This window comes from Coenobita brevimanus, chromosome 84 (genome assembly GCF_032717465.1).
Source record: "Coenobita brevimanus isolate Jiangsu-jjx chromosome 84, ASM3271746v2, whole genome shotgun sequence".
In the NCBI taxonomy this organism is placed as follows: Eukaryota; Metazoa; Arthropoda; class Malacostraca; order Decapoda; family Coenobitidae; genus Coenobita; species Coenobita brevimanus.
The window spans coordinates 50,956,048-51,226,760 of record NC_137037.1 but is presented as its reverse complement, the minus strand read 5'-3'; the positions used below and the strand labels follow the sequence as shown (position 1 = coordinate 51,226,760).

General features: G+C 42.7%; 7 protein-coding genes across 7 annotated transcripts; 1 reads left to right on the top strand and 6 right to left on the bottom strand.

Annotated features, from left to right (window-relative positions):
• Window positions 1–98,296: 98,296 nt before the first annotated feature.
• On the bottom strand, window positions 98,297–110,796 carry LOC145410193 (putative oxidoreductase YrbE). Its single transcript, XM_080280392.1, has 9 exons — window positions 110,714–110,796; window positions 109,340–109,446; window positions 107,779–107,941; window positions 105,608–105,755; window positions 105,290–105,358; window positions 100,676–100,766; window positions 99,481–99,704; window positions 98,805–98,970; window positions 98,297–98,424 (listed from the first exon to the last, which is right to left on the bottom strand). Exons 1-9 carry the CDS (start codon window positions 110,794–110,796, stop codon window positions 98,297–98,299), a joined length of 1,179 nt encoding a protein of 392 aa, XP_080136518.1.
• Window positions 110,797–111,802: 1,006 nt separating this feature from the next.
• On the top strand, window positions 111,803–140,277 carry LOC145410192 (inositol oxygenase-like). The gene is made up of 8 exons (XM_080280391.1): window positions 111,803–111,820; window positions 112,843–113,019; window positions 130,718–130,945; window positions 131,435–131,638; window positions 132,345–132,481; window positions 132,894–133,028; window positions 135,176–135,271; window positions 140,169–140,277. The coding sequence occupies exons 1-8, from the start codon at window positions 111,803–111,805 to the stop codon at window positions 140,275–140,277; spliced, it is 1,104 nt and encodes a 367-aa protein (XP_080136517.1).
• Window positions 140,278–143,530: 3,253 nt separating this feature from the next.
• mute (gon-4 like protein muscle wasted) lies at window positions 143,531–183,249 on the bottom strand. The gene is made up of 28 exons (XM_080280390.1): window positions 183,216–183,249; window positions 181,824–182,022; window positions 181,392–181,515; window positions 181,028–181,146; window positions 177,865–178,036; window positions 177,158–177,309; window positions 176,201–176,285; window positions 174,792–174,809; window positions 173,963–174,128; window positions 172,453–172,620; window positions 171,781–171,887; window positions 170,830–171,015; window positions 170,054–170,190; window positions 169,454–169,615; window positions 166,988–167,189; window positions 166,273–166,446; window positions 165,581–165,827; window positions 163,779–165,436; window positions 160,979–161,115; window positions 158,723–158,921; window positions 157,838–158,027; window positions 157,530–157,675; window positions 154,814–154,945; window positions 154,145–154,323; window positions 150,925–151,114; window positions 148,089–150,162; window positions 146,048–146,178; window positions 143,531–143,626 (listed from the first exon to the last, which is right to left on the bottom strand). The coding sequence occupies exons 1-28, from the start codon at window positions 183,247–183,249 to the stop codon at window positions 143,531–143,533; spliced, it is 7,584 nt and encodes a 2,527-aa protein (XP_080136516.1).
• Window positions 183,250–184,271: 1,022 nt separating this feature from the next.
• LOC145410190 (uncharacterized) lies at window positions 184,272–186,111 on the bottom strand. Its single transcript, XM_080280388.1, has 2 exons — window positions 185,636–186,111; window positions 184,272–184,476 (listed from the first exon to the last, which is right to left on the bottom strand). The coding sequence occupies exons 1-2, from the start codon at window positions 186,109–186,111 to the stop codon at window positions 184,272–184,274; spliced, it is 681 nt and encodes a 226-aa protein (XP_080136514.1).
• Window positions 186,112–194,326: 8,215 nt separating this feature from the next.
• LOC145410012 (ribosomal RNA small subunit methyltransferase NEP1) lies at window positions 194,327–201,812 on the bottom strand. Its single transcript, XM_080280233.1, has 5 exons — window positions 201,536–201,812; window positions 200,272–200,424; window positions 199,232–199,322; window positions 197,424–197,632; window positions 194,327–194,741 (listed from the first exon to the last, which is right to left on the bottom strand). The coding sequence occupies exons 1-5, from the start codon at window positions 201,677–201,679 to the stop codon at window positions 194,628–194,630; spliced, it is 711 nt and encodes a 236-aa protein (XP_080136359.1). The 5' UTR covers window positions 201,680–201,812; the 3' UTR covers window positions 194,327–194,627.
• Window positions 201,813–213,357: 11,545 nt separating this feature from the next.
• On the bottom strand, window positions 213,358–221,208 carry LOC145410189 (uncharacterized). The gene is made up of 5 exons (XM_080280387.1): window positions 221,158–221,208; window positions 214,970–215,532; window positions 214,551–214,741; window positions 214,380–214,490; window positions 213,358–214,346 (listed from the first exon to the last, which is right to left on the bottom strand). Exons 1-5 carry the CDS (start codon window positions 221,206–221,208, stop codon window positions 213,358–213,360), a joined length of 1,905 nt encoding a protein of 634 aa, XP_080136513.1.
• Window positions 221,209–244,523: 23,315 nt separating this feature from the next.
• Window positions 244,524–266,254, bottom strand: Hsl (hormone-sensitive lipase). Its single transcript, XM_080280386.1, has 13 exons — window positions 265,872–266,254; window positions 263,677–263,866; window positions 262,009–262,132; window positions 260,496–260,603; window positions 259,383–259,588; window positions 255,925–256,032; window positions 255,082–255,256; window positions 254,469–254,657; window positions 253,110–253,615; window positions 251,489–251,736; window positions 248,604–248,769; window positions 247,957–248,200; window positions 244,524–244,622 (listed from the first exon to the last, which is right to left on the bottom strand). The coding sequence occupies exons 1-12, from the start codon at window positions 266,252–266,254 to the stop codon at window positions 247,958–247,960; spliced, it is 2,646 nt and encodes an 881-aa protein (XP_080136512.1). The 3' UTR covers window positions 244,524–244,622; window position 247,957.
• Window positions 266,255–270,713: the final 4,459 nt, after the last annotated feature.

Genomic DNA, 270,713 nt, shown 5'->3' with positions numbered 1-270,713 from the left:
TCCCGACGCAGTGCCAAGCGACACAGGTTTCATAGCACCCTTTTTTTTTTTTTAGGGAGTTTATGTGTATTAAACCTTAAGGATTCGTTAGTATGTTGCGTTTATTGTTTTGATATAGACAATTTCCATCAGTAACCTTCAGAATGACACCAAGGTGTAATGTACAAAATAATTCGCTATGGAAAACGTGTTAGCAAATCTCAAGAGTCACATATAATATGGGCCAAAACCTTATGACATCTAACCTTCAATCCGATGACCTAACAGTAATGAGGGGGATATGAAGACTAAAGCTCACCATTTCAAGTAAGAAAGTCTGCTTCCTAAATGAATAAAATTGCTTGTCCGTATCCACACTATAATGAACCCCTTCAATACAATGTCTACTAGATTTAATTATTGCAACTACCAGGAGATTTTATTCACCTTATGACATCTCAACTCTTCACCCTAAGTGGAACTGCCGAGACAGACAAAGAAAGAGACAGACGGAAGCAGAGACTAACAGAGAGACAGAGGCACAGGCAGAGGAAGATTTAGAGAGAGAGAGACTGGATCAGTTACAAGGACAGGGAAAACTGAGGAGAGGAAATCAGGTAAGGAGAAGGGTAGAAAGACCGAGAGAGAGACTGAGACAGAGAGAAGGAGGCAGAGACAGAGAACATGATGCAGAGGTGAGTGCATGCAACTGAATGACGTAAACGTGAGAGGATGCGGGGTTTGGAAGTGGAGGAAATGGAACGATTCTTTCAGTCCAAAATGGAAGAGGCTGAAAGAGTGCGCACATATTCATTCACGCAAACACTGATACAAGCACTGATCAGCGCATGCACGCACACTAATACACGCAGGCACTGATACACTATCTATCTATCCATCTATATACCTAGGCTGCTTCCCCCAAGGAAAGGGAGGTAGCCAAGACAGGACGACACACTCCCCATTTACTCATCCATTCAAAGACGTTCATTCGCATCTTAGCCCCAAAGGGGAGAACGGACAGATCCTCACCGCACCACACTGCACAAGGGTCAACTGCGCAATGCAATCAGTGACATCTGCAGCAGGGCCCGACAGCAGAGCTGCTTTACCCCTGCCACATCATAACAGACTCATCCCCTTACCCGCACCTGACCTAAAATAGCTGATCAGACCAAATGGGGGAGAATATTCCCTCAGGGCTGCATCATCACTTATTCATTCACAATTTCTCTCCACCCATTTCTGTCACGCACAGCCACTCTTCCTTGCTCAACAGACGTCCCTCTTGCATCTAGCGCTCTCTTCACACTGTCCATCCATCCTATTTGTGGTCTTCCTCTCAGCCTTACACCTCTCACATCAGATCTAGTTATCTTTTTCACCAATCGCTCATTATCCATTCTCTCCATATGCCCAAACCATCGCAACACCCTCTGCTCAACTCTACCAGCCATCTCCCGAACAACTCCAGTTCTCCTTCGCACTTCATCATTCCGCACTCGATCCATACGCGTCACTCCACACATACTCCTCAGACACCTCATCTCCATTACATTCAAACTTTTCCTCTCTGCTACACCCATATTCCATGTTTCAGCCCCATACAATGCAGTCGGTACCACAACACCCATATACAGCCTTCTCTTTACATCCATTCTAAGCAAACGACATCTAAACACTTTTTTCATTCCTCCCAGCACCTTTCCTACTTCATTTATTCTAAACTTCACTTCTGCATCTATTCTTCCATCCACAGAAACATGTGACCCTAGATATTTAAAACACTCTACCTCCTCAAGCAACTCGCCATTCAAAACTATATTCATCCCCCTACCATCTACCAACCTCGTACACTTCATCACTTTACTCTTATTCCCATTTACTTTCAATTTCCTCCTTTCACACACCCTTCCAAACTCCTCTACCAACTGTCTCAATCTCTCCTCTGAATCAGCCACCAGTGCAGTATCATCTGCAAACAGCAGCTGCTTCAGATTCCACTCTCCACCATCAACATTCACCAGATCCAGACCTCCACCTAAAACTCTTGCATTCACCTCCCTTACAACACCATCCATGTAAATATTAAACAACCAAGGCAACATCACACATCCCTGTCGCAGCCCCACTCTCACAGGAAACCAATCACTCACAGCATTTCCCACTCTTACACACGCTCTACTATTTACATAAAAACTTTTCACCCCTTTTAGTAACCTACCATCAAGTCCATACAATCTTAAAACAGTCCACAAAGCCTCCCTATCAATTCTATCATACGCTTTCTCTAAATCCATAAATGCCCAAAACACATCCTTACCTTTCGCTAAATACTTTTCACACACTTGTCTCACAGCAAACACCTCATCAACGCATCCCCTCCCTCTCCTAAAGCCACACTGCTCATCACCAATCACTCCCTCTGTACCCTCTCTAACTCTCATAATTAACACTATACCATACACCTTACCTACAACACTCAACAGACTTATACCCCTAAAGCTAGTACATTCATACTTATCACCCTTGCCTTTATACAACGGGACCACACAAGCACTTGCCCAGTCAATTGGCACCATACCTTTCTCAAAGCACACATTCCACCAATCTTACTAACCAGTCAACAATAGTCACTCCACCACCCTTCAGGCTTGAGATTTTATTAGGTCTTGTGGTATTATTCTTACAAAGCTCATGGCCTCATAGTGCCAGGGATTGATTCCTGGCACTGCAGCATCCTATCCTATCATCATCATCATCATCATCATTGTCGCTGTTGTCAATGAGCAAGTAATATGAGTACCTAGATTAAGTTAACTGGCACTGTATACTCTAGTGGTGGAAAGATCTACTTAGCCTACTGAGCCTGGCACTGCCACTAATCCTAATTATCATCATTAGGCATTATCATTAGCTCTCATCATTAGGCATTATCATTATCAACAGCTCTGCCTCCTTTTCCCACCCAAGGATGGGGTGAGGAATTCTCAATTAAAATTTCATAAGTAGGGGAGCAACTGTAATACTCTGTACATCTCAACTTGGCTAAGAGTGATTTAGAAAGGATGTCACAGTACTGCCATCCTTGTCTTACTCTGCTTCAGGGCTTTGGGGATTGGCCTGCAAATGACACAAATCTTTGCCAAGTCAAGGTGGACAAACCAAAAATTTTCTAACTCACTTTTCAGAAGGGCGGTAATAGCCGTAGTTGTAGTGGTAGGTGTAGTAGTAGCAGTAGATAAGATTTGAAGACAGATGGCCTAGGGTAACCTCTTCTGACCAGTTAATTTCCCCACAGGTTAAAGGCCACTGTGTTACAAGGAGCCTGCAGCACCAACCCCAATGTAGCATTGTCGCCCATCGCAGCATCGACATCGATTGCTGCATCGCCAACCCCATCACAGCAACGACATCGATTGCAGCATCACTAACCCCACTGCAGCATCGACATCAATCGCAGGATCACTAACCCCATCGCAGCATCGACATCAATCGCAGCATCACTAACCCCGTCGGCAGTGGTAACACCAACACAGCAACAACGGAAACATCAACACGAGTTTCACAGGCAGCCCCTGAAAATGTGGCAGGTTTTTAGGAGATAATCTCAGCTCTGTTGATAATTTAACTCTTTGTCTGTGGAGGTGTTCAATACAGATCTTAGTTAACTCTTAATGTATTGGTGCTGGAGTGGCACTACTAGGATGAAAGGGGGGAGATTGCCTTCCCTATCCCCCAACAGGAGAAAGGTGCACTACAGAAGGGTAACTCAGCCTGCCATCCACTGAATTCATATTCTGATGGGCCTGGGGTTGCAACTACTACAGCTACTAGTACACGAGAACAAATATGAACAAATCCATTTTACATCATTTGTCTGGCTCAATTCCCTGGTAATAGTCCCTCATGTACTTCCTTATTCCCAGAAAGGAAGATTGTGGACTGCAGCAGAACATGACAATCCTATGGTTCTGCATTATTTACATAATTCTTAATGACTAGTATTATTCTTGTGTTACTCTTTTGTTACTACTCAAGACTGAATATGAAAAGATAGCAGTTTAGATAAATAGGTAGTAGAAAACGGGGTTGTACATAGATTTAATTTCTTCACAGAGAGGGCTGTCTCCTAATATGAATAAAACAGTCTGGTGGTAGCAAGTATAAACTATATGACATCAGCAGAAGGCCCCATACTACAGGTCCCTTTGGCAAAATAAAAGATGTCACAGCCAAAAGAAAAAAAAAAATCCTGCACTTTTCCCCCCATGTAAGACGAGGTACTTTAATTGGTTATAATAATAATAATAATAATAATAATAATAATTATAATAATAATTTTCATTCATTCATTCAGTCCAAAAAAAAACGACAGTCCGAAAAAAATGATAGTCGGAAAAAAACAAGTCCGAAAAAACTAATAGCCCCCCCCAAAAAAAACAATTGTCCGAAAGAGCCTCGGTCCCCTGCCATTCAGATTACAGGACTTTTACTTGTATATGTGTTATCCTTAAGTGAGGTGGAAATTACATATAAAATTTTTATAAACTTGTCTCTATGGCATGAAGACTTGATTCTGGAGGGTGGCTACTAAAAGGCTTCCATGACACCCTCTAAATTCATCATGCTGCCCTTTCTGTAACTCAAACCGCCCTAATTCAAATAATTCAAATACCTCTCCAGAACCGATATGAAAACACTGGTATCTATCTACAGCTGGATGCCTTAATCCCATAAGGGCTGGCCACAAAACAAATCACCTCCATGTTGCCCTTCTGTCCCCTGCCATTTCGCTGCCCTCTCCCCTGTTACTCTGAAACCTAGGTACGCACCACATATAACCAAAGCCATATACCTGGAAATTAATAATGAAAGATGATGCAGTTTTTAAGGTGACTCCCTAACATCTCTCCCTTCTCTTAATGATTTATTTCTCAAACTACTCGATTATTATCCCCTTGTTTGTCTCCTTATGCCTTTTCAGTATCAACACAAACTGCATGAATAACACACAAGAATATAGTAAAAGGAGCAGAACTCAGAAATAAATCAGCAAGGAAGAGGTGTTCATCACGCTTCCTCTAACCACATATAAAAGAATATAGTGTAACCGGAGCAGAATCAGAAATAAATTGGTAAGGAAGATGTGTCAGCAAGAACAAAAGAATATAGTAACGAAGCAGAATCATTAACAAGGAAATAAATTGGTAAGGGGGAGGTGTTAGTAAGATTCCTACACATACTAGAATATCACCTAAGTAACCAAATAATTCCTTCCTGACCACCTAACTCCCCTGCTTTGAAGGCCTCAACACACACACGTTTGGTCAATGTGCGTCTACCATCGGTGCTCCAAATACAAAAATCATACACCCACGTCACCATTAAGCTTCTATCTAATAAGTAAAATCAATCTGAAACCAGTATACAAATCTGAAACTGGTATACACATCTGGAACCAGTATACAGCAAATCTGAAAACCCCGGTATACACATCTGAAACCAGTATTAAAAAACGTGTACATCTATCAATACGCGGTTTCATGGCGGTCTTCTTTCCGAGGCCTTGATGCAATTCCCAACTTTTTTCATATCAGTTGACCTGCTTGTTTAATGTTACACCTATGAACTGCATATTTTCATTACTAATTCCACTACTCATTTTTCTGCTACAATTCTCCTAAGACTAGTAATGTGCTAATTTTATAGCTTCCATTTCATTACAGATCAAATGGTCTTGGTAGCTGATGCAGAAGATAACTGTCACTGTTCATCATCACATCACCATCATTATCATCATCTTAAAAAATCATCACCATCGTCACCCACATCATAATCTTCCTCCTTATCATCATCATCATCACCATCATCTTCATAATCACTCACCATCCTTTTCCTCCTTCACCTCCTCATCATCATCATCACCACCACCTTCAAACTAGCAGTAGTGATGTACAGAAATTACATAAGACATCAATCATGGTCCATCACCAGTACTATCCTATCCTCCTCATGGACCCAAAATTTCATACATAATAAATCCACCCATCCATCATGTCATCCAGACCTCCTTTCCCACCTCTACGGCAGGAGTAAAAGAGTAGCAAGCATCCAGACAGCCTTAAGCTTCTGCCCAATTCAATAGGCCACACTTCCATTCACTCATCATTCAAGCCTACAGAATCCTTGGCCCCATCACACAGGCTAAGGCCAAAATTTCACCAAGTTCTGTAGCTTCACTCTATACCTATCTGATAGAGCCAATATGAACACTGTCACATTAAAAGGGGCACCAAATCCCTAGTTATGCACTTTCTCACAATATTCATCCCAGCCAGCTCGTTAGTCTCTTGTCAGTCCCCTTAGCCTCAGCGACTTCCATACCCTCTCTTTCCTCAAACACTCATCTACCATATCTCTCCACCTTCTCCTTGGCCTACCTCTGCCTCCTTCACTCCTTCAAATTCGCTCAGATATACCTTTGTCACCAATCTATTGTTATCCACATTCTCTTCCCTACATGACCATACTCACTCCTTCAGTGCAACTAAGTCTTTCCAAAATTTTCCAAAGCTACATGTAAAACCATCCAGCGCTAGAAATTGAGAAGCAGAAAGAGCCGCCATTAGGTGACCACAAGGCTGATGCAAGTTAGAGCCTTTACAAACAAAAACGATAGTACTAAGAATAAAGGCTTATATTAAAAATTAAATGATCGTACAAAGAATACAAGCTTGTATAAATGAAATGGATAGTACCAAGAATGTAAGGGCCGGTGCAGGTTTATATCCAAGGGATGGTTGGGGTTTATTGCTCATGTAATGCCACTCAGGGGATGGGTGAGGCCGGTCACTCAGCTTAAATGTCAGGACCAACTCTGCCGTAGTTCCCCAGTGCTCCTACACTCCTCATGGGGCAATATATGATTAGATGATGGTCATGATTATTATAAACTAAACGACAGTACCAAGAATAAGGGCTTGTATAAACGACACGATAGTCCTAAAAATAAGGGCCTATATAAATGACAACGACAGAACTGTACCAAGAATAAGAGGCTTGTATAAATGACACTGATAGTACCAAGAATAAGGGATCATAGTCTCTCGGAGGTTAAGGAAGCTCCCCTAACACCTATTCCTTTAGTGATTTAATTTAGGACATGGTTGGTTAATATCCTTTTTGTACATTATTTATAACAGTGTGTGTTGATTTTAAAAGGATTTATGTAGCATAAAAGAGGACTGTAAGGTGTAATAAAAATGTAATAAAATCACTTTAGAAGAGTGCACAGTGATGTTAGAAGGATTTATGCAACAGAAAAGGAGTGAGGTGTGGATAAAACAAAATAAATCACTTAGGAAATAATAATAATAATAATGATAATAATAAATCATCCATCATCCAATCCTACATCGGGCCAATGAGAGGCAAGTTGATCCTAACATTTAAGATGAGAGATGACTCCCAGCCTCACTCATCCCTGAATGGCATTACGTGAGCAATAAACTCCAAACACCCTTGCAACGGATATAAACCTTCACCAGCTCAATCCCAACTGGAACATCACAATTACCCACTAAGTCACCAGGGCACAAAAACTTGGTTATATGATTACATAGCATGTTCTGGTATCAACATCTTTCCCTATGAAGTTGTAGTATCACACATTGTACATAATAATTTCTTAAAGCTGTTTAGTCATAATTAACAAAGGTGTGTAATGAAGTGTGAATGATGAACAACCGTCAACATATCATTTCTGCTGTTAGCTGTGGAATAGAAAAGAAGGTGGATGGCAGACCATAAGGGCCACCCTGTTTCAATTACAAAATGAAGGTTAGGAGAAGTGAAAAGATATCTGGAATAGTGCGTAAGTGTAAAGTCCTGGGAACCATTTATTATGTTGGTATATGTAGAATGTACTTACTTACCATTTTATAGAGGTGTATAATGTGCTAGTAGAGTTGTCATTTATCTCTACTTTTTGCACTTCAAGCCCAGAGCAGTATATGTAAATGCTCGGCACCTTTCACTTTTTAGCTGAACCTCCAGCACCGCGCCCTCTAGTCAGCTCGGAAAGCGTACAGCGTCAGAAGCTGTTTCTCTTATAGTTATGTAAAGGGAGGTGGTATCGCTCTTACACTTAACTCTCGGGTCGCATGATTATATTATTCATGTACCCAATAAAGAGAGAGATTTAATCTGCTCATTTCTGTCACCTTACGCTACCACTTAATAACAGACCAGCTTCCACCTTCTAGTGGCAGGAGGACCTTTGGTGGGAAGTGTCGGGCAATGACTAATGGCGAGTAGCTGTGACGTGTACTACAGACAGTGTCATTAATGATCCAACACGGTGGTTCTAGTTATACTAAAAACAAGCAGAACACATATTATTTATTGGTGCTAGCAGGTGGCAACAGATGATTTAGTGCTAGCCGTGTACCGAAATAACAACCTGATCCAGAGCATAGCTGGTAAATGTTTCCCTGCTGTACAGGAAACCATTTGGCTTGTCCCTCAGTGTAGAGTCACCCACTGGCAGAAGGAAGGGGAATGAATGAAGGAAAGAAAGACAGAAGAGGGGGTGTAAAGTCACCTGTAAGCAGAAGGATGAGGAAAGAATTAAGGAAAGAAGGATGGAGGAGAGGAAAGGGCACACCACGGAGAGCAGCTCTTCATCGAGTGAGTGGATGGTGAGCGCTCCCACCTACCACAAATAATAATAATAGTAATAATAATAAGTACTCCCCCCTCTCATACACTTCTCCATTCCCACCTTATCCTCAGTCTCCCCTTCCTTCTCCCTCAACTCCCTATTCCAAATGAGGAGGATGGTGGACCGTAGGAGAAAGGGAACTTCTGGTTTCCTGTCCAGGCAGCTGGCTGGTATTTATGTGGCAGCTGGTTGGTATTAATTTGGCTTTCTTCTCCCCCCCCTGCTCCCTCTCTGTAGGCGGTTTCCATGGCTCAGTCAACTCACACACCTGAAAAAATACTACACATCAGTTCTTTCCTTTCAAACCTTGATCAACAAAAGTAGCTGGTTGGCAGGAAGAACATTATCATCTGGAGACAACATGAGTTAAATAACTTGTCAATACCAAATGCAAGATGTTTTCAATAATAATTCATCAATCCATCCATCATCCAATCCTACATTGCCCCATGTGGAGCATAGGAGCCCGGGGCTAGGTAACTGGTCCCGACAATTATGATGAGAGTGACCAGCCTCAATCATCCCTGAGTGGCATTACATAAGCAATCAACCCCAACCACCCCTTGGATATAAACCTTCACCGGCGCAATCCAATTGGAACATCACAATTACCCACTAAATCACCAGGTGCCAAAATTTGGTTACATGGTTCCAACCCAGCATAGTAAATGGTTTCCTGGTGCACAGGAAACCATTTGACTTGTCACTCAGTGTAGTCACCCACAGGCTGAAGGAAGGGGAAAGAATGAAGGAAAGAAAGACAGAAGAGGGAATGTAAAGTCACCCGCAGGCAGAAGGACAAGGAAAGAATGAAGGAAGGAAAGAAAGACAGAAGAGAATAGAAGGAAAGAAGGATGGAGGAGAGGAAAGGGCAGACACCCGAGAACATCGCTACATCGAGTGAGTGGATGGTGAGTGCCCCCACCTACCACAAATAATAATAATAGTAATAATAATAACTACTTTAAGAATAACGAGAACTACTCTAAGTCTCAATGGCATGCCTAATGGGCCACATCCCCACACATCATTCAAGCCCCTGAAATCCTGATACCACAACACAGGCATAACTATCCACACACATGCATTTCATAAAAACCATCCAATAATCCATCCAACTGTTCAAGTTAAATAAGTGCTGTCAACCCTCATCATGTACTCCCCCATACAAATGTCATCCAATCATCATCTATCTGCTCAGCAAAAAATCAAACACACACCAAAATGAGATACTGGTCTCTGGTTTGAATAAATCTACACTACCTGTCTACCTATACGGGACGCCTTAATTCTATAAGGGGTGGCCACAAACAAACTGCCTCCAAGTCACCCTGTCTCCTGCCATTTCACTACTCCCCCCCTCTCATATACTTCTCCATTCCTACCTTATCCTCAGTCTCCCCTTCCTTCTCCCTCAACTCCTATGCCAAATGAGGAGGATGGTGGACTGTAGGAGAAAGGGAACTTCTGGTTTCCTGTCCCGCAGCTGGCTGGTATTAACATGGCAGCTGGTTGGTATTAATTTGGCTTTCTTCTCCCCCCCTGCTCCCTCTCTGTAGGCAGTTTCCATGGCTCAGTCAACTCACACACCTGAAAATATACTATACATTAGTTCTTTCCTTTCAAACCTTGATTAACAAAAGTAGCTTGTTGGCAGCAAGAACATTATCATCTGGAGACAACATGAGTTAAATAACTTGGCAATACCAAATGCAAGATGTTTTTAATAATAATTCATCCATCCATCCATCATCCAATCCTACATTGCCCCATGTGGAGCATAGGAGCCCGGGGCTAGGCAACTGGTCCCGACAATTAAGATGAGAGTGACCAGCCTCACTCATCCCTGAGTGGCATTACATAAGCAATCAACCCCAACCACCCCTTCGATATAAACCTTCACCAGCTCAATCCAATTGGAACATCACAATTACCCACTAACCCACCAGGCGCCAAAATCTGGTTATATGGTTACAACCCAGCATAGTAAATGGTTTCCTGATATAGACATAATTTCCATCAGTAACCTTCAGAATGACACCAAGGTGTAATGTACAAAATAATTCGCTATGGAAAACGTGTTAGGAAATCTCAAGTCACATATAATATGGCCCAAAAGCTTATGACATCTAACCTTCAATCCGATGACCTAACAGTAATGAGGGGGATATGAAGACTAAAGCTCACCCTTTCAATTAGGAAAGGTTGCTTCCTAAATGAATAAAATTGCTTGTAGGTATCCACACTATAAAGCTCACTGTTTCAATTAGGAAAGGTTGCTTCCTCAATGAATAAAATTGCTTGTAGGTATCCACACTATAATGAACTCCTTCAATACTATGTCTACTAATTTAATTATTGCAACTACCAGGAGATTTTATTCAACTTATGAAATCTCAAAACTCTTCACCTTAAGTGGAACTGCCGAGACAGACAAAGAAAGAGACAGACGGAAGCAGAGACTAACAGAGAGACAGAGGCACAGGCACAGGAAGATTTAGAGAGAGAGAGATTGGATCAGTTACAAGGACAGGGAAAACTGAGGAGAGGAAATCAGGTAAGGAGAAGGGTAGAAAGACAGAAAGAGAGACTGAGACAGAGAGCAGGAGGCAGAGACAGAGAACATGATGCAGAGGTGAGTGCATGCAACTGAATGAGGTAAACGTGAGAGGATGCGGGGTTTGGAAGTGGACGAAATGGAACGATTCTTTCAGTTCAAAATGGAAGAGGCTGAAAGAGTGCGTAGGATGGGAGCAAGAAAGAGGAAGGAGAAAATATATAAGTTAATTAATGACCAAGTGTAAGATGGTGAATTGAAGTAGGAAATGCAAATGTGGAAGACAGGAAGACAAAAGATTATTAATGAGAAGCAGTGGAAAATAGTGATTTGAAAGCAGGAAATGCATACGTGGAAGGCAAGACAATGCTTGATAGTGTCCTGGTACCAACACAGACGTCAGGCAGTGAAATCTGAACAGTGATAGCGAGGTAAACAAAGAATATTTACACTCCCACTATATTTTGCATTCTGAAGTAAGGCGAAGAGCTGTGAAATACAACACTTTCTGTTTAAATTTTAACAATTGAACAGAAGACAGAGCTGTGAAATAACTATGCACCTCACATTTCAAGAAATATATTATATTTTTACTTTTTTTTTAGCATAAATATATATATTGGCTACTCAGAACTATCATACACGCTGAAATGTATGGGGAAATATTGTTTGGTTTCAGTTTCTTGGATGGGAGAGAGTTCGTTACCACTTTCTGTTTGATTTAGTTCAGGAAGACAGCTGTTCAGGAGAGGAGCGATAAACACCCCAAAGAGGAGAGAGAGAGAGAGAGAGAGAGAGAGTGAGAGAGAGAGAGAGAGAGAGTATAGGAGTTTTTATGTGGAAAATATCTCACACACCCGAAACACACGCACATACACACTCAAACAGACAGACACACACAAACTGTACTTGTATACCGAACTAAATTCTTGGACTGTTACACCTGTAGACTTTCAGACAGCAAAATTTCTTATATAGCGAAATTATGGGCGACCGAAAGTTAGGTTAGGTCACTTTGGGTAGGGTTTGGTCTGATTAGATACTTTTTGGTTGGGTTGGCTTCAGATCGACTAGTTATAGACGGATGAAATAGGATGTTTTAGAATAGCTCGGTTTTGATATATTTTGGATTGGGTTCTATTCGCTGGGTTAGGCTGGGTTAGGTTCGGTTGGATTAGGTTATTTGATGCTTGACTGGGTTTCGTTAGGTCTGTATGGTATGGTTAAGTGAGACTGGATAGGATTGATGAGGGTTAGATGCTGTTAGGCTGCTGTCGGAATTGGTTAGGTTAGGTAGTGGTGGGGTTACAAAGAGATAGAGAGGTTATAATACAATTAGACTGGGTTAGGTGAGGTTAAGTTAGATTAGTTTGGGTTATTTAAGGCTGAATTACGTCATTCGAGGTTAGGTGGTGTCTAGCCTGAGCAAATATCGATGTTAGGCAAGACTGGCTTAAAATAAGACTCAGAAATCGTTATAAACACAACCCCCTCCTCCCATCTGATTCTGTGACCTACGTTTTGGGTTCAGTCTTTCTCTCCTTATTTCACTCTGTCGTAAAAGTCTTGGTCCCTGTCGAAACGCCTAAATTTACTGCAATGTCAAAGTGGTTTATGCATTGCGGTCTTTTGTTGGTCGGTCCATCCAAAGTCAAGTATCGCGGAGGTGGACGTGGTTTTGTGTGTGTGTGTGTGTGTGTGTGTGTGTGTGTGTGTGTGTGTGTGTGTGTGTGTGTGTGTGTGTGTGTGTGTGTGTGTGCGCTTGAAGCTGTGTGTACTTGAGTAATGCCCACATGGACACAAATGCCTGGACAGTAGTGTGTGTGTGTATTAAAAAAAAAAAAAAATGGATAGACAGAGAGGGAGGCGGGGTGAGTCAATGATTCATGTTCTTGAGTATCCCAAGCGTTTTAAGCCAAATTACATGCGCTGGGGAGACAGTTGGACTTTTTGCACCTTACGTCAGGGATCCATAAGGCCTCATCCAGGTCGGCGTTGGTATAGGGAAAAATTACCCTTCAGTCACCGACCCTTAAGGATCGGGATGGGGCCACAGGGGGTAGTTCCACTCTATAAACTTTATCCAAAAACAAGCACCTTGTCCATGCTCTCTTTCTTCTTTCCTTATCCATCCGTTCCTTCCTTTTCCCCCTTCCTTTCCTAACCTCCTTTCCTCGCTACCTCCGCCCTTCCTCCCTTCTTTTCGTCTCCACCTTCCCTTTCCTTCCTTCCTACCTTCCTTCCTTCCTTCTCTACCATGTCCTTCCTTCCTTCATTCATTAACTCATTCATATCCTACTTACCCTCCCCCCCACCCTCCCTTTTTCCCTTCCTTCCTCGCCACCACGGCAGGATGCAAGAGGCAGCCACTTTTCCCTGCGTGTGGTTGTAAACATGGGCGATAATCTGTATTTATAAGGTAAGTCTTCCCCTGAGGCGGCTTACAGGGACTCACCGATATTGGAAGGAGAGGGACTGGAGGCAAAGTGATGGACGAGATGCGTGTGAAGGAAGAGGCGGAGAGAAAAAGTGACCAACAAGATGAGGGGAAGAAGAAAGGAGTGTTGGAGGAAAGAGGGAAGAAAGGACCGGGGGGGGAGGAAGTGGGGGGGGGAGATGAAATAAAGTGAGGAAGGATAAACGAAGTGAAGAGAAAAAGAGATGAAACTATAGCCTGCAAGACAAAGTGCTGGGAGGTGGGGTTGCCATGCCCGTACAAAAAAAAGTTTCATTTCCAGTCCTACACTCCTATCAGTTTCAGTTGCATTATCTGACAGGCGGGGAACTAGGGGTCAAAAACCAATCCTCCTCTTCCCCATGGATAGCATTATATTCCTACAGGTATATATCTTCATACTTAAGTCTTTCTATTAAATTAAGGTCTGGCCACAGTAAAAAGAAAGCAAAGTCTAACCAGATTGTAAATTTATATGACCAATCTCTCTCTCTCTCTCTCTCTCTCTCTCTCTCTCTCTCTCCTGTTTTGTAAGGCAACCATCAACTAATTTCCTCTCCTCCTCTTCCTCCTGCTTCTCTGCCGTCCATCATCGGCTTATCTCTCTCCCCTCTCTCTCTCCCTTTCTGTCACCCATTATTTTCTCCTTCATCCATTTGCATCCCTCGCATTATCCCCTCATTTGTTCCCCTAATCTCTCTCTTCTCTAATCTCTGTCTCTGTCTGTTTGCCCGTCTGTCTTTCTGTCTATTTATCTACATTGTTACTCTCCCCCACCTCCTATTCTCTCCCACCCGCCACCTCTCTCTCTCTCTCTCTCTCTCTTTCTCTCTCTTTAATACGTCTATATTTTGAAATAGGGAAGCAAATGGCTAAACTGAGGGTTGTACTTTGTAGGCAAACCTAATCCTCTTACATACACATCTCTCTCTCTCTCTCTCTCTCTCTCTCTCTTAACTGCCTTAACAGAAACGAACTGTAATATTCCTCATACTAATGACGGACTGATATAGACAGATAAATACTGAGAGAGAGAGAGAGAGAGAGAGAGAGAGAGAGAGGGGAACAGAAGCACAGCCCGCAAAAGAGCAAGAAGATGAAAGGCCTTGGAAAAGACTATGAATTATGGATACCTGGAATGAATACCGCGATGATGAATGAATGTGATATGAATGTTGTGGAAATTTATGACGTTGAAGGAATGTTAAGTCATGTGGAGGGAATGTTGTGATGTGGAGGGAATGTTGTGATGTGGAGGGAATGTTGTGATGCGGAGGGAATGTTGTGATGTGGAGGGAATGTTGTGATGTGGAGGCAATGTTGTGATGTGGAGGCAATGTTATGATGTGGAGGCAATGTTATGATGTGGAGGGAATGTTGTGATGTGCAGGGAATGTTGTGATGTGGAGGCAATGTGATGTGGAGGGAATGTTGTGATGTGGAGGGAATGTTGTGATGTGGAGGGATTGTTGTGAGGGAATGTTGTGATGTGGAGGGATTGTTGTGAGGGAATGTTGTGATGTGGAGGGAATGTTGTGATGTGGAGGGATTGTTGTGAGGGAATGTTGTGATGTGGAGGGAATGTTGTGAGGGAATGTTGTGAGGGAATGTTGTGATGTGGAGGTAATGTTGTGATGTGGAGAGATTTCAACTTAATGCCATTCCCTTATTCCCCTCTTTTTCACATGCTTGCCTTCTATACATATCCCCTCTCTCTCTCTCTCTCTCTCTCTCTTTAATCCCTCCACCCCCGTGTCTTTCCTCCACTCAGCACAAGTCCATTACGACATCTTTAACGGAGTAATTGTGATCCACTATGATTCTCTCTCTCAGACCACGGAGCTTAGCAGACGTGCTGACCTACCACTCTGTCTAGTACTCACACTCACGAGTTTGAGCAATGGATATTTATGTGCTTCAAAAACTGATATCTACTCAAGATAAGGCATATCAAGGCGCACTGGAAATTTTCATGAAGCAAGTAAATGAAAAAACTGCAAGCATTCCAAGTAGCGGTGAAAGAACTCACTAAAAGCTTGGAGTTCAAGCAAGGAGAAGTAGCGGACTTGCAACACCAAACAAAGCAGTTGGAAAATGATAAGAAAGGCAAAGACACCTTGATCAAGAAATTGACAGATGATCTAAATGCAAGTGAGAAAGTAATTCAAGAACTAGAAGAACGCTGCAATTACCAAGAGGATTATAGTCGCCGAAATAATATTAAAATAACTGGCCTAGAGGAAAGTCAAGAAGGTGAAACCTGGGAACAGTCCACCGTTCATGTCTGGAAGTTGTTGGAAGAAAGGCTTCAATTACCCAAGATCAACCTGGAGCGGGTTCACCGAGTTGGACGACGACATGACAACAAGCCTCGGCCAATTATAGCCCGCTTCCTAAGATTCAGTGATCGTGAGGCGGTGCTCCGGAAGGCAGCAAAACTACGAGGTACAGGAATTTACATAAATGAAGATCTATGTCCAGCCTCGCAAGAAATAAGAAGAACGAAGTTATCCTTACTCAAGCAGGCCAGGAGTGAAGGAAAAATAGCATATTTCAATCACACTAAACTAGTCATCAAGGAAAGACCGGTAACGAGCAGGAACGATGGTCCGAATGGTGGTGCTGTTGCTCGCCGTAGTCTTGGTGCTGGCGTTGGTGCAGAGGGAATCATCACTGGTGCCTCGCTTAGTGCAGGTGGCAGTAGAAGTGCGTTGCGGATCCTGGTGCTGGTGCAGGCTCCCTCATTGCTGCCGATGGAGCAGTCGCTGGTGGTAGCACTGGTAAGCAGGAACGGACTGGTGGTGTTGGTGAGGCAGTTGCCACTCGCACAACCAGTATGGAGGGAGCAAAAGGCGCCACCGGTACTGGTGATGCTACTGATATACCAGGTGCTGATGGACGTGCCACGGTTGGATTAAGCATGTGGGAGGTCAGCCAGCTTGGAAGGGAGGCCCCCTTTCCAACTCCCCCAATGGCATACACCACGGACTGGTAACCTAAATCCTAATATATAACAGGGACACTTTTACTTAGGAAATACTGAACGGGGACTATTCATCCAATGCTGTAATATGTAATGCATAAACACGAAATGCAATAAACACAAGTTGCTCTGGTGGGAGGCTCCTTCCTGGTGGGTGGCCCAGGTCTGCCCCTTGGCCCCCCCTTAATCCGGCGGTGGGACGTGCTCCTTCGGGCAAGGAGTATGCTACCAGAAAGAATACAAGAGTATCTAAGAAATAAGTAGCTAAGTAACAGCTACCTGGACATTTTTTTTTCTTTTAATTTTTTTTTTTTTTTTTGCATGTTAGAAAACAGTAATTTTTTTTTTAATTTTAAAGTATTAATTATGCAGAGCTTTTTAGGATGTCGACATAATTACCATAACTATCCTCTAACAGTCATCGATAAAAATGATGTTTAATCCATTTCAGTACAACGAAAGTGACAAAGTAGACAACAATTGGATTGGATTATGAATCAGATGAACTTACATGTAACTACTACTTTTCTGATTCGGTTTAAACTTACTGATACCAGCCTCAAGTTGCTGTCATAGAATATCAACAGTGTTCCACTACATTTGGAATCATTATTTGACCAATGCTTAGATTCTCTAGAGATTAAATTTGACATTATTGGATTATGTGAAACAAGATTAACTGGTGTTTTATATGTTATGTATTTGTGTGTGTGTGTGTGTGTGTGTGTGTGTGTGTGTGTGTGTGTGTGTATTATATATGTGTGTATGTATATGTATATTTATATATATACTGTATATGTATTTTTTTTTTTTAGCTCAGTCACGAATGCTCCTTACTTAACTATTGCATAAGGTCCGTAAGAGAGTCTCGACTCATCGGACCTATATAAAAGTATATGTAAAGTTTTCCAATATTGTACTATCTGTTGTGGACAACAAAAAAATATCAATAAAATCTCTCTCTCTCTCTCTCTCTCTCTCAATTCTTTCTTCATTTCTGGAATCCTTTCTCTCCCTCACTCCATCTAACTAATCCTTCCTCCCTCTCCTTCCCATCTCTTCAGATATCTTCCCTCCCTTCACTTCACTCTCCTTTCCTCCACTCTACTTCTCTACACTTCTTTTCCCTCTCTCACTTCTTCTTTCTTTCCTTCCTTCTTCTTCATTCTACTTATTCTTTCCAACTCTTCATCTTTCCCTCCCACACGTTCCTTCCCTCCATTCCTCTTTCTTTTCCCCCTTCTCCCTCCTTCTCTCCTTCCCAACCTTCTCCTTCCTTCCCTCCTCTTCAGCCTTCTCCATCCTTCCTTCCCTCCTCTTCAACCTTCTCCTCCTTCATTCCCTCCATCTTCCTCCAACCTCCCTCCACTTCCTTTCCCTCCTCCACCCCGCCTCGGTGAACCAGCTGGAGCAACAATACGTGAGGAATAAATTTCTGGCGCTGTCACCCCAACACTCCAGATTACAGTCCAGAGAGCCAACACCCCCGTTACACAGGCCAGGCGTCACCCAGGCTGGCAAGTATATAGGCCAGGAATCATATAAGGTGGCTGTTATATTGGGCAGCTGCTTAATGTGGTCAAGTTACGTTTAAGGATGGAGCTGAAGGGCTTGGTACTGCTGTTGTGTTTAGGGCAGAGTGTTGATGCTATATAGGGCAGGAGTATCACACGGTTGGGTTATGCAGGGTCAAGTTACGTCTAGTGCTGTTACGTATGGTCCAGTTACGCGGGTGTTGTTACAAAGGTCTGAATTACATAGGGTACGAGGTACAAAGGGTGTGAGGGATACCCTGTACAGGAGGCGTGACAGGATCTAACAATATGACACGTCACATAGGGTAGAATCATACAGGGTGTATTACATACATTAGAATCATATAGGACAAGGTTTCATATAGGTGGAATTATGCAGGACAGAGTTATATATGGCAAACGTAGGGCACGGTAATATAAACCCGTTACAAAGACGCATCGCGACAAACGGGCCTGTAAAATGTGAAACGTATATTTTAGAATACCAAGTGGCGGTCAGCCACACCAAGTCGTAAGTTTGCAAGGGAGAAAATAGTGATAAAGTGAAAAATATATACCAATGACGAAAAGGGGAATGAAATTAACACTAACTTAAAACCTACAAGAACAAAATCAAGCAAGTTCGAACAGGATTGTCAAACTTAGCTCTTGCAGAAGTTATCCTAAAGTTCCAAATGTTAATAATAAAGAAAAAGCCAGGCATAAACTAGTCTTTGGGTTGTAAAGCCTCTGGGGGCTTGCAGTAAAGACCTGGCATAAAAATAAAGACAGACTCTTGACACTAATATAACATGTGACATTAGCTAGGGCAACAACAGTGATCTCTAAATCAATAATTCTTACAAACAAAAGCAACCCCAAAATAATCTAATAAACCTATCATGTGCTGACAATAAACATTAACTCACGTGTGGCAGATAAACTACTACATTATACCAATATCCCCAGAACAGAGCAGTCCAACACACCGGTCTAGCTCAAGCGGTTAACTAACTCGAGGGTTGTTGGTTGGTTGGTTAGGGCTTTATGGCCATCACCCAAACCTTGGTCATTAGGCCAAACAATATACTATGTAGAAAGACAAAAACAAAACTAACAAAACTCGAGGGAGTCCCAGCCCACTTAAATAGACAAACTCAAAGAAGCGCAACTCAACGAAGCTAGAAGGGCAGAACAGAAACTCAGGGTCGAAACCGTCAGTCTCTCTCGCAGCTACCAACCACGTGGGTGTAGCCTACGATGAAGTTCTGAACTTGCCCGATATTTACCAGGATTATCTGATGTTACATTAAGTGAGAGTAACAGTGATAGAAACCAGAATTATACGGTGTTAAAGTGAGTAATAACAGCAGTGACTGTGAATAGGGTTTTGCAGTGTTACAATGAGTGGTGGTAACAGTAACCAGAAAATGCTTGGTTGCTCTTGCAATGGATATCTGACACATCTTTGTGACAGCGTATGATAGGCAGAAGACATAACGTCTGTTAAGAGTTGTTAACTGGACGATAAAAGATGCGTCTGAACGATATATGATTGACTCAGCATGCTGTTTCCTGCAGTCTCATATTTATAAACCTGATTCACAGAATGCCACGTATGCGCCTAATAAATGAATATTAAAGATTCTCAATATTACATATGAATATAAGCATTGTGTATCGGCCACACGTAACAAATCATTTTGAAGGGGTTCACCTGAAACAGTGGCGGCAACAACACAAACAAAATAAGCTGAACGTCATCGTACCGAAAGGATTTAATGTCAGGAAAATGTAATAATGCACTTAGAATATTAGGACTACGCGTCACAATATATCCTCAATCAAGTGGATTACACATGGAATACTAACACACAACACCGTGAAAGGCCTTAATCCCGTCACTACGATGATCTCTATTCATTTTATGCTGGCTAACTCCGGATAATTTTATTCAGAAGAGTTCTCATATTCAGGGTGTTCTATTCTACCTCAATTACCCCATTACCTACGATGGCAATATATACATCAGCCTCTAATGGAGGTGACGTCTCGTGTTTATCTTACCTACGCTACTGACTGATATTCTTCAAGCTTAGGGAGGCAATTTCCATAACCTCTTCCCAATGATGACGTCCCTTCATATTATACTTGTTATTCACACATGATTATACTCTTTAGGTTTGGGGAGCTCTCACTGCAGAAAAGCTGTTAAATTCGGTCTGGCTCTCTTCCTGTCGACTTTATTCGGCTTGCTAAGAACTAGTTGATTCCAAGAACTTAACTGCACTCCCTGCTCCTCGGCTCCTCCTTCCCCTCCTCAGCAAACTCCTTGGCATCACTTCTTCCTCTCCCTCAGTTCACCTCCCCCATTCCTCCTACCTCCCCTTTCCTCTCTCCACTAGCTCTTCTTTCCTCCTTCCACTCAAAACCATTTCCCTTCCTCCTCCTACCATCACCAAAGACGACTGTGAAGCCAACCAAAAGGGCCAAAGTAAGTTAATAAAGGGGAGTGAGTGTTAACTGACAGAATTACCATCATATTAGGCTAACTCTCTTGCACAAATACATGGGACGGGAGGGATCCAGAGACAGGAACAGGATAGTAAAAGTTAGGAAATCTATCAACAGAGTCCCTTCAAAATCTGCCTATTTTCAAGAAACATTTCGTTTTGTATTTTTCTTTCGATGAGGAGTGAAATGGATGATGATGATGATGATGATGATGACGAGGAGGAGGAGGAGGAGGAGAACAGAAACGAAAATAAAGAAGAAAGAAAGAGCAAAGGCGAAGAAAAAAAGGAAATGAGAAATAAGGAAAACAAAGGAAAAGGAAGAATGAAGAATATAGGAGAAAGATGAACGAAGAAATGAGAGGAGAAAGGAGAAAAGAATGAAGAATGGAGAGAAAAGAGAAGAAAAAGAAGGTAAGGAAGATGAATGAAGGAAAAGGAAGAAAGGACGACGAAAGGAGAGAAAAAAGAAGAAAGGAGGGAAGAAAGAAGAAAGGAGAGAAGGAAGACTGGAGGGAAAAAGAATGGAAAGAAGGAAAAGAAAGAAGTGAAGGAAGGGGAGGTAAGGAAGAAGAATGATGGAGCAGGGAAGAAAAAGAAAAAGAACATGAGAGAAGAAAGGAGAGAAAAAATAAATGAGAGAAGAAAGGAGACAACGGGAAGAAAGAGAAGACAAAAATGGAGAGAAGAGGGAACGAAAGGAGAAAGAATGGAGAAGAAAAAGGGAGCCAAAGAGAAAGAGGAAAGAAGAGGAGAAGAAAGTAGAGAGAAAATAAAAGGGAAAATGAGATGAATGAAAAAGAGAAAGGAAAAAAAAAAGAAATAAAAGACGGAAGGAGAAGGAAGGTCAGGAAGAGGAAGGAAGGAGAGGAAGAGGAGGAAGATTAGGAAGAGGATGAGGAAGAACAGGAGGAAGAAGAGGAGGAAGGAGAGGCAGAAGGAGGAAGAAAAGAAGGAAGAGGTGTAAGATGAGGAAGAATAGCAGGAAGACGTGGAGGAAGAGGAGGAAAAGGAACAGGATGAAGGAGAAGAAGAGGAAGAGGTAAAAGCAGAGGAGGAAGGAAAGGAAGAGGAGGAAGAGGATGACGAGAAACGAGAAGAGGAGGAGAAAAAAAAATGGAAGAGGAGGAAGAGAAAGAGGAGGAGGAAGGACGAAATGAAGGAAGAGAAAAGGGAGAGGAAAAGGAAGAGGAAGAACAAGAGGAAGAGGAACAGGAAGACGAACAAATGGAAAGGGAAGAGAAAGATGGGGTAGAGGAAATGAAAGAGGAAATGAAAGAGGAAGAGGAAGAAGAGGAAGGAGGAAGAAGAGGAACAGGAAGACCGAGGAAAAAATGGAAGCAGAAGAGGAAGAGACAGAGGGAGAAGGGGAAGAGGGAGAAGATGAAGAGGAGGAAGAACAGGTAGAGGAAGAGGAAGAGGAAAAGGATGAAGAGGAAGAAGAGGAAGAGGAAGAAGAGGAAGAGGAAGAAGAGGAGGAAGAGGGAGAAGAGGAGGAAGAGGGAGAAGAAGAGGAAGAGGGGGAAGAAAGAGGAGAAGAGGAACAGGAAAAGATGGAAGAGGAAGATGAGGAAGAGGAAGAAGACGAAGAAGAGGAAGAAAGTGAATATAAGGGAGGGGGAAGAAAATATATAAAATCCAGCTAATCATTTCTAAATTGTCATTATCACATTTAGAAAATAACACGACACAAGCCGGCAGGTAGGCTAGGTAAGCGTTTACTATCGTAAATGATTATTTGACTGTACAGCAATAATAATAATAACACCTCCCCTATTCCATAGAATATCCAGATAATAACGACATGATTAATGCAATCAGTTTAAACCGGTAAGGAAGTTACAGTAAGAGGTAATTATCAAGAAGCCTGCGCTTACAAAATGTAGGACGATCAAAATGGCTGACCTTGCCGGTGGTGTCGGGGTGGCGGCCAGGGTTGCCAGGTGAGCGCGTTTCGCGCCAGATTGGGCGACTTTGGAAGATGATTTGCGCTTAAATTTGAACGGCTGCGCGTTGCGCTTTTTTGGGCGCTTTTTGAAATGACTGAGAGAGTATTGGGCGATTTTGTGTTATGGATACGATGTTCATCAAAATAAGAAAAAAAGTAAGAAGACACAACGTATGCCTGATGTACTAATACTCGTATGACTCAGTACTCCTTGCCCTGCCTCTCCCCAAACGCACTGTGAAGTCCCAGCCAATTAGCATCTCTACCTGACCTACCTTTCCATGACCCCAAGTGTGTGTGTGTGTGCGTGTAATTCACTGGGTCGGTCAGAATCACTTTGATGGTCGTGATCGTCAGCTTTACCCCTCCCGGGAAGGGGAGCCGAGAGCTCATATAGTCCGATCTAAGGGCAAGGAAGTGATTTGCACACACACACACACCCGTCCCCTTGCTCCAGGGGGACAGTGCAACTGCCCACTTCGTCAGTGAAACTTTTCGCAGCCTGAGCGAGGCGCGAACTCCCGTCTGCCAGATGGCAAGCGAGAACGCTACCACTGAGCCAGCGAGCGGTGTGTGTGTGTGTGTGTGTGTGTGTGTGTGTGTGTGTGTGTGTGTGTGTGTGTGTGTTAGCCTTTTGTTTTAATCCTGAATCCTCAAGACTCAAGGCTACGCCTTTCTAGTGAGTGTAAATTTAGTCATCTTAGTCTCTCTTCATATGAAAAGTTCTGAATATCAATGTATAATTTTGGTCATTCTTCACTGTGTATTTTCGAACGAATATAAGTCCATCCCTATACGTTGCTACTACAGCGCTAATGTCCATCACTTATGTGTAGTACAATTAGCACCAGAGTCATAATAACCACCCTGTTCCTCCCCTACATCTACCTCTTTGTCTGAACGCCTCACACCCTTTACCAAGCCTGCCCATCCAACCCTGATCCCATAATTACTGACGACGCAAAGCTTTCCCTCTGCCCCATCTGCCACTCCATACCTTCTGTATTATCCTTCTCTCTCTCTCTCTCTCTCTCTCTCTCTCTCTCTCTCTCATCCAGATTAAAGTCCAGTGTCTCCACTCATCCTGTTATCCCCCTACCCCTCCCTGGAGAGCAATTACCACCTCCTTGTAAATGTTTCACAGGCGCAGCCATCTGACCCTCTCCCACCTGACCCCACTCCTCTGGTCTGACTTTTCGACTGCCACCTACTACAACTACTACTACACACACACACACACACACACACTACGGGTTAATAATAGAGAAGAATGACAATAACTGGCTCTCACCACTCCCAAGACTGATGGAGGAGAGGTGTGTGTGTGTGTGTGTGTGTGTGTGTGTGTGTCATTTGCTGTCTGCGCTTTTTGGGCGCGTTTTCGGGATGGATTGGGCGCCAACAGCACCCACCGACCTGGCAACACTGGTGGCGGCCGGGCAGTTCACCTTAGAGTCTTCAGGACCTCAGTCAGGCCCCGTCTCTTCACACCAGAGCGAGGCCATCAGGTCCACAGTCACTCTTGTTCTCGAAGTTCACGACAAGACGCATATCACACACAAATCAAAGAATACTTTCTTCTGCGACGCCACCTGCGGGAAGAGACGGGAACAAGTTTTTTTGGTTGGAGCAGGGTAGATGGCACGTGGTGGGCAACGCAGGTGTGCCAACCGTCTCGTGTCACAAGTCAGTAACCTCACCTGCCACAGTCCAACGTGCTACGTAATCCACAAGCATCAAACACAACCACACAGGCTACTGACTAATCTATCTGCATTTCGGGATTAATACAAAGTGGTTCTGAGAGTTTCACAAGCCTAGACAACTAATATTAGAAAATAAAATTAAATATCACCTCTCAATCACTGAGTGCATCTGAAGCATTGGTACACTTGATGCTACGGACATGCGCGATGCACAAGCTCAACTGAAGTTGCTACCGATCAGATTTACAGCACGACTAATAACAGTCAATAAGCCACTTTTTACGGCTCAGTTATGTGTAGTTTTTAGCTATATTTAATTATAACACGATGAGTTTGTTAAGAAAAGATGATAAGAATTACTGGAATACAATATTTAATCACACTAAGCAACAGCACTTGTTCATTCCGCCTTTGAAAGAATAGACAGGGGGAGGGGCAGGGGCTGGGGGGAGGTGGGGGCTGTTGCAGGGGAGAGAGGTTGGGGATGTCTTCGTCTTGTTTCACTATTCATAGTACAAAAGATACACCCTTAGTTATCGGGGATGTGAATGATAGAAACAGCCTCAGGACAATATGATGGAAATGAATGACAAAGAGGAAGGCGAGCTGCAGAGGTGAACGATCAGTGTGCAGATCCGAACACTGTTTAAGATAAAGAACGTCTAATTTCTATCCCGTGTGTTATTTTCCATTACGGTTCGCACTCGGCGGAACTAGGTTTGAAAATAATGTGGTTATGGTTTACACCAATTTAACAAGACATTAATGTGTTCAAGTGATACATCGATTAATGTGTGTGTGTGTGTGTGTGTGTGTGTGTGTGTGTGTGAGGAGATGGAGGGAATATGAAGGAAGGAGGGATGACGGAGAGAGGGAGAGATGCCACAGCCCCTGGCCCCATCCCCTCCCCCTCTCCTACCAGTCCCCCTCCCCCTCAATCGTGTGTTCCGGTAATGTACAGAACATACTGACCCTCCTCCTCCTTTCCTCCCCTTCCCCCTCCTTCCCTTCCCCACTTTTACTCCTCCATGTTCTACAAACTCTCCCCCCAAACCCCTTCGCCCCCTCTATGTTTCCTCTCTTTTTGCCCCCACTTTCCAGTCTACCCTTCTCCTTTCCTTCCTTCTTCTGTTCTCTTCTTCCTACCTTTCACCCCACCTTCCTTCCCCAACCCCACTCCACAAACCGTCTCCCCAACCCCAAACCTACCCCTCTCCCCCCGCCCCGCCAGGTTCGTCTACATGTACGCTCGATTGTCTCTGGCTGGGGTCGGGGTGGTCGTGAGTGAGTCGGGAGTTTTATGGAGAGAGAGAGAGAGAGAGAGAGAGAGAGAGAGGTACACACAAGTTATCGTACGTAGTTACACGGATACACCGAACACACAGACTTTACTACCCTTTTTTTTTTTTCACATAACTTGGCCTTAAACTAAAATAAACAACTTACTTTTCAATTTAAGCTTAAGAATGGGAGAGAAAAGCAGATGAAAGGAGGAAAATGGAGCAAGGAGACGAGAAGAGAGAAGGGAAGAAGACAGGACAAAACATGAAAAGAAGAGGGAAAGACATGAAGGAAAAGAAGAGGAAGAGGGAGACGGAGGACTAGAAGAGAGACATGAAGAAGAGAGGACAACAGAAGAAAGGAAGATGGAATGACAAAGAGGAAAAGGAGGGAAACAGAAGAGAAACAGAGAAATAGCAAGGAGATAGGACAAAGGAAGAAGGAGGAGGCAGTAGAAAGAAAGAGGAAGAAGAAGAGGGGACAAGGAGCAAGCAGAGGTGAGAGAGGACATGGCCAGTTCAAGTAGTTTAAGGCGCAGTGAGGAGAGAGGAAGGACGAGGAAGTGGCAAAGAAGTGGATAAAAGGTGAAGGAAGAGAGAAAGAAGGACAAGAATTATGAAAGACGAAATAAGAGAGACAGAGAGAGAGAAGAAGATGAAAGATGAAGGAAGGGATGAGGATAAGACAGAAGAAGAGGAGGGAAAGTGAAGGAAAAGAGACACAGGGAGTGAAATGAAGAGGATGAAAGGTGAGGGAAGGGTTGATGATAAAGGAGAGTAAGAGGACGGACGATGAAGGAAGATATGAGGATAAAGGAGAAGAGGGGAGGATAATGGGCGATACACTGGCTTGCATATCCAGCTCGAAATTACAAGAATCTCTCTCTCTCTCTCTCTCTCTCTCTCTCTCTCTCTCTCTCTCACACACACACACACACACACACACACATACAATTTATATACTATTCTCGGCATAAAAGTTGCATATATCCTTCGGTATTTAATCAGCATTTCACAACACACATAACTTGGTGAATCAGGTATATAAAGTCTGAGATGCACTTTTCCCAACCCTGTCCATTGCCAACACAATTAACATTATTAGGTGTCAGAGCTGCACATGTAATTGCACATTTTACACAGGTCGCATTACACCAACAACCATGCCCTTGAAAAACTTGTGATATTTGGGGGATCACACACACACACACACACACACACAGAATACCACTGCTTTTACGTACATCTTCAGTATTTCCTTTTCCCTCATCCTTCCACCCTTTATGCATTTTTTCCAGCTACTTTTATCACTATTTTCTCTTTCATTCTTGTTGCCTACGGACGATTTTATTTATCTTCCAAGACTCTTTTCTGTCTGGCTGGGTTTGATACAGCCTTCATTAACCCCTTCACTACCAAAGGCCTCTCATGTACTGAATGTAATCGTGTGAAGGCAGCGAGAATACACCCAAACAACACGGCATTGTAGTGAATGGGTTGGGTGTATTCATTATCTGTACTACTTTAACCTTTCATTCTTCCCTACACTTTGTCGTTCTTTTATTCTTCCCTGCATTTTGTCCTTCTTCCATTCTTCCCTTCACTTTGACGTTCTTTCATCCTTCCCTTCATTTTCTTTTTTTCATTCTTCCCTCCAGTGTCCTTTTATTTTTCCATTCATTTTGTCATTACATTCTCCCCTTCATTCATTTTCCCCTTTATTCTTTCACTCTTCCCTCAGTACATGTCAGCGTCTCTCCCAGTAACATTCTAAGGGTTCTAACACTCACTCTTACTGAATAAAGTCCCGTGAAGTCAGCTGGGGTGAAACACCGGAAATGCCCCACGTTGTTATGTTTACATCATCTCAATTCTTAACACATACTAAATTCCTTAAATTCTACCAGATTATATTCCACCATATAAGTTCAGCAGTAAAAATATTAATACATGTTGATCAAGGGTCCAGAGGGATAACAATGATTAGTATTCATTTTCTGCTAAAAAAATATGGTTAAGAAATTCTTTCGGCAGAGGTCGATTCCTTTACACCATAATACAAGCTTTGATAATCTGGTTCACTGGGAGGGAATATCTGATGTCGTTATTTATCACAACACTTTTAAAATTATCTTGAAACAGAAATGTGGTGTAATGTGTGAAAATTCACTTGATCTAATGGAAAAAATATATATAAACATCAACGCAAGGAGGCCATACGAAAACTGTCCATAAATCACAGAGTTGTTCGTCGGGAAGGATGTGTTTATGTGCCGTCTGAAAATTACCACAAAAACCTCTAGGAATAAGCTATTTTCACCAATAAAAGTGTACGCTATAACGAAACATTAGTATCTAGAGTACCCGAACGAAGACTGATAAGGAAATAAGTGTATAAACACTGATTTAGAAGTTTGTTTACGTTCTCATTCGTCAACCTTCTCCTTTAAATGCCTCATCATAACATGTGAGTAAAGGACTGCAGCTGCTAGTGACTTAACTCTGGCCGTGTCCACCTCTTCACCAAGTTATCTACCATCCATGACTGAACTGTTACACGTTCTTGTGGCTGGGACTCTCGGCAGTACACATTAACATGCCACAGTGGAATCAAGGTTGGTACTGCTGTTGTTTTTGTTTTTTTTAGTACACATTAAACTTAAGCCATAGTGGAATCAGGGTTGGTATTGCTGTGGTTTTTCATTAATTCATTACCAAACACGCGCGGCCTTTTCATATTTTCCTTCGAAATGAGTCTTTCACAGGTTATTTGTTATTTTTCCAGGAGTACCGTGCCATAGCTACTGGGCATTTTTATAAAGACAATGAATGCTGAGGATTTAGAATGAATAATTATTCCACTGACGTCTACCAGTAGCTGGCCATATCTTGCGTCCCCAACACTTGCTTTTAAAATTGAGAGATTGCTGTCATAGGTTGGATTAGGTTTGATGGTAGGTGGTGGCGACCGTCATCCGCTCACTTGATCATTCCTCTCACTTTTCATTACTCATTCCATTTTAGGCGACTTTACATTGTCAGCCTATTGGTTTCCTGGAAGCCAGGAAACAATTTACAGCGCTGGGTGGTAACCATATAACCAGCCTTTACGTGTTCCCTATGTGTTAACAGGTGGGTTGGCGTAGGATTAGTGTTCCTCCTCGTAAAACCACTAACTCAGAGACAAACGGCTACCCTTTACGGAATTATGGCGTCTGGCTATAGATAAACAGATTAACTCTGCTAATATCAATCAGTATTTAAATATGCACTAATACGTACTAATTCTGCCCATACTGTATCATGTCACGCCTTTATTTACCCAATTTAGTGCAATTATGTTGTATGTATATATAAAGCAGTGAATTAGTGACGATTACCGTAGATTTAAAATCTCTCTCTCTCTCTCTCTCTCTCTCTCTCTCTCTCTCTCTCTCTCTCTCTCTCTCTCTCTCTCTCTCTCTCTCTCTCTCTCTCTCTCTCATCAGTAATTCCTTGTAATCTTGTGAATCCATCTAAATTCTTTCTTCCCTCCTTCCTCCTCTGTTCCTCATCATCTTCCTCATTCCCTTGTCTGCAGTGTCCCTTCCCTTCCCTGTATCTTTCACTTTCGTCCTGATTTCATTCTCTCTCTCTCTCTCTCTCTCTCTCTCTCTCTCTCTCTCTCTCTCTCTCTCTCTCTCTCTCTCTCTCTTCCACTTAACTTGTCTTGATAGGGAAGATAGGCTTTGATCTCTTCTTCAGATGAGACCCAGAATATTGATAATGGAAGAGGATAAGGGTGAACTGTCCCCCCCATCTCTCTCTCTCTCTCTCTCTCTCTCTCTCTCTCTCTCTCTCTCTCTCTCTCTCTCTCTTATCCCAAGCTCATTAAAACGCCCAGAGAATTCATAAAGGCGTAAGAGTACAAGAGAATGAGAAGGTACTCGTGCGTAGGTGGGAGGCGTAGAAGGGTACCTGGCGTATGACACTGTAGAGGAGGAGGAGGAGGAGGAGGAAGAGAAGATGAAGGAGAAGGAGGAGGAGGGGATGAAGAAGGAGGAAGAGGAGGGAATTAGTTAGCTAATGATGAAAGGAAATGATGATAATGATGATAATTATGATGATGATGGGAGGGGGAGAAAATCCAAAAGAGGTTCAGGAAGAGGAGGTGGGAGGAAATACTGAAGAGTGGAAAGGTATGAGTCGGAGGAGGAGCGGGGGAAAATAAGTAAGAGCAGAGAAGGGTGGAATAAGTACGTACGAGGAGGAAAGGTATAAAAGTACTCATGATGTAGATCACCTGAGCGTAAATGAGAAGCGTAGGAGAAAGACGAAGAGGAGGATGCCTAAAGGGTGAAAATGAATGAGGCACTGCTTGAGATGAAGAGACGGCAACTTTACGCCTAGCTGAAGTGAACAGGGTGTTGTGTTGGTTAAGGGTAAAGACAGGGATGATATCAGGTAATCGGTATTGTGTAAAGTGTAGGGAAGTGTAGTGTGGTGTTGTGAGGCGGACAGGGAGACGCATACATCCACTTGAGGCTCCTATGACTCACTATCATCTCCATATAATCGTCTGACATTACACGTAGCTAGAATGTAATGCTAGAGGAGACGCGGCCATTGAGGGTCTGAGGTAGAATATCAGGCAACTGGTGTGGTGTAAAGTGTAGTGTGGTGTTGTGAGGCGGGCAGGGAGACGCATGGTGTGATGTAAAGTGTAGTGTGGTGGTGTGATGCGGGCAGGGAGACGCATGGTGTGGTGTAAAGTGTAGTGTGGTGGTGTGAGGCGGGCAGGGAGACGCGTGGTGTGGTGTAAAGTGTAGTGTGGTGGTGTGAGGTGGGCAGGGAGACGCATACGTCAACCTCAGGACGCACGCTAAAGCGGGTATCACACGGGGACCCGTGAACGTTTTGTGCAGCACAAAACGGACGTCCAAACTGAGCTTGGACGTCCATACCCTATCACACGGTGGACGTCGACGGCCACCTTCTTCTTTATCGAGTTCATCCCATGCGACTGGGAGGTCACTTCCAACCCCCTAGCAGATGACGTGTTTATTAACAACAGCAATGGACGTGAACCAAGATTGTGACTTCTGCAATGGGTGCTGCAGTCCTAACCCTGCAGGAAGAGGAAAAAGCCTCTGCAAGAAGACAAAGACACACACACACACACACACACACACACACAGAAAGCAGCCAGTATAGAAATCTGCACAGTGGTGATTTCTTCCCGAGTATGCCTTTCCAACGTGTGTGGGCCTCTCTTGTAAACAATCAATCCACATTCCATCATATTTACCACATTTTGGTATATATGAATAGTTTCTGTGACAAACAGAAATATTAAAAGTACAAGTACAAAGTTTACTGACGGTTTTGAATTAATCATAATATTATATACCACCTCAACTAACTACAGAGTTCAAGATAGCAGACGACACACGCTACATTTTGGATCTCCATCGAGAGAGAGAGAGAGAGAGAGAGTCGTGGACGTCCAGGGTGACCGTGGACGTCCGCGAATGGATCAGGCGGCCTTCCACCCGTGGACGTCCATGACCCTAGGACGGAGAGGTGAGGGAAGGAAGGGGATGGGGGACGTCCACGGACGAAGATTTAGTGGACGTCCACGAGCTCCCGTGTGAGTGTCCAGGTTTCCTTAAGACGCACACCATGAAATCCTCGTACCAGGTGAAGAGCAGGGAAGGAGGGTGGGGAAGGGAAGAGAGGAAGACAAAGGAGAGAGAGAGAGAGAGAGAGAGAGAGAGAGAGAGAGAGAGAAGGGGGAGTAGTGTTGGAGGGCGAAAAAGTGTGAAATTATACAGTACAAACAAGAAGAGAGATGAATCAGATCGCCTGGTGGTAGAAAGAATAAAAGAAGCAAGCCAACACTAACATGCCAACACCATCATGCTTAAGCGATTAATTCAGATGTGAGGGGCGAATCTTACACGTTATTCTTGGTATTTGCATACGAGTTTTACTCAGCCGTGGCAGGAAAGGAACGAGGTAAAGAATGACCCCTGAACGTGAGATAAATTAATTCAGATGTGAGGGACGAATCTTACACGTTATTCATGGTATTTGCAGACGATTTTTACTCAGCCGTGGCAGGAAAACGACAAAGTAAAAAATGACCCCTGAACGTGAGATAAATTAATTCGGGGACGGGAATGGATTTCTTCTTGACGTTATCCATGTTAACTACAAACGATTTTATTCGGCTTAGGAAGGACTGCTGGTACTGACAGGATCGAACACGTGAGATTTATTGCATGTACGGTAGTCTTACACGTTATTATATTTGCCTGTATATTATAGGATCGAACACTGTTTATCCCATTACTGTAGTCTCTTATTTTACCTGTATATTATAGGATCGAACACTGTTTATTGCATTACGGTAGTCTGTTATTTTACCTGTATATTATAGGATCGAACACTGTTTATCCCATTACTGTAGTCTCTTATTTTACCTGTATATTATAGGATCGAACACTGTTCATTGCATTACGGTAGTCTCTTATTTTACCTGTATATTATAGGATCGAACACTGTTTATCCCATTACTGTAGTCTCATGTTTTACCTGTTTATTGTTCTGGCTACCTGCAGACGGTTTTATTCTGCTATAGAAGGAGTTGACGTAAACGCCACAGCTTACTCCAGTACTCTTGCATGTACTTCGTATTATTCTTATTATCTACAGAAAGATTTACTCAACTCGCCAACAAAAGAACTGGGAGGGTAAAGAATGATCCCCGAACGTGAGATAAATTAATTCAGGTACGGGGCCGGGTATTTGTGGACGCAGCAGCAGCCGCCAAGAGAGGCCAAGACAGCCACACGGAAAAAGGCCCCTCGCCCTGCCCAGGAAATGTGCGGGTAAAGGACATCCTGAATTCTGGACGGGTGGCCGCGAATTTGGCGATAAGGAGTTTGCGAAAAGAAATCAAGGGGCTGAGATAGAGGTTAAGAGGTTGAGACAGGAGAGGTTAGGGGTTGAGAGAGGGGTTACTGGGAGTTGAAGGGTTGTGAGAGCGGGGTTGTTGGCGGAAAAGTAGGTGGAGCAACGGGCAGGGGATTTGTGTGTTAATGGTGAGAAAAATGTGTTGAGAGAGAAAACGAATGAGAAAAAGACTGGGGCCCGGATTCACAAACGGTCGCACGCTCTTGGCGCCTCCCTTACCGGTCGCGCCGCTCCCTTTCGGCGTTACACCGGCATGCACAAACCGTGTCGGCCGCCATTTTTTGTCGTAGCGTCTCCCTTTCGCTAAGGGTCCTCCAGACCACCCTTCCAGGATCGTGATTCGGAAATAGAGCACATTGTATCGATTACATGACCCCGACCAAAACAATTGTGAGATGTGCGACATGAAGGGAATGTACACGTACCTATGTACGTACCGCACTTACATACGCACCTGTGTACATACGTCTGGATCTACGTACGTACTTACGTACACATCCACGTACATAATTACGTACGCATGCATTTGTGTTTATGTACAGTATGTTCGTGCCTACCTATGCACCTGTATACGTACCTACGTACACGCCCATGCACGTATTAACATACGCACCTATGTATGTACTAACGCATTCATGTACTTACCTATGTACGTACTTACATACGCCCGTATGTACGTGCTTACGGAAGTGCATACATACGTACGTCCTTGCGTAAGTATTCACGTAAGTACGTACTCATGTACGTACGTAATTACGTACGCATGTGTTTATGTATGATCGTATGTACATGCCTACGAATGCACCCATGTACGTACGTACGTACGTACATGTATACGTACTTATGTACACCCCTATGCACGTATTTACTTACGCACCTATGTACGTACTAACACATTCATGTACGTACGCACGTATGTACGTGCTTACGGAAGTATGTACGTACTTGCGTAAGTATTCACGTACGTAAGTACGTACATACGTAAGTATTCACGTACGTACTTCCCTAAGTATTTACGTACGTACTTACGTTAGTATTCACGTACGTGCTTACATGAGTTGACGTACGTACATAAGTATGTACTTGTGTAAGTTTTCACGTACGGACGGACGGACGTGAATACTTATATTCATATGTACGTAAATACCTTAGTCCGCCTTGGAATACATTTGTCCTTAAGTGCGTATGTAATCACTTGCGTAAATGCATATGTACGTATTTGTGTACAGTATGTACTTGTTTTGTGGGAAGAAGGAGAGAGAGAAGGAGGTGGGAGGAGAAAGGAGGAGGGTGTGGTCTGTTTAAATTCAGTCACGTGATAGATCGGTGGCTGCTGATTGGTCGAGTAAATTTTCCCCAGAAAAATCTCTGCTCGCTACGGAAGACTTGGAAGGGAGCCAAATACAGCGTTTGTGAATCGCCCTTGAGGGGTGATCGTTGACTCTCGTACGACGTCGTGCGGCGCTGTCGCCCAGCAGCCGTTTGTGAATCCCGGGCTGGGACTGGGAGAGTAGTTATGGGGGTTAGAAAGCGTTATTAAGGGATGGAGTGAAGGGTTATTAAAAAAAAAAATGAAAAAGAGGTTAAAAGATTAAGGAGGTTGAAAGAGGGGCTGAGGAGGAGAGAAAGAGACTGAGAGATAAAGGAAGTGCTGAAATCTGGACGGGTGAGTTGAAATTTGGCCGAAAGGGGATTGAGAGACTGGTCATTAGGGGATTGAGAGAGGAGTTATTTTGGGGATTTTAGAGAGAGGGGGGGGGTATACGTCTTGATGGTGAGTGTGTATCAAGTAAGCAGATTGCATACCGTGGGAGTGGCATCCTTCCCTAAGTGTATGGCACCACCAACACAAAAATGCCGACCAGATTTCAATAACCTAAGTGCTCGGGCTGGGGGGAGAGGGGGGAGGACATAATAGGGAGAGGGAGAGAGAACGGAGTGTGGGGAGGGGAGATGGGTGTGGGAGGTTGTGATGGTGATGCGAGGGGGTGTAAGGGTAGGGGGAGGATATGGCAAGGAGACGAGGAAGACTGAGGGATTAAAAAGAATGTGAGGTGGGGGAATAACGAGGAAGGAAGGAGAAGCAGGATGAGGATGAGAGAGGAAAGAGAGAGGGGAGGCTGTGGGGGAGCAAAAAAGGGAAAGGGGTGTGGGGGAAGGGGTCGAGAAGGGAAAGGGAGGAGGAAGCTGAGGGAGCGATAGGAGGGAGAGAAGGAATAGGGAAGAGAGGGGAGTGGGGAAGTTAGAAAAGTTGAGAGAGGATGAAGAAGGAAGAGGGAAGAGAGGTGGAGAGAGGGAGATGAGTATAAGGGAAGGGAGAGGGGGAGAGGAGGGGGACAAAGACAGATGATACAGAGATAGAGGAAATTAGTTGACATGGCAAAATAAAAACAGGGGTGAGAAAATAAAAATATGCAGATGAGATGGATTGTCATTACGTGGAGTGACTACTGGTGGAGAGAGAGGCGGAGTACAAGAGGAGGGATGGAGGGCAGGAAGGAAAGGAGGAGAGGAAAAGTGCAGGAGGAAGAAAGAAGGGTGGGAGTCTTTATGTGGGAATTTTGTAAGAAGGTAGGCAGGGGAAAATACTGCTGGTTGATGGGCCTGTGAAAAGTAGGTAGTTAGGTTGGCCAGTAGGTAAGTAGGCTGGTAGGTAAAGAATCACTATGTATATGCATGAAGGAAGGTAGGTAAGTAGTAGACAGAAAGGCAAGTAATCTAGTAGACAGGTAGATGGTTAAATCGATATAAACAAAAGTGTGAGAGACAAAGGGAGACGTGGGAGGTCAAGGCCTTCTAAAATTAGAAGGCCTCTCCAATCCTCTTGTGACGTCAGCCGCGTAGGTCAGGGGCAAGGTGCGTGGTCAGGTAGCGGTCTCTTTGTTGTGTGTGTGTGTGTGTGTGTGTGTGTGTGTGTGTGTGTGTGTGTGTGTGTGTGTGTGTGTGTGTGTGTGTGTGTGTGTGTGTGTGTGTATGTGTGTTGTTTAAATGATACTATATATTAATAGACTTATTGGTACTCAATAATTTTATTCACGTGAAAAATTTACAATGGTAAAAGAAGAGTTACTACAAAAGAAACGTATGTAGTGACATGTGAAATCTGGCATAATTTATTATATATATATATATATATATATATATATATATATATATATATATAAAAATCATATACGTATTGGGGCTGTTATATTGGAGGTATATTGGGGTTGTTATATTGGGGCTGTTATATTGGTGGTATATTGGGGCTGTTATATTGGTGGTATATTGGGGCTGTTATATTGGAGGTATATTGGGGCTGTTATATTGGAGGTATATTGGGGCTGTTATATTGGTGGTATATTGGGGCTGTTATATTGGAGGTATATTGGGGTTGTTATATTGGGGCTGTTATATTGGGGCTGTTATATTGGTGGTATATTGCGATGTTATACTGGTGGTATATTGGGGCTGTTATATTGGTGGTATATTGCGATGTTATATTGGTGGTATATTGGGGTTGTTATATTGGTGGTATATTGGGGCTGTTATATTGGTGGTATATTGGGGCTGTTATATTGGTGGTATATTGCGATGTTATATTGGTGGTATATTGGGGTTGTTATATTGGGGCTGTTATATTGGTGGTATATTGGGGCTGTTATATTGGTGGTATATTGGGGCTGTTATATTGGTGGTATATTGGGGCTGTTATACTGGTGGTATATTGGGGCTGTTTTATTGGTGGTATATTGTAATGTTATATTGGTGGTATACTGCGATATTATATTGGTGGTATATTGGGGATGTTATATTGCTGGTATTACATTGGGGTGTTATATTGGTGGTATATTGGGGTGTTACATTGGTGGTATATTGGGGCTGTAATATTGGTAGTATATTGGGGTGTTATACTTAGAATCTTACTGTGTATTGGGGTGTTATATTGATGGTATACTGGAGGTATTATATTGGGCCTCTTATATACGGGGTGAACAAGGTAATGCAGATTTCGTTTGAATTCGATTCAGTTTCTTTATAGAGGAAAGCTGTGGAGATGTGTAGGAAAAATGAAGGGTTATATATTCCTCTCTTATCCAGCTCCAGCCACGTGTGTTTAATGGCTTTGGTCCTACACCCTAGCATGGCTAAGGCCTCATTTTTCTTATATTCAGTACAACTACGATGACTTAAAGCTTCTCACTGTACTCTCTACACTTTTCTGATAATAATGAACAGAAAATAATGGTGTACTTACCCTGCTGTTCCCATTTGGAGTGAACTGGTCGCGCTTAATGGCACGTAGCCACGTGGAGGCAAGTTCTTTATCTTGCGGGAAGGAAAATACTTACTTTTAGTCCATTTTTATAATTTCCCTTACATCTGGGAACACAACACATGTAAGGCATTATTACCTTAATAAAACATACAAATAATGTAAATATCAATATATAATACAATGTTTTTCCGTCCTTATTGTTATTGAACACACAGCGTGACCTCTCCCGACCATAGCTGACCCAACACTACCTGGACCTACCTACGGGCCACGGCTTACCGTCCCCCCCACCGACGAGGCCTTCTAATTTTAGAAGGCCTTGGTCCGACTCTCCTCTCCACACCGCGCTCTCAGCCCGCTGAACCTTTACTTGTATCGTCTATGTACTTCCTAAAAGTATTTGCTCGCCACATACAACTTGTGTAGACATTTGGCTATGAATTTAAACTAGACATACATCATTAAATAAAATCTCTTGCTTAAGTAGGAATATCATAATTCAGCAGTTAAATGAGTCCTTTATTTACACATATCATCACCATCAACAATTGGTTTACATGTATTATTAAACTGCCCACTTCACTTCTCACAGAAACAAAACCATTACATGTTACCATTCACATTACTATCAACCGCATCACTCCACCGACGTCCACTTTCTCATTATATTGCACTTAAAACAATACACTCACTCTCTTCCATCACCACACTACAGTGCTGTCCCAGGCGATAAAATGCAGTACATCAATGTTTATGAGCAATGATGAAATTCTGACTATAAGTTAACAGGAGTATGGTGATAATTGAACCACCTGGGATAATATTTACAGGCTGTCTGGTTTTTGTTACCTACCCTAACCTAACTTTACCTTAGGTCAGTGTCTGTAGCTTCCTTTTTCTCCCTGTCTTTTTATTTTGATTTATGAGATCATTTAATTTTGCACAGAAATTATTTAGCAACGCATTTGTGGAAGCCCACAGTAGCATTCTTTGAATTTTTTCTATGTTATGACCTTCATTACAGTTGTTCATAGGAAGGAAGGCATCTTCATCCATCAATACATTAAGTGTTATCTCTGTGCCTATATTTCTTTGATTTACGAATTTTGTGAACTCTGGATGTTGTGTAAGTTTGTTAATGATTATATAATTATACATGATAATATTTACAACAGCATCATCTGGATACAATAGAGCCCCTCTACTTATGCCCTGTATGAAATTATGGTTGTCTGGTAGGCATTCCATTTCGTCATCAGTGGTAAGTAAGTCTTTACACAATTCACATTTCACTTTTTTGTACACAGCAAAGCAACAGAATCTTGCAAGGTATGTTATTACTTGAAGGAGATCCATGGAGTTTTCTATATCCTCTGGAGTCACATCAACATCGAACCTATGCATGTTTACCATATCATTATTTTCCATTTTCTCCCAGTTTGCTTCTTCAAATACTTTAAAGTAAACACTTTGGTTATAAAGAGGTAACTTCAGTACAGATATCATCCTCATTTTTTTTTCACACTCAAACACTTGTCTAATGGATATGTTATAATTGCCTCCTGCAAGCTGCCGATATTTTCCAAATCTTGCCTCCAAATGATCAGTTTGAAATTTTCCTGGTAGTATATATTTCATATTTAGTTCACCTATGCAATAATCGGTTATTTGTAATATGGCTGTGGTCGTATGTCTCAGAGCAGGAAATGTTTCATTCGTCAGTTTTCCAGTCACTTCTGTCATGCCATCCCAAAGATTTAACCAGCTTAGGAAATTGTGCAGGAACAAATATCTTTCATCATTGTCATCACTTGTCATTGGAGCAGCATATTTGTTTTTAAGACGACAACCTTTATATGGAGATTTTACGTTCATTACTGTCCACCAAGTATAGATTATCTGTATGTAATTAGCAATATCTTCAAAGCATGGTAAATTATGTGTTTTCCCTAGAGTCATTAATGCTTGTACAATATATTCGTTGAAAATCTGCAACACTAAGTTGACATTTTGTTTTTCGAGATTTGAGGGTGATAAAGACTTTAGCGTAAGCTTATAGGCATGCTTGAGGAGGGAATCTACTTCTAGAGAATGAAGTTGTTTTAGAGTAGTAAAAGGAGCTTTACAAATTCTGGTTACTCTATCACATATCTCATCAATGGAAAAGTGTGGAAATTGCATGTACTTGTCATGATTTTTCTGATTGATCCAGTTATTTCTAATGCATTTGAATATATGTACTGAATCAAACATAAAAAACGATGCCCTGGAAGTCTGTGCTGGCTGGCGATAAACAGTGGAACATAGTGGTGGCGAGTGAAAATATGACATGGCCTTCCTATTGATGGAGCTGTTGTCTGTCACTGCACATATGACTCTGAAGCCTATCTCCTCTAAGCCAATGATGATCCGCTTTATGAAATTGAACAGGTCTTCTGCTTGCATAGTTTTAGCAGGCAATATGTGAACAACATCCTTAAATTTTGAGCACAAGCTACTTATCATAAACACAAATGCACTGTTAGCTGCCTCAGTACTGTTGAAAGCTGACCCAACAACATTGCCACCTTTGTAATCAAAATATTGCTTAATATGAATCTCATCAATCATTAGTGTTACAGTTACGTCACTTTGTGATAGAAATTTAAATTTATTCTTAATATACACCAAAAAGTCACTATTCTGCTGTTCAGCTGCCGGGCTCAAATGCTGTGATAGGGTGAGTTTCCTAGCAGTAGTGTAGCTTGGCAAGAGTAAGTAACCAGTGTTCCTCAACAATCTGTAACCTTGTGGGGAGCAGTTATATAGTAAGGATGAAAATACCATGAACTCTGGTGAATATTCCAGTTTTTTTAATGTCATTAAGTGTAGCTGTTCACATATTACTTTCACGGTATTTATGTGCTTAGATGTCTCATCTCGTAAAAGTGATAACATTGAAATGACCAGTTGCAATATAAAAATCATTCTTCCAGGACTAGAAGCAGGTTCCTCACTGTTACATTTTTTTAGGTTTGCCAACAGCTCTTCGAGAGAATTAGTGTCACTGATATGTGACGGAATACGATAGTCACCTAAATTCTGCATCTCAATTTCACCTACAAATACCCTCACTGCACAACGTTTATCAATTTCCAGAGACAATGTTATCTTATGATAAGGCATGCGTGCAATATGGCATATCAAGACTGATTCCCGATTACTGACTACACTCCAGAATGTATCCAGAAAATCGAGCTTCGCTAGCAGTTCATCCATCATTGCAAACTTTCTTTGTTGCTTATACAGCGAATCATCTGCAACACTTTCTGCAATTGCAGTCTGAATTGCACCTACTTCCTTTCTGCATCTCCTTGTATCTGGAGATTCTCTCAAGGAAGCAGTTGTTGAAAGATAGGAGGGACAGTTAGGCAACTTTGAAGGAACTGCCCCGTTCCTAAGTCTTGGCCTGCCTAATTTTGCTGTAAGTCTCCTCCCTGTTTTCTCATCAAAGTATGATGTTTCCCTCCCTATCTCCTCTGGCCGAAAGTGTAGTTCACACACCTGTACAAAGGTGGGTGCTGTAATTTATATATTTATTTTTTCATGCATGTATACGTTTGAGTAAAAAATAATAATGAGTGTAATTATATAACATCCCCAACATTAGGGAATATTGAACAATTTATAGTTCTAAAAAATTCTGTTGCTAACTTTAATACTACATCAGTCTGGTCATACGACTATTATAGGTATGCTATAACAAGAAACATCTGACACGTTCATCAAATAAAAAAATATATATATATCGTTTTTAGGAGAACGCACATTAGAGAAAATGGGAAATTAAAATGGGGGAACTATCGTTTTTTTTTAGTTCACATAATTACTGTCGCTAACGTTCGTTATAATGCATTATGCTGGTATTACAAATAGCAGAGGCAACATCCTGCATGCTGTAACAAATACTACATTACTCAAATAAATGAAAAATGAAGCTTTGTATCAAACGGAGAGTGCACTTTACAGAAAATGGAAAATTAGGCTATTTTAGTTCATTGTTTACTAATGCAGGAAACTGATAATAATACGATTGTGATATGTATCAATGTCCATGTTATAACAGAGAACACCTGGAACATTACTCAACTACTTGTATATCGGTGCATATATTATCTAATTTCTTTGAGTCGTCTAAAATGCTCTATAGGCTACTGTGACCCCGCGACCTCCGCCATTAAGGCTACCAAGGTCACCTCACTAACCCACCGCATGTTCATTTCGGGTCACCAAGTTTTTAACCCTTTCGTCAATATCTGGCAATCAACATATTATCTAAAGGTTAATAATCTTAGAATGTAATCATGGGACTATAAAAATAATACATTTACTTACCCTGCTGTACTGATTAGGTGACAAATTATCCCGTTTTATTGCCCTTGTCCACTCGTCCATAAGTTCCTTGTCTTTAGGAAACGAGAAAATACACACAGAGGGGCCATTTTCATAGTTTCCTTTGCAGAATGGCACACAACACTTGCTTGGCATTATTGCAGATAGCAGTTAACAAGCCTGGGAGTCAAAGAAACCATGAATAATTCTAATGAATAAAGATACACAGGTGTGGTGTGCTACTATCACGCTCCAATAAATCACACTGACAAGTTGCCAATTAGACTCGCGGTCGAGTTGCCAATACGGCATTGGAACTTGGAAGGACCTAAGGTCGTGACGTAGTGCTGACGTAGCAGAACATCTATCAGGCCTTCTCTCTCGGTGGCCTTGGATGGCCACGATAAATGCCAAATGCTGGAAGCGGCAGAGTGGATTAATTCCTCTCACTTCCTGCAGTTTATGACGCTGATATTAAGCCCGTGCCAGATCTATGAGAGAGAGAGAGAGGGGGGGGGGCATAGCTTCGTCTCTTCATACCTATATTTGCTATTAAAAAATTATCTTTAGGTTTGGAGGCCCATCTAGTAGTGAGGGAGGGGGGGTGGTAGTGGAGTACAATATATATAAACCCCCTCCAGTTAACTGTAAAAAATTGTCTCTTGGTAACACACATCACCGTAGTGAAGATCATCATCCCACTCGACTCACAGCTCTTAGTCACTGCACACTTCACCATTAAATTTAACTCTTGTCCTTCATCAATATCCTGTTTGTGTTCGAGTGGCAGCCTCCCTTGATCACCAATATTAAGGCCATATTATTTACTGACTGCCTCATTAAGTGGTGTAGTAATAAAGGAAATGATTAATGTAGGTTTGGTGGTGACATTTGTTGGTGGATTTGGAAATGAGGAAGTGATTTGGGAGTGACTTAATGTTGTGTCGTATTGGGTAATTGTATAATCTTGCTGTCTTCACTCGTTTTTATTCTGCTTTGGATTTTTTATGCCACCTAAGGGGCTGGGTATATTGTATCGGTCCATATGACGATCACTGCATCACCGGGCCCTCTACTCATAGGGAGAGTGATAACCAGAAATAATCCTCCACCATATTGGCGAAGTATTAATGTGGACGATGTGTGTGTGTGTGTGTGTGTGTGTGTGTGTGTGTGTGTGTGTGTGTGTGTGTGTGTGTGTGAGACATTCATTCCCTCTTCCTTCCACTCTCCTTTCCTCAAACTGTCACCCCTTCCCATCCCCTCTCCATTCTTTCGTCTTACTCCCTCACGGGATCCTCTCCTCCTACTCCCTTCCCCTTCTCTTCCCATCCCACTCGCTTCCCCTTCTCTGATTCTCCCAATCCCTTCCCCTTCTCTTCCCATCCCACTCTCTTCCCCTTCTCTGATTCTCCCAATCCCCTTCCACTGCCTTCCCCTTCTCTTCCCCTCCCACCCTTGAAAAATGTAAAGTACTTAACGTAGGCAAGACCATTGGAGATACTAAATACAGCTTAGATAACAAAGAAGTTAGCAAAGAAGTTAGTTAAGAGCTTATTTTCGAACGGTATTCCACAGGGAGATTAGCTATTGGAGGGAATGCCAGGCCAGTGTGGAATCCCAGGTCATAGGTCAGGCGCAGGAAACACCTGGAGATGTCCGTCAGGTGTCTGTGAGGGAGGAGGTGGTAGATAGGAATGTAGTCCAGGTGACGGAAATTAACTCAGCTACAGTACCAAGCAGACGTTCAACCAGTGAGATGTATAACGAGTTAATAAATATAATACATGGAGGACAAGATAGATATATTCCTTCAAAGCCGTTTAGAACTAATAATTCGGAACCTAGATGGTTAAACAACAGATTAAAATCTCTCATAGGCCAAAGGAAAGGAATATATAGAAAAATAAAACGTGGAGAGGAACACTTACGTAACCGGTACACAATTTTAAATAGAGAAGTAAAGAGGGAGATAAGAAAAGCAAAGAGAAGTTATGAAATTAAGGTTGCCAGTGAATCAAAAGAAAACCCCAAGGGTTTTTATCAAATGTACCGAACGAAAAATAAAGACAGGATAGGACCACTCAGAACAGAATCAGGTGACATTACCAGTGAAGATAAAGAAATGTGCTCCATCTTAAATAATTATTTCATATCAGTATTCACCAAGGAAAATCTAAGCCTGGTCCCTCAAGCAGCAAATATTTACCATGAGAATACGGAAAATATTCTTAGTAAAATAACCATTAGTAAGGAGGACGTATTGAAAGAAATTAATAAGTTAAAACCTCAAAAATCGCCAGGTCCGGACGATATATATGCAAAAATTATAAAAGAAACCAAAGAAGAATTATGTCAGCCACTTTTAACGTTATTTAATGACTCTTTAAGTTCAGGAGAAGTTCCAGAGGCGTGGAAAACCGCAAACGTAGTGCCCATCTTTAAAAAGGGTGATAAAACAGCTGCGTCGAATTATCGTCCGATAAGTCTAACGTCAATAGTAGGAAAAATGTTAGAGTCAATTTTGGCAAATAAGATTAGAGAACACTTAGAAAGATTTAATCTTATAAACGAAAGTCAGCACGGATTCAGGCAAGGACGATCCTGCCTCACAAATTTGTTGTCATTCTACTCGGAGGTCTATGAGGCAGTAGATAGCGATAAAGCTTACGATGTTATTTATCTGGACTTTAGTAAAGCTTTTGATAGGGTCCCACACGAAAGGTTAGTTAGAAAGGTTCGAGCACACGGTATAGACGGCGATATCTTAAAATGGATAGAATCCTGGCTGAAAGGACGAAAGCAGAGAGTATTAATAAATGGAACTAAGTCGGACTGGGGATTAGTAACTAGCGGTGTACCACAGGGTTCAGTACTCGGTCCCTTATTATTTATCATATATATAAATGATCTAGACTTAGGAGTCAATAGCAGCATCAGCAAATTTGCCGACGATACAAAAATAGGGCGTATCATTAACTCGACCGACGATTGCCATAACTTACAGAAAGACCTCGATACATTGTCCAAATGGTCTAAAACTTGGCAAATGGAATTTAACGTTGAAAAATGTAAAGTACTTAACGTAGGCAAGACCATTGGAGATACTAAATACAGCTTAGATAACAAAGAAATTAGCAAATCGGAATGCGAGAGAGATCTAGGAGTTATGATTAGTAACGACCTTAAACCTAGGCAACAGTGTATTAATGCGAGAAATAAAGCAAATAGGGTCCTAGGATTTATTTCGAGAAGCGTGAGCAATAGATCGTCTAAAGTAATACTAAAACTTTATCTAGCATTAGTAAGGCCACATTTAGACTACGCAGTACAATTCTGGTGTCCTTACTATAGAATGGATATTAATTCGTTAGAAAATGTACAGAGAAGAATGACTAAAATGATACATGACGTCCGGAACCTGTCATATGAAGACAGACTGAAAAGACTAAGTCTGCATTCGCTAGAGAGGCGTAGAGTAAGGGGAGACTTAATTGAGGTGTTTAAGTGGATGAATGGTATAAATAAGGGAGATATTAGCAAGGTACTTAAAGTGAGCATACAGGATAGAACTAGAAATAATGGTTTCAAACTAGAAAAATTCCGTTTCAGTAAGGAAATCGGTAGAAATTGGTTTGGTAATAGAGTAGTAGACGAATGGAATAAGCTACCTAGTAAAGTAGTTGCTGCCTCTTCCATTGAGAGTTTCAAGCATAGGCTAGATAAGCATATGACAAATAAGGGGTGGATATAGAATAAAGAAAATCTTATAACCAATACTAATTCAAAAAAATTTTCTTTTCAGGTTACACTATGATAGTCTCTATTCTCCTTTCACACTTTCCTGTATAATGTCCACGCCAGTTTTTCTATACGGCGTGGTGTTCTTTCTGACTTTTTCCTGCCGGCTTCGGCTGGAGGGTTTGGAGGGCGGGGGAGAGCCTTCTTCTTTGCTATCCTTATCTCATTCTAGTAGTTCAGTTACTCTTCTAGGAGCTGCCTAGCATGGGCCAACCGGCCTACTGCAGTTATCCTCTCTTCTTATGTTCTTATGTTCTTATGTAATCGGAATGCGAGAGAGATCTAGGAGTTATGATTAGTAACGACCTTAAACCAAGGCAACAGTGCATTAATGCGAGAAATAAAGCAAATAGGGTCATAGGATTTATTTCTAGAAGCGTGAGCAATAGATCATCTAAAGTAATACTAAAACTTTATCTAGCATTAGTAAGGCCACATTTAGACTACGCAGTACAATTCTGGTGTCCTTACTATAGAATGGATATTAATTCGTTAGAAAATGTACAGAGAAGAATGACTAAAATGATACATGACGTCCGGAACCTGTCATATGAAGACAGACTGAAAAGACTAAGTCTGCATTCGCTAGAGAGGCGTAGAGTAAGGGGAGACTTAATTGAGGTGTTTAAGTGGATGAATGGTATAAATAAGGGAGATATTAGCAAGGTACTTAAAGTGAGCATACAGGATAGAACTAGAAATAATGGTTTCAAACTAGAAAAATTCCGTTTCAGTAAGGAAATCGGTAGAAATTGGTTTGGTAATAGAGTAGTAGACGAATGGAATAAGCTACCTAGTAAAGTAGTTGCTGCCTCTTCCATTGAGAGTTTCAAGCATAGGCTAGATAAGCATATGACAAATAAGGGGTGGATATAGAATAAAGAAAATCTTATAACCAATACTAATTCAAAAAAATTTTCTTTTCAGGTTACACTATGATAGTCTCTATTCTCCTTTCACACTTTCCTGTATAATGTCCACGCCAGTTTTTCTATACGGCGTGGTGTTCTTTCTGACTTTTTCCTGCCGGCTTCGGCTGGAGGGTTTGGAGGGCGGGGGAGAGCCTTCTTCTTTGCTATCCTTATCTCATTCTAGTAGTTCAGTTACTCTTCTAGGAGCTGCCTAGCATGGGCCAACCGGCCTACTGCAGTTATCCTCTCTTCTTATGTTCTTATGTTCTTATGTAATCGGAATGCGAGAGAGATCTAGGAGTTATGATTAGTAACGACCTTAAACCAAGGCAACAGTGCATTAATGCGAGAAATAAAGCAAATAGGGTCATAGGATTTATTTCTAGAAGCGTGAGCAATAGATCATCTAAAGTAATACTAAAACTTTATCTAGCATTAGTAAGGCCACATTTAGACTACGCAGTACAATTCTGGTGTCCTTACTATAGAATTGATATTAATTCGTTAGAAAATGTACAGAGAAGAATGACTAAAATGATACATGACGTCCGGAACCTGTCATATGAAGACAGACTGAAAAGACTAAGTCTGCATTCGCTAGAGAGGCGTAGAGTAAGGGGAGACTTAATTGAGGTGTTTAAGTGGATGAATGGTATAAATAAGGGAGATATTAGCAAGGTACTTAAAGTGAGCATACAGGATAGAACTAGAAATAATGGTTTCAAACTAGAAAAATTCCGTTTCAGTAAGGAAATCGGTAGAAATTGGTTTGGTAATAGAGTAGTAGACGAATGGAATAAGCTACCTAGTAAAGTAGTTGCTGCTTCTTCCATTGAGAGTTTCAAGCATAGGCTAGATAAGCATATGACAAATAAGGGGTGGATATAGAATAAAGAAAATCTTATAACCAATACTAATTCAAAAAATTTTTCTTTTCAGGTTACACTATGATAGTCTCTATTCTCCTTTCACACTTTCCTGTAAAATGTCCACGCCAGTTTTTCTATACGGCGTGGTGTTCTTTCTGACTTTTTCCTGCCGGCTTCGGCTGGAGGGTTTGGAGGGCGGGGGAGAGCCTTCTTCTTTGCTATCCTTATCTCATTCTAGTAGTTCAGTTACTCTTCTAGGAGCTGCCTAGCATGGGCCAACCGGCCTACTGCAGTTATCCTCTCTTCTTATGTTCTTCTTATGTACTTTTCCCCTCCCACTTCCTCCCTTTTCTCTTCCCCCTCCCACTCCGTTCCCCTAGAGTCATTCACCTCCCTCAGCAGGCCAATATAGTACCTTCACATATAAGCTCGTATAAATAGCTAAAAAAAAAAAAATCGTTTTAAAAATTGCGGGAAATTCTAAACCCTCATGACGTTTCCAGACCCTTTCACCTAAATTGGAAAAACTCTCAGAATTCAACTTTGATCTTCGGTGATGATATTCCTCGCTTTACCCTCACTATTTTTTCCTTTTTTGGGGTGAGTCAGAGTGGAGGGGAATTTTTGATATTGCTGTATTTTATGAGGGTGGAGTGGATTTGGGTGAAGTGGAGGTTGCGTTTGTGGATTAGGGGTAATGGCCATTTTAACGTATGAAAATGTGGAGTGGATTTTTTTCTTTTAATGTTATTTTCATTCTCTCTCTCTCTCTCTCTCTCTCTCTCTCTCTCTCTCTCTCTCTCTCTCTCTCTCTCTCTCTCAATAATTTGTGTGCGTGCACGCTCGTGCGCTTGCGTTTGTATTTATCTGTACACACCCCAACAATATACCCATTTATTTTCACCTTGACCTGAATCGAATGAGTTATTGATTTTATTGAAATAACATAAATTAAACAATGTACAACATTTTAAACTAATATGTACAGTATGCTATACACCAAGGGCACAGCGTGGGAGCGGTGTGGTGGCGGTTGGTGGTTGAGGACCCATGGGAGGGGGTAAGGTTTGGTGGTGACCTGCTAATCCCAACCCTTCCCCCATAATCTGGGGACTCCGGTCGCCGCAGCCTCCCTCTCCCGCACCCACACTCTGTAGCCTCACACATGTATTCACAATGCGTTTTTCCTGGATGTATATGTAGATCACTATGTATAAGTTTTATGTGTGTACAAATGTATTACTGTTTGTGACCTCTGTTTCCTATCCCAATCACCGATCTTGTGTACGTGAATATGTATATACATATGGTATATATCAGTATGCTCAAACAAATTCCATGTAACTACATACAACAGCACTCTTTATACTCACTGTACAGTTTAATACATGTATTACTGTATATAAGATTACTAATTAGTCCACTTTAAAATTACTGACCAATCACACGTACAGTATATTGTAATCTAATATAATACATTAATAGGCTCGGGAAGATGACTACCTAAGTATCATCTTCCTTTTGAGATATTGTACAACTACTATTTTTATATGTACAGTATTGTGTATCTCAATAAATGTATCAAATTCAAATTCAAATTCTCCATTTAACTCCCACCGGTCTGTCCCCCATCTTTATCCTCTCCTCGTTCACCTCATGCCCCACACCCCTCTCTTCCCTATCTCTACCCCCCCAAGTACCCTCTTCTTTCCCCTGAACACCCACTTCTCTCTCTCTCTGTCTCTCCTCCCTTACCCCCAAAGCCTCCCTCTCTCTTCCATTAACCCCCACCCCTCTTCCTCTCACCCCTTAACCACTGCCTTCCTACTTTTCTATCCTTGTCTTTAACTTATAGAATAGTTTTTGTTAATAACCTTCCCTATACCAAACAGCCACAAAAGGGCCGACAGGTCTACTGTGTTTGCTTTCCTTAGTACTCCTTTGTACCTGTATCCTCTACCCCAACTCTTCCCTCTGTCCAAGTCCTTTCTTCCCTATCCCCAACCCTCTCCCCCTACCCTCCACCCCTCTCCTCATTCCCCTTACCCTCGTTGCCCTTAACTCCCCCTTCTTCAACTCATTTAACACCCCCCTTTCCCCTTCTCTCCTTTCACTCCCCTCTCACTCTCCTTACTCTTTCTTTCCCCTCTCACTCTCCTTCTCACTCCCCCTCTCACACTCCTTCCCCGCCCCCTCCGGCTCACCGCTGAAGCATGTAGTGTAATTAATCCATCATAACCTCGCCCCTACTCTGCAGGAAAGAAGGCGGGGATTAACGAATATATACGATACCTCAACACGGGACGTTGCCCTTAACTCCCCCTTCTTCAACTCATTTAACACCCCCCTTTCCCCTTCTCTCCTTTCACTCCCCTCTCACTCTCCTTACTCTTTCTTTCCCCTCTCACTCTCCTTCTCACTCCCCCTCTCACACTCCTTCCCCGCCCCCTCCGGCTCACCGCTGAAGCATGTAGTGTAATTAATCCATCATAACCTCGCCCCCACTCTGCAGGAAAGAAGGCGGGGATTAACGAATATATACGATACCTCAACACGCGACGTCAACTTGGTGCTTGGTTAAATAAACACGCGCGCGCACGCACACACACACACACACACACACACACACACACACACACACACACACACACAAAATTATACGTGTACACAGAACAGGCGAAACTTGGAATGTGACATCCGTAGACTTTCAGGCAGCAAAATTTCTTATAAGAATTTTATTAGTGAATTTATGGCCGATCGAAAGTTAGGTTAGGTCACTTTGGGCAGGGTTTGGTCTGATTAGGTAATTTTTGGTTGGGTTGGGTTCAGTTCGACTAGATATAGACGGATTAGGTTAGATTGCTTTAGAATACGTCGCTTTTGATAGGTTTTGGGTTGGGTTTTATTTAGTTGGGTTAGGTTCGGTTGGATTAGGTCATTTTAGGCTTGACTGGTTGGGTTAGGTCGGGTATGGTATGGTTAAGTGAGACTGGGTAGGATTAGGTAGGGTCAGATGCGGTTAGGCTGCTTCAAAATAGGTTATGTTATGTATGGGTAGGTTACGTGAGATTGTGAGGTTAAATACAATTAGACTGGGTTAGGTGAGGTTAAGCTAGATTAGGTTGGGTTGATTTAAGTTGGATTAGGTCATTCGAGGTTAGGCAGGGTTTAGTTCGAGCAAATATGGATAGGTTAGTTGAGACTGGGCTAAAATAAATTGATTTATGCATTGCGGTCTTTTGTTGGTCGGCCCTTTCAAAGTCAAACATTACAGGAGGTGAACGTGATTGTGTGTGTGTGTGTGTGTGTGTGTTCGCTTCGTGTTTCGTCTGTTTTATATATTTTGTGTGTGCCTTGTGTGACTGAAAATTTGTTTGTATGTTTCACTTCTCGTGTGACTGAGGGTGGACTGCTTAAGAATAGCGTCCTTTATAGTTACGATTGCCTCTTCCTCAGTATAGCATATGTTTTTAGTTTATTTAGCTCTCTCTGGACGATTGTATAAGAGCTTCGTAGAAAATACTAGAACTAGAACGATGGCAGTAGATACAGCCTTGTGTACCAGATATCCTGCCCAAGTTTCATTAGCAGATATCTTGCCCAAGTTGAATAAAGTCGTCGGAAGTAAGAATAAGCTTGAAGAGACGTTGCTGTACTGCAAGTCGTTGGATATCCCTTGTTTTATGTCTTTTCGTATATGGCTGCGAGATAACAGACTCAGGTTCAGTCTTTTATGGCAAGCGTTAATAGATATCTCAGTGCCTTGCTTAATATGAAGGTTAATATTTCACCGGAATGTTTCTAAAGCTTTTCGCCTCCTCTCAAGTAAGGATGTTTACTGTCTATTAAACTCTTCCTATTGGTAACATTACTGGTATATGTTTACAGCTCCCCACCTCTCAGGCATGGGTGTTTACTCGTGTCTGTTACATGGGTTTCTATTACACTCGTCATATTGGTAATCTGTCGATGGTATGTTTTTCAAGCCTCCTACCTCCCTCTTGTGCAAGGGTGTTTATTATCTATTACACTCCTCGTATTCGTAATTTATCAAGAGCACGTTTGTAGCTTCCGACCTCCCTCGTGCAAGGCTTTTTACTGCTTATTACACACACCATAATGGGAGTCGTACACGTCCTGTCTGATTATACAATGACAGCTCTCTCAAATCATTCATGGTCTTCTCATAGCCTTCATCAGCCTCTGAACCACGTTGTCTCGTCTGCTTATACTTTATCACTCCTCAGTCCTCATCAGCCTCCTAACCACCTATCCAAGCCGTATATTACTCTTACCGGGATCTAAGCTACGAAGAAAGACTAAATAAACTGAATCTACCAACACTACAGGAGAGAAGGAAAAGAGGTGACATGATAATGTTATATAAATGCATATCAGGGAAGGAGAAAATAAACATAAATGATTACTTAACATACGGGGAAGCATCAGCAAGAGGACACTGCAAAAAAAAACTGCATAAGAAGAGAGGTGATGAAGACGTAAGGAAATTCAGTTTCCCAAACAGAGCAATTGATCAATGGAATGCACTACCGAATGAAATAGTGTGTGCCAAAACAATTCACAAAGTTAAGGATATGTACGATAAATATGGTTTAAGACACGGGACAGTACGAGCTTGACTCATTCCTGTAAAGATACAATTAGGTAAGAACACACACACACACACACACACACACACACACACACACACACACACACACACACACACACACACACACACAGTACAGGGAACCTCTACAAATGGTTAGAAGCAGACAAGAAACATTCAGATATTATGGATCTACAGTAAGAAGTGTGAACGTCGGGGGTAGGGTTGCGAGAGGCAGACCGAAAAAGACCTGAGACGAGGTCATAGAGTGTGGCCTCAGGGATAAGGGACTGAATAGGGAGGCTGCCAGAGATCAAGCAGCGTGGAGGTCCATCATGTGACTAATGTCGCTCTTGGTGTGGTTGGGTGTACATCTGGTTCTGTTAGGCCATGGCGCCAGGCCGTCTACCTCCAGCGATCAGCGCCTCAGTTACCAAATGTTAAACGGGGAGTGCAGCTTGCGCCGCCCAGCTCCGCGGCACACCAGTCTCGCGTCATAGCAAGTGTTTCGCTGAGGGTTCACTTAAGCACCAATAGTTTATTTATTACTGACCCTTTTATTAATCAACTACTTAGTTCACACTCTGCAATTCACTTAAGACTCTAAACCACCTCTACACCCATTATCAAGATCACGGCAGCCACGTAATAACCCGCCATCCTCATATCCAGCACCCCCGCTTCTAACCCTGACCCCCCATCAAGATACTCCCCTTCCTCCACCCCTCCCCTTTCCTTATCCCCCTACCCAAGCCCTCTAGGGCTTCTAGGATTAGCTGGGATGGAACACTAGAGTATTCCCTGTCATGAGAGGGTCACCATACCATCTTTTGGCTATAAGAGTAGCTAAGCAAAGATTCTAAGCTTGGTAGGACTCGCTGCTTGCCTCTGTCAGTCAGTGGCCGCCGGACGACGAGAGGGAGATGGAATGTCGGCGCTTTCTTGTGGGTACGTGTTGGAATTTGCTGTTATTAACCATTCAGAGGATTATACTGGGACACAAAGATATATTAGTGGCAGCCAGGGAGTGTTATAAGCTAAAGACATGTAAAAAATATGGGTAACAAGTGTATTTGTCGGTGAGACGAAGAAGGTATCAGTGAGTAAAGGAGATGGGAAGGTAAGGGGGCGTTGACTCAGTCTCCTGAGGTAAGCGTTAGATTTTGCTGTTTTTAGTCATTAAGGTAATTACATTAGGACACAAGGATATCTTGCTGACAGCCAGGATGTATCATAGGCCAAAGACAAGTAAAAAATAAAGGTAATACACGTCAGTTTGATGAGACAAAGGGGCAGTGTGTGAGGGAAGGGAGCCGAGCAGCATCTCAGTCCTGGCGTCTCAGCACCAGTGAAATAAGTGAGTATCGTCCTGTGGATTCTCGTGCCGATCAAACTGGTGGACATGGCTTGTTTCCCCCTTGTCTCTGTCCATGCAGCAGTACAGATCAGAACCTGAATATAAAGTGACTACTGAGGCTTGTATTTTAGGGTGAGAACGTGCTGGCAAAAATAAGCTAAGTTCTGTACTCATAAATCTGCTGTAAGTGCATTCACGTACACAGGCATGTGCTAAAAAAAAAACAATACAATACACACACACACAGACGCACACCCACGTGCACAGATGTACACACCTGCACACCCACATATATACATGCATACATACATACATACATACAGGGAATGCACGAAGGTGTACTTAATTTACCTATATTTACAAAGTTTATGCTCCTGGAAGGAAGGAAGCACATGGTAGTACATATATATATTGATGCACCCACATATGTTTCAATACATACATACTGATTCATGCAGGCATTGTTGCACGTACACAGTGATGCACGCACACACGCTGGCACAAATACACCGATGCACACACATGGATGCGCACACGCGTTGATGCATTCAGACACTGATACACGCACACGGCAATGTATGCACACACTGATGCACACAGGCGCTGATGCATACACACACTGATGCACACACTGATGAGTACACACACTGATGCACACACATTTATGAATACTCATATGGACGCATTTATGAAGGCATCCATTAATACACAGACACACACACACACACACACACACACACACACACACACGATTATACTGTATGATACTTATTCATTCTTTATAGACGAAGATTGTCGTCCGTTTGCAGTTCATTTTCCATAGCTCAGTAACAGAATAAGGCAGTACTATTGCCAGGCATGTTTTTCATACCACTTCTTCGTGACTAGCACCATATTCTAGTGTTAACCCTTTGTCACAGCACTTTATTTAAGAAAGAGATTGCAATTTTACGCCAAGTTAGAGTGAACAGGGTATAGCTATGATGACGAAACACATATTTGTCTCTTGGTTTCCAGATCACTGCACGCGCACGCCTCAGGTCACGTCTTCCATAGAACAGACAACAGAGTGACAGACAGTGTAACTGAATGGCAGGCTAGAGATGGAGTGAGAAGAAGAGGTACACAGAGAACTAGAAATGATACGCGCAGATCCACCGATATCGGAAGGAACAAGGCAATGGATCAGAGTGGAGAAAGGTGAGAGGGGTCCTTATCCTGCAGTGGTGTATCACAAGCTGATAATGATGATGTTGATGATGATGATGATGATGATGAAGATGATTGATGATGATGATGATGATGATGATCCTGATTGATGATGATAATGATGTTGATGCTGATAATGATGATGTAACTCCGTGCATACTCTAAAACAAGGTTAGATGATGGTGATGAATATGATGATAAAGGTTATGATACTGATATATCTTTTGTACCACATTTTTAACAGTGCTGGGATGATGATGACATGCTGCTGCTGCTGATGATGACGATGATGATGATGATGATGATGATGATGATGACGAGGAAGATGATGATGATGATTAGTACAACGAAGACGACGACGATGATTTCGACGACGACGATGATGACAACGACGACGATTTTCAAGTCATTGGCTGAGTCACCTCTCGCGTTCCTTTCTGTTTAACTACGTGTTTTGGTGACTGGGCATTGTGTGTGTGTGTGTGTGTGTGTGTGTGTGTGTGTGTGTGTGTGTGTGTGTGTGCTTGCTTATGTTCGTGTATGTATATCTTGGTTGATGATACAATAGTTATTCAAATGGCAGAATTATTTCCACACATTCATAGTTTTATTTCAAGGGTAAAAATTAGGCTAAGAATTTAGGACCTTTTACCCATAGAGTAACGAGACACGCAATATTCTGAAAAGCTTATTACATCCCATAGATCACATAACAGGGTTTCATAAGTCACTGATCATCGTCGCTTTATGTATCGTTAGGAAGTGGATGAATATGAGTGTCTGAAATAATACATATATTTTGGCCTTTATTTAAATGGAAGAATTAACCTCACAGGATTATGCACTTTTAATTTTAAGGATACAACACATGATTTTCTACATTTTATCACAGTAGCTCTAGGACCGGCCCTGCCCGTCTGCTTCTCAGTAACAATTTTCGGATGAGAGGTGTTGTACTCATATAGGCTTTGGAGATTATAGTGAAGCCAAGTCACGTTCTACCAGCCCCACACACTAAATCACATTGAATCACTCACCCACACCACACCACACCATACTACCCCCCACACCATATCACACCACACCATACCAGTCTCTCACACTACATGACACGAAATCACACTCCCACACAACACAGAACCACCCTCCCACACCACACCACACAACGAAAAATCATCCCACACCATACCACACCACACATAACCACTCTCCCACATCACACCACACCACAAAAAATCATCCTCCCACACCACACCACACCACACCACATAAAACCACCCTAGCACACCACACTTCACCTCACCACACAAAACTCCCCACATCACAGAACCCCCCACACACCACACCACACAACCCTCCACACACCACACCACACAACCCTCCACACACAACACCACACAAACTCTCCATACCACACTACATCACACAACCTCCCCCTATACCACACTACACCACAAAATCCTCTCACCACACCACACCAAACCAAGGGGATTAAACAAAGGGGTTTGAAGCTCCCGCATCTCGTAATTCTGAGCCTGTTTCCAGGTACCTTCACACACAATCCTCTGGTCACACCTTCCACAGAGCAGGCAACAGATGGACAGGCAGCGTAACTGAATGGCAGGCCAGAGATGGAGTGAGAGGAAGAGGTACACAGGGAACAAGATAGATGAAACTCGCAGATCCACCGATATGGGAAGAGGCTAACAACCAATGTATCAGAGTGGAGAAAGATGAGAGGGGTCCTAATCCTCCAGTGGTAATGTCAGGGCCTGATGATGATGATGATGATGATGATGATGATGATATTAATGATGATAAAGATGATATTGATGATGATGATGATAATGATGTTGATGCTGATGATGATGATGATTTAACTTCAGTACGAGGTAACAGAGTTGGGATAACGGTGGTGATGATGATGATGATGATGAGAGTCATAATAATTTAAATGATGATGATGATGATGATGATGATGACTGTAGTTATGATTATTATTATAATGGTAATAATAATAATAATAGTCATAATAATGATAATGAAGATATTGATGATGATTTTTGTCGGTAGGTGGACGGACGGACGGAACTGCAAGAACTTGGTCAGCAGCCAAAGATCCACGATTCCCCATCTATCCATCCATCCATCCATCCATCCATCCATGCAGCCATCCAGCTCCCCCTGATGTTAAAAGCTAAGTCAAATTTCTGTGTCATACGCCTTTTGGAAACAGGGCAGTATTTTAGGAAGCACGGGAGTCTTCTCAGTGCCCCTTCCTTAGCTATTTAGTTTTGCATAGTACGTCTTAATATTTTCTTGTAAGCTATTAAAATCGGCTTCCTATCGGCAGAGTTTACATCTCTCTCATAAAAGAGGGTGTTTTTGTGTAATGTGCTGATTAAATCGCTAAGGAAGAGATGATAAGAATTTCCAAAGCAGCTTACAGTACGATCCTGGATGCAGGAAAAAAAAAATTGAAGCGAAGTTAACTCATGTTTTCAAGTCAAGAAAAAGATATTAACTTTATTTATATTTTGTTATGGAGAAATTTGTCCAGATTTTCACATTAAGGTGCAGTATATTCCTAGATTTCCACTTTCCTTTTTATTGAGCCAAAAGCGTAATAGTGAAAAAATATAATGAAAAATCGAATAGTCTCTCTCTTGACCCAGTGCCCACCTACCTACAAGATTCCATTGAAAGCCGATAGCAAGTTTTTGATATATCTTGGCCATAGACAGACAGATAGACAGAGAGACAGACAGACAGACAGATAGAGAGACAGACAGACAGACAGATAGAAAGACAGACAGACAGACAGATAGAAAGACAGACAGACAGACAGATAGAAAGACAAATAGAACGACAGACAGATTGACAGATAGATAGACAGACAGACACGGGTGAATACATAACTTCCTTCAACTTCACTTGCGGAGGTAACTAGGCACATAAAGCTGTCACAACACAAACATTATCAAACCCTCCAGCATCCCACCACCAGCATCCCACAACCAGACACACACACACTTATACGTGTACAGAGAACAGGCGAAACTTGGAATGTTAAATCCGTTGACTTTCAAAGCAGCAAAATTTCTTATGAAAAAAAAATAGTGAATTTATAGCCGATCGAAAGTTAGGTTAGGTCACTTTGGGCAGGGTTTGGTCTGATTAGGTAATTTTTGGTTGGGTTGGGTTCAGTTTGACTAGATATAGACGGATTAGGTTAGATTGCTTTAGAATACGTTGGTTTTTGTAGGTTTTGGGTTGAATTTTATTTGGTTGGGTTAGGCTGGGTTAGGTTCGGTTGGATTAGGTCATTTTAGGCTTGACTGGGTTGGGTTAGGTCAGGTATGGTATGGTTAAGTGAGACTGGGTAGGATTAGGTAGGGTTAGATGCGGTTAGGCTGCGTCAGAATTGGTTAGGTTTGATATGTGGAGGTTACGTGAGATTGTGAGGTTAAATACAATTAGACTGGGTTAGGTGAGGTTAGGTTAGGTTAGGCTGGGTTAATTTAGGTTGGATTAGGACATTCGAGGTCAGGCGAAATTCAGTTCGAGCAAATATTTATAGTTTAGGTAAGACTGGGCTAAAATAAATCGGTTTAGTTATGATTAGGTTGGTTTGGGTTAGGTGAAGTTGAAATACAGAACCACAGGTGTTTATTGATAAAGTGGACTGGCGTTTGAACCGACTATGAGGCACGAGTTTTGTTGACGTCACCTCATAAGCTGGTGGTTAGATTTTGCTGGATTTTCCCGCCATTGTCCTCCTGTCTGTGATCTGTCGCCTTGTTCCCACTGCACCCACCAAATGTATGCTGTTTGACTTCATTCTGTACTCTGACTTGGCCTACAATTTCCATCTATCCATCTTGAATACTGAGTTGTAGCAATGGATTAATACTAGAACATGTAAGTCACAAAAAAGTGCCATTGAAGAGGAGCCGTAGCGCTGCACTTTTCTGCTAATGACCCATGTGAAATAAGGGGCAAAAGGACGAAAATCTGGGTCAAGTTACCCTGAAAAAAAGTAATATAATGCAGGATAGTATGATATTCTAGGAAGTTGTGGACAGTTGAGAGTTGTTTGTTAATTGCAATAAAGGGACAGGCAGACAGACAGACAGATAGAGGACAGACAGATGCAGAGAACGGAGACACGATAGGGGAGAAGAATCCTGACGTTATTATGAGTGTAGTTGACTTCATAGCATACTACATTATATTTGTGCCCTAACTTTAGTAGCATGTTTATGTACAACCAAGGTTCGTTGACAGGTAGTGAACTAACACACACACACACACACACACACACACACACACACACACACACACACACACACACACACACACACACTCAATACTCTCTAACAGTAGTTGGTGGTGGGGAAATTTGTGTATGTAACTGTGGTGGTGTGGGGAGGTTGCCATGGTAACACACTGGCCCCGCACACACACACACACACACACACACACACACACACACACACAGCAACCACACTAAACCATACACCCCCCATCTCCCCACCCCCCCACACATACAAAACATCCCCCCTCACACCCCCCCACACACACACACTGCAACCACATCAAACCATACACCCCTCATCTCCCCACCACCCAACACACACAACACATCCAAACCCACACACACACACACACACACACACACACACACACACACACACACACACACACACACACACACTGCAACCACATCAAACGAAACACCCCCCGCCCACCACACACAATACATTCACCTACACACACACACACTGCTACCAAATCAATCTATACACTCCACCCCCCACCACCCCTCACACACACACACACACACACACACACACAATTTATTTTTGGATAGGGCTGGTAAGGAGACCTGTATGATCATGAGAGTTAATAGAGACAGTATTAACACTCTTATGACTCACTCTCAGCTGAATGCTATCGCCAAGCAGTACCTGGAATAAAATACTAGAGTTGCCCCTACCATGAGAGGGCCCGGGTACCATCTAGTGGTTGTGAAAGTAGCTGGACAAGTTTCTCGTTTTGGTAGGCGTCGCTACTTGGCTACTTTTGCTAGTGGCCGTATGACAGTGGAAGGACGAGGGTGTGTGTGTGTTGCTGTAGCATCATTCCTCTGAGGTATGTGTTGGATATTAGCTGTTTTTAGCCATTAAGGTGACTACATTAGGACACAAGGATATCGCACTGACAGCCAGGAAGTATCATGGCCCAAAGAAATATTACCTATGAGGCTACTAGACGTAATTCTGATGAGACAAGGGAGCTGTTGGTGTGAGGGAGATGAGGAGGCCTTGTACGGCCTCAGTCTTGGTGTCTCAGACCAGTGAAATAGCAGTGTGAGTGTCATCCTGTAGATTCTCGTTCCGATCAGACTGGTGGACTAGGCTTGCCTGCCTCCTTGTCCATGTCCACCCAACAGTACAGTTTGGGACCTGAATGTATACTGATAAGTGCGATTCAGATATGAGAGGGACAATGTGATGGAAAAAATTATTGTATGTAAATTATTTTGTCCTGAAGCGCATGCACACACACATGCACACTCGCGCGCACACACGCACGCATGCACTAACTCACCCACGCACACACACACAGACACAGACACACAGACACAAAGTATATTATGGTGTTGTTTCTTCATTTGCCTAGGCCGAGATCGTCGTTTTTTTGCAGCTGATCTCCCGTAGTGCAGTGGTAAATTTGGACAAATATACAGCTCTGCATCATTTCCACGTCCCTTCTTCGTGACTAGCATCAATCTAGTGTTAACCCCTTGTCACAACACAAAATTTAAGAAAGAGATTGCAATTTTACGCCAAGTTAGATTGAACAGGGGTCCTTATCCTGCAGCGGTGTGTCACAGGCTGATGATGATGATAATAGGGTTGTCGGAGATGATATTGATAATGATGATAGTGATGCTGCTGATGATAGTGATATTGAAACTCCTGAACCAACTAACTGGACCGAGATTATGGTGATTGTAATGATGATGAAGCAGTTGGGATAATAATGATGATGATGATGACGGTGATGGAACTTATGTAGTAACTCTTTAACAGGGTTGTGATGATTGCTGTGCTTGACGCTGTTGCTCCTGGCGATGATGATGATGATGATGATGATGATGATGACGACTACGACAACGATGATGATGGTGATGACGATGATGATGGTGACGGCGACGATCTTCATGTCTATGGCTGAGTCACCTCTTGTTTTTCGTTTCTCTTCAAATGTAGTTGGTGACTGTGTGTAGGAGAGAGAGAGAGAGAGAGAGAGAGAGAGAGAGAGAGAGAATGTGTGTGTGTGTGTGTGTGTGTGTGTGTGTGTGTGTGTGTGTCCGCGCATGCTTGTGTGTATTTGCGTGCGTGCGTGCGTGTGTACGGCATTTCCCTCACACTCGAACTATTTATATCATAAGAGTGCAAATGAGGTCAGGGATATTGCTCTTCTTGGCCATACAAATACTAAACATTTACACTATATTCTGAAAATACATACTGGATTCCTAAGGTCGCTCAATGGGTTTCAAAAATCATTGTTCACTGTCTCTTTATTTATCGCAAGGAAAGGGATGGCAAATAAGAAAATGACTAGAAGAGTGCACATGAGTTAGCTGAAAGGATAGAGGGGGACGGGGAGACCGACGATGAGATGGAGGGAAAGAGAAGAAACATATGACTGGGATACTTGAGCTAAATGGTAGAGGACAGTACATCATGAAGGCGATTTGCTTGTGGTCACCCCTTACGGGATTAAGGCGTCTGGCTATAGATAAACAGATATAGATAAATAGATAGATAGGTAGGTGATGATGATAATATGATATTGATGATGATGATGATGATGATGAGAATGGTAATGATAATGAGAATGAGGGTGTATATAATGATGATGATGATAATGACGACGACAGGTATGATGATGATGATGATGAGGATATTGATGATGATTTTTGTCGGCAGGTGGAAGGACGAAACAGCAGGAACTCTACCATTGGTCCAAGCATCCACGATTCCACATCCATCCATCTTGCTTGATGTTAAAAGCTAAGTCTATTTAACTTAAGTAGTACAGTCATGGACAGAGAAACCTGGACAGGTGAGGCGAGGCAAATGTCATATTTTCTCTTTTCCCCGGCTTGTCCGTCACTCTTCGTTCACGACTCCTTTCCCCCATCCCGTTTACCCTCTTCATAGCACCTGCAAGGCTGCACTTCCCATCCCCCCTTCCCTGCCCCCATACACTCCAATTCGCTAATCCGCCGACCTTGAACCGTGTGTGTGTGTGTGTGTGTGTGTGTGTGTGTGTGTGTGTGTGTGTGTGTGTGTGTGTGTGTGTGTGTGTGTGTGTGTGTGCGTGCGTGTGTGTGTGTGTGTGTGTGTGTGTGTGTGTGTGTGTGTGTGTGTGTGTGTGTGTGTGTGTGTGTGTGTGTGTGTCCGTCCGTCCGTCCGTCCTTGACACAAGCAACTCCCTACATTTTTCCGATCACAACCCATCCATCCCTCTTCCTTACGGCTACTCTGCTCACACACACACACACACACACACACACACACACACACAGCAACCACACTAAACCATACACCCCCATCTCCCCACCCCCCACACATACAACACATCCCCCCTCACCCCCACACACACACTGCAACCACTTCAAACCATACACCCCTCATCTCCCCACCACCCAACACACACAACACATCCAAACACACACACACACACACACACACACACACACACACACACACACACACACACACACTGCAACCACATCAAACGAAACACCCCTCGCCCACCACACACAATACATTCACCTACACACACACACACACACACACACACACACACTGCTACCAAATCAATCTATACACTCCACCCCCCACCACCCCTCACACAAAACATCCACACACACACACACACACAATTTATTTTTGGATAGGGCTGGTAAGGAGACCTGTATGATCATGAGAGTTAATAGAGACAGTATTAACACTCTTATGACTCACTCTCAGCTGAATGCTATCGCCAAGCAGTACCTGGAATAAAATACTAGAGTTGCCCCTACCATGAGAGGGCCCGGGTACCATCTAGTGGTTGTGAAAGTAGCTGGACAAGTTTCTCGTTTTGGTAGGCGTCGCTACTTGGCTACTTTTGCTAGTGGCCGTATGACAGTGGAAGGATGAGGGTGTGTGTGTGTTGCTGTAGCATCATTCCTCTGAGGTATGTGTTGGATATTTGCTGTTTTTAGCCATTAAGGTGACTACATTAGGACACAAGGATATCGCACTGACAGCCAGGAAGTATCATGGCCCAAAGAAATATTACCTATGAGGCTACTAGACGTAATTCTGATGAGACAAGGGGGCTGTTGGTGTGAGGGAGATGAGGAGGCCTTGTACGGCCTCAATCTTGGTGTCTCAGACCAGTGAAATAGCAGTGTGAGTGTCATCCTGTAGATTCTCGTTCCGATCAGACTGGTGGACTAGGCTTGCCTGCCTCCTTGTCCATGTCCACCCAACAGTACAGTTTGGGACCTGAATGTATACTGATAAGTGCGATTCAGATATGAGAGGGACAATGTGATGGAAAAAATTATTGTATGTAAATTATTTTGTCCTGAAGCGCATGCACACACACACACACATGCACACTCGCGCGCACACACGCACACACACGCACGCATGCACTAACTCACCCACGCACACACACACAGACACAGACACACAGACACAAAGTATATTATGGTGTTGTTTCTTCATTTGCCTAGGCCGAGATCGTCGTTTTTTTGCAGCTGATCTCCCGTAGTGCAGTGGTAAATTTGGACAAATATACAGCTCTGCATCATTTCCACGTCCCTTCTTCGTGACTAGCATCAATCTAGTGTTAACCCCTTGTCACAACACAAAATTTAAGAAAGAGATTGCAATTTTACGCCAAGTTAGATTGAACAGGGGTCCTTATCCTGCAGCGGTGTGTCACAGGCTGATGATGATGATAATAGGGTTGTCGGAGATGATATTGATAATGATGATAGTGATGCTGCTGATGATAGTGATGTTGAAACTCCTGAACCAACTAACTGGACCGAGATTATGGTGATTGTAATGATGATGAAGCAGTTGGGATAATAATGATGATGATGATGATGATGATGATGATGACGGTGATGGAACTTATGTAGTAACTCTTTAACAGGGTTGTGATGATTGCTGTGCTTGACGCTGTTGCTCCTGGCGATGATGATGATGATGATGATGATGATGATGACGACTACGACAACGATGATGATGGTGATGATGGTGACGGCGACGATCTTCATGTCTATGGCTGAGTCACCTCTTGTTTTTCGTTTCTCTTCAAATGTGTGACTGTGTGTAGGAGAGAGAGAGAGAGAGAGAGAGAGAGAGAGAGAGAGAGAGAGAGAGAATGTGTGTGTGTGTGTGTGTGTGTGTGTGTGTGTGTGCGCGCGCGTGTGTGCGTGCTTGTGTGTCCGCGCATGCTTGTGTGTATTTGCGTGCGTGCGTGCGTGTGTACAGCATTTCCCTCACACTCGAACTATTTATATCATAAGAGTGCAAATGAGGTCAGGGATATTGCTCTTCTTGGCCATACAAATACTAAACATTTAGACTATATTCTGAAAAAACATACTGGATTCCTAAGGTCACTCAATGGGTTTCAAAAATCATTGTTCACTGTCTCTTTATTTATCGCAAGGAAAGGGATGGATGTGTGTCCGAAATAGTAGCTCAGTTTTGGTCTTTCTCTGGACCGTGAATTATTTAAATGGAATAATTATCCTTATTTATATTGGTTTAGTTGTGAGGATGCAACACACGTTTTGTTTACGTTTTATCAGGGCACATCAAAGAGCGGCCATGTCCATCTGCTTCTCACTAATGATTTTCGAACGAGGTTCTACATTCCTCTAGATTTTAGGGACAGTGAAGCCGCACAGCACCACAACACGCCATACCATACCATACCATACCATACCATACCATACCATACCACACCACACCACACCACACCACAAAACCCCACACCACACAACCCCAAACCACACAACCCCAAACCACACCACCCAACACCACACCACCCAACACCACACCACCCCACCCCACACCACACCACCCCACCCCACACCACACCACCCCAAACTTTACCACACCAACCACCCTTCCACACCACACCACACCATGGGGATTAACCTTGAAGCTCCCGCATCTAGTAATTCTGAGCTTGTTTCCAGGTAACTCCACACACACACACACACACCTCAGGTCACGTCTTTCACAGAAGAGATAACAGAAGGAGAGCGAGCGTAACTGAATGGCAAGCCAGAGATGGAGTGAGAAGAAGAGGTGCACAGAGAACAAGATAGAGAGATGATATGATGCAGATCTACCGAGCAAGGACGGAACAATCAATGGATCAGAGTGGAGAAAGGTGAGAGGGTCCTTATCATGCAGTGGTGTGTCACAGGCTGATGGTGATGATATTGATGGTGATAATGATGTAGATGCTGATGGTGGTGATGCTTTAACATCTCAACGGATGAGGTTACAGAATGCACAGTGAGGCTGCATAGCCAGGAAATGGAAGAATATGAGTGCATTTAAGTATTTATGTAATATGATGAATATGGATGGATGATTAGAGGATGAAGTGACAGAAATGATACATCAGGGAAGGAGGGTTGCTTGTTCTCTAAAAAGCAGTGATTAGGAAGAGGGAACTGAGGATGAAAGTATGAAAAAAAGGGCACTGCATGCTGTGATTCCCACTTTAAAGTATGGAAGTGAAGCTTGGATCTTGCTGGAAGGACACAAGTCAAGAGTGAGAGCGGTGGAAATGAGCTACTTGAGAGGAGCATGTGGAGTTTCATAGAGAGACAGACAGACAAATGGGCAGATGAAGGAGCGTTGTGATGCCGATGTGGATGGGACTGAAAACGTTAAGAGAAACACTTCGAGATGGTTTGGCCATGTGGAGAGGATGGCGAATAAGAAAATGACCAGAAGAGTGCACTTGGAAGGGTAGAGTTGGAAGGGTAGAGGGGGAGGGGGAAACCGACGATGAGATGGAGGGAAAGAGTAGAAACATATGACTGGGATACTTGAGCTATGTGGTAGAGGACAGTACATCATGAAGGCGATTTGCTTGTGGTCACCCCTTACGGGATTAAGGCGTCTGGCTATAGATAAACAGATATAGATAGAAAGGTAGGTGATGATGATAATATGGTGATGATGATGATGATGATGATGATGAGGAGGAGGAGAATGGTAATGATAATGAGAATGACGGTGTAAATAATGATGATGATGATGATGGTGGTGGTAATGAGGACGACAGCTACGATGATGATGATTATGATGATGATTATGATATTGATGATGATTTTTGTCGGCAGGTGGAAGGACGAAACAGCAGGAACTCTACCATCGGTCCAAGCATCCACGATTCCACATCCACCCATCCGTCCATCCATCCATCCATCCATCCATCTCGCTTGATGTTAAAAGCTAAGTCTATTTAACTTAAGTAGTACAGTCATGGACAGAGAAACCTGGACAGGTGAGGCGAGGCAAATGTCATATTTTCTCTTTTCCCCCGGCTTGTCCGTCACTCTTCGTTCACGACTCCTTTCCCCCATCCCCGTCACCCCCCATCCCGTTTACCCTCTCTTCATAGCATCTGCCAGGCTGCCCTCCCCATCCCCCCTTCCCTGCCCCCATACACACCAGTTCGCTAATCCGCCGACCTTGAACCGTGTGTGTGTGTGTGTGTGTGTGTGTGTGTGTGTGTGTGTGTGTGTGTGTGTGTGTGTGTGTGTGTGTGTGTGCATCCTTGACACAAGCAACTCCCTACATTTTTCCGATCACAACCCATCCCTCCCTCTTCCCTACGGCTACTCTGCTAACACACACACACACACACACACACACACACACACACACACACACACACACACATGAGAAGCTCGTCTTCATTCTTCGTATACGCAGCTGCTCTCTCTCTCTCTCTCTCTCTCTCTGTTTTTCAAGATTCTGTAGGAGTGAATAGTAATGTCAGTGCAAAGTATGCCTTTATTATTGTGATATAAGTATTATAAAATAAAACTTAGGAATATATTTAAAGAAAACAACTGCAGTAGGCTGGTTGGCCCATGAGAGGCATCTCCTCCTGATTTTGGATCTGCATACGAGAGAGATAGAGATAGATAGAGAGAGAGATAAGTGAGGAGTGACCACTTGTCCCTCTCTCTCTCTCTCTCTCTCTCTCTCTCTCTCTCTCTCAATAATCTGTTGCAGTGAATAATATTGTCAGTTCAAACCATGCCTTTACTGTGATATAAGCATTACAGATTAAAACACTGGAACATATTTAGAGGGAACAACTGCAGGAAATCCTCTCGAGACGTCAGCATATGGAACTGTCATTATTTCCCTGCGGGCCAATTAACGTCCACCTTCATACTTGCCTACTCCCTTCTGTCACAATTTTCGCCAATTCTCCTCATCTTTACTTTCCAATTCAGAGCATGCCATTTGTTATGATAATTACACACACACACACACACACACACACACACACACACACACACACACACACACACACACACATATATATATATATATATATATATATATATATATATACAGTATATATATATATATATATATATATATATATATATATATAAAAGACAGACAGAGACAGAGAGATGGTAGATGGGGGAGGAAGGAGGGGGAGAAGAAAGGATGGAAGCAAGTGTTTAGTTTGAGAGAGAGAGAGAGAGATGCCACCATTTTCGCCAAAGACTCCACTATATTTCTCCTCATCTTTACTTTGCGATTCAGATCATGCCAATAGTCATGAAAGTCATGATAATAATTGCACACACACACACACACACACACATATATATATATATATATATATATATATATATATATATATATATATATATATATATATAAACACAGGGGTTGAAAGAGAGAGAGAGAGAGAGAGAGAGATAGAGAGAGGTGAGAAGTGTCTACTTGTCCCCTGGGAATGGCCAGCCTTCCCGGGTCATATGGGTAGGACGGAGAGGAGGTGAGGGAAGGAAGGGGATGGGGGGGTACGGTTCATATGGACGAAGATTTAGTGGAAAAATTGAAAAGGAAAAAGAAACTATCAGCTCAGTCGGGAGTGTCCAGGTTTCTTTGTCCATGACTGTACCAATTGCTTCTTCATAAGCTTTCCAGCTGTCTGAACAGATCTGCAGTAGCTTTTAACTTCTAGAATAACTCGGTTCTGGTGCTCAGTTTGGTACTTTTATTTTCCTTTGATCAGAACTGGCTCGGCAAATTTTGAGAAAAGTCCCTCAAGTAACTCCTATTATTTTTTTTACTAGGTTTCTGATGATGTCCATAGATCTGTTGTGGCTTTAATAGTTTCCTAGACAACGCAGTCTTGGCGCATTTCTCTGCCAACCTATTATACCATGTCATATATAGTCTGTCTCAGGAAAAACTAATGTAGAATATCGTCTATTTTACTCCAGAGTCACTGTCAAAGGCCGAAGGCATCTGATTTAACGACCTATGGGAATACAGGCTGGCCAGGGACAAGGCCTGAGGCACACACACACACACACACACACACACACACACACACACAATGGGTATAAGTGACCCGCTATGCTCACAGGTCAATATGAACTGTGGTTCCTGTTTTTGGATGCAACTTTTTTTTTTTTTGAGTTACAAAGCGCTAAAAATAAACGAAAAATATTGGACCAGTTATTCGTTGTATATTTAGATTTAATAGCATGTTATTCCTTTTATTTTATTTTATTATTATTATTATTATTTTTTTTTTTTGAGCTTGATTCGCCTGTCATCAAGAATTTGTAAGTTGGCATCTCAGGTCACAGCACCTCCTGACTGACTCTCTCTCTAAACCTCTGCTTCCGTCCTTTCTTGTCTCCCTCCTCCCTCCCCCATCTACCCTCTCTCTCTCTCTCTCTCTCTCTCTCTCTCTCTCTCTCTCTCTCTCTCTCTCTCTCTCTCGTGTGTGTGTGTGTGTGTGTGTGTGTGTGTGTGTGTGTGTGTGTGTGTGTGTGTGTGTGTGTGTGTGTGTGTGTGTGCAATCATTATCATGACTAATGGTATGCTTTGTATTGGAAAGTAAATATGAGGAGAAATATTGTGGAATCTATGGCGAATATTGTGGCAGAAGAGTGTAGACATGTATGAAGGTGAACGTTAATTGGCCCACAGGGAATTAATGAGAGTTCCACATGCTGACGTCTCGAGGGGACTTCTTGTAGTTGTTCTCAATAAATATATTCCAATGTTTTATTTATTTTATAATACTTATATCACAGTTAAGTTATACTTTGCATTGACATTATTATTCAATACTACAGAACCTTGAGACAGAGACAGAGAGAGAGAGAGAGAGAGAGAGAGAGAGAGACAGAGAGAGAGAGAGGGAGAGAGAGAGAGAGAGAGAGAGAGAGAGAGGGAGAGATTCTAAAATTAGAAGGCCTCTCCAATCCTCTTGTGACGTCAGCCGCGTAGGTCATGGGCAAGGTGCGTGGTCAGGTAGCGATCAAGGTTCTGTCTCACTATATATAAATCACGTATGTGATTTATATATACACACACACACACACATTATGATGGTAAAAGAAGTTACTACGGAAGAAATTTATATAGTGACATCTGAGAGCTGGTATAAATTACAGCATTATTTACATATATATATATATATATATATATATATATATATATATATATATATACACACAAATTATAATGGTAAAAGAACAGTTACTAATAAAGAACTTATATAGTGACATCTGAGATCTGGTATAAATTACAGCATTATTTACATATATTGGGGCTGTTATATTGGTGGTATATTGCGATGTTATGTTGGTGGTATATTGGGGCTGTTATACTGGTGGTATATTGGGGCTGTTATAATGGTGGTATATTGGGGCTGTTAGATTGGTGGTATATTGGGGCTGTTATAATGGTGGTATATTGGGGCTGTTATACTGGTGGTATATTGGGGCTGTTATAATGGTGGTATATTGGGGCTGTTTTATTGGTGCAGATTTCGTTTGAATTCGATTCAGTTTCTTTATAGAGGAAAGCTGTGGAGATATGTAGGAAAAATGAAGGGTTATATTTTCCTCTCTTATCCAGCTCCAGCCACGTCTGTGTAATGGCTTTGGTCCTACACCCTAGCATGGCTAAGGCCTCATTTTTCTTTTGTTCAGTACAATTACGATGACTTAAAGCTTCTCACTGTACTCTCTACACTTTTCTGATAATAATGAACAGAAAATAATGTTGTACTTACCCTGCTGTTGCGATTTGGAGTGAACTGGTCGCGCTTAATGGCACGTAGCCACGTGGAGGCAAGTTCTTTATCTTGCGGGAAGGTCCACTTATATAATTTCCCTTACATCTGGGAACACAACACATGTAAGGCATTATTACCTTAATAAAACATACAAATAATGTAAATATCAATATATAATACAATGTTTTTCTGTCCTTATTGTCACTGAACACACAGCGTGACCTCTCACGACCATAGCTGACCCAACACTACCTAGTACGTCACGGCCAGGGTTGCCAAGTCGCACTCTGCTCTGCCCGCGGAAACCCAACTGAAAACCAGCCCAAAAGTAGCCCAACACCAATAATTATTTTTAAAATCCTCTTATTATGCGAAATTAGTGTTTTATATTAATAATTCATATATAGGTCCCTATTAATGCCTGAAATGATCACTTGATTCACTTAAACTTTCCCTATTTGCCATAAATACACTATTGCCCATAAAACAACAATGATTCTGTTGAAATATACTTATCATTACACTAGGTAATACAACATGCAAGTGAAGGTATTTTCTCTCCCTCCGAGTCAACTTTCCATCACACATATATTATTCAAAAATCTATATGATCATCATCACTGTGTTTCGTTGCTGTGTACGTCATATGTGAAATTTGCTAACAGTTTTGTTTGTGAAATCATTACAACACATTTTATGTCTGCATATTGCTCTAACATGAAGAGTGTTTTCAACTGTTTCATGTTGCTGTCTGTTTCTTCATTTACTTTTCACTAAATTATACTGAGAGAAAATCCTCTCTACTGCAGCAGTGCTTGCTGGCAACGTCCGGAGTCTCCGCACTGGCTGCATCCACTGGTCCCTGTCTCTCTCCGCCATATGTTTAAACACTCTCTCTCTCTCTCTCTCTCTCTCTCTCTCTCTCTCTCTCAGTATATTGTCGTGATGTGGTTTAACTCCATACTAGCCCAAAAAACCGCGACAGTTTTCAAACCAGCCCAAAAAACCGCAACCCGCGACCGGTAAAATCTGCCCGCGGAAGAGCTTCAAAACGAGCCCAATTTGGCGGGAAAACTGCAACCTTGGCAACCCTGACCTAGACCTACCCTATCACGCTTACCTTCCCCCCCACCGACGAGGCCTTCTAATTTTAGAAGGCCTTGGGGGGGGCTGGTCATTCCCAGGGGACAAGTGGTCACTCCTCACCTCTCTCTCTCTCTAGCATGCAGACCTACCTCCCCTGAACTCAAAACATCATCCTTCCTGCCTTCCTATCCATCCCCATCCCCTCTCTTCACCTAGCTTTTTGCACACACACACACACACACACACACACACAAACACGTTTTTTTAAATAACTGACGACCTACCAAAAAATCTATCATTCTATCAGAATATATATATATATATATATATATATATATATATATATATATATATATATATATATATATATATATATATATATATATATATATATATATATATATATATATATATATATATATATATATATATATATATACAACTTAGAACTATAAAACTTATATGTAAACTTCAGGAAACTGGCAAATGGGGACCCCCCTTAGAAAATTCCTTGGTGCGCCCCTGCTGGGCACTGATAGATAAATAGAGACTTCACATTGTTTTATTACTTAAGCGTCGTGTGTGTGTGTGTGTGTGTGTGTGTGTGTGTTTTCATAGTGATAGCCGAGTAGCCTAGGGAAGAGGAATTGAATTTGATACATTTATTGAGATACACGATACTGTACATATAAAAATAGTAGTTGTACAATATCTCAAAAGGAAGATGATACTTAGGTAGTCATCTTCCCGAGCCTATTAATGTATTATATTAGATTACAATATACTGTACGTGTGATTGGTCAATAATTTTAAAGTGGACTAATTAGTAATCTTATATACAGTAATACATGTATTAAACTGAACAGTGAGTATAAAGAGTGCTGTTGTATGTAGTTACATGGAATTTGTTTGAACATTCAGGTTACACTATGATAGTCTCTATTCTCCTTTCACACTTTCCTATAAAATGTCCACGCCAGTTTTTCTATACGGCGTGGTGTTCTTTCTGACTTTTTCCTGCCGGCTTCGGCTGGAGGGTTTGGAGGGCGGGGGAGAGCCTTCTTCTTTGCTATCCTTATCTCATTCTAGTAGTTCAGTTACTCTTCTAGGAGCTGCCTAGCATGGGCCAACCGGCCTACTGCAGTTATCCTCTCTTCTTATGTTCTTATGTTCTTATATGTATATACATATTCACGTACACAAGATCGGTGAATGGAATAGGAAACAGAGGTCACAAACAGTAATACATTTGTACACACATAAAACTTATACATAGTGATCTACATATACATCCAGGAAAAACGCATTGTGAATACATGTGTGAGGCTACAGAGTGTGGGTGCGGGAGAGGGAGGCTGCGGCGACCGGAGTCCCCAGATTATGGGGGAAGGGTTGGGATTAGCAGGTCAACACCAAACCTTACCCCCTCCCCTGGGTCCCCAACCACCAACCGCCACCACACCGCTCCCACGCTGTGCCCTTGGTGTATAGCATAGGGAAGAGGAGGGATCGGATTAACGGGATGGGGGGAGGGGGAAGGTTTAGATGAGGGAGACATGAATATCGAGTGACTGAGAGAGAGAGAGAGAGAGAGAGAGAGAGAGAGAGAGAGAGAGAGAGAGAGAGAGAGGGAGGGAGAGAGAGAGAGAGAGAGAGAGAGAGAGAGAGAGAGATTGTATTTTCAATGTAAATTTTAGAATATAATGAATATTTATAAAGAAAATGCTACTGTTGATCCTTCGATCAGTAATACTATTGTAAATCAGTTTATATTTTTTCATAAAGAATAGTAATAAAACAATAAAATAAAATACAATAATTTTTCTTCATCTTTCATGGCTATTTCATTGCTTCCTTACCCAACCCTTCCCCACATTCCGACCCGGGCCACTCCCATCCTCCATCCCTCCTCATATGGACCGATATCAGGACACTGACAGATAAATAGAGGCTACACATTGTTTTATCATTTAAGCGTCGCGCGTGTGTGTGTGTGTGTGTGTGTGTGTGGTGTGTGTGTGTGTGTGTGTGTGTGTGTGTGTGTGTGTGTGTGTGAAGGAAAGAAAACTGAAGAGGGAAGGAGGAAGGTCCAGAATCCCGAGGGGCCCTCTTAATCCTTCACACGGTCACTCGTGTTCCGAATTTGGCAAAGGCTTTGTAAAATTCTCTCCTTCATGTTTGCTTGCTTGCTTTCTACGCTCGCTCGGTTGAACAATAAATCACTGAAGAAAAGTGGTATAACCTCCCCTAAGCCGCCGTAGTATTACACCCTTGGTATGCAGTTCGTTCCCTGTGGCCTTGTACCTTTGTGTACCCGAAGCTCTTTCAAAATAACATGAAGGATGCTGTTTGGTAGAAAGTTTTGGCTGGCTGGGGTGTCTGTGTTTATGTATGTGTTTGGTATAGAAAGTTTTGGCTGGCCGGGGTGTCTGTGTGTTTATGTATGTGTTTGGTATAGAAAGTTTTGGCTGGCTGGGGTGTCTGTGTGTTTATGTATGTGTTTGGTATAGAAAGTTTTGGCTGGCTGGGGTGTTTGTGAGTTTGTGAATGTGTCTGGGAAGTGTAGAGTCGGGTGGAGGAGGGGATATGTTGCAAAGATACTCTGTGTAGTGTTGGGCGGTTGTTCGATTTTGTTTGTGGAGAGGATGATGCAACATAAGGTTACAAAGGTGGGACGGATCTTGAGCTGAAGTGATGAACTGTGTGCCTCTCATATTCACTTGGTCTCTGACTGAAATTAGTTATGTTTCTTTCTTGGTGTAGGCTGTCAGTACTTGTGGTCTTAGTGTCCTCTGCTATCAAGGTATTGTTTTCTGTTCTTTAAAGCTCCTTCGTGTTTGTGTTGGATATGTTTACGGCTCAGCTTGTGCGGCAGTAATTCACGGTTGTTTTAATGTATTACTTATGAGTGGAGGATGGAGTTGGGATGTATATGAGAGAGGGTGTGAATTAGGGGGAGTGATGCATAATGACGGGGGACAGGGTGGCATAGAGGCGACTTGTTTGTGGCCACCTCTTACAGGATTAAGTCGTCTGGCTATAGATAGATGGATAGACAGATAGCTTATAGTTTCCATACGGTTTGCCGAGTAGTAGCGATAGTTATCACTAGAATTTGATGGTAGTCACGAATGAGTGCCGTGGAAAGGATGTTGGGCTGTAGTATTGGCTGTTTCTGCTACTGATCTGCGTGACATTCTCATATACTTTAAATGAAACTCTGTGTCAAATTAAAGTGAAAGGCGTGTATGTTTGTGTAGGAGGAACGAGAGACAAGAGGTATTCTGTGGCCTGTTTTCTTTGTGCTTCCTACAAGACACAATAATCGTTATGACGGGGCATTGATGGCAAGTTTGTGAGTCAGCACACACTTACGGCCTCTCATTATACAAGGTGGTCCATATATTACGCCACCCAGTTCTTGTGTGTTGCGGGCACGGCTCAGTGAACATTACCAGTGTCTATCCTGCATCATTATCTACTTCCCACAACCCTCTTCAGGCTTAGCTTTATAATATAGGCTTTAATTTAGGTCCACTGATTGCATGGTGGAGAATTCCCATAACCTTTTTTATGCTTAGCTGTATATCATTGTATTGTATAATCTTTTATGTCCACTGGTCACACGGCTGAGTAGTAATTTGGTGAAGCGATCAGAATGTCTTAGCTCATCACAAAAGCCGTCCCCACAACACACAAGACTGCAGAGCGCAATATACTTATCACCTATATTAAGTCAAAGCCACAGTTAAAAAGGTAATGAAACAAGACAGAAAATTTAAGTTTTCATTATTAATACTTCAGTATAGAATACATTAACAGAGACAGCAAAATAAAATATGCATTCAGAAGTAGCATTTGTCCACAGAACATCCTGGAGGGGAGCGACCCGACTTGCATGGCAGATCACACCATCACCACCAGGCTTCTCTCGGCAGGTCAGGGCAGATCACCAGCAGCAGCAGCAAGTAATCTCACGGCTGGGGAAGACACGACACCCTGCCGCCGCTGCTGCCGCCGCCGCCGCCTCCACACCACCAGGCATCTCAGAGTAGGGGAAGACACCACACCACCGTCAGGCTTCTCACGGCAGGGCTGACCAAACTTCAGCAGCGTATGACCAGTGTGGCAAGGAAGCAGCAACAAGGCAGCAGACTCCAGCACGACCTGTGGACCAGATGTGTATTAGTTCAAATCAGTGTTAGCTTTAGTTATTTAATCTTCTATCTATCTCTATCTATTGCCAGACGCCTCAATCCCGTTTGAGGTGGCCACAAACAAATCGCCTCCAAGTCGCCCTGTCCCCCGCCATTTCAGTGCCCTGCTCCCAACTCACACCCCCGTCTTTCATATACCTCTCCACCCCATCCCTCCATCTCATCCTCGGCCTCCCCCTCCCTCTTCCCCCCTCCACCTCACTCACATACATTCTCTTCGTCAGTCTTTCACCCTCCATCCTCTCCACATGGCCAAACCACCTCAGTGTGTTCTCCTAACGCTTCCTATCACATCCACATCCACACCACAACGCTCCTTTATATCCTCATTCGTCAGCCTGTCTCTCCATGTGACTCCACAGGCTCCTCTTAAATAACTCATTTCCACTGCTCTCACTCTTGGCTTGTGTCCTTCCAACAACGTCCAAGATTCACTTGCTTACGTTAGAGTTGGTATCACAATACTGTCATGTAGTAACTTTTTCACTTCCATGCTCACTTCCCTGTTTCTTATCACTGCTTTCAAAGAACCAGCAACCTTTCTTCCCTGCTGTACCCTTTCAAGCACTTCACACTCCAAACCTCCATCCTTACTCATCACACTACCCAAGTACTTAAACGTACTCACATTTTCCAATTCCTCACCATCCAACCTCGCTGTACATTCAGTGACTTCACCTCTCTCAAAGACCATCACTTTACTCTTCCCTACATTCACCTTTAGATTCCGTTTCTTACACACTCTCCCAAACTCATCCACCAAGCCTTGCAGCTCTCCTTCGTCTTCACTCAACAACACAGTGTCATTTGCAAACAACAGTACAGGGAGTTTCCAAACACTACACTCTCTCACCAGGGCCACTCCAACATCCACTACCCTACCTTGTACCTCTTTTATTACCCCATCCATGTACAGATTGAACAACTATGGAGACATGACACATCCCTGTTTCAACCCAACCTTCAAAGCGTGGACTCATTAGACTGCTCAGATTCTGTTGGGAATGGCACACAGTTAGGGAATTATATCACCAATATTTTATCCAAATTTCCCATACAGGGTGTTGCATGAAATGTTTGACAAACTTCAGAAAGTTGTTCTTGGGGCAATTTTGAGTTAAGAATTGCTGCATCAACCTGGGCTAATTTCTCGTCTATTATGCTCAGGTTCTGTAGGGAATGGCAGCAGATTAGAGACTGGTATCGCAAAATTTTATCCCCTGCCACCACCACCAGGCCGTTTATTTTTAAATCCCCTTGTAAAATTGTAGAGATATATCGGCAGGACAGTAAATAGTGATCCTACTCTGGTACTCTGTATGGAATTTCAGAGAGAGAGATGATGATGCCACTGATTCATGGGGTTATCTTTAATTTAACAAGAAACACTTTACTTACCTCTCTATTCAGTTTGCACGAAAATTAATGTTTAAAAGACTGATAATATATTCACGAAATTTTCTTCTTAAAATTTAATAAGTAAATGTTTAATTTGAAGTGTGACGTCACTGGTGCATTATGGGAGCAACGTTGAGAGATGCTGGAGGTGAGTGAAGATTTTATTCTTTACGGTGTTAGTCTACTTCTTATTATGGTAATTCTTATGCCCATGTGTTTATCAGTGTTTACTGTCATTATCGAGAGGTGTAGTCGGCTGATGTAAGTTGTAATTATTAGCTATAAGGATGATATACGGCGGTGTGTATCTCCAGATGACCAAGATGTCCCCTTAAACTCGAGTAAGCAGTGCTACTTAAATCCCCCGATATTCACACCATCTGTCTAGGTTTTAAGGTCGAATGTGATCCTGTACATGGGCAGGCATAGTAGGTTAACAGGATTAAAATACAATACCAGATGCAAAGACCCATGGATTAAGTATTTTATTTCAGTTTTTTCCCCTTCATTCTCTCCTCGTCTTTCTGCTTACGGGTGACTTTACACTCCCAATTCTGTCTTGCATTCCTTCATTCTTTCCTCTTCCTTCTGCCTGTGGGTGACTTTACACTGAGTGACAAGCCAAATGGTTTCCTGTACACCAGGAAACCATTTACTACGCTGGGTGGTAACCATATAACCAAATTTTGGCGCCAGGTGGTTTAGTGGGTAATTATTGTGCTCCAGTCTGATTGAGCCGGTGAAGGTTCATATCCAAGGTATGACTGGGGTTTATTGCTCACGTAATGCCACTCAGGGATGAGTGAGGTTGGTCACTCTCATCTTAAATGTCAGGACCAACTGCCTAGCCCCAGGCTCCTACGCGCCTCATGAGGCAACGTAGGATTGGATGATGGATGGGTGGATGGATTTCAGTTTTAACCACACACTTGAAAGATGAACTGATTTTATTCATGCTTCCTTCAGATGATATTCAGCATGGGAGAGACTTTGAACTGGAGGGGTTATACCGTATCATTTATGAAGGTTCCAACATGCTTGCATGCATTGCCTTTGGTCACCTAATGGCGACTTTCCATGCTGCTCGATTGCAGTAGCTCAGTAGTAGCGCTTGCTCTTCACAACCATAAAGTTGACAGTTCGAGCCCCCACCAGGGTAGCGTATACGAGGTCTCTCCTTGCCCTTCAGAGCTATGTGGTTCATTGGTCCTAGCTGGTTGGGATTAGTCCTCTGGCAACCTCTGTGATCAGCCTCCTATCCCTGATGTCACACTCTATGACCTTGTTCCAAGCCATTTTCTGTGTCCAGTTGCCATCCTCCATCCTTTCAACATGCCCCGTCATTCAATCTACCCCTTCTTATTACAGCACCGATACAATACTCTTCAGTCATGTTCTTCCTCCATTAATCCCTTTAATACAGTACTATATGTCTGTCTCAAGTTAGATATGATGGTCTGGTGGTAGAAATAGATAGTAAAATGAGAATATGACTACATCTTTTGGATTACAGGGCACAAACTGCTCCAATGATTAGCCTTTATTCTTGCTAATTTAAGACTGTTATTCAGCTTGGGTAAGACTTTTCAAACTGGAAGGGTCACATTACAACCTTCAGGAACCTGTTCAGTAGGAAAGTAAGTAAAGGTTGATAGGAGAGCCTTTGGACTGAAGGGGTTAGGGACAGGCTTCATTAAGCCATTCTTGTTACCTTTAAACTATGTTAATCAGCATAGGAGAGACTTTTCAAACTTAGAGTCCCATATGACATTCTTTAACATGTGTAGGAGAGACACTGGATACAGCCTGATTGGAGATATAGTATATTGAACTGGAAGGACTGCATACCTTACATCCTTCATTAACCATTGCTGCTACCTTTAAATAAGAATTATCATACTGAAGGTAATTACTACCAGCCTTCATTAACATATTACTGTACTGTAATTAGGAGAGAGGTTTCATAAGTTGATTGGAAGTCAGGAGACAGCAGGAATATACCATTACTGTTGAGGGGGATGAATTTGTGTGTAGGCTATGATATAGGAAGCATATCTCAGAATATGGATGTACAAGGTTAATCATATCTTGTATAGTACTTACACTTTCAGATTTGATAGCTTTTCCTTTTGTAATCTTTACTGAATGATGCAATCAGTTCATGATTACACATTATATAATCTCAGAGTTCATCTGTGTCATTGTAGCTGGCTCACCTTGACAAATTTTAGTCCTTCTGCTGCTTAGTTCCTGTATCTAAGTGGCAGAATAAGACAGTATTATGGTTTTGCATCCTCCCCATAGATCTTCATTGTGATTTGCATGATAATCTAGTCTTTATCTCTAGAAACAGCTCAGCATTCAAGGTGGAGAGATGCCAGGTTTTTGTCAGTTTAGGGTGAACATGTAGTCTATATGGTTTGTCTTTATTGTTTTATGTATTCATTATTATTATTATTTTTTTTTTTACTGTGGATCAAATTTAGCGATTCATCTCTTCCGTTTATAAATCGGTACAACAGATAGGCTTTCATTCTCTGAGTTCGCACGGAAGGTATGACCAATGAGTACTGTACTGTCTTCCTGTGCAGTGTATATTTTGTCATTTGTACTCTCATTATAAGTTTCATTAAAGAATTTGTATCATATGCTTAGTTTCTGTGTCACTCAGTGTGTTAAGTTTATGTATTATATGGTTAATCGTTTAAGTCCTGCCGTTCAATAGCAGACTAAGTTGCAGTTTTTACTTTCTCTCTTTATATAAGTAGCAACTGCTCTATATTCTTTCCATAGCACTTGTTCATGATTAGCATTAAACTGCAGGCTTAGGTATTCCGAGTAGCTCAGGAAATTTCGAGATATCTCCTCCTAAAGCGACATTAAGAGGTAGGCTACATGAAAATTTAGTTTAGTCTATGCATGTTGTTCAATTTCCCATTTTTTGTAACGTAAAGAAATAAAATACAGTAGAAGTTTTAGCCGCTACCCTAATGGGGGCGCGGTAGCATAGTCAGTATAGTGCTGGCCTGCTAATCAGGAGGACCCGGGTTCAAGTCCCGGTATGATAGAGGTTTCTTTAAAATGTGGCTGAGGGAAGTTTGCGTAGCAGGCTTTCCTTAAAACCACAAGTCCCCATACTTACACTTCAGCTGACACACACAAAGACACTTAAACACACTACTTACTACATACATACACACACACACTACTACATACATACACACATCAACACACACAAGACACGTACACAGCCACCTTCACACAGTAGACACACCACACGCACACAAGACACGTACATAGCCACCTTCACACAGTAGGCACACCACACACACACACACACAGAGGGGAGGACAGACACACCACAGGCAGACACCAGACACACCACAGGCAGACAGAGAGGGACATATACAAAACACAGGGAGTGAGACGGGAGGGGGTTTTATTAAAAAGTCCAATTTTGGTATACCTCCTGTGGCAAAATTGATATAGCCCCCCTTTAATATTTTTTGGATATTTTCATTTAGTGCCCCCCAGGCCCCAGACCCACTCGGCTGAACCAAATTGTCTGGCGTCAGCTGGAACATGATATACCAGAGTTATGCCGGTCATGCGGGGGTTAATGGTGACAGTGTAGTAACTGTCAGGCTCCTATGACTCACTCAGCCGAACAAAATCGTCTGTCAGCTGGAATGGAATACTAGAGTTGTCCCAAGCACCAGAGGATTAAGAATCTTAACCCCCTGAGTGATGCTCGGGACAAGCATCACTCAAGGGGTTAGGATTAACCCCCTGAGTGATGCTCGGGACAAGCATCACTCAGGGGGTATCTTAACCCCCTGAGTGATGCTCGGGACAAGCATCACTCAGGGGGTTAGGATTAACCCCCTGAGTGATGCTCGGGACAAGCATCACTCAGGGGGTTAAGAATCTTAACCCTCTGGTGCTTGGGACAACTCTAGTACCCCATTTCAGCTGACTCAGACGATTTTATTCGACTGAGTCATAGGAGCCTGACAATGTCAATACCGTCACCATTAACCCCCTCACGACCGACATAACTCTAGCATCATGTTCCAGCTGACGCCAGACAATTTGGTTCAGCCGAGAGAGGATCCTAGGATCCTGAGAGACACTATAACATCACAAACAAAATACAAAATGCCTTCCCTCCATCTTGAACGTACTATAATTCATTTACATTAAGTAAGCTCGTATTTTCGTAGCTTATTTCATGTATCTTAGTTAAAAGAAAAAAATACTACGAGCCGGTGAATAAAACCCACACTTGTAGACGAAGAATATAATTATCAAACAGTTTCGGTGGACACTGCCACCATCTTCAGTGGTCAAGATAGTGAGAGGGAGTGACATACTGACCATACAAGGGTTCCTTTTTATGCGTGTGTGTGTGGAAGGGTGGGGTAAAGGTGAGGTGGGGTGGGGTAGATTGTAAGCGGGGATTAACCCAAGGGGGATTTTGGGGGGGACATTACCGGACAGGTCAGGTGTAATTCCTATCTGACCTTACCTGTGTCGTAGCAGGAAGGGACATGTCCCTTCCTGCTACGACACAGGTCCCTTCCTGCTGCGACACAGGTAAGGTCAGATAGGAATTACACTTGACCTGTCCGGTAATGTCCCCCCCAAAATCCCCCTTGGGTTAATCCCCGCTTACAATCTACCCCACCCCACCTCACCTTTACCCCACCCTTTCACACACACACGCATAAAAAGGAACCCTTGTATAGTCAGAACTCACTCCCTCTCACTATCTTGACCACTGAAGATGGTGGCAGTGTCCACCGAAACTGTTTGGTAATTATATTCTTCGTCTACAAGTGTGGGTTTTATTCACCGTCTTTGATTATTACGCAAGAGTGATTCATCCAGCCAATACTACGAGCTCTGTATCTTTTCATAGCCCTTCTTCGTGACTAGCATCGTATTCTAGTTATCTATAGTTACAACTGAGCATTCAAGTTGGAGGGATCACAACTTTAAGCAATTACAGTAAACAAACAAACAAAAAGCAAGTGTCGTCCTCTTGACCTCTCGTCTCCGCAGGAATGCAGCGGTGGCGCCATCTTGTGCGTGGAATGCGTGAAGTGCAGGCTCTTGAGTGGAAGGAGCACGGAGCCACGGGAGACTTAATAATATTCGCTAGTCAGCCAGTCTAGAAGCCTGGGACATTTGCCTGAAATAATAATAATAATAATAATAATAATAATAATAATAATAGAAATAACAAAACCAGTCATATACATAATTCAATATCTTAGTCACTCGAGCTGTCCATTCCACCCCTTCAGTACGAGGACGCATTTCTGTAAGCTATTTTTTCTAACATGGGAGGTTCGATACGTTTGATTGAGCCTATCCGTAAGACTCCTAAAGCTGAGTAAATGCCTCTGAAAGTTGCAAAATATAAAATATAAAACGTCTATATGATATAAAAACCTTTGTTCACCTCCGGGACTCGATCTGTGGCGCCTAGAACAAGTGCTGACGTCATGTTTACACTTTGCTATCTTTAGACGATTTCCTGGAGCTTAAAGAAACCCTCTCGGGATGATGGGACAGACACAATAACCCCTTCAGACAGAGAATGACTTAGTTACTTTGTTCTAGGTAACCGGACGATTTTATTCTGCTTAGGATATCCCCTCGTAGTGAAGGGGTTGATGGTGACTGTATCTAACCCCTCCAGTACGAAATTTTTCTCCAGAGTTGAAGAAAATCGTCTGGAGGAAGAAAGATGAAAATGGAAAAAAGTGTTAATGTGGACAATGAGTTAGGTAAGACTGGTTTGGTTAAGGGAGGGTAGGGATGGGACGGTTGTGGCAGGGTGGGGTAGCGTTGGGTCGGTTATGGCCGGGTGGGGTAAGGTTGGGTTATTAGTTTTGGCAGGGCGGCGTAGGATTGGGCCGGTTTTGGCAGGGTGGGGTAGGAATGGTTCGGTTTTGGCAGGGTGGGGTAGGAATGGTTCGGTTTTGGCAGGGTGGGGTAGGAATGGTTCGGTTTTGGCAGGGTGAGGTAGCGTTGGGTAGGTTTTGGCCGGGTGGGGTAGGATTGAGTTTTTAAGGGCAGGGTGGGGTAAGGTTGGGTCGGTTTTGGCAGGGTGGGGTAAGGTTGGGTCGGTTTTGGCAGGGTGGGGTAGGATTGGGTCGGTTTTGGCAGGGTGTGGTAGCGTTGGGTCGGTTTTGGCCGGGTGGGGCAGGATTGAGTCTTTTTTGGCAGGGTGGGGTAGGATTGGGTCGGTTTTGGCAGGGTGGGGTAGGGTTGGATCGGTTTTGGCAGGGTGGGGTAGGACTGGGTCAGTTTTGTCAGGGTGAGGTAGGATTGTGTCGGTTATGACAGAGTATAGGATAGGTTTTGGTTGGTTTTGGCAGCGTGGGTTAGGATTTGGTCGGCTTTGGCAGAATGGGGTTTGATTGGGTCGGTATTGGCAGGGTGGGGTACGATTGGGTCGGTTTTTGCAGGGTGAGGTAGGATTGGGTCGGTTTGGACAGGGTGTTAAGACTCCATATTATAATTACATATCATAATAGTTCCGTCATAGCCAACGCCTATTTCACTCAGTTATACTGCAGTGTCTCGTCAAATTTGGGGCGATCTTCTCTACGATTTTTGTTCTTCCCCGCATAGTTCAGTCCTTTAGTTCATTCATGACCCTTGGCTTTCCTTTTTATTTTTTTTTTTTTTAATGTGGTGGAGCGCAGGTGCACGAGGCTAGACCACCATAAGTCCAGAATATTTAAGGGTAGGCCACCAAACTACGCCCTGGTAACGTCTACACGTCAAAACATCTGTCCACCTCTGGGACTTGAACTGCGGAGCGCTGGACGCGGAGCTCCCGGTCTGCGGATGTCACTTTTACACTTCTGACGATATCCTACAGCTTCAGAAAACCCTCTTAGGATGACGGGACAGAATCATGTAACCCTTCAGATCAAGAACGATTTATTTACTTTGTCCTAGCTGACCGCACGATTTTATTCAACTTAGGAGATCCCCTGACAGAGAAGGGGTTGATGCTGGCTGTATCTAACCCCTCAAATTGAAAATTCATCTCCAGAGCTGAAGAAAATCGTCTGGAGAAAGAATGAAGAAAACCGAAGAAAGTGTTAGAGTGAAAAATGAGTTAGATAAGATTGGTTTGGTTAGGGCAGGGTAGGGTTGGGTCGGTTATGCCAGGGTGGGGTAGGGTTGGGTCGGTTTTGGCAGGGTGAGGTAGGACTGGGATAGTTTTGGCAGGGTGGGGTAGGACTTGGATGGTTTTTGCAGGGTGGGGTAGGATTGGGTCGGTTATGGCAGGGTGGGGTAGGGATGGGTCGGTCTTGGCAGGGTGGGGAAGGGACGGGTCGGTCTTGGCAGGGTGGGGTAGGGACGGGTCGGTCTTGTCAGGGTGGGGTAGGGATGGGTCGGTCTTGGCAGGGTGGGGAAGGGACGGGTCGGTCTTGGCAGGGTGGGGTAGGGACGGGTCGGTCTTGGCAGGGTGGGGTAGGAATGGGTCGGTCTTGGTAGGGTGGGGTAAGATCGGGTCGGTTTTGGCAGGATGGGGTAGGATTGGGTCGGATATGGCAGGGTGGGATAAGATCGGGTCGGTTTTGGCAGGGTGGGGTAGGGTTGGGTCGGTTTTGGCAGGGTGGGGTAGGGATGGGTCGGTCTTGGCAGGATGGGGTAGGATTGGGTCGGATATGGCAGAGTAGGTTAAGATCGGGTCGGTTTTGGCAGGGTGGGGTAGGATTGGGTCGGTTTTGGCAGGGTGGGGTAGGGATGGGTCGGTCTTGGCAGGGTGGGGTAGAGATGGGTCGGTTTTGGCAGGGTGGGGTAGGATTGGGTCAGAGTTGGCAGGGTGGGATAGGAATGGCTCTGTTATGACTGGGTGGGATAGGTATGGGTCGGTGTTGTCAGGGTGGGGAAGGGTTGGGTCGGTTTTGGCAGAGTATTAGTTAAGTTTCGGTTGGTTTTGGCAGGGTGGGGCAGGACTGGGTCGGTTTTGGCAGGGTGGGGTATGATTAGGTCAGTTTTGGCAGAGTGGAGTAGAATTGAGTTAGTTTTGGTAGGGTGGGGTAGGGTTTGCTCGGTTTTGGTAGACTGGGGTAGGATTGGATCGGTTTTGGCAGGGTGGGGTAGGATTGGGTCGGTTTTGGAAGGGTGAGGTAGGATTGGGTCGGTTTGGACAGGGTAGGGTAGGTGTGGGTCGGTTTTGGCAGGGTGGGCAAGGATTGGGTCGCATTTGGCAAGGTGGGGTAGAATTGGGTTGGTTTTGGCAGAGTAGGGTAGGGATGGGTTGGTTATGGCAGGGTGGGGTAGGATTGGGTCGGTTTTGGCCGGGTGAAGTAGGATGGGGTCGGTTTTGGCAGGATGGGGTAAGATTGGGTCGGTTTTTGGCAGGGTGGGAAAGGATTGGTCGGGTTTGGCAGGGTGGAGTAGGACTGGGTTGGTTTTGGCAGGGTGGGGTAGGATTGTGTCGGTCTTGACAGGGTGGGGTAAGGTTGGGTTGGTTTTGGCAGTATGGGGTAGGGATGGGTCGAGTTGCGTTTGGGAGGGTAGGATAGGTTATGGCAGGGTAAAGATAGGGCTGGGTGGTGGTGGACAGGGTAGGGTAGGGCTGGGTAGGGTAGTGTAGGGCTGGGTAGGGTAGGGTAGGCTGAATCAGGGTAGTGTAGGGTACAGAAGAGAGGTGGGTATAACTGCCATTTAGTTCCGTCATATCCAACGCCTATTTCACTCAGTTATACTACACTGTCTCATCAAATTTGGGGTGACCTTCTCTACGATTTTTGTTCTTCTCCGCTTAGTTCAGTCCTTTAGTTCATTCATGACCCTTGGCTTTCCTTTTTATTTTAGTTTTTTTATGAGGTGGAGCGCAGGGGCACGAGGCTAGACCACCATTAGTCCAGAATATTAAAGGGTAGGCCACCAAGCTACGCCCTGGTAACGTCTACATGTCAAAACATCTGTCCACCTCTGGGACTTGAACCGCGGAGCGCTGGACGCAGAGCTCTCGGTTTGCGGATGTCACTTTTACTCTTTGCTAGCCTCTGACGATATCCTAGAGCTTCAGAAAACCCTCTTAGGATGACGGGACAGAATCATTTAATCTTTCAAGCCGAGAACAACTTATTTACATTGTCCTAGCTGACCGCATGATTTTATTCAGTTTAGGAGATCCCCTGATAGAGATGGGGTTGATGATGGCAGTATTTAACCCTTCCAGTTCGACATTTCTCTCTACTGTAGAGGTGAAGAAAATCATCCGAAGGTAGAGAGAAGAAAACAGGAAAAGTAATGTAGTGGTGAAAGGGCTGTACAGGGGAGGGTAGGTTAAAGTAGGGTAGAGTTGGGTCGGCAATGGCAGGGTAGGGTAGGGTAGGCTGAGGTAGGCTAGTGTAGGGTTGAGAAGAGTAGGGTAGGGTAAATTGAACTAAATAAGTATATACAATAAAATCTGGCGATACAACAACCAGGGTCATATGCCGCCGGACGACAACGAGAATAAAAGCACTCGAAAAGATGAAACACACACACACACACACACACACACACACACACACACACACACACACACACACACAAAATACAATTCATAATTAAAACAAGAAAAACACTAAAACACTAAGAACACTAAAACCACTGTATACTAAATTTTACACGGTAGTGCAGCTGCCTACACCAAGCAAAGGTTTCCCCCTCCACCACAACAAGCATCCTCTCCAAGTACCAACAGAAGACTACAATCCCTCTCCTGCCCGGTGCTCAGAGAGGTAACGATGGCGCAATTCCCCAACAGTGGACACCATCAGCAAAAGCCGAAGAGTCAGGGGGACGAAGCATTCCACACAAAGTAGGGGGAGAGTCCTCCATTAAAAATCAATGAGAGAACCAGGAATGGCCCATTCGGAGCCAGCATAAAGCCGTCTCCCACCTGCATTCAGACCTCGGCAAATGAAGGGACCCGTTTGCCCACAAATATCACACATTTTGTTGGCCCCCACCGCATCCCACCTACTCTGCCAGTGGGAGCAAACAGTGAGTGGTTAAATGAATATCACTGAGCGAGGCAGGGGAGGGGTGAGGATGGGCGAGAGGCAGCAGCCTTTTCCAGAGCGTCAGCATGCTCATTGCCCACAATGGTACAAAACCACAAAGCAGTCCCTAGCAAGCACAGCCATTCTAAAACACTGTAGACAACAAAAGAGGATTGGACGGGAAAACACAAAATGGAGATCGGCAGAGTCGCTAAAACTGTATAACAAACAGGAGGGAAGCTAAATATCAATCTGACTTCGAGTAAAATAGCAGTAAGTTCTGCGATAAAAGTAGATACGATGGGGGAAGACTCCTACCAGGAATGAAATCGGGAAATATAACACCCAAGCCTGTCCCCTCACGGGATTTCAATCCATCAATACATACGAGAATCGAGACACTGTGAGAGGAAGCATGTTCTAAAAAAATAGCAAAGAGCCGCCTGTGAGGAAAGAAAGGCCCCTCTCTCAGGAAAGTAAACACACGGTTGCACCCCTGAGAGGAGCCAGGGAGCCATCCTTGGTACACGCACAGGACAAACAAGAAAGGTTGGAACATCCACATCCCCCATGGCAGCCTTCACCCTGTACCCAAACGGATGTAGATAGCGAGGATACGGCGAGGCAGACACTCCCTCCGGAACAGAGCCAACAAAATCTTCCTGAACTTTAGCAAAGACGGTGACACTAAGGACACTAGTTTGAGGCACTCCCTCCTCTTGAGGATATGAGGGAAACAAGGTGGCACCAATACGGAAAAATTCCATAATCAGTAAAGGCAACCTACCACGCAAACCAAGATGGTGACCTGCAATACCTGGCTTGTGAAACGGTAGGACAACAGCCCCCCGCCAAGAAGCAGGAGTGGGCGAATCTCTCCAAATTCTATTTATAAGACTTAGGAGGAAGGACACTGCTTTATCATCCAGGTACCTCAGCACTGCATGGGGAATATTATCGACTCCGGAGAAGTGTCATGACAGGGAAAGGGTAGACCAAAGTTTACAACAAGACAAAGGGATGTTGTAAGTCTCTCCGCCCCCAGAACGGATGTCCAACACCTTAATCTCCTCCACCTCCCTAAGCCTGGCAAAAACAGAAGAACGAGTATCCCTACAGGAGACCTCAGCGGTAGGATAGGGTAGGGAACGCTAGGGCAGAGTAGGCTGGGGTAGGGTAGTGTAGGGCAGAGAAAAGTAGGTTAGGATGGGTTGGTTTAGGCTAAAGTAGGACAGAATATGAGAGGGGTAAAATGTGCCTAGTCCAGGAACGAAAAATATATCAGTTATCCATGTAACTAGCGTTTACTATTTCGGTAGATTATTTTCTTGTCTGCCTAAAGTATCGTGATGTACGAACAATGAGATTAGATATCGAAACTGTAAGATGCGAATTAGTTACAAAGACGGTATTTTGTTTTGGCTAACGTTACATCGATACGATCAGCTAAGAGCAACTCGGCAGAACTGAACAGTATATGACGTGCTAGATGAACGCTGTGACCGGAAAATAAATATATATGTATATATACTTCAGCATACAATAAGCGATTTTATGTTAACTGAAGAGAAGCCACCACAGCTAATGGGTTAAGTTTACACACACACACACACACACACACACACACACACACACACACACATACCCCCTTCTCCACCCAATAATACAAATCACAGATCACCCAACACTACAAATCACAAACATACAGTGCATAAACACAGCCATTAGTCACCACAGCCATCCAAACCCTTCAGTCAAACAGCATCCTTCCTGAACCACCACCAGACATACACTCCTCATCAACCCTACCCAGAAAGACACGAACACACCTATACTCATTTTTTTTTAATTGAGGCGAAGATGCACTTGACAGGTTGGTGATGACTGGCTGAATGCAACATGTCCGAATAACATCCTCGTACTTCAAATAATTACCAGGTAATGTCACATTACTTGGTAATTATTTGAAATACACCCATGTTACTCGGACATGTCGCATTCAGCCAGTCATCATCAACCTATCAAGTGCATCTTCGTCTTAAAAAAAAAAAAAAAACACACACACACACACAAAAACAGTATAGTCAGACTGCGATGTGGTCACCACTGTTCCCTGCTACGGTTCTGACACAATATACAACTCGCAAACAAGTTACTTTGCCCACACTGCAAGGCAACCCCCAACACCACAACACATTCATTCACCACATGCACATCACTATTGCAACACAGTCTTTCAATAAAGCCTCAACCAAAGACTTTTGGAAACGACGGGTAGAAGCTTCTGATTTCCATTGGGATCGCAACGAGATGAACCTGGGGTTGCAACAACAACAACTACAACATCCAAACCTCCGCCGACTTTCAAACTCGACTTTACTTTTTCACCACCTTATCAAGATCCATTCTCTCTTCATGACCACACCAACTGTATATCATTATATGTTATCAATAAGCCTCCTCACACCAACAATTTTTCAGTTCCTATTATTCTTCATTCTCTCTTCATGACCACACCAACTGTTTATGTTATCAATAAGGCTCCTCACACCATCAATTTCTCAGTTCCTATTATTCATTATTTAACCCACTTTACACATGCCACACACATTCCAAAACTGTCCCATTTCCAGTTCCATTTCTCCATAATTTTCGTCCTTATGCCATACAAAGAGTTTCAAGTGATTACACACACACCCACACCCAAACACACCCATAGCCAGACACACTCACACCCAGACACAAACACATACATACACATACACACCCATACCCACACCCACAAACCCACACCCATACCCACACCCACACACACACACACACACCCACACCCACCCACCCACACCCACACCCACACACCCACACCCATACTCACACCCCCACACCTCACCCATACCCTCACACCCACAGGCCTACACCCCCACACCACTATACTCCCACACTCCCCCCCCATTCCCACATACCCCCCCCCCACACACACACACTGTGTGGACAATGCATCACTGAAACGAAGTCTGATATTTTGTGAAAGATCAAGACAAGGTTCAGCAAACATTGGCTGGGAAAGTATCACGGAACATTATATATTGCATGTAAATCACGACTTTACTAGGCATAATGAATATTCGGATGTGAGGTGTGTGAACGTAAGACAAGCAACAGAAGAGGCGAAGTGAACATCGGCCACCGTGCGTGGCTCCGCCCGCTGGCTCTGACAGCCACCAATAATAATGTGTAGGGGATAACGCGGGTGACGCTAAGAACCCGCGCACACGTCAGTCCTGGCAACACCCTTCACTGGTGCACTTAGGGTACCAGTGCAAGAGGCCAAAAGAACACCGGGGCAAGGTTTGACTGATGGCATGATGAGTGATATTATTTGCCTCCTCTACAACACAAAGACATGTCACTCAACAAAATCAAACAGGAGATGGAGCACGACGAACCTGCCGAACTCGGTGTAAATATGAGAAGGCCAAAGACACAACACATAAGGTAATGACGAGACCAACACAGCGGCAACTGAGCAAAATATTGGAGGTGACCGACTACTCCAAGGATTAATAGATGTGATTTCAAGGTGGCGACCATCATCCACTCACTTGATGTAGTGCTGCCTACTTCTTCCTTCACCTTTATCAGTCTATTCCCATTCTGCCCTCCTCGTTCCCTATTTCTTACCACCATTCACTCACTTGATGTAGCGCTGCCTACTTGTTACTTCACCTTTATCATTCTTTTCCCTTGTCTGCCCTCCTATCTTCCTATTTCTCACCATCGTCCATTCACTTCATGTAGTGCTGCCTACCTCTTCCTTCACCTTTATCACTCTATTCCCATGTCTGCCCTCCTCGTTTCCTATTTCTTACCATCATCCACTCACATCATGAAGTGCTGCTACTTCTTTCTTCACATTTATCATTCTCTTTTTGTGCATGACCTCCTCTTTTCCTATTTCTCCCATCTTTTCTGTCACTTTTTATTACTCTTCCTTCCTTTTCAGGTGGTTTCACATTGAGTGACAAGCCCAATGGTTTCCTGTCGGGCAGGAAACTATTTACAACGCTGGGTGGTAACCATATAACCAACCCATACGCGTTCCCTACGTGTCAACAATTGGGTTAGTGGAGGAGGGTTAGTGCCTCTCCCTGTAAAACAAACTCAAAGACAAATGGCCACCCCTTACAGGATTATGGCGTCTGGCGAGAGAGAGATAGATAGATACTGGATTATGGCGCCTGGCGATAGATAGATAAATGGATAGATACGGGATAATGGTGTCTGGTGATAGATAAATAGATAGATAGATACTGGATTATGGCGTCTGGCGATAGATAGACAGATAGATGGATAGATACGGGATAATAGTGTCTGGCGATAGATAGATAGATAGATGGATAGATTCCGGAATAATGGTGTCTGGCGATAGATAGATAGATAGATAGATAATGGATTATGGCGTCTGGCGATAGATAGATAATTGGATAGATACGGGATAATGGTGTCTGGCGATAGATAGATAGATGGATAGATACGGGATAATGGTGTCTGGCGATAGATAGATAGACAGATAGATACTGGATTATGGCGTCTGGTGATAGATAGATAGATGGACAGATACGGGATAATGGTGTCTGGTGATAGATAGATAGATGGATAGATACAGGATTATGGCGTCTGGCGATAGATAGACAGAACGATACTGCCGCCTGAGTACTGATAGACAATGATCCACGACGTATTCTTCCTTGTTTTATATGAGTATATTTTGCACACACCATACATTTTCAGTGACTTAACTATAGTAGATATAAATAACTATCTATCTATCTTTCTATTGCCAGACGCCTTAATCTCATAAGAGGTGGCCACAAACAAATCGCCTCCATGTCGTCCTGTTCCCAGCCATTTCACTGCCCTGCTTCCAGCTCACACACACCTCTCTCATATACCTCTCCACTTCATCCCTTCATCTCATCCTTGGCCTCCCCCTCCCTCTCATCCCCTCCACCTCACTCACATACACTCTCCTCGTCAGTCTCTCACTTTCCATCCTCTCCACATGGCCAAACTACCTCAGTGTGTTTCTCCTAACGCTTTCCATCACATTCACATCCATACCAAAACGCTCCTTCACTTCCTCATTTGCCAGTCTGTCTCTCCATGTAACTCCATATCCACCTCACTCGTATACAATCTCCCCTTCAGTCTCTCACTCTCCATCCTCTCCACATCCACACCACAACGCTCCTTAACTTCCTCATTTGTCAGTCTCTCCACGTAACTCCACATCCACCTCATACACATACACTCTCCTCGTCAGTCTCTCACTCTCCATCCTCTCCACATGGCCAAACTACCTCAGTGTGTTTCTCCTAACGCTTTCTATCACATTCACATCCATACCATAACGCTCCTTCACTACTTCATTTGCCAGTCTGTCTCTCCATGTAACTCCACATCCACCTCACTCACATACACTCTCCCCTTCAGTCTCTCACTCTCTATCCTCTCCGCATGGCCAAATCACCTTAGTGTGTTTCTCCTAACGCTTCCTATCACATCCACATCCACTCAACAACGCTCCTTCACTTCCTCATTTTGTCAGTCTCTCTCTCCATTTAACTCCGCATGCTCCTCTATTTTTTTTTTTTTTTAATGCAAGGAAGAAGGAACCAAAGGCCAGGAGCCCGCAAACAGTTCCTTCCAAGAAAAAAAAAAATACAAAGGAGAGCCAAATTCAAGATCCGTTCATTTCGAGATGCCTGGACACACTGCGTTTGAAAGACTGGAGATCATAGGAAGCAGGAAATACAGACAGAGGAAGACTATTCCAGAGCTGACCTGTTGGATAACTGAAGGACTGCCCAAAGAATCCTAGTGAGTCATAGCACTTTCCCCTCCCTCTATAAAACAACGATAATTACTACGAGGAAATTATAGTACGTGAAAACAGTGAGGAAACTATATAATATGTACCGGTATTTGTTTACGTATATGCATCTCTGATGGATTGATGAATATATAGGAAGTTGATACATAAGAAGATGGAGGATCAGGGGTTTTTCACATCCCTCGGCCCCCTCTGTTCTATTCTATCTAGGCTATCCATAGCCCGACGCCCTCATCCCGCAAAGGGTGGCCGCAGACAAAACGATTCCAAGTCGCTGTCACCCACCATTTGACTGCCCTCCCCCAACCCACTCCCCCCCTCCCTCATATACCTTTCAACTCCATCCCTTCACCTCATCCTCGGTCTCCCCCTCCCTCTCCATCCCTTCACATATGTCCAATATGGCTTAAAGACAGTAATTCACAACTATGTACGGTAAGTGTTACGCGCAGCCTTGTTTTACTGTGTTTACATATAACTATTTCTACTTGTTTTTATATATTTTCTTTAGAACCCAATGTGTCATACAGTGAACTACGCTATGTTGTATTTTCCTCCCTCTTAACACTATCTTGGAGGGCATTATGCAACAGTTTTCTCTCTCTTAACACTGTCTTGGAGGGCGCTATGTAGCAGTTTCCTCTCTCTTAACACTGTCTTGGAGGGCGCGGGCTATGTGATTATCCCCAGCTGCCCTCCCCACCCCCTTCCCTCTCCTAGGCTCTGTAAATGGGTAGCGTGTAATTTTTGCCCGTCTAGGTCCGTCGCTTATTTGTTTTTGCACATTAGCAGACGATTTCCACAGAACGGCAACCCGTCAACCTGTCTGTCTCTCAACGTAGATCCACATTCCTCTCAAATAACTTTTTTCCACACCACTTTTCACACTAATAAAGTTGATTTGGCTCAACTGAAAGAACAGGCAGTATCAGAGAACTGACGAACAATATCCTGCCTTACCTCTGTTTATCTCGGATAGATGGGGAAGCTGTTTAAACACTATCAACACGGAGAATAGACACACAGCTCGAGCGTACTCCCCCTCTCACGGTTAGGGGGTGACTGACAGGGGTCGATGCTTCTATGGTTCACCGAGCTCCAGTTCGAGATGAAATGCTTGTTTTTATGATGCTGATTAATATTTGTCTTTAATATTATTCCTATCTATATATCTATCTATAGCCAGACGCCTTTATCGTGTAAGGAGTGGCGACAAACAAATCGCCTCCATGTCGCCCTGTCCCCTGCCATGTCGCTATCCTTCCCCCAGCTTGCACCCCCTCTCATATACCTTTCTCCTCCATCCCTCCATCTCTTCCTCTGTCTCCCCCTCCCTCTCCCCCCCTCTACCTCACTCACATACACTGTCCTAGTTAGTCTCTCACCCTTCATACTCCCAAAGCTAATTTAGTCGTCTGGGTTGATGATATTCACCTAAAATACCACATTTTTATTATTCCATTTACTGGCATGCATTCCAAACCCGACCATGGTGGTGGTGTGGTGGTGGTAGTAGCAATGGTGGTGGTGATGGTAGTAGTGGTAGCAGTAGTAGTAGTAGTAGTAGTCGTTGCTGTTGTTGTAGCAGTAGTGGTAAGAACAGAAAATGTCAGCCTACTATCCAGCCTGCTGTCTAGCGTGTTGTCTAGCCTGCTGCCTAGCCTACTTGCCTGCCTGCCTATCTGCTTCTCTGCCTCACTGTTTGCCTACCAACTTCCCACTTGCCAGCCTGCCTACCTGCATGCTTGCTTGCTTGCCTGCCTACCCACCTGTTTGCCTGCCTCCCTACCTGTCTGCCTGTGCTACCTATCTGCCTGTGCCTACCTGTCTACCTACATACCAACCTGCCTTGTCTTTTTTTTATTTAATATCAACAAGACAGTTAAATCTTCCATGGAAATTATCAGTACAATAACACTTTTTATATTCAAACTCCAGCATCGGCAGAGAGAGAGAGAGAGAGAGAGAGAATTATCCTCGAGAACTACGATCAAAACACATGTAACAGTTAACTGAGAGCAATTCAGGCTTTGTTTATATCCAACGGGTGGTTGGAGTTTATTGCTCAAGTAATGCCACGCCGGGATGAGTGAGGCTGGTCACTCTCATCTTAAATGTCAGGACCAACTTGCCTAGCCCCGGGCGGGGGGGGGGGGGTTGTGGACTGTCAGTTTAGGCTTAGTAGGGGTGGGTGGGGATTGCTATACTCCTGGCACTTCTCCATGACTAGCTTTTTCTACCTATGACTGGTGGTTTAGTGGGTTTAGGCTGTCAGTTACTGAGAATGGTTCACTTAATACTTCCCTGCACTTCTTCATAACTAGTTTTTCATATAATTGGTGGTTTAGTGGGTTCAGACTTCCTGATTGTGTTTCATTCTGAGTCTTCTTGGTTATTATTCAAATATCTACTGTTTTTATCTAATGAAGGTGGATTATAATGAGTCTCCTTGGTTACTATTCAAATATATTGTTCTTATCTGATGCTTGGATCTGAAATAAGGTAGGAGACAAATTATATGTTTATCTATCTATTGCCAGACGCCTTAATCCCGTAAGGGGTGGCCTCAAACTAATCGCCTCCATGTCGCCCTGTCCCCCGTCATTTCACTGTCCTACTTCCAGCTCACACCCCCTCTCTCATATACCTCTCCACTCTATCCCTCCATCTCATCCTCGGCCTCCCCCTACCTCTCTCCCCCTCTCCATCTCACTCACATACACTCTCCTCATCAGTCTCTCACTCTCTATCCTCTCCAATTGGCCAAACCACCTCAGTGTGTTTCCCCTAAAGCTTTCTATCACATCCACATCCACACCACAACGCTCCTTCATTTCCTCATTTGTCAGTCTGTCTCTCCAAGTCTCCATGTAACTCCACATCCACCTCACTCACATACACTCTCCTCGTCAGTCTCTTATTCTCCATCCTCTCCACATGGCCAAACCACTTCAGCGTGTTTCTCCTAACGCTTCCTATCACATCCACATCCACACCACAACGCTCCTTCACACCCTTATTTGTCTGTCTCTCCACGTTATACCTCATGCTCCTCTCAAATTATAATCGATTCAATAAAAATAAATTACATAAATAGGCTTTGTTTACACCTAAGGGGACTGGGCGAGAGGAAGGGAATTTATCGAATTTAACTGAGAGTGTATACGAGTGAGGTGGAGGGCGGGAGAGGGAGGGGGAGGCCAAGGATGAGATGGAAGGATGGAGTGGGGAGGTATTTGAAAGAGGAGGCTGTGAGCTGGGAGCAATGTAGTGAAATGGCGGGGGACAGGGAGACATGGAGGCGATTTATTTGTGGCCACCCCTTACGGGATTAAGGCGTCTGGCAAGAGATAGATAGATAGAAAATTATATCAATAGAAGACGAGATTTCCTTTTTTGTTTTCACCTGAGAGGACTGGGCATGAGGGAGGTAAATTATCAGATTTAAACTGACGTAAAAAGACGAGTTATTTCCGTTTCGGTTTTCACCTGAAAGGACTGGGCGAGAGTAATTTCCATGGTTATTTTGAAATGTAACGTATTTCCACTAGGTCAAATTATTTACTGTTAGCCACAATAATTGAGAAGAAATTATTAGAAATACTGGAATGAATATAAACAACTTAAAGATATTTTTTTCACCTGATCTGGGTAAGCTATTTATGGGGGAGGTGTGTATATATATATATATATATATATATATATATATATATATATATATATATATATACGGGGAGGGGCACTAACCCTCCACCAACCCCCTTGTTGACACGTAGGGAACACATATGTGTTGGTGTTGGTGTTGGTGATTTGGTTGCCACCCAGCATTGTAAATGGTTTCCTGGCTGACAGGAAACCATCAGGCTTGGCACCTAATATAAAGCCACCAGAAAAGGAAAGTACTGATATAAAAAGTGACAGCAAAAATTAAGGCGACTAAACTCATGTCATTGTTGCATGATGAACTAGGAGAAACATCACCATATTGAAGGAGTGCGTGGTGATTAAACTAGTAATCAGACTAAATAAATTGTTTGTATTCCTGTAGATACAGAGACAAGTGTGAGATGTAGCTGTGAAGGTGGCTGTGTTCTCCAACATCATCACTGGGGACCCGAAACAGGAGTGGCTGTGGGATTGTTTTTTCATGGGACACGGCTCTGCAGGTTAATGTGCTGGCCTAACAAAGTAACTCATACAGACTCTTGTGCTCCATTAAATACTGGGAGATAAGTGGTGTAAAAAAGTTACGTCAATGAAGACAGTGCTTCAATTGTTTCCTATGCTAATAAATTCTACATGTACACTCAAGTTATGGCTAGAAAGCACCTGGGTAATTTCTGTCTACCCCCATCACTACTCAGCTTCAGTGTGGCTCCCAAGGACTGGGGACTTGATGCCTAGTACATCCTGAAAACTGCACACACGTCCAAATCATACAGTAGATACTTGAGGCAGGCGGTGGCATCATCATCCACTCACTTCATGTATTGCTGCCCACTTCTTCCTTCACCTTTATCAATCAATTTATGTCTGCCCTCCTGTCTTCCTAATTCCTTCATCTCTCCTGTCATTTTTATTACTCTTCTTTCCTTTCCAGGTAGCTTTACATTGAGTGACAAGCCCAATGGTTTCCTGTAAGCCAGGAAACCATTTACAACGCTGGGTGGTAACCATATAACCACCCCATACATTTTCCCTACGTGTCAACAAATGAGTTGGCAGTGGGTTTGTGTCCCTCCCCGTAAAACTACTAACTCAAGGACTACCTGCCACCCCTTTAAGGCATTATGACGTCTGGTTATAGATACACAGTGTTACACCAGGACAATAATGAGTGATAATTATAATGATAAAGCAAATTTAGATGAATTCAGTAGGTAAGACAGTGAGGAGTATGTATGTAGTCAGGCTGAGGAGTTGGTAGCAGTGAAGTCCCACCACCTGCTGTATTCCATGTACTAATGCAGGTACGTAATTAGTTGTATTCATATGTGTATATATATATGACTGGATATATATTTATATGCGCAGTTTCTAATATATTTACAAAAATCAATCTACATGTAACTATAGATACACGTGCATATGTTTAATGGCATGTTATGTATTTTTTGTGTAATCATGTTCTATGCACTGGTAGTGTAACTGTTTTTTAATATGGCTATGTCTTCGATTAATTCGCATAGCTAATTGTGTGTGTGTGTGTGTGTGTGTGTGTGTGTGTGTGTGTGTGTGTGTGTGTGTGTGTGTGTGTGTGTGTGTGTGTGTGAGAGAGAGAGAGAGAGAGAGAGAGAGAGAGAGAGAGAGAGGGGGGGGGTAAGCCAGTGGGCCCATGCTTGAAAATCCCCTCCTCACACCCTATTAATCCTTAAGAACTTAATCCTACGACATTCCTCAACTGTGCTTCTGTTATCCATAAATTTATATTTAAAGAATTATGTTTTAAGATGTAACATTATTTTATTATTTATTTAACTAGGAACACTGGTTGCTATAGAGACTTAGCTCCTTTGGTACTTTCCCCTCCCTCTTTCTGTATTAATGACAGGTGTACTCCACCCTCTTTAGTTTGTTCCTCCCTGAAGATGTGAATACACAAAGGCACTGGGAATGTTGAGTGTTGTCTTTTTCCCTTTAGATATTAGCATTTCTATGTATCATGTGTTAAGTGGTTTATTAGCATACACATATTTTTTATTTAAAATAAATTAGACAAAACAGAAAATTACTCTCAAATTATCAGTTTAAACCTTGCTGTCTTCAGATGATGTTTATTCAGCTTAGGAGAGTTTATGAAGTGGAGGGGTATGAAACAGCCTCTATTACCCACGTCACCGCACGAAGGCTCCCCTAAGCTGAACGAAATCGTCTTTAGTCAGAGTGTTTTCACCTGCAAAGATCAGTAACCCCTTTCAGCCAAGGTGATGACCAAATGTAGTGAGACTGGAGGGTCGCTCTGACTAGTAACCAAGGCGACTCATTCTTCGTATCGATGGCTTATCAAATTTTACGTAACCGCGTCTTAGTATTCAAGTTGTGAGTAGCCCGGTTCCAGCATTTGAAAAGATGTTTAAAAAGACAAAAGAAAGAAAGAGGATTTAAAAGTTAACAGTATAATTGCTATTCTAACCTAACACTAGAACTACTACTACTACTACTACCACTAATTATTATTATTATTATTATTATTATTATTATTATTCCCTCTTCCTCCATTTTCCTCCACATTCCTCCTCTTTTTGCTCAGATTTCTCAGTCTTCTCCTCCTGCTTTGTACTTCACCTCTACCATCTTGCCTGTGGCCACAGATTCTTCCAGTGCTGAGGCGATGGTGGAGACTTTAAGTGTGTTCTCCCCGCAGACACTCAGGTCATCCAGGCCTTGAAGAAAATGGGCAGAGGTTAGCTTGCGTTTCAACATACTGTACCCCTTTCTCAGCTTCTCTCTCTCTCTCTCTCTCTCTCTCTCTCTCTCTCTCTCTCTCTCTCTCTCTCTCTCTCGCTCACACACACACACACACACACACACACGCAATCATCATATCTATTTGTCTATCAAGCTACCTATCAATTCATCTACCTATATTTATTTATCTATCTAATTATCTATCTATGAAAACATAAGAAGAGAGGATTACTGCAGTAGGCCAAGTCCCACGTTACGTAGCTCCTACAAGAGTAACTAGAATATGACGAAGATCTATCTATCTATCTGTCAACCAATATCCATCCATCTCTATTTATCTGTCTATCCATCTCACCCTGAATAACGTCGCAGAAGTGGTCCAGTTCGTTTATATAACCCTGGTGATAACGCGAAGGGAAAGAGTAGAGGAGAGGAGGCTGACTTTGTCCGTGGGCAGTGGACGTGACCAATGGATATGGACGCTCATTGCTGCAGCTCACCATACCCTTGGGACCGAAGACCTGTACGGAATGGGGAGATCAGAGAGAGAATGAGAGGGAAAAAAGAAAAAAAAATATGAGACAGTGTTGAAGGGCAGAGAGAGAGAGAGAGAGAGAGAGAGTCAAAACAAATTTGGCCACCTCCCGTCTCTGATCATACCCATACAAGGCATTACAGGTAAGGACCGTCATAGAGATGGTCTCAGAGGAAAATTTCATGAAGATAGATAGATAGATAGATACACAGACAGACAGACACATAAGGGAGGTAAACTGGATTTGTTCTAACCTGACAAAGATCCCTAGCCCCTTTCAGCTCTGCTGAAGACTAAATATAGTCAAACTGGACAGCTGATGTAACTGGCAATCAAGGAGATTCATTTCTACCTCATAACCGAGGCTCATTGAATTTCATGCAGCCATGACTTAAGTTGCTGGAATGGCCAGTTTCATCAGGGAATAAATAAATATATATATAGATAGATAGAAAGACAGAGTATATATAAACAAAACAAGGAGACTCCTTCCTACCTCTAGCCTCTGATCATAGCCATAGACAGCATTGCGGCTAAGATCGGTCATGGATATCGCCCCGGAGGCAAATTTCATGGTGAAGGCAACTGTATCGTGGTCGTTAAGTGCTGCCACCTCAGGGATGAAGGAGTTGGCGGAGGCAAAGACGTGGGTGGGATACTCGCCCAGCACCCAACACACTAAATCTATGTCGTGTACAGCACAGTCGTGGAAAATACCACCTGTGAAGACGAAAAAAAAAAAAAAAGCATGTTAGGAATTATGGAATCTGTGATGAATTGTGCAATGAGAGGGAAATATTAGGAAGTACAGAATCCATGTCATGAACGGAACACTCATGATCAATACCCCCTGCGAAAGTCGAAAGGCGAAATATTAGAAAGTACAGGATCTATGTGCAAAGGTGAACATTACACCCTGTCAGGGTGAAAAGAGAAATACTATGAAATATGAAATATGTGTTGTGTACAGCGCAGTCATGGAAAACATTCCCCGTGAAGACGAAAGAAGAAATATTAGGAAGTAGGGAATCCATCTGGTGAACTGTGAAGTCGTAGAAAATACATTCTGTCAAGACGAAAAGAGAAATATTAGGAAAAACGTAGTATATGTCATGCACAGAGCAGTTATGCAAAATACCCCTGTGAAGACGGAAAAAAGGAAAAAAGTGAAAAAAAGAAATCTACATCGTTCACAGAGCAGTCGTGAAAAATAGCCCCTATAAAAATGAAAAAAGACTTATTAGGAAGTATGGACTAACAGACGTTTGTCGAATTTCATGCAACCACGACTTAGTGGGAGTGGCCCAGTTACGTTAAGTGAAAACAAGTCGACTTTTACAAGTGATTTTGAGGTAATCTTTTGAATTCTGTTTTTCTAAGCATCGTTCATACTGAATACATGCTAGGGATATATGAAGGATTACTTAACGTTACCAGAGGTGCCAGAGAGGGACGCCTTCACACGGTGGCGCCAATATAATCGGGAGGTTCCTCTGTCCAGTAATACAAACGTCTCTTAGCTGTCTCCTCATCTCCCCACAGGATGACGATGGACTACGGAAGGGAAACTTCAGCCTGCAGTTCACTGAGCCCACATCCAGATGACCTTCGGGTCACAACAACAAACAACAGGGGCAACAACAACAAGAAAACAATCATCAGCAGTAGCAACAACAACAATAACACCTTACCAGAGACTTTGAGGTATTCGATGCTGGGTAAAGGGGAGTCTCTGGCTACTGTTTTAACTATATGTACCTGCCCCACCACACCCGCCTGGACCTGAGGATAATAAGCAAGACAAACACTTGTGATCAATGCGTATCGAATGCACGTGGGCCACTACACTTACAAAAAAAATATCTACCTCTCATCTCAGTACAGCCATCTCCATAAATCAAGATCTATCTACAATCAGTGAATGGGGACAAAACAACCTTCTCTCTATTAATGCTAGTAAAACTAAATAGATACAGTTTACTAATAGACAGATATTGCCAGATTCGTACATTATCTTCAGTGCTACTAATATTCCCATCTCCAAAAGTATTGAAATTCTTGGTGTCTCACTTAACAGTGCCCTCAGCTGGACCTCTCATGTCAGTTCACTTGCTAAAACCGCCTCGAAGAAACTTGGATTATTGTACAGAGTCCGTAACTTCTTCGCCGATGAGCAGTTAGCTATAATTTATAAGAGTCACGTGCGCTCTCAGCTTGAATATTGCTCACCCTTGTGGAATGGTTGTGGAGAGGTTGCATTAAGACAACTAGACAAAATTCAGAATAAAGCTGTTAGAATCATTAACAACCCTGCCATTACATATAAACTACCTCCCCTGGAAGTAAGAAGGAATGTTGCCTCCCTTGCATTATTTTACAGATATTTTTTTGGCAAATGCTCAGACGAAGTTGCGTCCATGGTGCCACCTCTCCATGCCTTCCCTCGTGCTACACGGGCATCCGGTGGCGCTCATGACTGGAATGTCACTCAGCCATATTGCAGAACTTCTGCCTATCAGAATTCTTTCGTTCCCCGAACTGCATCTCTCTGAAACTCGCTTCCCCAGAGTTGTTTTCCTCCAAATTTCAACCCACAACTGTTCAAGTCTGTTATAGATATTTTATGAACAGAGGACACCAGTAATCTGGTGTATGGATTATTTTTTTTTACTCATTTGTTTTTCCTTCCTCCGTTCTGTTATTTATATAAAAAAAAAAGTACTTAATCATTACGCGACACTGGTGCTGGAGTGGAACGCCTTCAAGTGGTGGTATCATCACTGGGCGGTGGAGCTGCCCAGTTATAAAAACGTCCATTTTAGGAAGGAAGGCAGCTTTGGTCTCAAGTCCCCTGGCTTCACATTCTGGTGAATCTGGGGTTGCAACTACTACTTCTACTACTACTACTACTACTACTACTACTACTAGTGCTACTACTACTACTACTACTACCACCACCACCACCACCACCAACTACTACTACTACTACTACCGTCACCACCATTAACTACTACTACTACAATTACTACTACTACTACTACTACCGCCACCACCATTAACTACTTCTACAATTGCTACTACTACTACTACGACTTCTACTATTACGACTGATACTACCACTACCAGCACACAGCCACAACAACCAATAATAATAATAATAAAAATAATAATAATAATAATAATAATAATAATAATAATAATACCATTAATAATACTAATCATCATCATCCGGACCTCCTTTCCCACCCTAGGGCAGGGTGAGGAGTAGCATAAGTCCAGTCAGCCCAAATTTGCCCGCTCCAATGGGCCACGCTTCCATTCACTCACCATTCAAGCCCCCGGAATCCTCCTGGCTCTATCTGATACACCAAAAACATTCACCACGTTCTGTAGCTTCACACAAACGTATCCGATAGAGTATATCAGGACGCTGTCACGTTAGAAAAAGGGTGCCAAAACCCTGATCATGCGCTTCTCCTCACAATATTCATCCAGCCAGCTCGATCTCTTGTCAGTCCCCTAGCCTCACCAACTTCCAAACCTCTCTTCCTCACATACTCATCAACCATATCCGTCCACCTGCTCCTTGGCCTACCTCGCCTCTTCCCTCTTTGAAATTCGTTCTGATATACCATTTTCACCACTCTATTGTTATCCTTTCTCTCCACATCACCATACCAGCTCAGTACACTCTCTTCGATTCTGGTGTCCACAGACTTCATCACTCCACATCTTTCACGAATCAAATTGTTTCGTATCCTATCCACTCTCTGTACTTCACACACATTCCTCAGCAGTCCCACCACTGCTCTTACTTTTGACTTTTCATTTTCATGCCATACCATAGTCTCACATCCATATGTTAAAGCTGGCACTAACACTCCGTCATGTAAGCTTCGTGCAGCTGCAACACTCAAGCTCTGCTTCTTATCAAGGCCTTCATTGCACCAACGACTTTTCTTCCTTGTGTCATTCAACTTTCCACTGCTTATGCACATTTTCCTCTTTTTTCTATCACTCTGCCCAGGTATTTGAACTCTCTCACCAATTGCAGTCTCTCTCCATTCACTGTAACATTGCACTGGGAATCACCTTCTCTCTCAGTAACCATCACTTTACTCTTTTCTACATTTACTCTCAAGGCACGACGCTCACAGACATCAGCAAAACTCTGCATTAGAGTACCAAGTTCTTATCCGGTATTTGCAAGTAGTACTGCATCATCAGCGTACAACAAATCTGAAATATTCCATCCATCACCATTCATTACCAACGCCTTCCATTAATCGTGTTTTTACTTCTCCCATCACCCCATCCATATACTCGTACATACTAAACAACCATGGGGACATCACACAACCTTGACGCACGCCCACACCGATCGCGAACCATTCACTTAGATGCCCATTAACCATTACACATGCTTCACTACCATCTTAAAAACTCTTGACGGCACCTAGTAGCTTACCATCTACACCATACATAGGCAAAAAACCTTCCATGATCCTTCTCTATCTACTTTGTCGTACGCTCTTTCCAGATCCATGAATGCCATAAACACCTTACAGTCCTTCTCACAAGCCTTCTCCACTATCTGTCTCACTGCAAATATTTGATCCACACATCCTCTGCCACTCCTAAACCCATCCTGTTCATCACTCACTAAGATTTCTGATATCTCTCTCACTTTCTCGTAATAATTCTTCCACATACCTTCCCTACAGCACTCAATAAACTTATGCCACAATAATTCTTGCACTCACTTCGCTCACCCTTATTTTTGTACAGGGGTACAATCATAGCCTTTTTCCACTCTGCTGGCACAGTTTCACTCATCCATGCCATCTTACATATCTTCAACGAGCACTTCATTCCGCTCTTTCCACTACACTTAATCATCTCTGCATACACCTCATCAACCCCAGCTGCTTTCCCGTTTTTCAGCCGCTTCACAGCTCTCTTCACTTGTGCGAGTGTCACGTTTCCTGGCACTGCGTTCCTTCTATGCACAACCTCCAAACCAATCATGCTTACAGTGGCTCTGCTCTCTCTATTCCCATTCATCAAGCTTTCAAAATATACTTTCCATCTGGTCCTTACTTCATCCCCATGGGTTAATAATCTACTACTTACATCCTTCACACCTTCACATTTTTTTTCTGCTTTCACTTCTACATTTCCACACCTCTCTCAGAAAAACTTATTTTCGGAGAAGTTTGCATTCATTTTCTTCCTAGATCATCATTCACCTCCTCCTTTTTCCTCCTGGCAGGTCTCTTTACGTGCATCTTGCTCTCAGTATATTCAGTTCTTATTTCAGTTGAACCCCTGTCCTGTAACCACTCTAGCCACTTCTCTTTTCCTCCACTGCTCTCTTAACCTCTTCATCTCACCATGCCGTACCTTTCTACTCTTGCCGCACCACATACCGCTTTAGCATTTCTAACTAAGCTATGCCTATATGCATTCCACAAGCTGTCCAGATCCATTTCATTCCAATTCACTGATTCTAACTCCTCCTCACTTTGGTCCTATATTCATCTGCCGTTTCTTTGATCCTCAGCTTCTCGACTTTCAGTCTTTCTCCCCGACTGCTCCTCTCTATCCTGGTTCACCTCACTCCTCTCAGCTTGATCTTGCATACCACAATCATATGACTTAGACCTCCACATCGTCCTCTCACGGCCCTCGTATCAGCAACCATTCCCAGCACAGACATCTCTACGGGCATGTAATCAATCAGGCTCCTTTCAACACGATCCCCGTTCCCTCTATACCTTGTATATTTATGTGCATCTCTGTGTTTGAAATACGAGTTACAAATGCACAACTTCCTTTCAAGACATATCCTTCAGTTGCTTCCGATTATCATTTTCTCCTGGTACTCCACTACAACCCCTTTTGTTTTCCTCAGGACCAGCGCCTACTCTTCCATTCATATTATCCATTACGACCACTTTATAGCTCCTGGGCATTTGTCCCACCGCAACTACTGATACTACCACCACCACCCCTACTACTACTACTACTAATACAAATGGAGATAAGAGAATAAACTAGCATCTTATATAATTTCAAGCATCAAAAATGTGGTAAATATTATGAGAGAGACAGACAGACAGACAGATAGACAGACAGACAGAGACAGAGAAAAAGACAGACAGACAGACAGATAGAAATACCGTAGATGAATCTGGATTATAGAATAAATGAGCAACTTTACACATGATTAAAAGGTAGGTAGAAGATAGATAGATAAATAGATAGATGGATAGGCAGACAGACTGATAGACAAATGTTCATACCTGATTTCTTAACTGGCTGAAGCTAGGGTCGAAGCGGCGATTGAAGGCACACAGGAGTGGCTTGTTGATCTGCACACAGAGAGAGAGTTTATATTCGAGAGGTTTACTATTTAGAAAGACTGATATTAGGAGTATAAAAATGCAAAGAAACTGTTTCCGTCTACCAATTTATGTAATACTTGTAAAACTGTTTGTTTATCGGCCTAAGTAACTCAGTCTCATTATATATATATATATCTGCAATGAACATGAAGATAATACAGAAGCACACTGGTCCCTCCCCTCCCCCTCACCTCTCTCTCTCTCTCTCTCTCTTACCTTCTCAGCCGCCTGGTAGCACGCCCTGGTATCCTCCCAGCATTCTGCGATGGGCTTCTCACAAAACACAGACAAATTTGCGTTCAAGGCGCGAGTGACGAGGGACTTGTGTAGATATGTTGGAGTAGCGATGATCACACCTTGTAGGCTGTAGAGAGATAGATAGATAGACAGACAGACAAACAGATAAATGGATGGGAGGATAGATAAGCACAGGTGGATACATGCATACATATAAACGCAAAAGAAGGTGCGTATGTGTGGAGGGGAGATGGAAGATAGACAGATAAATAGATAGGCAGACAGACAGACGGGCAGAGATAGATAAGTAGATAGACAGAGAGGCTGATTGACTGACTGACTGACAGAATGATTGATAAACGGAAAGATCCAGATAGGAAGCGAAGGTGAATGTGTGTGGAAAGGAGATATACTAAGCAACAGAGTTATAGAGGTAAGTAGATAGCCTGACTGGTAGATGAAAATACTGGTAGATAAATACAGACAGACAGACAGAAAGACATACTGACATTTCCGTATCATCAACCCAAGTATCACTATCACTGTTGACACATTTATCTGTTGAGTGATGGCTGATTAGATACATAACCGGCATTCATGTCAATAATAATAATAATAATAGCCTAATAATAATAAGAAGATGAAGAAGAAGCGGTGCCAAGGCACAGCAAACCCGTCCCCCGCAGTCATTTTAATGCTGACGTATAAATTCAACAGGATATCTAGTCAAAGATGTCGCTTATCAAATCTGGAGTAAAGCGAGCGAAAACTGACGATTTCATGCCCATTTCAAATGACTGGCCCGACCCACCTGACACTAACCTCCTACCGCCAATTGGGGGTGACCCCCCTGATATAATGAGGCATGTTATGGATGCAGATTTGAAAAATGCACCTTTTGGTTTTGGTTTCATGTCGATATGACGAATTTCAAAGGAGTTATTGAGAAAAAACAATTTTTTCCTTTTTTGTTTTACATTTTCTGGGGCCCTACAGCCTGGGCCTTGGCCCAGTTTGGTCCAAAATTTGATCAGATGATCAGAAGTTCATAGCCCATCATTCCTCCAATTTAGGCAAAACCGCCAGTTTTCGCGTAAAGTGGCAGAATTGCGCCGTAGCTGAATTGGTAGAGAGGCAGCCTGCAGTCCTAATGGATCCAGGTTCGAATCCCTGCTGGGGCAGGCAACAGTTTAAGGATTCGAATGTCATAAAAAGCAGACTTTTCTGATCTACCAGAAGACCCACCGACATGTCATGAAAGTATCCCCGCTAACCAATACACCACTCCCGTATGGGATAGCCCTAGCATTTATTCAACATGGACGGTGGGTGTTAGCGCCGAAGTGGTGACATGTGGAGATGTAGGAGGACTACTGGGACTTGGGAATAGGCACTGAAGCCTTCACCCAGAGTCGGAAAAAAAAAAAAAAAAACAGACAAATCAAGTGAAAACAATACCTGTCCCCGAGCCCCTTCGGGCCGGGGACGGGTAATAGCAGTAATCAATCAATCAATCAATCATTTCCTGTGGCACCCTCGGGGATGCATAGGGCCTCGATGAACTCACACCACCACATCCTATCTTGTGCTAACTCCTCAAGATCTCCCCAACACTCATCTCCAGCTTCCCGTCTCATAGTCCTCACCCACGTCTCTTTAGGCCTTCCTCTACCTCTCCTACCAAGTGCCACCCACCCTGGTGTACCTCGTACTATTCCCTGTCTCCTATACACATGTCCTAGCCACTTCCATCGTGAGAATCTAACATATTCATCGATCGGCTGCACTCCCGTTATTTCTCTAATTCTACTATTTGGCAGTAATAATAGTAATAATAATAATAATAATAATAATAATAATAATAATAATAATAATAATGATAATGCTGATACTGCTACTACTATATAGCCTACTACGACTACGACGACGGTGGATACCTTCACTACTACTACTTCTACCGTACTACCACCACCACCACCATCACCACTACAACTGCTGCTGCTGCTGCCGCTCTGTTACTACTGCTGCTGCTGCTATGCTGCTATTACTGTTTCTCCTCTTCCTCCGTCTCCACCTCCTCCTCCTCCTGCAACCTTACTACTACTACTACTGCTACTACTACTACTGCCACCACCACCACACCTACTCACTCGGGGTCGTCAAATATCTTTTTATCTTCTTCAGGAGAGAGCAACATTTCGTCAGGTAACCTCCACTCCTCCTGCACCCTCTTCAGCTTCTCCCTGTCCGCCTCTATTATGTACCTGAGGCGAAGGCGGGGGTTCCTCATGATGTTGGTTAGGTGGATCGAGCCTGTGGGGTGGAGATAAGAGTGACTTTTCTACTCTCTCTCTCTCTCTCTCTCTCTCTCTCTTTCGATAGATAGATAGATAAATAGATAGATAGATATAGATATTTGTTTATATATCAGCTTATCTATCTTTGTTTCTTTCGTTCATTCTTTTTGTCATTACGGTATGCACCATGGGCTCCATAAGAAATAACAACTTCTTGCAGCGTCTCTCTCGCACGCGCGCGCAAACATATATACAATTCCTATATGAACAGGAAAAAATAATTAATTCAGAAGTATAACGTCAATAAAATCAGTTACTGTAATAACGCAGTGATAATAGATAACAATGCGGAGAAAGTAATGAATAATAATAATAATAATAATAGCAGGATGCCTAAGAGATAAACAAATGAATAAATAGATAACCATATAGATAAACAGACAGCCAGGAAGACAATCACACACACACACACACACACACACACGGGCGTCCGGAGGGGGGGCAAGGGGGGACAGATGTCCCCCCTGGAATTCCAAAGTTATTCAGTTCTTGTTCAAGGATGATTGAGTGATTTGAGTCGATTTATGCATTCTGTTACTTTATGCATTTGATGTAAGTCATGTAACTCATGTAAGTATATGCCTATGCCTATTTGGAGTGTGTGTATTTTGATACATTATAACCGCATGTATAATTTCTTTTATTTTGTCCCCCTTACAAAAAATCCTGCAGACGCCCCTGCACACACACACACACACACACACACACACACACACACACACACACACACACACACACACACACACACACAAATATCCATCCATCCATCCATCCATCATCCAATCCTACGTTGCCCCATGAGGAGCGTCGAAGCCCGGGGCTAGGCAGTTGGTCCTGACATTTAAGATGAGAGTGACCAACCTCACTCATCCCTGAGTGGCATTACGTGAGCAATAAACCCCAATCATACCTTGGATATAAACCTTCACCGGCTCAATCCGATTGGAGCACAATAATTACCCACTAAACCACCAGGTGCCAAAATTTGGTTATATGGTTACCACCCAGCGTAGTAAATTGTTTCCTGGTGTACAGGAAACCATTTGGCTTGTCACTCAGTGTAGAGTCACCCATAGGCAGAAGGAAGAGGAAAGAATGAAGGAATGAAAGACAGAAGAGGGAGCGTAAAGTCAACCATAGGCAGAAGGACGAGGAAAGAATGAAGGAAAGAAAGATAGATGAAGATGGAAGGAAAGAAGGATGGAGGAGAGGACAGGGCAGACACCCGAGAGCAGCACTACATTGAGTGAGTGGATGGTGAGCGGCCCCACCTACCACATACACACAAATATACAAATAAATAACAGAAAATAAGAAAAGTCTATTACAAAATATGGCAAAACTATCAACTAACCCGCTCTTCCCAGTGCAAAGAGAGCCACATTGACTACCTTCAGCTCCTCTGGTACTCCTGTGTTGTGCTTCTTGCTTTGTTTTTCTAGCCCAGCTCTTACTAGGTACCTGGAAGAAGGGTGGTGATGAGAGAGAGAGAGAGAGAGAGAGAGAGAGAGAGAGAGAGAGAGAGAGTGTGTTACATACAGTATACACAGTTCTATGTAGTTCATCCGGCATTAAGGATTTCTTCAGCTGCGATTAAGTCTAGGTGCCTAAGAGTGTTCATACTGTCAGCATGAACACTCTTGTGGTGGAGACAACCGTGGTATTGTTCCCTTTAATACGATGTTCTTCTAGCTTACCCTAGGAGCTAGGATTTACCTGCGAAATTTGTGACTCTATCATTACTTAATCTGAACCAGTAAGAGAGTTTATATGGCAAGGCCTGTGTTTAACCGGGTAGTTCCACTGGCCCCATAATCAAGGCAACCACGTGAGGGTAAGATCCTTTTTAAATACCAAACCTTAATAGCGAGATTAGACGAGGTCTGAGTTAAATCGGGCGGATCCACCGGCAGGCTATATCGGTGCCACCAAGTCAGGGTAATATTTTTTTTTTTTCTAAATACCAGTAGGAGAGGCTATCTGTCGAGGTCAGCACTAAACCGGATCTAACCGAACGTTGTAGCTGATAATGAGTTGTCTTATCTTGAGAGAGAGAGAGAGAGAGAGAGAGAGAGAATCATATACATAAATATATGCATATATATACATAAACTTGTATACATACCTACATTTTATATATAAATATATAAACTTATATATAAACACATACATTTACAGAATCTTCATAGAGAACATACATACGTACACACGATAAAAAAAAAAAAAAGTATCAGTGCACATTTGACCCGAAACATTTTGACGCCGGACGATGAACTCCAGAAATGTTCGATAATTTTTTTCCCCTCGTCAAACATGCCTTCATAAGTATACCACAGGAAGGATTCATATGACAATTTATGGTTGATATTGTTACTGGAGGCATATTGAGATGATAATCAATTAATTTTCCCAGTACTACACAAACTATAGTAATAATTTCATATAACATCGTACCCCTCCTGCGCGATACTTTTTTCTTTACCGTGTGCACATACATAAATGCATGTATACATACGTACATACATGAAAACATACATACATAAATATATACACGGATGAAAAAAGTAGGCGCTGAGACACACACACACACACACACACACACACACACACACACACACACACATACACTAATATTCGCTTTGAGTAAAAAAAAAAAAATCGATACTGAGTCATAAGATAAGATTACCACCGGAATTCAGTGCCAGTCACGAAGAAGTGCTATACTCACTCCTTATGTCTGAAGTCTGTGTCATGGTACTGTTGTTTTCCCAGGGCGTACGGCGATACTGTGGCGAACTTAACTGTGGCCATTGCTGTGTGAGATAAGTGCGTTAGTGAAAGTGAGAGTTTTGGGGAGGAGAAAGGAGGGAGGATAGGAGGGGTGGGAAATAAATGGATGGACAGAAAAGCAGACAGATAGAAAGACTGGAGAGATAGACAGACAGACAGCTACAAATAGATAAGCAGATAAAGATAGATAAGCAGATGGACACAAAAGGCCATGCAGACCTCACTGTCCTGCAGACACAGATAAGTAACGATGGACAGACACAGATAGATAGATGGAGAGATAGAAAGATAGACAGATAGATAGGCAGCGAGTGAGTTAATGTTACACAGATATAACGATAACACAAGAACTCACAGTCCCACAGAAGAGATGGATAGATAGATAGACAGGACAAATTTATTGGGAGAACCTAAGCGGGACTTCATTTATCCATACCCCAATACTTTCTTGCCTTATCAGCAGCGTAGGGGGCCGGGGTTGGGCTACTCAGTTCCGACATTTAAGGCGACGGTTGGAATGTCATAACCCACTAAACTACCAGGCGCCATCTGGTTCTATGGTTACTACCCAGCGTACTAAATGGCTTCCTGGTTTGCAAGAATTCATTTGGTTTGTTATTCCGAGGAAAGTCACCCGTAGGAAGCACAATATCGAGTAAGCGGATGATGAACACCCCCTCCCCCCACCAACACAATACATTAATTAAAGAAGTATAAGACATGAAAGGAGATGAGAGAAAGAGAGAGAGAGAGAGAGAGAGAGAGAGAGAGAGAGAGAGAGTTAAAAATGAAAGTATTTGGACTCCCCTCAAGGAATGCTGAACTGGGTCCTTAGACTGCGTGCAGTGAGGATAAATTTGCGTGTGCGCCGATAGTTTCTCCCACATTTTTGATGATGATGTTGATGATAAAGAGATTTCCAGAGGTGAGTAAAATGATGATGGTGGTGATGATGATGATGATGAACAGATATCCAAAGGTGAGTATGTGGATGATGATGATGATGATGATGATGATGATGATAACGATGAACAGACTTTCACAGGTAAGTTAATAGATGCTTATGATGATGACGATCATTTTTCCATAGGTAAGACGATGATAATAATACTACAACGACGACGACGACGAGAACGACGACGCTAATGATAATGATAAAGAACGGAGTTGCGCGCGTGGGTGTGTGGTATTGCGGGCATTTGCACGGAACTGCGTGCAAGGAGTTACTTGTAGTTATGTATTTTGTTTGTGGTATCAGATTTGCGGGCATAATCGCGTTTTGTTTAAAAGACATGCATGTGCTAACAAATGTGCGTAGGTAACTGCGTGAATATTGCACGGAACTGAACAGAATCGCGTCTAAAGTTTCCAGCATCAACGTGTATTGCGTTTGGTGCCATATTCGCGTGCGTGGTTGTTATTAACTTAATAGATTTGCGTGTGGTAATGGATTTGCGTGTACAGCTGCGTGAAAATTGCGTGGAACTGTAAGTTATTGCGTGTACTTGTACTGACATGTTACGCACGGGCAGCAGACCATCGTGCGTAATGTGGAAATGCGTGAAACTGTACACTTTGCGCGGAGCCTCACCTTGGGAGATACGTGCTACGTGCAGCGGTGAGAGGGACTGTGTGGGACGGGCCGGACGGCGTGAGGGAAGCCATGACGTACACGCGCGCGCGCACACACACACACACACACACACACACACACACACACACACACACACACACACACGCTCACACACACACACACACACACACACACACACACACACACGTCTTTCAGATTTATTCTTGCTTCCGTCAGCTAAGAAGAGAGCTTTCACAGGGATAGAAACAGCCTTCCTTAAGTCCTTCAGTTCAGCTACGTAGGTTTTCGTCTCTTCGTCTATAATAAGGTATATCAAAGCGTCTGGAGATAAAGGTAAATGTGGAGGCACATGCCATGAGGCGCTTAACAGTGGTGCTCATCACCTTAGCCTTTGAGCCTGTGATGGTTTATTCAATCAGTCCTGGGATACAAGGCCACTACATCATTCAGATTACAGCAGTTACCTTCCCTAGGCGTTATCCAAGACATTCATTTTCCCTGACAACCCACGAATGGCAGATGAACACCTGAGTCAAGTGATGCCAGCTGCCGACACCAGGATTCGAACCCTGGTGCTATCGGGCCGGCACCTTCTTAACCAGAAGGGTAACCACTCGCCCACCGCTGTTAAGACAGCAAGAACAAAACAAGTATTACGTCATGGAATCTGAAAATGAGGTTATTACGTAAGAGAAGTACTACCCAGAGCCCAGGCTCATATGAAACCTGAACGCGGTGGACTAAAGGCTGAAGTTCCCCTCGTCCTGCAGTCCACCATACTCTTTCCGGGGGATGAAGGTGGGGGGGGGTTAAAGGGCGCTTGTCTAATGGGGAAGAGGAGTCGCTCGGTTCCATCGGTGGCACCAACTGAAGGCGTCGCTCCTCCCCTCCAGAGAAGCGGCCTCCTAGACGTATAAGACAATGACACGATCAGTATTTATTAGATATGACTAGTAACCAAGGAGACTCATTCCTAACAACTGTCATACAATTTCATGCAACTACTACTGTGCATTTAAGTTGTAGGAGTGGTCCAGTTTCGTCAGATGAATGAAAAACGAAAACAGCTCTTTATTAACAAAGCTCCGTTAATTAGTCTACTATGCTCTGTAAACTTGTCATCTTTACGTAATAACCCATCGTAACAAACCTCTCGAATGCGGTGACGTAACTGACACTTTTACGTAATAACCTGGTGTTGGAGAGGGACGCCTTGACGCGGTGGCACTGATATGACCGGGCGATGGAGATGCCCGGCGCCTCTTAACATATAATTGACCAGTTCCTCTGTCCAGTTATACAAATGACCCTCAACTCCCAGCCTATCCCCTAAAGGGAGAATGTGGATTGCAGGATGACAACTAAAGCCTAAAGTCCACTGGGTTCACATTTTACACGAGCTTGGGGTTGCAACTACTACTAGTACTACCACCTACCACCATCACAACTACTACTAGTACTACCACTACTACTACTATTACCACCACCACCACAACTACTACTACTACTACAACTATTACTACGACTACTACTGCTACCACTACTTCTGCTACTACTACTATTACAACAACTACTACTACTACTACTAGTACTACGACTACTACTGAAGCTGCTACTACTATTACTACATGAGATGACGTAATGTTTGATTTGTTCCTCTTATCTCGAGATGTTGTTATTAAAGTGCGGAAAGACTTTTACAACTGGATGGGCTATGTGTATAGTACATGCTTGGCTGACCGACCACGCATGGATTACTAGATGGTAATATAGAATACATGTCGTCGGACTGATCAGGTTAAGAGTCATGATGATGATAATGATAATGATGAATAAATGCAATCATCATAATCATCATCATTATAACGGCAACAAGAACAACAGCAACAACAATAATAATAATAATAATGTTAATAATAATAATAATAAATAATAATAATAATAATAATAAAACACTCCACATTAGCAGGTCAATACACTCTCATTTACCTCTTATCAGTTGTAATTATCACGAATGCCACACTTCATCTTTTATCAGTATATCTTAATAACATCTGATGCTTTCTCATTAGTCTGTTTTCCACAGCATTCTTCAATATTATCTATCTATTTATGTCCATCTATCTATTTATTTATCTATCTATCGATTTGTCATTATTTTTTATATATCTCAATTGATACTTTCCCAGTCTTCAACGATTTTCATACAATTCTTCACTTCTGTCTATCTATCCATCTATCTATATGACTGTCTGAATATCTATCTTTATTAATCTACCTGTCTATATCAATCTGCCTATTAATCTATCTACAGTATATTAATCTGTCTATCTATCTATCTATCTATCTATCTATCTATCTGTCTGTCTGTCTATCCACATCTAGCTAGAGACAGACAGACAGACAGATAGACAGATATACAGACAAACAAATAGAAAGAGAGAGAGAGAGAGAGAGAGAGAGGGGAGCAGCCAGACAGACAGATAGATAGGCAGGTAGAAATATAGATACTTATAGGTTTGAAGGAATCTATGAGCATAGAACACAATGTGAGATGGTGAGGTGGGGGCCAGTAGTAGCCTACAATACAACTGTAAAGGCATTGCCACATTATATCTCCATTGAGTTTATACGCAAGAAGGTCCCTCCAACTAGAGCGTTCTGACTACCGGATCAACAGGTGCCCATAATATTTTCAGTTTGTTTATACAGCAAATTTCCAAACAGGGCTCCCAAGACCAGTTTGTCTAGAGCAGCAGTTCAGAGCGCAACAATGCCTTTATCTAAGTGTAATTATGTAAGTTAGCAAGGGGGTTCTACATATCACAGTGATGCGGTGTTACAAGCCGTTCACCTTATCATGGACTTGATTTTCATTCTTTTGCGGCTTATATCAAGTAGCTCTGTGGCAAGAAAGGTTGCAGGTTCACTAGGAGCAGTAATAAAGAATAAGGAAGTGAGCATGGAAGAGTCGCTGCATGGGAGTATTGTGATCCTTACTCTAACGTATCGAAGTGAAGCTTGGACCTTGTTGAAAAAGCACAAGTCACGAGTGAGAGCAGTGAAAATGATTGATTTGAGAGGAGCATGTACAGTTACGCGGGCGGGAGTTCTCCATCACTGTAACCCACTGAAGCCCACACCCATCCGCGTCCAGTGGGACCATTTGTATGGGTTACACTGATGCAAAACTCTCCAGCACACACACACACACACACACACACACACACACACACACACACACACACACACACACACACAAACAAGCATTTTGTGTGGACGTGGCCTAACCTGACAAAGATTCCTAACCCCATTCAACTCAGATGATGGTTATGTGAAGTCAGATTGAAGGGTTGATTTGACCAGTAACCAATTAGACTTATTCTGACCTCATAGTTAAGGATTATCGAATCTGACGGCATAGTTTTCAAGCTGTGGGAGTGTCTCAGTTCCGTCAGGTGAAAACAAACCGACTTTATTAGCCAAAGAGACTAATTCCTACCTTACAACTACAGGTCATCCAATTTAAACCACGATTTATTACGAGCGAGGGCGAAGCCCTCGCGAGTCTCTTGTCAAAGAGTGGCATTTTCTCACATAAGAGCGGCCCAACCCGGCCGGGCCCAGTTGTAACGCTTTTGAGAAGTTTATATCTCAGTAACCATAGGGGCAATCACTGCGTGGTTTGCACCATATGATAGACCCATTCTCTAAGATTTGTTTTTGACAGGTTTCATCACATCCCGGCAATGCACGTGGCACGCGACACGCGCCAAGTGCAGCATGTCGAAAATCTTCAAAAGAGGGCCACAGGCCAGACAGTTTGTTGTAAAGGCATGAACCTTGGTAGGTAGATAGCCACCAATATATTCTAGGCATCCTGGGGGTGTAAGGCGACATTTCAGATGTTTTCGGATTTAAATGGCCTCGCTCGTACCTCGCCGACAAAGGCGTTTTGCTGGTTATTCAAGTTAAAGGAGTGGCCCGGTTCCGTCAGATGAAAGCAAACCAACAATAGGAACAGATCGCTCTGGAAATTCTGCTTATCGTGCAAACTGCCAAAGATTGTTTATAAATACAGTTCTAGCAGACTGAGACGTCCGCGCAACATGCAAGATACAATGTAAAGGAGTGCGAGATTTTATAACTTCGGTTGGTTATTCTAGGGTTGAGAGAGAGAGAGAAAGAGAGAGAGAGAGGTGATTAGTGGCGTATCCAGGTACAGTACCGAAGGACAGAAGGCCAAGATGGGACCATTTAGACTAAGACCTTTTATTTTTTTTTGGGGGGGTCACAACAGTATTCTTTATCCACGCATTAAATAATACGAAATTTTAAGTGGAGGACAATGGGGGCCAAGGTGCTTACTAGGGGACCTGGATCCTCCCCCGACCCCAGTTTCGCCACTGGATTAGTGTTATCTCGAGGGTAACGCGTCATATGGTATGGAGCTGAGGCAAAATATCTTACGTAATGCTGAGAGAGAGAGAGAGAGAGAGAGAGAGAGAGAGGATAAGACAACTAAATATTTTACACTAATTATATTGCTTGTGTGACGCAGCTATGAAGGTAGGTACAAAGAAGGTAGGAAGATGGGTAAGTAGGTAGGTTGGTAGGTTGGTAGGTGAGTAGGTAGGTTGGTAGGTGAGTAGGCAGGTAGGTAGGTAGGTAGGTAGGTAAGAAGATAGATAGGTAAGAGGTAAGTGGGTAGGTTCGTAGGGAGGTGGGTAAACAGGTAGGTAGATAGATAAGTAAATAGATGGATATGTATATATACATGTACGTATGTATGTATGTAGGGAGGAAGGGAGAGAGGGAGACAGACAGACAGACACACACACACACACACACACACACACACACACACACACACACACACACACACAAACACACACACATAGACAGATAGATAATTAAAATTATAAATAGATGGATAGGTAGGTAGATAGATAGGTAGTCAGGCAAAACATGTAGGCAGGTAGGTAGGCAGAGAGAGAGAGAGAGAGAGAGAGAGAGACTCTCTCTCTCCTTCATAATTACGCACAGGAATTACGTAATGTCATGACTATTTGACTTTACTACAGCACACAGGTGTTTCTTATCTCACGACTGCAGGGCTCTGGTGCGCAGTTATAGAGAGAGAGAGAGAGAGAGAGAGAGAGACAGACAGACAGAGACAGAGACAGACAGACAGACAGACAGACAGAAAAGAAGGGTTGCATCCTTGATAAGTTTTTCCTTATCCCAAACTATATATATATATATATATATATATATATATATATATATATATATATATATATATATATATATATATATATATATTGCCAGGCGCCATAATCCCGTAAGGGGTGGCCATTTGACTTTGAGTTATTCGTTTTACGGGGAGGGACACTAACCCTCCACCAACCCACTTGTTGACACGTAGGAAGCACGTATGGTTTGATTATATGGTTACCACCCAGCGTTGTAAATGGTTTCTTGGCTTACAGGAAACCATTTGGCTTGTCACTCAATGTAAAACCACCTGTAAACGAAAGAAAAGCAATAAGAAGTAACAGGAAAGATGGGAGAAATAGGAAGAGAGGAGGGCAGACACAGAAAACGAGTGATAAAGGCTAAGGAAGAAGTAGGCAGCACTACATCAAGTGAGTGGATGATGGTCGCCATCACTTATCACTGTATATATAGATAGATAGATACCGTAGATAGATAGATAGATAGACAGATAGATGGATAGATAGACAGATATATAGATAGATAGATATGCATACAACCAAAGATGACTAGGTGCTAGTCACGAAGGAGTGCTATGGAAATGATGTGCGGTAATACTGCCAATGAGTTATATACGTGAAATAGGCAGCCAGCTGAAAATCCGCACGAAGGTAAGGTGAAACAGTTTTACAGACGCGGCACGGCCACTCTCACAGCTTGAATACTATGTGGTGGGTCCATGAAGTCTGATAAGCCTTAGTTATGAAGTAGGAATGAGTCTCCTTGGTTACTATACTCTGTACACTTTATCTATGTTCTACATGACCACCTCTCTAGCTTGAATACAGAGTTGCTGCAAAACATCAACACTAGTATACGATGCTAGTCACAGAGAACTGTAATAGAAAGAATGCAGAACTATAGTATTGTATTTTTCCATCACAGAACTACAAGGAAATAAGGTAAGAAAGAACGAAAATCTCCGCGTAGTTAAAATTAATAAATTAAAAAATTTTAAAAATAAAAAATAAAAACTTTTGACCCTATATGACACACCTTGGTCTAAATCTGACATCTCTCCATCTTGACTGCTGAGTTGTAACAAGAGATTAACATCAAAATATGGTGTTGTCATGAAGAGGTGTTGTGGAAAGGAAACAACGACATAGCATTGTCTTATTCGGAGAGTAGGCTACGTAAAAATTCTGGAAAAGACAAAAATCTAGGCCAAGTTAAGAAAAAAAATAGGAGCGAAAATAAGCCCTCCAGTCTGACTACAGTTGGTCATCAACTGAGTTGCAAAGGGATTAGGAATCTTTGTAGTTAGTAGTAGTAGTAGTAACAACAACAACCCCAGGCTCATCTGAACGTGAATCCGGTGGACTACATGTTGAAGTTTATCTCCTGTAGTTCACCATCCTTCTTTATGAGAGGGCGCTGAGAGGCGTTTGTATCCAGGCAGTGGAGATGACCGGCTATACTGGTGCCACGACATGAAGGATAGAGTAAACGCGCTGTACCAAAACGCAGTGGTGTCAGGTGGAAATGATTGGCTGATACAGGTACTGAATCTCCTTGAGCATAGTCCGCATTCTTACCCACAACGCTAAGTTGTTGCACTGTGCGACAAGGGCAACCTGCACCCTCCCACCACCAGATAACAAACACCTGATCAACACAAAGAAGGCAGAATACTGTACCCTGTTCATTTTTACTTGGTCCAAATCTTCGTTCTTTTGTACTCTGTTTTAGGTAGTTCAATGGCAGAAAGACAATGCTACAGATTTACACACTTCCCATAGCACTTGTTCGTAACTAGCACCATATGCGAGTGGTAATGTATTGTTACAGTTTAGTAGTCAAGACGAAGAGATGTCAGTTATAATCCTAAGCTCATTAATTTTATCTTGGCAGAGATTTTCGTCCCTTTGCAGTTTATTTCCCATAGCTCAGTGTTAGAATAGGGTAATGTTACTGCCCTTCAGCCTTTCCACAGCACTTCCTCGTGACAAGCACCATATCTCGGTGCTACTCTCTTGCTACACCCAAGTTACGGAATATAGCTTGCATATTAGTTACAGTAATGCATGAATTTTGTTCCAGCCTGATAAAGATCCCTAACCCCTTCCAGCTCAGTTAATGACCAAGTGTAGTCAGACTGGAAAGGCAGATTTGGCTAGTAACCAAGGAGACTAAGTTCTACTCCACAACAAAGGTTAATCGATTTCACGCAACCACGACTTATCATTGAAGTCGTGAGTGGCCCAGTTCTGTCACATGAGTACGAATCGGGTGCTGACTGACCCCTGCGTTGTATCACTGGGCAACAACGCAGCCTTCAACGTCCCATGGCCAGATATAGCTGGTAAGCACGAAAGTGACGGAATATGGGAGTCGGTTTGTTTTCATCTCACTACCAGAACTTGAATCCTAATTCGTGTTTATGTGTCATTCGATGAGCCTTACTTATGAAGTAAGAATGTCTCCCTGGCTATTGTAGTTCACTCATTTTAACTTGGCCTAGATTCTCGTCCTTTTGCAGTGTATTTAACGTAGCTCACTAACAGAAAAAGACAATGCTACGGCTGTACATGCTTTCCACAACATTTTTTCGAGACTATCACCATCTTCTAGTGGTAATCTATTGTTGCAACTCATTATCCTTGGTGATGAGATGGCAATTTTAGATCAAGTTGAAGTGAACGGGGTATAGCCATAACGACCTTTCAATCTGACTGCACTTGCCGATCAACTGAGTTCAGAAAGAGTTACGATCTTTGCACACACACACACACACACACACACACACACACAGGACAGAGAGAGAGAGAGAGAGAGAGAGAGAGAGAGAGAGAGAGAACGTGTGTGTGTCCCGAGCATGATCGAATAAACCTGTTCAGATAGTATTTTTCTGATATGCTGTCTCCAGACGAATTTATATAACATAGGAAACTGTTCAGTAGTCTCTCTCTCTCTCTCTCTCTCACACACACACACACACATACACACAGGCAAAGATCGTAACCCGTTCTCAACCAAGCTGAAGGCCAAGTGCAGTCAGATTGGAAGGTCGCTATGGCTATATCCTGTTCACTTTAACTTGATCTAAAATTGCCATCTCTCCACCAAGAGTGCTGAGTCATCTCGCTTCACTAACACATTACACTGACTGTACAAAAGCCACACCGATCGAAATAGTAAATTGTAATGAGAATGCAAGATCAAACTTTCCCCCTCACCATGAACGCAAATTACAGTTTACCCACGTCACCTCCCTTCATCTATATTGACGGGGATTTGGCTTACATGTAATACTTACTGGACAAGAACCACACCGGTCGAAAGAGTAACTGTAAGTGTTGGGAATGCAAGATCAAAGTCTCTGGCCGATTGCCAAGGGTACGATAACATACTGGATCACATTAGAGCTTCAACACGGCGACCTGCGTATTATTTATATGTTCTGGCGAGAGAGGGACGCCTTCATGTGGTGGCACTAATATGACCATGCGGCTCCTGTCTAGCTATACAAGTATTCCTCATCTACTTCCCTATCCCCCGAAATGAGGATGGAGGACTACTAGATAAGGGCAACTCCAGCCTGCAGTTTACCAGGTTTACATTTCAGATGACCCTGAGGCTACTGTTGTGCTAATCATCATCATCATCATTATCTAATCCTGTGTTGCCCCATGAGGAGCGTAGGAGCCCGGGCTACGCAAGTTGGTCCTGACTAGATAAGAGTGATCAGCCTCACTCATTCCTGAGTGGCATTACGTGAGCAATAAACCCCAGCCACCCCTTAGATACAAACCTGCACCGGCTCAATCCGATTCGAGACCCTTAATTACCCACTAAACCACCAGGCCCCATAATTTGGTTATATGGTTACCACCCAGTGTAGTAAAAGGTTACCTGGTGTACAGGAAATAATAATAATAATAATAATAATAATATTATTATTATTATTATTATTATTAACACTACTACTATTTATACTATATTATCATATGATACTGGAGAGAGACGCCTTCAGATGGTGGCAGTGATTCACTTGGAAGGCTCCACTGCCTGGTAATACAAACATCACTCAGATACTTCCCACGAAAGGGAGATGGTGTACTGCAAGAGATGGACACCTATAACCTGCAGTCCACTGGATTCACATTCAGATGAGCCTCGGCCTACAACAGCAACAACAACAACAACAATCTGGCAACGTATCTTTCTTTCTTTTACTTTGCTCTTGTAACCTCCAAACGATTCTATTCAGCTTGGGAAAGACTTTTAAGCTGGAAGGTTAGACGCAATTGTCTCTCAAGTGAATAAAATCGTCTGGAAATATCGAGAGAGAGAGAGAGAGTACAGCTTCCTGGTTTAACAGTCCCATTACTATTCATTTATGCTAAAAGAACAACGGTGCACAATGTATATATGGAAAAGGACGGAGGGTTCGGGGTTGTCGAGTACACAGAATTATCTACTACTTGGGTTCAGGGGTGTCGGAGTACACAAAATTATCTACTACATACGAAATACTTCTACTACTAGGTGACAGTAGTAGTAGTAGTAGTAGTAGTAATAGTAGTCGTAGTAGTAGTAGTAGTAGTAGTAGTTGCTGTTGTTGCTGTTGTTGTTTAGTAGCAGTGGTAGTATGCAACATCAACTCATGTACAAAGAGTGGCAAAGGACGGATTGTTGTACAGTACACGAGCTTAACACCTTCTCTCTAGTGGTTTATGTTTAACTGCGACGTAGGACGGAGGATACGATGGCGAGATAAGATCCTAAGATATGCTGGACTTTGGTGGAACAAGCAAACAGCCGAAGGGTCAAAATGAAGAAAGCTGAAAAAGGACTTTTTCATAAACTGGACTCACTCAGGTTGCTGATTAAGATGATGATGATGATGATGATGATGATGATGATGATGATGATGATGATGGCGTTAGACCAGGTGAATGAGAGCAACGTAATCATATTTTATTCTTGTTGGAGGAAACTTTGAAAGCTTCACTACACTCAACCCACTAATCCTACAGCATAGATTATTCACGGGTGATGCTCTCATGGCAAGCGTATCTTGTTATTGTTGTTCTTGGAGAAAATTTTGAGATTAACCTTCACATTACTCAAACCCCTCAACCTAAAGCATTCATTTACACAGAGTAAACCCTGACAGCCCCTCTCCACCACCACCACAATTTCAGTTCATTCCACCCATTTCCCACACCCATTTCATTTCATTCTTGGAGGAGATTTTGAAATAAACCTTTACTGCGGAGGATCTGTAGGGCAGGGGAAAGCCTTCTTGCTGTTCACTTATATTCTCTGACACGTAAACAGCGAAGTGGTACTTTATTTTAGTGCTCACATCCTTTTGATTCTCAGAATATCATCTCGCAACCATTGTCAGAAATCTATTTTAGACACAGCACATAATTATCAGTTTTGACATGAGATTCACACTACAACCAATATGGCACAATTGCACGTAAAAATACAGGAAACCATAGAAACACTCAATGGCTAATGGCTGAAGCAGTTGCAACCGCAGGCTCATCTGAATGTGAACCGATAGACAGCAGGACAGACTTGCTTTTCTTCCACGGTCCACCACCCTCCTTTCGGAAAACATGGAGGGGAATGAAGAACGTTTGTATAACCAGGCAGCTACACCGCCCGGTCATGCTGGTGCTCCTACATGAAGGCGGTCCTCTCTAGCACATACTCAGCGGCTAAGAATTCTACTGAACAACTTTGTAAATGACCTAGCTAGCGTGTGTCGCACTCCCAGACACGACGCGTTGCACCCCATGTTAATAATTACTGGATTAGAGTATGACAGATTGACTAGGAAAGTGTACAGCATATGAGTGAGTTGGAGGGGAAATGTAGGCGAAAGAATTACAGTGTAACGCGTGGTGTCTCGTGGGCAGGTCTGTTTTCGACCAGTATCAACCTCTTGACCACACGCCTTATGCATCTTAGTTCACATTATAAAGTGTCAGGAAAAAACCCTGCTATGACTCTACATCCTTTCCATAGCACTTCTTCCTTACTGGTAAAATATTCTAGGGTTACCCTCTTGCTGCATCTCAGGATTCAAGATGGAAAGGTGTCATTTTTAGGCGACGTATAAGTGAAAAGAATACAGTATACAGTCGGTTTACCTGAATCTGACAAAACTCCCTAATCCCTTTCAGCTCAGTTGATGGCTAGGTTTGAGACTGGAAAATTGATTTAACTGTACTCTTTTCCTCTAACTTGGCCAAAAATTGTAATCTCTCCATCTTGAATACTGAGTTGCAGCAATACATTAACACTAGAAAATGGTGCATGTCACGAAGAAGTGCTATGAAAAGGATGTAAAGCTGTAGCATTGTCTTTTTCGGTGACTGAGCTACGTGAAATAAGCTGCAAATGGACCAAAATTTGGGCCACGTTATAGTAAAATGGGTACAGTAAACAAAAACATTCATGCGTACATCATACAGCAGCTAAGGCTCATCAAATTTCATGTCTCTCCCGTCATAAGAGTGGTCCTGTTCCGTCAGATGAAAACTAACCAACTGTTGTACAATCCAGTCCTGTCTCGGGTGATCACGACTGATTTATACCGGTACTGAATCTCCTTGAGCACAATGCCACGCTGTATCCCGGTGCAACACGGGACATCTGCGTCACACGGCCCAGGGGGTAAATACTTGATAAGACACAAAGATGACCGAAATCTATACTCTGTTCACATAAACTAGGTGTATAATTGCCATCTTTGACCGAACCCTATTCATATTAACTAAGCGTAAAAATTGCTATCTCTCCATCGTGAATGCTGAGCTGTACTCTTTTCATCTTAACTACACCACGCTGTTCATCTTAGTTTGGCCCAGATTATCGTCCTTTTGCAGCTTATTTCACGTAATTCACTGGTACAAAAAGACACTGCAACAGCTCTAAATACTTTCCCTAAAGCTTCCTCGTGACTAGCATCAAACTCTAGCGTCAAAATAGTGTTACATGCACAGGATTTTAGACGAAAGAGATGGCAATTTCCGGCCAAGTTAGAATAAAAGAGTATAACCATAAAACATCCATCTCACCATCTGTAATGCCGAATTTCGAAAACAGATTAGCACTAAAATATAATGCTAGTCACGAAAAAATGACGTGGAAAAAATGTAAGGCCGTAGTAATATTTTTTTCTGCCACTGAGCTACATGATATATGCTGCAAAAGGACGAAAATATGAGCCAAGTTATGGTGAAACGACTGTGATATATAACACTCAATTCCTAACACATTAACAATAACACTGTGATATATAACACTCCACTCCTAACACAATAACACTGTGATATATAACACTCCATTCCTAACATATTAACACAATAACACTGATATATAACACTCCATTCCTAATGCACTAACACAACAACACTGTGATACATAACACCCTATTCCCAACGCACTAACACTACAACACTGTGACATAACACCCTATTCCTAACACACTAACACTACGTCTTATGGTCTAACACGACCCTGTATAAGCCTTCACGTGATGGCCTACGTAGCTGCTTGGCTCCGCTGCCTGGTTATACAAAGGACCCTCAGCGCCCTCCCTACCCCCTAAATGAAGGATGCTGGGCTGCAGGAGGAAAGAACAAATTCAGCCTGCTGTCAACTGAGTTCACGCCATTTTCAGCCTGCAATTCCAACTACTACCAATTCAGTCAGCTGTCTTTAACGTGATGGCCTTAGAAGCCGTGTACTGTGGTCTGATATGTGAGGAAATTAACAGATGTCTGCTGGTACAGTGGTTAGAACGCTCAAATTGGAGGGGCAGCCGTACAGCGCTGATCCCCAAGAAATGACTGAGGGATAGATACACAATAACAATGACAACAACAATAACAACAATTATAATAATAAGATCCCGAAGAAAGACTGAGGAACGGAAACGCTCGTTTCGTTTCGTTTATAAAAGCTCCAACACCCTTGCATGCGTCACCTAATGACGGCTCTCCACGCTGCTCTATCTCTGGAAGCCTCCCTATTCAGTCCCTGAGGTCACACTCTATGACCTCGTCCCAGGTCTTTTTCGGTCTGCCTCTCGCATCCCTACCCCCAGACGTTAATACTTCTCACTCTCAGCACCCAACTGTCATTTTCCATCCTCTACATATGCCCACACCATCTCAATCTACCTCTCCTCATCACAACACATATACACTCCAGTGACCCAGTCCCATCCTTCCTTCTAACTCTTCCATCGTAAACCTGCGCTCCCCCCCTCCCTTCCTCCCCGACCCCAAGCCTCGCATTCAAGGACGCACTGCACCTTGCTCTACACATCCACCCAATCATTGTCATTTCTGTACGTTTGAGCCTGCGAATATCCTTTTCCTTTATTGCCCTGGTCTCACTACCATACAGCATTACACTCCTAACATGCTGCATACAAAGAACCCTTAGTATGGAGGGAGAGCCCTCTCAGTGTCAGGAGAGGCAACAGTTCCCTGAACTACTTCCAACCACTCCTCACTAGCCACAGCTAGCCCCACCTCCAGCACATAACACGTCTCCCAAGTAACAAAGCTCCTCCACACACACTTCAGAGACTTACCAACAAGATCAGTAATTTCACGCCTGACCATCTCCACATGCTTTCCCCGACAAACCGCACACATGAAATCAGCACTGTCTCGCAGTCTACCTCTAATACCACTACATCTCTTATGCACCCACTTACCACAAATACTGCACAAGAAATAATAATAACAATAATAATAATAATAATAATAATAATGTAGTGGTAATAAACATGAATGAGCTGGATGGAGCACAAAGAAGGAACGTCGTGACTAAGATTACTAAAAAGACAAGTGAAGACAATAGGAAATGAGACACTGACTAGGGGTGTGTATGCACGTAAGGAGGACATGACTGATGATGAGGTAAAGGGGACAGAGTGGAGATGAAGATGGTGAGTTAGAGGAAGGACAGACTGACGGCAAAAGACAAGATGACATGAAGGCCAAGAGGACAATTTGACTGTGGCCATCCCCAAAGGGATTAAGGTGTCAGGATATAGAAATGTTGATAAACAGAGATAGACAGTCAAACAGGGATGACAGACAGCCAGACAGATAACAACAGACAAACGGACAGATAGATATACTGCAGACAGACAGACAAATAGACAGACGGACAGACAGGAACAAATACATAGAGACAGACAGGCAGACAGACAAAGATAAACTGATAAATAGATTGACAGATATATAAACAGAAAAACAGAACAAAATAAGACTATTATATATCAAGGTTGGGTCTCCTCGTTTGGACCTGTGTCTATGCCGTCTGTGTATCTATGTAACTATTGTCACACTCCAACCCCTTCCTTCCTCTTATCTGTACTGCATAATCCTCTCTCTCTCTCTCTCTCTCTCTCTCTCCCTCTCTCTCTCCACACACACACACACACACACACACACACACACACACATATATATATATATATATATATATATATATATATATATATATATATATATGTATATATATATATATAATAAAATCGCCCTCACCCCCCCCCCTCTCTCACTCTCTCGTCCCCCACCCCCCTCCCCCCAAGGTATGAGAAACGTAGATAAGGAAGGCGACACAGAATATCTTGCCAGTCCCAAGCCTCGTGTTGCCGTCAGTACCACAACTACCACCATCTGCCACCACAACTATCGCTATGGCTGTAAGTACCACACTGGATATACCACAGCACCTCTTCTTTTGTGACTTTATTGTGTGCGTTATACCTCGACATCCTCTTTATCACAACCACCACAACTACAATCACCTACAACCACTATGGCTGCAAGTATTAATAAACAGTCGTATTATATTTTAAGTAGCTTTGTAGATCTCATAACACCCCTTCTTCAGCGGTTAATTCTGTACATCATACCTCAACACCCTCTTTACCACAACTACCACAATCCACTAACACCGCTACCACAATTTACTACCACTGTTACTATAAATAGCTTTGAAGATTTCGTAGCACTTCTTAACCGACTTCTCAAAAGTCACTGGTATGTTATTGTTATAAAAATATCAATATTAAAATAGCAATAGTACGATAGTTTGTAATACACTCTTTGGCTTAGAGTATTTCCTAACAGTCTTTCCTTAGCTATTCATTCTACACGTTACACCTAAAAATCCACTTCTATCCATTTATCTACTGCCAGACACCTTAATCCCGTAAGGGGTGGCCACAAACAAATAGCCTCTATGTCGCTCCCCCGCCATTTCACTGCCCTGCTCCCAGCTCACACCCTCCTCTCTCATATACCTCTCCACTCCATCCCTTCATCTCATCCTCGGCCTCCCCCTTCCTCTCCCACCCTCCATCTCACCCACATACACTCTCCTCGACAGTCTCTCACTCTCCATCCTCTCCACATGGCCAAACCACCTCAATGTGTTTCTCCTAACGCTTCCTATCACATCCACATCCACACCACAACGCTCCTTCACTTCTTCATTTGTCAGTCTGTCTCTCCACGTGACTCCACATGCTCCTCATTTCCACTGCTCTCACTCTTGACTTCTGTCCCTCTAACAAGGTTCAAGCTTCACATCCATACATTAGAGTTGGTATCACAATTCTGTCATGCAGAAACTTTTTCACTTCCATGCTCACTTCCCTGTTTCTTATCACTGCTTTCAAGGAACCAGCAACCTTTCTTTCTTCTTGTACCCTTTCAAGCACTTCACCCTCTAAACGTCCATCCTTACTCATCATTCTACCTAAGTACTTAAACGTACTCACATTTTCCATTTCCTCCTCATCCAGCCTCACTGTATGTTCACTGACTTCACTTCTCTCGAAGACCATAGCTTTACTCTTCCCTACATTCACCTTTTGATTACGCTTATTACACATTCTCCCAAACACATCCACCAAGCCTTGCAGCTCCCCTTCGTCTTCACTTAACAACACAGTATCATCTCCAACCAACAGTACAGGGAGTTTCCAAACACAGCCCTCTCTCACTAAGGCCGCTCCAACATCCACTGCCCTACCTGGTATCTCTTTTATAACCCTACAGATTGTATCTCTTTTATAACCCCACAGATTGAACAACCATGGAGACATACCACATCCCTGTTTCAGTCCAACCTTCAAATAGAAAAATTCACTCAGTTCACCATCCACACGCACTGCAGCCTTAGCACCCTCATACATACTCTTCGAGGCATTCAAAAACTTCCCATCTACTCCATATATTCTTAATACTAGTCCTTGTCTATCCACCCTGTCATACTGTACAGTATGTTTTCCCCAAATCCATGAATGCCGCATACAACTTCCTTCTCTTCTCTAGAAACTTTTCCACTAAAGATCTAAGAATGAATATCTGATCTACACAACCTCTTCCCTTTCTAAAACCTCCCTATTCTTCTCCAACTACTTCCTCTGTTATTTCAACAGCTCTGTCAATAAATATCCTACCATATACTTTTCCTATTACACTAAGAAGACTTGTATGTTATTAATGCAACCAATAATCAACATACACGATAATGATTAGGTACATTTAAAGCAGACTTATCGTTCACTAATTTTGTCGGAACACGTACCGTATTGTTTTAATCTTGCTACCTATACTCATTTCACTCAAACTTGGCGCAAACCTACCATCTCCCCAGCTTGAAAGCTGTGGTGTAACATTAAATTAATATTTAGAATATGATGGCAGTCACGAAGATGTGCTACGAGAAGTATGTAGGGACGTAGCTTTTTTTCTTTTCTTTTTCTTTTTTTCTTTTTTTGTCACCGAACTACGGAAATAAGCTACTAAAGAACAAGAAAAAAAATCCAGGTTATGATGAACTAGAACATCCCTGCTGTTTGCTGCCAGACTTTCGGGGAACAAGGCTGTCCCAGACCTACACTAACAAAAATGACAACACATACGATTTAAACAAACACTGATAAAGCTCTATGTGACTCTACCACATTTCACGCGGCTTGGTTCCCCCACCCCCCCAAAATAAAAAAAGCCAACACAAAGGGCATGAAAAGGAGTTTCTGGGGATCTTCTACGGTATCCTAAGAAAACACTTGTAATTGTCCTGGAGGCTCTAAGGAGCTGCAAATGGCTAATTTCAAATCGGTCCCGCTGCAAAACCAGTCAGTCAGTTACTCATTGACTTTTTTTTTCCAGGTTCGCCCCTGGGACGGTCCGGCAAAAAACTTAGACATACAATTTTATACAATTTAAGGGAGACCCCGTGTAGTAAAGTGTTTCTGTGTTCGCCACCACAACTACCATTACTATCACTATCGGCACCACCACCACATCACAACTACCACTACTATCACCATCGCCACCACCACAACTGCCACTACTGTCACTACCGCCACCACCACCGCAACTACCTGCCACAACCACCACAACTACCACCCTCACCAGCAGCTGTGATGGCTCAATTTGTTCAGCAGGTGTCTGGGGATACACTCGACACACCTGAGATCAAGCTGGACCTCATTAGGTCTACCTGCTGTATTTGCTTGCATTCTCTTCTTTCTGCCAAACACTTCAGTCTGGTGTCATTTCTACACTTCATCAATTCGCGTCAAACATGGTACAGTTATTTTTCCTTGGGAAAATGCCCTCAAACACCCTTTGGGTCACAAATGCTATATCATCATGGGTCCTCAGCCGTTATATACAGATCGAGTTCCTGGTAGCCTTATGGGTGAAATGTGAAGATCATTTTTCGCCATAAGATCACCCGTAACTGAAGCTCCGTAACAGCTAAGAACTGGATCCATGCTAACAGAGCATTTCTTACTCACAATTAGTCCAAGAATAACTTCCTTGAGTTTGACACATGCTTCACTGGGCACCCTGTACACACACACACACACACACACACATACACACACACACACAGATATGGATATAGACAGATTCCCCCCATCTTCAGTACGCGATGGAAAAGACATCAAGAGGTAATAAGGATGAAGGTGAAGTCCTAAAACACTAGAGTTGTCCCGACCATGAAATGGATACTTATTTTCCACCATCTACACATTCATCTTTACTCCACTTTCAGGATGCGATGGAGAGAAAGACAGGAGGAGGAGGAGGAGGAGGCAAGGAAGGAGGAAAAGTTGTTCTGATCGACCCGTCGCTGGTGTTCAGGCCGGAGGAGGCAATCAAGAAATCCGGCTGGAACTTTCGTAACTTTGAGACCGATTTGACCAACCAGTGGATGGACACGGTAAAGCAGACCTACCTCAACATGCACACCCATCAATGCGTGGAATATGTGCAGAAGAAGGTAATTAAATGAATGCCTGGCGAGAACAAAAGAGTTATTTAATAGTTACTAAAGAAGGACCATTCACATTTTAAGTCCGAAGCTCCCCCTAGAATAATATGCACAACCTCTACTGTGTGTGTGTGTGTGTGTGTGTGTGTGTGTGTGTGTGTGTGTGTGTGTGTGTGTGTGTGTGTGTGTGTGTGTGTGTGTGTGTGTGTGTTGTACGTACAGAAAAAGGTGGGCAGAGGAATACCTTTAGTGTACGGATCTCTACCTTCTCCTCTCTTCCACCTCCTTTCCCACCCTTCCCCCTCTCTCCTGTCTTTCTTTCCCATCTGCTCACTTTCCATTCACTCTGCTCTCTCTCTCTCTCTCTCTTCCCTCCTGTCTTTTCCTCTCTTCTCTCTCCCTCCCTCAACTCTCTTTTCTTCTCTTTCCCTCTCCATCCATTTCCCTCTCTTTCCCTCCTTCACTAATCCCCACTCACTGTTCCCCCTTCCCCCACAGCACAAGGAATGGGGCCAGTTCAACAAGTTCAAATCTACCATCATGGAAGCATTGGTAAAGCTGAACGACCTTGTGGATGAAAGTGATCCCGATGTTCAAGTACCAAATATCATCCACGCCTTCCAAACGGCCGAAAGACTGCGAGAGGCACACCCAGAGAAGGAATGGCTGCATCTTACTGGCCTTATCCACGACTTAGGCAAGGTACGATTATGTTTTGTGACGCCTGGTGGTCAAGTGAGTTAAAGTGCTCCAGTTGGATGAGGCCCACAAGGGTTTACAGCTGAGGCATGGTTGGGGGTGCACTGGTCACATAATTTCACTCTGTGGCAAAACAGGTTGGGCACTCTTGCCTTAAATGTCAGGAATGAGTAGCCTACCCACATGCCCCTACACTCGTGATGAGGGTAAAATTATTGGATGATGAACAGTGCATGAATGAATGTAACATAACGTTTAAGCACGAAAAAATATCAAACACACACTCAGACTGTTCCTTGTTTCGGCCTGGGATCCAATTCACATCTTAGGACAGCAAACAACTTCTCTGTTCCCATGATCGCCATCACTATAGCGTTCCACGGGACGCCGCACTTGTCTGCTGCTGGGGACATCAGCAGCAGCAGCATCACCATCATATCCGATCTTTTGCCCTCTCATGAGAACCCCCAAATTGGAAATGGTCATGACAAACACCTTCAGTCTACTTTATCCTGACATATCCCTCTCTCACTGTCAGACACCTCTCTCCCTCTTCCTTCTCTCTCACCCATATAGCTACACAGTTCAAAGAATTAAACTATTTCCTGCCACAGCCTGGAATCAAAGTCTAGTCTTTTCATATCGCAAACAACGTCTCAAACGGTTCCAAACAACTTCCCTAACCATTCGACCATCGCCTCTATTCCAGGTGATGGCATTCTACGGAGAGCCCCAGTGGTCTACAGTTGGAGACACCTTTGTGGTTGGGTGTGCATTCCCATCATCCATCGTCTACCGTGACTCTACTTTCCACAACAATCCAGACCTTAAAAACCCCAAGTTCAAGTAAGGCTGGGAAAGGAAGAGATAAAAATGAATATGAAGACCTAGACTGATAGAGACAAACAGACGGACAGATGGATGGAGAAACAGACAGATTATCAGATATACAGCATTTCCAACAACCCAGACCTCAATAACCTCTAGTTCAAATATGGCATGAAGGCTGTTAGTCTGGTATACTGTATAGTTATATAATATGTAGATAAATAGATACACTAGAGAGAGAGAGAGAGAGAGAGAGAGAGAGAGAGAAATACCAATTGACAGTTTATGAACAGGTATATACCCCTAGACAAGTGCTCTGGGACTGAACCTGCGTCCACTCAAACAGCATACCACTTCCTTAACACCCAGCTCTCCTACTTCCAGCACTAAGTATGGATACTTCCCTAACATCCAGCTCTCGTACTTCCAGCACCAAGCATGGAATGTATGAACCCAACTGCGGTCTGAGGAATGTGTTCATCTCCTGGGGTCACGACGAGTACATGTATCAAGTCTTGAAGCACAACAAATGTACACTGCCAGAGGAGGCTATGTACATCATCAGGTTAGCATGATACAAGGTGGTGGTGACCAGATGCCTAGTGATCTAGTGGGGGACACTCCAACAGGTTTTGGCTCAAAAAGGGTTTAAGTCCATTATCACACATCATTCAGCCTACAGAATCCTAGTCCCACCTCAAAGGCGTAACTGTCTGCAAATATTTTTTGGTATTTTTCTTTACAAATGCACTTCATAATCTATCCATATGTCTATCCATCCTCCAGTCCTTTTTTGCTTCATCAGGAGAGTATGGGCCAGGGGTTAGACTACTCAATCCTTACATTTAATGTGAAGGTGACCAACCTCACTCGCCTCTGTTTGCATTATCTATCTATCTATCTATTGCCAGACGCCTCAATCCCGTTCGGGGTGGCCACAAACAAATCGCCTCCACGTTGTCCTGTCCCCCGCCATTTCACTGCCCCGCTCCCAACTCACACCCCCCTCTCTCATATACCTCTCCACCCCATCCCTCCATCTCATCCTCGGCCTCCCCCTCCCTCTTCCCCTCTCCACCTCACTCACATACACACTCTTCGTCAGTCTTTCACCCTCCACATGGCCAAACCACCTCAGTGTATTCCTCCTAACGTTTCCTATCACATCCACATCCACACCACAACGCTCCTTTATATCCACATTTGTCAGCCTGTCTCTCCATGTAACTCCACAGGCTCCTCTTAAATAACTCATTTCCACTGCTCTCACTCTTGACTTGTGTCCTTCCAGCAACGTTCAAGCTTCACTTCCATTCGTTAGAGTTGGTATCACAATACTGTCATGTAGTAACTTTTTCACATCCATGCTCACTTCCCTGCTTCTTATCACTGCTTTCAAGGAACCAGCAACCTTTCTTCACTGCTGTACCCTTTCAAGCACTTCACCCTCCAAACCTCCATCCTTACTCATCACACTACCCAAGTACTTAAACGTACTCACATTTTCCAATTCCTCACCATCCAACCTCGCTGTACATTCACTGACTTCACCTCTCTCAAAGACCATCACTTTACTCTTCCCTACATTCACCTTTGCATAATGTGAGAAATAAACCCCAACCATCTCTTCAGAGTAAATCTTTAGAGGCTACATCTGACAGGAGTGTCTTGACCCACTGGACTATCAGGCATTACCTGGTTACCATCCAACATAGTAAATGGTTTCCTGGGTTGCAAGAAACAATTTGCTTTGTCACTGTGTAGAGCTGTGTAGAGTTACTCAAGGGTAGCACAATATCAAGTGAGTGGATGATGACTGTCCGCATCCACCACAGCACTTCCCATACACTTGCCAAGAAGAGTCAGTCCAACAACTTTCAAGTTAAAAAAAAAAAGGGGGATGCCAAACTCTTATCATGCACTACTTAGACAATTCTTCCAATTAGCTTGATCCCTTGTCAGTTCCACAGCCTCACTACCCTCCATACATCTCTTCCTCACGCACACATTTACCATATCTGTCCACCTTCTTCTTGGCCTATCACATCTCCAACCTTCAGCCTCACTCACATATACTCTTTTCAACACACTATCTTGTGAAGGAAAAGGATGTCTTCAAGTAGTAACACTTAGTTATACACGTGTTCCTCAACTACTTTCCTATCTCCTGAGATAAGGATGATGGACTTTGGTTAGATGGGTAACTTAAGCTTACAGTCCACTTCGTTCACATTTCTGATAAGTCTAGGACCATAAGAATTACCACACTTTATACATCTACTTTTTTACATATGATCATACCATATAAGCACTCTCTCTCTCTCTCTCTCCAACCCTGCTATCAGCTGACTTGCTTACTCCACATCTTTCACAAATCACATTATTCTTTATTCACTCTCTACATTTCACCCACATTCTTCAAAAATCCCATTTCCACTGCACTTACTCCTGAGTCCTACTCTCCAGATTCAGTTACATGCCTCAGTTCCCATGTGTAATGGGAACATCTCAGTCTGCCTTATCAGTGTCCAACTGTCATCACTTTGTACTTCCAATATTTTCAGACTTTTATGTGTGGATTTTTTTTTATGCTTACTGATTGCACAGTCAATTAGTTATTCCACAAAGCAGCCAAAATATCTTTGCTACACACATCACCAGACTGAGCAATCCCCAAAACTCATGTTTCAAATTTCTCTCACTCATTCTCAGGTTCCACTCCTTCTACCCATGGCACACTGGTAAGGACTACATGCACCTCTGTGACAATCGTGACTTGGAGATGTTGCCATGGATCAGAGAGTTCAAGTGAGTTGTCTTAATTCATAATTCAGCTCATCCACCTTAAGTATATTCTTTTCAATTTACCTTGACCTAAAAGTGCAATCTCTCCGTCTGAAATGCTGAACTTTAGTGGTTCTATTAGTTGTAGCAAAAGTTTCATCTGAAATATTAACATAGTGGACTGCAGGGCAAAGCTGCCCCCCAGTAGTCCACCATCCTCTTTTGGGGGACATGGAGGAAGTCGAGGGACATTTACACAACTGGGCAGCCACCATATGAAGCCATCCTCTTCTACAGTATGATTACATATCCTGCTGGGTTGTAACAACAGATTATCACCAGAATATGGTGCTATAGTTCTTTCACCACAGCTTGGCCAAGATTTTTGTCCTTTTGCTATTTGAGTTACCTCAAAGACAGAATAAGATAATACTATGGCTCTATATCCAACTACCCATCATCCAATCCTACGTTGCCCCATGAGGAGCATAGGAGCCCAGGGCTAGGCAAGTTGAGTCCTCACTTTTAAGAGTGACCAGCCTCACTCATCCCTGAGTGCCATTATGTGAGCAATAAACCCCAACCACACCTTGGATATAAACCTTCACTGGCTCAATCCGACTGGAACGCCACAATTACCCACTAAACCACCAGGAGCCATAATTTGGTTATGTGGTTACCACCCAGCATAGTAAATGGTTTCCTGGTGTACAGGAAACCATTCAGCTTGCCACTCAGTGCAACCACCCATAGGAAGAAGGAACAAAGGCACTCTTTCATGATCAGCACTGTAAACTATTGTACTGTTAATCTCTTGTTGCAACTGAGTATTCAAGACTCAGTATGCAAGACGGAAAGATGGCAGTTCTAGGTCAAGTTAGAGTATAATGGGTACAGTTCATCCACAACAGTCACAGGATCCTAAACTCACTGTCAGCTGAAATCATCTGGCATTCTCTGGGGTAGAATACTACCATTGCCCTGAATTAATGGTAACAGTAGTAACACCCTCAGACACCTACAACTCATTCGTAGCTGAATAAAGTTGTCTGGCATTAACTGGAACAGTATGCTAGACTTGCTCCAACCATGAAATGATTAACTTGGCTAAAAATTTCCATCTCTCCACATACAGTGTCAAGTATAAAAAGAGATTAACTCTATCCCTCCAGCCATCCAAAAATGTGTGGAATCTGAATTTGGCACTCTTGTGTAGTCCTACTGGAAAGGACAATTTTGCAGGCTTCCAGTCTTTAATTCTTTCTTTTTTGCATTATGAAAAAAAAAAAAAATACTCTATATACTTTGACTTCATGATGACAATGACTGACAATGATGATGAATAACTGATTTATCAACTGTCTGACTGACTGACTGCTTGATGATGACAATTTCATTCACTGTATAAACTATCTAAATATTACCAGATATATAAGTGTAGTCAACAGCTCCCCGTGCTTCTTCTGAACCCAGTGCATTTGACTCCATATCCATACGTTTGACTAACCTTAACCTCACCCACAGCACAGAAATTAACATTTTGGGTGATTCTAATATACATCATGTAGATTGGTTATTGCATTCTGCCAGGACTGACGATACTGGTCTTGAATGCGAGCTGTTTGCAGAATCGGTTAATCTCACGCAGTTGGTAAGGCAACCAACCAGAATACCAGATAATCCTGACCAAAACGCCTATCTCTTGGATCTATTCCTGACAAATAATCCAGATCAATACAGGCTATAAGTACAGCATGCTCTCATGTAAAGCGCGAATATTGTCCCCGGAAGGTCCCGCTTTATGAGATTTTTGCATTACAGGGCCAGCCCCAAGTTCACCTTTTGGGGCAATTTTTCGAGATTTTTCCTAGGACATTTACCTACCTAATAATGACTACATTACATTCTGTACAAACACTGGAGAATTCCTTACCTTGAACTGAAGGGGTTGTGAGCTTCCTGGGGGGAGGGGGAATGGGGTTCCAGGGCTGGGCAGGCAGCACAGTCCTCTCGCCGTGCCGGTTCCGTGGAGTCCTCATCTGAGGAAGAAGATAAATCCTGTACATCCACAGTCCTCTGCTGCAACTTTTCTGCCTCCTGCGCAACCCCTCAAAGTCAAGGGAACCCACAGACATAGGATCTTCCTCTGGCTCTTGTTGTTCTGGCATCCGTTGAGGACAAAAGTATCGGGTGAATAGAGTCTGGTGACATTGTATTTTCTCTTGCCTTAGGTCTTCATATGGTCCCATTGCATGCAACATAGTGTTCTGCATATCAGCCTTCTGAAAGTCATCCACTTCATAAACCACAATGGCTTCCTTAAGCACCTCAGCAACAGCCAAGATGTTATTTATGCAACCCATGGTCATTACTGGTGCTGTAGTTCGTGCCTCAGCCTGATCCCCCTGCTCCTCTGCCTCACAACGTTCCCTGTCAAGCTCTTCAATGCATTGCATGGCGTCCTCTGGCGTCGTGTTGTCCTCCACAACCTCGATCAAATCCTCCTCTTGCACCACCTCACAGCCTGGCATGGCTCTGCACGCTCACACTGCTTCCTGCCGCACAGCCTGTAATGACTGCACCTCACCGCCTCTAGCGGCACACAACTCAGGTGCCAGCTTGTGCCAGGTGTGATTTATCATTGCCACAGACACCCAATCCCATGCCTTAAGAATGCTTGTGACAACATTCCTCATATTGTACTTTTTCTAAAAAGCGGCCATAGTTAAAAGGCGATGCTGTGAAGGGTCAGGCTGGGGCACATGAGAAGAACAGGACAATGGTTCAGCTGGATCAGGCTGAGGTGAGCAGGAGGGAGCTGGCTGGGGATCTACTGGGTCATCCAAAACCTCCTCATCAGACGCCTCTAAATCCTTGTCACCATCAAGCACTTCCTCCTGGAGATGTTCCTCCTCACAATGGTCTGTGGGCTTTCTCAGATATTCAAACATGATCATCTCATAATGGTACTTCAAAGAAGCTATCACTTCCTAGTCTAGGGGTTGCAAGAGGGAAGTCGTGTTAGGTGGCAAAAATACTACCTTAACACTTTCATGCAAATCCTTCAAGTAGGCTGGGTGCCCTGGTGCATTGTCAAGTACCAACAGTATTTTAAATGGCATGCCCTACTCTTCACACCTTCTCCTTGCACCAGGAATAAAATATTTCTTGTACCACCTATTCAACATATCCCTAGTCATCCACCCTGTCTTTGATTTCTCCCAATAAACCCCAGACTCATGTTTTAACTGCTTAAAGCACCTAGGCTTTTTTCCTTTACTTACAATTAATGGATTCATAGCCTGCAACACTGCAGGACAAGAGTAGAGTGATGTTTACCTTATCAACTTTCCTACCCCTGCCTTGCTTGTGTTCTTTCGAGACATATGTAGTCCTTGGCATCCTCTTGCAACGGAGACTCATTTCATCTATGTTATAAATTTGCTCAGCAGTGTAACCCCCATCGTTGATGATTCCGTTTAGGACATCCACAAACGTCTCTGCTGCTCCAGCATCTGCTGACACTCGTTCTCCTGCCACCTGCACTCAATTCCTTCCTTTTCTGAAACTTGGCAAGCCAACCACTCAAGGCCTTAAATCTGCCTGGGGGTTGGGACAGCTTACGGCAAGCTACAGCATACGGGTGGCAGATTGTCCTCCGTATGTTGATGAAGTCGATTGGAACTCCTTCCCTCTCCTTTCGGTTCAAGTACATGACCAGGAACCTCTCCATCATAACAAGCATTGGGTCAGACACTCGAATCCTCTGGTCTATTGGAGATCCCCTGTAGGCCCACACAGCCTTCATAATGGCGTCCTTATTTTCCAGGATCGTAAGAATAGACTCACTGACTGATACACCTTGGCGATGGCACAGTTATGTTCTCCTCTCTCCTTTCACTTCATGACATCAAGCTTCTGCTCCTGAGTCAGGCTCTTTTGACGTCTCGCTGGGTCACAATGCAGCGGCATGGTCAGGCTGGATCAAGTGGAAAAAAAAAAAAAAAAAGAGCAAAGATAACCCACAGCACACATGGAGCCAGAGCGTGGGAAGAGGGTAGGCTCAAGTGGGGCAGGAATGCTCAGATGACCGTGACAACACCCCGCGCAGACACGTGACAGCCATACCCATCATTGACCAATGCAATCCACACTATGACTATCGCTACTCGCGTTATGACCAATTTTTTCACGTAATGACTGTTTAAACAATAATTTGGGGCCTCAGGCCGCATAATCCCAAACATTGCAGCATAGTACAATTTTCAAAAAAATGGGCAGATGTTTTAACTCGCGTTATACCTGTCATTTTCGCGTTTTGACCATTTCCCTGCCTCAAACACTGCCATTTGTGTTACAAGAGGTTCACGCACTCAGATCACACGTTAAGTGAGAGCTGACTGTACTGTCACCACTTGGCTCCTCCGACCACAATCTTATCAAAGCCTCATTAGTCAGTTCCCCCAAACCTCCCTGTTCTGAACCTTTCTGGGTGACCCGATGGCACTTTGGTAGGACAGACTGCGATGGATTCAGAAATTATCTTGCTGACACTCCATGGCAGTCTTTCTTCTCTAATGACATCAATTCTACCCAGTCCCACATTAATGACTTAATACAAGCTAGTATGGAATGACTGCATACATATATATATATATATATATATATATATATATATGATGATGATTATGATAACTGCTTGACTGAATGATTCACTGATTAATTAACTGACTGACTGACTAAACGACTGACATGATTATGTTGATGACTGACACTGACAACAATGATGATAATGGTGATGATGATGATGATGATGATGATGATGATGATGATGATAATGGTGATGATGATAATGACAATGAAGATGATAATGCTGAAGCTTAATTACAACTTACACAAACCTCTTTCTCTCTCCCTGCAGCAAATTTGACCTATACACCAAGAAGGAGAAGGTTCCCGACATCGAGTCCCTTATGCCCTACTACCAGTCACTCATTGACAAGTACTGCCCTGGTGTACTTAGCTGGTAATGCCTCTGTGTGGTTAAGAACAAAAATTCATGGTTTGACCACACCTTTGCCATCACTCCTTTATCCTCTTTTGTGCTGGAGACGCCTTCACGTGGTACGTGTAGCACCGATATGACCAGACAGTTGAGCAGCCTGGTTATTCAAATGTCCCTCAGTTCCCTACCTGTTCCTTCAATGGAGGATGAACTGTAGGAGGAACAATAACAAAAAACAAAAAGAGGGAGACTGATGATGAGGCAGAGGGATGGGATGAAGTACAATATATGGATGAATGATGTGAAATGGAGGGAGAAAAGTATAATGGCAGAGGACAGGGTGATGTGGAGATGACTTGTTTGTAGCCACCCCTCTTTAAAATTAAGGTGTCTGGCTATATAGAGAGATAAACAGATATCTTTTGAAGGTTAGTAAATAAAATGATGGGGTAAAGGTACAAACTGTTTGCAATTGTAATAATTGAGAATGTATCTGTATATTTATAAGGTAATTAAGAATGCATTTTAAACCTATGCTACGATGATTATCCAACCAATTATTGCCCAAGCAAAGAGTGTACCAGGCTAGAGCTAGGCACCTCACTGTAGACATTTGAGGCAAGAGTGACCAGCTACTTGCTTCCTCTCCCCTCTAGTGGCATTAGGTGAGCAATATACCACAACAATCACCCAGAATTAGGTGCTACTAGGCCATATCTCCATCTCTCCTCTTAATTTTCTTTCTCTGTTCTCCACCTTCTACCTCTCTTCTCCATCTTCTGTCTCTTCCCTCTATCATGTCTTTCATTTCCATCCTCTACCTCTCCTCTCAGTCTTATCTCTACTCCATTTCTTATCTCTCTTCTATATCATCTGTCTCTTCTCCATGTTCTATCTCTCTTCACCAGCCTCCATATTTTATATATACAGTATATACAGTAATCCCTCCAATATCCGACGTAATACAGCCATAGGCAAGTCCGGATAGTGGTCCTGTCCGGATATTGGGCCCCAGCTTAGGGACTTGTACTTATGGACCCTAACTCAGAGAAACACCTATACAACTCCCTCTGGACATGCATAGCACCTATTTAAGACCCAAATCACACCAATATGGCACATAAAACTGAAATAAATGCAAAAGAAGCATAAAATGAGGGTTTTGAGGTAGGTTCATACAATATTCAACATTCTGGGTACTTACAAGTGCCTGGCTCCTGGACTGGTACTTATGAACCCTAACCTAGCCTAACTCAGAAAAACACCTTCCTACTGCACATGTATAGCTCCTAACACCCTATTCACACCAATAAAGACATTAAAGAGTGAAATGAAGTGGATGACTCCGTCACTGATGCCTGTTCAGTATGCAACATAGCACCCTATACTATTAAGCACATTATGCATGACTGCACTGCACACAATCACCTGCACCAACAACACAACGTACACTCCTTGACAGCTCTGTGGGAAAGCCCGGTCTAGGCCATGGCCTTTCCTTAGGGACTCGGTGCTGTTCGGCCAGACTGCCCAGGGAACAACTGCTACTACTACAATAAGGGGCTCAACAATGACCCTTGATGCACAACAACATTCATGGAAAACTCATCACCCATATCTCCATTCACTCTTACTTGGGGGCAAGCACCTACACTTGGAGATGGCAAGAATAAAGTATATAAAGCATACTTGAAGACAGTGAGAGTAAAGTGTACCTGGGGACAGCAAAAACAGAGTAAACAAATCAATCACTGGGGGGACAGAGCTAAATAAGAAACTGATTTTACAAACACTTTCCTTCTCTCTTATGCAAAAAATATACAATAAGTGGCAAAGTACAGAATTTGAATGATTTACAGTCAAATTAATTATCTAAAATTTATGCACTAAATAAATTTTAAGAAATAAATTAATTATTACATTTAAAAAATTACTACACTGTATAATGGGCAACTGAATAGCTGAAATTAATGTAGTAATTGTTAAAAAAAAAAAAAAAATCTACATCAGAAAAGAGAGTAATTGATATTTTTAAAAAGGATTATACTTAGAAATTACTGTACACAATAGTCGAGTCTTGCTATACGACAGGGTTTTATCAAGTGAAAACCTATTGCCTAACACTAAACTGAATAGTGACCGATATAACATCGGTTCAATGGGGTTAAGGAGGGTGTCCCAGGCCGTGAAACCTAAAAACAACTTAACCTTTGAGACTGCCTTTGGCTCCTCTCATTAGCACCACACTTTCCATTAGGGGCTGCATGCTTCCCTGACACAATTTCCAAATCAAAAGTTTCAGTATTTCACACAGAACAGTTATCACCACCACCACCACTTGATATCACACACAGCACTACATGCCATGCACTTGCATTGTTATCTGGCAATAGCAATGGTGTTTCAATGGTCTTTCATGCTCAAAATGGAACAAACGGCAGACGATCACGGCAAATGTAAACAATGGCTCAGACAGCTGGCTCTTGACTGGCGTACATCATCGCATCCACACGAGATTCTCTGGGGTGGCCATTGTAGTGAAATCATGACCAATTTTTATCATTTTTCCAGGAAATGGCATAATATTTGAATTATCAAATAGTGAAGTCATTTAACAAGACCTGGCTGTACATGAACTTTATCACAACAAATTACTGCATATTAGAAAATTAAGAAAAAAAGTACTGTATTTATATACTATATAAAAAAGGAAAATTCTTGCACTTACTGACATAAAAATATACTGTAAGGATGTGCTATATAAAAAGCAGATTTTATGACACCAAAAATGTCCCTGCTCACAAGAGAGAGAGAGAGAGAGAGAGAGAGAGAGAGAGAAACTGCATCTGAATATTCTGACAGAAATTTTCCGAATGGATATCCCCCGCAGAAAATACTGGATACTAGATAAATATCCACAAAAAATAAATTACTCTTCATTTGAAAATCATTACAATTGATTAGATGATGAATGAATGAATGAATGAAAAAAGGAATCTGCATATACATTCTTCAGGTGCTCTATTACTCAGAAAATAATCGAAGCTAAAATTACACTTTAAATTGTGATGTTAAGAAAGTGCAACTGGAAAACCACAGGCTGCATGGTGAAAGTGGAATAAGATGCAATGGAGAGAGAGAGAGAGACAAGGCAATACAACAGTCAGAGCTAGACAGACAAATGGACAAACAGACAGACAGATACCAGACAACAGACAGACAGGTACCAGACAATAGACAGATGGACAGACAGATACCAGACAATAGACAGAAATTCCCTAGGTGGCACTGTCATCGCTGCTTTTAGAAACACTGTCCTCTATGTCCGTGTCCTCCATCATAAGAGTCACAAGGGTGTTGAAACGATCCATTACCTGTGGACAAACAAGGAGGTGTTGTTACTGGGGAATTTTTTGACTCTCTCTCTCTCTCTCTCTCTCTCTTTCTCTCTCTCTGTATTCATCACCTGGGAAGAGTGAATTAACATCAGCAGAAGACCTTCATTAACTCCCCTCCCTCTCTCTCTCTCTTTCTCTCCCTCTCTATTCATCACCTGGGAAGAGTGAATTAACATCAGCAGAAGACCTTCATTAACTCCCCCCCTCTCTCTCCCTCTCTCTGTATCCATCGCCTGGGAATAGTGAAATATTGTCAGTAGAGAACCTTTATTAACTCCCTTCTTCCCTTCCCCTCTCTTGTGTGTACTCAAGCTCAAGAGAGTGAGAGTGGAACATAAGGAAACTAAGGTAACTATCCCACACATCAGGTCCACTGTCATTACATAAAGAATATTTTTCATTCATTCATTGCCAGACGCCATGTATCCCAGACAGGGTGGCCAAGGGCTTAGAGTTAATTGTTTTACAGGGAGGGGCACTAATCCTCCACCAACCCCACTTGACACGTAGGGATGCCAACAGCATCTGGTGTTCCCAGGCGGTCACCCATCCAAGTACTAACCAGACCCAACGTTGCTTAATCCTATAACAATTTGATAATCGTCACTGCCAAACTTTTCTCACCTGATCCTAATGTAGTTTTTCCCATATATCGTGCATCTTTAATAAGATAATTTGCATACTGGAATAAATTAGCGGAAATAATGAATACAGATCGTTCAACTTGTTTTTGTGAATTTCTGTGGTATGTGACATGTATATTTTATCCATTTTAGGTGTAAAAATATTTGTAGTGTAACTATGGTAATGTTTATTGTTTTTAATTACCATAAATTATGAATATGTAACTCAAATGCTTATTCCGACTAAAAGCAAACACATCCATGGTAGTATCATGTTAAACGTGATTCAAAGTACTTCTTTTTACAAAGATTATAATTATAATATTCTTTTACAACTGATCACTAGAGGCAGTAAATACCATCCATCCATCCATCCATCCATGATCTATTCCTATGACGCCCCATGAGCAGTGTAGGAACCTGGGGCTAGGCAAGTTGGTCCTGACCAGCCTCACTCATCCCTGAGTGGCATTATGTGAGTAATAAACCCTAACCACCCCTTGGACATAAACCTACACAGGCTCAATCCGACTGGAGCACCTTAATTACCCACTAAACCACCAGGCACCATAATTTAGTTATATGGATACCACCCAGCATTGTAAATGGTTTCCTGGTGTACAGGAATCCATTTGGCCTGTCATTCAGTGTAGAGCCACCCTCAGACGGAGTAAAGCTTGAAAGACTTCTACTTGCATGGTATGAAGGGGCACTGACCATCCACTCACTCAATATAGTGCTACCCTCAAGTGATGCTGTACTACAGAACAAGCCAAGAAACTATTTACTTCAACAGGGTAACTGATATTATTGGCTGGAGGATCACTATGGCAGTCAGCCTTGTAACTGAGAGGCTCCCTTCAGCAGTGAGGGAAAAAATAATAATAAATATGGATAAGAAGGAGGGGGAAGAGGGAAACTGTGATTCCAATGATATCTCAGTTTCGACTAATGGGTCACTATCTCACTCCAGAAGGGAGCTTCTCAATTACTGTTTCAAAAGTGCCTGGTGGCAGTGTCAGTAGAGAGCTGTCATCATGTGAACAGACAACATGCAACAGTGCATCAGTCCTAACCTGACAAAGATCCCTGATCCTTGGCAGCTAAGTTGTAAGGCTAGTGTAGTCAAACTACTGTAGAGGGCTGATTGGACTAATGACCAAGGAGATTCATTCTCACTTCATAACTAAGGCTCATCAAATACCAAGCTACTACAACTTACTAATCAACTGGTGAAAATGGCCCAGTTCTGTCAGATGACAACAAATTGGCATAATAAGGTCAGTGGCCGTACAGGCAAACCTGAAACCACCTCATGACTGTCCCTTATAGGTAGAGTTTCAGTAATATACCTAAACACTGATCCTGACCGTACCTCACTGCTGCATCACAGACCTCAACTTTTGACAATCTTCCCTACCTAAATCAAACTTGGCTATAATACATGTAAGCTTTTCACTTCAGCTTGACCTAAATTTGCCACTAACACCCAGCACTTATGACAACCTTTCTAAACTGAATCCAACTTGGCTATACAGTATATGCTTTTCAGCTCAGCTTGACCTAACTAACCATCTCTCAACCATAAACACCCAGCTGTAACACAATATGGACATAATGCTAATCATGAACAAGGGCTATGGAAAGAATGTAGCTAGAACTTAAATACTGTCTTATTCTGCTACTGAGCTATATAACATACAATACAAATGGATAAAAATCTGTGTCAGGGTGAACAAACTATCACATAAACCTTTGGAAGACTGCAACCCACCTCCTGAGTGTTCCTCATGGGCAGAGCCTCAGCAATATCCCTGAACACAGCCTCACAAGTGCCTCTCTCCTGCACCATCACCAGTATCATTCGGTCCTCATCCTTGGTCCAGATGTGATTTGAAGGTGCAGCTGTAAAGAGAATATCCTTTTAAATCCCCAAAGTAGGAGGATGGACTGCAAGAGAATGGCAGTTTATGTCTGCTGTCCATGGGGTTCCCATTTCAGACATGCCTGAGGTTGCAATAACTACTGCTATTAACCCTTTTTTTTTTTCCATTACAGGTGGCCCACAACATTCACGGATTCCACTTTCGCAGGTCTCGCAGATTCGCGGATTGCCCCTCTGTGGAGACAAGATTCCATTCACAGCCACAAAGTGTAGCAGGCCACATATTGCATTGGCGGACACAAGGGGTGCTGTGGTTGAACCAGTGTCGCATACTGAAAAGTATGCTTGCACCCAGTCGGCTTGCACAGGCTGATTACACTGGTTCACAGACTACACACACATCCAAAGCCACTCCAACACTACAATTACACTTACAAGCACTTCACACCCTACATACAGTCTCTACCAGACAGCCTAAGCAACTTGGTAGAAATACATTGGCTGTATCTTCCCCACTTCTGTTAGGATAGGCTGGTCCTGCAGTGGATACTCAAACGGCTAATGATGATGATGATGATGATGATATATATACATACAGTAATCCCTCCACTATCCGATGTAATAGAGTCAAAGGCATGTCCGGAAAGTGGTCCTGTCCGGAAAGTGGGCCTCTGACTGCCGGACTGGTATATATATATATATATATATTTTTTGTTGTGTGAACCCATTATAACATGGGTCAAATGGAATTTGGTTCCAGGACCCCGATTCTTCCCCCATCCACCCATTTTAACCCCTTTCTTGCCCAATCTGAATCAATATTTTTGGACAGTATTTTACGACTCCATTGCAGTAATGAGCTCAGGCGGTCCTTTTTGCTTGCAGAGATGATGTATTTTCCCCTGCCTTCTTGATAGCCTCCGCCGGTTTAAAAATTGTAGAAACCATCAATGGGGCCAGGCCATGGTGTTGAGCTATGTTGTTCGTCTTCTCATCGCTCTTGTGCCTTCTTATGTCTAATTTCATCTCAAAAGTAATGCTCTTCCTAGCAGACTTGGTGACTTGTTTGCCGGGGCTTGCAGCAAGGCGTTTGGGCGGCATGATGACAAACTAAACGTTGCTCATGTGGCGGCAAGGTACTCTATTGTTTTGGATGGTAGGGCAGGAGTGAATGGAGAGTGTTTTCTCCGTTAGTGGCATTGTGATGGAATCAGCTGACTGAGAGTGCACTCGGTTTAAAATTGCCCACAGAAAAAAATTTGTTAAAGCAAATTTTGACATTCGTTAGGCGGCTGAAGGGTAGTCAAACGCAATCTTTGTTAAAGCAAATTTTCGTTGCATGATCACTTGTAAAGTGGGGGTCGTCTGTATTATCATTACAGTGTACTGAGATGGTATGGTCATGAAAAGAGAATAGATAACAATATTGTGGTGAAAAAGGTATATCTGATTCGAAGGAGGGTGGAGACGAGGTAGGCCAAGAAGAAGGTGGAGGGATATGGCGGATGAGTGTGTGAGGATGAGAGGTTTGGAAGTCAGTAAGACTAAGGAATTGACAAGAGATCGAAATGACTGGATGAATATTGTGAGGAGAAGCACATGATCAGGGATTTGGCACTCCTTTTTAATGTGACAGCGTCCGGACTGACTCTATCGGATACATTTATATGAAGCTGCAGAACTTGGTGAATGTTTTGGGCATATCAGACAGAGCCAGGATTACGGGGGCTTGAATGGTGAGTGAATGGAAGTGTGGCCCATTGGAGTGGACAAATTAGGCCTGTCTGGACATTGCTACTCCTCGCCCTGCCCTAGGGTAGGAAAGGAGGTCCGGATGATGATGATGATGATGATGATGATGATGATGATTATTATTATTATTGTTTTTATTAGTAGTAGCTATTATTACTAATTATTTTTATTACAGTACCTGTACAAGTGATGGATTCATGCACAGATGTAGTTCTCGAATCCTGGGAGCAGCAGGTATCGGGTATCACAGACTGGCTTGAGGCTGCTTCTCCTAGCCTCACTTGCATTGTGCCCCTTGAGGTACATCTTTCCACACTTGTTTCTTTCACTGTCGTTAGCTTTGAGGTCTTCAAGGTAAATCCTTCAACACCTGACGCTGCAGCAGAATGGAAGTTTGTTATTGGTGGCGTGTCTGAGAGGTGTTGGCTACTCAGTGCTGTTCCAAGAGCATGACAGGCATTTTCATCATTTGTATTTGGGGCAGTTACTTGGCTAATATCACGTGGCTTGCTCATTCCACTGGCATTTACAATTTCCTCATGCATTCCACTGGGGTTTACAATTTCCTTGCACATGCTGCTACTGGGGTTTACTTTGCATGGAGAACTTATTTCTGCTTTCAAACCACTAACAGGAGGGCAAAAACAAGTTGCTCTGTGTTCCCTTAGTAACTTTTGTCTATCAGTTACTATCACAGCATCTGTACTTGGTTCTCTCCTTTCGTCAATCACACAATCAAACCCTACTTCAAAGTTCTTCACTGCAGAGGCATGAGAAGAACTTGATAATGAACAACAAGACATTAAACTTTTTTCCTTATGATTTCTTTTCTCTACAAAAGACAAAACAGGAAAGTCCTGAGGTGAAAACTGACTGCTGATGAAGCTGGTACAAGCCGACTCAACCCCTGGCGCTGGCTCCACGACCACATCTTCAACTGATGTTTTTTTCTTCCTTTTTACTCTAGATCCATCCACCTCCACATCTTTTATTAGGGATCTTTTTGTCTGTCCGGCACATCTGTAATCCAGCTCCATTACTACTACAGAAGATTTCTTGTTCTCTCCTGGTAAACTGTGCTGCAGCTCCATGTCGGCTACAGATGACTTCTTGTTCTCTAATGGGAAAATGTGCTCCACCTCCATATCTACAAGTGAAGGACTGTTCCTTAGTAGTGAACTTGATTCATTCACACACGCTGGGTCTAATTCCACTTCCACTTGCACCCGTGATGATTTCTGCCTCTGTGGTGGAGACCTGGTTGACTCATCTGACACTCGCTTCAACTGAATTTTCACAGTGGATGATTTCTGCTTCTGTGGTATAGACCTGGCGGATTCTTCCTCTGACACTCGCTCCAACTGCATTTTCACCGTGGATGATTTCTGCTTCTGTGGTGCAGACCTGGCTGATTCTTCCTCTGACACTTGCTCCAACTGCATTTCTACCCAGGATGATCTCTGCCTTTGTTGTGTAGATCTGGCTGAGTCATCCCTTGGCACTGGCTCCTCCAGTGCTGCCCATGATGACCTCTGCTCCTGTGCTGTAGATCCAATTGAGTCATCTGTTGACACTGGGTCCTCTGACTCTGCCCAGAATGACCTCTGCTTCTGTGCTGTAGATCTGGTTGAGTCATCTCTTGACACTGGCTCCTCTGGCTCTGCCATGAATGACCTCTGCTTCTGTGCTGTAGATTTGGTAGAGTCATCCCTCAATACTGGCTCCTCCACACTTTCTGTATATAAAGCTGGTCGTTCTACCTCTAACATTTCTGTTGACATTTTTGGCTGTGCTTTTCTGCCACTCAAAGCTTTGTCATCACTGTCCACGCTCAAGTCACTGTTTCTCGCTGTACCAGATTCAGTATGACCCTCTGTAGATTTCGTAGCACTATCTTTCCTCTCACCATCATCACTGGCAGACAAACCCTCAATTGGGGCTGTGACTCTACCTTTAACTGCCCCTCCACAACTACCAGCATGTGCATTACCCCCACCAGCTTGACTTCGAGATTCCTTGTTCTTAACGTTATCTCCATGTTCCTTACCCTGCAATGACTTGCTTTTTGATGCACTTTTCCCCTTGACATCTGAGTGATTCTGCTGAAGTGCACTGCCACCTCCTTCCTTCTTAGTGTCCTTCTCCTCTTCCTCCTCCTCTTGCTCCTCCTCCTCCTTTGTTTTCACTTGGTATGTTACTTTAGCTGGACGTAAGGTTTTTCCGCACTGCAGGTACACTCGGCCCTCTGAAAACTGGAGTGGGGAAATGTGTATTAGTTTCTCATCATCACCCCACCTCCTTTTTCCCACCCAGATAGAGAAAGACAGGGTCCTGAAAGGAGGAAGAAAAAACATGATATTAGGAGAACTAATCAACAGTATTCCCAATGATATGGGACACACACACACTCACACACCAATTAATCCCCCAGAATCCTGGCTCCAACATACAGGTACACTTTCCAAATATAGCTTTATAACTACCTATCAGACAGTTAATCTAAAGACTGTAAAATAAAAATAATGGATGTCAAACCCTTGTCATGCACTCCCCTGGAGAAGATTCACCCAACCAGAATAATTTCCTTTTGCGATAAACAATAATCATACTGATACAAACCTGATTCTAATGGCACATGATCAGCAGTGGTCTGCACTAGAGGCACTGATGGTGACTTGTGTGATCCCATGTTATGAACACATACAAAATAATTATCCATATGCCAGACACTCCCTGTCACACAACTGACCTTCCTGCAAGACTGACACCAATGCAAAACTGAAACAAACGCACTTCTGACACAAAACAAAAATGCAATACTGACAAACACAAATGCAATACTGACACACACACAAATGCAAGACTGACAAACACAAATGCAGGACTGACACAAACACTAATTCAATACACAAACACAAATGTAAGACTGACATAACAAAATACAAAACTGACACAAAACAAATGCAAGACCGACACAAATACAAGACTGACACAAATACAAATGCAAGACATACCCTAATGGCGCAGGATTGGCAATGTTCGGTGTAAGGTGTATGGGGTGGTAGGGGCTGAAGTCTGGCATGACACAAACATGCACACTGACTCGGGGATGTGTGCAGCACATCATCACAAAGCTCTACTCTCTCCATGCCATCAGGCGTATCACACCGCTCCAAGCTGATGTCCTCAAAGTCATCAGGCAGACTGCGAAGATAAAATTACTATTAAAATCATCATAATCATCCTCTACCACTGGCATCATCATCATCATCATCATCATCGGAACCAACTTAGGCGGGTGGAGCCGTGAGGACAGAACCCCGAGGAACACTTGCACATGCCTCACTACCATCATAAAAAACTCTTGACGGCACCTAGCAGCTTACAATCTACACCATACTGTACATGTGCAAAACCTTCAACAATCCTTTTCTCTCTACTTCGTCATATGATTTTTCCAGAACCATGAATGCCATAAACACCTTACAGTCCTTCTCACAAACCTTCTCCACTATCTGTCTTACCATAAATATTTGATCCACACATCCTTTGCTACTCCAAAAGCCACCCTGTTCATAACCCACTAGGACTTCTGTTCTCTCTCTCTTACCTTCATAATAATTCTTACATATACACACTGTACCTTCCCTACAACATTACGATAAACTTATGCCAAGATAATTCTTGCACTCACTTCGTTCACCTTTATGTTTGTACAGGGGTATAATTGCAACCTTTTTCCACTCTGTGGATACCGTTTCACTCGTCCAAGCCTTCTTACATATCTCCAACAAGCACTTTATTCCACTCCCTCCACTACACTTTAACATCACTGCATACACCTCATCAACCCCAGCTGCTTCCCATTATAACAATAATAATAATAATAATTCTGCCCTTTCCTCTCCTCCATCCTTCTTTCCATCCATCCTCTTCTGTCTTTCTTTCCTTCATTCTTTCCTCTTTCTTCTGTCTGCGGGTGACTTTACACTCCCTCTTGTGTCTTTCTTTCCTTCATTCTTTCCTCTTCCTTCTGCCTGTGGGTGACTTTACACTGAGTGACAAGCCAAATGGTTTCCTGCACACCAGGAAACCATTTACTATGCTGGGTGGTAACCAAATAACCAAATTTTGGCTCCTGGTGGTTTAGTGGGTAATAAAGGTGCTCCAATCGGATTGAGCTTGTGAAGGTTTATATCCAAGGGATGGTTGGGATTTATTGCTCACGTAATGCCACTCAGGGATGAGTGAGGCTGGTCACTCTCATCTTAAATGCCAGGACCAACTTTCCTAGCCCTGGGCTCCTACGCTCCTCATGGGGAAAAGTAGGATTAGATGAAGGATGGATGGATGGATTATTTTTGTGGCAGATCGGGGCACTCACCACCCACTCACTCGATGTAGTGCTGCTTTGGGTGGCTGCCCTTTTCTCTCATCCTTCCTTCCTCTTCTATCTTTCTTTCCTTCATTCTTTCCTCTTCCTTCTGCCTACAGGTGACTTTACACTCCCTCTTCTATCTTTCTTTCCTTCATTCTTTCCTCTTCCTTCTGTCTACGAGTGACTCTACACTAAGTGGCATGCCAAATGGTTTCCTGAACACCAGGAAACCATTTACTATGCTGGATGGTAACCACATAACCAAATTATGGCACCTGGTGGTTTTGTGGGAAGTTGAGGTGCTCCAATCGGACTGAGCCAGTGTAGGTTTATATCCAAGGGGTGATTGGGGTTTACTTCTTTTTTTTTTTAAATAACAGAACAGAAGAAGGAAAAACAAATGAATAAAAAATAATAATAATCCATACACCAGATTATTGGTGTCCTCTGTTCATAATATATCTGTAACAGTTAGACTTGAACAGCTGTAGGTTGAAATTTGAAGGGGAACAACTCTGAGGAAGCGAGTTCCAGAAAGATGCAGTTCGAGGAATAAAAGAATTCTGATAGGCAGAAGTTCTGCAATATGGCTGAGTGACATTCCAGTCATGAGCACTACCAGATGCCCGAGTAGCATGAGGGAAGGCATGGAGAGGTGGCACCATGGACGCAACTTCGTCTGAGCATTTGCCAAAAAAATATCTGTAAAATAATGCAAGGGAGGCAACATTCCTTACTTGCAGGGAAGGTAGTTTATTTGTAATGGCAGGGTTGTTAATAATTCTAACAGCTTTGTTCTGAATTTTATCTAGTTGTTTTAATTCACCCTCTCCACATCCATTCCACAAGGATGAGCAATATTCAAGCTGAGAGCGCACATGACTCTTATAAATTACAGCCAACTGCTCATCAGCGAAGAAGTTACAGAGTCTGTATAATAATCCAAGTTTCTTTGAGGCAGTTTTAGCAAGTGATCTAACATAAGAGGTCCAGCTGAGGATGTATGTATTGGCAATTTATTATGGGTGATTTGTTACCAGTGTGTATTTTAACTGACTGTATTTCTGTTGTGATGTCACATGGGGGGAGGAGTGATTGTGTGTGTGCACTAGTATCTGAAAAGTTGATGGATTGGCGTGCCAGGGTAATGAGTCCACCGCCACCGCCGTCGGCCCGGTCTTGTGTGATGGTGGTGAAATTATGAAATGCAGGTGTTTTTTTGTGTTCTGCATAGTTTTGTTTCTTGTAAGATGGCAATGTGTATGCTTTGCTGTTTGATGAATTGAGTGAGTTCTTGTTTTTTGGTGTTTAAGTCATCTATGTTTATTTGAAGAATGTTTTTGTTGTGTGCAAGATGTGTGTTGGGTGCTGCAGTATGGGGGGAGAGGTGGGGGGGTGGAGAGGAAGGGGTAGGAGAAGGATGTGATAGTGATAAGGGTTGGGGTGAATTAGACTGGGATGGAATGGGAAGGGTTGGGGGACTGGATGGTGTGGAAAGGATCAGTGGATTAAGCTGAGGCGGGAGCAAGTAGGAGAGGGGCTGGTGGCAGGGGTTAGTGGGTGGGGGGAAGGAGCACAAAGAGCAGGGTATATGGTTACCACCCAGCACAGTATATGGTTTCCTTGTGTACAGGAAACCATTTGGCTTGTCACTCAGTGTAATGTCACCTGTAGACAGAAGGAAGAGGAGAGAAAGAAGAAAAGAAAGACAGAAGCAGAAAGAACGAAAAAAGGAAGGAAGAGAGGAACGGGCAGTCAACCGAGAGCAACACCACATCGAGTGAGTGAATGGTACCACCACTTCACCATCTCCTCCTCCTACTACTACTACCATCATTACTACAACTATAACTAACCTTGGTGGTGGTGGCTGTGAAGGGAAGCATAGGGTGAAGCATTCCACTAAGTGAGGGTAGCGAAGCAAGGGTGTTATAACTGCCTTCAGTTCACTTGGCTGTAGGTTCGGTTGATTCTGAAGCATTTGCAGTTGCCTCATTATCTTCAGGATGTACTGTGGCTGACCACCAAACTGACGCTGGCCAAATGAAAGCACCATCATCATCATTATTTTTATAAACCTACCCCCCAAGATTACCATCATAATCAATCAATCACCATCATCATCATCATAATCATAACCCAAACTCCCACCATTAGCACCACAATCAATCATCATTATCAATTTATCATCATCATCATCATCTCAATCAACCATCATCATCATCATCACTTACTCACACCATTACTACCAAATCAATCAATCATCATCATCAACATCATCCCTAACTCCACCATTACCACCAAATCAATCAATCATCATCATCATCCCTAACTCCACCATTACTACCAAATCAATCAATCATCATCATCATCATCAACATCCCTAACTCAACCATTACTACCAAAATCATTCATCATCATCATCAAACGTATAGAAGGAAAGTCTCTCTGGTCAGGGAATTCAAACCACTACATCATCATGAACAGGCAAGCACAAAAATAATAGTTTATACAAAAGAACCTACATTAAGTTTGTCGAGGAAATCTCTCATGCGGTGTATGGCACAAAACTGGGCATACTTCCCGATGGCGATGGCTTGTTGCGGCATGAGGAATGCCACAAACTCTTCCAGCAGTTGTGGGTGATCCTTTAGAACCTGAAACATTACAAAACAGCTAGTAACACTTTCAGCCTCTTATGGACCACTTTCAATCCTTTACAACTCAATTGAAAGGTTATTTAAGACACATCAATTCTTTCAGACTCCTAGAACTCACTTTTAGCTGAATAAAACTGTCTGGTGTTTGTGGGAATACAACACAATGTACTACAGTTGTCCTGACCATGAAAGGATAAACAGTGCGGTACCAGTATCAGCTGTCTGTGGTTCCTATAGCTCACTTTCAGCTAAAAAAAAAAAGGGGAGGGGGAGGACTAGGGGATTGGCATTAGCTGAACAAGCATACTAGAATTGTTGCAAGTATGAGGGGGTTAATGTATTACTCACAGGCTCTTGTGATTTTCAAATGAATAAAAATGTCTGACATCAGATGGAATACAGTAGTAGTAGCTGCAACTCTAGGCTCATTTGAACATGAATCCAGTGGACTGCTGGCTGAAGTTGCCCTTCTGCAGTCAACCATTCTCCTTTCAGAGGACAGGGCAAGGTAAGAGATGTTTGTATAATAGGGTAGTGAAGCCGCCTAACAATATCAATGCCACCAAGTGAAGGTGTCCCATCTCCAGCACCAGAATACAGTAAGCACAAAATATCCTCCACATAAATAATGTCGGGAACTGAAGGCACTGGTGGTGCGATGCATAGCGGCAGACTGAGGTGGTCTGAACATGTGGAGAGAATTCCAAAATGTAATTGTCAAGCCCATTTTGCCCCCTTCAGAGCATAGGAGCCTGAGGCCTGGCTACTACTGTCCCGAATATTTAGGGAAAGAAGACCAACCTATGCCTCTGGTAGTGTTTAAATGCGACTCAAACCATAGTGCCTAAGCCACAGTGCGTTCTGACCCAAAAGCTATACCATCATACAACCACAAGAGAATGGAGGATGAGAACTAGATGAAATGAGCTAAGATGTGAATACAGAAAGCAGGACACCAAGAGGCAAACCTAAGAAGACCTGGGATGAGGCCCTACAAAACAGCCTCAAAGTTAACATACTAAATAGCGATGCTGCCAGAGACTGTGTAGCAATGGAGAGATCAGAGGATGAAATTAGGTGAAAATACCTACAAGTGAATGTGAAGGGTTAGGGCACCAAGAGGCAGACCTACAAAGAACTGGAATGAGGTTCTACAAAATGACCTCAAGATTAAGGAACTGACATATGATTATAGAGCTCAACTGGAATCTTCCCTTGGTTCTTGATAAATGCATTCAGTGCCAAAAGGAACCTTGTTTTTGTTCTTATTGTTGCAGCCCCAGGCTCATCTAGACATGCACCTGGTGCACTGCGGTAGCAAGTTATCCTGTTCCACCAGTCGACCATCATACTTTCAAGGAATAGGGAGGGAGCTGAAGGATGTTTGTAAAACCAGGTAATGGAGCACCCTGGTTATATATATGCTACCACATGAAGGTGTCCCTTTCCAGCACTATTTCCTGGGAAATTTGGTCCATATCAAGAACAACTCTACAAAGGTGAGTAAAACCATCTGGCAGTAACAAGAAAAAAGGAATTACAGTGTTTGCTTATCTCCAACAGCTGCCTGTAGACCTCAAATGGATTTCTGTCGTGGTTCTTAGTAAACTCAGTCAGTATCAAAAGGAACATCTTAACCCCTGCCAGGCCAATTCTTTGTAAGGTAGTTTACCTTCCTGAGTTATTGTCTTATAACCAAAGTAAATTGCATTCATATGAGGCTTGCAGATTGGCATGGGCACTTTCCTTATGCCTCATATGAGGTCTGCAGCTCAGCAAGTGATAAAGCAATGTTGCTTCTTTGGACATGGGTGATCTGTACACAGCCTTCCAGAACGACACCATTATCATCATCATTGTCCTGGCCTTTTTCCTACCCAAGGATGAAGTGAGGCAGGTCCAGAGAGCAAGAAAAAAACTGAATGATGGGGAACTACCAACAGCAAGCCCAGTTAAATGAGCCACTCTTAAAACACGGGAAAACCATACGAAGGGCGAAGAAGAAGAATTACCAATAGTGTTTCCAATTAAATCACCTACACTCTTAAAACACATCCAAACAAAGGATGTGGGGGGAAAAGGAGAATTATTAATAGCATACCCAATTAAACGAGCCCCAATCTGGAGCAAAAGGAGAATTACCAACATAATGTCTAAATATATGACCCACAATCTTTAACACACTGAAGTAAAATGAAACATGCAGAAGAATTATCAACAAATGAGCCACATTCTTGAAACACAATGAAACAAAATGAAAAAGACAGAAGGAGAATTACCAACAGCATGCTGTCAAATAAGCCACAATTTTAAAACACAACAAAATAAAACAAAAGTGTGTGTGTGTGTGTGTGTGTGTGTGTGTGTGTGTGTGTGTGTGTGTGTGTGTGTGTGTGTGTGTGTGTGTGTGTGTGTGTGTGTGTGTGTGTGTGTGTGTGTGTGTGTGTGTGTGTGTGTGTGTGTGTGTGTGTGTGTGTGTGTGTGTGTGTGTGTGTGTGTGTGTGTGTGTGTGTGTGTGTGTGTGTGTGTGTGTGTGTGTGTGTGTGTGTGTGTGTGTGTGTGTGTGTGTGTGTGTGCTTACCTCTGACAGTTGGTCATACAGCTCAACTGGATTCCTGTCCAGGTGCTCAGTAAACTCATTCAGTATGTCGATGAACTTCCTAAATAATGCTGGTTCTCTGGCCGTGAGGGCTTCCCTGACCCGCATCAGGTAACTCTGAGCCATGACTGAAATAAGGAAAGGATATCTAAACTAATCTCTCTCTCTTTCTCTGAAATCGAGTTAAGTCTGACTCGATTAGATCAGCTTAGGTTACATACAGAGCTATGAAACTGTGTCATATGATTAAGTTACATTTGGTCTGACTGTGTTAACCGGCATGAGCTTACATTTATCCTGTGCGGCTGTATCTGTGTCAGTGGCTAATGCTGTGATGCGAGCCTGCAGTCTTTTCTGCTGCTTACTTAGTCTGCGTCCTCCCTGACCCAAGTCTCCCAGCCGACCCTCACCCCCTCCACCACGCCGCAGTGAAATGGTTGATGATGCCTTCAGGAGTGCTGCAAGGTGCTCCTCACGTTGCTAAAATAAATGAATAAACAAATAAATAGGCAAATAAATCATCCAGACCTCTCTTCCCACCTTAGGGTGGGGTGAGGAAGGCTGCTGTGACAGAGTTTTTTTGAAGACAGTGAGGCATGTGTAAGGGGAAACGGGCATCTAAGTGAATGGTTCACAATCAATGTGGGCATGCAACAAGGCTGTGTGATGTCATGGCTGCTCAATATATATATGGATGTATTAAAAAAAAAAAAAAAAAAGAAAGAGGTGGAGGGGCAGAACCAATGCTAAAACCCAAATTCAAGTACACAATTCATTCAATACATAATGTACAGTAACAGTATCACAGTTAAACCAGAGAGGGACACCTTGATGTGGTGGCTCCTAAAAGGCTAAGTGGCTTCACTGGTTAAATGTACAAACATTTCTCAACTTCCTCCCTATCCCGACAAGGGGCTGCTGAACTGCAGAACAGCAGCTTCAGCCCAGTCCACTAGGTTCACAATCAGATGAGCATGAGGTTGTAATTACTACTACTACAACATCAGGAACATAAGTGTCCAAGGCTAGGCTACGCAGTAGAGATATAATGTATAAGGAAAGAGTGACAAGTCATTCACCTCTATACCTTGAATTCAAACCTTCATGGGCTGCATCTGGTTGGTTGGAGTGCTCTAGCCATACTCACTAATCCACCAGACAAACAAATTCTTTACCTGCTCAGCCTGCAGATCCTCCTCCTCTTCATCATCATCATCTTCCTCGTCATCATCCACATAGTGGAGTGCATCATCCTCATAGCGATGGGGTGTGTTTGTGCCCGCACCAACCCCACCCACCAGGTCATCATCCATTGGCAGCAGTTCACCCTCACCATCACCTGTCGCCTTAACCCCTCGCAGTGCACTCTTAGACCTGCCAAGATAGAGCAATACTGTACTTTCTATCTATCTATCAAACAAGCAATCAATTTCACTCTATCACCAAGTAAACATCACACAGCACAGTCTTAAACCATGCAGGATATCTTTCACTCTTATGGTCAGGCCAACTTAAGTATTCTAATCCAGCTTCCAATAGATGATATTTTTCAGATGACCATTTACTCACCCGATGTATAGCTGCTCTTAGGTGCCTGCCCTTTCCTCTCTTCCTTCCCTCCTATCTCTTCTGTCTTCCTTCCCTTCATTCTCTCCTCTTCCTTCTTTCTATTTACAGGTGACTCTACACTGAGTGACCAACCCAATTGTTTTCCTGTACACCAGGAAACCATGAGGCATTTAAAACCGGAAAGTCATGTGCACCACCTCAGGAGAAATGGAGTTAAGCATACCTGGGTCCCAACAGGACCGTTCTCTGTCTGGGGTAAGTGTACCGGATGGCTTCTGGCACTGGCAATATGGTCGAAAGTTGTACAGAAGTCAGGTATATAACCAACCTGTTTTACCTGGAGGGAGTGAAATCATGTGTGGTAAGAGTCAGAAGGCCACAAGTTTTGGCTGACAGGGAATGCCAGCCAATGGCGATACATGACGCATAGCATGTTGTACGTGCGAGCCAATGAATGTGCGTTTAGGCTGAAAGTTGACTCAGCCGAGCCAATCACAGCCCTCCTATCACACATCCCTTGGTTTTCATTCGGTTCTCATGCTCACATAAAGGATTCTGCACCTCCACATGTGCTTGTGCTGTGATTTTTGTATATTTGGTGATTGATCTGACAGGTCATCACTCCTGCAAAGGCCTAATACTTCACAGACATCTTACGTGAGCAAGACAAGCTGAGGGGACAACCAGACAGTGTTGCAGATGACGATGATGATGGGGTGTACAAGGATGAACACCTACTAGGCTATGAACAAGTTACCCTGCCCCCCCACCCAACCCCATCTTTAGTGGCAGTATAGAATTTTTAAAGTGAGTATTACCTCTCTAAAGAATGGTAAGAATGGTATGGATGGTGTAGGAATAATCATAAAAAATAAGTATTATTCTTTTAATAATAAAAGAAAAAAAATGTAATTATAACATGAAATAAATCATCATCATCACCATTATTATTACTATTATATTATTCTCTCCTTCCTTCTTTCCTCTTCTGTCTTTCTTCCCATCTTTTCTTCCTTCTGTCTATGGGTGACTCTACACTGAGTGACAAGTCAGATGGTTTTCTGTACATCAGGAAACCATTTACTACAGTGGGTGGTAACCATATAACCAAATTATGGCATCTGGCGGTCAGTGGGTAATTAAGGCGCTCTAACTGAATTGAGCCAGTGCAGGTTTATATCCAAGGGGTGGGTGGGGTTTATTGCTCACGTAATGCCATTCAGGGATGAGTGAGGCTGGTCACTCTCATCTTAAATGTCAGGACCAACTTGCCTAACCCTGGGCTCCTATGTTCCTCATGGGGTAACACTAGATTAGATGATGAATGAGTGAATGAATAAATTTAGCACATTATTGTTAACTTGATGAAGACTGCCATCTCTTTTCAGCTCGGTCAACGTCCACACGTAGTCAGATTGAGAGCAGATTTCACTAGTAACCAAGGACTCATTTTTGCCTTATAAGTATGGCTCATTGAATTTCTGGAAATCATGGCTTGGTCATCAAGTTGTGGGAATGGATAAGTTTCACTAAGGGAAAATGAACAGACTATAATGAAGAGGACTTAGACATGCTGGGAGGAGGGAGGAGAATGACTAGTTGAGGAGGGTCACAGGTGTGAATGTGGAAGGAAGTGTGCCCAAAGGCAGACAGGGGAAGGTGTGGGGTGCAGTCCTGTGTGGAGACCTCTGGGCTTGGGGACAAAGCATGGAAACAACTCAAAACTGCAACACAGAGAGAGATGCCATCATGTGAAAAGACCTACACAACATGGTCAATGGTCTCTCATTCCAAACAGGAAAACAATGAACTGAAGGGGTTAATAAATGAGACACCTTTAAGTAGTTGATACAAGATCTTACCGAATGCCAGTATTGGAAGGCTTCCCTATGGTGGTATTGGTAGTGGCAGTGGTGATGGCAGAGGTGGCAGTGGTGTTGAAAGTCTTGCTGGGTTTGGGGGCTAACTTCCTCTGGCCTGGTGATGACTGACGAGTTACCTTTGGAATAATTTAGTTCATTCATGTCTTTGTTAAGGTTTTAGTTATCGGTAATCCTCACACTGCTATGGCTACGAAGTGTGGCTACAAGCTTGGTAGGCTAACCTGCAAAACCATCATCAATCTCTGGCAGGAAACATTCCACCACAAGTACATGGTCGAAAGTCTAAGCTGAGACATACAATGTTACATATATTATCAGCTACACATCCTTGATATTTTTTCTCCCAACAATTTCCAGTAACTGTTAGAAGGTAATCAGCTGCTTTTGACAACTGGTTTCAATTCTGGTCCATAGAAAAATCAGTTCTACCATGACCAACCTCAATATTGTAGTTCCTTAACCCGTGGATTGCGCAATTACCTTTTTTTATCCCACCCCATGGTGCACAAAAAATAAAAAACAAAAATACCGGTAGTTTTTGTTTACTAAAAACTTGAAGATAAACATCCAGGGTATCATCTGGTGAAAAAAAAAAAAAATCTCTCTCTCTCTCTCTCTGTCTTTGTGTAGAGCCATGCGTAAGTTTGCATTGGGGTGTAGTGAAAAAATGAAAAAAGTTTATTTATATATATATATTTATATATATATATATATATATATATATATATATATATATATATATATATATATATATATATATATATATATATATATATATATATATATATATATATATATCATCATCATTATCCAGACCTCCTTTCCCACCCAAGGGCAGGGTGAGGAGTAGCAATGTCCAGACAGCCCAAAATTGCCCAATCTAATGGGCCACACTTCCATTCACTCAACATTCAAGCCTCCGGAATCCTGGCTCTATCGGATACGCCAAAAACATTCACCAGGTTCTGTAGCTTCACATATCGTATCCGACAGAGTCAATCCAGACACTGCCACGTTAAAAAGGGGTGCCAAAAATCCCTGATCGTGCATATCTCCTCACAAAATTCATCCAGTCAGCTCGATCTCCTGTCAGTTCCCTAGCGTCACCGATTTCCAAACCTCTCTTCCTCACACATTCATCCACCATATCTCTCCACCTTCTCCTTGGCCTACCTTGCCTCCTCCCTCCTTTGAATTCGCTCAGATATACCTTCTTCACCACTCTATTGTTATCCATTCTCTCCACATGACCATATATATATATATATATATATATATATATATATATATATATATATATATATATATATATATATATATATATATATATATATATATATATATACTGTATTTTTTTCTTTTAGTTTTTGTTTATTATAAACTTGAAGATAAACATCCAGGGCATCATTTGGTGAAAAAAAAAAAAAAAATCTCTCTCTCTCTCTCTCTCCGTATTTCCGTAGCACCATGAGAAAATTTGCAAAGGGCTGGAGTAGTTAGCGGTGATGCGCAGCCACTGGAAGGTTAGCACAGCCTGAGCTGTGGCTCGCAATCCACGGGCTAAGGAGGAAGCACTTTATTCCACTCTCTATACTACACTTAATCATCTCTGCATACACCTCATCAACCCCAGCTGCTTTCTCATTTTTCAGCCACTTCATAGTGTTCTTCACCTGTGAGAGTGTCACGTTTCCTGGCACTGCATGCCTTCTCTGTACACCCTCAAAACCAATCATGTTTACAGTCTCTCTGCTCTCTCTATTCCCAGTCATCAGGCTTTCACAATATTTTTTCCATCTGGTCCTTATTTCATCCCCATGGTTTAATAATCTATCATTTACATCCTTCAAGCTTTCACATTTCTTTCCGCTGTCACTTCTATATTTCCGCACCTCTTTTCAGAATAACTTTCTATTTTCAGAGATACTGTAATAATATATACCATACTTTAACTACTGAACATATTTTGGCAAGACTGGTACTTTCCTGTTTTTGCATATTAGGCAGGATAATGAAGACAAGGACAAACAGTTCAAAAGCCGAAGAACTACCAACAGCACACCCAGTGAAATGGGCAAGACATTCATTCATACATCATTCAGGCCCCTGGAATCATGATTCCAACTCATAGGTCTAACCTTCTCCACATATCTCGGGGGTATTTTCATAATTCTTTATCAAAGGAAGACTTACAGATCTAGTTATATTTTGTAATGTACCTCATACACCTCATTGTCACAATACAGGAATCCTTCTGTATGACCATCAAAAAAGATTTCTGGAAGCATCCTGCTGAAGTGGCCATTTTCCAGTGTCTCACTAGGTTTATGTCCAGATGAGCCTGGGGCCACAACAACAACCACTATAAACAATAAAAAACTCTTCCAAATATTTTTGCCCTATCAGGAGCATATGGGTTCGGGGCTAGATCACAGTAATGTATTCAGTCCTGACACTCACGGTAACAGTAACCAGTCTTGTTCACCCCTGGATGGCATTATGAAAGCAATAAACCTCAACCATCCTTTGGACGGAAATCCTTATGTACCCCATCTAGCTGGAGCACCTTAACCCACTAGGCCATCAGTCATCATTTTGGTTATATGGATAATAACTAACATAGTAATGATTCCCTGAGTTTCAGGAAACTCATCTGATTTGTCATTAAATATACGGTATACAGTCACCCGAAGGCAGCACTACACTGAATGAGTGGACATTATGAGCCCCCATCTACCACAAAGAAAATAACAATATGAATACATTTTTTTTTCCCTACCTGTTTTGGTAATATTGGTGGGAGCTTCCTGTTTCCACGTACAAGTCTCCTCTTACGGGGTGACAAGTTGTGGTATTTCCGCAAGATGGGTGACACTTGCTTCATGGGGGAAGTTTTGATTGGAGATTTGTACACTTTGGCTGGTGATATCCTTTGCAGGGCCCTGATCTGCGACTCTGAAGGGATGGCACTAGGTGAGGGACACAGAGCCTTATTCACACCAGAGGACAAGATGGGGCTGTGGTAGACCGAGGTTACAAGAGTTATGCTACCCTGAGTGGTACCTGGAGTTGGTGGCATTGCACTGGTACTTTCGTTCACATTTCCAACATCGTCACACAGATTTCCACCACCCACTCCTACATTACAAGAAGGACTTAAACTTTCACCATGATTTCTGATAATTTTCTCTGGACTGGTTTCATGTACTGTGCCTACCTTCACAGGGGACACTAGTATTACTGAATGAGGAGCTCCAATGGGTGAACCTTGTATCCTGACTGTCGCGGGAGATGTCACAGCAATTACCGGTTCAGAAACACTCTTTCTGGAAGAACTGGCTGACTCTGGAGCAGAACCAGTCGACTCTGGTGCAGAACCAGTTGACTCTGGAGCAGTAATAATTGCCTTTGGAGCAGAGCTGGTTGTTTTTTTAGCAGAACCAGTTGACTTTTTAACAGAACCAACTGACTTTTCAGAACAACCAGTTGATTTTTCACTTGATCCAGTTGGGTTTTTAAGTAAATCACCTGACCTTTTAACAACCCTGGCTAATTTTTTTGCAAAATTAGTTGACTTTCGAACAGAACCAGCTGATCTCTGAGCAGAAGCACTTGATTTTTTAGCAGAACTGGCCAAGTTATTTGCAGAATCAGTTATATTTTCTGACTCTGCCACAAAGGAAGAAAACAGGTCCCTCCTTTTTAGTAATACAGATTCCTCACAGGACATCAAGTGAGTTTTTGTTGGAGCTGGTGAGATGACTGAGGAAGGACTGGAGACAACAAGCGGAGTTGATAAGGGAGAAGACTCGAACAAGGAGAGCACCGTGTCACTCCTCTCTGTTGCCTTCTCTGGGGTGAAAAAAGAAGGCATGTGGGCACCTACACTTGCCACACTATGGGGAGATGTGGGAATCAACTCCTCATCCCTCCAATAGGGTGTTTCCAAGACTGGCAATGGGCCTGGGTCTAGTGGTAGAGTCAACTCTTTAGAAACCATTACTTCAGCATCACTATCCTTTGATTCTTCATTATTTTCAGCTTCAGCATCACTATCCATTGATTCTTTTTTATTTTTCTGACCTTCTGCATCATTATAGTTGGATTTTTCATTACTTTCAACTTTAGCATCACTAGCCTTCAATTCTCCTTTATTTTTCTGCTCTGTATAATCTTTCATCACCACCTCATGACTAACAATGCCTTTTGGTTCTTGTTTGTCTTTCCATTTCTGTGACTTATTTTTCATGTTTCTGTTTTCTGTGCCCCTCTTTCTCTTTACACTGAGAGATTTCTTGTCAACAGGGTCCACCATATCACTAACTTCCCTGCTACTGGACTCATCATTTTTATCAACAGTGTCCTCAGACAGAATGGTACCGGTATGCTGTTTCTGTGGGTTAGCTGCCTCCGATGATAATGATGATGACTGCGAGTCTTCAGACGGTGACAGATAGAGAAAACGTGATACAGTGGAGGAAGAATGAATGGTGGAGAGTACATCATCACCACCATAATCACCATCGCCACTATCACCATCACCATCATCACTTTCCTCACTGGCAGCCTTTTCCTTCTCACTCTCAGCGACACTTTTCAGCGGTGTGGGTGGAATGGTGACAGAAAATACTGGCTCCCCATCCAGCTCACCGACGCATCCCTCAACTGACTGCTTCTGTTGCTCTGTCGCTGCAGGGATGTTGATCACATTAGGGGTGGGTGTGGGTTGGATGATCAGAGTGTAGGGCTGTTGTGGGGTGCTGTTGGGTTGAAGTGACATCATCCCATCATCACTGCTTGCCTGGTGCATGATCAGTATTTTGGGAATCTGTGAACAAACAAACAATCATCATTATATGTGTGACCTAGCTTAACCCTATCCAATACAATTCAACCTAACCCACTGCAACATCCTAGCTTTGCAAGCATCAGCCTTCAAAAGCTTTGGTTGGCTGTTCAGCTTCGGAACAGAGCTCGGATAGGATGCCGCATAACTTAACCCAAGCTACCCCAGCCCAACCAAACCTAATCCCACTTAACTAATCTTTACTAACCTATCAAGCAGGGGCAAAACTAACCAAACCTACTCTAACCTTCGAAACACTGGCATTCACAAGCCTCTGCAAGGTACTGATCTGTACAAAGGCCAGATGAGGGCACCAAACCCAACTAAACCTAACCTAACTTAGCCTAACCTAACCTGACCTAACCAAACCTAACCTAATCTGATCAAACCTTGTAAAGACTGGCAGAATCACCATATTCAACCTAACCTTGGATGATTCAACCTTCATTATCTTCTGCTGGCTGTTAGTCTTCTGCACAGTGTCGAGGTACGGTGTCACCAGACTCATCTCGGGCATGTCCTTCACCTGGCACAGTCTGCCAGCGGGAAGGGGCTCCGGCATTGCCTGAGGAAGCATTACTTGCCCCGTCTCTAGGTATTGCTGTTGGTATGGGGGTTCATTATTAGTTTGGTTTCTAGAACTGTTCATCTTAATCATCATCATCATCATCTATACTATTATCATTATCAATATCATCATTGATAACTAACCAAGAAAGAATCAAGTTGTGTCTTGACCTGACTGCAGATACTCTCTCTCTCTCTCTCTCTCTCTCTCTCTCTCTCTGCTGGCTCAGTGGCAATGCTCTCACCTGGTATCTGTTCAGACAGGAATTTTCTCCTTGCCCAGGATGCGAAAAGTTTCACTGACAAAGCAGGTAGTTACTGTTCCCCTTGATCAAGGGGATGGGTGTGTGCATGAGAGAAGGTCACGGCCCTGCCCTTAAATTGGACTATATAAGCTCTCAGCTCTCTTCCAGGGGGGTAAAAGCTGACGATCATAACCATCACGTGATCCTGACCAACCCATAGAGTTACACACACACACAAACATAATCTACTTATCTATCTACAGCTAATACCAGATGCCTTAATCCATGAAAGGGTGGCAAAAATGAATCAACAAAATAAACACAACTAACCCAGACAGGATTATGTGCGGTATCCTTGACCCGTGTGCGTATATTCTTGATTCTGACAGAGGCCTGGGTCACTGTTTTGGCCACCAGGTGCGTTGTAACAGTCTCCTCCAGTGCCTCCATCAACATCTGGTACTGGGTCTTGCGACACTTCTCATAGTGATACCTGGGGTTCAGGTACTTCTCCAGACCCAGCGCTAGCAACCTGAAAGTACACAAGCACTGACCATTCGGGTGTGGAGATGCTGTTGTAACCCGCATCCGTGGTGCAGCAAATATGGAAAAATTGGGTGTTTTCATTAGCTGTTTTGACCCACTTACATCTAACCAAACAGCTTAAATTTTAGTCACACACAGTTAAATTTTTCCATTAACCAAACTGGAGAACCATAGGTTGTCCAAGGAAAGAGTGAGAGCGAGTTGAAGAGGTGTTTTTTATGATTGGCAAGTGTGAGGTGTCCTGGTATGAGGCAGTGTTGTCAGTGGCTGCCACACCAAGTGTGGGAAAGAAGTTTGGATGATGACTTCTGTCCTTGATAACACCAAAAATCAAGTTATTTACAAATCAATAATAAAGACACTTCATGCACTGCAATGTGGCTATGGATGTAACCTACATGGGCAAAATTGCAAGCACTACATTTACCACTAAATATGCCACGTGGGCGTAATTATAATCGAGGTGATAACACATCATGTGTACTTATTTTTCTAATATTTATTATCAGTTCAGCACCCCAATGGTTATTACCAGCAGGGTAGGACAGGGAAAGGCAATGCATGGCAGGGGAAGGTGGGTTAGCGTTACACTTACCACTAAAACTGCCACGTGAGGGTGATTGTAATCAGGGTGACACCATATCATTTTCCTTACATTTTTGCATTTTTCTTACTAATACATCAATTATTCTTATTAATTTCTACTGCAATATCACATGTAACGTAATGTAGTAACATAATTATGTAGAGATGGCACATGAGGAAAAAACAATGTAACACATGACAACACTAAAATATGTAGTAATTTATTTACTTATTTTTCTATAACTGGTTATGAACGGACAGTAATTCATTTTGTTTCTCTATCCGTATGTACCACTGGTCAATTAACTACAGCAAAGCAAAACAGCTTCGCAGCAAGTATCACTTTCACCTTCGCTAGTGAGAAGCCCACTGTTATGTCACTCGCCACTGTCCCCAACAGTCTTCACACATAGTTACGTTATCTCCCAAAGCGTTCACATATCCTGTGTGAGGAAAGGTTGAGTAGGGTGAGGAAATTCAAGGCATGGCAGGGAAGGGCATGACTGGGAAAGGCAGAGTACTGTGGGGAGGGAAAGACAGGTAGGGTAGAGTAAGGAGAGAGAGAGAGAGAGAGAGAGAGTGACAGACACACACACACACACACACACACACATACAGACAGACAGAAGGGGGGTAGGGAAGGGTCGAGAGAGAGAGAGAGAGAGAGAGAGAGAGACAGACAGACAGACAGACAGACAGACAGACAGACACACACACACACACACACACACACACACACACACACACACACACACACACACACACACACACACACACACACACACACACACACACAGGAAGGGGGTAGAGAAGGGTAGAGAGAGAGAGAGCGAGAGAAAGAGAGACAGACAGACAGACAGAGGGGGGATAGGGTAGGGTAGGGTAAGGAAAGAGAGAGAGAGACAGACTGACAGATACAGAGACAGAGACAGACAGAGGGGGGTAGAGTAGGGTAAGGGGAGTGACAGACAGACAGACAGACAGACAGAGAGTAGGGTAGGGATAGGCAATGCATGGCAGGGAAAGGAAGGGGAAAAGCAAGGCAGGGTATGGAGAGGCAGCATCATGAGCTCCAGCTGTAGCAGTTTTCACACTTCCTTTTCCCCTTTAACAAGGCTGTCAGAGTTGTCACAAGGTGATATGTTGTACCACTCTGGTGGCTGAATTTGTTTCCCGTTCAGTTGGGCAATGGTGGAAAGGGGCTATTTGTGAGAAACAGAGCACTATTCTCACTCTAAGATGGCCAGTGGCAGACTGACTGGTGTAACACCTACTGCAGCCTGGAAGGGATCTACATGACCTACTGCCCCACTCAGCAAGCATAATCAAACGTTAGGCATGAATAATAAAGCATGAAAAATACAAAAATTCACACCATCTTCTGAAAGGTCCATTGCAGTCTAAAGGTTAACTAAGTCTCCCAAGCTGATGATATGACGAGACAAAACTCCTCCATAATATATTCATTAACAGCAGAAAAAACAAAACATATATCCTTACGAGTATAGTACTCAACAAACAAGGACATACTGTAATGCAAACTCTTCACCAAACAAACCTATCCTCATTGGAAACAAAGACATAATCTCCTCAGCAAGTGACAAACACGGATATATACATTCCTCGGCAAACACAGACATAATATAAATACTCCAATAAACTTACCCATCCTCGGCGGGCACAAACACGGTCTTGCTATAGCCTTTCATGTTGGGTCGCTGGAAAAATCTCACAGGCAAAAGGTGAGGGTAAGGGAAGGCTGTGGATTCCAGAATAGCATGTACCACGTCCTTAGTTAGCTTATTTATAACAGCGAGACTGCACTTTCTGCAAATGATAAAAGTAAATGCATAAGTCAAAAGCAGCCCTACTGTAGTACTCGTTGTTTTAATAATACTAATACTACTATTAACAAAAATCATCATCATCATCATCATCATCATCTGGACCTCCTTTCCCACCCTACGGTATATATATATATATATATATATATATCAAAATGAAAAATGGTGCTAAAATGTTACAATAATATAATGAAATAATCATAAAGCATGGGTCTTATGTATCTGTGGTTACATAAAATTTGTTAACTCATATATATAAGGGGGGCATGAGTCTCCTTAATTAATACTCAAATCAAACTTACTGTGTGACTACATCTGCCCATCAACCATGCTGAAAGAGGTTAGAGATCGTTGTGAAGTTAGAAAAAACAAACAACAGGAAAACAATTAATCAGAGAAATAATTAAAAATAGTAACTTACTTTAGCTTTTCAGTGTCTAAAGCCACAGGTGCTCTCTTCTTCATCTTCTCAACAATTTCATATGCCGGCTCAAGATTTGGGGGCCAGAAGAAGGTGTGCTTGTAGTCACTCAGTTCTCCATTCTTTTTCAAGTCATCCTATGAAAGGTAAAATAAGATTATTCTTGTAAATCATTATAAATCATCATAAGCACTTTATACAGTAGTAGTCATTCTCAATAATGATTATCATCATCATCATCATCCGGACCTCTTTTCTCACCCTAAGGCAGGGTGAGGAGTAGCAATGTCCAGACAGCCCAAATTTGCAGCATCATGAGCTCCAACTGTTGGAGAAAATTCAGAGAAACAAGAGAGGTACAGAGGAAGTGGGATATCTTTCTAGACCTCTATAATTTGGGAGTGGAAAAATATGCGCCATGAGTAAGTGGGAAAGAAAACAAGAAAAAGGATTAGTTTAACAGAAGGTGTATGATAGCAAAAAAAAGAGAGGGACATGGCATGGAACAACTGAAGAAAGAGTTAATAACAGAACAAAGAAAGAATATAGAAGAACTAGAAAGGAACCAACTTGCCTAGCCCCGGGCTCCTATGCTCATCATGGGGCAATGTAGGATTGGATGATGGATGGATGGATGGATGGATATATATATATATGTATACATATATATACGGTACTGTATATATATATATATATATACACACATACATACACACACAAACACACACACACAAGAGAGAGAGAGAGAGAGAGAGAGAGAGAGAATCCCTTCTTACCAAGAGAATAGTGACGTTGGTAATAATGTGTTCAAGTTCCAGTGCACCAGATGCCATGACAGCTGAAGTAGCCAACAGCTGTGTGTGCTGAATCATCTGAGTCTGAAGCACTGCCAGTTGACTCTTGCTGAAATTAACCGTCGCAATCTCAACCCAGATGGCACCACTTGGACTTGGAGCATCTGGCTGCTCATAAAATAAAATAAATAAATAAGTAAATCAAAGTAACAGATACAGGAACAGTTGTGGATGTGCTCCAAAATATCACAGATTTTTCCACATAAAGAGAGAACTCTAATCTCTGAAATGCTGGGGTTCAAAGAATTAAGGACAACGGAATATTTTGGAGAGGATCATCACAATGAAAAGTATACAAAAATCATGTAAAAAAAAAAGCGTATAGCACCATGAACAGCAAATGCAATGAAGTACCTTGTATTGTTATTATATCATTTGTTGGTAACTATTTGTTGGTAACTAGTACACATATTAACTTTGTCTTCAAATATGCAATTACTGTGCGAGGATAGACAATCTCAATTTCCCCCACTGCAAGAAGAAGTATTTTGAAAAGTGGAGATTTTTAAATACCAGATGTTTGGATCTGGGAGGTTGAACTGTAATTTAAGAGCTAGCAAACCCATGTTTATAAGTAGAAACGGAACATCATTACTAACTATGGAACATTAATGCTGACTGTTCACAAAGAGGACTAGCTGTACAACAGAAACTCATCATCATCATCATCATAATCATCATCTGGACCTCCTTTCCCACCCTAGGGCAGGGTGAGGAGTAGCAATCCCCAGACAGCCCAAATATGCCCAATCCAATGGGCCATGCTTCCATTCGCTCACCATTCAAGCCCCCAGAATCCTGGCTCTATCTGATACACCAAAAACATTCACCAAGTTCTGTAGTTTCACATAAACGTATCCCATAGAAACTCACTTCAGATTTATCAGGAGGACCAGACTGTGGCTTGAAGCTCGTGCGTCGTGGCATGTCCTTGTGCAGGAGCAGTGGCGCCAGGTGGGCACGCAGGGGTGGCTTTGAGTCTGTACATACAGTATGGTAGCATTTTTAGCCTCTACAATCCAGTGAAATCATTTTTATGCTACATTCTTACATCCATCCACCCATCATCCAATCTTATGATGCCCCATGAGGAGTGTAGGAGCCCAGGGCTAGGCATGTTGGTCTTGAGATTTAAGATGAGAGTGAACAATCTTACAATCTGCAGGTAATTTTACTCAAATATGAAGATATTATTTTGAACTGGGGTGTTAGATACAACCTTTGTTATTTCCTCCAATACATAAGCACTCTCCAAAGCTAAGTAAACTGCCTGGAAGTAGCAATAAAAAATTTTAAAAGACAATAATGAATAATAGAACTTCAGTAAGTTCATGTTATGTAACACTTAACTTCACATAAAGTACAAAACTACAAGTCAGAGCTTATTTTCTAGACTTTTTCATACTCGGGTTTGTCATTTTCAAGCATCAACATACATGGAAAGAAATGCTGGAGTATTATAAGTGTTCTTCCTCAATTCCATCCCACATCAAAATAAGCTTTACATTATGTCTTAACAAACCTAACCCTTATAAAAGACACAACCTGTATCTAGGGTGTCCAGCAGCTCAGTCATCAGCTCCTGAATCTCTCGCCGGGGTATCTGCACAGCACGGTCACCACGCATTTCCTCCCGCAGGTCCTGGTCATCCTCAGCATCCTCCAGGATGTTATATTCAGGGTCTTCCTCTTCTTCTCCACCCTCACAGCTCTCTGCAGGTGTGGCATCAATAGTTATATGGTCCAATTATTAAAACTAAGAGGGTAAAGATGCACACAACCTTCTAATTTTTGAAGAACATTTACAAAGTACCTAAGATGGAGTTGTGGAAGTGGCCCAGTTCCATCAGATAAAAACACACCAACTACTGGATACATCTGTCCCTGACCATACATCCAGGACAATAATCTCACATCTGTTATGGAATATCCCTAAACTTTTGCCTTACTAATTTATTCTGCCTGTGCCACACCAATAGTGGTACAGTACACTCTTCATACAACTCAAGAGTGGTTATGCAGAAGCTCGTGCAAAATCAGTTTCGCACTAAAACGTGACATAATGTTATATTTACATGTAAAATAGGGGGTTAGGTTCTAGGAGCTCCATACTTTTATTTTTTGATAAAAATATATTTAAAGATAGGTTATTTCAAATATGTATGCCTTAAGACACCCAAAACAGTGTGTTTACATAAGATCTCACTGACTGGACACATCCTAACCTAACCTACCCGCGCTGGGCTTACATGAAGGTGTGTTAGTGCCAGCACTAACTGGTGTGGCATTAACATGAAAAGTCTGGAGTGAGAGCAGTGGAGATGAGACTGTTGAGGAATGCATATGGAGTACAGAGAATGGATAGGATACGAAATAATGTGATTCGTGAGAGATGCTGAGCGAGGAAGTCTGTAGACACCAGAGTTGAAGAGGGTGTGCTGAGATGGTATGGTCATGTGGAGAGAATGGACAACAATAGAGCGGTGAAAAATGTATATCTGAGCAAATTTGAAGGAGGGAGGAGGCGAGGCAGGCCAAGGAGAAGGTGGAGGGATATGGCAGATGAGTGTGTGACGAAGAGAGATATGGAAATCGGTGAGGCTAGGGGACTGACATGACACTGGGCTGGCTGAATGAATGTTGTGAGAAGTGCATGTGCAGGGATTTGGCACCCCTTTTAACGTGACGGCGTCTGGACTGACTCTATCGGATACCTTTACATGAAGCTACAGAATGTGGTGAAAGTTTTTCTCCAGGGGGTTGAATGATGAATGAAAGGAAGCGTGGCCCACTGGACTGGGCAAACTTAGGCTGTCTGGAAGTTGCTATTCCTCATCCTGCCTTAGGATGGGAAAGGAGGTCCGGATGATGATGATGATGATGATGATAACATACTGTAGAGAATTTTTTGGTGCGGAAATTAACATCAATCATTGAAGATGAGGTGGGGGGTGGGGAAAAAGGACAACCTCTAATCACTTATCCTAAAAGTAGAATATATCATTTTGGGAAAAAAAAAAAAAAAGAGGATGGCCTTTTATCACTTAATCCTTACTGAGTGGGTGTATGAAGTCGATGAGAAACTTCTTCCAGACATCGTCATCCAACTCGGTCTCATACATATCTTTAGTAACGTCGGGTGGCTTGAAGGCCATCTCAAGGCACTCCAGTGGGGTCTCCGTCAGGGGCAGCTTTGACCTAGTACGTTGGCTTACCACTTCCTAAAATTATACAATGCTAGTTGGAAAAGGTACACACAAAGGAGTGGATGATAAAGGTTTGGCACCTCTATTTTTCCTGGTGAAGGAGAGTTCCTGGATTGACTCTAGCTGATAAGTGACATGACTCATATACATGCAGATGATTATGCTTGTGGGGTTGGGTCAGAATTCCTGACACTAGCATAGTGAGTGACTTTTAGCTAGTTTTGGCAGACTTTTGGCTAGTTCTCCTTCTTTCAGGTTGTTCTTGCTCTCTGGACCTTACCTCACCCCATTCTTAGGTGGGAAATGAGGTCTTGAGTATGATGATGATCACAAGCATGATAGTGACAATTCATAAGATTAAAGTGAGTATGGTATAAGAGTGAGCCAGAAAGCAATACATGGAGGATGGCAGGGCTGCGGAACTGAAAGGGGATCGAGCAGGTTGAAAAATTACATAAGAACATGACAAGGGTTTGGCATCCCCTTTTTAACTTGATTGTCAATGGACTGACTCTATCTCATAGGCAATATAGAGCATATCTATTAAGCAAATGTGTAGATGGTTAAACCTGTAAGGAGGTCTGGCTTCTGTAGGCTTGCCAACAGTGAATGAATAAGTGTGTGATGCATTTTATTGGGTTTACTGGTGACTAGAGGTCCCTCTATCAAGTTTTCCACTTCCTTTGCTTTCTGGACCTACCTAACACCATAAATAGGAAGGGAAAAAAAAAGTGTGTGTGGGGGGGTGATGGACGATGATGATGATGATGATGATGATAACACAAAACCTTGATCATCATTCATTCATTTGTTCACTGTTCACTCTGAAAGGACTTGCAGAGTTGCATATATCAACATATTTTGCCTAGGGACATCTATTCCAAAACATTCAACACATTCTGCCTAAGGACATATATTCCAAAACATTCAACACATTCTGTCAAGGGACATATATTCCATAACATTCAGCACATTCTGCCTAGGGACATCTATTCCATAACATTCAATACATTCTGTCTAGGGACATCTATTCCATAACATTCAACACATTCTGTCTAGGGACATCTATTCCATAACATTCAAAACATTCAACACATTCTGTCTAGGGACATCTATTCCATAACATTCCACACATTCTGCCTGGGGACATCTATTCCATAACATTCAACACATTCTGCCTAGGGACATCTGTTCCATGACATTCTTGCTATCTCCTGATGTGCTAGTCTCAAAAAAGGTGCTATGGAAATGATGTAGACTGTAGCATTATTTTTTTGTACTGCTGAGCTATGAAAAATAAACTGAAAAATGACAAAAATAAAACTGAAGGAGTAGGGGTGTTGTTGTGGCCCCAATATGACGATATCCTGGAGCCTCCCATCATCCTTTCAAGGGACAGGGGAGGGAGGGATGTTTGTATAACTGCACAGCTCCACCACATGGGTATGTCGGTGCCACCACATGAAGGCATCCCTCTCCAACACCATTCTCACTGTAAGATGATTTCATGCAGGAAACTTTTCAAAATGGTGGAGTCAGGCATTTACTTTACTGAAGGGAGAGTGAGCGGGAGTGTGATGACGACAACAGCGACGATGATGATGATGGTGATGATTATGATGTAGGTGACCAAAATCATCTGGCAGGAGCTAGACGAAAATATAATACGCATCACTGGACTGAAGGAGTGAAGGTGGTGGTGTCACAAAGGCTCATCTGAATGTGAACCCAGTGGACTGCAAGCTTACACTGTCCTTCACTTGCAGACCACCATCCACCTTTCGAGGGAAAGGAATGTAGATGAGGGACGTTTGTATAACAAGGCAGGTGAACCTCCTGGTTATATCAGTGGCACCACATGAAGGCATCCCTCTCCTACATCTGACCAATAGTGAAACAGGCCTATAGAGACCTGGCTATACATAGATATAAATACAGATAAACAGATTGATAGATTCACAGACTGACTGAAAGACAGAAAGACAGACACACATACAGATAGGTACCGGGTAGTTAGGTATGCGGACAGACACATAAACAGATAAACAGGCAACTTAACAGTCATCTCAAGGTCTACAGAGCCCTACCTTATCAAAGGAGAGGGCTCTCTGAGCATTGTTCTTCTGAGAGGGTGGCAGCTTCAAGATATCCCGAGGTTGACTGGCCGGAGTACTCACACCACCGCTGACGATGTATTAAAGCAAGTCATTATACTGCATGGAGACAGAGACAGATGGATGAGGAAGTAATGAGGCATTGTGGTGTTGATGTGGATGTGACTGGAAGTGTTAAGAGAAACACTCTGAGATGCTTTGGTCATGTGGAAAGCATGGAGAATGAAAAACTGACAAGAAGAGTATGTGAGTGAGGAGGTGGAGAAAAGAAGGGAGAGACCAAGGATAAGATGGAGGGATGGAATGGAGAGAGATACACGAATGAAGGTTGTGAGTTTGGGGCAGGGCAGGCAAATGGTAGACAATAAGGCAACATAGAGGCGATTTGTCTCTCACCACCTCTCATAGAATTAAAGCATCTGGCAACAGATAGATAGATAGACACAGACAGATAAAGACTGCACCACCTCTTCACACATTTATTTTTGCCATGACAGACACAATAAATTACATAAAAACTATTTCTATTTGGAATGAAAAATAACTGAGAGTGAAATGGGAGGAATGGAAGAGAGTGGAAGGATGTGTTGTGGGCATCATTGGCATGGATATGACTGATCAAGCATAGTGTGGTATGAAGAGGGTGCGTGATGAGGCAGGTGTGGTGATGTGATAAGGTGTTGGTGTGAAAAAGGTGTGCATTTGTGGTGACAGGGGTGTGTGGAGTGCATGATTGATGAGGATGTGACCGATCTGGTAAAGTAAGGTGTGGTGACAGTGTGTGATGAGGTGGGAGCAGTGATGTGGCTGGGTGTGGTGTGTGCTTACAGTAAGGAGGTGGGGGCGGTGATGTGGCTGAATGAGGTGTGTGTTTACAGTGTCATGTGTGATGGCATGAAGTGAGAGGGGACTGTGGAGTGCATGAGGGGCAGGGATGTGACTGACCCAGTGGAGTGTGGCGTGGTAAGGGTGCATGACGATGCAGGGGTGGAGATGTGGCTGAGTGGGGTGCGAGGAGTGGCTGGGGAACCACCATCACTCATCACACTCTTGGACAGGAGACTTTCATCATCACTGTGTAGCTGTAAAAAACACATCCATTACAAATATCACTTATCTACAATGCAGTAATAATAACCTTACATGGGACCATGAGGCAGACCATTTCTGTCCACAGTCATCAGTAATTGTAACTTTAGGTACAATTAATGATGACCTTATGGGATTATATGAAAGACCATTTTTGCCCATCAGTAATTTTACCTCTGTAACAACTAATACGGTGGTAGATGGAAGCACTCACCAGCCACTCACCTGATGTAGTGCTGCTCTCAGGTGACTGCCCTTTCCTCTCCTCCATCCTTCTTTCCTTCTATCCTCTTCTGTCTTTCCTTCATTCTTTCCTCGTCCTTCTGCCTACGGGTGACTTTACCTTCCCTCTTCTGACGCATACTCTTATACTGACACATACTCTTACACTGAACCTTCTTCATTCAAATACACTCTCCTAATCAGTCTCTTATCTGGTCATTAGTCTTCAGGTGATGTTCACTGGACTCATCTTTATCAGGGAAATTCAAATACAATACACTCTCCCACATACACATGTTGGTACATTCCCCAGGTCAATCTCTCACCTGATCATCTGCCTCTGGATGGTATTCATCATCCTCATCCTCATCCGGGAAATCCAATGTGGCCAGGGCCTGAGTCTCTGGGGTGAGGGTGGTGGATGGGCCGCTGCTGTGGCTGGACAGCCCTGCCCAGATGTTACCTACACCACCTGCTGCCTGCTGCTCTAGAAGTTCTCTGTTTATGATATTTGTAGTACCACTTCATTAGTACTGTAGTAAGTGGTAATTCTCTATAAATGCTGTAGTATTCAGCAAGTAGTACTCTAAAAATATTGCAGTAAGTAGTTTTTTTTTTTTTTTTTTTTAATAAATACTGGTACCATATCAGCACTAAATACAGTATGGAAGTTAATAGTTTTCTGTAGGTAATATGCAGTACTTGTAGTTAGCAATCAGTAAGTAGTCTCTCTCTCTCTCTCTCTCTCTCTCTCTCTCTCTCTCTCTGTTTCCACACTTGGAATCCCCTACTCTTTCTTACTGCTCTCCTCTCTCTCTCAGCTTCATATTTAGCTTGAAAACTTGCCATTGATGGGTTCCTTGAACCCAACCAATATTTTACCATTAGTTATGTGTTTTGTTGTACGTGAATTCATTATACAATTATGCCAAATGAAACCTAACTGCTCATATCTTCGGGACCTCCCTGTATCTGGTAATACATGTGGGCATGCATGTTCCATATCATCTCTTCCAATATCTTTTGTAAAAACTGACTGGAAGTTTTTATTTAGCGCTTCACAAATATCATTTTCTTGTGTATATATGATCCCTTCATCTGTAATGGACTGTGTTTCATCTTTAACTTTGGTTTTGCTTTGGATGTAGCTGTAAAACAGCTTAGGCTGATCACTACTTTTATTTATAATGTCTTCCTCAAATGTCTTTGAGCCTCCCTCCTTATCTTTGTTTAATCAGTTCTTGCCTGTTTGTAGCTGTTACTGTATATGCCCTCTCACTATTGTCTCTTCTGTATCTATTCCACAGCAAGTCTTTTCTCTCGTTAGTCAGAGGATATGAGAAAGGAATGTATGCTTCCATACCCGAGAGAATAACATCTGTAATGCGCGTGGCACACTCAGATGGCTCCCGGCCATGGAAGCAATAATCATTCCAGGGAAAATCAAAGAAGTGCTGCCTGAGGGCCTCCCAATCCACAGCTCAAAAGTGCCACAGACGACATTTCTTTGTAGGGTCAACAGGCCGTACCAAAGCGATAGGACAGATTAAGGTGATAAGGCTGTGATCGGAGGAGCCCAACAGAAAGAAAAGATTAACAGTGTGAGCAGAAGGATTAGTTGTGAGGAAGAGGTCAAGTATGTTGGAGCTCTATCCAAGATGGTCAGGGATACGGGTAGGGTGCTGTACAAGCTGCTCTAGGTCATTAAGGATAGAAAAGATGTAGGCTTGTTCACCAGGTGGATCAGTGAAAGGAGAGGAGAGCAAAAGGTGATGGTGAACACTGAATTCTCCTAGAATGGAGATTTCAGAGAAAGGAGAAATGGATAGAATGTGTTCGATCGTAGAAGTAAGACAGTCAAAGAATTTATGATAGTCAGTAGAGTTAGGAGATAAGTAAACAGTGCAGATATATTTAGTCAGAGAATGTGAGGAAAGCTGAAGCCAGAGCGCAGAGAATTCAGAAGAATAGAGTTCAGGAACACGAGAGCAAGATAAGTCATTGCATGTGTATACACAACAGCCACTTTTGGATCTGAAATGAGTACAGTATAGAGAATGTAGGAGGAAACAGAAAAGGGTCTGCTGTCAGTTGCCTTGGACAGCCGAGTCTCAGTTTGAAAAAGAAGGTGAGGTTTAGAGAAGGAGAGGTGGTGCCCAACAGAGCGAAAGTTAGAGGAATGGCCGCGAATGTTGCAGAAATGAAGAAGAGAGTCAGACACTGGTTCCAGGCAGATCGAGTCGTCAACGGGAGAGGGGTGGAAGGTAGGGGCATTTATGGTTCCCCCCCCTGGGGACTCCAAGGCCACATGTTGCGCTGCCATGATCTGTTTAATTTTGGAAAAGGAAGTGTGGTGCGTACTGTGCATGTAGTTTGGTGTTGATAGTTACAGAAACTTGTATTGGAGAGCACGCTGGCCTACTCTCTGTGTTACTGAGACATTGAAAAAGTTCAGCAAAAGAGGGATGGTCGGGACCTAGTCCCGAGGGTTGATGAAACGGGAGCTCCAGCTCTCCCTATCATCAGTTTTCCATCCACCTTGGGAGTACTGCCCTACTCGACTGGTGCTACAGTCTAATCCTGCAGAGAGCTACAAGTAGAATTAAATAAGCTTCATGAGTGAAACAATAAATGGCAAATGGAATTTAATATGGACAAGTGTCATGTAATTAAGTTTAGTAAAAGTGAGAAAAGACCGCACTGGGATTATACGTTAGGATGATCAACCGTACACATATCAGAAAGGGAGAAGGACCTAGGAGTGATTGTCACTAACAGACTATCCGGCTGACCACATCAGTAAGAAGGTACGTAACATGTATACACTTCTTGCTAATATGAGAATAGCATTCACATATACAATGAAGACATGCTGAGAAAGATAAGAACATCGTTCATCAGACCAACCCTGGAGTATGCATCAGTAGTCTGGAATACTCATCTCAAAAATGCATAGATAAGATTAAAAAAGTACAAAGGGCAGCTCCAAGATGAGTACCAAGCTTAAGGGACCTAAGCTATGAAGAAAGACTAGAAAAACTGAATCTACCAACATTACAGGAGTGAAGGAAAAGAAGAAACATGATTATGCTATATAAGAGCATCTCAGGGAAAGAGAAATTTGACATACATGAATATATAACCCATGGGGAAGCATCAGCAAGAGAACATTGCAAAAAAATACATAAAAAGGGAGGAGTTAAAGATGTAGGGAAATTCAACTTCCCAGATAAGGCAAATGATCAATGGAAAGCACTACCGAATGAAATAGTGTCTGCCAAAATTATCCTTCAATTTAAGGATATGTATGATAAAACTGGTATAATACACAGGACAGCACGAGCTTGACTCATTCCTGTAAAGATACAATTAGGTAAGAACACACACACACACATGTATGAATGTACACACACACACACACACACACACACACACACACACACACACACAAGAATGCATGTATGCACACATACAAACACACACACTCACTTTGTCCTTGCACGTGTCAAGGTGGGTTCATACACAGCTGACACTCCCGAACCTTCACCCTGCAGCCCAACCACTGTGTTGCGCATCATGGCAACCACGTTCTCATCTGTCATCACATTCTGGAAAAAAAATATAAACTGTATGTGTTTATAGTATGTGTGTGTGTGTGTGTGTGTGTTAATTTATTGCATCAACTTAGCACTCAAGATGGAGAGAAGGCAATTTTAGGTCAGATTAGAGTAAAAAGGGTAGCCAAGCTTGAAGCCACAGTTAAATGTTTTGTCAGCACCAGATGGCAAGAACAAAATGAGAGAGATACAGTACTGCTAGGCTCAAAATGGTCACTTGAATCACAAGAGCCTACCCTGATTATATTCTTGACGTGGATGGCTGTAAGATGGGTACGTTTGGCTTTCTCTTCTAGTGCTTCATCGATCCCCGACTGGATTAGTTCAATCACTTCCTGTGGCACCTCACCCTCATCCACCCTAAGCCCAATGAAAAAATAGGTATTAGCCTATTATGCTGAGGATGAGGTTCAGAATGAGAATACCGGTAACCTCCCCCTCAACACACACACACACTTCCTACTGGTTCTGTTGGGAGTGATAGCAAAAATGATGATGATGAAAGTTACCATGTCAACTAAACTTGCACACTCTTTCTGTTATGATGATGATGATGATGATGATGATGATAACAGTGGTGATGATGACATAACTGTTGCTGCTGCTGCTGCTGCTGCTGATGATGATGATGATGATGATTACCAGCACCAACAAATGCAGCCACTCGCCTTTTCCTGGCCCTGTTGTGTGATGCAGCTGCCTTCCTCTTGGTAGGTATTTCTTCCGCTGCTACAATTGTTAACGCACCCTCCTCATCTTCATCTTTATCTGTATCCTCCTCACTCTCCTCTGTCCGCTCACCAGTCACACTCTCCTTCCCCGGAGCACTCTTCAGTGAATCTGTGAGTGAGGGAAGTTTCTTTTGGCCTGTAAATATAAATCAATCTTGAGGTCTACTTGTACATAAGGTACTGAACATACATACATCGTACACATATAGATAGACAGATAGATAGATAGATATAGACAGATATAAGCTATAGGCCTATATCCATCCATCCATCATCCAATTCTATGTTGCTCCATGAGGAGCATAGGAGCCTGGGGCTAGGCAAGTTGGTCCTGACATTTAAGATGAGTGACCTGCCTCACTCATCCCTAAGTGGCAATACGTGAGCAATAACCCCAACCATCCCTTGGGTATAAACCTTTACCGGCTCAATCCGACTGGAGCACCGCACTCACCCACTAAACCACCAGGCACCATAATCTGGTTATATGGTTACTACCCAGAATAGTAAATGGTTTCCTGGTGTACAAGAAACCATTTGGCTTGTCACACAGTGTAGAGTCACCAACAGGCAGAAGGAACATGAAAGAATGAAGGAAGGAAGGACAAAAGAAGTGTAAAGTCACCCGTGGGCAGAAGGACAGGGAAAGAACGAAGTGAAGGAAAACAGAAGAGGACGGAAGGAAAGGAGGAAGGAGAGAAAAAGGCAGACATCTGGGAGCAGCACTACATCAAGTGAGTGGATGGTGAGTGCCCCAACTTACCACTCTGTATATACATACTGTATACACAAAATGTTTATTAGTATTTTATGTCACCTACAGTACGATGATTCTTCAGCTGAGAGTAAGGAATCTAAGACTGTTAATATGGTACTGATACCAGTAACCAACTTATGGCTGAACAATGTTAGTACAGTAGACCATTCTTATCTGCGGAATTTGCATCCGCAGATTTAAGTTTCCATGGATCAAACTTATTTTAATACTGTACTATGCAGTGTAACCTAATTTGAAACTGGCGCGCAACTCACACTTCTTTTGTAGCAAAAGTTAGCATATCCGCACCCACAAGCATTCCTGCCACTCCGCCAGTCTTATTGTAAACACCAATCTGTTCGTTACTTACATAGTCGTCGTCCTTCTCGTGTTTACAACTCTAGTGTACTTCATTGTGTAAGTGAAAAATGGCTCCCAAGAAACAAGTAAAGGATAAAAGCAATCCTTTTAAGCCAAAGAGAGAGTGTAAGGTGTTATTTGGCATCTTGTCAAAAGCATCAGACTAGACTCACAGCTTACTTACAGTGCTGCCACGCATCTCGTCGCCTGACCACATTGGCACTGTAGGAACTGCACTACAATCATCGTCATAAGCAATCATCATCATCATCTATACAGAATCATCATCATTGTACGAAGGTTATGAAAAGAACACACGGTCTTTTGGTGGGTGTTAATATGTATTTGTAATATTGTGAAGTATGTTTTTATTTTTTCAGAGATGCGCTTATGTGGAAATAATATGCCATTTTGTGATGACTTGAGTATCTGCGGAATTTGCCCCACACAAGGGTCTCTGGAACCTAATCCCCGCGGATAACTGGGGTCTACTGTATTCCCCCAGCCAATGCCACATGATTTTATTCAGTTTACAGCAAGTCATAAAACACCAACTGAAAAATATATAAATGATCAAATAAATGAATAAAAACTCTATCTTAGATTAGGCTTAGCTAAGTTGAGTTGGGTTGGTTTAGGTTGGGTCAGGTTGTTAATTTAGTGTAGCCTCATTAGATCAAGTTAGGTTAGGTCTCACTAAGAAAGGTTAGGTTAGATTAGATTTAAGGTGGTTTGTTCTCATTTGAGGATACTGGCTCACTCTGACAACTCAAGTGCTAAGCTGTGGCAGCATACAATTCTAAAAGCCTTAGATATAAGGTACAAATGTGTGTCCTTGGTTACTATTTAAACTTATCCCCCAGTCTGACTATACCTGGCCACTGAGTAAACTGAAAAGGTGTTATGGATCTCTGACAAGTGAAAACAAACCAACCACAGGTAAGATTAGGTTAGGGTAAGTTTGGTTAGATTATGTTATGCTATGTTATGTTAGATTGGTTAAGGTAAGGATTATGTTAGCATAGGTTAGATCAGTGTAGTTTAGGTTTGGTTAGCTTAGGTTAGTTTATGTTATAATAATTTAGTAGGTATTCGGTTAAGGTTACATGATATCAGCTTAGATTAGGTTAGTTTAGCTTGACTTTGCTTAAGTTGTTTGGTCTGGTCAGGTTAGGATAGACCGGGATAGTATACAGTACATTATATGAGGTTACGGTGCATTAAGTTAAGCGATTTTGATTTGTTTAGGTTAGCTTAGGTCGGCCACGTCATTTACCAGTATATGTGTGACATGCTTTGCCTGATGAAGCAGTCTGCAGTCTCTTTCTAGGGGATGATTTAGACCCGGAAGCTCTCCCTCGCATACTGGGTGAGGTGAAGGGGGATGGGGAAGCGAAATCAAGTTGCTTCTGCTTCTTTGGGGTCTTGTGCAACTGAAAGCTCGGAGTCTTTTTCTGTGTTGGCCTCTCACAGCTGCGGGATTAAGTTGAGTTAGTCCAAGTGGAGAGAGAGGTCATCAAAATACAGTATGAAGTGAAAGAGCGATGTGGAGTTGATGTGGATATGCTAGAAAGCTTTTCCAGAAATTCTTTGACATGGTTTGGCCATGTGGAGATAATGGTGAATAAGCAGTTGGCTTGATGAGAGCAAATGAGTGAGCTGAATGTAGAGACAGACCACAATGGAGGTGGGGTAGTACTGGACAAGGGTAAACTCGCCATTTCAGACACAGCTGCTACAATATGCAGACATTCAGATTATCTATCTATCTATTGTCAGATGCCTTAATCCTGGAAGGGGTGGCCACAAATGAACCACCATGACACCCTGTCCTTGGCATCTGGTTATCCCCTCTCAAACTCTTACTGTCTCCCTCATAGCAGTACCTCACCACCATGTCCCTCAATCTTATCTTTAATCTCCCCCTTCCCTTATCCCCTCTCTCACTCTCCTTTTTCTTTTTTACCCCATCAGGAGCATATGAGACCAGGCCTAACTCAATCCCAGCACTTATGGAAAGGGTGGCTGCCCTCACTTGCCCCAGTGTAGCATTAGGCTAGGCTACATGAGCAATAAACCTCAACCACCCCTTAAATACAAACTTTAACAGGCTCAATCTGGTTAGAGAGCCTTAAACCATTAAACCACCAAGCAACATCCTGTATGGTTACCACCCAACAAAGAATGTTTTCCTGGTTTCCAGAAAACCATTTGGCTTGCCACTCACTGTAGTCGCCTGAAAGCAGCACTGCAACTAGTGGGGGATTGAAAAAAGATCGAGCTGGCTGGATGAATACTGTATGAAGAAGCATATGATTAGAGATTTGGCACCCCTTTTTAATGTGACATCATCCAGACTGACTCTATTGGATACATTTATGTGAAGCTACAGTGCGTGATGAATGTTTTTGGCATATTAGATAGAGCCAGGATTCCGGGAGCTTGAATGGTGTGTGAATGGAAGCGTGGCCCATTGGACTGGGAAAATTTGGGCTGTCTGGACGTTGCCATTCCTCAACCTGCCCTAGGGAGGGAAAGGAGGTCTGGATGATGATGATGATGATGATGAAAGGATGACATGATAACAAGCAGCAACTTTGCAAGACAAAATTACAGAATAACAATACTGTACCTTGTATTTAGGAAGTGCAGCTCCTTTAGCAGCCCCTCTGTGGGGAAGTCTTCCTTGTCTGATTCATCCGTTTCACTTTCAGTTGTGTCGGGCTCGGTTTTACGCTGTGGAGAAGGCGAGTACCTGTATTCACCATCAACCTCTTCTTCATCACCATTAGATACTGCCTCTCCTTTGCTATTTTCTTCTTCTTCCTCCTCCTCTTCAGCTTCCTCACTAACTTCCTCCTCCTCCTCTTCCTCTAATTCCTTTTCTTCACCTGTTTCACTCTTCTCTTCCTCACTATCATTGTTTTCCTCGTCTTCACTAGCACTACTACCTTTCCCATCATTACTCTTCTTCTCGATAATTTCTTTTCCTTCATCATCTTGACTAAGTTTTATGTTTTGATGTTCCTTATATATAGCATCAGGTAGATTTTCCATTCTTTTCATTTTTGTCTTTTCTTGAGAGTAATTATCCTGTTTCTCTGCCATTTAAGTTTCATGGCTAACTTTCAGCTGGTTATTGTTTCCACCATCTTTCTTTGCCATAACTATTTCTTATCTAACTCTGTCAATTGCTAACTCAGGTAAATCACTAACTCATTTTTCTTTCATTAGCTGTGAATGGGCACCTGAAAAATATTACAGTGTGTGAGTTACATATTCAAGATATGAAAAAACTCAACGTGACTGTTGAAAGTAACTGTTCACAAGAAAGAATGGTTAATGGTTAGTTGTTGCTGCTGATCAACCCAGGTCTGTCTAGCCAAGCAAACCCACCAACCACAGGAAAGCAACCACCACTGCAGGGGCGTCCTGTGCAATCTACCGATATTCCCTTGCAGTTGGCAGCACCCTGCAGCAGCGAGGTGTGGGGGAAAGTGTGGAGCATTCGTTACTGGATGAAAGTTCCATTTGTCTTTCCATCCAGTTAACTTTAGCAGGGGCACCAGAGCAGGAGCGACACCTCATTAAGTTACCAGTAAAAGGTCTAATAATGGGTAGAATTCTCTATCTATCTGTTGCCAGATGCGTTAATCCTATAAGAGGTGGCCACAAACAAATCGCCTCCACATTGCCCTATCCCCCGCCATTTCACTGCCCTGCTCCCAGTTCACACTCCCCACTCTCATATACCTCTCCACTCCATCCCTCCATCTCATCCTTGGCCTCTCCCTCCATCTCCCCCCTTCACTTTACTCTATTACACTCTCCTTGTCATTCTTTCACTCTTCATCCTCTCCACATGGCCAAACCACCTCAATGTGTTTCTCCTAACGCTTCCTATCACATCCACATCCACACCACAACGCTCCTTCACATCCTCATTCGTCAGTCTGTCTCTCCATGTGACTCCACAGGCTCCTCTCAAATAACTCATTCCCACTGCTCTCACTCTTGACTTGTCCCTCCAACAAGGTCCAAGCTTCACTTTCATGAATTAGAGTTGGTATCACAATACTGTCATGTGGTAACTTTTTCATCTCCATGCTCACTTCCCTGTTTCTTATCACTGCTTTCAGGGAACCAGCAACCTTTCTTCCTTCTTGTACCCTTTCAAGCACTTCACCCTCCAAACTTCCATCTTTACTCATCACACTACCCAAAAACTTAACGCCTCACATTTTCCACTCCTCATCCAAGCTCACTGTACATTCACTGACTTCTCTCGAAGACCATAACTTTACTCTTCCCAACATTCACCTTTAGATTCCGCTTCTTAATCACACTAAATCAAAATGACGGTAATGTACGTTTTTATTTAAGCAACAGAAACACCTAACCATCTCCACCTTTGATAACCACAGTACGTGCTGTTGGCTGATCCAATCGTCGTGTTTGTTTTGTATTGCTAATTTGCTAGTGCTAGAGGCTAGATTAGCTAATATAGCTAAACTTGCTAAAAAAAAAAAAAACGCTTATCATAAAGAGAGAGAGAGAGAGAAATTGAATTATTTATTGCTGTAAAAAGTACACAGCGCTAATACAACAAAAGGTGGTGGGTCAGTAGAGGAAATCTTCAGAATATCGCAAGAAATGTGCAAAAATAACTAAACTGCCGATTTATTTCCCATTGTTGATTATCCTTACGCAGCATTGGCAACCTTATGCAATGTGATCAATGGTACCCCTTGATTATGCTATCCATGTTTGTTAATTTAATCGTCATTAGTTATTTCAACCACTTTTTTTTTTTTTTGCACCCATACGAAAAAGTTGGCAGTTGAGCTATTTCTGTCAGACCAGAAATCTATTACTATTAGAGATTTCAGCGATATTCGTGTTATGCTACGTGTTCAGAATCAGAGATCAACTTCTTGTCCTCTGAGCACGAGCGACTTAGCTGGGGTTCCGTTCTAGACCGCGCGAAAGTCGGCCATCGGGACTGGGGCCGAACAGGGTGAGCTGGTGTGCTTCCTTGCGCCCGCTCCTGGAGGGGGACTGCTTGCCGATGGGGCTGGAGAGGTCGCGCCCCTGGGTGACTGAGGGCTGCGGTCTCGCTCAGGCCGAGCCGCCGTCAGAGGCTGCCTGCGGCGTCCCTTCCTTCGGAAGTCCGACAGCGAGGGGCGTCACTGGGGTGCTGGCTGCAGCGCACGGATCCCCAGACTCACCACGGATCTCCTCCAGCTCCAACTCCGTCGGGGAACTGCCTCTGTGAGGAGAGAGAGAAGAGTGTCCCGCTCGGCTTCCGGATGGGTGAGGCAAGCAAGGGATATCCTCCGTGAAGGACGTCACAGGGGTAGCAGACGAGGGACGTACAGTGGCCGATCCATCCCCGGTGTGGACAAGGCCATCATCATGGTTCCACTAACCCCTGAGACACCAGGTGCAGGGCGTACGGTGGCCGACCATTCCCCGGCGCAGACGGTGGCTGTCGCCACAGTCCCGCTCCCTGTGGAGGTGGCAGTCGGCAGACAAAGGACAGACAGTGGCTGATCCTTCCCCAGCGCGGACGGTGGCCATCGCTGTGGTCCTGTCCTTCTCTGGGGTCACAGCTGAGAGACGTACAGTGGCCGCTCTCTCCCCGTTGCGGACGGTGGCTATCACCGCGGTGCTGTTCTCAGCAGAGGCTGCAGGTGAAGGGCATACGGTGGCCGACCCTTCCCTGGCATGGATGGTGGCCGTTGACGCAGTCCTGCAGGGGGTAGTAGCTTAGAAGCATACAGTGGCCGACCTCCCCGACGTGGACGGTGGCCATCGTCTTCATTCTAGGATACTTCAATGTTCACCACCACTTTTGGCTCTCCCTTCCATTCAATGATCCACCTGGTGAACAAGCCTACATCTTTTCTATCCAATGACCCAGTGCAGCTTGTACAGCATCCTACTCGTATCCCTGACCACCGTGGAGGAGTTCCAACATACTTGACCTCTTCCTTACACCTTCTGCTTACATTGTTAATCTTTCCTCTCCATTGGGCTCCTCTGATCACAGCCTTATTACCTTAACCTGTCTATTGCTCTAATGCAGCCTCTGGACCCTCCAAAGAAACGTCAGTCGTTGCACTTTGGACCTGCTGATCGGGAGACCCTCAGGCAGTACTTCTTTTAGTTTCCCTGGAATGCTTATTGTTTCCATGGCCGGAAGCCATCTGAGAGTGCCTCACACATTACGGAGGTTGTTCTCTTGGACATGGAAGCATACATTCCTTTCTCATATCCCTAGACTAATGCAAGAATGCCTTGGTTTAATAATGCTTGTTCTAATGCTTTCCACAACAAGGAAAGGACCTATAAAAGGTACCAGAGCCAACCTACCCCTGAATCACATCTTTTTTATGCTTTTGCCCAGAATCGCACTAAGTCTGTTCTTCGCTATGTTAAAAATACTGTAATTTCATCCGTACTATATGCTCTCACCTCTCCAACTCGAATTCTTCCTGCTCCTTCTGGCACCTTGCCGAAAAACTTTCTAACAACTTTACCTCATCATCCTTCCCCCTTTTTTTTCTGCTGTGATGGCTCTGTAGCCATTTCTTCTACTGATAAAGCAAATCTCTTCTTTCAGACTTCCTCTTCCAGTTCCACCTTGGACAATTACGGTGGTGTTCCTCCATCACTTCCTCATGGCTGACACTAAAATTTCTTCAACTGATGTAGTTTCTGCCATCACTGGCCTCACTCAATACTAACAAGGCATATGGGCCTGATAGGGTCCCTCCTGTTGTCCTCAAGAACTGTGTGTCTGTGCATACACCACTGAGCTCTACAATATGAAGAGGCTTTCTCAAGGGTAGTGTCGCATAGTTTGTGTGCCACCAGGAAACCATTTATTATGCTGGGTAGTAATCATCCATCATCCAATTCTACATTGCCCCATGGGAAGCGTAGGAGCCCGAGGCCAGGCAGTTGGTCCTGACATTTAAGATGAGAGTGACCAGCCTCACTCATCCCTGAGTGGCATTACATGAGCAATCAACCCCAACCATCCCTTGGATATAAACCTTCACTGGCTCAATCTGACTGGAGTGCAGTAATTACCCACTAAACCACCAGGTGACAAAATCTGGTTATATAGTTACCACCCAGCATAGTAAATAGTTTCCTGCATTTGGCTTGTCACTCAGTGTACAGTAGAGTCACTCATAGGCAGAAGGAAGAGGAAAGAATGAAAGAAAGACAGAAGAAGGAGTGTAAAGTCACCCGTAGGCAGAAGGACAAGGAAAGAATGAAGGAAAGACAGAAGAGGATGGAAGGAAAGAAGGATGGAGAGGAAAGGGTAGACACCCGAGAGCAACACTACATTGAGTGGGTGGGTAGTGAGTGACCCCACCTACCACAACATAGTAACCATATAACCAAATTATGACACCTGGTGGTTTAGTAGTGAATTAATATGCTCCAATCGGATTGAGCCAGTACAGGTTTATATCTAAGGGATGGTTGGAGTTTACTGCTCACATAATGCCACTCAAGGATGAGGGAGGCTGGTCACTCTCATCTTAAATGTCAAGACCAGCTTGCTTAGCCATGAGCTCCTACATTTCTCGTGGGGAAAAACTGGATTAGATGATAAATGAATGATGAATTATTATTATTTTTTTTTTTTAATACAAAGAAGAAAGGATGGAAGGCTGCTAAAAAGTTATTCCTTCCATGAAAAACTGATCATGAGACTCAAATCCATGTTCTATTTGTTTAAAAATGCCTGGACTAAATGTGTTTAAAAGACTGGTGGTCACAAGTGTAAGGAAATATAGCATGTATTTGTGACATGCTTATAAAAAGTCAGCTTTCATGTGGCAAAAATCCATAATCCCTTCTCAACTTAGCTGAGGGCCAACTCTGAATGGAGAATAAATCTGACTAGTAACCATGGAAAGGCATTTCTATCTCATTACTAAGGCTCATCAAACTTCACATAACCATGACTTAATTTTCAAGTAGACCCAGTCCCATTAAGCAAGCTATAGTAGCTGTTTGAGGGAAAAATCAAAGAAGTGATTCAACAAAGAATCTTAAGCTCAAGAAAACCTACAAATATGGCCAAAGATCTGACATGATCTTGCAGGTACAGAACAGGGTCTTCTATCTATCTATCCATTTTTTTACCTCCTTGGTCTCCCCCTTTCCCTCCCTCTTCACTTTTGGGCACATACATTCTGCTAGTCACTCTCTCTTTTTTCCATTCTCTCCACATGGCCAAACAGGGTCTTAAATTAGAGAAAAATGAGAATTGGATTTTTTAAAAATGTTCCAGTTCATAAATGGGATGTTTTTATGTAGATTAATTTACAATTCACATAAAATATGTTGTTATTGCCTTTGCTGTGGCCCCAGGCTCATCTAAAACATGAACCTGGTGGACTACAGATTTACTTGCTCTTTTCTTGCAGTTCACCATTCTCCTTTCAGGGTTTAGGAAAGTACTTGAGATGTTTGTATAACCAGACAGTGGAGCTGCCAAGTTATATGTTTGTGTGATCACATGAAGACACCCATCTCCAGCACCATAAAGAGTGACATCTCATATCAAGTACTTCTGTATCTGCACATACTGTATATATGAGTGTTGCAGAGACACACATTCATGTGGTGGCACCAATATAGCCAGGTGTTTAAGGTGTCTATGGCATTTATGGATCTGGAAGAAGCATATGACAAGGTAGACAGAGAAGGACTGTGGATGGTTTTGCACATGTATGGTGTAGATGGTAAGCTGCTAGGTGCTCTCAAGAGTTTTTACGATGGCAGTGAGGTATGTGTAAGGGTAACTAGGCATCTAAGTGATTGGTTCGTGATCAATGTGAGTGTGCAGCAAGATTGTGTGATGTCCCCATGGCTGTTCAATAAATATATGGATGGGGTGATGAGAGATGTAAAAACATGAGTAATGGAAAGAAGGATGGCGTTGGTAATGAATGGTGATGGCTGGAATATCTCAAATTTGTTGTATCCTCATAATGCAGTGATATTTGCAAATATTGGACAAGATCCTGGTAGACTATTGCACAGTTTTGGAGATTTCTGTGAGCATCGTGTTTTGAGAGTAAATATATTGCAGAAAAGAGTAAAGTGATGTTCACTGAAAGAGAAGGTGACTCCCAGTGTGATGTTACAGTGAATGGAGAGAGACTGGAATTGGTGAGAGAGTTAAACAACCCGGGTACAGTGATAGAAAAGAAAGGAAAATGTGCAAAAGAAGTGGAAAGTAGAGTGACACAAGGATGGAAAGTAGCTGGTGCTATGAAGGCCTTGATAAAATACAGAGGCTTGAGTGTTGCAGCTGGACGAGGCTTATATGAAGGCGTGTTAATGCTAACTTCAACATACAGATGTTAGACTATGGTGAGACATGAAAATGAAAAGTCAAGAGTAAGAGCAGTGGAGATGGAACTACTGAGGAATGTATGTAGAGTACACAGAGTGGATAGGATATGGAATAATGTGATTCGTGAAAGATGCAGAATGAGGAAGTCTGTGGACACCAGAATCGATGAGAGTGTACTGAAATGGTTTGGTCAAGTGGAGAGAATAGATGACAGAAGAGTGATGAAAAAGGTATATCTGAGCGAATTTGAGCGAATTTGAAGGAGGAAGGAGGCGAGGTAGGCCAAGAAGAAGGCGGAGGGATGTGGTGGATAAGTATGTGAGGAAGAGAGGTATGGAAGTTGGTGAGGCTAGGGGACTAACAAGAGACTGAGATAGCTGGATTAATTTTACTCGGAGAAGCGCATAACCAGAGATTTGGCACATGAGTATGTGAGGAAGAGAGGTATGGAAGTTTCCTGAGGCTAAAGGACTGACAAGAGACTGAGCTGGCTGGATGAATTTCACTCGGAGAAGCGGATAACCAGGGATCTGGCACCCCTTTTTAAAGTGACAGCATTCGGAATGACCCTATCAGATAAGTATATGTGAAGCTACAGAATGTGGTGAAATTTATTTTGGCCTATCTGATGAAGCCAGGATTCTGTGCGCTTGAATGATGAGTGAATGGAAGTGTGGCTAACTGAACTGGACAAACTTTGGCTGTCTGGACATTGCTATCCCTCATCCTGCCCTAGGGTGAGAAAGGAGGTCCAGATGATGATGATGATGATGATGGTGATAATGACGATGATGATGATGATGATGATGATGATGATGATGATGACTCTGCTGCCATTATACAAATGTCTCCTAACTCCCTATACCCCTAAGAAGGATGGTGGGCTGCAAGAAAACGACAACATCAGCCTGCAGTCCACCAGGTTCACATTCATATAAGCCTGGGGTTACAACATACAGATGCATCAGCTTTACACAATACTGTTCTTGTTATAGGTACAGATGCTAAATACTCTGGATTTCCTCCTGCACCATGCCTGGAAAGAACTTCCTTGCATGCGGGAAAATATTTGCCAGTGGAAGGTGCTGCATAAAGTAGTTTATAAATGGTGACCTGCAAGAATTTTGAGAAAATGTAGATTATTCTATAGCTAATTTGAGTAAAAAATTATATATAGCATGGGTCAAACATTATGGAGCCACAACTGCTGATGACCTTATAGGAAGACCATTTTTGCCCATACAGTACTGAGTGACTGTAGCTCAGTAACTGTTGAAAGCTGAACCAATGTTGATTCAGCCCTAGAACTGCCTTTGAAGTTTCTCAGAAACTCTCGCAGGACAACCTGTGTTTATGTGAAAGCAATATGAAGCACACAGCAAAAGGATACGAGAAGGATGGACTCTAAGACATATGGGAAGGAATGAAATACTGAACATGAAACTCTCCAACTAGGGCTTGTCCTCTGTGCTAAGGGATCTTTGCATGCAGCATAGGTTAGGAGTGTAAGGCTGTATGGTAGTGAGACTTGGGTAGTAAAAGAAGAGTATATTCATTGGTTAAAACATACAGAAGTGACAATGAGTTGATGGATATGTTGTGCGTCCCTGAATGTGTGGCCGAAGAGGGCTAGGATTATGACTGAAGAGTTCAGAGAAAGCAAGGGACTGGAATATACTGGTGCTGTGATGAGAATGGGTAGAGTCTGGGCATTTAGAGAGGATGGAGAATGATAACTGGGTGTGGAAGGTGAGAAGTGTGAACGTTGGGGGTAGGGTTGTGAGGGGAAGATCAAAAAAGACCTGAGATGAGGTTACAAAGTATGACCTCAGGGATAAGGGACTGAATGGGAAGGCTGCCAGAGGTCATGCAGCATGGAAAGTTGCCATTAGGTAACCAAGGCCGATGCATGCAAGCATGTTGGAGGCTTTGTAAATAATACAATATGAGGTAAATACAATGTCAGCAAAGGATTGTCAGTGAACATTTGCTCATGACAGTACAATATGTGGTATGAATGGTGATGGAGAGGGATGCCTTCAAGCAGTGGCACTGTTTTAACTGGGAAGTGGAGCTTTCTAGTTATCCCAGCATCCCTCAACTCCCTCCTAACCCCCAAAAGGACAATACTGTAGTGGACTGCAGGAAAAGGGTAACTAAAGCCTGCACTCCATTAGGTCACATCCAGATAGACTAAAAGCCACAACAACAACCACAACAACACATAGTATAACTGCTACTGGATGCCCCACACTTCCTCAAAGCTGTTACACACTTTGGCACATGTCAAGGCAGCAGACAGATGATATCTGGAGAATGACACTTCCTCTTCTACATAATCCACCTCCACCTGCAGCGAAGAAAATATGTAGTATAAGCTTACAATCATCATCATCATCACCATCCCAACCTATTACCCACCCAGGGATGGAGTAAGGTAGGGTCCAGAGAGAAAGAAAACTGTTGATGCACACATAACTCTATAACCATTTCTGCATAAAACATTCAAATTGAGTGCACATATAATCACCAATTATTTTTTTAACCTTTTTCATTTATTTTTGTTATGATTCAAAAGATTTTACTCAGCTTTAGAGAGACTATTTTAACTTGAGAAATTTGATAAAGCCCTCATTAGCCTTTAACTGCTAGACTACTCTCCCTAAGCTGAAATAAATAGTCTAGCAGCAGCAAAAGCAAAATTTAAAATGTGTCACTGGGCTGACGATGTTAAGCATTATGTAACTGGATAATGAAAATACTGACAAAATACATTCTTATGCTGAAATAAAACAGCATGAAGACCTACAGAATAAGTACCAAAAACCATCTAACTACCTAGAATAGGAAAAAGAGAATACCGTCAATGTATGCTTAGCATGTTACACAGTGTAAGCAGCGGGGATAGGAAGAGAAAGCTAAAATCTGCCCCTTTTGTGCCAAAACATGAATGTAGCAACCTTACAAGTCAGCACTTGTTCTACAGGCAACCTTGTATGAGGTCTGTTCAGAAAGTATCCAACCTCATTTTTTTTTCTCACCAACCGGTTGGAGGACAGGGGCAGGGTTTTGTGTTACGCAGTGCAGGATATTCATGTGCAAAACAGACTCCTTCTTTTGCCCTCTCATTCTCACCTACTCCCACATATATACGTCATCCATACTCTCATTCTCTCACCTCTCCATGTAGTTTCAGTTAATCCACATACATCCACTTTCACACCCTCAAGCTCCTGGACAACCTCTCTCTCTTTCACCTCATCACTTGCACCGCTTACATTCCACGTTGTCATCCATATCATGTCCACTGTTCGGTCCTTAGTTGTCACCTTTTGGTCAGTCCTGGTCCAAAGCTTCTTGTTCGTATTTTTAGTTAGTTTTCTGGGGAGGCGCACTAACCCTCCACAAACCCACTTGTCGTCACGTAGGGAACATGTGTTGGTTGATTATAAGGTCCAACCAGCAATGTAAATGCTTTCCTGGTTTACAGGAAATCATTTGGCTTGCCACTCAATGTAGCGCAACCCTAAAAACAGACTACCACTACACTAAGTGGGTGAGTGCCCCCATCTACTAATTATGTACTTTATTTGATGAAAAATACATTTACTGCCCCACTACAGTACATACCTCTTAGGTAACAAAATTCACATGCATGATACTCTACACTTCACTAGGTGGAGATCTTCATCCTTTTGCAGCCTATTTCCAGTAGCTCAATGGCAGAATAAGACAATACCATGGCTCTATATCCCTCCGCAGCATTTCTTTCTGACCAGCACTATGTTCTGATGCTTTGTTATAGCTCAGCATCAGAGATGTAGAGGGGACAATTAGCTCTCGTTACTCCATGTGCCATAGCACCAATGACCACCATCATGATGTCTGACATACCAAATCTCGAACACTGACCAGTTTGGGAATGATCATGGATGCACCAATTTTAAGTGAAATGAATACACATATTACCAAACCCACCTTGCCATACACCAATGACAACCTTAATCCGGTCTGATGAGGGCACCAAATGCCACATATTGCCCAGTATGGTGGAAGTGAATTATGTACCAATTTTGGATGGTTAGGTGACTGTGCATTTGTATGTATATTTGTGAAGTGTACAGTGGATGGAGGTGGAGGAGGGTTGATGTTCTGTCATTCTGTTCAGTGTTGGGAAGTTACTCAATTATGATGCCTGGGTAGAGACAGGTCAAATGATTAATACACGGACAGAGACATATAAAGATGAATAGAAAGAAAGAAAGAAAGAAAGAAAGATAGACAGACAGATTGATAGATACAGACAGATAGACAGACGGACGAAGATACAGGTAGCCCTCCATATTCAAGAAGGTCAGGGGACACAGACCCCTGCAAACATGGAATTTCCGCGAATGTTTGGTGCATCCTCCTGTAAATGTCTCTACAGCCACAAATCACCCCCTATGAGCAATTGTGCACATACTGTATCTAATAAACCATATCTGGGACCTGAAAGCAGCATAAAATATCACAAATAGTAACAGACCAATTGTATAAAAAAGTTTAATAACAAATAAGTTTTGATTAGGTATGACTGTACTTAGGGTAAATATGTACCTGATGACTTCCACAGACTCCCGCAACTACGTGCGTCTAGCTTACATCCACGTGAATGTGGGCAGGTCATCAGCTACATATTTACCCCAAATTCGTACAACCAAACCACCGTGTGGGAACGTAGTGGTTTGGTGTGGGCCTAGTTTGGCGCGAAATGACCCATGAGCGTCCGCACTGCTACACTTTGCGTCCGTGAACAGAATCTTGGCTCCACAGATGGGCAATCCGTGAATCAGTGAAACCTGTGAAAGTTGAATCCACAAATGTGGAGGGAAGCCTGTATAGATAGAAAGACAGATGGATAGATATGTAACATACCATACTGCTGATGGACAGACATAAGCAAACACTCATACGGAGATAGACAGACAGACAGATAAACAGATAGACAGGTAGACAGATAGGCACTAAGCTGGAGTATCGCAACACCCACCTTCCCATGTGCCATAGCCCCAATAACAACCACAACTGGGTCTGAAGGGGGAACCAAATCTCTCACATTAACTAGCTTGGGTGAGGTGAAGGATGTGCCAATCTTCTTGCAGCCAGCTGGGAGGTGGTCTGTCACTGGGTTGCGGATCACCTTGAGCAGCTTCATGTTGCCATCAGAGGCTCGGACGTTTAGCTTGTGTAGCAGCTGCACTGGAAAGGGTACTAAAGTGACTCTCTGCATGGACTGGAGATTTCATAATACTACACCTCTTCTTTAACAATTTATTGTGCATATTCCCTCTATCTATCAATCATTTCTCTATGTCTATCTATCTAGCACCTGCACTGAAAAAGAAACTAGAGTCAAGTTCATATTCTACATAGCTTTGGAATTTCTTAATACTGTATCTCTTCTTTAGGATTTTTTTTTTTTTTCTTTCTTTTTTTTTTTTTAAATGTGAATGACCCTGGGCATAGGCTTCACAGCCTGCTCTCAAGGCCCAGTAGTCCTCCTACATATCGCATACCTCTTCATGTCACCCCTTCGGCGTTAACACCCACCATCCACACTGAATACATGCTAGGGCTGTCTCATACAGGACTGGTGTATTGGTATTAGCGGGGGTATTTTTACAACATGTCAGCGGGTCTTCTGGTACATCAGTAAAGTCTGATATTTAAGAAATTCTAATCCTTAAACTGTTCCCTGGCCCAGCAGGATTTGAACCCAGGTCCATTAGGACTGCAGGCCAACTCTCTACCGACTGAGCCACCGCCTCCCCCACTACTACCAATTTATCTATGTCTATCTGTCTGTCTAGAACCTGCAATGAAAAAGAAATGAGTTGAAATCATATTCTATATAGCTCTGGAATTTCATAATATCTCTTCTTTAGGAATTCACTCTGCACACTCTATCTGTCAGTTTATCTACTCACTTATTTGGCCATCCATTTATCAACTGCACTACAACAGTCATTAAAGTGAGAGGTCACATTATATGTGACTATAGACATATTATACCATCTTTTCTCTATTCATTCATTCTATACATTCTATCTGTCTCTCAATCTACCAGGTATTTAGCAACTGCACTGAAATGGTCATTAAAGTGAGTGCTGTAATCCATGTGACACTGGAGATTTCATGATACCGCTTCCTTTGCAATTTCTTCAGCACATCCTCTTTATCTAGCTGTCTTTCTACCTCTAGTGTCCGTCTACCTATCTATTTATCTGTCTCTATCTATCTGCTTACATACCTTCCTGTCTATCTATTTATCTGCCCAACATTTAGTTTTTGTGGCACATGAATTGAAAACATCATAAGACTGAGTTTCAGGGATAATCACTGTCACCAGCACTGTCTGTTTGCCAAAGAAGATTTGCAAATTTACAAAAGCAAAACTAGTGTTGCTAAGTATTCTTACCTGTACTCCATATTTTTCATCAGTTAATCCACCCATCCATCATTCATTAGTTAAATACAGTATAATAAAAATATGAGAGCCAAAAACCCAGGAAGTTTAACATATTCTAGAAAAGCAAACATATTGACACAGTGAAGTGCAACATACAGTAGTAAGCCTATATCAGTACTGCTGGGGAGAGATGCCTTCCCACAGTGGCATTAACTGAACTGGGCAGCTCTACAGGCTTGCTATTCAAATGTCCCTAGGCTCCTTCCCTATACTCCAAAAGAAGGAGATGGATTGCAAAATAAAGACATCTTCAGCCTGTAGTCCACTGGATTTACATTCAGATATGCCTAAAGCCACAACAATAACAATTTCATCCATATCGGCCTTACCCATTAGACCAGCAAATCTCTTGAAAGTTCTGGGTATCCTGCACTGTGGGTTAACCTCAATCAGCACATTTTTTTCAGTGTGGACATACACCTGGAGAAAAAAAAAAATTATCTTTAACTCAATGTAAAATTAGTTACAATATGTCTGAAAAGGGCATATACTGTACAGTATTTTGCTCAATGAACAACACTATACACTAGCTTTAAAAAAAAATTGTGCCAATGAAGGTGCTGCATAAAGTAGTTTACAAATGGTGACCTGCAGGAATTTTGAGAGAATGTAGATTATTCTATAGCTAATTTGAGTAAAAAATTATATATAGCATGGGTCAAACATTATGGAGCCACAACTGCTGATGACCTAATATAAGACATCCTCATATCAGATGTACACACTCATCCCAGTATCTATGGTTCATGGTCTTGCACTGTTTCACACAAAGTGCTGTATACAAAGATACCAGTACTGTTTTTTGGTACTGGTCATGGTTAGAGAGATATAAATGATGACAATCTAGTGTAATATATGTGAGCTCTAAATACCAAAACAAATAACTGGGAATTTGCATGTACATTTACCGAAGAGTAATTCCTTTTCACAAGAGCAGAAGGAGAGATTTGTCATCGTCATCATCCTCATCGTCATCTCCATAATCATCATCCTGCCTCTTTTTCCCACACATATCTATCTATCTATCTATTGCCAGATGTCTCAATCCCATTAGGGGTGGCAACAAACAAATCGCCTCCACGTCGCCCTGTCCCACGCCATTGCACTGCCCTGCTCCCAACTCACACAGCCCTCTCTCATATACCTCTCCACCCCATCCCTCCATCTCATCCTTGGCCTCCCCTTCCCTCTTCCCCCTTCCACCTCACTCACATACACTCTCTTCGTCAGTCTTTCACCCTCCATCCTCTCCACATGGCCAAACCACCTCAGTGTATTCCTCCTAATGCTTACTCCCACACATATATTGGGTGAAAAAGAAAAACTACGATAAAAACAGAACTAATCACCAGAGAGATACATCTGATACCTGTAGCTTGCCAGCCTGGTTGAGGGGGGAGTCCTGGAGCATAAGAAGACACTGATGCAGGATGTCTGGCCGGAAGTTGGCTGGATCCTTGTTGTATTTCTTCATCAGGCTCATGTGGTCATCACAATTCAGTAATTCATAGGTCTTGCCATTCTAGGAATATCAAAGGTTCTGTAAATCAGGTGAACTTTGGGTGTTTTCTGGTCATTTCAGCCCCAAGTTCAACCTATCCCCAACCTAACATAATCTAGCCTAATCATCCTCTGAAAACTCAGGGCCATTGGCACTGAGGTTAATCTTGGGAAGTGGACGCAATTTCCTGATGGGAAGGAAGCAGAGGGTAACAGTCCCCAGAACCAGGTAACGCAGAAAGTTGAGTCCCACAAAGGGTCTGTGGTGGGACCCCAATGGTTTTTTTATCAAGTTGGGGACATTGGAATGCACTCTTTCTCTAGCTGTTTAAAAATCTCAGAAAATGTAAAGTTTACTAAAGCTTCATTGCTGAAACTGATCAGTACAACAGCTGTTCCTTGATTCAAGTAGAAAAACATACTACCCTACAGAGGTGGTTTACTCATCTGGTTGACTACCCCATTACAGTTTAATGGTAGGGCTCAGTAGGAATCTGCTTTTCTAAAATTAAGGCAGCCCATACCTCCTGGCATGCCAGCCACACTTCCTATACACATCATCATCAGAATAGTTAATTGAGTAGGGACTAAGTTTTGTGCCATATGCAGGGTAGTTACACAGCTGGATGGTCTTCAAATTATGAAACGCAGTTATTTTATGTACTGTAATTGAACAAGATGTGACCTAGTTGTGAGTGGAGGGGCTTTTTAAATGAAACAACTGAGTCAGCAATAACAGCATCATCTGACAGAGATTTCCAGAGGTCTGTACATCTGATACTGAAAAACCTGTGTCTACACTCGGCTGAAGTGTGGGGCATGGCCACCTTGAATCTATGGCCCCTAGTGTGAGCTAATGAAGGATGAGAAAAAAATTCAGGCAATGCGACTGGGGACTGGTGATGAAAGATTTTCCAGCATTTAATGAGGTCAGCTCTGATCAGTCTCCCTTTTACAGAATACAGGTCCAGGTTTTTCAGACGGTCAGCATAACTGAGTTCAGACAGGCCACTGATTTGTTTCCACTGACACCGAGTAGCCTCAGCTTGTCAGTGAGTACCGTATTGAATGGTTGACTATGTCAAAGGCTTTGCTAAAGTCAAACAAGGCTATGTACTACCCAGTCTCCTTACCTTCACACTTTCTAAATTCGCTCGCTCAAGGATGACAATGAGCCTCTTTTCCTGATTTCTAATATGTGCCGCAGCTAACTGTCTGTGTGAAGACTCTTCACCTTCTTCATGTTGAATTTCCTGAAGCTTCCTCTTCTTCCCCATGTTTCGCCAACGAGTTTTTGCTTTTGGTAGGACCTTAGGTGCTTAAAAAGAGCCTTTTTGCTTCAGAGATTTCGGTCCCAGACCTACAATTCTTGGATTTAGGCTTTTTCTCAAGGAGAGTCAAGTCCGGCCACAGAAACCCATACGTGTTTGTTTACGCCATCGCAATTTTGCCAACTGAAACTACTCCACGCAGTATTCCCATATCAGATAATGTCTAGCACCTAAAATCAACAACTTAGGCTGGAATGTAGCTGAAAACTCGAAAAAAAAATATAGAAGAAATGAAAAAGAAAGCTGAGCCCAGTGCGTATCACCAAAATGGTCTCACTTGATCCTCCATATAGCATAAATAATGATCCTGAACCATCAAACCCTCAGACATCCAGAATTCCCCGCTAAACAAAGTACTGTACATCTATCCATCTATCTATCCATAGCTTATATAGCCATACGCTATAATCTCCGAAGAGTCTTTCATATCACTTCTCCACCATCAGGCTGACCTTTCTCCAACTCACTGTACTCACATCCCTTCTCTCATACACCTGTCCATCTCATTCATCAATCACGTAATGGTTTCCCTCTCCCTCCCCAACCTCACTAGCATAGAGCCTCCTAGACAGTTTCTGATTCTCCATGCACATTAACATTAATGTGACTAACAGTGCATATGTATCATACCACGTAGCTAACAGTTAGATAAGCTGTGAGAAAATGTCATCTTCTTTATCAACCACACCTTGATCTGCTGAAGCACTTTCCTTGTCAAACTGTCCGGAAGTTGCTTCATATCTGTTTTTAAAATAAGGAGCGATGCTGGGAAGAGGCGTCTTCACGTGGTGGCACCGATATAACATCCAATATCTTCCTCCCTAGCCCCGAAAGATGAATGGTGGACTGCATGAAGAGGGCATTTCAGCCCGCTGTGCACCAGATTCACCTTCAGATGAGCATGGGGTTGTAACAACTACTCTTGGAGCCAATCTCCCTTTCAGATACACAACATTTATAAGTATTTCATAAGAACTACAATACTCATCAGCTCTTCTGAGAGCTAGAGAATTTTTTGGTGAGTTGCCTTACCAAGGAACAGAAAGGGATATCATGATCTATAAGTGTGGCACAACATGAGGCGAAATATCATTATTATTATTATTTTTTACATCAGTGAAGCACGTCATCATCATTTGGAGAGAGAGAGAGGGGGGGGGGAGGAGAGGTAATGAACTGAGCACTGATTAGGATTGATAGGCTACTTTTTATCGTTCCCTGACACTTCTAACAATTTGGAAATGGGAATAAACCTCCATTTATGTTTATGATTAACCCTCTAATGGTTGGCACAATTCTAACATTTTATTCCAGGTGATGTCAGTTTATTCTATTCAGCTGAGTGAGTCGCCTAGTTCCAGTACGATCACCATTAGCCCTTCTATGATAGGGACAACCCGTTTCTATACTTTAGGTAAGGCCAGGCCAGAGGGGGAGGCGGTAGCTCAGTCGGTAGAGAGGTGGTTTGCGGTCTTACCGGACCTAGGTTCAAATCCTCGCTGGGGCAGGGAACAGTTTAAGGATTTGAATTTAATAAAAATCAGACTTTACTGATCTACCAGAAGACCCGCCGACATGTCGTAAAAATACCCCCGCTAATACCACTACACTAATCCGGTATGAGACAGCCTTAGCATGTATTCAGTATGGTCGGTGGATGTTAGCGCCGAAGCGGTGACATGTAGAGGTGTATAGGATGAAGGAGGACTACTGGGCCTTGATAGCAGGCTGTGAAGCCTGTGCCCAGAGTCGGACACATAAAAAAAAAAAAAAAAAAGACGATTATATTTAACCGACAGTGGGTAGACCACATAGTACAAGGGTGTATCCAGCATCTGTTTTATAAAGGTAAGCTAAAGTGAAGGCAGCAGTGCTCATCTCTTAATAGGTCACTGAGTCTAGCGGGTTATTTGTCCACTGTCCTGGGATACAAGATCACAGTATCATCCTCGTTACCACAGTGACTTCCTTCTATGTGTCAATATATAGCCAGACGCCTTAATCCTATAAGGGGTGGCCAGAAACAAACTCCTCCATGTCTCTCTGTCCCCTGCCATTTCACTGCTCTCTCCCCAGCATACTCGTACATCCCCGTCTTTCATATACCTCTCCACTCCATCTCATCCTCGATCTCCTCCTCCCTCTCCCCCCTCCACCTCTCTCACATACACTCTCCTAGTTAGTCTTTCAATCTCCATCCTCTCCACATGGCCAAACTACCTCAGTGTATTTTTCCTAACGCTTTCTATCACATCCACATCCACGTTGCACTGTTCTCTGATATCATGCTGCACTGCGTCCAACTTACACCCTCCCCTCTTACATATCTTTCCACTCCATCCCTCTCATTCTTGGTCTCCCACTGTAGGTTTACTTATTTTAGCTACCAATCCACACAGGGTGAATGGACACCTGAGTTAGGTGGCGTTAGATGCCTGCACCACGATTCGAACCCTGGCGCTAATAGGCCATTTTCAAAGGATTGAGTCCAAAACTTTTTTAACAGAGTGGCGACAATCATGCATTTAAAATTCACAGTTATGTGAAAAAGGTAGTGGTACTAGTGGTAGTAACAGTAGTTGTAGTAATAGTAGTACCGAAGTAGTAGTAGTGCAGTAGTAGTAGTAGTAGAACTAGGACTAGGACTAGGAGGAGGAGGGGGGGGGAGAAGTACCAACTCTAGGCTTAAACCCGGTAGACAGCAGTCCGAAGCTGCCCTTCTGCTGTCCAAAAAATTCCTTCTTTCGAAAGTAGGGAGAAGATTGAGGGACTTCTGTATAAAAGGAAGGCTCCACCACCCGGTCATATCAGCGCCACCACGTGAAGGTATCCCCCTCCAAAGTCATGAAATAAGACTTTGTAGCACCTCTTCTTCAGCGATTCATTTTGCATATTACATCTCAGTGATCTCTTGTATGTTGTTTGTATCGTTTTACTATGAATATAATTTACTTCAGCAACATACAAGTGGATACTGAGATGCAATAATATCCATAATAAATCGCAGAGGAAAAGTTGCTACGAAGTCTTCCATCACATTTAGAGTGGATCTGTATCACCCATTTCGTTGGCCTCCCTCAACCTGTACTTACTTTCACTTGTATATCTGGCACCAAGGGGGCAGCTAGGATTATTATTATTATTATTATTATTATTTAATGGGATGGACGAGTTTATTTTGGGGTGACCAAAGGAGGATTCTTGGGGAGGGGTGGATCCAGAGATATTCCTCGTTAAATTAGGGTAGACAGGCATACTTCAGGGGTGTACAGCACGTTACATCGGTTACCCATTTACGCCATGCAGTGCCTGACGTCCACCCAGTGTGCCAGACCGCCCGCCATAGATCCTCACCCTGTATTGTTCGAGAAGTGGTCCAAAGGTCAGCAAGGAGCTATACCTGGGCCGAGATTCACGGACAAACTTATGATCGGTTCCCAATCATAACTATGATTAGTTCTTGCAGGAAGAACAAGGAAGGAGTTCAGAGTACTTCCTTGTTTCCTGTTTCTCCTGTAAAAACAAACCTTAATTACAAAATCATATCTAAGTTACGAAAGAGAACAATGTAAATATGACTGAGTTTCCTGGAGGCTGTGGTACTAATCTTACCTTCACACAGTAGCCGGCATTACCCACTGACACGGCCCAGACTTTAACCGTTGCCCTCCGCCTCAATCATTTGGCCACCACATACAGCAGCTGATATTATTGCCCTTAGAAGATGGTGGGAAGAACGACAGGGGCACCATGCATAAGGGCAAGACGACAGTGAAGAGAACGGAGGCACCTGGCAAGACGACGGTGAATATGACAGGGGCACCGTGTATGAGGAGAAGGCGACGGTGAAAATGACAGGGGCACCGTGTATGAGAAGGCAACGGTGAAAATGACTGGGGCACCGTGTATCAGGCGGTGAATAAGACGGCTGGGGAACTATATATCAGGACAAAACGACTGTGAGGAGGACGACTGGGGCACCGTGTATGAAGTAATCTCGTTGGACTACGGTCATAACAACAGCAACGATTGAGGATCTAGGCAAGGATAGTAGGAATCAGAGGACAGCGTATAACATGAGATAGGGGAGATCACATACCGCTCGTGAAACTGAGTTTGGGTTCAGATATATCTCAACACCCCGCGCACAGGTATAAAGATGAGGGAGATAATTGTAGGTGTGGTGCAGGAAGAAGAACAAAAGGAGAAAGAAAGAGAAAGTGGAATAATAAAGAAGGAAAGGGGCGGGAGGAACATAAGTACAGGGGTGAATGGAATAGAGTACTACATGAGAGACAGACAGACAGATAAGGGGAATAAGGACAGAGAGAGAGAGAGAGGTGAGAGTATTTAAAGGCTCATAAACTTAACTACAGTCAGTATTTCCGTCATCATTTTCATATACTACAATCGCCCTGGGCTGTGGTGGCAGAGAGCGATGCCTTCACGTGGTGGCATCGATATAACTCGGTGGTTCCATGTCCATTTATACATTTGTTCCTCAGTTCTCGCTTTATTCCGGGAAAAAGGCATCTTGAGCCAGCAGTCCACCAGGTTGACGTTCAGGTGAGGCAGGGACATCAACACCACCAATTATATAGCACCAACAACTGCGGTACATAAACAACAACAACAACTATGGGTTTTATCGCCATGTAAAAACAACCACTGGTATACGAATAATTATTGGAGAATACATTGACCTTTTAGGATAAGAAACACTTCAAACTTCGTGTGAACACAGTATAAAGTATAATAACAATTGTGCTGTCTTTCTAATAATAATAACAACAGTAGTAGTAGTAGTAGTTATTGTAGTAGCAGAAGCAGATGGTTGCTATTGAAACTTCTTGGAACAGGTTACTCTATGAACTGCTCCACAAATCCTTTTCAGCGGAATACTGGAGTGACGGAGGGAATAGTTGGGATAGATGGGCGCTGAGTGGTAGATGAGGTTGTTGATTCACCTCCTCCACCTCCACAACCTCCACTATTACCCCAACCTCCGCCGAATCCCCCTCCTCCACCGAAGCCTCCTCCTCCGCCGAAACCTCCACCTTTTACTCCTCCACATCCACTTCCATTGCCTCCACCACTATGGCCTCCTCCACCTCCATAACTGCCTCCACTGCCACCTATCTGACTCCCTTCACCTCCTGATCCACCTCCATAACTGCCTCCACTGCCTCCTATTTGACCTTCATCTGATCCACCTCCATAACTGCCTCCACTGCCTCCTATTTGACCTCCACTTGATCCACCTCCATAACTGCCTCCACTGCCTCCTATTTGACCTCCACTTGATCCACCGCCATAGCTACCTCCACTACCTCCTATTTGACCTCCACTTGATCCACCTCCACACCTTCTACAAGCGTGTGGTCTTGAGGGGAAAACAAGTGCTCCACGTTTCGCCTCATTAACTAATCCACCTCCACCACCAAATGATCCACCTATTCCCGGTTTGTTAGTTAATCCACCTTCCTGATCTGATCCACCTACACCAGGTTTGTTAGTCAGTGATCTACCAAATGATCCACCCACTCCTGGTTTATTAGTTAATCCACTGTCTTGATCTGATCCACCTCCGCTAAATGATCCACCTATACCTGGTTTGTTCGTCAAAGATCCACTTCCACCACTAAATGATCCCCCTACGCCGGGTTTGTTGGTTAATCCACTGTCTTGATCTGATCCACCACCGCTAAATGATCCACCTATTCCTGGTTTGTTCGTCAAAGATCCACTTCCACCACTAAATGATCCCCCTACGCCTGGTTTGTTGGTTAATCCACTGTCTTGATCTGATCCACCTCCACCGCCAAATGATCCACCCACCCCCGGTTTATTTGTCAGTGATCCACCGCTAGATCCACCCACACTCGGCTTGTTGGAGAGCTCGAATCCTGGTGCATCTCGACGTACTCTGCCGAACTCCACCGACGATCCACCGGAGAGAGATCTTCCAAAGCGTCTGTTGCCGAATTCACCACCAGTGCCTCCGTACCCGAATTTGTTAGTGCTGTATCCACCACTTACACCCCTGTAGCCGAGGTGGTTGCCGAATCCTCCACCACCACCCAAGTAAGCTCCCCCGTAGCTCCCACCCGATCCACCTCTGGGATACCTATAAAAAAAAAAAAAAATCATCATCCAGGCCTCTTTTCTCACCTAAAGAAAGAGTAATGTAGGGAACAGAGAGCAAGAAAGAACTAAAAAAAATCAAATGACAGAAAGACTGCTAGATTAAATGAGCCACACTCTATCACCATTCCAGCTCCCGGAATCCTAAGTCCATACGACATTTTGGATATATTGTAACAACTCTTCCTTTGCGATTTATTCCGAACCTTAATCACTAGTGGTATATCAGTTACCTTGCTTGTTTACATATCTTTATATATATATATATATATATATATATATATATATATATATATATATATATATATATATATATATATATACATAGAATATGAACAGAGAAAAAAAATCTCAAAAACTCATACACCAGATACAAACGGTGCGAATTAGACATAAGACTGTGATGTGCGAGATAAATCGCAAAGGAAGAGGTGTTACGAAGCCTCTTAGTCCACTTACAATACGTCATACAAACAGAATAAGAGAGAAATTCAGAACATATATGTAACCTACTAAGTACTATCATTTATCAATCAATCTATCTATCTATATCTATTTGTCTATGTCTGTCTGCCTATCTATCTGTCTGTCTACCTATCTATCTGAGAGAGAAAGAGAGAGAGAGAGGGGGGAGGGGGAGAAGGTGATGGAGCTAATAGTGTGTCAAAGGCAGGTTGGGTGTAACAGGTGTGGCAAAGGGTACGAGTCTTTAATGAAGATGCAGAGAAAGTACAGGCTCGTCTTTACACACCCTGGTGCTAATGACAATGTCCGTCAACAGTGGTGATAAAACACTGTAGCGGCATCTGCAAGAGCTATATCATCTTACACACACACACACACACACACACACACACACACACACACACACACACACACACACACACACACACACACACACACACACACTCATCTTACCCCTTTGGATCTGTTCCTTGTATTACTTACGAGAGATGCTGTGGGCGGGCGTTGGTGGCAGCGATCGCCGTCAGCAGCAATAATGGCAGCCTCACACACCCTCCCATGGTTCTCCGTCCACTCTGCAGGAGGAATAATGTCTCTTAACACCTTCATGATGAGGACCTCTTCATGTGGTGGCACAGATCTAACAGGGATGATCCATTTCCCGGTTATACAAACGTTCCTCAACTCCCTCCTTAAAACGTGACAAGAGGATGGTGAACTGCGGACGAAGGGTAATCTCAGCCTGTAGTCCACTGAGTTCATGTTCAAATAAGCCTGGGGTCACAACAGCGACAATAACAACAGTCAGGGACAAAAGTTGGCCTACTGCTCAACTACATCTACTTCACATCTGGGACAGGCTCATCACTTTTCTCGCTGGTGCATTACATCAAAGAGAATCAATCATCTACAGGAAGAGAGGCAAACCAACCGTCCCTCAATTCAGTAAATACTGAGCTAGCACAAGAAATTGACTACTCTGTTCACTCTAACCTGGCCTAAACTTCCCATCTCTCCATACCGAATTCCCGACTCTCCATATTGCTGAAGGATCAGCACTAGACTATGATGCTAGTCACGAAGGAGTGCTGCGGAAAGGATGCAGCGCCGTTGTATTTTCTTCTTTTGTCACGAACTACGCGAAATAAGCTGCAAAAGGACAAAAATTTTGGCCATGTTAAAGTGAATAGAGTATTAATCACTCTACCCCTTCAAACGTACACATAACTTCTCCCTTCCTTGATATATATGAAAAACTGGAAATGAAATAAGAGGAAATACTACTCAAACTCCACAAACATAAATAGATTCTTCCTTCCTGAGTATATAAGAAAAACCGATATAAGGGGAAAGGGCTGAAGCGACAAGAAATAAGATAGGAGAAAGTATTACTTACTCCGACCCTTCAGACGTATGTAAACTCTTCTTTCCTTGATCTATAAGATAAACTGTTATAGGAGTAAAGAGATGAAGTGACAGTCGAGTGTGTAGAGAGACTGAGTGACAGGGAGTGATGGCTCTTCATTTAAACCTGTGGCGCGCCTTTGTTGACACTGCAATGCCGAAGGTCTGGGAAATTTACTGACGCGAGAAGAGAGAGAGAGAGAGAGAGTGAGAGAGAGAGAGAGAGGCATTAAGCGAATGAGTATGAGGGGTGAGGAAAATTGGAAATGCAGACGCGTGCATGGGTTCCTCTTCTTCTTGAACGTGAGTCACTATACTCGCTTCGCTTTAACCTGACATAGCTATAACAAAAGATTAACGCTAGAATATGCTATTAGCCACGAGGAAAGGCTGTGGAAAGGATGCAAAGCCACAGTATTGTCATATTCTGCCATTGAGCTATGGGGAATAAGCTGCAAAAGGATGAAATTTTCCAAGTGAATGTAAATGAAATATATAGCATGTTGGACTTTGCTCCCCTCTAATACTGAATATTCTTATAAGTATGTCAACGTTTGAAAAATTATGTCAGAAAGGTACTACAGTTTCTGAAATGCCAACTGCCTCATGATTTTATTCGCTCGCAACAATAAAAAATGCTGATCTGAACTGGTTGCAGTTACTGGTCAGTTGTGCAACACAGCTGTTGGTGACAAGCGCTTCACTCCAGAACAAAGCACGGAACACGACCCTTGACCATGGTTAAAGCTCACCTCCCTTAAGTGGTCTTCCGGTCATCATCATCATCATTCCAGCGCTTATTCCCACTGGGAGAGATAATATAACTACAGTGTCTGCCAACTACATTTTCTATCCTCTGTAGGTAGCCAATTAACTGCATTGCATCCATTCTGCCTACACTAGTTCCTTCTCGGGCACCAGAAACCATTTGACGGTGAGGAAGTGCTTTATGACCAAATTATAAAAACTGCGAGTACAAAGGTGTGGGCAAGACGGCATTTTTTGACGATCATTTCTAAAGTAAGTGATGATGGCAGAACATGTACAAGCTTCCTGTATCGTTGCCAACTACACTGGGTAATATGGGATGTAGCCTGAGCACATTTAACAGCTACAGGTGTTCCGTAACAAATTATGGGATTAATTACACTTTCGCGGACCCAGTTTTAATTATATGATTGTTAATCGCTGTGGTACATATTATTAAAACAAACACTACTACTACTACTACTACTATTACTACTACTACTACTGCTACTACTAGAGTACACTTAAACGCAATGAAAGAGAGAGGTGTAAACAGACAGGTCATCAGAGCACTAAAAAATGTCTTTCTCCAGCAGTCAGTAAGGCTTGTGGTATATACTGGGTTTGAGATACTTCAGGTGGTTATTCTTGGCCTAGTTTTGAGTAAAGGATGCTATATCAGCATGGTCCCAATTCTCAGTTGTTACGCAGCACAGTTACTGATGACCTTATGGGTTTATTATGAGGGAGACCATTTTAACCCATAAGGTTATTATACTATTTTCACCTTAACTTGGCCCAGATTTCCATCCTTTTGCAGCTTGGTCTATAACTGCCATTTTTCCATCTAACTTGCCCCCAAAATATCTCCCCACCTTGAATGCTACTTAATCCAACAACAGATTAGCACTACAACATGGCGCTAGCTATGGAGGGCTGCGTGAAATAAGTTGCAAAAAGACGAAATCATAGGTCGTTAAGAAAAAAAAAAGACTCATAATGGTTAGAATATCCCAGAAGGAGTGACGGTCTTACACAGATATGATCCCAAGAGGTGACTGGAATTTTTCGTTCATGTAATGCCACTAAGGGAAGAAGGATGGTCATCTATCCTTAAATGTACAGGACTACTGTCGCCTAGCCTCGGGCCCCTACACCTCAAAAGGGGTAATATTGGTTTTTGGTTTGGCTGTTTCCGTCTTTCCTACGTCACAACATTCCAACGATGACGCCACTCGGCCAGTGTCAACATTGCGACTCCAGGAATCTCCCATTACCCAGCACTGGCCTCACCTAACACGGCAGAGATACACAAAAAACTTAAGACCTTTTCCTTGCCGTAATGAGAGTCAGTTTATTTTCACCTGACAAAGATCCCCAGCCCCTTCCAGCTAAGTTGATGACCAAGTGTAGTCAGACTGAAGGATAATTACTGACCTGAAACCCAAGAGACTCACTCTTACCTCATAACTTAAACTTATCGAATTTAATGCAACCACTACCTAGTATTTAGGTTGTGAGTGGTCCAGTTCCGTTTGGTGAAAACAAACGGACCGCAGTAACTAAGAAGACTCCTTCCTATCTAAGAACCACGGCCAAGATACGTAAAAATACTTACGATTTACTCCCTGTCGTACGGTAGCTAAGATGTAACTGAACAGCTTGACGGATGACACCAAGTGAAGGCGTCCTACTCCACCACAGTTCTAACCTTATTTCTCACAAATAAATGGTGTACGAAGGATCCAGAAACAAAATGAAGAAATAATGGAAACAATCCACCGCATCCCTCACATTTGATAGGCTAACTGTAAGGAAGAAAATAATGTGAATTCCTTAAGTTCATCTATATATGCCGTAAAATGTGGCCACAGACCAATCGCCTTCACATCACCCAGTCCTCCGACGTCAGGCTGCCCTTTCTCCAGCTCACATCATTTCTTATATACCTCTCCATCCCACCCCTCCATCTCATCTTCGGTCTCCCCCGGTTAAGTAATCTAAGCAAAGTCAAAGAAAACATCTAAGCAAAGGAGCTGGTGAGAGAAAGAGAGAGAGAGAGAGAGAGAGAGAGAGAGAGAGAGACAGACAGACAGAGAGGGAGTTCACAATGATATATACCAACACTATTTCTTGCAGCATTTTATTAAGAACTTCAGGATACATTTTTTTTTTTTTCAGACATTTGGAGTAGACGTATTTTTCTCATTTCAATCTGTAATAGTTTTCATCTGTCTTACAGCTTACACACAAGACACTGGAAGGGACATATTATTAATTAAAATGACTCCTAAAGCAACTGATCCATAGACACAGGATTTCTTAACATATTTATGCAAAAATTAAACGGTTTATTAGTGTCATATTCTGAAATGATGTAAATGGTGGATGATTCTCACTGATGGTCGTAAAATGAAACGCTCAGCAAAGAATATCATTGGATTTGGCAAGGATCCTATCTGGGTCTTGCGTTAATTTTGCGAGAAATATGGGGTGACTCGAAGCAAACTCTTTAATGGGGGTCCAGGGGTATATTCTCGAAATTTTAAGATGACCACGCATACAGGATGTCCTATGAACCGCAGCAGGCTTCAGAATACTCGTTGACTAATTCTGATCAACATGGGTCTAATTCTCAGTCATTACGGAGCTAGTTACTGAAGACCTTATGAGAGAAAATGATGTCCTTCGTAATTCGTAAGGACGTCAAAAACAATAGCTCCTTTACGGTTGAGATTTGGGCCCATGTTGATATATTGTGTCTTAAATCAGTCGAAGAATAACCCTCCAGAAGTTTGGCACACAGTTTCACGGGACACAGTATTTTGTCCCCTCCCCCCATCCGGCTACGTCCCTGGTGGATCTTATGCCTTGTCTCCACTTCTCACATCCACCTTGATGCCCTTGACCTGTGACCCGTCGGAGGTAAAGGCTCCACCCGTAGCCCAGGCACCTCCACATGGCTCTCCAGGTTTGTTGGTGAGGCAATCCCTACCTCCATTGCCTCCACCGCCTCCTCCTCTACCTCCACTGTATGAACCTCCATTTGATCCACCGCCTCCGAAGCCACCTCCAACACTTGATCCACCTCCTCCTCCTCCTCCTCCTCCTCCAGCTCCGAATCCACCTCCTGAGCCTGATCCACCTCCACTGCCAAATCCGCCTCCACCACCTGAACCTCCACCTCCACCTCCGGTTCCAAAGCCTCCTCCACCACCTGAACCTCCACCTCCAGCGCCAAATCCTCCGCCGAATCCTCCACCAGCTCCACCACCGAAGCCTCCACCAAATCCACCACCACCTCCACCTGATCCACCTCCACCTAATCCTCCTCCACCTACTCCACCATGACCTCCTCCTCCTCCACCACCACCTCCACCCTGACCCCCACTTTCATGGCCAGCTCCACCATGACCTCCTCCACCATGTCCTCCACCTCCACCTCCACCTCCGCCATGTCCTCCACCTCCTCCTCCACCTCCGCCATGTCCTCCACCTCCACCATGACCTCCACCTCCTCCTCCACCTACTTCACCTCCACCATGACCTCCACTTCCTACTCCACCTCCACCGCCATAACCTCCACCTCCACCCCCACCAACTCCACCCCCACCACCTCCACCAACTCCACCCCCACCACCTCCACCTACTCCACCCCCACCATCTCCACCATGACCTCCACATCCACTTCCACCATGTCCTCCTCCACCATGACTACATCCACCATGTCCTCCACCACCACCACCATGTCCTCCACCACCACCACCACCATGTCCTCCACCACCACCACCACCATGGCCTCCACCTCCACCGTGACCGCCACCACCACCTCCACCAGTTCCTCCACCTCCGCCTAAACCTCCACCACCATCACCACCCAGTCCACCTCCACCAATACCTCCTCCTCCACCTATCCCTCCACCTCCACCTATCCCTCCACCTCCACCTATCCCTCCACCTCCACCTATCCCTCCACCTCCACCCAATCCTCCTCCTCCTCCTCCACCATGCCCTCCATCTGAATCACTATCTGAACCTGATCCACTGAAAGATCCACTTCCAGATCCTCCACTAAATGATCCACTAATTGATCCACTCCCTGATCCACTTCCTTTACTCCCTGATCCACTAAAAGATCCACTCCCTGATCCACTTCCTTTACTCCCTGATCCACTAAAAGATCCACTCCCTGATCCACTTCCTTTACTCCCTGAACCACTAAAAGATCCACTCCCTGATCCACCTCCACTACCCGATCCACTAAATGATCCACTCCCACTTACCGATCCACCTTTCGAGCCTGATGCACTAAAGGAACCGCTCCCTGATGCACTATTCCCCTTTCCTCCCGATCCACTAACAGATCCACTAACCGATCCACCATTGGAGCCAGATCCACTAAAAGATAATGATCCACTCCACTCTCTCTCCTTGCCTCTCTTGACGCGTGTGTGTGTTTCGTCATCTTCGGCGGACCTGCCACGTCGGCGCCCGTGGCCCCCGAAGTTGCCTCCTGTGCCGGGTTTGTTTGTCAGGCCTCCTCCGTTCCCGAAATTACCTCCGGAACCTCCTCCTCCAAAGTTGCCTCCAGTTCCAGGTTTGTTAGTCAGACTTCCGCCACTTCCGAAATTGCCTCCAGTGCCGGGTTTGTTGGTTAGGCCTCCATTTCCAAAGTTACCTCCGCCTCCTCCAAAATTGCCTCCAGTTCCGGGTTTGTTGGTTAGGCCTCCATTTCCAAAGTTACCTCCGCCTCCTCCAAAATTGCCTCCAGTGCCGGGTTTATTTGTCAAGCCTCCAGAGCCCCAACCTCCGAAGTTGCCTCCTGTACCAGGTTTGTTGGTCAGTCCACCCCCATGAGGCCCCAGCTGGCGACGTGAACGAAGGAGGTGCGTGTGGGTGTGATGGAAGTCCTCCAAGGGGACAGCTCTCCTCACGCGATGGAAGGGCTCGTCTTGTAGCACCACCTTAGGCACACTGAACGCTCCCACCAGCGCCACCAACACCAACACCAGCGCAACCCTCCTATGCATGGCTGCCCTCTAGAAAAGGTATTAAAAAGCATCTTTATTCCCGTTATGTTAAGTTGTGCTATATATACGCTATATACACATATGGATGTCACATTAAGCTACTGTATTCCTAAAGAAATTCGATATAGCTGCAGTTTTAACTTACGTCCAGCAGGTGAATTAAAGCAGATGTCGCAGACGTGAAGGAGTACAAAAGGAGTATAAAATGCCTAATCTCCCCACAGATCCAGCGTCCTGGACGGACTGCCTGATCGCCTGTGCGGTCTGAGGCTTAAATACCCCATCTTTGAGCATTGCATTTTTAGTGTGTGTGGCCACCGAATCTCGCTATTTATCGACACAACAAGGATGACGGTGCACGACTGGGGGATGGCAACCGAGGAAGGAGTGTTCGGAGAAGGCCGAGATGCTCTTCCTACCTTTGTCTATTAATTTCTTATTTTTATTTACGTATTTGCTTTATTACTCCTCTATTCTAATGAAACACAAAGAGTGACATGCGAAAATCGATGGTAACCAAAGGAGGAATGTTGTGGGAAGGACCAAGGTGCTCTGCCTACCTGCGCGTGGCACCACGGTTTGTTTACTTGCTTTCCCCCTCCCCCCTTAGTAACTTACTTACTTACTTTTTTACTGTTTATGTAAAGAAGACAGAACAAATGGCAAGAAACCAGCAAAAAGTTGCTCTTTCCAGGAATAACTGAACAAAGGAGAGGCAAATTCAAGAACCATTAATTTCCAAAGGCCTGGATACACTGTTTACCGGAGTGGAGGTCATAAGCAGAAGGAAATACCGACTGCGGAAGACAGTTCCAGAGTTGATGTGTTGAATACGTAAATGACTGAGAGTATAGGTTAAATCTTGGATTAGAGAACTGGACAGAAAAGGAGTGAGTGCGTTGCCAGATAGATGCTAAGATTCCGCCGCAATGAAGAAGGAATGCAAGCAGACAGTTCCACCTATTCTTAGGTGGAAAAAAAGTGAGGACGATAATGATGATTCAGTTATCAATTTATTATTCACCGACAACTTTATTAAGCGTAGATGAAGTTTGTCATAGTGAAGTGAGAAAACAGAAAATTATGCAGTACTTCGTGGTTCACAACAAGACTGAATCTCTCCGTTATGAAGGGTTGCAACCAGGAAACCTTTCCACAATGGCTTTGGTAGAGGTGGGAATGGGTGTGTAGGGTTTGGAGTGCATGTGGGGTAGTTAGTGTCATATGTTTGTTTCAGTGTATAAAAGAGAGGGGATGAGATAGTTGGTGTCGTATGTTTCTTTGCTTGTAATTCACCGGGTTGGTCAGGATCACATGATGTTTGTCTTCATCAGCATTTCACCCTCTCGGAAGAGCTGAGAGCTCATATAGTCCGATGTAATGGCAAAGTCTTGGCCTTCAAACACGCACACACCCATTCTCTTGCTCAAGGAGGACAGTGACCACCCGCATAGTCAGTGAAACTTTTCGCATCCCAAGCAAGGCGCGAACCCCCATCTGAGCAGATGCTAGGCAAGAGTGTTACCACTGAGCCGGCGAGCGGTGTGGATGGGTTGGTGAGCAATGAGAACCCGGGTAAGGTAGCAAAAAGTGGACTGGATAAGTAAGAGAAGAGTGGACGTGACGAGCCGAGACGATGTGAGGTATCGCAGGGCGTGACGGGTACGCGAAAGGAAAATGGGTGTTGCATGAGACGAGCTTTGACAATGGGAGAGAGATTTCTCGTACAACTAAATTAGAATGGCTGGCATAAAAGAGGTGAGGTGGAAGGAGTGGAGTGAATGGGACGGACTGGGATGCTGGTGGGTGGTGGGGCAGGTCGCAAAGTGATGTAGATAGAATAAGACAGATCTACATAACAGATGGCCTTCAGAGAAACTTCCTATCTCCTGAAGTGTTCACAAGTTCATTCCTAATAACTTGAATACGGTCTGTTACTGAATATCTGTACGAGACTATGCATGCTTTCTGAACTGGTTTGCATCTTCATTCTGTTCACTTTAACTAAACGTAAAATTGCCTTCTCTTTATCGTGAATGCTGAGCTGTAACATGAGATTAATGCTAGAATATGGTGCTGGCCACGCAGAAAAAGTAGTAAGGAAAGGATTTAGAGACAGTTTTGTTTAATTTTCTCACCGAGTTAGGGGAAACAGCCTGCAGAAGAATCAATGTCTCCGCCTGGTTAAAGTGAATTGGCTAGAGTGCAAAACTAATTGGGCTTATTGGGACTTAAAATACTGTATACAACAGAGAAATATTTGCACTCAATCTACAAGACTATACTGTCGCCGTTTGTGTGAAGACGTGTAATAAATGCATTGTTTCCTGATCTGGTGCTATAAAGTGACACCTTCGTGTGGTGGCACTGACATAGTTGAGCGACTCTACTGTCTGGCAATGGAAACGCCCTTCAAGTCCCTCCCTACCCCCTGAAAAGGGCTTGGTGAACTGCGGGAGGGCGGCAACTTCAGCATGTATTTTAGTGGGCTCACATTCAGATGAACCTGGGGTTACCACTACTGCTACTACTACTACTTACTACTACTACTACTACTACACTACTGGTACTATGTTAGTAATGGTTTGGGTTCTGGGTTCTCATGTAGTAGTCCTCGATATATTTAAAGCTTTCGACAGAGTGTGGCACCTTCCCTGCTATTCAGACTCCCTTGCTATGGACTAACGTCTTTTGTTCCTCTGCTTTATCTCAGCGACAGAAAAATAAAAGTAGATGATGTATATTCCAATTTCCACTCAATTAACTCCAGCGTGCCACAAGGATCAGTTGTAGCGCCAACTCTATTCCCAGTTCATATTAATGATCTCTTATCTGTCACCCACAATCCCATCCATTCACATGCACATGACTCAACACTTCACAGCTCATTCACACTCAAACACCCATTTACAAAGTTTAACATCTAACTCTCAACTCAGCGCAGCCCTCTCCATACAACAAGACTTATCTAGAATCACTGAATGGGGACGAAATAACCTTGTTTCATATGGCAGTACAATTATATACAATTTACTAATGGACAGATATTGCCAGATTTCTAGATTACCTCCAATGCTACTAATATTCCCATCTCCAGAGTATTGAAAGTCTCGGTGTTTCACTTAACAATGCCCTCAGGTGGACCTCTCATGTCAGATCACTTGCTAAAACCGCCTCAAAGAAACTTGGACTATTGTACAGGGTCCGTAACTTCTTCACTGACAAGTAGTTAACTATGATTTATAAGTCATGTGTGCTATCAGCTAGAATATTGCTCACCCTTGTGAAATGAATGTGGAGAGGTTGCACTAAAACAACTAGACAAAGGTCAGAACAAAGCTGTTATAATTATTAATAACCTTGCTATTACAAATAAACTATCTCCCCCACAAGTAAGAAGGAATGTTGCCTCCCTTGCATTATTTTACAGATAGGTCTACTTTTATGGCGAATGCTTAGACAAAGTTGCGCCCATTGTGCCACCTCTCCATGCCTTTCCCTGTGCTACACGGGCATCTGATAGCAGCCATGACTGGAATGTCACCCAGCCATGTTACAGAACTTCTGCCTATCAGAATTCTTTTATTCCCCGAACTGCATCTCTCTGGAACTCGCTTCCTCGGAGTTGTTTCCTCCCAAACTTTAAACTACAGCTGTTCCAGTCCAACTGTTGCAGATTTTTTTACGAATGGAGGACACCAGTAATCCGGTGTATGGATTATTTTTTTTATTCATTCGTTTTTCCTTCCTGTATTCTGTTATTAAAAAAAAAAAAAAAGTAGCTATGCTAGTTTATCTAACGCAAGGTTTCCTCATACTTTGCCTCTACCTCACTCTATTAAAATCATTTATCTATAAATCACTTTCGATTCAGTGGACTAAATGATCTGAAATTTTTATCATGTGGTTTGATTCCTCGCCAGAGTCTGATCGACAGGGTGGCGTGATTGTGAGACTGTATGTCATTATCACCATCATCATCATCATCATCCCAACCCATTTTTCCCACCTAGATATGGGGTGAGACAAGGAAAGAGAATATATGAGGGAGAGAGAACTAATCAAGAGCAAACACAGTGAAATGGGCCACACACTAATACACTCACCATTCAGGCCTCCGGAATCCTGACTCCACTTCACAGCCATAATCATCAGCAGATTTTTAAAAACTATTTATATGAGGTTCATATTACCTTCGAGATGGAATATTTCAGAGGCAAAGAAGAAATACTGAATATAAACGTGAGGAAGGGTGGTGTCCCATAGTAGGTAGGATCGATAATAAGTTTGATCTGCCCTTCCATAATCTGTGAGAGAATATCATTATCACTGTGGTGGTATAGGATAAAATGCAGATTTGGAGAAGAAAGCATTTATTTTCGCCATAACAGCAGCAGCAGCATTTAACCTACACTGTCGCGTGGTGGAGTTTTACGACAAAGGCCAGTTGAAGTTGGAAGGCCGAGTGCTGCCTAGTGTCCTGGTGAGGGAAAAGGTACAGAACTGCGTAGCAATTAAAGTTGGCCATTTTTGTGTCTAAGGAAAGCTCCGTCTTCAGTAACTGGTAAGGACTGTTCGTGTATTTGAAGGTGGTTATTCCTGGAGGGGTGTTTGTTCCTTGAAGGCCAGTTGAAGCTGGAATGCCAAGTGCTGAATCGTGAAGGAAGAAGAAGAAAATGCCGTATTAATGTTGATTTTATTTGTCTCTGAGAGAAGCTGTCTTTAACAACTGATAAGGAATGTATCTGTATTTGATGACTGAACATTCCTGGAAGGCTGACTGTTTCTGAAGACACGACCGGCCTAATAACCCTCAAAAGACAAGCGTTTCTACATGAATCTAAACTAGGAGCTAACTATTAGTTTATGAGGCGGGTCACTGTGTAGCCAATGGCTGTACATTAAGTGGCATAGGAAGCTGCCTAGCACCTCCTTCTTAACGATATATTCTGCGTACTACACATTATTGTTCTCGTGCGTGATAATCATGTCTCTTTCATATCAATATGGAATGCTTAATTGACATACACGGCAATGATATCGCGTCATCTGGGTACAGGAGAGGGACGCCTTCATGTGATGACATTGCTATAACTGAGCGACTTAACTGTCTGGTTATAAAAACGTCCCTCACTTATTTCTCTATCCTCCAAAAGGAGAAAGGCAGACTGAAGAAGGACACGTTAAACATGCAATCCACCGGGTTCGTATTTCAGATGAGCCTGGAGCCACAACAAAAAAACAAGAGAAACAACAACAAACAACAACAACGTGTTACAGAATACGGGATTAAGTAAAGGATGTCTCTGCGTCCATGCTGCAAATCCTCTTCACTTGGCTTTGTCCATATATTCCGTGCTAACTAATAAACGAGAAAATATTCAGGTGTATTAGGCAACTCAAATCGCTACCAAGGAAGAAATGTTATGAAATATGCAAAACCTATTAGAATACGACACCGAGGGCTGACCCTAGTAAGGGATATCTGTGCGTCCATGTTGAATTTTCTCTCTAGACCTTAGCTAACATCGGGCGGTGCATTCGCTGTAAAATATTATAGGAGAATATAAAGGTGTAGCATTCAAATCAATCACTAAGGAAGAGGTGTTACAAATCCAAAACCTCTTAAAATACGTCCCTAATGGCTGACTCGTGCAGGGGATGTCTGTGCGTCTCCGGGTCCATGTTGATTTTCCTCTTTCGACCTGGGTGTGAAAATGGTGGCGGTGGACACGCTAGTGAACAAATCGGCGCCAACGGCCAGAGCTGGCTTGGGCGCTGGCACTGGCACTGGCCCTGGCACTGCTCCACGACCCGCCTGCTCCACCGCCGCAACCAACACCTACACACCCACTATAGCCAAAACCTCCGCCTTCTCTGCTGTCACCACACCCACCGTCGCCACAGCCGTCCTCCCTGCTGTAGCCTCCAAAGCCGCCTCCGCATGTGGCACATGGCACCCTCTTCTGGCGGGACAAATGCTCCGCCTCTCCAGCCTCTTCTGCCGCGGCTTGAAGCACCACCACAGCCGCCAGCACCAGGCCAACAACACACCAACGCATGGCTAAGGTTCCTGGGAATAGAAAACATAATTACGCCTGCTATTGGTTTTCATATTTATCTATTTATATATGTCTACCTATCCATCAATTTACCCGTCCCTGTAGCACCACAGCCGTCATGACTAGGCCATTGCATGGCTAATATTCTTGTCAGTGCAAAGGAAAGTTACACCAATTTACATAGTTTATATATATATATATATATATATATATATATATGTGTGTGTGTGTGTGTGTACAGGATGTATGTATGTACTGTATGTACAGCATGCATACATGTATGTACTGTATGTACAGCATGCATACATGTATGTATGAATGTATGTGTATGTATGTATGCCTATACGTCGGCTGTAAAAGAAAAGTAGGTTCAGTAATAGCACATGTCTCACATAAATATTCAGTAATACTTTCACAAAGAATACTCAGAGTGGACTCACAGAAGGATATGAAGGCAGGAAGAAATATGTGTATTACGCGGTCCCGTGTCGAGCCTTGCTCACTGCTGCGTTCCTCTCTCCCTGGCCTTATATTGGTCCCTTCACCATTTTTTGCCTGCTGGCTGGACAACCGGTTGCAAAGAGGAATATATTTGGTCATGCGGCGAGGATGATGTGGCGGGTTTGTCTCTGAGAACATAATTCCCAGAAATTCATTTGCCGAGCCGGATGTATGACCCAACTCCGTGACGGGACGGGAAAAAAAAAAAAAGTGAAAAACATTTAGCCTCTTCACACTCCTCACGAAAATTATGGAACAAAATCAGTTCACGAAATACTTGATATTTTTTCTTTGAGGAAAAAAAAATATATATACCACTGCACCAGCGAGCGGTGTGTGTGTGTGTGTTGTGTGTGTGTGTGTGTGTGTGTGTGTGTGTGTGTGTGTGTGTGTGTGTGTGTGTGTGTGTGTGTGTGTGTGTGTGTGTGTGTGTGTGTGTGTGTGTGTGTGTGTGTGTGGTGCTTCAAGTTCACAAGGACGCACAGCTGAGATTACAGTACAGACAGACAGTTCTCATGATAAGTCAGGGATGTGTTTCAGAGCACCGCAATATTGTTCAAAAAGTAGAGTGAGTTTGAGCTAACCTGACAAACGTTCCCAGCCCCTTTCAGCTTAACTGATGGCCAAGTTTAGTCAGACTGGATGGTCAGTTTTAACAGAGTTCACGTTAATGCTTCTGCAGCTTATTGCTCATGGTTCTGGAGCAGAATAAGACATTACAGCGTCATGGATCTTTCCTATAGCACTTCTTCGTGACTAGTCCCATAATCTAGTGTTAATCTCTTAATATACTAGTAGTTTAGCACCCAAGATCGAGAGGCATAAATTTACCGTCCTTCAACTCTGAATGCTGAGTTGTATCAGTTAGCACTAGGCTACGGTGCTAGTCGAAGAAGTGCTACGCAAAGGATGTAGAGCCAGTGTACTATCATATTGTGCCACTTAGCTACGGTAAATAGGCGACATAGGGGCGAACAATATTACTAAGTTAAAGTAAATGAACTATAGTAACCAAGGAGACTCATTCCCACCTCATAATTAAGGTTCATTGAAATTCACACAACCACGACTTAATATTAGCGAGAGAGAGAGAGAGAGAGAGAGAGAGAGAGAGAAACTTATTTTTAACCTCAATTCCCTCAACGATATGCACAAAAATACATGAAAAATTTAACCTAATCTTCTTGCTTTTTCAGTGAGTAAACAATTCTGAAGGTTAAAGGTGGCGGCCAAGGACAACCGCCTTCCAGTGACCATGAAGCAAGTAAGCATCGCTGAAGGAACTGGCATAGATTTCGTAACACCTCCTTCTCACCGGTTTGTTCCGCAGATTACACCTTAGTAATCCTATCGCACGTTAGTGAAGCAAATCATGTTGACGCTAAAACGATATGAACAGCGTAGAAGAGAATGCTAAGGTATAAATCCAAAATGGATCGCCAAGGAAGACATGCTACCAAGCCTCTTATGCCACCTAAAATACGACCCTTAAACTCTTCCGTATTCGAAGTGTCATTGGAGACCTCGTTGCACCTTTCCCTTGGCGATTTATTTAGTTAATAAACATGTTATGTTGTTTATACGGTTTTAATGTCAACCTACAGCAGTTGACTTAATGAACACAAAAGGATATTGAGGTGTAATCATCATGATCATCACTGTCCTCGTCGTCATCATCACCATCATCATCATCGTCGTCATCATCACCATCATCATGATCATCATTATCATCACCATCATCATGTTTTTGCCCTGTCAGCAATGGTGTCGTGCCAGGAAGAAAATAAAACGTGAGGGCATATGGTTCATCAGGGTTAACATTTCTTCTTGATTTTCCTTGTCTTACTCTTGTAGAGTTATCAAACAGTTTGACAGCAGCTGCATAACACTGATCAACCGCCCCACAGTGATGATGATAATGATGATGATGATGATTGTTATCAGTATTAGTGTTACCATTATTTTTACCAATGTAAAAATAACGTCAGCTGAATTTCTGAAAATCTTCACACAGGCACGTGTAGTGCGTTCCGTGCACAATATGCCTCTAACAGTGATATTATTCCCATGCGCACGCGCGCACACACACACACACACACACACACACACACACACACACACACACACACACACACACACACACACACACACACACACACACACACACACACACAGCTGGCCACTCCCGTGGGTGGGGTTCGAGCAGGATGTATCTGATATCAGAGAAAATTGTAACAAAATATATTTTCCTCTATGAATATAGTGGCGGTACGCCCTGCCCCCCTCGTTACCCCTCCACTACACCACTTCCCAACAGGAGCGTAGGGGCCCGGGGCTAGGCTACTAAGTCCCGATATTTAAGGCGAGAATGACCAGCCTCGCTGGCCCCCGACAGGCATAATATACTGTATATATGTAATAAACCCAAACCAACCCTCGGATGAAAACCCTTACAGGTTCGGTCCGGTTAGAGCGCCTTAACCAATGAAACCACCAGACGCCATTTGGTTATATGGTTACCACTCAGCGTAATAGTTTCCTGGTTTACGTGAAACCATTTGGACTGTCACTAAGTGTAGAATCACCTGAAAGTAGCATTACATCGAGTACGTGAATGGTGGGCACCCCCACCTATCACATAGTGTAACATGGAGAATTAATCACGAAGGAATAGGTCTTACGAAATCTCTGAAGCCACTCAGAATACTAGCCCGAGACGGATCACTGACTTAACCCCTTCACTCATGGTACCAATTAAGGCACGCCCTCATTCCCGCTGCATGCTTCTCTATACGTCCCTTAATTCACTCCTTGGCCCACGAAAGACGGGTGATGCATTGCAGGAGATCAACTTCAGTCTGCGGTCCACTGAGTTCACGTCCAGATGAGCATGGCAAAAAATAATACCGTAATGAGAGAGAGAGAGGGGGGGGGGTATAGGGTGTTTGTCCAAGGAACAATTATGCTACACGTAGCCTAAGTTTGAAATGAAATGGTGAACAAATGAAAGTACGTTACCAAAATGGGAAGTTTTTGAAAGAAAGAAAGAAAAAGAACTGAGCAAATATAATAAGATCATCAAAGAATGAGTGACTAAGAGTGAGTGAGGCGGAGGCGGCTGCAGAAGGGGAAGCGGAGGGTAAAATGAGGGAATGGGGTGGAGAGGAGGTTTATGAAAGGAGGGGGTGTATACAACAATAAGACTGCGTTGCTTTGATTGATCCGGTTTCTTGCGACGAAGGGGAAAAAAGGTGTGTGTGTGGGGGGAGGGGGTCGAGATCCTTCGCAACTGCCACACTTACTTGGGTTTTACCAGGAATGACACGCTGCCCAGTATCTATAAACTCTCTTAACCTTCATTTACTGTATAATATCCGTTTGTCATCATTCACTCAGCCATCAAACATTTCACACACAAACAAGGAGCGATCAAGCAGCTAACGACCAAACACTGACTGCTCTGTGTTCTTGGCCTTGAATCAATTCCTCTCAAAACAGCATCCTTTCATCCTTACTTTGCACTGAATCCTCCCAGTGTTTAATCTAAATCACATCGAAACTGCCAAGTTGACCTTGTCATGTGACCTTGATATTGGATTGCTTTCAAAACCGAATTCCCTTATTCTCGCCTTACCCTGAACCCTTCCACAAAGTTTGCTCTAAATAACCTTGACATTTGGTCCTCAACCATTCCACCAAGTTTGCTTCAAATCGGATCTACAGTATTTTAGTTATTTTGTTAACACAGGCACTCGGGTCGACCTTGACCTTTAACTGATTCTTCTGAAAACTGACTCATTTCCTCCCTGCCTTAACTTTAATCCTTCCACTAAACTTAGTGTAAACTGGATAAAAACATGTGAGATTAAATTTGTTAGGTCAAACGTTGACAGCCTGAAAGACAGAGCAACCCCTTGGCTGTCCCTTATCATTTCCACCATTTTTTCTTTTAATCATGCAAACTTTTTGTTTTGTTCACAAATAAACACGAACACAAACAAATTAATATACAACAGACACGTCGAGTAAAACGTAATACACTCTTAGTTCGCAAGCGCGGGTATATTTAAATGTAAAACAAAATAAGAAAACCAAAACAATCTATAAGTTAACTGTTATGTGAGCGTTGTGATTAGTTTCCTTTATAAATACGGTCTCTCAGTTTTCCTTGAGAGTCCCCCCTCCCCCAGATATTTCCACGAAGGTTTATAGTAAAATCGTGATCAGGAGGTCGCAGTTCGAGGTTCCTGGGGCGGGATTCTCAGTCAGATTTACGACCGATGTCATGTCGTAACCTCGATTTGTTGTTGTGAGAACTACTGTATATGCTGATTTGTTTTCGTCTGACGGGACTGGGCAAGTCTCGCATCTTGAATAAGATGTGGTTGAGTGAAATCTGATGAGTCTTAACTATGATGTAGGAATGAGTCTCCTTGATTACTATACTCAGTTTATTTCCACCTAACAAAAACTGCTAACACCTCTTTCAGCTCAGTTCATGGCCAAGTGTAGCCTGACTGGAGTGCTGATGACGCTTTCCTTGCAATCCGACAAGCAATTTTTGTGCTACAGGGACGGCTCATTCAGTGTTATCAATGTCTGTCTTTTATCACTTCATATCCTATTCCCACAGCCACGCCCACACCAGTAGATTCAGACGTTCTCGCAACACATACGATACAGGCAGTTTTCTAGATTAGTGCTGTCTACGAACCACCTTGTGAATCTGATGGTCTACAGTGTATTTAACCTGACAAAGTTCCCTAACCACTTTCAGCTCAGTTGCTGGCCAAGTGTAATCAGACTGGAGGGTTCACCTGATTTGTAACCAAGGAAACTCATTCCGACCTCATAATTAGGGATCATCGAACTTCATGCAACCACGACTATTAAGGGATAAGGGATTAATCCCCGAGCTAGACCTCATCAGAATATATAGCCCTGCTAGGGTTACAGGAGAGCGCTACCCCTCCCAGCACGGCAGCCACCGGGCGGGGCGCGAACTCCCAACCTCACGATTACGAGCCCGACACCCTACCACCGAGCTACCGCGCTCCCCCCTCCACGACTCTTAAAGTTATTAAAGTGGCCCATTTCCGTCAGATGAAAACAAAACAATTATAGTGACCCATTAATGGTTTAAAAGTACGAGTGGTTGGGATTTAGTACTCACAAACTGTCACTCAGGATCAGGAAGAAGTAACTCATCACTCTTGTCGTAAAGTTATGTACTGAGTAGACTAGCCTCGGACCCTTGCGCTCATAACACAGTGTGTGTGTTTATTAAGGTATACAGTCGGGGTCAAAAGTGGTGTCAAAGTCGTAGTGGAAAAAGTACAATATGTGTCAAAAACTGTTGAAGAGTTTGTGGTGGTGGAAGCTACGTACCCCCAACAGTGAATGAGAGAATGAAATCCAACTGCCAGACAGCCAAGACCACAAGGCACTACGTTATGACTGAAAGGTATAATAAGGAGCAGAGAGGACACGGCAGTGGATACTTAGAAAGTGAAGGGAGAGTTTTAGATTAGGTGGAGGGTATGGACTGCTGATAGAAACGACATAATACTATGTATACAAGGAAGGAAGGAGAGAATAATGAAGAACTAGGACCAAGTCATAATATCGCTACAGTATATGGCACTAAGGCTGGCGCTGAAGTGGTCTTGGCGTGAAAATAGTGTAATGGAGAAAAGGTCAACGTCATTGGGAAGTCAAGTCCTTAAACTATTCATGTCATGAAACCAAATGTCTAACCTGTTATGAGTAGAGAGAAAATAAAGACCTGATGAAAAACGGAGGTATAGGGCAGAAAAGATAAAGAGGACAGTAAGAAGAAAAAGATGGGAGACAAAAAGGCCCTTATAGTCGCCTCTTACGACAAGCAGGGTTACTGGGGAGGTATTCTTCCTCCCCCCCCCTCCTCCCCAGGTACCTTCAGTACCTGTGACTCCAGTGGCACAACTTTCGACTCAAGACTGTAATTCCACCTGACAGCCTTCAACCCGACTGAAATTTCGAGTAAACTTTTAGCTCTTGCAGATTATTTCATCACCTTAGTGGCACAACAACAATACTGTACTACATTTCTGTGTCCCTTTCATGACATTTCTCCGTGACCGGCATAATAATCTAGTGTTAATCTCTTGTTACAACTGATTGATAAAGTTGGTAAGATGGAAATTTTAGGCCAAGTACGAGTAAAAATAGTCTGTATAACGACTCCTGATAAAGTATGCTGGAGAGTCTCTAGAAAGTGCAGGACAGAATGAGAGGGAAAAGAATGAGGGATCAGGTGTGTGTGTGTGTGTGTGTGTGTGTGTGTGTGTGTGTGTGTGTGTGTGTGTGTGTGTGTGTGTGTGTGTGTGTGTGTGTGTGTGTGTGGAGAGAGAGAGAGAGAGAGAGAGAGAGGGGGGGGGATGGCAAGAAATAAGAAAATAAGAAATATAAATAAAGCAAGAAAAGCGGAATTAAGAACAGGAGGGAGGGAAGACAGGGATGAAAGTAAGCGGACGAGATAGAAGAAAAGAATGAAGGAAGATGGGAGGAAAAGTGAATAAGTGAGGGAGTGAGGGAGAGGGAGAAGGAAGACTTTGGTAGAGAAAAAGGAAGAAGAAAGAAAGAAGTGTAGAAAGAAACAAGGAACGGAAGAAGGAAGGGAGGAAGAAGGATGGCCTTTATATGGGAAAAGGATGAATGAATAAATGAACGAAGGGAGGACGGAAAGGAAGGAAGAAAGGAAGGCCCTGATGGAGGAAAGGAAGGAAGAAAGGAAGGCCCTGTTGGAGGAAAGGAAGGAAGGAAGGAGGAAGGGAAGGAATGGAGTGAAAAAATGAATGAAGGAAGGAAAGGAGAAAATGGCGGGAAGGACAGCCAGACCTCCACAAGTCAACACCACAACCCTGCTTCAGTGGACTCTGTTTACCCACGTGATTCGTAACATTCCTTCTTTAGCGACTTATTTTCTTTATTACACCTTACCAATGCCTTTTACGTTATTTTAACCTTCCTAACACCGTCAACGTTTGCATCAGTGACGTGAAAGAAGGTAATGAGGTGCAATATGTAGAATTAATCGCAAGGGAAGAGGTGTTACGAAATCTCGTCTCACCTTCCACAATTTTTTTTTTCTTTTTTTCGGTAAGAGCGTTGTATTGTTGGGGATATATGTGGATTTGCCGTATTTCGTAAGACACTGGGTTTTCACTTTTTGGTATCGGTAATCCCTTATGGTCATTTCCTTTCTGACGAGGTATCCTAAAAAAAGATATTATACATCTTCCTTCATTTTTTCATCTGTTATCTGGCTTCCTTTATTATTTCACATATCTTCCTTCATCAGTTATCTACCTGCTTTCATTCCTTCTTCTGATCTATCTTCCTTCAGTCCTTTGTTATCTACTTTCTTTCATTCCTTTGTTATCTATTTTCCTTCAGTCCTGTACTGTATCCGATACCTACTTTCCTTCATTCCTTTGTTATTTGTTTTCCTTCAGGCCTTTATCTGATATCTGCTTTCCTTCACCTGATATTTACCTCAATTCCTTCATGTGGTATCTATCTTCATTCCTTTGTATATACCTGCCTTCATTCCCCCATTCGATACCTACTTCAAATCCTTCGTTAACTAGCCACCATTATCTACTTTCCTTCATCTGTTATCTACTCTCATTCCTTGTGATCTACTTTCCTTAATTTCTTTATCCGATATCTGCCTTCATTCCTGTTATCTACATTCCTTCATTCATTTATCTACTTTCATTCCTTTGTTATCTACCATCCTTCAATCTTTCACGTAATCTACTTAATTTATCTTCCTCAATGATAGCCTATCTACCTTCCATCATAATTCAGTCTTCCTTCAGTCCTTCACCTGTTATCTACCTTCCTGCCTTCGTTTATCTGATAACTCGCTTCAGACACTTATTTTATCTAACATCTCTATTGCCTTAAACCCTTCAGAAATTCGTCCTCCTCTGACTGACACCTTCACGCAGTGGCACTATTAAGCTGTGTACCTCTGTTGACCAGTTGTGCAGACGTCCATTCAATCCTTTCTTATTCCTCAAAAGAAGGATAGTGGACTGCAAGGATGAATTCAGCCTACAGTACAGTGGGTTCACATCCAAATGAACTTGGGGCTGCAACTATTACTACTTTTGTATTCACTACTCTAACAACTTTCATTGTGTTCACCCTTCGTTCCTTCTTTTCAACATTCTTTCCTTCCTTTCTGCTTTCTATCCTTTCTTCATTTTTCCCTTCTTTCCTTCTATCCTCCCTTCCTTCTTTATTTTCTTCCTTGTCACTCTCGTCTTAAATGTCAGGACCAATTTGCCTATCCCCGGGCTCCTACGCTCCTCATGGGGCAAAACAGGATTAGATGATGATGGTTATGATGCTTCCTTTCCTCATCCCATCATTCTATTATAACCAGGAAACATCTTTACATTTACACTCTATCTGAGGAAATCATCATCCTGCTCGTTCTACCAACAGGTGGGGTGGGGTCCCCAATGAACTGGGCCACACACTCATTCATTCACCACTGAAGCCCCCTCAATCCTGGTTCCAGCTCATAGCTACACTTTCCACATACAGCATACAGGTTAGGAAGGATTGCTACTATAAGTTGTTTTGGGAGGAGGGGGGACAGACGGATATGGGGGTGTGAGCGTGTTGTTTGCGGAGAAATGGGTGGAATATGTTATGAATGTTATGAGAGTAAGTGATAGGATATTGGTAGTGAAAATTTTGTTCGGTGGAATGATGAAGGCAATTATATCGGCATATGCTCCACAGGCAGGCTTGGATTAGGTAGAGAAGGATAGATTTTGGGATGACTTAATACGTGTAGTAGGTGGTATGGGGGATGATGAGATAGTGGTTTTGGGAGGGGACTTAAATGGTCAAGTAGATGAAGCAGTTCAAGGTTATGAAGGAGTACATGGGGGATGTGCATATGGTACAAAAAATACGGAAGGGGAAAGGATACTTGAGTTTGAGGAGGCAACGAACATGATTGTGTGCTCCCTCACCCCCCGGGGGCGCGGTAGCACAGTGGTAGCGCGCTGGACTTGTAATCGGGGGATTGCAAGTTCGAGCCTCGCCCGGGCTGCCGTGCCGGGAGGGGTAGCTCCCTCCTGTAACCCTAGCGGGGCTATATAGCCCAATACAGGGCTTAGCTCGGGGGAACTCCATTTCTCCCATTTCCCTCACCCCCCTCCCATCACACGTCCCACCTCGTCCCGCCCTTCCTCACCCACCACCCTCCATATACCTCCCACACACCCCTCCCCTTGTTCCGCCTACTGTGGTGTGAACCTTTAACTGTCTCACCTGCTTTGGAGTCAGAGGTCGACGAAAGTGAGGTTAACGGTGAGGGATGACTGGCATGACGGTGTTTTTGGTGATAATGATGCTGGGTTGCTGGGAAGCCGATAACCCTACGGCATATCTCTTGAAAACTGGTAAAGGTTGTTTGGTTCACGACGATAGTCGAACAAAATAAATCACTACCGATATCCGTGTGTCTTACATGAATGAATGCACCTTTATTTGGATGCCTGTGTTGTAATACTGTGGTTATAAATATATCTACCACGTATATGACACGTTAATCATTATCAGTATTATACGTTTTCTTGCATGTTATTGATTGGAGACCAGTTAGAACAGCACATTGACAAATTATCACTGAGTTTGTAGGGGGGCGCGGTAGCACAGCGGTAGCGCGCTGGACTTGTAATCGGGGGATTGGAAGTTCGAGCCTCGCCCGGGCTGCCGTGCCGGAAGGGGTAGCTCCCTCCTGTAACCCTAGCGGGGCTATATAGTCCAATACAGGGCTTAGCTCGGGGGAACTCCACTTCTCCCATTTTTCACTGGGTTTGTTTCGCCCGAACAGCTGACTGAATCTCGGTCAAGTTCACAGCTACCACTGTTGCCAGATAAACACCAAGATGTTGGTGGACTAGGTGGCCTCGAGTCATCTGCTCGCAACTGTACCTGGGTGCTATCACCCAGGAAAGAGTGAATGGAGATTTGAGTGATGAGTTTTCCGTGAATGTTGGTGTGCATCAGAGGTCAGTTTTGAATCCCATGTTGTTTATCATGGTACCTGACGCCCTCTCACGTGACTTCAGAAACGGACTCCCATATGAGATGTTGTATGCTGATGGTGTTGATTGCAAAGAATGAAAGGGAGGCAGAGGAAAGATTTAGCAAGTGGAGAGATGGTATGGGGCACAAGGGCTTAAGGATAAATGCAGATAAAACAAAAGTGATGCTCTCTAGGGTTAGTAGCGGTAGCTACAAAGATGAGGGACAGTGGCCATGTGCAGCTTGCCACAAGGGCGTGGGAAGTAATTCCATCTTGTGCAGTGTTTGTGATAAATGGGTGCACAAGAGATGTAATGGTATTAGAGGTAGACTGCAAGATAATGCTGATTTTATGTGTGCGGCGTGTCAGGGAGAGCAGGAGGAGACTGTCAGGCATGAAAGCATTGAATTTGCTGGTAAGCCTCTTGAGTTTGTGGACGGGTTTTGTTATTTGGGAGACATGTTATGTGCTAGAGGTGGGGCTGGAGCTAGCTCTGTGGCTAGGGTGAGAAGTGGTTGGAAGAAGTTCAGGGAGCTGTTGCCTCTCCTGACATTGAGAGGACTCTCCCTACATGCTAAGGGGTCTTTGTATGCTGCGTGTGTTAGGAGTGTGATGCTTTATGGTATTGAGACCTGGGCAGTAAAGGAAGAGGATATTCACAGCCTCAAACGTACAGAAATGACAACAATTAGGTGGATGTGCAGTGCATCCCTGCATGCAAGGCCTTGGGGGGCTGGGTTTACAATGGAAGAGTTGAGAGGAAGGATGGGAATGGAGTGTATTGGTGTTGTGATGAGGAGAGGTAGATCGAGATGGATCGGGCATGTGGAGAGGATGGGGGATGATAATTGGGTGCAGAATGTGAGAAGTGTTAATATTGGTGATAGGGTTGCGAGGGGTAGACCGAGAAAGACATGGGACGAGGTCATTAAATGTGACCTCAGGCTTAAGGGACTGAAAAGGGAGGCTGCCATGGATCGTGCAGTATGGAGAGCCACCATTAGGTCACCAAGGTCGATGCATGCAAGCATGTTGGAGCCTTCAAAAACTAAACGAAACGAAATGAAACAGGTGTTTTCACTACATTACGAGGCAGATACAAATTCTGAACCTTCTGTGTGACAACCAAGTGTTATACAATAGTTCTGGATCATCTAACCATTAAAAGGTATATTGATCTATCTATAGGTAGACAATATCCTGGAGAGGGTAGCCAATTATGTCACCTCCATGTCACCCTGTCCTTTGCCATCAGGATGCCCTCTCTCCAACTCACACTATCTCATGCATACTGTACAGTACCCCTCCACCCCATCCTCAGCCTCCACCTCCCCCCTCTTCCCCTCCACCTCACTCACACACTCTCTCATAGTCAATTTCATTGTCCATATCTGGCTTTACATTACTTAAGGCAAAACTTCCCATCCATCCATCAACCATTCAATCCAGTAATGTACTGCCTGGGGCTTGGCTACTCAGTCCAGACATTTAATGGAAGAGTAAACAATTACTTGACCATTAACAGCATTAAATGAGTAATAAATACTAACCATCCCGCAGAAGAAAACCTTCACAGATCACACAAGTTGGAGCATCTTTACCTACTAATCCACATGGCATCTAAAAGTTATATGAGGGCAATGTGGCTAATGCAAAACATCAGTACACTGCACATGGGCCAACCCTTGATCTGCCGGCATATATTCGTATCAGAGACCAGTTTCATAAAGGAGGAAGTACCCAAATGCAACAGGGAACTAAAAAACTAACTTATATCTATGACTTACTCTGGTTAGGCAATTGAATAAAACCTCTACTGAATATAACTTTATATATATATATATCTATCTATCTACTGCCAGACGCCTCAATCCCGTTTGGGGTGGCCACAAACAAATCGCCTTCAAGTCGCCCTGTCCCCCGCCATTTCACTGCCCTGCTCCCAACTCACACACCCCTCTCTCATATATATATATATATATATATATATATACACTGTATACAATATTTACTCGTACTGTACCAAAAGTTGGCTTAACAAAATATGACAGAATTATATTATTGCCAGGATCTTGCAGAGAAATTATGATAATGTTTTCATTCAGAATGAGTTATCACAATGGTACAAGTCACCAAACGTGTCATGTACACTCGTAAGCCACAGTATGTATTCATCCTCTACCCTCCCCCCTGGTTCAAGGGAAATTTTAACTTGGGTTTCACACTGAACAAACATCTGTCACTGGCAGTTCAAAGCTTTCCTAGACTGTATGAGTGTCACTGTAAACTGTTTCATGTAACTGGGCACAATACAGGTACTTGCAACATTTTTCAACAGGGTTTGAGATGAAATAGTGAAAATATTTTCAAATGGTCCATATGCAGTTAAAGAACTCATGGTGGCTATTTTTCCCATAACATCATGCTTTTACATACCACAGGCAGGAATATCACTTTTCAGCTAGCAGGACAGCTAAAAAGTGTCACCACTATATTCGTCAATCAACACTTGGAACCTTGAAAGCCTTTTTTATATTTACTTTTATTTCTTTTTTACAATGTTCTATGGTTTGCTAAACTCAAGAAGAAAATGTGCTGTCAACTGCATGTTAAATCACGACAGGGGTGAAAACTTGCATGTATCAACTACTAAAGTTTGTCTGCCTTCCCTGCCTCTTTCTCATTGCTGAAGTCACAGATGCTTGAATATGACACAGTGGACAAAAGTGTATATTATCACCCACAGATGATTTGTAATATGCATCCAAGTTCACTACGTCACAGAGTCTACGAATCTTGGACAGACGAACAAACTTTGGTATTAGACTGTACGTTATTTAACAAAGCTTCAAACTACCACCCAAACACAGGACAGCAGGTCTTTGATCATTGTGAGATCCCTGGTTATAACTTCACCTCAACCAGGTGTAAGATGTGATAATGGGCACAAACTATGACTCACAATTGCATATCTGGTATCTTAACTCCTTCAGTCTGACACCTGATTCAAAATACTGTATCAACAGAATCATTTGGCAAAAGCAGGAACAAGATTAACTTATTACCATCATACTGAATACATAAAGTGATGGCTCCTGATCCTTTCAATATGATAGGCCATTTCTAGGGTCAATAAAAGCCCTTTAATGAAGCAAGACTAATATGAAGGGCGTCCTGGGAAGTGAGACAAGCATCAGGAGGTTAATCTTGGGCTAACTTTCAGTACTAAATGCCAAATAAACATAGGTTCATTTATCATCCATTAAGGAACTACACCTACTGATGAACTTATAGGTGAATTATGAGGGAGGCCATTTTAGTCATTAGTAACTGTAGCTCCATAATGGCCGAGACTTGAACCCATTGTGTACACCATTTATAACTCAAAATACGCCCAAGAATAACTTCCTAAAGTTTCACTCCAATATCCTTGAAAATTAAGAAGAAAAGTCACTGTCACACTGAAGGGGTTAACACTTAATAAAATACATTTAAATAATAATAATAATCACAATGATAATAATAATAATAATAATAATAATATCATTTAGTAGCAACACACTCCTTTTTTTCTTTCCATTCCACTCACCTGGAACACAATCTTTAGAAACTATGAATTTACTTATCCATGTGAATTTTTTGCTATACATGTATATAAAATCAACACAAATTTGTAAAAAAAAAAAGAAAAGAAAATACATATATTGCTTATTTACTGTACAGTATATTCTTAACTTCAAATTTGACTAGATGCTGAAAGCCAGACTCTGAGCTGCATTCTAAGTGGCATAGGAGGCTTTGTGGTAGCTCTTCCTTAGAGATGTATAAGATGTTTCATAAGATTTTTTTTTTCAAGAAGTTTTTCTAAATATGAGCAAAAACTGCTGTGTATTTGCATGATCCAACCATCAACTGTTACAGAACTAGTAATACTGATCACCTATTGCATTAATTATGAGGGGGACCATTTCTGTCCATACGGCCACTGGTTATTGTTGCTCTGTTGTAGGTGAGAATTGGACCCATGCAGATATAGCATCTTTTACTTAATTTTACACCAAGAATAACCTACTGTTCCTCAAAAATCTCATAGGCCACCTTGTAGTTTGCATATTACACCTTAATATTCTCTTGTATATTACTTGCATAATTTAACATCTTCATTACAAAGCAGGTGTTTCCTATGCCGAATAAAATGATTCGGCTGCACAATGAATATATTGAAAAGTAAGTTAATGTATGGAAGAGAGAATAAAAAATTCTTTAAGCCATTCATTACGTGGGGGCTTTTGAGAGAGAAATAAAATCATCCGATAGTAAGTGGAACATAGTGATAAAGGCATCCTCATTCTGAATGGGTTAATATTCACACAGTTTGCTTTAATAACATTCAAGAGTACACTAAAGCACAATAGGCAAGATAAATAACTAAGGAAGAGGTGTTACGTATCTCCAAGGCCACTTAGAACACCTCCCTTTGAATTTTCAGGAGAGGAAAAACCATGAAAAGTTGAATGATAATACTAGTGGTAAAAGTTGATATGGAGTGTACAGTACTGTATATGTATTAGTGCACTGTTGGAGATAATATCTCCTTTATGTCTCTACAGCAATGGAAGGTGATCAGGTCAGTAGTTACTGATACTCTCGTTGTCACAATTCAGTCCACGAAATTTAGGGTAAAAATTTTCTAATATAACTATCTCCTGTCATGCAACTGTTCGCTGATACAATCTTAACATTTTACAATGTATTTTTAAATATGATATATGACTGGGACTTTTGCTTATCCAATCACTATGATCCCCTATGAAGCACCATTTGTTAATATATAATCACCATTGTTACTTACACAATCGCTATGATCCCTACATTTAATATACAGTACTCCCATTTTTTTGTAATAGTTAGGTTACCAGAAGTACTATGAACAGCTAAAAGTGCAAATTGTTTTCATGAACTAGGATTACTGTATACCCCTCATGGAGTACAAATTTCATTCACTGTGTAGTGTATGGAAACCAGCCACCATCATCCAATATCCAGTCTAGTGGGGTACAGTAAAGAGAGGGTCTACTGTATTCAGGGTATAGCATTTCTGCAGGTAATAAATGTGGATTTACCATAGTATTTTATAACTCTTGACCACCCACCACAACCATTCTCTAATGGTGACTAGTACATGATGCAGTCCTACAACTTTCACAGAATCACAGAAGACATTGGGAAAAGCAAGGGCAAGCTCTCTGCCCAAGTAAAAATGTTTGTATCACTGTTCTCTATGACTTCTGCTCTATTTTATGGGAAGAAATGGTTTTGGTTAGTTCAACTTTGGAAACCTGAAACTGTATATTTAATCCAGTTTGCCAAAACTCATGGCCTTTAAATGCACAAACTTCAAACTTCATTTTCTCAGTTTTAGTTTGGTCACTTCACCCTTGTTCTTCCCAACACATCATATTCTATGGTGGATACTTCAATGGCTGACAAAACCACAGTTTCAGAGCAGCACCGCACACAACACAACAATACATTGCAAGCTTTTCACAGAGTTAGCCTCCTCTTTGATATGTAAGCATGGCACAAAATGCATAGGCTGTATTCAATAGTCTTGAAATTATTATATCTCTGGTAGAATTTTGCACTGAATCTACAGCCTTTCAGTGTGGAACATAAGTTATTAAAATACATATTCTTATGATAATACAGTACAACAAAAACACAGTACATTGTCTTGTTTGCAGGTATGTTGTTGTTGTTGTGGCCCCAGGCTCATCAAGATGTGAACCTAATGGACTACAGATTGAAGCTGCCTTTCTTCAGTCTACCATCCTCCTTGGAGAATACAAAGGAAGTTGAGAGATCTGCTTATAACCAAGTAGTGGAGCTGTCTGGTTGCATCAGTGCCACAACAGGCAGGCATCCCCCTCACGCACTATCTAGTACCTGATATATTGTTTTATGAACGCCACATAAGACAATGTTAGCTGCACTATGACATATACCCATACGTACTTTAACAATCTGTAATAAATTTAACTCTGATGGTAGCTTATATATCTTTGCATTTTATTTCACTTAATGACAGTCAAATTTACTATGCTCAAGACATGACCCTGGTGACAAAAATTTAAAAAACATAGAAACTTTGTCTCAGCCATAAGCAATGAACTCCCTATTTCATTTCAGCTAACAATGGAAAATTTTGTTCATCCCATGAAAACATGCCACAGCCAAATGCCTAAAATACCTGAGGACCACAACAACAGCCAGCACTGAGCTAAAGAATATAAATGCTTTGAGAAATACATACCAATTCTGTAGAAAAATACAACTCTTAATTTGATTTATTGTTATTGCTGAAACCCAGATATATCTGAAATTAATTTGTTGGAGACTACACTGGAGATGCCTTTCCCATGCAGTCTACTATTCTCCTTTCAGGGGATAAGGAGGTGGCTGAGGGACATTTGTATAACCGGGTAACCCAGCTATATCAGTGCCACTGCAAGATGTCCCCCCCAGAACTACCATAATATGTTATATTACTGCTAATAAGTGTAAACAGATTATATATATATATATATATATATATATATCCATCCATCATCCAATCCTACATTGCCCCATGAGGAATGTAGGAGCCCGGGGCTAGGCAGTTGGCCCCGACATTTAAGATGAGAGTGACCAGCCTCACTCATCCCTGAGTGGCATCTTTCCTTCCATCTTCTTCTGTCTTTTTTCCCTTCATTCTTTCTTTATCCTTCTGTTTACGGGTGACTTTACACTCCCTCTTCTGTCTTTCTTTCCTTCATTCTTTCCTCTTCCTTCTGCCTGTGGATGACTCTACACTGAGTGACAGGCCAAACAGTTTCCTGTACACCAGGAAATCATTTACTACGCTGGGTTGTAACCATATAACCAAATTTTGGCGCCCGGTGGTTTAGTGGGTAATTACAGCGCTCCAATTGGATTGAGCCGGTGAAAGTTTATATCCGTGGGGTGGTTGGGGTTTATTGCTCACATAATGCGATTGAGGGATGAGTGAGGCTGGTCACTCTCATCTTAAATGTCAGGGCAAAGTTGCCTAGCCCTTGGTTCCTATGCTCCTTATGAGTGACACAAGACTGGATGATGGATGGATGGATAACTTAGCCTACTGTGGCCCCAAGTTCATTTGAAATGTGAACCCAGTGGACTGCAGATTAAAGTTGCTCTCCTCCTCCAGCCCATCAATCCTCCTCCCTGGGGAATAGGTAAGTAGCTGAGAGAGGTTTGCATAACCAGGAAACTGAGCTACCTAATTATATAGTTGCCACCACACAAAGGCATCAGTTTCCTGCTCCTTCATGATCTAGCAACTACAGAGAGCACATAAATACCTGTACGATGTATTCAACTCATCATGTTACCAGTAAAATGCATGGCATCAAGAAACTAACTATTCAATGCCATGACAAGCAGCTCATTATGAAGCTTCTATGTGGATTATAGAACTATATAGGGTATCCTGTGAGATTTTCGAGAAACTTCATTTTATTCTAGGCCTATTGAGTGCGAACTTTATACCAACATGGGTCCAATTCTCAACTGCTATGCAGTTACAAGTACTGATGACCATGTGGGTGAAAATGGTCTCCCTCATAAGTAACCCATAAAGTCATCCATAATTGTAGCTCCATAACAGTTGATAATTGGACCCACGTCAACTGTTATGGAATTGCAACTACAGTACTGATGGCCTTGTGGGTAAAAATAGTATGGGTCAGGAATATTGTTAAGATCAGTAATTAAACTTCTGTAATGGTTGAGAACCGGACCCATGTTGATATAACAATTACCACATATCTTAAATAACCTCCTGAAGTTTCTAAAAAATCTTGCAGTTCACCCTGCATGCTAATCTAACATGATACTAGAGGTAGTGACAACAATATGCGAGTAACAGTTGAAACAAGTAACATAAAACAAACATATGAGACACATGGAAGTATTCTAAGTTGCAGAGGAAGCTTCATAGTACCTCTTCCTTAGCAACTGGTTTTGCATTTCACACCTTATCATTCTTGTATACATTACACCATTTTAATGTTGATATAGCTTCCATCAATAACATACGAGAAGATACTGAGGTGTAACTGTCTTTAATATCAATACAGCTTGCATCAGTAACACAAGATAATATTGGTGTGTAATGTGCCAAATCAACAGCTGAGGAGCAGGTGCTACAAGGTCCCTTGTACAACTTAAAATACAAACAACAATCTTATACACTTCATTTTAAAAATCTTCACCTCACTTTCAATGATTTCCTGTGACTAATACCTACTGCACTGTATCATAAAAAAAATAATAATAATAAAAAAAAAAAAAAAAAGACTATCTAATCATTTATGTATGCAACTGTCAGCTGGGCAAAGAATTCTTAAAACTGATATGCCCTAATATATTTAGCTATAAAATCACATTATGAAACCTACCATAAAAAATAATGCTTAATCAGATTTATAAAGTAACTGGAATGCTGTTGTGGCTCCATGCTCATCCGGACATGACCCTGGAGAACAGCTGGTCCACCCTCCTCCTTTCAGTGGATAGAGAGGGAGCTGAGAGACATCTGTATAACTGAGGAATGGAACTCTCTGGTTATTCTGATGTCACCACAAGAACTGCCCCTCTCCAGCACCTCTCTTTACACTGGATACAGACATTATGTGATTCCACCTGCTCTGCCTACAAACAAAGCAAAGCACTATTTAAACAAAAACTAGTATAAAAGATTATGCACAATTATACCATTATTATAACAGTAATGGTTCCAGCATATGACTAAAGTGCATTATTCTAACCTGATGAAGATCAATAATCCACTTCAGCTCAGGTGATGGCCAAGAGTTGCCAGACTGGAAGGTCAGTATGACTAGTAACCAAGGAGGTTTATGTCTTCCTTATACCTAAACTAAGCCTCACTGAATTTCACAGAACCACAATCTTCCATTCAAATTGTGGGAGTGGCACAATCAGGTCAAAACAAAGCAACTACAGTTAAGCTACTGTTTATGTCCGTAGTTTATGATGTAATACTTGGGAAGAGATTATGTCTATACAAGAAAAATGTTTTTATGACATGTTATGTGACCAAACTTGTTAACTAATTCAATGGCAATAAATATAAGTTAATCCCATGAATCCAATTACTTTTTTGTTACATTGATTCTCAGGTACCCGCAGACGATTATACAGTATTCACCTTTGGATGGACTTTTCGAACAGGAGGGGTAAGATATGAGATCGGTGGAGCAAATCTGAATGTGCCAAAATTGAAATTGAGAAAACAGTGGACAGAATACGGAATTCTGGACACATGGCACCTTCACAGTACCCCCACAGAATACCTCAGATTATGTCTATAACACTGCTCCACAGAGGAATTTTGAGGACACCACGAGTAAAGAAAAAAAAAATTTTTTGTCCAACCTCCACTTTCTCTATCAAGTTTGTCACATTCAAAGTTACTCCACAGAGCACCTCATATGGCCTTCATTACCCACTTTAGTGACTGCAATTATTCTTATGCTGAAAATAACTGTCTCATAGCAGCAAGAATTAGTTTTTTAAAAAGTAATCAGATAGCAGGAATTAACACCGTCAACTTAGTAAGTGACATTTGTACTAAACGTGACATAATACTGTACTGAGCATATGCTTTGTGATTACAAAGTCCAAAAGGTGTGCAAAACACACTATGGAAATGGAACTAACTTCTAAAATGGAACACATATTGTGCTGTATTCTAGGAAAAATGAGAAACTTTGTAGCACCACTTTCGTACCAATTAACTTTGCATATGACATCTCAATAATACTTTGTGTGTGATTTGTATAATTTTATTAATGACAAACAGCAGACCCTTGTTTTTCTGTCAATGTATAATGAAAATAGTCACCACGCAAAATTAATCAAATAAATCACTCCTTTCGACCCACTGTGTTTTGGCTAATGTGTGTAGGAAAATTCAAAAAATTTTCCCAAAGTCCTCCTTGTGGTCCACTTGAAAAATGTACAAACCCCACCAAGCACATGCATGAAAACATACCACTCATCATTTGGCTTCAGAAATGGCGAATGAACACGGCCATAATGGTAAAAAGCGGCCCAATAGGTGGAATTTTAACTCTGAATAAGTGGAATTTTAACTACAGCTGAGCCTAGAGCTCAAAGTCCCCCCAGATCATACCCCAGATTTTTAGAGACAGGTATTTTGAATGCCAGTAAGAAAGACTTGAACGTCAGTCAGTTATTCTGCCATGGAAAACGTGTTGGTCACAGTGGAAAATGGGCTGCGGTAAAGGCTGACAGTGCCATATAAAATGTGTTTTCTGCAAATAAAACCCGCACAGAACAAGGGTCTACTGTAGTTTGCATCTGGAACATACAAGACGATACTGAGATATAATGTTGCTGATTATATTGCATGTTATTTGTATCATTTTAATATCAGCACAGTTTGCATCAATAACATGAAGATGTTAAGGTGGGAAGTGCAAAATAAACTGTAAAGCAAGCGGCGTTCCAAAATCTCCACAGCCACTCAGAATAAATCACATTCTCAACTACCTCTGTACAGTTCACAAAAATATTAAACATACCTGCACCAAGTTCTGTGTGTATCATGGCCAACTGCAATACAGGGATTTTTTAACACAAAGACGGCATCATTTCTATTTTATGTAATGCTATGTCAAGAATTACAAGGGTTTTGGAAGGTAGAAAATGATGCAGGGTAGACAAATAAATGTCCTGAAAAAACTGTGCCAAATTTCAGGTTATTCTTGAGTTGATTTTGAATAATAAGTACTCAATCAACCTGGGTCCAATTCTCAACCACACCACAGCTACAATTACTAATGCCTACACGAGTGAATTACCAGAGAAACCAACTTTGCCCATAAGGATATCAGTAACTCTAGCTCTATTACAGCAGAGAACTAATCCATGTGGATATCAGTAACTCTGGCTCTATTACTGCAGAGAACTGATCCATGTGGATATCAGTAACTCTAGCTCTATTACAGCAGAGAACTAATCCATGTGGATATCAGTAACTCTGGCTCTATTACTGCAGAGAACTGATCCATGTGGATATCAGTAACTCTAGCTCTATTACAGCAGAGAGCTGATCCATGTGGATATAGCATTTACTACTCAAAATCAGTCCAAGAATAACCTTAAATCTAGCACACATTTCATGGGACACTGTGCATGGACCACCCTGTATATACAAAACTCAGAATTGATGGGATCGTTAAGTTTCATCCAAGCCATGGTAAACTACAGTACTTTTCTGATTAAACTACAACAGTCCTTTGGCAGCATACTATCACACTGAAGCAACAAATTTAACACTGGACAAAGCCTTACACTGCTGTTGTTGTTCCAGCCCCATGTTCAAATGAATGTGAACCCCAGTGGACTGCTGCCTGAAACTGTTCTGCAGTCCAAAATCCTACTTTCAGGCAGGGATGTGAAGAACACCTGAAAAACCAGGCAGTGGAGCAGCCCATTTATGCTGGTGTCACTGTATGAAGACATCTCTCTCCAGCACCTGGCTTTACATTGATATACAGGGTGACCTATATATAATGCTGATTTTCCTCTCCTCTGGGTACTTCCCTGTGTGTTAGGGGACAGCTCAGTCAGTGTTATCAAATTATATCCTGCAACATTTATTCACTAGCATATTGAGCTGTCCTTGCAACACATAAGACACTGCTAAGTGGATGTCCAGCAGAGCTCTACTGATGGACCACCCTATACTAGACAGGAACACATGCACTGCAAATATGCATTAATATAAACAACATAAACTCTATATTTATCACACATTATAGTATTACTACCACATGGCTGATATATCTATTGAACAATATAAATTCTATGAACATTTACATAAAACACTGAGCTGCAGAAATATTGTATATATAATAAAAGAAGCCTGTATTATAGTGGCAAAGGAGGCTTCCCAGCACTTCCTTCTTAGCAAATTATTTTTTAATGTCCCATATGCTATTAATATCCCTTCAACATCACCACATTTTGCATCAATAATATACATAATATAGATGATGTTGAGACATAATGAGCAGAATAAATTGCTATGGAAGAGGGGGTTATGAATTCTCGAAAGCAATACGACAATGAGAACAACAATAACGTGTCAAGAGCAGGTGAGGAGCATCAGAAAAAGATTATGTCTACAATCACATATCCATAAATTAAAAGTACATCATCACACTGCTGCATATGTTACTATACTCTTTTTACTTCAATTTGGCCTACAACTGCCAGCTCTCCATCCTGAATGCTGAGCTGTATCATCATCATCATCATCATCAACCAGATCTCCTTTCTCATCCCATGGTAGGGTGAGGTGGAGTCTAGGAAAAAAAAAAAAAAAAAAGTGACAAAAGATAAACACTAGATAAATACTACAAAATGGTGCTAGCCAGGCAGAAGTGCTATTGAGAGGCTATATATCAGTACAGTAAACCCTCGATATAACAAACTAATTGGGGAAAGGAGTGGGTTGCTATATCCGAAAGTTCGCTATATACAAGGGGTCAGTATTTCCAAAGGATTACCGAACTCAGTTTGCTATATAAGGGTAGTCGTTCAGTCCTACGTGCTCAAACGTAACCTAAACTAACTCTATGAAATTTTACATGAAGAATTCAATGGTTTATAAAGTTATACATGTAAATACATTATTGTATGAAGTTGTACATATGAATACAATACCTAAAATAAGAATATAGAATAATGCTGTACTGTTACAGTACACTTCCTGCGCTAGGAAGGGATGCTGTTGAAGCATACTTATTGTGCCAGGAAGGGATGCTGTTGTCACCATGGGCTGATTCCTGAGCTGTCCCCTCATTTAGTGACCTTTGTTCGCAAAATCGGGGGAAAGTTAGGTCACGATTTGGCCATTCGTTATATCCAACATTCGCAATACTGGGGTTCATCATATTGAGGGTTTACTGTAGATTTGTCTTTTTCTGCCATTAAGTTACATGGAATAAGATACGCTATGTTAAGGTGAAAGGACAACATTAACTTTGCTCCCTGAACCCTCTGAATCCAGGCAACATCCTTATATTATTTCTACTGTTTTCACATATTTTAATTCAGCTCAGGGGACTTTCTGAACAGAGGTGCTTGTTACAGCATTCAGTAGCCACTTCAAGATCCATATCATCAACATCATCATCCAGACCTCCTTTATAAGGTGGGGTGTGGCAGGGTCCAGAAAACCAGATATAAACTTGATAGAATGGGATACTAACCAAAGTTTGACCAACTGGAGACACACTTCCATTCATTCACCATTCAAGCCCCCAGAATCCTGGTTCCACCTTCCCTAGCTAAATTAAAATCGTGTATGATATAGCAAAAATAAAGAACTGAAGTTTGACAGCATTACCAAGGGAATAGAGGATGGTCTCCACAGAGCTAGAGTGCTCTTAACATACTTCTATGCAAACTGTCATGATGATTAATGAACACACAAGAACACAGGATCCCCAAATTTGTTAGCTTCTATGGTTTAATCTTTCACACCATAATACCCTTTAAAAGCCCTACATAGAAAACAGGGTGGCTTTAGGAGTGGCAGAGGATGTGTGGATCAAATATTTGTAGTGAGATAGGTAGTGGAGAAGGCATGTGAGAAGGACTATAAGGTGTTTATGGCATTCATGGATCTGGAAAAACCATATGACAATGCAGACAGAGAAGAATTATAGATAGTTTTGTGAATGTACAGTGTAGATGGTAAGCTGCTAGATGCTGTCAAGAGTTTTTATGATGGTAGTGAAGCATGTGTAAGGGTTAATGGGCATCTAAGGGAATCGTTCATGATCGGTGTGGGCGTGTGACAAGGTTGTGTGATGCCCCCATGGCTGTTCAATACATATATATATGGATGGGGGGATGAGAGAAGTAAAAACACAAGTACCATAATGATGAGAGGGATGGCATTAGTTATGAATGGTGAAGGATGGAATATCTCAAATTTGTTGTATGCTGATGATGATGCACTACTTGCAAATACCGGACAAGAACTTGGTAGACTAATGCAGAGTTTTGCAGATGTCTGTGAGTGTCATGTCTTGAGAGTAAATGTAGAAAACAGTAAAGTGATGGTTACTGAGAGAGAAGGTGACAGTGCAATGTTACAGTGAATGAAGAGAGACTGGAATTGGTGAGAGAGTTCAAATACCTGGGTGCAGTCATAGAAAAGACAGGAAAAGGCACAACAGAAGTGGAAAGCAGTGACACAAGGAAGAAAAGTGGCTGGTGCTATGAAGGCCTTGATAAGAAACATAGGCTTGAGTGTTGCAGCTGCACATGGCTTACATGAAGGAATGTTAGTGCAAACTTTAGCATATGGATGTGAGACTATGGTGTGGCATGAAAATGAAGTCAAGAGTGAGAGCAGTGGAGATGGGACTGCTGAGGAATGTATGTGGAGTACAGAGAGTGGATAGGATATGAAATAATATGGTTCATGAAAGATGTGGAGTGAGGAAGTCTGTGGACACCAGAATTGAAGCGAGTGCACTAAGATGGTATGGTCACGTGGAGAGAATGGATAACAACAGAGTGGTGAAAAAGGTATATCTGAATGAATTAAAAGGTGGGAGGAGGTGAGGCAGGCCAAGGAGAAGGTGGAGGGATATGGTGGAGAAGTGTGTGAGGAAGAGAGCTATGGAAGTCAGTGAGGCTAGGTAACTGACAAGAGATCGAGCGTGCTGGATGAATATTGTGAGAAGCGCATGATCAGGGATTTGGCACCCCTTTTTCACGTGACAGCATCCGGAATGACTATATCGGATACATTTATGAGAAGCTACAGAATGTGGTGAACGTTTCTGGTACATCAGATAGAGACAGGATTCTGGGGGCTTGAATGATGAGAGAATGGAAGTGTTGCCCATTGGAGTGGACAAATTTGGGGTGTCTGGACATCGCTACTCCTCATCCTGCCCTAGGGTGGGAAATGAGATCCGGATGATGATGACAACATAACAAAAAAAAAAAGGCATCCAGGAGTATCTGTCCAAGGAATAATTTTACTAGGTCTGAAGCGAATTGGTGAAGAAAAAAAGAAATGGTGTCAAACTAAAAGATGTTCAGCAGAAAAAAGGAAAAGTAGAAGAAACTGAAGAAAATACAAGTCTTCATGATACTGTAGAGGCCAGATAATTTAAGTACTGTATTAGATGGTACACTAAATGGGAAATCAGCACCAACATCTAGCTAACCAAAGTAGAATGAGCGTAGCATCCTCTGGGTAGTACAATCTTCTCCTGATGATACTGCAGCCTTGTACAGGATTATTACTAGGCTCTTACCTCAACCAGCCTCCATCCCCCAACTGAACTATTCATAGGACCTGGCCCCCATCTACAGGAAGGGAAATCTTAAAAAAGTCTACAATGCTGAGAATGGTGATAAGATGTCTAGAATACACAAAATAGGGCATCACCTGGAATCACAGGCTAATTTGGTACCTATTCCACTTTCTTTTTCTTTTCTTTTTTTTCCTTTTTTTGTTTAGATGGGACACTGAATGAGAGAGCAGTCAACATCAGGCAAAGTACTATAACATTCGTTAGAGTAACTTAGCTCTTAGATGGGACACTGACTGAGGGAGCAGTTTCAACATCTGGAATAGTAACATTATGACTGTACCATCATGTATAGTACCTTAGCTCTTAGCTGGGACACCTAACGGTGGTGCAGCAGTGTCAACATCAGGCAGTCCACACAGCTGCCTGATCCTGGTGATGGCCTTCCTGCAACCCACATGGCAATGCTGGGACACCATGGATAAACTCAGGAACCCATGTGGCAGCTTCTCCAACACATCGATGGTTACGGGAACGCCTAAATTTCGGAGGGTCTTGGCCATTGTTACATCATCATCCAGGCAGAAATCATACTCCACTGTCTGCAAACATAAGAAATTGTTTGTATTTCTATGCTAAACAATACAATAAGCTCTCAGTCTGTCTCACTACAGAAAGGCTGAGAATACATATGGAATTTTCTCCAGCATATCCATGATTACACCCTGATCTAAATCTCACAGTGTTTTGGCCACTGTTACATCGCTGTCCACACAAAAGTCACACTTTACTATCTGCACGAAGAGACGAACAGACAATACAGTACAGTCTCTTTCTCTCTCTCTCTCTCTCTCTCTCTCTCAATGGAAATAAATTTAACTCACCACAATAACTGAAGGAGGGAACTTTGCCAAAATGTGGTGTGCTCTGACAAGACAGAGGCTGTATTAAAGTTATGAGAGTAGCCCACTTCCATCTGGTGAAAACAAAAAAGCTATAACTCACCACAATGGCTGAAGGAGGGAATTTAGCCAGAATGTCGCATGGTGCTGTGAGGGGACTGAGGTAGTGGTCCTTGATGATCTCCACACCACTGAATTCCTCCATTAGGCTACATCGGCTGCTTCTCCGTGATCCGGGATTCCCTCGCAGGATCTCACCCAGAGATGGTCTTAAGGTGAATGGATATAATATTGGCAAGGATTAATCCTGTGGATGGAAAATCAAACATACAACAAATGGATGATATGAATGACACTATATTTCATCATGTGGATGGAAAATTTACAGACAACATATGGATAATTTGAATGACATTACAATGCATCATGTGGAAGGAAAATTCAAACATACCTTCCTGTTCCTTCTGCCTGTGGGTGACTCTACACTGAGTGACAAGCCGAATGGTTTCCTGTACACAAGGAAACCATTTACTTTGCTGGGTGGTAACCATATAATCAAATTATGGTGCCTGGTGGTTTAGTGGGTAATTGCGGCACTCCAGTTGGATTGAGCTGGGGAAGGTTTATATCAAAGGGATGGTTTTTGGGGGTTATTGCTCACATTATGCCATTCAGGGATGAGTGAGGCTGGTCACTCTCATCTTAAATGTCAGGACCAATTTGCCTAGCCCCGGGCTCCTATGCTCCTCATTGGGCAACGTAGGACTGAATGATGGATGGATGGATGGACAACATATGATGTACTGAAGTTGAACAGAAGTATTATATTAATGTGCAGGAATGAATGACAGTAATTACAAAATCTATAATGCTCAGAATCTAGCAATCACCAGACCAAGCTGCTACTAAGCTGAGGGATTCATTGTTCCATCCATCCATCAACCAATCCTATGTTGCCCCATGAGGAGTGTAGCAGTCCAGGGCTAGAGAAGTTCGTCCTGACACTTAAGATGAGAGTGACCAGCCTCACTCATCCCTGAGTGGCATTACACGAGCAATAAATCCCAACCATCCCTTGGATGTAAACCTTCACTGGCTCAATCCGACTGGAGCGCCATAATCACCCACTAAACCCAGGCGCCATAATCTGGTTATATGGTTACCACTCAACATACAGTAGTAAATGGTATCCTGGTGTACAGGAATCGATCTGACTTGTCACTCAGTGTAAAGTCACCCATAGACAGAAGGAAGAGGAACGAATGATGGAAAGAAAGACAGAAGAGGGAGTGTCAAGTCACCTGTAGGCAGAAGGACGAGGAAAAAATTAAGTAAAGAAAAACAGAAGAGGATGCAAGGCGGAGAGGAAAGGTCAGACACCTGAAAGCAGCACTACATCAAGTAAGTGGATGGTGAGCACCCCCTCCCCCCTTATTAACAGTCCATAAAATTATAGGATATTCAAATGGACCCAACATAAGAGTGCCTTGGTAATAAAATGTACTGTAAAAAAATTTGGGTATTCTATCCATTCACCCATCCATCACCCCCACATCTATTTCAAACCTACGGCTAGGGTGAGGTGGTTAATTAATCATCATCCTCAACCAGACCTTTCCCACCCCAAAGTGGGGTAGGGTAGGATAAAAACACACACACACACACACACACACACACACACACACACACACACACACACACACACACACACAGATACCTACCAAAGTTTGCCCAAGTAAAAGAGCCACACACCCATTTATTCACCATTCAAGCCCCCGGAATCTTGACTGCACCTGGCAGGTCAAAACATATTCTGCACCTATCAAATTAAAAAGGAGTGCCAAACCCTGGTCAAACATTACACCACACAAAATTCATCCAACCAGTTTGATCACTTGTCAGTTCCCTAGCCTTGTTAGCTCCTATACCTCTCTTTCTCACATGCTCATTTACCATATCTATCTGCTTTCTTCTAGGTCTGCCATTCCTCTTCCCACCTCAGATTCATGCAGATTTGTAAGTGATGAAAATGCTTTGGCAGCATCCGGAATAAAATAAAAATGTCACCACGCTGAAAGGGCTAACACAACTTTCTATACACCTAATCCAGTTGGTCTTTCATAACTCACATTCTATGATCTGAAACTTGAAAATACTACATACAATGAAAAGAAACTGTCTTCATATTAAATGGGTTAAACAATGCCATCATCTATACAGTATAAAACATTTAACAGTTTACATTCTAACATATTATTTAATCCACGAATTTCTTCACTCCCATTACTTTAAGTCACTAATTACCACAAGCAGGGATCAAACTGGTAGTAGTCTTGCTCAACTATTACCTGAAATAAAAATGATATACAGTCATGCCTCAGTATGTGATGGGGTGAGGTAATGTAAAAACTCATTGTATAATGATTTATCATACACCACGGTTGATATAACGTGAGTTCGATTACGGATTGGGAAGGGGATAAGGACCATATAATATAAAATCTCAAAAACCTTGACCTTTTAGGCTTACCCTCAGCATCCTCAGTAACATAATGCTTTCTGCTAGGGGCGGCATCCTTGCCAGACATGGTTTCCAAGTCACAAGTTTCGGTATTTCACTCAAAAAAGTTATCACTTCACTTAAAATCACACACTGCAATTACACTATTTGTTACGCACTTGTACTGCTATTTGCTGATAGCAATGGTGCTTCAGTGACCTTGCACACACAAAAATGGAACAGGAAGATGATCACAGTGAATGTAAACACTGGGCAGTCATCTTGGCTCAAACATCTGACTGTCAGCTTGTGGGGGAGGCACTGTGTACACAAAAGACTGTTGTATGAAGCCACCCCAACTATAAAATGAGCAAACAGTATTTTGCCATCGTTATCACAAAACTGGGTATAATTTTTAGTTCATCGTTCTACTGACATATCACATATCAGACAAATGTAAAATGAGAACCTGGCTGTAATAACTTTACCTCTTGAATGCTGTGGATGCTGGTTCTGGAGGGCAAGGCTTGACTGGGGATGTTGGAGATGAAATGCTTTCCTTCTTCTTCAATCCAAATGATGTGAGTCCAGCAGAGATACCACTCACCACAGCATCCTTAGCTCGTCCCAGTTTGGCCGTGATGCCACTGCCACTGTTTTGTGCCTCAAAGAGAACTGTTTCGTCTTCTGGTTCGCTGTCCTCACTCCCTGTCCGTAGGATTGGGACACGCCGACCCTGGGGGGGGGGGGGAGGTACCCGAGGTTCATGTACTGAATGGCTTCGTGACATCTCTTCCTTAGGAATTTATTCTGCATATTCCACCTCAATATCCTCTTGTATGTTACTGATGTATAGTATAAAAAAACTGTTATCAAAACAACATAAATAAAATAAAAGACAATGTTATAGTGCAAAATGAAAAACAAATCACAATAGCCTGAGTGTTACAAAGTTTCAAAGATATCCACCTCCTTCTCTGGTTCACTATCCTCTCTTTTTTCATAAAACTGGAGCACATCATCCCTGTCACCATACGTTAAAACCTGCAACTCAACTGTTTTGGAATTAAAGCATCTGGTATCAATGCAACCATAAAGGGACTGATACTTAAGAATATATAACTCAATCCTAATACTGTATAACAATTAAGTACTTCCCTGTAAAAGTCTAAGGAAATAATACTAAAAACTCAGGTTAAAAAAATATTGGTAATTCTTTACCAAATGGGCACGGCAATTATTATAACAAACTCACGACCTCGAGATAAGTAACTCTGATACATATGCAAAACAGTTAATTGCTGAATTGTGGCAGTAAAAAATGATTGGATAAAGACAAAGTATACCTATTTTGGGGTAGTTATGGAAGCGGCCAGGTCACCTGCAGCAATGTTTACCTACGATCTCTTCGACTGGCCACGTTGTTTACCAACCATTGCTCCGACTGTATGCGTCAGCATATCCCGTGTCAAAGCTATGGGAAACCTAATGATTTAACCAAACTTAATCCAACTTAACCTCACTTGCGCTTGACAACCAGCATTCAAATTAACAAATGTGTGTCAGGAATTTTAAATATAGCCAGTTCTAGGTCGACATCAGAGGAATATTTACACATTCTAAATCCTCATTTATAGCTTTCAGAGGTAAAGTTATATATAAAATTAAAAATGCCTAGTAGCAGTGGTAATCCAGGAACAATAACACGTAACCTATAAAAGCCTCATTTCAAAAGAAAATACGGACAGACTGTGCCCGTCTGGTAATGAATTAATAAAACATCTTATCAAAATCAAAACTTCAGGTCTGGCAGAGAAATACTGTACTGCATCTGAAAAAGTATCTGTTTCCCCGTGAGTCAAGATTTACGAAGAAAAAAATCCAGAGAAATTATTTGTTTCTTTGTGCATTGTTAAACAAAAATAAAGAGAAATTACTTGTTGGTGGGCAAGTCATCTTCATCATCATGAAATCCTGAACTCTTTTTTCTATCTAGGGATGGAGTGAGGTACGGTCTAGACAGCAAGAAAAAATATGAGTAAAGAACTATCCCAGAATCCTGATCCATCTCACAAACATAAAAATCTATCAGAAATTTCAGCACTGTACCTGTTTGTCTGTGCGTGAGTCAAGCACATACTTCTCCAGGAACTCAGCCACATATCTTCGAGACCGCTCTTCCTTCTCCTCAGGCTTCCTCTTCTCAGACCTACTGCTATTCCTAGTGCCTGAGTCTTCAAGCTTGGATGTGTCAGATGTAAGTGACACCGTGGTGAGGGTGTCAGATCCTGGCTCAGAGAGGAATGAGGGACTTTTAACCATGGCCTCCTCTGCCTCCTTGACGTCACTTGCAGACACCTCAACAAAGGACTCCGTATCGCTCTCTGAGACGCCAGTTCGTGCCTTCATAGATACCTGCTGGGAGGAGGTGTCGTCTGTGAGTTCTGAGGCCTCTGACATTCCAACCCTGCCTTTCACTGAGGTGTGGGAAGTGTCGTCTGTGAATTCTGATGCCTCTGTGGACACACGTGATGCCTGTGAGCTAGGGGTGGGAACTGCAGTATCTCCTGGTGTAGTCACACGAGATGGTTCACGGCTTGGCACACCTGCATATGCTGTAGATGAGTGAAATATTGAATGATATATTAAACTCCACCAGTATAACCACACTCAAGCAAAAAAGTTTATTTACCCTTTCCAATCCTCATGTTTTGAAAGTGGATGAACCATTTGAAAATGTTCTCCAGTCACTTCTCAGTTAGGTGCATGCCTGCTATTACAGTGGCAACAGCACCTATTAATGCAAGAAGTTTATGCAACATGTGAAATAAACTATCATTCAGAACTACAGTAAAAGTTGAGAACTATCATCCATGCCAGCCAACTTGTCCAGTCCTTCACACCTTCTCTTAAGAATGGTCTCTAATTGGTTAAGGTAATTTTCTTATTACTGATAAAATGGCTGTGGTAGTTGGGGGTGCCCATCATCCACTCAATATAGTGTTCTCTCTCTCTCTCTCTCTCTCCAGTGACGCTACACTGAATGACAAGACTAACAGTATCTTGTAATCCATAAAGCTATTTACTAGGCTTGGTGGAAACCATATGATCAAATGATGCCTGGTGACCTAGTGGGCTAAGGTCTGAGGGGTAGTTCAAGCTTCTTGCTTGCATAATGCCACTCAAGTGTACAAGGCTGGTAACCATATGATCAGACTGAGTTGCCTAACTCCACACCCCTACATTCCTGTTTTTAAGGCGAATTTGGGACTGGATGATGATGATGATAATAAAATGGTGGCCAGTGTCAAACAGAATGTTCATACTTATTACAAATTTCACACTGATCTTCCATGAGTCTCATATGGTGGCCAAGAGGGTGAAGTTCTACAATTTGGCTGGCACGATTAGTGAAATGAGCCACTCACTCACCAATGAAATTGTATCAACAGTAGACATAATAATCACCTTTGAGGCATCTAAGAGCAAATCCAAGGGGCAACAGGGGATCCATGACAGCCAGCAGCCTTGCTGGTGATGGTATGAGTTCAAACGCAAAGGGAGTGTAAGCAAAGAACAGACCGTCTGCTGGTCGTATGCCCAACTCCAAACACTTCACAGTCAGTCCAGCAATAAGGTTACCACCAGCACTGTCCCCTGGGGCAATTTGTGTGTTAATGTAAAGTATAGATAAAGCAACACAGACAATGGCATCCATTCAACTTGGATGGACATCACTAACAGCAAACTATTTATTAAGTATCTGATTCTTTATGATATGCATCATCATTAAGGTCATTTATCAGTCACCAATTCTTTAGAATATGATCACAGCACTAATACCTACAACAGGGCTTACTAGTACAATAGGCCTATGCCTTCATTATCAGTAAGGGATGTGGTCCATGTGGTTAAAAGTAGGAATGAGTCTCTTTGGTTACTATACAAATTAAACTTTCACTTTGACTACACATTGACATTAACTAAGCTAAAAAAGGCTAGGGATGTTTGTCAGGTTACAGTAAATGTGATATGGCATAGTCAATGATATCTGACTTGAATAAAATGTAACATAACACACCAGTGAGAATGATCTTAGCACCAGTGGATCCAAGTAAGGGCATGTGGTTGAGTGCCCAGCAGTACACAGTTAGTACTTCTTCCAGTGGCCGGGGGTATGGTGCCTCTGGGGCCAGGGAGTAGTCAACGGACAGGATCGGAACACCTACACTCACCGCCCACTCACGCAAGAACACCTATAAATTGACGTACACCATCAGAATCATCTTGACCTCCTTCTCTCACCGATGGATTGAGTGAGCTAGGGTCCAGAAAGAGGAGGAGAAGGAAAGAGAGAGAGAGAGAGAGAGAGAGAGAGAGAGAACTAAAGAACAGCATATCCCTTGAAACAGGCCACATACTTATTCATTCACTTTATAAGAAGCAGCTACGAAACGACAAATACTGCAATACAATTTCTGTAAAAATGACACTATCTCGAACTGCATTATGATATTCAGTGATAGGATATCTCTAATAAGTACAGGATTAAGTGCTATTTCAATTAACATTTTCCTAAACAATAAAAAAAAAAAAGCCACGAAAAAGATGTTATGAAGCCTCCTATGCCAGTCAAAATATAGGCCTTGGACTAATCTATGTTTAGGTAAATTAAGTAAGAATGCAACTGCTCTGTAGGCTTATATTAAAAAGATATAAATAAAGATACATGAGAATGTTAAGGTGAAATATTCAAAATAACTCAACTTGAAAGAGGTGCTACAAAGACTCCTATGCTATTTGGAATAAGGCCCTTAGCAGATATACAAAACATACAGTACAAAATGTGTAAGATGGAAGATAAACCACTAAGGGAAAGCCTTCCATACCACTTACAATATGGCCCTAATGCCTTAACACATACCTCCTGTGCCTTGGTGGACTGGGTTACAAATCCACCACCATGACAGTGGATGATGAGGGAGTCAGACGGCGGCAACACTGGTGGGCTCTTGTTGTCTCGTTCACCTGGCTGTTCAAAGAGTCAAATTAACCTTTTCTGTCCAGGCAACATAATTATCAGAATATTCCTGCTGCTACGAGATGCTTTTACTCAACTTTGTTAAGGTTTCTGGTACTAAAGAGATACATTAAGGTTTTAACCCATGGATTGCAAGCCACAGCTCAGGCTGGGTAGTGTTGCGCTGCGAACCACAACTCAGGCTGCGCTGGCCATGCATCACCAGTAACTACTCCACGCCTACGCAAACTTACGCATGGCGCTACGCAAAGATGGAGAGAGAGAGAGAGAGAGAGATTTTCTTTTTCACCAGATGATGCCCTGGATGTTTAACTTCAGGTTTATAATAAACAAAAGCCGATAAAAAAAAAACTGTTTCATTTTTCACTACTCCCCTCAGTAAACTTAACCATGGCCCTACGCAAAGACGGAGAGAGAAAGATTTTTTTTTTTTCCCCACCAGATGATGCCTCAAGTTTATGATAAAAAAAAAACTAAAAAAAAAAAAAAAAAAACTTTTTATCTTCATTTTTTGCACACCATGGGCTGGGATAACAAAGGTAATTGCACAATCCATGGGTTAATGTCCATCCTAAGCAAAATGAAATTGTCCAGCACGAATAAATCGTATCATATCATATCGTTCAGAAAGGCTCCAACATGTTTGCATGCATCAGCCTTGGTTACCTAATGGCAGTTCTCCATGCTGCTTGATCTCTGGCAGCCTCCCTATTCAGTCCATTATCCATGAGGTTACATTCTACGACTGGGTCCTTGTTTTTTTTTTGGTCCGTCTCTCACAATCGTACTCCCGACATTCACACTTCTTGGATTTAGTATTCAATTGTTATCCTCCATCTTCTCAACATGCCTAAACCATCTCAATCTGCCCCTCCTCTTCACAGCACTAATACATTCCAGTCCTACCCATCCTCTCAACTCCCAGTCGCAACCCTAGTCCCCCAGGCCTCTAAATCAAGGATGCATTACACATCCATCTAATCACTGTCATTTCTATACTTTTGAGTCTACAAACATCCTCTTTCAAGCCCAGGTCTCACTACCATACAGTATTACACTTCTAACATATGGCACATAAAAGATCCCTTAGCACAGAAGGACAGCCCTCTCAATGTAAGGAGAGACAACAGGAAACAGTTCCCTGAGCTACCTCCATCCACTACTTACCCTAGCCACAGAGCTAGCTCCAGCCCCACCTCCAGCACACAACATGTCCCCCAAATAACAAAATTCTTCTACACACTCAAGGGACTCACCAGCAAGATCAATCTTTTCAACCCTGACAATCTATACATGCTCTCCACGACACACTGCACACATGAAATCAGCATTATTTCACAGTCTACCTCAACACTAGAATATAAAGGTGTTCATGAAAAAGTGATACTGACAGGATACAAAGCCAATGCATTGTCTTTTCTGCCACCAAGCTACATGAAATAAGCTGCAAAAAGACATATCAGGGCCAAGTTAAGGCACAATGATTCTGATGAAATCTGAACAGGCTCCAGCTTTAGGATCGGAAGACTGGGGCAGATAACTGACAAGAATGACTTATTGAAAAAATCCAAGATAAGCTTCTTGATCTAGCAGGCTAATTCCACTGGATTTCATTCCGGTAATATGGGGTAGGATTCTTGCACATAATTACAACAGCTTCACTGTTTTATTTCAAATTTGATTTTGAAGGAAAAACTATAGTACTTGGTTAATTTCAATTAGGTGCAACACTGCTATCTCTCCAGCTTAAATACTAAGCTGTAATAATAAACAAATAATGGAATGTGGTGCTAGTCACAAAGAAGTTCTGTGGGAAGGACGCTGAGCTGTACTATTACCTTAATGAGCAACAATATCCATCCATCCATCATCCAACCCTATGTTGCCCCACAAGAAGCGAAAGAGCCTGGGGTTAGGCAAGTTGATCCTGACATTTAAGATGAGTGACCAACCTTACTCATCCCTGGGTGGCATTATGTGAGCAATAAACCCCACAACCCCTTGGATAAAAAAATACACAGGCTCAATCTGATTGAAGCACCTTCATTACTCACTAAACCACCAGGTGCCATAATTTGGTTATATGGTTACCACCCAGCATAGTAAATGGTTTCCTGGTGTACAGGAAACCATTTGGCTTGTTGCTCAGTGTACAGTCACCCATTGGCAGAAGGAAGGGGAAAGAATGAAGGAAAGAAAGACAGAAAAGGGAGTGTAAAGTCACCTGTAGCGAGCAGAAAGTGGAAAGAATGAAGGAAAGAAAGAGAGAAATGGAAGGATGGATGAGAGGAAAGGGCAGACACCCAAACAATAAATAAATAAGCTGAAGAAGGACAAAAATATCTTAGTAAAAATTAATGAACTACAGACACTGGGAAGGGTCTGTATTCCCCTTTCCTTTTCCTTCCTGCCATAACAAACATAACTACAAACCTACAACAATTTACTCTAGTAACCAAAATCTGTTTTTGGAGGAGGATCAAGAGACACATAAATCCTCAGCACTCTCTTTTCCTTGTCCTTCCTGCACAAACAAAAATGGTTATAAGAAGGAACAGGTCATAAGTAAGTTTGTAAATCCAGACCTTGGTGCAGTCCCAGCTTTAGTAATGAGCATGAGCAAAAATTTTGTATAAGCAAAAACAACTATTCAGGCAAACTGATTACACACCCATGCTGTTATACATACATACACACAAAAATGATGGTATGCATCCTCTTAAGGAATCCCCATGCAGTACTGGAGTTTCCCATGGTACACTTGATGTCTATGATGCTATGCATCCTCTAAAGGAATCCCCATGCAGTACTAGGGTTTACTATGGTACAGTTGATGTTTTTCATGGACTGGAAGCTAAAGCAACTGCCAAAACCAGCTAATTACTTCATAATATTTGCTGGAAATTGTTAAGCTAAAAGACATTTACAATGTGTAATAATGTCTGTAAAACTATGAAAGTCTCTGCTTGGATTTTGATTGTTTGCCTGTGAGTAATTTAAGCAACCTACCCCACCCTAGCCTACCTTTAAGCCTAGTATGCCTTCATGTAGCTGGGCTAAGAGGAGGTAGGTGGTGATGGAGTGTGGTTCAACATGGCATCAGAATAAAGTAAACTGTCCAATGAGGCACTATGCTGCATGCCAAAAACTAAAAATTTTCAGTAAACAGTGACTGTTAAAGCTTTATGCTGGATGACAACTCAAATTTTTCAGTAAATAGTGTCTGTGACACCTTATGCTGGATACCAACTCAAATTTTTCATCAAATAGTGTCTGATGAGGCATTAAGCTGCATTCCAACTAAAAAAACTGTTAAGTAAACCTACCCCAGCCTAGCCTACCTTCAAGCCTACCATGCCTTCACGTAGTTGTGCCGAAAGGAGGTAGCAGCTGATGGGTCGGGGTTCAATGTGTGAGTGTGGCGGCGGGATGACAACAGTGGCTGTGCCATCCTGACGCTGTATCTGCTGTTCCTCACACCCAACCACCATGGCCTGTACCACCGCCAGGCTTGGTCCAACAACCCCTGGCAGCCGAGTCAGTAGATCTAAGGGAGTAGAAAGAGTTGTATTTATTAAGGATCTTAATTTATCTGGTAAAAAGACCTCCATACTACTGATGAGCTACCTGTTATTGTTTACACCAAACCACCACACCCTGCATTACCACCAGGCTTAGTCCGATCACCTTCTGTTGTCAATAGATCTAGTGGAACCAAGTCTTCAGTTGATCTAAGGATATCAATTGTTGGCAGATCTAGGAATTACAAACATCAGTTGGTTTCAGGGTACCAAATGCCAGTAGACAGAGGTACCAGGACAGACAGCTCATGTCAGTGGATCCACAACTACAGATATAAACAGGCAATAACTTCTTGATGTAGTAGATCTAGAATTCAATATCAAGGGTTTACTAACAGTTGGATTCATGTCCAGGATGCTGATCAGCATTCCAGGACTCAATCTGTGTCCAACACTAAATAATAAAGCAATGCCTTACATAGCATTCTAGACATGTTCAGAAATAGTACCAGGGTAAGAGAAAACTGTATAAAGGGAGGGCTGTGTTTACACTCACCCACTTCTCCACTTCACACCCTTTCATCTTAGCTTCACGCAATGCCATCACAGCAGATCTTGTGCTCTTGAACACATGCACCACCTCCATCCTCTTACTCTCCTCATTCACACCTCTCACATTGCACATGGCCATGTGAATCTGCCCATTTGGTTGGGGCCCTGGGCATGTATAACAATAATAATAAAAACTTTACAGAAACAAACACTAACCAGATCTGCCCAGAAGAATGGATCACGCTCCAATTCACTCAACATTCAACATTCAAGCCATCACGATCCTGACCCCACATCAAAGGCAAAAATGTCCACACATACACACTTCATACCCCCTCCCCCCAAAAAAAGTTAACAAGTCATTACCGTACTATACCATACCTGTTTCTGCCACGGACCAGAATGTCTTGATGAAGTCCACTGAGGAATACTGCACCACATCAACAATTCTTCTGGACCGAAGTTCAGCATCAACTACATATTTGCTGCCTGATGATACCAAATTGCATTCATCAGTAGTAGCACCATTATCATCCCAGTGCTGTCATCAACACCATCAACAATTATTAATGTCAACACCATCACCATCACCATCATTATCATTAATATCACAGCCCTAATTCATCATCATCCTGATCTCTTTTTCCCCACCTAAGGATGGAGTGAGGTAGGGTTCAGAAAATAAAGAAAGCTAAAACATGAAAGAGAGAATTCATCAGTAGCAGGCCCCGTGAAATGGGTCACACACTCATTCACTCGAATGCAGACCTCTAGACTCCTAATTCTATTTTACAGGCATGATCATCCACACACATTTTTTGACATTCCACTCCCCCAAAAATGGGTTAGGTTGGATCTAAATAAGAGAATGCACAAAATATACAACAATCACGTCTGTGTTTTCAAGCAAAGTACATTCGTTCATTCATTCATCATCTAATCCTGTGTTGCCCCAAGAGGAGCACAGAAGCCCGGGGTTAGGCCAGTTGGTCCTGACATTTAAGATGAGAGTGACCAGCCTCACTCATCCATGAGTGGCATTACATGAGCAATAAACCCCAACCATCCCTTGGATATAAACCCCCACAGGCTCAGTACAACTGGAGTTCAGAGCACCTTAAATTACCTACTAAACCACCAGGTGCCATTCTTTGGCTACATGGTTACCATCCAGTGTATTAAATAGTTTCCTGATGTACAGGAAACCATTTGGCTTATCACTCAATGCAGAGCCACCCATAGACAGAAGGAAGAGGAATGAATGAAGGAATGAAAGACAGAAGAGGAAAGAAAGAAGGAAGGAAGGAAGGAAGAGAGGAAAGGGTATTCACCCGAGAGCAGCACGACATCGAGTGAGTGAATACTGTATTATACATTTTGTGCAACACAGAACAATTAAGTTCAGAGTATGATTTAATCTTTTCACTTTAACTTGGGATAAATATGCCATTTCTCCATCTTGAATGTTCAGCTGTAACAACATACAGTATTTTATATTATCTATGATGTTTGTCATGAAGAAGAACTTTGGAGATGAAAAGCCATAGCACTGTTTGATTCTACCACTGAGCTCTGTGAAATACATTGGAAGAGGACATACATCTGGGCCATGCTAAGGTGAAAAAACTACATCATATGCTGCTTACCAGAAAGGATACAGATCCTTAACACTGTTTTATTTTGCCACTGAAGTATACAAAATATGCTGCAAGAAAACATAAATCTGGGCTAAGCTATAGTGAAAGAACTATATTATGCAATACAATGCTTGCTGGAAAAGACACAAAACCACAGCACAGTCTTAGTCTGCCATTTCATTAAATGAAATATATAAGGAAAAAATCAGGCCAATTTAGGGTAAAGGACCAATACAACATTACAGTATGTTGCTTACTTGTCATTACTGTATTTTTTGTTCGTTGCATGAAGCTGTTACTGCCATCTGCATAATACACTTCGCTGTATGCACTTAGGCAAATATTCAAATACTTGAGTGTTTTCCGAAGACTTGGATAATACTGAAATAGAAACACATAAAGTACAGTGCTTGGAATCATCATTACCATTACCATCATCATTATTATCAAAACCCTAATTCATAATCATCACTGCCACTACCATCCCAATCTTAATTCATCATCACCATAATCATCCCATCCTCTTTTCTCACCTTAGGATGGGGTGAGGTAAGGCCCTGATAGCAAAGTACAGGTAATAAGATAAACAAGACACAGGGAGACCGAATCAACAGCATGCCCAGTGAAATGGGTCACATACTGAGTCACTAACCATTCATGCCCCTGGAATACTGACTCCACACATATGCACTTAATATTACCTATCAGAAAGAGTCAATTCATTAACTGTCAAAGAAAAAAGGGATGCCAAACCCTTGTAATGCACTCCTCTGTATAAAACTCATTCATCCTGTTCAATCCCTTGTTAGTTCCCTAGCTCATTAACTTCCATACCTTGCTTTCTCACACCCTCAGTCACCATACCTATCCATGATATTCTTGGATGACCACAGCCTCTCTCTCTCTCTGTCAACTGACCAAAACTGCAATGATGCCAACATTTAATTCCCCTCCCATACTCCCACATTCTCTCTCCCTCCCTCTCTCTTGTTTTCTATCCTTATCCTTAACTTACAGTTACATTAAAGTGAGGTCTCCCAATATGTGAGAATATGGTCAACAAAATGCAAAACATATTGGAAATTTCACATAGGACTATTAGCAACCACTGAATCAATGGAAATAAATGTACATGGTCGACATCTCACCCTATCATTGTCAGTACTGGTACTTCCCCATTACTGACTATCATTTTAAGAAAGACCTTTGCTCAAAGAAAGATAACAGACCTGTGAATGTAGTGTGTGCTATGTAGTGCTCTATCTGTATAACTGTGGGACTGGCAACCTTAAAGCACCCGTCCACTTGCTGCCCTCCATAAGTCTTGATGGTTCATAAAATCTGCTCCTTGTTCTTGAGAATGTTCCTCACTGTCAATTCACCTAAGACATCCAATGTTTGAATTTCTTCTACCTTGCTTATTCAACTCTATAACCTTCATTTTCAGCTCCAAAGTGATCCTCTTATTCTTGGAACGACACAGTGGGGCCATGATATAACAGGTGAGCAAGTGCGGGTCTTGTACAATGATAAACACACCACAATATGTGAGCGTGGCACGGGCAGACACAGAATGAGCCTTGTAATTTGACTTGAGATGTTGTGAGGGAGGGAAAGGGTGGGAACTTATCAGCTATCTGGTGGTGGCTTTGGATACTACCATTTTGTGCAGGAATATCGTTTTTCTCTTGCTGTCAGACGACGGATTCGCATTTTAGAATCACGTTTCGCATATTAAGAAGTTTATTTTTTCCTGAGCTGAGTTCACATGACTGTAGGTGTTTTGCATATTGAGATCTTGCACACTGGGAAATCCCACTGTAGTAATAACCTACCCTACAACAGACTCAGAAGGATAAATAGGTCTGTTTGCATTCTTTTGCATTCTTTTATATTCTCTCTCTCTCTCTCTCTCTCCTACTCACATGGAATCCCACACAGCGGCCATAAAATGAATACTGTGGCACTGAGTTGAGCATGGCCATGAGTTCGTCTGGGGATGATGTGGTGCCAGCAAGGAGCTGACCATCCTCACAGCGCGGCAACAACACATCAACACTGTAGTCCAGCAGAACCACTAGGGAAGCAAGTGTTTGTCCCCATGCCTCCACTTCCCTGGGTAAGGAACATTAAAATATAGTGTTACAGTATGACGTGGTCATGTAAAGAGAACAGGGAAAGAGAAATTCACATGCAAACTCATGTTAGTGAGGTGTTGGGGGAGAGAGGGAGAAGGGGTAGGGAGACCAAGGATGCAGTGGAGAGGTATATGAATGGCAATGATATGAGCTGGAGAACAACAGCCTGAAGGTAAAGCTCATCTGCAGATTATGTGGTGCTGGCAAGGAGCTGGCCATCCTCAAAGCAAGGCTGCAACACATCAACAATACTGTATAGTCCTGAGCAACTATGGAAGCATGCATCTGACCCCATGTTTCCACTTTCCTGTGCAAGAGGAAATTACAACACAAAATACATATATAAAGCAAACAAGCCATTGTTGTTGGGTAACTGCTGTCTGTCTGGCTGAGCACACCCACCAACTGCAAGCAAGCAACTGTCCCAAGCAGTTAAATGATGTTCCCTTGCATTAGACAGTGTCTCACCTAAGCAAAGTGCAGGAAAGACTGTGATATGCCTCCATTTCCCTTGAGAACAACAGTGCAGTAGTGTTTGGAGAAGTGTCTGAGTACCCTGTGATGATCTGGTCATGTGGAGTGAATGCAAAATGACAGACACTGAAAGGGTGTATGTTAGTGACATGGAGGGGGAGACCAATAATGAGGTTGAGGGACAGAGTTGAGAGGTAGCTACGGGCGGTCACCATTTTACGATTGGTCGACTTATGATTTTTCGACTTTATGATGGTGTACTTTCAGTAAAATATTCAATAAATTACATAAGGTATTCAACACTTTATTATAAAATGGGCTTTGTATTAATGATTTTGCCCAACTGTAGGCTAATGTAAGTGTTCTAAGCACATTTAAGGTAAGCTTAGAAAGTCTGGCTAGGCTATGATGTTGGGCTGGTTTGGTGTACTAAATGCATTTTCGACACGATAAATTCCGCTTAAGATCAGTTTACTGGAATGTGACCCAATCGTAAATATGGAACCAGAGTATGAATGAGGGTGGTGTGAGTTAAAGGGAGGGAATACTGGCATAAGACAGGGTGAGATGGAGGTGATATGTCTGTAGCCACCCCTTACAAAGTTAACCTTTCTGGTACCTGACATCTACTGCAGTCAAAAACACTAAAGCTATCCCAGATTTATTCTATTTTTTCCTGAGGCTGCACAACGCATACTTTTTTATCTATTCTTACAACAGCTGACTAAGGTAAAGCTGACAGCAGACATTATGAAGCACTAGGCCACAGCACTCATCTTGTCATCACAGGTCTCTGAGCCTGTGGTGGGTTATGCACTTACTATCCTGGGATACATGAGCACTGCATCAGTCAGACTGCCAGCTACTCCCACCTAGATTTTACCCTAATTATGCTAATACCAGTACCGGGTACTGTACAGTGTCTTACATTATATGGGTACTATTACTACTGTAACTTATGCAAGGCAGCACATCCTGGTGGGCAGCCAGTTGCTACATCATGATCATCCTGCACAGTGACTGGCTGAAGACTGAGCATGGATATTGCTAAAACATGGAAACCAGAGCAATCCTTGTTACTCCCACAGAATCAGGCAGCCAGTCCCATCTTCCTAGCCGTCTCTCCTACTTCAAAGGAATTTTGATGTTAAAGATAATAACTTATGCTCAGTCTTGCCCACAAGAAAATATGACTGTTTCAAAATTAAATTTATAATCTGTTTGTAAGGGCTGTTTTTATACAGTTTCCTAGTCATATATACAACACTGCTTGTTTACCGTATATGTTTCCCTTAGCTTAGGCAGCAGTCAAACTCTACTGGGTATAACCTACAGTCAAATCAAAATTAACAACACAAAAACATGGTGATAACAATAGGTGTTATGAACCTGTTTATTGTAAAAAAATGGTGAAATACTTCTAAAATGTCCCCAAATTCGATCCATCCTAGTCATAAGAGACCAAGAAGGAACTGACAAAAACAATATAAAAGGCTATTTCCACTAACCTGACAAAATGGCCTTTCCTGAAGAGCAATGAATCTCTGTTGGTACAAATCTGCTTACAGAGATCAAACACACACAATATAGACTGATCCACGATATTATTGAAACTCCTGAAGCCATTCCCAGGCGTTTCCTCATTAAAGTCAAAGCGATGTGCCTCCTTTCTGACCACATCGGAGAGGGCGGTGACTTTGTCCATGTTCTCCCCCAGCACAACAAAACCACTGTGCAGACGCTGTCCATATTCAGAGTCATCGTTTTTGAAGTGTAGGGTATTATTATCTATCATATGCAGCACCGTGGGCAGCACAGAATGGCTGGGGTCTGTTCCTCCACCAGCCATGGATTTTGTGCTACGGTCTTCTGCACTAGCAACGCCCGCCATGATTGTTTACAAACTAAAGGAGTGTCAAAGTCAGACACACTGTCACACCGCAGCAGGGCGAGATCAAGAGTTGCCATCCAAAGCTTCAAATACCGCTAAAGTTGCTAAACCTGCTCTCAGAAACCGCTAGAGCGTTGTTAAATAGACACATCGTCAAAAAACTACTAGAAAGAGTACAGTAGTCCTAAAATATGATTAAAACATTGGAAAAATCTAAATGATATCTCCAGTTCTGTGCCGAGATGTATAGCGCTCGGAGGGGGTGCTCACCATTCGGTCACTGGATGTAGTGCTGCTTTGGGTGTTTGCCTTTTCCTCTCTTCCTTCCTCTTCTGTCTGTCTTTTCTTCTTCTTTTTTCCCCTCTTCCTTTTGGCTGCGGGTGACTTTACACTCCCTCTTCTGTCTTTTTTTCTTTCTTTCTTTCACTCTTTCCTCTTTTTTCTGCCTATGTGACAAGCCAAATTGTTTCCTGTACACCATTTACTACGCTGGGTGGTAACCATATGACCAAATAATGGCCCCTGGTGGTTTAGTTGGTAATTAAGGCGCATCAATCGGATTGAGCCCGTAGAGGTTTATTTCCAAGGGATGGTTGAAGTTTCTTCCTCACATAATGCCACTCAGGGATGAGTGAGGCTTGTCACTCTCATTTTATGTGCCAGACCCAACTTGCTTGACCCCGAGCTCCTACGCTCCTCATGGGGAGGCTTAGGATTAGAATATGATGATGATGATGATTTGTTGAAACTTTCGCTTAGTAAATATCTGTAGATCTAGCGAAAGAGATACTAATTGGCAATCCTAGGAAGGAGGAGGCACAACGTTGTACAGTTGTCACCAAATTATCATATCCAATCTCAGCAAATTTGTTTTCGTATTTTGACATAACATGGCAGATGGCAGTTGAGCTGCAACTCTTTCAGTTACTTTCTGAATGTTGAATTCAGTTTCAGGGTGAATAAAAATTAAAGCTTAACACTCAACCGATCATCATTTATTGTGTTGCGAAGATAGCTCTTTAAAATCCTCAAGGCACTGATCTCCCTGCAGAACAGGTGATGATAGGAACAGTGCAGAAGATGATAAGAAGATACTTGATATGCCCCAGCCTTTCAGGGATGATATCAAGAGCCTCCAGTGGTGTTGTTGGAGGCAGTTCAAGGCCAGAGCAGAACGCCTTCCACTGCATGTATTGCAGCTTGATTTCATTTGGATTACCCAGCACGGCGTTGTACAGCTGGAAGCTGTTCTTTACATAATTCCATTCAAAATGTGGCAACTGTACTGGAATGAATGCCACCAGCTTGCTGACAAGAATGCTGTGCGATGTCAAGCGACTCGCAGTAGATTCAGTTACCGTATCCAGGTAGGGGTGTCTCACAGCTCGCCTGAAATGATCACCTGCATTATCAGCAGGTACATTATTTCGACCTCTCTGACCATAACCTACATCCTTTCATTCATCTGTGTCTCTCCAGAATTGTAGATTCCTCCCCCCCCCCACAAAAGTGACACCTTCAACTGCATCCACCAGCTCTCTCTCTCTCTCTCTCTCTCTCTCTCTCTCTCTCTCTCTCTCTCTCTCTCGCCGGTTGAGGGGGGAAGGGATGCATTCCCCCCTTTCTCCCCTCTGGATCCATCCCTGATTAATGTCACCACAAGAAGACGTCGCTCTCCAGCATCATGGACTGAACACGGGGGAGTGACAAACAAAATAATTACGTTGGAGTGATAGAATATATCGCTGAGGGAAAGGTGTTACAGCTCAGTTTAGATCAGTATGTCAACAAATGATACATGACACAAGCCCTTAATGATGTCACTTCATAATCATAATAACCTCGAAGTGAACACGAACTCAGTACATACGTAATTACCATGCTTTAATCGCTGAGGTCAGAGTAGATCTGTGGTAGCGTCAGCGCTTCACGATCGTAGGGTTGGCAGTTCAAGTCCGCACTAGAGTTGTGCATGTCTGGTGAGAAATGTTGCGGTCCCTCCTTGGATCTCTTCCTTTGTCCTAGCTCTGGGAATCCACCCTTTATTTACGTTTGATCATAGGAGTGTTGGGAAGAGGGACGCCTTCATGTGGTAGTACCGAAGTAAACAGGAGGAAAATTAATATAACATGATGTACGTATTTGCCTTGCTTCATCTATTTAATTATAACCATATATTTAATCTTAGAGAGGCTGGGTGCTGTGGAGGGACGCCTTTATGTGGTGGCACCAAAGTAAACAAGAGGGAAATGGATATAACATCTACGTAACTGCCATTCTTTGTTATTTAATTAATGTCATACACTTAATTAATGATGAGTGGCCACAGTCAAATCGCCTCCATGTCATCCTGCCCAATGCTATGTGGCTGCCCTCCCTCCAACTCACACACCCCTCTCATATCTCTCCACCCCATCCCTCCATCTCGTCCTCAGATTCCCTTCCAAATTTTTTTTTTTATGCGAGAAAGAAGGAACCAAAGGCCACGAGCCTGCAGTAACAGTTCCCTCCAAGAGAAAAACAAAATACAATAGAGAGCCAAATTCAAGATCCGATCATTTTGAGATGCCTGGACACACTACGTTTGAAAGACTGGAGATCATAGGCAGCAGGAAATACAGAGGGAGACAGTTCCAGAGCTGACCTGTTGCATAAATGAAAGACTGGGAGTAACGGTTAACTCTTGCATTAGAGAGTTGGACAGAAAAGGGATGAGAGTTTGCTGCCAGACGGGTGCTACGCGTCCGTCGTAGAGGTGGAGGAATGCAAGCAGACAGTTCAGAGGAGCAGTGACCATTAAAGTAGCGATAGAAAAGAGATAAAGATGCAACAGTGCGGCGAAGAGACAGAGGTTGAAGGGAGTCAGTAAGAGGAGGAGAGTTAATGAGACGAAAAGCCTTTGACTCCACCCTATATCTAGAATGCTGAGCTGTAACAATGGATTAACACTAGGATATGATGACAGTCACGAAGAAGTGTTTTTAAGAAGATACTGAACTTCAGCAATGTTTTCGTCTGCCACTGAGCAACGGGAAATTAGCTGCAAAAGGACGAAAATCACCCATGCCTTTTATACCTAAACTTAGTCCAGAATTTCTCTTTTTTACAGTTTAGTGCACTAAGCTCATTGGCAGAAAAAGACAATACTGCAGCTCTACATCGCTTCCATAGCACTTCTTCGTGACTAACATTATATTCCAGTGTTTATCTAGTGCTACAGTTCAGCATTCAAGACGGACAAATGGCAACTTTGGGTTAAGTTGGAGTAAAAACAGTATAATTAAGGTGAATGGATTATATAAAATGGCTCTGATATAATTGGCATGAATGTAGATAAAATAATGAACAAACGCATCTTAGGATTTAAAAAAAAAAAAAGTTAATAAATACGGCATCAGAGGATTAGGGAAGGATTAGGTATCTGGGTCAGCTTAATATCGGTCACTCATGGAGGGAATGTTGTGGCAGAGATTACGTGTCATCTTAGCCTTATTTCTCACTCTGGCTTACATGTGCACTGCGATGCTTACCCAAACCTACATACTCACGTACACATGCATACATAAGCACGCACACACACACACCCACACACAGACGCACGCAAGAACGTGCGCGTACAAAATGAAGAGTAAATGTATACACACACACACACACACACACACACACACACACACACACACATACGTACAAAATGAAAGATAAAGTACAGTACATGCACATTGATAAACACACACACACACACACACACACACACACACATTGATAAACACACACACACACACACACACACACACACACACACACACACACACACACACACACACACACCGCTCGCTGGTGCAGTGGTAACGTTCCCGCTTGCCAACTGGTGGACGGGAGTTCGCGCCTCGCTCAGGTTGAGAAAAGTGTCACTGACGAAGTGGGTGGTTACTGTCCCCCTTGAGCAAGGGGACGGGTGTGTGAGTGTGTGAAGGTCACAGCCTTGCCCTTAGATCGGACTATATGAGCTCTCAGTTCCCTTCCGGGAGGGTAAAAGCTGACGATCACGACCATCAAGTGATCCTGACCGAACCGGTGAATTACACACACACACACACACACACACACACACACACACACACACACACACACACACAAGGAGGTGGCAGTCGAGCGATTGGACCTTCTCTCTGGCTATAGTTTGAATGGCATGCATTGTATTAATCTCTCTCTCTCGTTGCTGGTATATTACTACAAGCTGGATTTAGTAAGTCGTGTTCATTTTGTAATTAAGTATCACAGTGTCCATCACAATGTACATCCTTTATCCCAGTTCCATACTGAACAATGTACAGGGTGGTTCATATATTGCACTCTCCTGTCTTGTGTGTTGCGGGGATGGCGCTCAGTCTATTTCTGTGAGGAGTGAAGACGTTTTGGTTGCTTCGTGAAATTGTCAACCAACTATTAAATCATAGAG

Bases quoted from the DNA above. Each gene is read 5' to 3' on its own strand.
- LOC145410193 (XM_080280392.1), bottom strand. From the start codon at position 110,796: ATGGCCACAGTTAAGTTCGCCACAGTATCGCCGTACGCCCTGGGAAAA. The intron at 105,359-105,607 runs GTAAGAGAGAGA...CTCTGTGTGCAG, and splicing joins GCTACCAGGCGGCTGAGAAG to ATCAACAAGCCACTCCTGTG. The intron at 99,705-100,675 runs GTAAGGTGTTAT...TCGTCTTCACAG, and splicing joins CGAATACCTCAAAGTCTCTG to GTGGTATTTTCCACGACTGT.
- LOC145410192 (XM_080280391.1), top strand. The intron at 113,020-130,717 runs GTATTACGTCAT...CTCCACTTTCAG, and splicing joins AGACAGCAAGAACAAAACAA to GATGCGATGGAGAGAAAGAC. The intron at 133,029-135,175 runs GTTAGCATGATA...ACTCATTCTCAG, and splicing joins GAGGCTATGTACATCATCAG to GTTCCACTCCTTCTACCCAT.
- mute (XM_080280390.1), bottom strand. From the start codon at position 183,249: ATGATTGTAGTGCAGTTCCTACAGTGCCAATGTG. The intron at 172,621-173,962 runs GTAAGGATTAAG...CCACACCTGCAG, and splicing joins CGACTTCATACACCCACTCA to AGAGCTGTGAGGGTGGAGAA. The intron at 146,179-148,088 runs GTACTGTAATAA...TTCTCTTTACAG, and splicing joins TGAATCCATCACTTGTACAG to CTGCACCTTCAAATCACATC.
- LOC145410190 (XM_080280388.1), bottom strand. From the start codon at position 186,111: ATGGCAGAGAAACAGGATAATTACTCTCAAGAAAAGACAAAAATGAAA. The intron at 184,477-185,635 runs GTACAGTATTGT...TTAATCCCGCAG, and splicing joins CTGCACTTCCTAAATACAAG to CTGTGAGAGGCCAACACAGA.
- LOC145410012 (XM_080280233.1), bottom strand. From the start codon at position 201,679: ATGGGGAAGAAGAGGAAGCTTCAGGAAATTCAACATGAAGAAGGTGAA. The intron at 199,323-200,271 runs GTATCAGATGTA...TTTTTTCTCCAG, and splicing joins ACCAGGCTGGCAAGCTACAG to GTGTATGTCCACACTGAAAA. The intron at 194,742-197,423 runs GTGGGTGTTGCG...TCTTCGCTGCAG, and splicing joins GGGCTATGGCACATGGGAAG to GTGGAGGTGGATTATGTAGA.
- LOC145410189 (XM_080280387.1), bottom strand. From the start codon at position 221,208: ATGGACCCGGAGACGCACAGACATCCCCTGCACGAGTCAGCCATTAGG. The intron at 215,533-221,157 runs GTATTTTAAGAG...TACCTTTTCTAG, and splicing joins ACGAGTCAGCCATTAGGGAC to AGGGCAGCCATGCATAGGAG. The intron at 214,347-214,379 runs GTGGACTGGGTG...GTGGAGGTTTAG, and splicing joins AGGAGGAGGTATTGGTGGAG to GCGGAGGTGGAGGAACTGGT.
- Hsl (XM_080280386.1), bottom strand. From the start codon at position 266,254: ATGGCGGGCGTTGCTAGTGCAGAAGACCGTAGCACAAAATCCATGGCT. The intron at 255,257-255,924 runs GTATGTGTTAAG...GTCAATTTATAG, and splicing joins AGTCCACCAAGGCACAGGAG to GTGTTCTTGCGTGAGTGGGC. The intron at 248,770-251,488 runs GTAAAGTTATTA...ATTCACCTTAAG, and splicing joins GCATCCACAGCATTCAAGAG to ACCATCTCTGGGTGAGATCC.